Here is a 278,917-nt window from a genome sequence, read left to right as displayed (position 1 = left end):
AATTCATATTTAGTAATATGAATTATAACAGATCATAAAATATGAAGAGTTATATACACTGTATTTTACATTTGGACATTTATCGTCATAAAAATCTTGCTCTGTAGAAAACGTCTGATACGTATCAGACTGTGCTTCATGTCTGATAGATATTAGAAGAATTCTGCATTTTTATTGGCTTATTGTGAAACCTGATGCAGGATTCATTGAGTGTTCATGATTCATGAGGTGTCAAAAACATGATCACCGGATATTAACCTATACTGGTGACCAGGTTTAGATATTTAAATGGACAATGGACACTACAGGCTTCGTTTCAATCCATTGGACAGAAATAACATACAGCTTTACTGAGTCTTTATCTGTACCAACATTTGACAGAATACATCTATCAACATTGCTATGTTTTATTTATTCTTGTTTGAGGATAAAAGGAGTAAAAAGGAGACAAGAAACAAATTCACACAAGAAAGGCAGCAATTGTACTACTACTCCTCCTACTACTACTAATAGTAAATGTGTATTGAAGCCGTTTACTATGAATATCTTCAATATAAAGAAAATGCTCTTATAATTAAGATTAAAGGACTATATCACTTAATGAATTCTTACATTACAGCTGAACAAACAAATCACAAGTCGCTTTGTTTATTTTATTTGGATGTATTTTCCCACCTTCCAAGCTGCCGTTCATTTCCAGATGTTATTGTAAGAATTAGTGAATTAACACAAATATGAATCAGCAGTCTTTTGAAACATGCTACAGACAGGTAAACCTTCCCAGTAGCTATCACATCTGCAATAGTTTTTTTTTTGTTTAAGATCAATAGTGGTAGTGAAGTGGTTATTTTTTTAAAGAAGTATGCACTGCCTCAAAAAGAATAATGTGACTTTGACAAAAATGAATGCAGACACGATGTACGATGTGATGAATTACATGACTAATGCAAATTTCAAGAGCCGGATAATAATTTTTTAATGCAGGAGTTAATGGGAAATGACAAAGGCAGGAAAAATGGGTTCAGAAGTATAAGACACAGCAATGCGATTTACAAAATGGTTAGTTGTTAATAAAGAGTATATCTGGTAAATGGAGTGAAATATGCAGAATTCCTGCAGAGTCCTTCAAATGACAAATATCAAATACTCCCATTGTTTCTGAGGGCTTATTAGGCGTAAATGAGCTAAAAGAACTCAGTATTTTCACTTCACCTCACAATAGTCTGCTCTACTGTTCTTCACTCTAGCTGTAAAAAAAAAAAAAAATTTAACAAGGCCAGATCTCACTCTAAGAGTTACATAACTAGTTTAGCCTTTTGTATGAGTGCACATGCTGTAGATGAGACCAGAAGCTCCTTACTAAATCTACTTAAATATGGAGATGTGAGTATTAAAACAACTATAACAGGAGCAACATGAAAGGTCTCAGTAAAAAAAAAAATCCCTCGTCTTCTCCTAATGGGGCAATAGGATAAAAAGAGGATGACTAAGGAATATGATAAGCCAAAGACATAAAAAAAAACAGCTTGTGATAAGCTTCTGACCCCTGCTGAGGTTACAGCAGCATTTTGACTTCAGTGACACCGCTTCTCTGAGCGTTTACATGGAGATTGTAGCTATGTTCTTGTAAATGTTTGAATAAAGATAGAGTAAAAAAAAAAAAGATTTGTAACCTGTTGTGCAGCATTTGCTATTTGCAGCATGTACAATCATTTTCTTTCTTTTTCATTCACAAATTCTTAAAAACACAGGCGTCTTTGTAAACCTTATTTCATCATGATCTATCATTATCTACCACAAGACAATAGAAATGGAGGATTGATGTATTGTTGTTGGTTTAGGTTGGTTTTACAGATGTGATGATAAGCCTTTCACACACTGGAGCCACGCCAATGTAACAGCATTATGAAGGGAAAATGAATCCACACAACGAGAAACACTTTTGAGTCTGCTGGAGATATTTCCTATCAGAGTGCAATTGAGCCTATTGACTCCTAATTAACCGTCTTTGCTTTCAAAGAAGATGGTAATCCAGCTGTAATTAGGGATACTATGTCACACAAGTTGCAGCCTCGACAGCAATCTGCTTACAGCGAGGAAAAAGGGGGAATGAAAAGGAAGACTGTCTTAAAGTAAACAAATGAAGAAGGCCGCAGCAGGAAAAAGAGAGAGGGAGAGAGCAGAGAGAGAGCAGAGAGAGAGAGATGTGGTCACTGCAATTTACGGTAGCATACAGGCACAGAGAGTAATGAGGACACGGAAGAGGTGGATAGACAAGACACAAACACATGCTGAGAGCAGAGTATGGGTAGAAAATGTTTAATAGACATGGTTATGAGAGGTGTACAGAGGCCTGGCTGCAGCACAGGAAATAAAAACAGGAGAGGACCATATTTCATGCTTTACATTTTATTAATTAGTTACAAGACAGCAGAGGGAGGAAGAGTGGGGCTGAAGAGGGAGGATGATGGGTCTTTTTCTTTTCTTTTTTTTTACCACATGGTTAGCTTGATGAGGACATTTCCAGTGACAGCAGCGGTGCAGTGAAGGCCGTTTACATTAAAGCACATGAAGTTAGAGGCAAAGAAACAGTGATGAGGCAATGACATCATCCTATACGCATTCAACTTTATAAACTGATGTGGAGGAAGGACACAGAGCCAGAGCTAGAGCCACTGGACTTGGTGTCACACACACGCACGCACTCACGCACGCATACAAACTCCCAGCATGCGGAGTAGTTACCTTACCTACTGTGTATCGACCACAATAGGTTTCAGATGCTTGCAACATGGTGCAGACTGGCTGCAGTGGCTGAAAGGGAATATTATGTCATATATATTTTTTTGGGGTTGAGAGTAAGCGGACGCACCGTGGCTCCATGACCCGCTCATCATTTGACGAGATGTGGGAGGCAACAGCTCGACTCATCGCAGCCCCCCCTTTTTTTCTCTCAACCTGCATCACATCATCATCATCATCATCATCATCCGCACCAAGATTCATACTCACCACATACGCTTCCTAGGTGGAAGACAATGTTCTTTGTTGGAGGCGGTCACCCCCAAAGCCAGCTGCATAACAGTAATGTATTTCTGGTAATTCACCATGGTACTGTCCACCGCTACTAAAAATCCAACCCAAAGAAAAGCACAGGTGATCATATATTTCTTTATTCCCTGGCATCCGCCTCCGCTGCGTCTTCCATGCTCAGCATCACAACGCCATTTCCAGCGCTGAAGGACTGACAGTGAAAACACTCCCCAAGGAGCTGAGAGAAAGGTGCCGTACCGCTGCGACCCATGTCTGCAATGACACTCTGACCGTGTTTAACGCTCGCAAACACACCGCAGATCCATCCGATTTGGGCTCTTTGTTGTTGTTTTTTTGTTAGTTTGTTTTTGTTTTGTTTAAAAAATAATAATAATGCGATCAGGGTTTGGACATTATCTCCTTCCTGCTGCCTCCTCCCTCCTATCCAGGGCTGGAAACACTCTCTTAAAAACGCTGCAGCGTCCAAGCGTCAGTGTGTGTGAGGTAGGGGAGAGAGTGTGTGTACAGTGTAGTCAGAGGGGAGCGACTGGGAGGGAGGGGAGGAGGGAGAGGAGAGGGGGAGGAGGGAGAGGAGAGGGGGAGAAGGAGGAGGAGGGAGAGGAAGAGGAGGAGGAGGAGGCAAGGGACTGATTCATTTGGAGATGCTCAGTTGTAGCATCTGTTTAGGAAGTCTAAAGTTTGTTTACGGTTGTTTATTATTATAGAAAGTCATGTGCCTCTGTTATACAACACCTCCTGGAAGCAGTAATGACTTACGAAGAAAGGGGCATGAGTAGAAATCATGAGCCCCCCTGAAAGCCACAGAGGACACTGCTCTGCCCCCTTTTCTGCTTTTTTTGGGTTTGGATCGAGGGATTTTTTGTCCTACGATTAATAATTCATGTAGCACACACACACACACACACACACACACACACACACACACATACATACAAGATATACAGGTTTCGTTTGATGGAAAAAACTGAGCTCATCATCTACTAAGTAGAAGGTTTGAGCTTTCAGCCACATCTTGTGAAACAGATTATCCTTTACAGATATTTTAAATGTCTTGGATTAACCCCGGATGCAATAACCTAGTCTGATGATGAACACCACAGCGTGGCTTCTGCAAATTTCCAGTAAGCGGAGCGTTCAGCCGCATCTCATGGCTTCCCTCAGCAAATTTCCACTTAGTGCTCAGAGGGGTTTTTTGTCAGACTGCTTTTTCCAAGGTCAATAATCACCTCTAAAGCTCATAGTATACCCTACACTGCCATACCAGTACAGTGAATGTAATATCAAAGACCTTAGTGATTATTCTTAATGTACAGAGTTTGACTTGATTTGCTCTCCTGCAAATGAGCAAGACATCCTTTCATGTCACTGTGCATTCTGTGTATTTGATTGATATGCAATCAAAACACCTCTTCTCACAGATATTAAACCTCTCTGGCATTTGTGACAGCTTTGTGATGATAACCATTAATGTTTGACACAAAAAGGCAGATGGTAACAGGACCCGTTTGGTGGTTAATTAAACTTCATTAATGCACAATAAAATCCAGGAAGGGGAAACGGATACCGGTTAGAGATCATGCCTCAGTTCCTCTGGTGTGTTTAACATGAAATATGTCCAATTTTTATGTCCAAAGGGGCTTAATACTATTCATGACACACATACACAGATAATCCATCCCAGTGTTATTAAATGAACTGATAAAACTTTGGAGAACAATGCATGATGTTACTTAATTTCATCTATCCACCCTTCTTATTATCTATATCTACATCCTGTACAGGGTTACAGGGTTGGAGACTATCCCAGCTCACAATGAACAAGAGGCAGAGAGCACTCAGGACAGGTTTGGCAGTCGATTACAGCATATGGACAGATGACTATTCACACTCACAGTAACATCTATTGGCAATTTTAATTCACAAACTCACCTAACCAAAAGAAACTGGAAGAACTCACACAGACACTGAGAGAAAATGCAAACTCCACATAAAGGTTTTCTGCACACTGTTTGGCCCCCACAGTGTTGATTTGTTTGTACGTCACATACTTTACTGGATCTTGACCACCACATGGTGCATTTTAATTTAACTTGCTTATGCATCCCAATGCAACACTGCAACATAGACATTTTTCACACTCAGTAAATTATTCATTTCTAACGAAGAGTTGCACCGTCTTGTATGCGTTTAAACACTGCCAATGACAGTAACCCAGATTGTCATGGCAGATATTATTGATGTTGAATGTTACTGTACAGTCATGTTTTTTGTATACTTACATTAATATTAGACACACTCTTGGAAACAGTGTATTTTTCCCACTTGTGCTCTGAGTTTTATTGGTGATGTTGTGCATATTTCTCACTATATCACAAAGAACAAAAGAGAAGTTAAAGTCTCTTGAGATAATTATTTAAACTTTTTCATATCATTAAATTACATCTAGATTCATGACTTGAATCTAGTTTTAGTTAAAGAGTGTTAAAGAGACACATTTTGATGCTTGAAACAATATGTTACATCTCAGTTCTGCTGCAGAATATTGTGACTTGAGTCTGTCAAATCCTTTAAGGTGAAACACACAGCAGGTCTGTCGTAGTGGACTTTACACCACCTGTGATTAGCAGCAAACAGGCTGGCGTGGGTTGTTTTTCAGTCAATAGACTGACACACTGGTGCTGTTCTAAGCTTGAGAGTAAGTCGATTAGTCTAGACTTTGAAGTCTTAGAGGAGAGAGCCGCCCTCTCACCTGTGTATAGAAGTGCACGTTTCACTCTCACTATGCCAAACAGACTTAAACGCTGATGTCGAACTACATGAGAGGTCTGAAGAGGCCAAATCAATGGAAACTGAATGTACATTTATCTGTTTTCAGCAGTACAATAGAGGTAATAGCTGATATAAGCATTATGTGATAAAAGGATTATCTGGTTTGTTAATTAGGAAAAAATCAGACTGAAGCACATGCTGAAAATGAACTGGAACAACTGTTTTGTCCTGCAGAAGCTTTCCACCATACAGCCAAACAGGCAGAGCATGGCACTAACGCTGCCAGTGTCAGGGGAACAAATCCCTCTGTGGCCTGCGTTGCTAAAAATGTATGCACCCATGACACTGTAGTGCTCTGTGGATGAAAGTATCCCCCACATGTGTGCATAACCTACAGTAATGACCGAGTAAACCTCTTTGTGTGTCGGGTAAACACATAGATCTGCATGTTTAAACACACTATGTGAAAGGAAACATCTGATTAAATGAGTTGAATGTAGATAAAACTATGACTAACATCAACTGTTCAAGCTTCAGGTATTTTAGAAATGATAACATGTACAACAAAGCTTGTGTAACACAGAGAATGAGCATCAGGCCTATTCTGAAAGTGAAAACAGCCTTTTTGTGGTTGCCAGTTAGTTAGTTCTGGGTGACTGGAAGCAGAAAACCCTTCAGGGCATTGAGGGAACCTAAATTCATCCAGTCCTCATATGTACAAATATTCCTCGATGCAGTACCTGCTGGTGAGCACGATTCTACTGAAATTTATGATGGTTCATTAAAAAAAGACTAAAAAAACAACAATATTTAGTATACACACACATATTAGAGTTGAAATGATTAGCCAGCTAATCACTAATTCATAGAAAATAAATGATCTACAATTTATATCATTTAAATAGTTTATCACGAAAAAATCCTTTTACATTTCCTTACATTTGCTATTTTCAGCATCAAAATGTGAGCATTTTCTGCTTTTCACTGTTTTATATAATTGTTAATTGGATATCTGCATTTTTTTAGACATTTTGGTTGGGTAAAACAAACAATCTCAAAATGAAATTATGACTTCAAATACACTTGTGTACACTAAACAAGCCTCAGTGCCACACAGGTTCATCTGTTTGAAACTGGAAATAAGGAATCATATAGTAACATGAAATAATGACAATTTGAGCCAAAATCTGTATCAGATTTAGAGCAAAGTGGGGCTTAAATTTATACTGAAAGAATGTGTCGTAAATTGGTGTAACAAGATGTCTGGTACTAGCAGAAAATAGTTTTAGTAGCATGATAGCACAGCATATGATGATTCAGTTTTCATATGCTGAACTGACAATGTTTTCAATGAGTCCTGGCTGCACGCTGGCAGTGATGTCACTGCTTCCTGTTCGTAGCCTCTTGAATCCAGTCAACACTCAACTGATACACCGCTAATGGAATCATTAGAGCAGAGCTCCTCCTCTGCAAACCTACCAGCAACGCACTCTGTCACCTCACATCGACTAGGACGCCATTCTCATAACTATTGAGATTAATCAGACATCACAGATCACCATTACCAGACAAGTAAGACACAGCATTCATTAGGAATGGGGAAACTGCAACAGACTCACACACACACTCATACACACATTACTCAGGGCTCTCTCCCATTCTGTCTGTCTTTTATAGACACACACACACACACGTTACATGCAGCATGCATGGGAACCAGTAGTAGTGTGTCACTGGGGAAGCGTTGAGACAGCAGTGGGTCAGTGGTTGTGCTGCAGTCTGAAGCCCACTGCATACCCATGCACACTCCACTGCAGCACTTTGATTTCACATTGGCATCCCCCCTCTGCATCTCCACAGTAACGGCTCAGAGCAGCCTGCTCCATCATTAGCCTTCATACATGGGAACCCACAGCTGACATCTTTTATTGTACACCACAAGCTCACAAAGATTCGCACAGACACACGTTTGCGCCCGTAACACACTGAAGTACTGTTGTTTTTTTTCAGCGTGTAAATAGGACAGACGGGGCTGCCCTTCTTTCTTGTGTCCTTAGTCTCTCTTGTCTACTTTATTCTGACCAGCAAAATCAAAGTTGGTTTGTAGGACTCAGAGAGTCCTCCCAGCGGAGACAAACCTGGACGAAAGCCCTAAGAACCACTACCGCTGTAACACCGTGATTTATTACTTTTGCACCAAACAAAGAGGAGAAGTTTACAGAGAAAGTCCTCTTCACATGAATGTACTGCACCAAGAAGAACAAGAGTAATGAAACACACACACACATACACACAGTCACACCTCAGTGCTGTCGCAGTGCTTTCTCTCTATGTGCTGTGAGGTGAGTCATCAGCACAGAGAAGCATAACCTCACAGCTTCAGCTAATCTCTCCTCTCCTCCTCCTCCACCTCCTCTTCAACCTGCCAGCATCTCATTTTCTCCACTTATGGATGAAGGCACAGTGACTTACATCATCGCTGTGGCCTCACATATACATATAAGGCCACAGATCTAACCACATAGCAACACATACTGAGGAAACACACACACATCCTCTGCAGGATGTCCTGTGGTTAACCCCCCCCCCCCAGTTATCCCATTAATATTTCTGTATAATCATGTGTTTAAGTGCACTTAGATAAGCGCATTCATTTCTGCCCAGAAACATTTTGTTCAGACTGCGATGAAAGTTTTGTACATTTCTGTTTAAAAAGAAATATAATATTGCAGTTGGTGACCCTTAAATTGGATTCAGTCAGCATCACATCAGTTCCAGTGCTGCTCTTACAGTGATACACAGTTCCTTGGCCCCTCTGCCCTTTAAGACAGAAGCCCAGAGATGTGATTAAATGCATGCATGTTCACCCTCAGTCAGCAGGATACTGACCAGAGGCGGACATGAAAAGCCAAACTAATAAACACAGTGTCTGTTTGAACCTACAGAGCTGACAATCAATCCGCTCCTCCAGCGGGTATTAGAGAAAGTGTGCAAAAACACACAACTTGGTGCAAAGGTACGGTTCACTGTGAGGAGCACATACTCCCAGGTTGTTTTCACGTTAATAACAAGTGTGGCATGCAGACATGCTTCACTCTGTCACATAGGGACACATGCTGGCACGCAAATTCTGAAGCCAAGCATCCATGACTTGAGGCAGTTTCTGTCCTACTTCTCCCAAGAGTGAACAAACAAAAGATTATGCCATTTTCGTCTCGAGATACATGTAGTCAACCTTGCCCGATGCTTGACTCTTTCACTCAGAATCTGTTAGTATTGACAGGTGATGCAAAAGCAGCAGTTCATGGTCGAAACAACACAACAATAGCAATGAAAGCATGCAGCTAAGTTCTGCTTTTCCTAACACCAGCAGTTATTTGTGAGAGATGTCACTATCTAAGGAGCGTCATCACATACAGGTGCACTCAGGAGTTTTTGGCATATAGTACATATAAATAAATGTTTATATTGATATATGACTAAAACAAAATTTCAAGAGGACTTACATTGCCTTGTTGGCGTACTGCGTCTCTTGTGGAGGCTCTGTGATCATTCTGGCTGTGTGTGCTGCTATGAAGCTGTGTTGTGTGAGTTGGACTGTTTCTGTCAGCCTATGTTTGTGTGTATGTGTGAGTGTGTGTGCATGTGTGTGCGTGTGTGTGTCAGTACCCAGGGCCAGACCACTGGGATAGCTGTCTCCATGCTGACTTAGCTGTCATACATTAAAGAGGCCTCCTTAACGGTCTAGGGAGCATATCAGCTTGTCTGTCCCGTCACTTCAGGCATCACATCCGAGCAAACCCCCACCCACTACTTCTCATGCACACACACACACACACACACACACATACACACACACACACACATACACATACATGCATATATATACACACACTGTCAACTGTTCCCTGCCTCTCCCCTCCCCCTGCTGTGTTTTAGCTGGGCCAAGGGTACTCTCCAGGGGTCCACACACACCCAGAAAGACACCATCACTCAGCCATGACGCATTCACAAGGCCTGACACACAGTGACAAAAGCAGCCTCACAGGACTCTGCGCCAGCGTACCGGACTGCTCATACACCAAAGAATAGCACAGCAGATGTCATTTTATGCTCCTCTTTGCAGTCATTTCATTTATATCTGAAGTTAAGTGTCACTATTTAAAGACATGAATATAGAGCCGTAATAGTCTTCACTTCAATTTAGTCAAATAACAGACGGTTGACAAATTAAAAGAAAACACGTAAAGTGTCTTGGGCCACCCCAAGCGTATTGGCACAGATTCTACAAGTGTGTAGTACGAGTTCTTCCAAAAGATACGCACTCATCTGGTGTTTTGATGAAGCCACTGGAGAGCACTATCTAACAAGCTGGCCTAACGTTTGCTATAGGTGTTCAATTGGGTTGAGATCTGGTCAATGATAATAAAAATACTTTGAACATTGAAATTTGAAAACATAATGTTAATGATCAGAAAAGAGGGTTAGGGTTAGGGTTTGGAAATAGCAGGCTACACATAGATGCCCAGATAACTCCATTCATAAGAATCTAAAAAACAGTCTATGTTGTCTTTAAGTGCGAGATGACGTAATGACCATAAATAGAAACAAATTGTCTTGCATTATTTGATTTTCCAGGTGCAAGCATAATTTGAAGCAGGCCTCTTGAACACTATTAAGTTTTGTATATATTCAAAGGAAAACAAATTTGTGTGTAACTCAGCTCTCCAACCTTTTAGACGCTAAGAAAAACCGCCTTGTTTTTAACACAATGAAAACACTGCAGGGATCATAGCAATGATGCGTGAAGAAGCACTCTTACCTGGAGACATACGCAGGGTCAGTGTACACGGAAGAGGGACACAGAGGTTGCTTTCCTGAATTGTTTGAGGGAACAGGGAGACCCCCTTTCCTGCCCCATCCTGGAGAACCATCTGTAAGAGCAGATTAAAACTGTACTTCAGCCAGTTTTTATAGTGCAGTTAATTTACACTTCTCCCCTGCTGCCTGGGCGAGTGAGCAGGAGGATTCACAAGTTCTTAATTGTGGGATATTACACCGAGATTAAGCAGACGCTCACTGAGCTGTAAATGCGAGTCATTTTCTGCACTCATTATTATGTAAAGACAAGTAAATCATATTCATTTGGAGCGGTGCAACACACTCAAGGCCCCGCACACAGCAGCTACATTGAGGCCATAAGTTGTCAGTGGCTAGTTAGCTAGCGCTGGTGGCTCAGTAATCCCCTCAGCCATCCAGATTTAAGAAGCTATTTTTGCTGGCTCTTAGTCTGTGGTGCTGGCTTACTGCAAAGTAGTTTCCTTCTCTTTATATTATATTATTATATATATTTTTTTTGTTATTGATATTTTCAATTAGTCACAGAAAATTAAATGCAACACAAGATAAGTGAAAATGCTGCACAAATAAACAGAAAGCTTCTACACATCAATGAGCTGAAACCCTGTTTTGTTCATTTGAAATGCACACTGAAACGTTTTTTTAAATCCCTCTATTGTCTCAGTTTTTTGTTTTAGTCATTATTGGCTGATGTATTTATTGTCTAATTAGTGGTTGTACCTTCTCCATCCAACAGAAAGCAGGTTAGCAGGTGGGGACATACTTCCTCCAAAACAGAGCAGAATGAGCAGAATGCAGTAGGCCCCTTCGATGCCAGATGGTCCAAGAATATCTCCGCCCGTTTCTTGCTGGAGTCCTGTCCCAGTATTTCCTTGTACTCCCCAAGTGAGAAAACCTTATCATATACCAAGTAGGGGAGCACAGTGTTGACATCCAGCTCGCTCAAGATCTTTTGTCGGTGCTGTTTGAGGATCTTAACCCATCTCTTCTTCTTCCTGGCACATGGCCTCCTGCCAGGCCTGTGCTGTTGCCTCCTCTGCTTCTTCACAAACCACTTCTTTGTGCCACTGCCAAACATCTTCAAGTTGAGGAGACCCACCAAAATGTCTTCCACAGCTCTGTCAACACAGTTCCCAAAGGAGGGGAGGTGCATATTTTATGCCAGTGAGGCTACCATGCCACATATTTCCCCAAGCCTCACTTTGTTGTTGTCTGAGTCGTTTATCTGGGACAGGAAGAGGCAATCTGGACAGTGGCTGATTTCTAGCTGGGTACTTACCGACGCTAAGAAGATTACCAGACCCTTAAGTAAGCCAATGCAAACTGTTCATCATTGCGCAGACATCCTCAACATATTTTACATGATTTTGTCTGTCCTGTTGGAAGACTAAATATTTGAGCTACTTAAGTGGTCATTTAATCACCATATGCCCCCTTTAATTAAAAATGTGTCTCTCCTTTCTATCAGTTCCTTGAGGATAATTTAGCACAACCAGGCTCCACACATATTTGGGGGAATGCTGACTAGTCTAAAAATCATCAGGAAGATATACATGGAGGCTTGTGGGGTTCAAAACTTTTCTCCATCGTGTCAAACTGTTGTAAAATGAATTAGACTTTTAAATTGCCCCTGAGCAAGGCACCGATCCTCCAGCTGCTCCTCTGATCATGGCCCTGTTATTGCGGTGAATGTGACACCTGATTTAAATAAGACTAAAACAGTTTGTCATGGGTATTGACCCGTTACATTGAGAAGTCAGGCCTGTACTGAGGAGAAACATTAACATATAATAGAAAGGAACAAGGACATTTAAAGAGGAGGTCAATGCACTGAATGATTGCACTGAAAATCTATTTTTTTTAAACAGTAATGCAGCACAAACCAGCATGACCTTGAATCACATTTTATCTGCTGTAAAGAAGGATGGAGAACAGCTTTACTCTTTACCAGGAGAGGGTGCCATTTGATCAGTGAGTATCGACAAGTATAAAGAATACAAATTAACCAGTACAACCAGCTGGCCTTAGAGCCACAGACCAATGTAATCCATCAAAGCCTTTGAAAAACCCCTAAAAGGAGGGTATTGTAATCAATGGAGAGAAGGAAACAAATCACACAGCCAACTGAGCTGCTACTAAGTCGCTCGGCAGAGAAATTCGACTGGCAGGAAAAAAGGTAAAATATTAGAATGAAATTTTAACTTAATACAGAGTGAGTCACAGACTGCAGATCAAAAGAGGTTGCTATGTGAAATAGCAGAAACTTCATCTGCATTTGTTCAAAATATAAAACATTTGGAAATAATCATTTTCTCCCAGGCTTTCTGACCTTAGCTTATTATGAAAAAAGTATTTTTCTGTTAGGGGAAGACTGGCAGCTCAGTTTGTTGCCTGCTGCCATGGGGGAAAGAGAGCGATAATTTACCTGTCAACTGACCTCTGCTTTTATGGCGTAGCCTATATAATATATGCTTAATGTGCGTATTGAATCAAAAAATATACAGAGCTGTTGAATTTACTATATTTGTACAATCAGACTGGATGTATGTCTTATAAACATAACACAGACATGGTGCTAAAGATATACAGTACAATGATTTTCTTGAATGTTCACTGTTGACATTTTTTTGTACATAACCAGTTTGTATTATATTTACTGCATCCACTATTGTAAGTGCTTTAGCAACACACATATCTTTACATCATGCTGATAAAGTCAGTTGAAATTAACACAAAATACAATATAGCCTTATACCTGATACTAGTTGATTCCAGTAGATGAAACTTTTGAAAACAAACAAAAAATGCCATTTCCTAAAATGTCATTCCTTTAAAAAGAAAAAAAGATTTCATGTTTGTATAAAATATCTTAGTCACTAGTTTCCTGATTTATGAACTAATCCAAATTAAAGGATAATGTCTTGTCAGTACATTTGTAATTACTTGTGTGTCCACACAAACTTGCTGAATAAAGATTTTGAAATTCCGTCTTTGCATTTCTCCGAATGTTTCTTTGCTGTGCTGCAGTGCACGGACTGTGACACAAAGGACATTTCTTAGAAAGATTGTAATCTTGGAAATTACCCTCTTTATTTGACTAATTCAGACTACTGTTGTCACATATTATCCCTGAATCCTGAACATCAGATAATAACTTAGGCGTATTAACGTGGGAGTGTTGTTAGATAGATATGAAAAAATCAATCAATTGTTTAAATTTTTACTATCACTAAACTTGATTAGAGAATATATTTTATCATATATTAAAATAATCTGCACAATAGTGATAACAACATAGTTATCTGCTGCTGTCAGGCTTACATCACACACCCTTCATGTAACCTTTGATACAGCAGATAAATGTCAAAATTGCAGAGTCACAGAAGCTGAACATTGCTACTGCAAATATCCTTGTGGTTGTAAAAAACATATTGTTCTCTTATTTGTGGTCACCTGCCTATCTAACAATGTGTGACTTTTAGCCCAATCATGTACTCCTGCACACAATACAGGTGTGATTGCATGTTGCATACAGCTGTGAGATAATAAAACAGTGACTTGGCATAACATGCATCTGTGTGGTTCAGTGTGTCAAAGGTTGGAAGCTGTAGCAGAACATGAATGCATTATATAACATATGGGAGAATGAAAAAAAACCTATTGCCACACAAAAGTCAAGCATGGACCTAATACTTCCAATGGCAATACAATTAAAAGGGGTACTGATTTAGTGTTGCACTTACAAAGTGCACAGGAGTTGTGAGACTTACAGGAGACACATTTAAAAAATGGTGGTCCTCTAAGTCAAGCACCTTTGTTATGTTTACAGAAGGAATCATGTCTTGCTTAAAATGCAAATCCAAAGACTATTTCATGTTCTACTCATGGCCTTTCAAACCAGTAGCTTTAGTCTTATGTTCTTTGTATAGAAGCATAAATGAAAACCAAAATGTCCAGCTTTCTCTTGCCAAAACCACACAGGGAAAACAGAGACAGAAGGCTGCAGAGTGGCAGTTACTTTCTCTTGAAAGGGAGATAAAAGAAGAGTCCCTCAAGACAAAAATACATAACATTGGGAAGCAGATTCAAACCACCGAGGCCCAGGTTCAGCTACCATCCACACTAAGTTGTCATAGAAACAATATCAAAGGGGAAAAAAACAAAGTAGATCTCAACAACATCATGACACTGAAGCTTGAGCTGTTTTCTTTCTAACTAACAGTATTTCATAACAAGAATCTGCCCAGTCATCTGGGAAGAATGTTACTGTGCATGTGTGATAAAAAAAATAATATTTACAAGAAGTAGCTTGAGCTCCTTGGAAATTTCCCTCCCATTCCCGGACAACTTGTATTTGCTTTGGGAGTAGTTGAAGTAAAAGCGATCAGCTGTTCATCATATTTGTAATGTCCACATCTCCACCCAGCCTCTGACTCCTCTCCTAAAGTTATTTAAGGAAAAGAAGCTGACCTGACTGGTCCAGGGTCAGTGATAAGGTAGGGTGGCACCATCCTTCCTTTTTCCAACTAATTTCTGCACAGCAGTCATGATGATGCCAAAGACGATGGCGACAACATCATCCTCTTTTTGCTTATCACCCTTCAGGCCTAACAGAGGTAATGAAAAACATGTCAGCACAAAACAAATCATAAACATGGATACTTTTCAAAGTTTAAAGGCAAGGGACGATTTCAGTTTCTGGTTCTGGATCTGAGAACTGGCTTGTAAAAATAGTCAGGCAATACTTGTAGATGCTTCACCATCTAACTTTTCTTGTCAAGAGGATAAAAACATGTCTGTCAGCATAATACAACACTGTAATAATACAACACTGATATGCAGCAGTTTCTCCTTTTTTGAAAATGTAATTCTACTATTCTTTCTTTTACAGTCTGATCAAAGTCATTTTTTTAAATTAGGGCTCAGAGCTTTCATCAGAAAAAATCATTAACTTGTCCATCATTAACCTTTCCCAAGAAACAGGACGTTTTCCTGTAATCTTCAAAATTGCTTTGATCAGAAATCTTCCAATGAAAATGATAGTAGTTTTGATTCCGATTAGTTTAGATTCCTTCCTAATTAGTAATATCAGCAGAATTTGGTTACAAGGTAAACTCTTCTGGCACATCTTGACCTCAGTGCAAACAAAATCAGACTCCTTACTTTTTTGAAAGAGTAACACTCTATTCTTTGTGGTGTACCCCAAGGTTCGAGGCCCCGTTCTTTTCTTTTGGTAGATGTTATTGTACTCTGGCTCTATGATGTCTAATCATGGCACAGCTCCATATCTGTGCAGCAGAAATATCAGAAAAAATAGTAAGGGATCCTTGTGTCACACTAATATAATAGAAATATAGGTAACAGGAGTGGATACATATGCTTGTTTTATGCAAATGTATGTTTATTATTATTGAAACATCTCTCTCTCTCTCTTTCTCACACACACACACACACACACACACACACACACACACCCCTTTGGCAAGCAGGAGGAGGCCTCTCTGTATCAGCTGTATGTTTGGTATTTGATACGGTGGCCGAGACCCGCCATAGCTGCAAATAAAAGTAACGCTGCAAACAAAAACAAACGCTGCTGCAAATAAAAAGAAACGCTGCTGCATATAAAAGAAACGCTGCAAATAAAAAGACACACCGCAGCAAACAAAAAAACCGCTGCAAATAAAAACAAACGCCGCTGCAAATAAAAGAAACACCGCAGCAAACAAAAAAAAACACCGCAGCATATAATAAAAAAAACGATGCAAATAAAAAAAGCCAAAACGGAAGTGGATTACCGGGGACTGTTTTTGCCGAAACACCGGAAGAAGAAACAACAACAACAGGACTACGAATTGGAAAACGAACTAGAAAGTAAGTGAAAATGGTAGTGTTTAATGTCGCTACATGTACTTTTTAATGTGTTATTTGGTCAGGCGATGTAGCCCCTGGTTTGAAGTTGAACTGGAGAATGCCGGTGTATTGTTAGCTTCGGCTGCAGACACTTAAAACACGCTGTTCCGCCTACGGCACGGGTCGGAGGTAGCCACAAGTCCTTCTGAATGTTTTAAACACCAACCCTTAAACATATTTATTCATGCCGTACATTGTTAGAAAGCATAGGTTGCCCTGATTCATTCAAGACCATTCACGAATTATATTGGTTGCTCACAGCCGTAATAGTATTTGCGATTGGCTCGGCTAGCCACTCAGCTAAAGTAAAAACAGCTATAATCTCTACATACCTTCAAAGTCTTCCCTTTATCCACAACGATCATCTTATGACTCGGGACTTTCTGTACAGCTCGCTAAGTATCCATTCTTGTGAAATACTTTCCTCAATATGTCCATGTATTTAGTCCATCACGTAACGTAATAACACAAATAACAAACCATATACGGTCCCTTTTACGTCTTTTCCTGACCTGCACATACAAGCAACAACAACAACGACAGTAATAAGCTGCCGGAACTATGTAGCCGTCAGTTGTTTCCACTCTCGTTAGTGGTCTCCCCGTGTTAGCCGAAGCTAACAATACAACAAGTTCGTTTTCCAATTCGTAGTCCTGTTGTTGTTGTTTCTTCTTCCGGTGTTTCGGCAAAAACAGTCCCCGGTAATCCACTTCCGTTGTGGCTTTTTTTATTTGCATCGTTTTTTTTTTATTATATGCTGCGGTGGGTTTTTTTTTGTTTGCTGCGGTGTTTCTTTTTATTTGCAGCGTTTCTTTTATATGCAGCAGCGTTTCTTTTATATGCAGCAGTGTTTGTTTTTGTTTGCAGCGTTACTTTTATTTGCAGCTATGGCGGGTCTCGGCCACCGTAATTTGAGACTCTGCTTGCTATCAAAATGTTACTGTTGCATCGCTTCCTTATTTCCAAACTACTAAGGAGGTATCATAATAAATTGTTTTATTCATTTATTTTAAAAAAATGCAGCACAGTTTGGGTACATTTTAAAGCTATTTAAAAAAATTAGAATTAGAATTAGAATGAATTGTATGTCTTACATCACTAACATAACTTACAGTATGAATTATACAATCCATTTGTTTCCCTATAGCTATATATTTTCTTATTCCTGGCATGTGAAAAAACTCCATAGTTTAATTTGGTCATAATACCAGGAACTGCTTTTATGACTCAACTTCTGTATTACTTCTGGTAAAGTGATTGCCAAAACAAGTGACAGTGACAAAGATAGACACAAAACTGGGTGATGTCAGGGCCGTGTCATGGTGTCAAGTATTTACTTCTCTTATCCACCTAAAATCTTTTTTTTTCTCTTTCTGAAATATCATCAAGTCTTTACAATAGTGGTACAATAAGGAGACAAAGATAAGTTATCAAGCTTAGATGGGAGAGGCTGTGGTGTAGAATGATTAAGGACGCTGCCGGAACATGGTATTTCGTAACCATATCTGTGCCAACAACCTGACCAAATATTAACCAAATTGACTAGGCTCTGCATGGTAGCTCACAGATAAAAAGAGATTAGATAAATGGCGTTGTGGCACGATAGAACTGTATACAGATAAGAAAAAAAAAACAGAACGTACTATAGAATACAACAACAAATAATTATGACGTAAGACAAAGGTAAAGTATGTTTTTTTGTTCTTCTGTAGGATGCTGATTGCGTGACAGATTCCTCATGATATAAGGGTACTGTCAAATTTGCAATGTTTCATATTTGCACACCATATATAATAAGAATGGGGGTAGTAAAAGGAACTAATGTACATTCCTGGCTTCCCGTATTGCTTTATTCATTCAAAAAAAGAAGATTTTCATTATTACGAAACGCAGTATAACATTACACAACACAATTAAATGAATGATACCTCTCCTCTCCTCTCCTGCACCACCAATTTACACGACTCCTGCATCAGATTTGAAGATTTCTGACTGACTGGCTGAATAATTATGTCCTACCTGCATTCAACTCAAGCCAGCTTTATGAGGAAAATAATGTAATGTTTAATATAAATAAAAAATAATATAAATAATGTTTATATTATTCAGCCAAGGACACAAGAGGGTGGAATCCAGATCCAAGCACATGCTTAACAAGCAGTAAAGTAGATGTCTTCAGACAGACAAGTTTTCTCTGTAATAACATTTACGGTCTAATAAAAAATACCTGCCAATTACGTTTTAATTGACAGAATTGGCGCAATACAATGCACTGTTAAAGAATGGGAACGTACATCATCTAACTTGTATTGTCACCAGTTTGATCCACCTGTTTATGATTATATAATATATTATATTTTCTTCTTCTTGTAAAAAAAATATGAAGATAAACATGGCCTTCATATCGGTAATTCAAGCATCACATTGAAAAAAATGTTTCATGGGAAATGTATTTGTTCTATTAGTCATGTTTCATCTTGCTCATATTTTCTGAGATGTGTTGGATGTGATTGTTATAAATCAATGTTTCAAAGTAACTTGTATGTTGATATTTCAGCCACATTCCCTTGAAAGACACATAATATCTCAAGAGGTTAGATAAAGATTAAGTGAAATTAAAACCAACAAAGTTAATCAGCTGTTTTGAACGGAGCAGGGCGTTCCTGTGAAACTGTAAATAAATATAACAGCATTGTTTTCATCTGCATCCCATGACTGTGACAGGTATGACTGTAATTGCAGACATTTTAATTTCTGCATGGATTTTATTTTATCTTTTCTTATGGGTAAACTTTGTGGTGTCGCAGGAGCCAATAGTGCTTCTGTCTTGTTCAAAGTCATCAGTATAGTTGATGTTTTTGTTTGAGAACACGTGTACTTAAATCCACACCGAAGTGCTGTCTCCCTTCTGTGGCTTATTCCTTAACCTGCTCCATAAACATCACAAAATACGTCTCAATAAAATTGATTAAGTCCATTATATCTTTGCATAGGCATAACTCTATCTGATAAGTAAACGTGTGTACAGCCTGTTCTTGTGGGACTGTGCAGTATAATTTGTTAATGGTGAAATAATTGTGTTGTCCAAATATCACACATACACATTAATGTGAAAAATGCAGTTTTCTGTAGAATGATGGCCCACAGTCTTAACTAATAAATAACATGAATGTATAAGACACAACTCAGCTCCTTAAGGGAAATCTGCTATTCTGGGTTCATTTCATCAGTTAGGTGTATATGAATAAATTAAAATTCCCATATGGCAACAGAAATAGCCAACTATAGCATAATTGAAAGAACTTCCACTAAATCCCAGACATCCTTACATAATTGAATGTCCTACAACCAAGACAAAACTCTTGAACCTACTGTTGTATCTATGAGCTGCGATTTACAATGTTTATAAGTTTTAGGATATTTCCATCTGACACAACACTGTTAAAGATTCTTTTATAAACTTTATTTATTTCCAACATTTCACACAAAAGCACAACAATCTGTAACATGGTATCAATCATACATTATAATCTCCAGAAACATATTTGGAAACTATGCATGTGGCTAATTCCATTTCCATCTCTTGAGTCAAACAGCCAATAAAAAAACTCACATGATGCATGTTGATTACAACAATGATTTGACAGAAATTATGAATTCCAGTCCAGTGTTTATTCTTGTAATGTAATTTGTATTAATTTAAAAAAATCACATCCTTGATTGATTGAAATGAATGTAACAATAATTTCATGATAAAATAACAGATGTAAAGCAGAAGAATACACATTTTATAAGTATGCATCAAGTATCTGTCATTTCATAAAATCAAACCTTCCTAAATTAGCTCTGTGATTGTTAGTGGAAAAATATTATTTAACTACTGCATGGACTTGTGTTCTCCAGCACCAAAGTGTCTCATCATTGATTCATGTAGTCCAACATTTAGGAAAAGTTAGAAGTTCTCATAGTGATGTATGAAATGGGCCTGATCCCTCTTGTTCATCTGCTGACAAGCTTTCTCCACATTCTTGGTCAGTCCAGGTGGTCCACAGCTGAATACGCCAATTTTACCCACCTGCAGATAATAATACAAATTTAAATAATTCCTTCAATTATAATTGGCAAAGAATCATAGAAACGTAAAGTAGATGGAGCTGGATGAAGGACTAACCTCGGGGTGAACTTCCTGCAGTGAGCTAAAAAAGGACACGAATGGAGGACGGCCGAAGTGGGTGACAGATCGCAGGCCAGTGAAGAGACTGCGGTTCCACACCTTCTGAAAGTGGCGCTCACACACATACTGTCCACAAATGACAAACGCAACAGTGAGGAATTCATTAGTGGTTTTCACTGTTATATGATATTAAAGGAATAACATTTTGGGAAATACACTCCTTAGCAGGCAGGGGTAAACAAATGGTCTGGTTCTGTCCAAAGGTACCTATCAGCACCTCTAAAGCTCATTAATAATCGCACACATATAACTTCATTTAAAACTGCAAACTATGGTTTTAATACTTTTGTTTTGTGCAGATTAAACAAACAAGATAAATTGTCTTAGTTGCAGAGCTTTAGAGATGTTTTTTATTACCTGTGGCAGACCTGCTCTAGCCGTTTCCTCCAATTTCCAGTTTTTCTAACTAATTTCAGCTAACTGACTGTTGGCTACAGCTTTATGTTTACCATACAAACATAAGAATGGTTGATCACATCTATCTGTTGGCATTAAAGAGATGATAAAATGTCTAACTAGCCCTTTAATATACAAACCATACATTTAGAAGTCAGCATTAAAATGCATGTTTGTTAAATATTCAATCACATTTCAGTCCACACTTAGATATGGTGACTGCAGATCTCACCAGCATGGTGGTGCGGAGGTCGAACTTCTCGGCCACCTGAGTGATGTAAGTGTGAACTGAGACCAGCTCCTGGGTGTCCATCTCCTCCACCTCCCTGATGATGTCTGACAGCCACTCAAACTGACGCTGAGTTCTTGTCACCCAGATGAAGTACACCTGCAATATTCAATGACTTAGTATTTTTAGCATTGGAACAACATGCAAAAATAGACATTACTGCAGGGAGCCAAGTGAAAATGTTCTGTAGGTTGTTTGATTTTATGGAGCACCTTTTTGCATTGAATCTTGGACCTGATGGAGGACTTGAACACCAGGTCTTTGAGGATGGAAGCAAATGGGGTTACGCCAATTCCTCCTCCTACCAGAACAGACACTTCATAGTCAATCCATTCCTGATGGCCCTCACCAAATGGGCCGTCCAGGTACAGCTGGGGATAAAATGAGAATACAGTGAAAAAGGAAAGAATGGAGACGGAAAGGAAACTCCACATACACATTCAGTAATAATGCTATGTCCTGCCTTTGGATAGGAGCCGAACTCAAGCAGGTTTTCTTCAGTGTAGAGCTCTCGGAGCTGGCTGGTCCAAGGCCCCACAGCTCGGATGTGCAGGCTGAGGGTTTCTTCGTGAGGTGCTGACGTCAGTGTGAATGGGTGGTACTCATCTGTGCCCAACACCAGGCACGCAATGCGAACCCACTGGCCTGAACGATACACAAAGCCCTGTGGTCGCTTGAACTCCAAATGTGTCACGCCTACAGGTAGCACAGCCAAGAGAAGTGTGAACTTGGATGCACAACACACACAAACGTTCCATGACTTCAGTGAAGACGATGGAAAAGTGCTAAGTGCAAAATACTAATTGTCACCTGAAGGCAGCAGCTCAGCTCTGACCACAGGTATCTCCACCTTCTTCCTGCTCAAACTGATCAGTTTGTCCAGCAGGAAGAGTAGTCCAGGTGGGATTAGGTAGATGTAGAAAGCGGGGGCTTGCAGTAGGGCATAACTGCCGTGAATAACTGTCTGTTGGATATAAAATGAACATTACACCTCCAGTAATACTGCCTCCCATCTTGAAAGTTAGCTGACAGTACATGGCAGTAAAAAGTACTTACTAAGATGTACACAACAACATAAAGGTAATGTGTGAGCCAAAATCCACGAAAACTGATGCGGCGGAAATAGTGTGAGGCAAAAACATACATGAATGCAAAAACAAACAGGAGCAAAACACCAGTCATTCCTGTAAAAGGGACAAAGCAGAGAAAAAAAGATTGAATTACAGCATAGTATAACAAAATGTCTATGCTCTACACAAGCTCTGAAGGTCTAAAACAGGTGAATTGGAGAAGGAGGTTGTGCCTCTACAATGAGACTCTAAGTGGAGTGCCAAACCCAAAATCTAGTAATCATGTTTCAAAAATATGAAAAGGTAACACATCTCAAATTTCCAGTCAAGGAGTACTAACATTTCACTTGTAAAAGTGGCTCACATAGCAAGTAGGTTGTGTATTGTAATGTGAACCAAATAAACAAGTGAATGTCCAATAGTACTTTGTCCTCATTGACTGGAAATTTGAGATGTGCTAACTTTCATGTTTTGGTTTAAAATAGATCTCTTATGATACCTGGGACAGTTTCAAAGAACCACCAGTACCACTTGAAAGGAAGTTCAGACCTGAAATGAAAAAAAAAAGTAGATTAGCTACATGCCGTTACTCTGCTACAACATCCAACTGCTAGAATCAAGCAGATATTTCAAACATTACCCATTATTGGCTAAGATTTTGGGGAACAGACAAGAAAGGATGCTGAGGTCACTGATGGAGAAAATGTAGATGTTGACCACGTGGCCCAAACTATGAACAACTACAGAGAGAAGAGACATGGGAGTTAGTTTAAAAAAGAAAAGTAAATACTCAAAACTTAACTTTAATACTGTCCTATGATCTACCAACCTGCAAGGATGATGGCTGTCATGGCCATGAAGCGATGGAAGTCAATGGCTGCGTCAAAGGGGATGTATCGGTTGAGGAAGGTCTCTCTGCACAGCGTGATGAGGTTGCGACACACGGTGAGGAGCATGTAGGGAAACAGAAAGGAGACTGAGGCTGCCGAGCCACGAGAGACGATGATTCCCACCATTGACGTCTCAGGGATACCTGTGGCTATTGCCTGCAAACCGTAGTCTGAACAGAGGGTTTTTAATCAGATCAGGCCAGAAAAAGTATGATGCCAAGGGATAGTGAAGGAATATAATGGACTAACAGGACACAGTGGGGAATGATTTATACTCACGGTAACATCTTTCAAGTGCCACACCAGCTGTAATGCCATACACGACAATAAAGCAGACAATATGACGGCGATAATTCTCAATGAAACGTTTAAACTGCTGGATTTTCTGCTGGACTGGGTTCCTTATGTACTGCTCACGCTTGGGCTTCACATAGACATTTGGAGAGTTGACAGCTAACCTGAAATTGAACATTTTTCAAATCCATTAAATCATTATCTTTGCTCTGTCTGTCATTAGATGTGGAGTATTTGACCATATTCTGATCGTACCAACCTCAGAGGAAGTGAGGTGTGACACTAACTCTAATATAAAGCCTCTGTTGTTGGAAGGACATTGGTTACCTTGTTAGACAGCTGGATTTGTGAGATAAAAACATCACAAGATCACATAAGAATCCTGCATGTCAGGTGTCAAGTTATGCACTTGTGCCCGAATCACTGGTGGTTCAAATCAATCAGCATCATGAATCCAGCTGCCTCACAAGGTAAGATGGTGATAAACAGTGGTAAATATTTTAACTATGTAATAGTACATACTATATCACTATGACCAGGACACTGTTAAGAGGACACACTCTTTCAATGCTAATATGATAACAATCCTCATAATTTGTGTTAAGTTGTCACACATTTTATCTTTCTCAGTAGAGCGTTTACTATACTCAGAAAATAATTTATATTTACATAAAAACAGAATAGAACATACTTTTTCCGTCTACGTATCGTCTGCCCATCTGTGTCGTCGCTACTGAAAACCAAAAATGAACAAATGGAAACAATTGAAGTTAATGAAGAGCTACAGTGATTCATTATGTTTGTCTATAGTAATAAGCAATAGTTGTCGCTTGTATGATATGGAGGAGACATCACATCCTTACCTATTTGCTGGAAGGATGAAGGAAACTCTTTGGTCTCGACTCAGCCTTTTCTTTCCTTGTTTCTCCAACCCTGCACACATAGCAGACACACTAATGAATCAGACAAGGTCATAGAAATGAGAATTTTCTATTAAAAAAAGCAGGCTTTGATAAAACTTTCTCTAACCTTTAACATTGAGTTGGGCAAACTGCAGCTCCTTCTCATGGTCCCGCAGCAGGAAATGAAAGTCCTCCCATGTGATTTTCTCCTTGTAATCAAAGCCTGCAGCCTGCATCATGGCCTTGATGCCATCCTCTACCTGGCTTTTTGACAGAGCGCCATTGGAGATTTCAATGAAAGACCTGCAGCACATCAAAAAGGAGACAATGAACCATCAAACAAACAAAAAAAGACTTGATGCAGTCATTGAAAATATAAAAAATATCAATCAAACCTGAGCATCCTGGCAAATTCTTCTTTAGATAAGAAACCACTTCCATCAATGTTGTTCATGGAGAACATCAATTTAGATTTTTCCTCAGGGGACCCTGCAGAAATACTAACATTAGTAATAACATAATCTAGACTTAGATTCATTGCTTTACCACTACATGATATGAAACTTTAAATAAATATTCGTGTTCTGATTCCTATCTTCAAAAGAAATCTGTATTAAGTCAGTCTATAAAAAATGCAATGACAAGGACATTTCCTCTACTTGCCATAAAATAAGGTGCAGTCAACTATCCTTAATTAAAGCTATTAACCTCCCTGAAGTAGTTCAGTAGTATTTATTGATTTAGTTGGTGTTATAGTCTTTTATGTGAAAAGGAAGTTAAGATATTTAATATCTCCTCAAATGATCAAATATCCAAGCAAAAATTATAATTTCAAATGTCGTCATCAATCCTAACATATTCTTCTCCATCTACATGCAGTCCACATCATCTTAGGTTAGTTGATTTTGTGTGTTTTACCTTTCATAAAAATAACCATCACATCAAGAAACTCTTGGAAGGAGAGGTAGCCGTTGCCATCTTTATCAGCTAGTGTGAACATAGAGTCTACGAATAAAGAGTCAGACTTGAGGCCAAGTGCATCAGCAAATTCTGAAGCTGTCAGCTCACACTGGAGGACCTTCCTGGCTTTCTTGTGGGAAACACCACTCATGTCCCCAGCATCACGCTTCTCTATTTCCAAGACCTGTGCAAAAGAGGGGCAGAGAGTGACAGTGTCATTATATGTCACCATAGTGTTATTAGTAATATTACCTACGTCAGCTGAGGTTGAGGGTGAGGTCACCATCAAGACCAGCAATTAGTTCTTGTGGCTTAAGGTCCGACCTAGTTTGACCTCAAGCAATGTTTGACGACATTTTGCGGGCAAGCTTAAAGCTGCTGCTGCAACAGAGCAGCAGATGAGGTAAACATCCAGAGGTTGACGGTACCTGAGAGAAAGCATGTCGGATGAAAGTTTCCACAATCTGAGCCCTCTGCTCTCTGGTTAAAGCCTCCTTCAGCAGTTCCTTCTCGCTCATCTCCTTCACTCTAATCTCCTGCCCGTTGTCTGTCACTCCCGGGCACAGATGCTTGACAAATGCTGTACGTTTGCTCTCGTCATCAAAAAACAGCACCTGGGTGCACAAGTGGAGGCCATAAGGGGAAGATGAACATGATTGGAGTGAGATCAGAAGTGATGTAGATCAGATACATCTGCAGAATCATGCTTACATTGACATTTGGATGAAGTGTGTAAGCAACTAGTACATAAGTGAGAAAGCTGAATGTGCCTAAACTGTAATCTATCTCAAAGTGAACACATGTTCAGCTGTACACGCTTACACAAGAAGCAGCACCATATTGAAACCTATTGTCTTTTACTTTAATCAGATTTCAGCTGCTTTTTCAGATACAGACTCTGGTAAAAATGATTCCCTCTTGTTTCCAGCTACTCACCAGGTCGTATTCTTTTGGTACTTTGAGCAGCAAAGCTTTATGGTGATGATCATTCGACAGGAGGACGTCCAGGTTGCCCTGGTTACCCAAATTAAAGGAGCGGAGAGTGGACCCTGATCTGTCCAAGACCTCCAGTCTCCTCTTCTCATCAATCTCCACACTGACAGGATGCAGAGGTTTTTTATGGCCCTGCCATTCATAGGCTTGAGAGGAAAACCAGAATAAAAAGAGATTTGAGACAAGATTCTGGATAATGCTGAGGACAGATGTAAAATAAACAGAAACACTGGCAGCACTCGAGTTTTGCAGCTGATATCATGTAAATACTTAATCTTAGAGTCAACCTGTTCCATGTTAATATTGCAATTAATATAATCAGCTGTAAAACCCAACTACTAATGGCTGCCTTTATTAAAACTGGACATTGTAGAAACAGTATTGGATTTAAGTTTTCATACCAGTGATTTCCAAAGCTGGCTCATCTGCTCTGCCAGCAGCTTTTCTTCTTCTCTGGAACTTCTTGTACCTGTATTTGCGCAGGTATGCCACCATACAGGCCACGAGAAAACTCACTGTGAAGATGAAATAATCAAAATTGCTGAATGAATGACATGAGTATTATTGCAATGCAAAAACAGAGGGATTTGTGAATATGATACTGACCAACAGGGAAGAGAAACAGAACAATGATAAATATCCCAAAGCCAGCTTTGCTCCCATCAAAGTAATTAAGTTTGGTGGCATTAGTGCAGGGATGGAGCATTGATGCATTCAGCTGTGTGGGCTGAGGACAAGGGTCACCTTAGGACAACAGAAAGATCATTTTAATTTATGAATTCATTAAATATTAAATTCACAGATTCAACAGATTTTATGTTGTATTTTTACCATCTGTCCAGAAGAATACATTATTCTGTATATCAGTGGCCTCTGCACTAGTCACTGCAATAAGGACGTCATGAAACGTCATGTTGCGGATCGTGTTGATCTCCTCTTCTGTGAACAAACTGAAAAACACCTCAATGTAAATACAAAACTGTCATTTCAAAATCAAGATTCACATGATATGAATGGATGATTTTGTCACAAACAGTTAAGTGAGATAAATTACAGACTGTATCTCAGCTGTATTCTGTGCTGAAATGTCCTTTAGAGAGGCGCTCACCCATTCTGTTTGTTCTCAAACCAGAAGCGGTCGCCGTTCCTGATGCGTAAGAACTGGTCCAAGATGATGGTGGAGAAAACTCGACCTGGACGATCGAGAGACTCGAGCAGTCCTCCAGGGAAGAGCTCCAGTTTCGAGACGTCTCTGTCATACAGTTCTGCAATATCTTGGAGTAACTGTTGAAATAGGACACAATTTAATTCACAGTTATTGTAAAACATTCAACTCACTTTGTTTATCGTTGATTGTTTAAAGATTTTTTTTTCTTGAGAGACTTGAGGTTACCTGTGGGTTGGTGCGGTTGAGCTCAGAATTTATGTCTTCAAACGACTTTACAGGAGGCAGATCCAGAGCTTCTCTGACCTCAGTGTAACTACGGAGGCCAAAGTCTCGTCCTCTCTGGATAGTCATAGCCACCAAATCTGAGCGGGTGAACCTTAGGGGTCCGTACATGTAGTCTGTCAGGGTGGAAACCACATCAGAACGGTGATGATATGATACACAGAGTAATACAACAAGTAAGAAGGATTAAACACCTGTCAAGTCCTCCACAACAACGTTGTCTACTTTCTCTGCGATCTGGGAGGTCATGCCCATAATGAGGTCGTCTACATCCTGTCCTGTCTTCACATTGATTCTCTGTAACAAAATGACAGAAGCATTAATACATATTATACTGAGTTCTCCTCAATCAAACAAATGGTATCATGGAGGCTGTTCAAAACACATATCTTAGTCTACAAAAAAGATATTTTGTAGAAAACACAACATCATCCATCACAGCAAGTATTTTCAAGAGTTTGAAAGGATCCATGTTCAGGACACACTGTAGATCTATCTTCGTTAACTGCTGTATAAAAAAGATGCACTTGTAGCATGATAACTGAGAATTAATCAAAAAGCAGTGAATTAAGTTGTAGACCCAATAGACTAGGAATCTTGCTTTCCTCTCTAGAAATATTGTGAATTGATAGAAAGTGATTTGTTATTAAAACAATGGCAAAATATTCTACAAATGTCACCATGTGTGCTCACTGAGATATAAGTTTAATTTTTATGCTTCTAATTTAAAGACCTTAAGTCCTGGTGTTGTTTTCCACTGTCTCCATAAAAAATAGTTGTTCAAAATGTGACTTCATTATACTACTTCTTCCAAGGAAGTTAAAGTGAAAGCAGAGTGTGGTCAAGTGTTTGGTGTAAAAGCAAAAGCTTGTGGTGGAAAATACATAAATGAGCACACCCCTCATATTACTCTCCACTCCTGCTTTGTGCTCTTATGAAAATGCAGCAGCACAAACGTTATGTACCTGACGTTTCCAAAAGCTGTTACAGAGACGCAGGGCTGGTGATGAGCTCCCGTCTATGTTGATAACCTCCCGAAAGTGGCAGGTTCTGTTTCTGTAGGACATAGGAGAGACAATACAGATAATTATATTTCTAAACAAATTGGGTTTTGTACAAGCTTTGATTTTTCAAAATATGCAGAGGGGGGAAAAAAAGGGCAATACCTCATGTAAACACCAGGTGGGACCATAGTGATGCCCAATCGCATGGCAGCAGCCTGAAACTCAGGAGAAATCCCTGGATCAACAAATTTCTGATAACCTGTATGGAGATAAATCAACATAAAATACAAGGAAGCAGGGTGACAACAAATATGTTGTATTTATATTATAAGATATAAAATGAATAAAAAACTGTAGAAACATTCCACAAGGCATGCACAAAAAACAACCTTTATCAGCATTTAAATGGTTAAACTGAGGCAACAGAAACATTGCAGCTACAAAAGTGAAGAATGATTTAAGATGGTGGGATTATCTGTCTTTTGTTATTTTTTTTACTTTCTTCAGCTGCGGGTGCTTATTCAGCAGAAGAAAGAGATTCGTGGTGGTGCTTTGCTGACAGAGCACATACTTGTCAAACATCACCAACGATAGCTCACCTCACCACGGCTTGTGGTCACCAGAGCATTACCTGCTGCCTTCCACTTGTACGCACATGCACTCTGGCCGATTCTTACCTGGGTAAGGAGGGAGATTTTTGTCTCCAAGGTATGCAGGCAGCCATTCATAGAGTACAATATTCTGTTTGGAAAAATAGTAGAGATAAAAGTTATTGAAGTCATTCTTTGACTTGAACTATTTTAAGTGATGATCTGATAATAAAGGCTTTGATGTTAATATATTCTGCAACCTCTTTTCCTTTTCTCATATACAAACATTTGAAGTGAATTTATATATATATATATATATATTATTATTGCAGCTTTCCATAATCCTAACCATACACATTACTTGATTATAAATAGCTTGTTAACTATTTAACTATACTATTTAACTATATAGAAGCAGGAAAATTAATTAACCTGTATAATGTAACTGAATAGTTCCTGCAGAGAACAGACCTCCCCTAATTAAACAAGTGAGCGATGATGCATTCACCTCTAAACTAGAACCATCAATTTCATCCGTAAAATCACGACCACCTGGCGTTGATGCAACCTCTTACTGTCCAGAGTGCAAATTAAATCAGTAACTGGGCAGCGGGAGGATTACGTGGAGACTTTTTCCTCTACCTGAAATGTGGCCACAACGGTCTTTCTGGCGTTTTGAAACAGCTTTTCGTCTGACCACTCTGGGTGTTCCTCATGCAGCTTGGAGGCTACATAATTGTGGTAGCGAAACCAGATAATCCCCTCTGCTGCCGTGAACATGTTCTCATTGGCCCAGGCATTTCCCAACTCTGGACACAGAAGAAAGCAGAAATTATAGGAAATTCTGTTCCATCCTTTTCCATCAAGAAAACCAGTCTAAAGTTCACAAACATTCAATCATACTCCTTTGACATTGATTGATGATCTAACCACTAATGGAATGATAATTTGTCTGTTTGTTTTCAAGGATATGACGACAGAGTGGTGACAACAGTTGAATATCCTTCACCTCCACCCCAGACAATAATTACACACCTTTAAAAACACTAGCGACTATAGAAAGAGGGATTTACTGCGGTGAGTGTAACAAGCCATTTAGACAATAATTAAAGAGTCATAACACACGTCAGACATGGTCTCTCTTGACTCAGCCTCACAGGCTGCAACCCTAATTAAAGCAAATTTCTGTGAATGATATTTAAATTCTCTTCTTTGTTTTTTAGTGGCCTGCAGTATCGGTTGGGTGGATATTGCCAAATACTGTATGGAAATATAGTATGGATACCAAATGTTTAAGACATACAGTTAATCCAAACACACAATGGTCAATAGGCTTCATATAAATGAAAGTATACCTCATTTTCAAGTTAATGCCTGTTGTCCTCCCAGGTCAAAATTGACCCAATGACAACAGGAGGGCTAAAGAGACATTGCTGTTGAGTTTTGGGGATTTAAAAAATGTAAATTAAAATGATACTGAGTTCTGCTGTTTCAGGTTAAGCTCCAGTCAGTTTTTTAAATACACAATAAATCTCATTATCTAGTTGTATACTAGAATGTATACTGAATTCCAGGTAAAGACATTTTTCAGAAAGGCCCCATATGTGGTAAACCCCTTCATGTGCAGAACTGAAGGTTAAAGTGTGAAATATATCTCACCATAGAGACCCTGGGGTCCGCTTTCACCTGTAGAAGGGTCAGCGGCACTCCACATACTGTGCAATTTCCCCTCCTGCGGCATGTTCCACTCAGAGCCTGAACTCAGGAGCCCCCTAGAGAAGCTCCTGAGGGAGTCAGACCAGGAAGTAGAGGGACCATAGATGGAGCTACCATCTATCCATGCTGTCACTAAGCTGACCTGAAAATCACAAGTTTCTGTTAAATTTCTGCACTTCACTAAAGGAAAATGTATGCAAAATGTCCTCCACAACTGCCTGAACAACTCTTCTATAATAAAAATGGCTTCTTTCAACATACATTAACATAAATATAAACAAAAGATCTTCATATTAATAAGAATCAACAGTCAGCACCTGTGTGCGGGGGTTACTGGGACTCTGGCCGGACTCTTTGTCCCATGGTCCTCTCTGGAAGGGCAGCAGGACTTTGCCAGTGGCAGTTGGGTCAAAAATGGGGTCACCTTTTGGGACTCGGATGTGCATGAATTCAGGTGGACACCCAGGAGTTCTTGAGTCCAAAATCTCAAAAGCAACATGATAACCTGAAAAGTTAAAATAATAAGAATTAATTTCTGCGAAATAAGATTGACCTTCATCCTGAATAATAATGATAAAGGAGGGAGGGGCTTTTCTGGGAATGTAATGTTGGTATTTAGACTAAATATAAGTATAAATCATTAGAAATGATTACTAATACTAATTAAATCAGATAGTTACAAACTAGGAGATACTATCTCGACATATTTGTAGCATCAGCCAGAAATATCTGAATCAATAAATGCATATTTTAATCATAGACTTTTATCTGTATGTCTAAAAGTGTATTTTTTACATTTGAAGCAGTTATTGATGCTAGCACCAATAAGGGTATGACTGTCTTACACCTGCTAACACCTTTAACACTGTATCTCAGTGTTTTCAACTTATTTGATGATTGAAATGATAATTGAGTGAAAGTGCACAGTAAATGCACTCGCCAATATATTTACCAAAAAACAGAGAGAGCACAGTCTGGTTGCGTGTTGAGGGCAGACCAGAGGGTCCTTTATTAAGCCGGCGGCTCAGTCTTCGGGGGTTCGGCAACAGGGGTTCGCGGAAGGGTTGATAGACCCCATCCCAGTAGTGCGCGGGCACGAGGCGCGTAAGATGAGAACCTGTGCGAGCACAAGAGTAGCGGTGAGCAGGTGTGTCGGCAGGTTGCGCTGCTGCTGTTGCTGCTGCTGCTGCCTCTATTGTGCCAACTCTGTAACTTACCGACAGCTCCGCGTCTGGGATATCCTAAACTGTTATACCAGCCGTCAAAGCGAGGGACCTCCCAGGTTGTTTCACTTTGTGAACCTGTTCAAGACATGTCGACTTTAATCAACTTTTATTATTCCCCTGCCGTTTTCTGCGTTAATTTGGTTGTTTAAAGTCTAAATATGAAGTGTTATTGTGTACTCACGTTCACTGACAATGAGCACCAAACCAACCATTGCGCAGATACTCCAAACCCGTTTACGCAAATCCATTGATGCGAGAGATGCTCCTCAGCTCAGACCGCAACCAAGAGGAGTGGAGGACATCTGAAAAGTGAAAAGAAGGTAAAGGTAACTGACATTTACTGACATATTTCCGTTATATTTCTATACTTTCTATATTTTGTTGCTTTAGCAGTCGTTATAAAGAAAGTACGTCTATCTCTAAAGTTGACACCCTTTGTCTGGTTGAATGAACACAAAAACAAAAAAACAAAAAATATTAAAACGTTGACACTTATTCATGTATAATCATGCCCACAGGCACCAAAAGACAATGCCTTGTTTCCTTTATCACTGTATTTGATAAGAGAAGATGAAGTAAGTAAGGCTTACCCACTGCAGAGGTTGGAATGTAGTGCAGAAGTAGCGCAAGAGCACAGGTACAGGTGAGGGATGGTGCAACACTAAAGCCAACATGTGTTGCACAGCTTATCACAAAATTGCGTGTGACCTGTGTTGCCCAAATGGGAATGGTCATCATGTCTGGATCACACCTCTTTTCAGCTGTATTCCAGTGAAAGCATCCTCCTCCTCACTGACACAAAGGGGACTGCCATTATAAAAGAAGTGTATCAACCCCTCAACATTCACACTTCAGTCACATCATCACAGCTGCCAACTTTCAGGTAAGAACGTTTTTGGGACTTTAGATTCTCCCTGTTTCATTAATTGGTTGTATTTGACACTTTTATTTAAATTTAGGCTCAAATTAATGTGTTTAAATCAGGATGGACCCATTCCAGTACACCTACTGACTGAAGTGGTCACGTGGATGTGTAGTAATTCAGTGCATTATACAGTTACATTTTCCCTCTTTTTTGAAAACACACTCAGTCAAAGGCAAAGTTAGATGGTACTAAGTCAGACACGTCTGTGCTTCATCATGTGCCATGTTACACTGAGGTAATAATGTCCCATCCCTTATCTACTGTAAGGAACAAGGGCTGCTATCTCTACATCTGGAGGTAACTGAGACCCCCACTGCTAACACTGTCTTCTCTGTTACACTGTCTAGTCTCAGCTGGAACTGTAAAGATCTGGAGCAAAGATGACTTTCTACGATGACATTTACCCATTCTACCCTCTACAAAGGACCTCCTTCATCTTCAATGGCAGCTTGCTCACCATTATCCTGGTTTTCCTTGTGCTAGCCGTCGGTCTTCTCCTCATTCTGCCAGGGATACGAGGGAAATCAGTGAGTGCAACCCATCAGATAAACTTCCGCTCACTGCAAGCACAGATTAATTGCTGTCTCCCTCTGGGCTTGTAAAGATGATTTTTTAGAGCAAAAATGATGACGTTATGATCGGTTACTTGTACTTGATTATGTGCTTTCCTTTTCCACTCAGAGGCTGTTCTGGATGTTCAGAATAATTATCAGCTTGTTCATAGGTGTGGTGATTGTGGGTGAGTTTGGTTTTGTTTCATTGCAGTTGAATAGGTCACAGTTTTTGTTTTGTCTGCCATCATTATTCACCTTTGTTTTGGCTTTTTTTCCTTCTCTGTAGCGCTCAACTTCACTAACGACTGGGCTGAGGCCAGAGTGACCGCAAATGCCACTTACAAGTCTTTCAGCAATGCAGTGGTTAATGCAGAGATCGGCTTACACATTGGATTGTACGGCATTAATGTTACACTCAAAGGTGAGTCATAATGCAGATTTACAAAACCAACAGATACTTGCAGCTTTAATCTTTTGAGCAGTTTAAATCTTTGGTCAAGACATCTGATGACTTATTCCCACAATAGTAAAACAACTCTGTCAGCATCCGTGTTTTTTTTATTTGTCTTGACTGATAAATGTTGAATTTATACTTTACCTTATAAATGAGCTCATCTTCTCTCTGTCTTAGGGAATCCGGTTGTACAATTCAATGAGACCATTGACTACAATGAGATGTTCAGCTGGCATGACAGTATGGAAGAGGAGTATGAGGAAGCTTTGGAGAAAGGTTTACCAAACCCCATTCTGTACATCGCAGAGAAATTTACCATCAGAAGCACATGTGGCCTCATTATTCAGTATAGATACTCAGGACGATACGCCTCTGCAACTCTCTGGTAACTATACATAACTCATACTCTGAAGTCGTGTCATCATACTGTGAGATGATGGTTAAAATATAGAAGAAATTAAAATTACTGCATGTTACTGCTTCCCCAGGACGGCATTTTGCTGTTGGCTGCTCGCCAATATCCTCTTCTCCATCCCAGTCATTTTATATGCTGGGTACATGATGTGGGCAACAGCCGCCTTCATCTTCTTCTCCATGGCCTCCTTCTCCACCATCATGAATGCGCCTCCTTGTGTTTTCTCCATAGAAAATGACTCCTTTGAAACTGAGTACAGTCATTCATTCTGGCTGGCTCTGGCTACAGGTAATTATAAGAACCTTTTTCATTCATTTCATATTTTTTGACATACACAGCTGTTTATGATTTCTACTAACTGAAATGATTTCTAGGTGTGCTGTGCACCGTCATTGGGATTCTGGTGGTGATGCTTCATTGTATGATACCAGAGAAGATAAAAGAGGCTTTCAGCGGTGGTGTCGACAGTTATGAAGATGAAGACATGTCTTATGGCGAGGGCTACTTGAATGTAGTATACCTTGATGGAGTGACAGTTTCACCCCTGACATCAAAAGGCAAATCGGTAAGTAGAGGGTAATACTTCCTTTTGACACTTCAAGCAATCATCAAAGTGTCATTTTTGCTGCTTGTAAGTGGATTGGTCATTCTTTTAGAAGCCGTAATAGTGTGTTATTAATAATCTATCTACCTTTATTGCTGCAAAATACAGTTGAAATATTTGACCAGTACAGTATTAAGGAGGCGTGCAAGATTGAAATCTCATTAATCATTGTTTACTGTAGCACACACATTACATCATCAATACTGTGCTGAACTTTTAAGTCACGTTACATTCCAGGAAGTTATTTCTGCCTTTACTGCTTGTTAACTGTGATCATTTTATTTCTGTGTCTCAGGAACATCTATGAAGCTTTCCAAGTTTCTCTCAGGGAGCTTTTCCAGCCAATACTTGAAGTTTTATTTTTGCTTAATGTGTTATAAAGAGATTGTCACATTTCACACCAGCTCTAATTATCTGTGTGAGCCTGTTAAGTGTTAGAAATGATTTAACTATAAATAGTTGGATTTGTAAAGTTTGCTGTCATGTTGCAGTTGTTGTAAATACAATATACATTTGTATGATTCATACAGTGTAGATATAATCAATGTGGATTTTAGGCATTGTCATTGTACAGATTTTTCATTAGAAATGGAAGATGAGACAAAATAACTGTTAGTTTGTTAGTTTGATCTCAACACATGTTGGATATCCTTATTGAAGGGCATGCAGATTGCCATTGGTTGAACTGTCAATTTTTTTCTTTGACAACTTCTGAGATACAATTCAATGTGAAAACACGAAAGGAAGAATGAATAATGGCAGCACTGTAGTGCAGTGGTTACAACTGTTACCTCACAGCACGTATGTTAGGTTAGTTGATGACCCTAAGTTGCCTGTATGTATGAATGTGAAAGTAAAAAAAATGGATTGATGGATGGAAGAATGAATACAAAACAGTTCGGAAAGGTTTAACTGACTAATATCAAATCCAGCACAATGTGTTTTATGATTTGACTGTTTGTAAGTACTTTTTTGCCTTAATAAAATGAAAACAAACCACAAGCATTCAGCAGTGAGACTGTATTCTTAGTGTGTTATAACATTACATTCATTCAGTAATGTATGTTTCGATACATTCTTGTACGCTCTGGTAAAGGTAATGATCACCCATACTGTATGTCTTTGAAAAGTAAGTGTGTCTTTGGCCTTCAGCGTCACCATAATACACATAGTTTAGTGCCTTTGTACAGCATATTATCTTCTTTTAATACTTACTGTTATAGATTATCATGTCAGATTGAGAATTCATCCCTGGTCAGTAATTCTTCATTATAACATGCATATACTGTGGGAGTAATATGGCCTTTCCAACCAAGTCCTTGAGTAATCCAAAGTATTTACAGTAAAAGTACATTTTTAAACTCCATACACATTATAAAAATGACTAAATAAAATATAAATGTACTAATTTATCTCTTCATAAGAAAATAATCATGACCTTAAAGCTACTTCTTTTCAACACCAGAAACTCACGTACAGTACTACAGACAGAGTATTCACATTGTAAGGCCATTATGACAATGTAATTCAAGATAAAACCTGAAAATGAGAACTGGATGTTCTTTACAGCATTGCAACAAGAGGCCAAAAAATAAAATGATAGAAAAATAAATTCTCCTCGTCCCACTGAGCCACCTGTCTGTCATCTGTCCATCACCGTCTCCGCCCAGCCAGACATGCAGAACTACAGTGGGCTGATCCATGCAGGGTCTTTATATGTAGGTGGGTGTCTCCTGTCCTGTCAACAGTCTGAACATCACAGCAGGCATCGTCTTCATGTTGATCTGGCACAGAGAGGAGGGACAATTACACTGTCAACTTAAAAAGCACAGTCGTAATCACATCACTTGAATCCAGGCCTAATTTACCCCCTTCTTTGCCACCAAAGATTCAGAAAAGATCTTGGATCCTTTGCTGACAAATAATATGTTTAATAGAAATATATACTGGGAGAAAATGGGTACAAAACACAAAAACAAAATCACAGCATGTTAATAGCTGATAAAAACAAGAGAGAAGACTTGTCTGGCTAAAAAATGAGCACATTTAAATTATATTGAAAATAAACTGTCAACTTTGAAGCACAAATTTATTTCCTTGGGCTACAACTAGTGCCAGCAGCTGGTTAGCTTAGCATAAAGACTGAAAACAGGGTAAATCAGCTAGCCTGGGCCTGTCCAAGGGTCACAAAAGTTTATCAAGATTTAGAAATACTACGAAGTGGACATTGTTTAATTTAAACAGAACCAGTCTAGCCGTTTTCAGTCATTATGATAAGCTTATTTATTGATATCAGTGGTATTAATCTTCTTATCTGGCTTTGAGTTTTTATTATTGATTAATAGCATGCTATAGTACTGTATGTATGCAACCTGCTGCAATCTGTATGTGCCTACTGGTTAATGGTTAGCCCTAGACAGCCTTTTCAACAGTATGTGTATCTTTAAAAAGGTTCAGTGATTCGTGCAGTGCAGTAATCAGTGAAAATTGCCATTTTGCGGCACAAGGCGTTCTTACCTCACCGACTGACACAGACAGGGTTTGAACAATCTTCTCATGTGCCATGGCAACCACACTCTGACCATTTATTTCAATGATTCTGTGTCCAACACGAACACCACCTCGCTCAGCAATGCCACCCCGCATCAGACTGCAGATCTGAGAATGTGAAAATGATGTTGCCCGATAAAAGATTATCCATCTGTACACATTATTTTTACAGAGACTACACAGTACATATGCACAGCTCTCACTCATTAAGACACAGTGGCACTATTGCTTCATAGGGCTTACTCACAATGCCGTTCTGAACACTGAAGCCAAGCTGGAACTTGAGATCAGGTCTCTTGATGAGGACAGTGGTGACAGGAGGGCAGCTCACGATACTCAGCTTTACCTTCAACTGATTCTTTAGACCCTGAAATATATATTTAAAAAAACATAAGAGGGAGCGACTTGTTGGCTGAGTGGTTTCTTCACATGCCACATAATGGCAGCGTAAATGGAGATTGAGAGAAAATTGTCATTTTAATGTTTAGTTAAGACCTTGGGTGGTGTTTCTGTGTGTAATTGCACAATTGTGTGAATGAAATAACTATTTTAGTGTTTAATAATTCAATCCAGCGTGCTTTGATTTATCTCTCTTGTCTATCCACCTAATCCTTTTGAGGGTGATTAAAGGCTGGAGTCTCCCAGTATGCAGGAATCAGGGAGACACCTTGAGGAGGTCACCAATCCATCACACATCTTACAAAAAATGCAAGAACACTCAAATCCATACCTACAAGCAATTTGGAGTCTCCTTGTCTTTGCAGTTTGGCCAGAAAATCATACATAGAAATAAACTTTTTTGTTGTGAAGCAACTGTGCCAAACACAATGCTTCATACGCTACATACCTTGATGATACCCTGGCAGGTGGCAAGCGGCAGCCCAACCAGGCTGGTGTCATTGATGGACATAATCTGGTCCCCAACACTGAGTTTACCAGAGCGAGCTGCAGGCCCGCTGTTCAGCATGCTGGCCAGGATGACGGTGGGCAGAATGGAGCCCCAGCCGGACTCAACAATCACCACACCGAGGCTTTCCCCTTTCTGCTTCTCCACATACAGCTGGAATACAGAAAAGGTGTTTAAACTCTTCCTTTGAATCATGCTCAGCACATTTAAAGTTTAAAAGGTTTGTGAGATTCTCCTACTGCCATTTATGTTCTAGGAAATGAATCTGTCATCATCTACATTTGACCTGCAGCGAATAAAAAGTGGCACACCTCTTTACAGTTGTCTGAGTTTGAGAAATGGACGAGGTCATCGTGGTACATTTCCTGGGAGTTGATGATGTCACTGTATTGTTTCTGGCTCAAGTCTGTCGGGTTGATGCCATTGGCTCGGAGGAATTCTCTGTAGGCCACACTAAAAGCCTGACCGATGGACTGTGCAATGAGCTGCGCCTGTGGGAAGGGGAGCGTTTGGGGAAAACTACTCAGCAGAAAGGCTATCCCAGTTGACAAGAGCCAGGAGGTGAGAAAGATCACAATGAATTCAGTAACACGGAGCAAATATCTAAAACAAAACTTAGGTATAAGCTCAAAACTACAATTGTATGGGCAGTTAAGTTGCAAACACTTACATCCTCTGACTCAAAGACATAGCAGATCATCCTGTACTGACTCTTCCCTTCACTGGTAGACACGGGAGATTCGGAGAAATCCTCTGATGACGCCTGAGACATGCGCCTCCGTGCCATCAGAACCACAATACTGCCAATGTCAGCAATATAAGAGATAGTACGTAAGGCGCTGTCCATCATTGTCTCCTGTGGGGAATAAAAAGAAAGACAATCAATGCTTGTTATATCTGAAATTAGATTCAAAAGAAGGAGAGCTGATCCAACACAGACATCTGAGAGTTACCAACCTGTGTGTCAGCATTGAGCACTTTGACAGCTTTAGTGGAGATAAACAGGTCCACTTCAGTCATCATTTGAGAGTCTTCATCTTGGCTCTTTGAAATAAATAAATTGTTTGAATCAGACATTTAATATGCCTGTACTTTTGAGGGTACTTTAATCTCACAATGAAACCTTTCAATTCATTATCAACATGGGGAGGAGAGTAAAAAAAGTCATGCAACAGCTCCACCCTGTGGTAAGGAATGTAAATGCAGCAGGTAACCCCTCACAAATAGGTCAGCTGGCAAACAGGTACACACTGTTATAAATCCAATTAAATCATTAAAACCACAGTAAAAGGCACTTTGAGAGAACAAGCTTCTGACAGAACTGGACAAGTAGCTTGCTGTTATACTCAAAGTCTTTAATTTCAATTTCTCGAACATGCCCAGCAAACATGCCCTTAGGATTGGGAATCTATACAGTCTCTATCTGTGTTAGTTTGATAGCTAAAGGTTAAAAGGCAACTTATCTTTTGGAAAAAGGAAAATGTAATCAATTTCCCCTTGAGCCAAGGCCAATGTGTTTGTGAAATTCCTTTTAAAGCTTTCCCTTTGTTTTGTGATACGCAGACAGGAAGACAGCATACAATAACCTCCCTTGCAGATTTAAATATTTATAAAAACAAATCAATGGATGTTAATGACCATCTTACTAAAGAGGCAGATTACCTTGATACGACTGACAGCTTCATGAGCCTGGGACATGCGGACGGACTTGGAGGGATTCTTATCAGACAACACCTGGGTGCAGCCAAGGTAGTTAGCAGCAAAGATGATCCCATCAATGAGATCTTCTGGCTCACAGGGACCTGGGACTTTTCAGCATAACAAACAGTTCTTGTTGTAAGACATTAAAATGTGTAAATAATGGTGAGAACTGATAAATGTAAAAATATTCTGCAATAATTACCGTCCTCAAAGCTGGGGAAAGAAGCAGCTTCCTGTGTTTTCTACAAATTGATATTTTAGTTAGACTTCAAGGTCAATCATTTTACATCATTAATACTCAAGAGAATATACTATATTAATCATATTAATTTTAAAACCATATTGTGGTTCATAATGTGGTTGTGGTTCAAAAATAGATATCTTGGCTGAAACCTCTTGTTGTGTAATAAGTCTTTACCTTGGGAGAATTGCTCTCCTCTGCAGGGACGAGCTCTGGACATTGAGGCCTCCTCAGCTGCTCTGGCACGTTCTCAGGCATCACGGCTTTGCTTTGTTTCTCAGCCTGCTGTACACAAAAAACTACTTTAACTTAGGAAGTCTTGTTTGAAATATTTCTTGTTGTACTGAGTAGATAATAAGCCAAAGACGAAAACGCTACAAATACTATTTGTAGCAGAGCATGCAATTGAAATCTTCCTTAATTCACTTTAGGGCACAGTGATGGCAGGTTGTGCAGAAACACAAACAAACATAAACCACAGGGGATGAGATCTGACAAAGACCTGCCCCATTGGCAATGGTTACCTGCTGGGGTTTTTCTGGCTGTCTCTGCCTCTCTTCGGGAGGCTCCCTTTGTTGCTCTGGAGTGTGATGAGGAGCCAGGGATGGTTCGATAACCCTGGGATCACTCTCCTGGCTGTTAGCAGGGGGACTGGGTCTGGGAACAGGAGGAGTCTCTCTACGAGGCTGGGCCTTCTGTGTGTCGGCAGGTGACTGAGCATGGGAATGACGAGGTGGTGGAAGAGGATGTTGCTTACTGGAACTAGGTCTAGCTTTGGTCCGCACAGCAGCCTTTTTGTAGTCCTTTGACGATGTCTTTGGACGCTGTTCAGCGCTGTTGGTCGTGCATCCTTTGATTCCAGAGACAACATGCTCAATGTCCTGTCCTGTGCCCCTTCTTCCTCGTCCTTTACCCTGCCTCTCCTTCTCCTTTGAACCCACGTGAGACGGCTCACACTTCTTACTGACTACTGGGATATTATAGTTTCTTGTGATTCGAGGGTCATCTTCTCTTTCCTTTTCATCACCTCCCTTTCTAATTCTTTCATTCTCATTGTCCTGATAAAGGCTAGCCTGCGTTTGAACAGTGTTCTCTGTCTCCTCTAAATCCTCTATAAATTTGGCCCCATCCAGCACCTCTTCTATCTCATCCCCATCACTAAAAAAGAACCTGTTCTCCTGGCCCCTTTCCACTTCCCCCTCTGCTTCATCTGCAGCAATGGGGGTGCAATGCGACCTAAACCGATGGCCTGTCTTGTGAGGCTTAGCATCTGATTGTGATCCCTCGCATATTTCTGTGCTATGACGAGGCCTGGGAGTGAACTGGTCACTGTTGCTCTCATTAATATTATCACCTACTGCATGCTTTATATAACCACCATCCTCAGGACAGTACTGCTTGTAATACCTCGTGTCCATGACGCCATCCCTGTTTAAATGCAGGACCTCATCATAATCCTGCTCAACATCAGAGCCCACGTTGTCGTACTCAGAGCAGGTGTCCTCCATGTCCTCTCGACTAGGGTCGCAATTTGTGTAACAGTGGTTTGCAGGAGCAGGAGGAGTCAGCTGGTCGTTGTTACCATCCTTCAAGGTACACAGTGGTTGCGCTGATACCTCCCTCACTAAACCTGTGTGCTGCTCTTCTTGGCTCTCTTCTGTGAGTCCTGGACCAGGGCACGGCGGAGGGCTGGGAGCCAATATTTTGGAGATGGTTCCTGGACTTTTTCCATGAGCCATTACTGGCCCTGCAATCCCACTACTCTCAACCCTGTGAACATTAATAGATAACCAAAATTAGATTTTTGAAATGCTGCATTATGCTCTCTGTACATTTTCACTTGGTATTTTCAACAGCACATCGTCATTAGTCCTCTCACCAATATCCTACTGATGTTTTTCTTATACTATAGGGGAATATTAGTAGTATGTTTAAAACAGATCTCATGTTATCCATTGGTTTTAGCTCCAAAATAACCACTTCTAGATACAACACAGTAACACATTATGAGCAAATGAATCACAGTACCTGATTTAAATAACTTCTGGTCAAATATTATTTTACTACACTTAAAATCTTGAATTAAATCTCGAATTGTATAAGAGCAAATGTCTCTTTCATACTTAAAAACACACAGAAACAACCCCGACTTCAAGCACAAGCAGTAGCTACTTATTAAAGTCACAAAATAGTATATCCATCCATTACTTTTACTCCATCTAACACCCACATGCATCATCTCAGTCCTTTTGTCTGATGTCTGCTAATGTTATTTTGTTATCTGTCATCTTGCTTTGTTGTGTCTTCTCTAATTTGGTCTTGATGTCCCACAGAACAGGAAAGCTGCAGCAAAACCGTTTTAAGTGAATCAGAGCAGTAGCATGCAATAGTAGTCTTTTTACCCCTTGAAATATACCCCCTCATCCCTGAAATATTATGTGGTTAGTGTGATGTATGACCCATGACATATGTCCACTGATGAAACTGTTTGAGTGATAGTACATCCTTCTGACATCTGAAGAGCATCCCCAAATGGATGACCATAGCACAACATGTCAATGTATGTTTTGTCAAATAAACAGGTAACATGACAATAAAAAAGTTTGTGAAACATATTTGTTTGCACTCTTTTATGTCTGTGTCATGATTTTTCAGCAGTTTAAGGGGCCAAACAACAACTAAAAAGACAAATGACAATCAGAAGACTGCTACACTTATTCAAACATATAATCATACAGTACAATCGAGCTTTAATGATCAATTGATAAGTCAAGTGACAATCAGTCAGCATCTATGTTCATAATCAGTTAAATCATTATTTTTATTTGTAATTGTTCAAACTCTGACTCGTTTCAGCCGCTCAAATGTCAATATTTTCATCCTACTAGTATTTTATGACAAACATTTGAGTTTTGGACTGATGGTCAGGCAAAACAAGCAATTTCATATTCAATTTCAATTTGTTACATTGCGGGCGGTGAAAAAATGTGATGAGCATTTTTTTTACTATTTTCTGCCAATCTAGAGACCAAACTGTGAATCCATATAAAAATAATGTACACATGAACTGATAATAAAAATACTTCTTAGTTGCTGCCCTACAGTACTACAAACATACAAAAACATACAAAAGCTCAGCAAAATTAAAATCCATATTTTTCTTCAGGGGATCAATACAGTCACTGTTTTTTAAAAAGGATCTGTAGCAGTGTCAAATTAAATCTATTATCATCTTTATCATGTTTTTAAAGAGAAAAACAGGGCCAAATACTCCTTAAAATTGTGTTGATGGCGTTCTCAGTTTGGCAATAAAGGCTTTATCACTGATAGGTACTAAATTATACAAATTTTGAAGCAATCACATTGGGCACAGTGGGCTGATTCCTGCCTTGTCCAAACATGTCTAGATCAACACCCTCCTCAAAACACGAGGCATGTTCACTGGACCTGAAATGGGAAAACAGTTTGATTTGGTCTGAAGCTTCTAGAAAAGATTTAGGTTTAACACACTAAACACAACAAATCCCAGTCGTTGACGGTGTTGATCAGATGATAATATAACTGAGATTATGGCATTATGACTACAAAAACCTAATCCTGCCTGATCACTGCCAACACGCATACAATACGCGGAGCAAACCATGACCTCTCCATGGTGCTGAACTGCTAATTAAAAAACAAACGAGGGCTCCCTATTGTGTTGGATTGATGATCAGCATTCAATATAAGCATTTCTGCCCTGCCCTTGGCGTATTTGTGGTGGTATTTTAAAAACCCATTACGCTGAACTTTTGCCGCAGCTGCAGGGGTGGTTGTTGTGGTTGCTCCGGTTTCCCCACAAGTGGACGCCGCATTCCCATCTGCCTAAATATCAATACGATAATCGGATATATGGTTTTCCTGCGCATATTGCTCGCAGTAATGGAGCTGAGTCCATGCACACACTCTACTGGTTTTACCATCTGGAAGCATCATATTATCCTGCTGCTGCAATTCACATCGACCTTGATTCAAAGCATAGACTGCACCACGCTTACATCCAATTTATGGGCTGATGTTGTACCAGAGGAGCACATTCAGCATTGTCTCCATCCCTGTTATCGCAAGCAGAATAGGCCTTCATCCATCTATATAATATATTAAAACATGCATGCATGCATAGGTGTGTGCTGTGTGGCACTTACCACCATCAGTCCTGTCGACGGTGCTCCTTTTTTAAAATGCCCGTGTGCTGATCAGATCAGATTGCTCTCCGGAATGGTGATTTTTGAATAAAAGCCGCACACCAGCCCAGGAACCTGTGTAGAAAATACCCCCTCCATCATGTGGTCGCTCCCCAAAAAACACCCTAAGGAGGTTTAAATATAATGAGTGCAATTACGTACACAAAAATAACTCACCTACAAATTATAATTTAACTTAACTTAAAAGTGCTGAAAACAATAATCTAATAACAATTCAAAACAATGCACAAAGGTGTCACTGAGCAAAGCAGTCTAATAAGGTTTATAGCAATTATTTAGAGTGTTATTGCTTAGCTAATTTAACTATTTAGCACATAAATACTTCTCATTCAGCACATTTCTTTTAAAAATATATAGATATATTAAGTTATATATTTTAAGCAGTTCGATGTAATTGTGATCGATTATTACACCCTAATATGCGCTCGTCGCTCTGCTGCTTCAGCCTGTGAAGCGGGATTGTTGTCATGCAGTTCCTCTGTGATCAAAATGCTGCTCCTCCTGCTGCTGTTTCGTGATGTATGGATCCACTGACAGCTTTCCTTTTGGCTCTTTTAGTTTTTTTCCCCCAAATGCACATATGAATCAGCCCGAGCAACAAATGTGTCACCGTTTTCTGAGCTAAATTAGGATTTTTAGGTTAGCGTTAGCCGAACAAACCACTGCAGCCATGGCCGACAAACTCAAGCGAAGTTTATCATTGTCCAAGAGGAGGAAGAAAGGTAATGTTAAAACTGGGACCAATACCACTCCGATTCCCATCACCTCTTTCTTCAGCAGCCCACAGCCGTCTGAGCTGGCCTGCCCTCTTTGTGGCCAGCTGGTACCCAGATTCAAGATTAATGAGCACATTGATTTGCAATGTCAGAGCTTTGAGAGAGGAGACAGCAATGCCGCCTCAGCAAGCAATAGTGTCGTGCAAAGCGTCCAGTTGTCACCCAGACCCAGAAGGACTCCACCAAAGTCCCCTGAGATGTCTCCAAAGAAGGAAGAAGAGGTGAAAGAAAGCCAGACCAGTCCTTATTTCAAAAAGAGCAACTCTCAGCAGGTGCCACGGGAGATAAGCAGCAAGACTGTAGTTAGAACAATTAACCTGGGAAGTCTCTCCTCTAAGTTGTCGAGGAAACGTCATAAGACACCTGAGAGGAAGGTGACTGAAGATAAACATGCACCGGATCATCCTGACAAGGAGGAAGATCCTTCGGAGGCTCTTAATAGCTCACAGAAAGAAAATCTTCTGGTTCAGACTTTAGAGGACAAAAGCGACTCTGTAACAGTCATTGACCTGACATCGTCCAGCCCTGAGACCCCAGCAGCAAATCTGTCATGTTCAGAAAAACCATCTGAACCAGAGACCGTCCGAAAACCGGCCACTCTAAATTTACTCTCTTCTTCCTCCAAACTAGCAAAGAGAAAAAAAGAACCACCTTCTAAGTCTAAGGTCAGAAAGAAAGCTAAATATGAGAGAAGCAGCAGAGAGACAGAAGCGGTTTCGTCAGGTGAAGCCACAGTAGAGACGCCTGAAATAGACCCGCTTAAAACGGAGGCACCCTCTACCATTACTCGTGACCCTCTTTTGAGTTCAGAGGAATCATATGAGAAGAATGCTGAATCGATCAGTAGTGATTTGCTGGCAGAATCTGATGCTGAGAAAACAGACAGCTCTCCTCCACAGCGACTGCCCTACTACCTACGCAATTTCCAGACTGTCCTGCATGCGGTGCTGGAGAACGAGGATGACAAAGAGCTGTTCAACCAGGACGATATGTCACTTGTACATACATTTGAGAAACTCTCGGGTATGCTTAAATATCACTCAGTCATTGTAGTTTTTTAAAATCTTTAAAAAGCCTCATAACTTTCATGTGTTTTTTCCTCTCACAGTCAAAGGGCAGAAGCTCTATGTGAGACTGTTTCAGAGGAAACTGAAGTGGCTCCAAGTTAATAAACTGGATTATGAAGAGATATGCAGTGATTTGGCGCCTGTTGCTCAAGAGCTGGTTCAGGGTGGTTTTCTACAGACAGGTGAATGATTTGTATGTATTTATAATTATTTCTTTGCTATTATTGGTGTACACAAGGTTAATTATTATTTAAGTTGGTTAGCATTCTTACACTTGTAGCTATGAAAGAAAGTTTTGGATACTTGGATACAATCTGGTCTAAACACCAGATTGTCCCAAATATATAGATTTTTGTTTTTTATGTTGTTTTTTATGCCTCTTTTTATATGACAGAGAATGACCTTCAGGACCTAGGAGAGGCTCTGGATCTCCTGCCGGCCCCTGAACTCAAAATTCTGGCTAAGACCTTCCATCTGGGCAATTCTGGTACACAGAAACAGCAGCTACTGGACGGGCTTCTCCGTCTGAGCAAGCAGAAGTCCTTCTTCTCTCCGACCTCTGCTCAAAACAACATTGGGACTGTCATCCTCAAAAGGTAAATTTATCTGCTACATTTTCTTATTCACAGTATTTGTATTTCTGTACTGCTCTCACCTGCTCTCCTCTCTGATCTTAAAGGGCGAAGCAGCTCGCAGGTTCCTGTGTGCGTCTGTGTCGCGGCCCTCGGGCTGTCTTCTCTCGCATCCTTCTACTCTTCTCTCTGACGGACACAATGGATGAAGAGGAGACAGCAGGCGGTGGACAGAACCAGCTTTTCACCATCCTGCTGGTCAACTCAGGACGTCTGGCCTTCCCAGACTACACAGTGCAGCGCAAAGCGAAGGTGTTTCAGGACAGAGAGGACCTTATCAGGTGAGGTGTTTGCAAATTGAGTTTATTGTATTTTGTTTAAGCAGGATAAGGAAGATAAAATACTCATGGCTTTATACTTCATGCCAGATATGAAGCATCCATGCGAGCTCTGCAAGAGGTGATCTCAGCTATGCAGGCAGGCCAGTGGGACGAGGCGTTGGAGCTTTACACAGCTGCCAAAAATGCCTGGCAAGAGTTGAGACTAAACCATGACCTCAGGTGAGAAAATCAGCAGTCTATTTACTTAGTTCACAGACACACTCCCTTGTGATTGTTTTTTATATTGCTAACATTATCACTGCATTGGGTAGTCATCAGGAAGAGCTGCCGGAGTTCCTACGCAGCTTCACCACAGGATGGGCCTACACGCGTCTCTTATCCAGAGGAGTGGAGATCTTACAGAGGTTACGTCAATATGAGGTTTGCTGGCATGTTTCCTGCTGTTTTGAGGATATTTGTAATCTTATGTCATATTTTTTAATTGTTATTTTTTTGTTGTTGCAGGAAGCAGTTGAGGAGCTGCGGTCCTTATTATTGCAGTCTGTTTACTGTCCAGACAGACGAGGGAGATGGTGGGACAGACTCGCACTAAACCTTCACCAGCACCTCAAAAAACCTGAACAAGTCAGTACTTCTATCTGTGGTTTCATTCACCTGTTAGATACATTTTCATCAATCATCTTTTAATGTGACACTGTGCTCAATAACAGCCAATGTGTTTGACTGCGGTCTTTTCGTGTGGCTCCTAGGCTATTTGTGCTATCAGAGACGGACTATTAGACCCTCTGGTGCGAACGGGACATAAGCTGTCCCTCCATCAGAGAGCTGTTAGGATGAGAGAGTCTGCTAGCTGCAAGAAGTACCGTCTACAACTCAGAGGCCTGCCTACTATCGAAGTCCAAGATGTCAAACATGTAAGTTTTATGCTGTATTTGAGTATTTAGATTTATGTAAAGTCAAATATGTATTATTTCCATCCTTCCCACCTACCTTTTATCTACAGGTGACCATCCGAGGACAGCTGTTTCCTCATGAATGGGGCATGGGGAAATCTCGGTTTCTTATTCCAGCAAACGGAGAAGGAGAAGATAATGCTAATGCTACTGTTATATGCTCTGTGGAAGAGCTCTCTTTAGCACATTACCAGCAGCAAGGTTTTGATCAAGGTACATTTTCTTTTCTTATTAAAAATATTTGAGTATCTTCTGATCACCAGAACAATAATCTGTCTTTTTTATGTAACAGGGATCCACGGAGAAGGCTCAACATTTTCTACACTGTTTGCTATTCTGCTATGGGACATAATTTTTATGGAGGGAATTCCAGATGTTTTCCGAAATCAGTACCAGGTATGATAGGCTTAGTGTATTGTAAGTAATGAGAGAATATCAGTGCACCTGTACAAGTTTATGTTATGTTCTTTTTTCCCAAACAGACTTGTCCACTGGACCTTTACACTGACGGTTTCTATGAGAACAGAAAAGAGGCGATCGATAGCCGTGTACAGTTACTGAGTGAAGCTTCGGTGGAGGTGCTGCATAGCATGTTGGAGGATGTCTGGACCTCCCAGGAGGGTAAAGTGTGTTCATTGGTCAGCTGGGAGCGTTTCTCCTCTCTTCAACAGGCTCAGGTATTTACTGTCATTCTTTAACAAAAAAAAAGATGTTACAGAGCGAGTCATGTTTTTTCTCATATTATGTCTAGCTACACTGGGACAGGAAATGCAAATTAGACCTAGATAATATGCAATGATAAATTACAAGGATTACATGTTTTGTCATTTCTACATGTATTATTGTTGGTATTATAATAATCACATTTAGCATCATTATTTGCAGTCTCTTGTTTCATGCCTGGGTGGAGCCTTCTTAGGAGGAATAATAGCTCGGATGGCAAAAGACTATAGGCACTGCCGTGCAGGGTTGCCTGACCTGGTGGTGTGGAACTCCTCCAACAACAGCTACAAGGTGAGATCATATCACATCTTGGCTATTCATTTTTGGTTGTTTTCATGCATTCAGACATTCTGTGGTGCCTGTTTGTTGTGTGGTGTCATGGGATGTCTTGTTGTTTTAGCTGGTGGAGGTAAAGGGGCCCAATGACCGGCTGTCCCAGAAGCAACAGATCTGGCTGGATGAGCTGCAGAAACTGGGGGCTGATGTGGAGGTGTGTCATGTGACGGCTACTGGAGCCAGAGGAGCTCATCTGGAATAAAGAAGAACTGACTGATAAGACTGTGACACGAATGAATCAGAGTGTGATAAAACCTAATGGCGTCTGCATAATGCTGCATAAATTAAATTAAAACCTATTTTGTTATTGGGAATGTTTTGGAAAATGCGGTGCCTTGTTATATTTAGCATTACTTATTATCGGGGAAACCACTGCTTCCAACAGGAAAAGGTGCATCACGAGATGAAGTTTATCACTTAGAGCTCCCAGGATCAGAACTAGCTTCCTTACAGATAAGGCAAGCTGCTTCATGACGGGAAATGGATCCAACAACCACACAAAACTGATTATTTCCTTTTCTTTGGCAACAACATATTCCCAGGATCTTTGGTTGCCAAGCAACGAAAACTCACATTTTGTTGGCTGCTTTTGTATGACAGCTCTACAAGTTTGTTATGCAAGTACTTACTGTCATGTCTATAAATGTGTGGTTTTGCTATTACCTCACTGGAAGCAAATCAACTGGAGAACAAGCAATTTAAAAAACAACAGGGCTGCAATGAACGATAGTTTTCATTATTGAATAACCTGACCTTTATTTTGTCCAACTGATTCACCATTTGTCGATAATCTCAGGAAATAGTTCAAAATGCTCATCACAATTTCCCCCAGAATGACAGTATCTCATTGCTTGTTTGACCTGACAAACCCAGTGTTTTTTCCACATTACTACAACAAAGAAAATCAGAAAATCTTCACAATTTAGAAGATATGGAATTCCAGCGAAAAAAGTTTTGACTTGTCAATAGCAAATAATTCATGCTTTATAGAGGAGTATGTAAAAGACACTACTGGACTGTATTAATTGTATATAAAAGGTGAAATATTAAAAGACAGCATTGGTTTTTATTCTCCTGGGTTTTTTTATTTTTGCCTGTGTCTGTAATGGAGGGGAAAGGATATTGCATATGCTATAATACGACACCCAGGCAGTCCTGTAATGCAGCCCTGTAATGCAGCTCTGTAATGCAGCTCTGTAATGTGATGTGATGTATGCAGGCCTGGATCATGGATGCATTTTTTTTTTGGGAGGAAGGAGGAGGGAGGAGGGGATGCCTGGATTCCCTGCGTCTGACGTCACGACGCAGGAGAGAGGAGGCGATGAGAGGAAGCTGCAATAAACACACAGGAGGGCGTCTGCGCCTATCTAAGTAGGACAATAAAGTGAAAACGGCATCAATGCTCTAAATAATGGATTTGTCAGATATGCTTCTTCTTAAACTTTTCCTCTTCGTGTACTTAGTGAACTACACCCGAGGTGAGTGGCGCATTTTCGGCGAAAAAACCCTTAAACTTGCATCGCTCGGTGTTGAATCCATGAGAGCTCGGAGAGGAGCTGGTAGCCGGAGAGCTAACATCAGGGATCAGCAGGGCCTTGCTTGTTATGAAGAGGACTGCACCCTTTTTGCCGTATTACTTCTCGCTTACAAATGTCCCATAGCGTAAAGGCTGACTCGGATTTACGCGGTGGATTGAAATAAGGCGACATTGCTGCGTTATCTCTGCGTGTTGTCACCGTTTTTATTGTGAGGTTTGTCTCGGTTTTGTTGTTATCGTGCAGAGAAGCGCCGACAGCCATTGTTATGAGAAGATGGAGATGCCGACCGTGTTAACACATCCTGCTAGCTTTGTGCTAACTAAAGGGTTCAGCCGCCAATGTTAATAATGTGGTGTTAAAATAATAAGTGTGGTCACTGGCGTATTGTTAGCTGCAGCAGGGTTAACAATTTATGCGACAAGTTGTCTGGTTTGCTTGCATTTAAAAAAATGAATATGTGCTGTCAGTGGTCAATGCTGGTGTAATATGGCATTATCTAATATGGTATAGCGTTGAAATGAGATGTAGGAAAAGGTCTTCTTCAAATATGTTTTCAAATGCATGTAAACATTTACTTTGAATAATAATTTGTGTCTGATATGGGTTTTTTCAAATTAAAAGTTAGTTTATCTTGTTAAAATACTTAAAATTACATCTACTCCTTTTCTCCCATTGAAAAAAAAAAATCAGAATTAAATTCAAGTTGAAGTTTCCACATCACACTTGTGTAAGTTGAATACTGGACCCATCCTGCTCCTAGACACACCACATGAAGTAAGGCTGTCATTGAACACAGAGAAACTTTTTAACTGTCAGAAGATAAATGGGGGGGGGGGGGGGGGGGTTGTGCTGAGTTCTTTCAAACTCAGCACAAACATCATCCTGCACAGTAAGGGTTGCTTTAAAAATGTCTTTAATTATTGTGCATCGTTTTTGGAGGCAAAGTTACTTCTCTGCAGATTGCTGTGTTGTACTTGCATTGCACCGACTATGGTATTATTATACACCTGCTAAATGCTGAAGCTGTGGTTTTAAATCTTGTTTCAGAAAATTGAACTCATCAGCAAATATTTACATATATATGAGTTAAAGAAAGGTTTTATTCTTCTGATGATTACCTCATATACCTGTTAAAATCTCTCAGAAACGTTTTCAGGAAATCCAGTTGAATTAAAGGTAGCTGAAATAAAGATTGTAATGATTTTGGTCGTTGTAGTCATCATGTGTTTGTTGAGTATTGAGTATCTTAACTTGTTGTCGCCACACCACTTGGTAAATGAAGGTATTTCAGAGTCCTTCACTTCTCATAGTCACCTCAATGAAAAATTCAATGTTAACACTTAAATATTTCATCATGCACATGAGCGCAGAACTAGCTGAAGCCTGGTCTACTTATCCATCTTTGTTTCATAGTTTCCCCGAATGCTGTAATTTATGACTCGCTAGTCGGACATAATTACCTGTCAGAGAGAGCTAATTACACACTACATTTACTGAAAATACTTTCTTTTGGTTTATATTTTGTGGGGCAATAATATGATCTTTCAGATGCTCAGTGAAATGTCTCAACACAGTAATTTTGTTAAGGCCATTTGAGCCCTTCACAGAGTCGCTTTGTTTTCAGTGAGCTTTTTCTTCTTCTTTTTTTTTGAGTTTGTCAGGCTGCTTTTGAGTGTGAAGCACTTGGTGAAAAGGGTGGAGGTGCTCGAGAATCTTTTTTTTTTTTTCCTCCTTCGTGCCCACCACCCACTCTTCTGGTGAAAAAAATAATTATGCCGTGACGCTGGGGGCTGTTGTTTAACACAGCTCCAAAACTGGCATCGTTTGACTTAAATAGATTTAGCTGAATTTTAAAACACAGACCATTTTTTTGGGGGGGTGGGCTGTTGTCATTTTCCTACATTATAATCCTGCCTGATATCTACTGTATATGCCTGATAATCTGACTATTTGGCTTCTGAATGATCCTAACATGTTATGAGCGTCTCTAAACATAGATGCTATACTGTCAATCTAAAGGCTCACATCAGAGTATCAGCTGCTCAAAACATCTTGCTTTTGATATATAAAAAAATGCTCTCCCTTCTGCTCTGAATAGCTGGTGTGAGGCTGTTACAAACCTAAGAACCTGGATGCTTGGGACATGTACATTTTATCTTTTATATGTGTATTTATATGCTTATATATATATTACATTTCTTAGATTACTGTGTCAGTCACATGTATTCACACATTATTTTGTGAGATTACACACAATGCATGCATGTAAGAATTATTTCAGATTGTGTCTGTACAACTGGGATCACTGCGCTGTCATTGACTCTGAATTCATAAGCATATGCATTTCATACGGTTTTATATGTCTCATATGTTTCATGTGTTTGGTAATAATCCCTCCTCCTGTGTTCTCTTCTCGCAGGACATTATAGAAACCCCCTGAACAAGTACATTCGTCACTATGAGGGTCTGTCTTACGACACAGAGCTTATTCACAGCAAACATCAGAGGGCCAAGAGGGCGCTTTCTCATGAAGACAGATTTCTCCATTTAGATTTTCACGCCCATGGAAGGTTAGTCAACTTTTACGGATATGGATTAAAGGTGCAGAGTGTAGAGTTTAGTGGCATCTAGCGATACAGACTTGACAGAAATGGAATATATGTTTTAATTGGTGTATAATTTCATGGAAATAAGAATAATTGTGTTTTTCGTTTGCCTTAGAATGAGCCCTTTGTTCTCTACATAGGGAGCGGGTCCTCTCTGTTTCTACAGGAGCTCAGAACAGAAAAACCTAACGCTGGTTCTCTACATGTTTGGAGGGGATAGATGCCACTAAATCTTACACACTGGTCCTTTTAAGTGTCTGTGTATGTGTGTGTGTGTGTGTTCTTATGTCTCTCTGTCTATCTCTGCATTAACCTATTTGTCTGTTTGCAAAGCTCTTCCCTTTTGCCTGTTTTTCTTATGAATAAACTTTGGTTGGCTGCAACTGACTTATTATTTCCAGTGTTCATTAATCTCAGTCGATCAAATATCAGTTTGGTCTATAAAATGTCAGAAAATGGTAAAAATGTCCATCAAAATGTTTTCTAAAGTTCAAAGTGTCATCCTCCAGATGTTGTTTTGTGCTGACCAACTTTCCACAGCCCAAAGATTGAAAAGAAGAAGAGAAAGAGAGATTTCTATCATAGAAAACTAAAGAAACCACAAAATATTCACATTTAAGAATCAGGAATCGGAGAATTCGGGGAATTTCTTTCTTTAAGACTCAAAGGGGTTGGCGATTAATTTTCCGTTGATCGACTGATTGTTGTAGCTCTGGATTAAAGGTGGAGGTCAGCCGTAGCAGAGATGGGCAGTTTAATTGAAAGTTGTTTACTTTTAATCCTGTTTTATGAAATCGTGGGCCCGGGGAGCGCTGTCATCAGTGAGACGTCTCTGCCCCTCCTCTCCTCTGTGTGTTTTTCTGTGTGAGTTTGTTCTGATTTCCTGCCGCAGTCTGAGAACACGCAGGTCAGAAGAATTAGAAAGTGTGAACGTGTTTGTCTGCGTGTTAGTTCGGCTTTTGATGGGTTGGGTGCAAGGTGCGTCTGTTCACATAATACCTGGGTGGGAGTCCCCCTTCAAGGTGAACAAGATAGATGGATGTAAGTAGACCTTGTTAACCAGTTTTTTTTGAAGAGGTGGAGTTTGATAGAAAGTGTCTGCTCTCTCCATGACAAAGTCAAGACCATCTGGCTGGGGAGCTTGGCAAAGGCTGTTTATCGTGCCGCCTGTAGCAGAGCCTGCTGTTCTCAAACTCCGATGCTGCTTAATAGGCACGAGAACGATAAGAGCTGTACAAACAAACACATGGAAGGAAGATGTGTGTTTCTTTTGAAAAAAGCAGAGATCTATCAGCTTCTTTTCCCTTTGAATTCTTGACAAAGCTTAGGCACACAACTCTTCTTCGTGACACTCAATTTACGACACACCACCCACCCTCTCGTCGCCTGATTTGAACAAAATGTCTAAATATTTCTGAAATATTCAATATCTTACTGCTGGCTGTCAGTTTTGTGTTCTCAGGTAGAATTTTAATGTGCCTTACATTTCCCATCTGAGAGAAAGTCATTACAGAAAACAATGAAATAAAAACTGGAAGCAGATTTGTGTATCATCATGTCAAGTGTGAACGTATTTTCAGATCTGTTTCCTTGCAGTTAATCTAGCTGCCGTTCGCTGACCTACAGAACAGTAACTCACATGCAGTACAAGCTTACAATAGGAGCACTGTGTAGGTGTTACATGAGACTCGAGGCTTTCTGTAACATCATTGTTTCCCTGCCATACGTTTGATCAACCACAAAAAAAAAAAGAAAACGGCAAGATGTCCTAATTTTCTATTCCCGTCTCTTAAGAGATGAAGATTGCAGTTTCCCTTCTGCAACAGAAAACCGCTTCAGATGTTTTCTCTCTGCCAAAGCGTACCCTTGCTTTCACCCCCCTTTTCTCCTTTTTGAATTTGCATTTTCCTTTTCCTCAAAGACTGGGTGAATTCTGTTTACCTCCCAAAGTGAGTCCAAATTCAGATCCACACCCAAATCTATCGGCACATACACACCATGTGAAATGAAAGATATCAGCAGACAGTTTTGGGGCATCATAAAAAAGACACTTCTTGCAATGTGTCCGTGATCTATCTAGAACTGCAACAATTAATCTAACCGTTTTGATTTAAGATATTATTTTTCTGGTTTCAGCTTGAACTGTTGTCGATGGAAAAAACTGAACATTTTAATATGTTATAACACATTTTTCACTATTTTCTAACAACTCATAGCCTAAACAGTTTATTGAGAAAATAATCTGTAGATGAATGATAATAATGGTTAGTTGCAGTCCTAGCTGTGTCATCCCATTCAAATCTGTTTAGTTTTTGTATCACCAATAGTTTCATTTCTTTGATTTCAGGCATTTTAATTTACGAATGAAGAGAGATACCACCTTGTTTGCCCCAGATTTAAAGGTGGATGTTTCAGGAGAAGAAATCCCATTTGATACCTCTCATATCTACACTGGAGAAATCTACGGTGAGATGGTCCTTCGTATGTGAATGCACTTGTTTTTACTAGAAAGCAGCAGCGAGACCACTCAAGATATTTGTCAAAGTGTTGTTGATCATGTTTTGCTGAATCATGAGTTTGTGCGAATCATGTAACACCCAATTACTCTAATTGGGGATTCCCAGGTGAGAAAGGCACCCTGTCTCATGGCTCCATTGTGGATGGTAAGTTCGAGGGCTTCATTCAAACCTACCATGGCAACTACTATGTGGAGCCTGCTGAAAGGTACCTGGGGGACAAAGACGTGCCCTTCCACTCTGTCATCTACCATGAAGACGACATACGTGAGTCCCTAGATACTACGCAAATACTTTTGACAGGCCATTTTCTTGTAATCACAGAGTGTGAGTAATTGGACACATACATATGTAAATGTGTGATCGAGAAAGTGTAAGGTTAGGCCAGCTGAGCTGATGGAGGCAGACTGGCGTGATCGCCCACCCAAGGAGCACAGATACCCGGGGTGCTCATTAGCTGAGTAACACAATCTTTCTCCCGGGCTACTGGCTCATTTAAGCAGCCTTTACAACGTTGGTACTGATAGTGAACACTGAACACACTGCACTAAACTGGCACCCCCTAATTTCAAATCATCTGTGTACATATACAGTAGTATGTGGCTGAAGGGCAAATTAAACAGAAATGTGAGAGGAATGGCTAATGAGAGCATCAGGAACGTAACAGCTCACACAGCAAAGCTAGGCTCAAGTGGCGTGTAAGTACATCCATTAGCTGATCATGAATAGAGCCAGAAATAGAGTGACTCAGGGGGGTTAAGTAGCTAACATTGTCTCCCATAATCCTAACAGTGTTGTGTCTGCCTCTCTCGCTCAGACTACCCGCACAAGTACGGCCCAGAGGGAGGCTGTGCTGATAGCTCGGTGTTTGAAAAGATGAAGAAGTACCAAGCCAGCGCCATAGAGCAGCCACCCAAGGTGAACATCACCACACACCACAGTAAACCCTCACTGTGTCAAGTGAAGGGATGACACAGTTTTTGTGGACATTTAATGTTTTTTTCCTACTACCAGGCTCAGAGGAACCCCTTTTTTAAGGACTAATGCATAGCCCGCTCAAAACCGGCCTGTTCCAAACCGGCTAATTGCTTTTTAGTTCTTAAGGAATCACATATGTACACATCAACTGACAAACATACCAATTAAAATAATAAGGATTAAACAGATTGAATTATTTTAATCCAGAGACTTCACCAGTGAGACTAAACTGAGGTTGAACCGTAGAAGCAGTTTACGGCATGTCTCCTATTGGCTAGTTTCACTACCTACACCTCTGTTTTTTCCTCCTGTGTGCGCTTGTTCTTCTCTCTTGGGCAGTTTATGCGAGCGGGGCTGTGCCTTTGTCCCACTCAGCAAGTCAGAGCTGAGTGCCTCTTTGTTAGCTTGTTTATTCAAAGCTTATTAATATTAAATGTGTCACATGTCCACATTGCACCAAAAGCATCTGTCTCCACAGGAAATTACCTGTTGAGTGTTTTGATTGTTGTTTATTTGTGCTTTAGAAAGTAACCGCCATGAAATAATTACTAAATAACATATTTCTTTCAATCGCAGGCTTCCTCTCTCTCAGAGAAAGCTTTCCAGTGCTGTGTCTCTGTCACTCGCTCCTTTGCTCAGCTCTCTCTCTCTCTCTCTCTCTCTCTCTCTCTCTCTCTCTCTCTCTCTCTCTCTCTCTCTCTCTCTCTCTCTCTCTTTCTCTCTTTCTCTTTCTCTTTCTCTCTTTCTCTTAAAATGAGTCAGGAAACCCACCACTAAACCCACCACTAAGCCTAACCTCATGGCCGAGTATACACTTCTGATCATTCTATGCACTCACACAGCCCAGAAGCCCAGCCCCAATGCTGTAGAGAGCTACACTGGTCACCCCTTTAATCGTGTCTAAATTGTACAGAATTCGTCGATCAGATTAATTATTCAAAACATTTGTCAAAGACATACAGACAGAGATTCCTTCCTTTAGTGGATAGACAAGGCCACCATTTTCATACATTTTTTATTTTTGTTGTCAACAAATGTCAGATGCCGAGCAAAACCATCAGTGAACTCATCCTAGTTACAAGTATCGATTGTGTGCAGATAAATTCTGATGTATCTTACTCATCTGTGCCGTAGAGGTCCATTGTTGTCTAAAAACGATATCAGTGAATCACACGGTTGCACTGGGTGACGTGTTTGGTCAAATTAGTTTGTGTAGAAACGGCTTCACTGACTAAAAACAGCAATCATGCTTTCAGTCTCCATAGAGAAGAAGAATATTAGTATAAAGTCAGTGTGCAGATTGAAGTTACACTGGCTCATGGGAATAGTTCAGCATAGCTCATTAAATGAACTTCTATGGGTTTAATATTATATGTCTTTTTATTGTCTGAACAATGGTGTAGAGGTTAATAGAATATAAGTAGATTAGTAGTGACATTATATCTGGAACCACTTTTGACATAAATTAATTTCTTCGTAAATAGTAAAATTATACACTGTAAATCAATAAATTATAGCATGTGGGAAGTTTAACATCATATTAAATTAAATGTTCCTTTTTACTGGTTCCATGGACTTGAGTGAAGGGACTGAATGTACAACTACACAGTAAAAATAAGAATGAATGAAACCGCCCCTTTAATGAGATGTTCAGTATTGCTGTATATTTTTCTTGTATGTGACTTGAACAGCACATATTCCTCAGCGGAGGTACAGTTCATGAACATACTGCAGCTGAAAAAACCACAGCACTAAAAATACCAGACATTATTTATTTAGCCACTGTTTGGTTTAAAATGCTATGTATATGTTTTATTTAACTGCCTATTTCCTCCTCTATCCGTCACACCAGGAGCTCCACACCGAGGCTGACTTCAATGACCCCGTGCTGCTGAGGAGGAAAAGGATGGCCCAGATCGAGAAAAACACCTGCCAGCTCTTCATTCAGACTGATCACCTCTTTTTCAAGTATTACAAGACCAGAGAAGCTGTCATCGCTCAGGTAATAAACATTTATCACCATTCACTTTCCACAAAAGCAACAGTGACAGTAATGCTCCTGGAATAAGATGAATGTTAAGACCTAAGAAAAGTATAAAGGCTAGTTTGTAAAGTAATAACACCTCTTTATTCAGTACAATAGACTGTTATACTAATACACTACTAAACAATATCATTTTTAATTTGGTAGTTCACAGTAAGGCTTTTTCTTTTTTCCCATTCAAGTATTGTTCTTGAGTAATGTGATGGAAAACTGCCTTAAATTCTTCTGAAAGGTTATTGGAAAAATGAATAAATTGTAAAATATGGACATTACAGGAATCTTTCAGCATCTCTCAGATATGAAACAAATGGAAAGAGGAAGTTATTATCCTTTGGTCGAGCTTCACATCATCCAATTAGTTAAACCTATAAATTATTTAAAACATTTATTGCTATGACAACATGTTACAAGACTCTGGGTTCTCTCAAAGATAGTTTAGTATTAACACACACTGAATCTGGTTATGGGGAAGCCTTAGTCAATTTGTTGTTAAAACTTTACCTTGAAACTTGCAGTCGAAGCTTTTTCATGTAACGTTGTGTGTTTCCTACTCTTTCAGATCTCCAGTCATGTCAAAGCGATCGATGCTATCTATCAGGGCACAGACTTCATGGGCATTCGCAACATAAGCTTCATGGTGAAAAGGATCAGGGTGAGTCTCATGTCAATGTTTTAGTGTTTGATTTAGTTTATCATCCTTCCTCTGAGCTCATAACCCCCCCCCCCCCGTACAGATAAACACCACCAACGATGAGAGGGACAGATCCAACCCGTTCCGCTTCGCCAACATCGGTGTGGAGAAGTTCCTGGAGCTGAACTCGGAGCAGAACCACGATGACTACTGCTTGGCTTACGTGTTCACCGACAGAGACTTTGATGACGGGGTGTTGGGTCTGGCCTGGGTGGGAGCCCCTTCAGGTACTGGAAGGCAGTCGGTGTGTCATCAGTGAACAACAACCATAAACAGTCGGGCTAAAGTACGATATGAATAGATCTAAACAAATAGATGCAAACACCTTTTTAGACCAGCAAATTCCATGTGTGCTGGGTTGTATGTATTTTATAGTTGTACCTGGTTGAATATAAGGTTATGTATTTGTATTCAGCGTTTACATCCTAGAAAAGCAGCCATCATTTATGAGTTATTGTTACTCGACTACATCAGAGCCACAACAAGAAAAAGGCGGTGTTTGTTTTTTTTCAAAATGTTATTCAGCTTCAAACATCAACTCAGCAAATATGTAGATGTGTGTTTTTCCTTGAATGATTCCCGGAGGTTTTCATTATGGTCCTCGCCATGTATTGGTTTTGCTCTGTTACTGATGTGGTAAAGTGGAAATATGTCCAAGATGTTTTCTGTGCTATGTTATGAATTTGGTATGTTAAGTGAATACATTGCCTTTTTGAAATCCCTTATTTATAGCAGGCGGGTGTGTGTGTCTCCTCCCTGTAATAGAATTTTAAATATGTTTTGCAGTAAAGGCATAAGGCATTAATTAAAAACTTGTCATAATATTAATCATACTCCTCCTCCTTAGTGAGAATAAACTCAGTGTTTTTGAAGGTGCGGTTTGTTCCAACTCGTGCTTGTCATTCGCAGGGAGCTCTGGAGGAATCTGTGAAAAAAGCAAGCTGTACTCAGACGGAAAAAAGAAGTCTCTCAACACTGGTATCATCACTGTGCAGAACTACGCCTCCCACGTACCTCCAAAAGTCTCCCATATCACTTTTGCACATGAAGTAGGACACAACTTCGGCTCCCCGGTGAGTAACTTAGATGTGCAACATTTATGAGCGGTGTGAAGGAATTTATTAGGCTTGTACACTTTGTCTCTTCCTTTTTTTTTAACCTGTTTTTAAATTTAAAAAAAATCTTTCTTTAATGCTCTCAGCATGACTCTGGATCTGAGTGCACCCCTGGTGAATCCAAGAGCCAAGACAAGAAAGAGAAGGGCAACTACATCATGTATGCAAGAGCCACGTCGGGAGACAAGCTCAACAATAATAAGTTCTCCATCTGCAGCGTGCGTAACATCAGCCAGGTGCTGGAGAAGAAGAGAAGCAACTGTTTTGTCGGTACGTTTTATACGTTTTGTTTGAGCTGAGCTTCATTTCTGACATATACCCTACTGATTCTGCTGTCTTCATACTGATGAGTAGGGATGATTTTAACCTCAGTGCCCTAATTAGAGAGTGTATTTGGCTACCTAGAAATGCACCAACTTATTGGCAGGGAACTAGCTGTGAAAAGCCATATTGGCATCAGTCCAGTACTATTTTTACTGGCTGTATTTGGCAGAATGTGGAATTGTGGGTTGTGATCTCCAAGTGTGCCACTTAATGCAGCTGGCAAATCAGCCGAATAATAAAACACCTTTTGTAGAAGTCACTTAATTAACTCAGAATGTCTGTATGTCTAAAAAGCTGCTTTGAACACTCACAGTTGTTTGAAGTCTCGTGTGTATCAGTGTTTGCTGATATGAGTTGAGTGTTTGCCTCGTGTTTGATTTTGTGATTTTTATAATTTTTTTCCACAAACAAACTGATGGGAGTGTTTGTCTGAGTTTAACGTCTCTATTTAAACACATTTCATTTTGTTTCCTTTTTTTTTATTGTAATGACTCATTCCTCCCAGCAGTATGTGTTCACGTTGATTATTTATTGAGTTTTCTTATTAAATGTCTAGTTTCTTATCTTCTTCATCCCTGTTTCAATTCACTGTATGAAACAAAATGTTCTAGCTTTAGGGGAACAAGCACCATGTTTATGCTACATGTACTTTTGCTTTCCCAAACAGAGTCTGGCCAGCCCATCTGTGGTAATGGTCTGGTGGAGCCAGGAGAGGAGTGTGACTGTGGCTACAGTGATCAGTGCAGAGACCAGTGCTGCTATGACGCCAACCAACATGATAGCAAGAAGTGCAAACTAAAGCCAAACAAAGTCTGCAGGTACAGCTGATATTTTTCAGCCCGTTCGTTTGAATTATTTATCTGGTCATATTTCTTGGTGGGAATTCTTGAGTCAACACATGTCTTCCCCTCTCAGTCCCAGCCAGGGTCCTTGTTGCACCGCTGAGTGCTCTTACAAGGGTCGAAATGAGAAGTGCAGAGAGGAGTCAGAGTGCGCTCATCAGGGCATGTGTAACGGAAACGGCGCCCAGTGCCCCACGTCTGAGCCCAAGGCCAACTTCACCGCCTGCCACGGAGAGACTCAAGTCTGCCTCAATGGGGTGAGTGGCTGAAGTCTGCACACCTGGAAGGACAGGTTGTTATAGCAACTTTATATTCATACCAGTCAGTGTCTGATCTTGTCCTGTCCTCGTGCTCCTCCCCCGCAGGGCTGCTCTGGCTCCATCTGTGAAAAGTATGGGCTTGAGGCATGCACCTGTGCCAGCCAAGAAGGCAAGGATGAGACTGAGCTCTGCCACGTGTGCTGCATGGAGAAGAGTAAGCCTTTTTTTTTTCTTTTTCTTTTTCAACCTGACATGTGCTTTTAGAGAAAATACACTTGAGATTTTGTTGTCATTTGAATTGTGTCAACTGACGGTGACTCATCTCCACAGTGAATCCAAACACGTGCAGCAGTACAGGGTCGGAGCGTCTGGCTCGTTTCTTCAATAAGAAAGTGACCACGCTGCCAGCCGGCTCACCTTGCAACGACTTCAAGGGCTACTGCGACGTGTTCATGAAGTGCCGTCTGGTGGATGCAGATGGACCTCTCGCCAGACTGAAGAAGGCCATCTTCAACCCAGAGCTGTATGAGAATATTGCTGAGTGGATTGTGGTATGTATCTTGATTGATTCTAGTTGGATGATTTGTTTTTATCTCGTGTTTTTGTATTGATTGTGTTTGATTCATGCTTCTTTTTTTTTATTTTCCAGGCCCATTGGTGGGCAGTATTATTGATGGGTATAGCTCTCATCATGCTCATGGCTGGCTTCATTAAGATCTGTAGCGTACATACGCCAAGCAGTAACCCCAAACTCCCCCCCCCCAAACCACTTCCAGGTAAGTCCCTGTAGTTTGTGTATCACTTGTTACTCTGCTGCACATAAACACATCCTTTGTTTTGTTGTTTTTATGGTTATTATATTAAAGGGTTCTGATATTGTGTCCACTCGCAGAAAAATCTAATATTCTGCTTATTTTACCTGCTTCAGCCACATGAAAGAGAAGAAACATTTTTAAAAGTTTACACAATAAATAGAAATAGTTAATAGAGATCAAGGTGTATGAACCAGATCTTACACCAAACGCTAACATACCAAACCTGGACTTGTCTTTGGGTTGTTATGTTTTATGGATGACTATAAATGAGGTGATGTCTGTTTATGGATTACATCTCCTGTACTGCATTGTTTGTCTAGAAGACATTATACAGGATGTAATTTGTGGAATTATGTATTTTGATATCAATAAAAAGACAATTACAAGAAAAACTGCTAACATAACACACACTTAATCAGTCAGATTGTTAATGTACTCACAGACATGATGAATAAGCTCCAATTCTTACATTTACAATTACAAGCAACCTATAGTGAGAATTACTATGTAGGGCTGTTGCAGTAAAGGAACATCTCCTGCAGTGATTCAGCGTGGGTCAACAGCGCCAACAGTTCATGTTGTATTAGAGCCTTTTCTTTTGATTAAGTGTTGACCAAATGGAGCAGCAGTACACGACAAACATGGAAAACACTTTCAATCATGTTGTGGCAGGACACAACATTGGCCTACAGCCGAGTCCTCTTAAACCTGGGATTTATGAATGGAGTCTGGCTAGACGTGCCTTTTTAGATTGTTTGATTGGTGATGAAAACTACTTTTCCTCGTATGTTAAATGGCAGCCTGCTCGGCCACACGGTGACCCAGGAGAGTTTAAACATAAAACAGAGTCGAAATATTAATGCAGGTGTGTATACAGACGTCAGCTCACCCCGAGCCCGGCTCTGTTACAGGGGCTGGGCGCCAGATTAGCCCAACATTCAATACACGCGGTGAAGGGTAAAACAAGAAGGGTCTAGCCTAATGAAAAAATGAATTGTGGGTGTGTCTTGTCTAAAGAACAATATTGCAATATTGCAGTTATTGCAACAGCTTTATGACTACGGTCATAATGTTTCCTGAGAGCAGGAAGAGGCTTCAACACCGTACTTTGAAATTAAGATCTTCATTTTCCCCCAAAAAAATCCTGTAAAGAAACTGATTGAGTGAATTTGACGTGTTTGCAAAGGTTAAAAAAGGCTGTTTTACGACCAAACTGAGATGGCTTTTATGGACATTAACCTTTTGTCAGTGTTTGCAATTGTTAACAACAGTAGACAACAGTAGTAGTTTCTTCCTGTCAGTCTCTCCACCACCCGACCGACTATCTTGTCTTTTAACAAGCTCATCTAATGTCCTTCCTCCTCACAGGCACTTTGAAGAGGCGGCGAGCGCAGCAGCACGCCAACTCCCAGGTGCAGCACCAGTCCCAGCACCCGCACGCCCACCAGCACGGCCACGGAGGTCACGGGGGACACGGCGGCCACGGCGGGCACGGAGGACACGGCGGCCAACGGCAACCCCAGAGGCAACCTCAACGGCAGGCGCAGCCCCAGAGGCACCACCGTCAGCCCAGAGAGAACTATCAGATGGGCCAGATGAGACGCTGAGGCCCTGCATCCCCGCTCCCCTCCTCCTCCTCCTCCTCCCCCCCACCCCACCCCCCCAATGCCTTGGCTCCTCCTTGTGCCTACAGTGGGAAAACAAAAAGCATCACTCCATCCAAAGAAAAAGCCTGACATGGTTGTTAGTCATCATCATATCCTCCATCGACAGACAAAAACAGACACGTGAAAAAGAGAAAAACACTATCTAGCAACTCGATTGGCTCTTTGTGGAGTGGACTCAACCATCAGCCATTTCCAATGCAGTGCGATCTAGCGTCTTTTTCCACCTTTTTTTTTTGTTTTTTGTTTTTTTGGTCATTTCTAAAGGAGTGCCAAGGAGTTAAGGAATCATGTGTAGCTTTAGTACATTCTGTGATGTGTTTTTTCGTTCTATTGCAACGTCTTCTCGAGTGACACGCCCATGGCTGCTGGTGAATTTGTTCCGTGCTTTTTTTTTTCTCTCTCTCTCTCGCCATTCTAGCCAGGAATGAGAGACACTCAGCGGGGATTTGTGGCACTTTTTTTTTTGTGATTTACACATGTCAAAAACGGCAAAAGACACAGGCCTCCGGTCTCCCGTGCAGACAGTCTTCTGCATGTGACTGTACATATTTAGTGTATCATAAAGTGAAAACAAACTATTTCTTCTACTGTAAATGTGTAATTCTTCACTTTTTTTCTTTGTTTTGTTTTTTCTTTTATTCTTTTTTTTTTTTTTTTTTTGGTTAGTGCTCTCAGGACTCTTAACACATAAATGAAGGAATGATGGTCGTGATGAGTTCCTTGGACATTGCCGTTGAGGATTCGACGCCATTGAGTTCTCAGCGCAAGTCGTCCAATCAGGTGGATCTCTTTCACTTTCGTTAGATTGCTAGATTTTGAATTTGAACAAGGTCACCATATCCCACTTTTCAGGCCTTCTCTGTTCAAGGTCCCCTTTTTTCATCTCTCTCTCTTTTTTTTTTAATTTTTATTTTTTATTGTCTTGCTAACATGTTTTTGATTATGTTGTGTAACAAGCTAGTTGAGGTTTAGAGTCACGAGAACAGAATGGGAAGATCTCCTGGCTTAGTAAACCTTTTTATCGTCTTCACCAATTTTTTGATAATGAAGAATGAATAACCACTAACCGATGATGATGATGATGATGATGATAATGATAATGATGATGATTCTACCTGTTCAGATATGAAGACAAGGGAAAGTGAAGGCTGCTGTGGCGTAGTTTAGAAGTGAGAGTGTATCATGTTACAAAGTTAGTTTAAGTGTGGAAATAAATTTAAAAATGACTCCGGTGTGGATGTACAAAAAAAAAAAAAAATTGTAAAATGAAATCATTCTATTATTCTTCAGATAGCGAATCTAAGAACTTTTGTGGGCATGCAGACACATTTATTAAATGTGACTATTAATTGACCAAGGTCTGTAATATTTGTATGTCGCTCAACACTATTTACTTTGACAGCTATTAATGTTAGTCTTAAAAACAAATGGAAGGATCAGCAGTATTTTCACACTGTTCACTAACACTTTCCTGTCGTGTGTTCACTAGTTTCACAGGAGATGAACGGCTGTTTTTTTTTTTGTTTTTTTTTGTTTTTTTCTTTTTAAAGATTCACCTGCAGTTTTTTCTCCTGGTCAGATTTCATCACGGACTGAATCCCCTTAAGAGCTCATGAGTTTACATCAGCGTGCCATTAAAACTTTACAAAGCTGATATTTGTGCACAGGTTTTTACAGAATACAGGAAACACCTGTGAGGATGAATGAAGGAGATGTGATTGTTTTTAGTTTTGTTTTGTTTTTTTGTTTATTTTTGTGGTATTGTTTGACCTCAGGTGTTTTCTTCCTTCCCTCACTGCTGCTGCATAGCGTGATGGGGCTGTTTTTGGAAAGTGATAACGTGATAACACTGAGAGAAGATGTGTATTATGCAAAATCCCATGATTTCACCTTTTAAAAAAAAAAAAAAAAAAGGGTTAGCAAGTGGGTGAAAAGTTTGACAGTAACAATAAAGCACAGGATTTTGCATTTAGATATTGTGTAGTTGTAATTGAAAGTTGTGTTTTTGGATTTTTTTGTGTGTGTGTGATCTGACTTAATTTTGATCCTGACTTTGTTTTTTTTTTGTTTTTGAATGCATGCAATACTAATCACGACTAATATCTTTAAAAGAAAAACTGTCCTGATGGTTGAAACAATCACACATGTGCTCTGGAGGGGACATGATAAAACAACGTGTCTCACAGCTTAACGATAAATTCACGCAGCAGATGAATTTGGCAGGTCGACGGTTGCTCTTAACTTCTCATGTCTGTACAAAAAAAAAAACTGGACTCTTTTTAAATTTCATCTTCTAGGCTGGATCTCACCTGCGAAGCCTGGAGAATTTACATGTAAACTTGTACAGTACTTCGAAAAATTTGCATTTCATTTGAAGATGAAAATTACATTTTGATACATCTGTTCATTTTTTTGTATTCTAATTCCAGAGTAAGTTGTTCAAAGATGTTCATATGTGACAAACTTTCCTCTCTTCTAAGTTATTTATGTTCTTATATGTGCTAGTTGAACTGGAGTTTGCTTATGATACTTTTTCTCCACCATCATCAATGGTAAAAACAATTCAGTGTGATGGCGTTAATGTTTCATTCTCATTTTTGTCTTCGTTTTCCTGTGGCATGGTTTGGGTAGAAGAGCAGAAGAAATAATGCCTGTAAATTTTCTTTCTTTTTAATTTCATAGTCTTGGTAAAGTTTTTAGATAAACGTGCACTGAAATGTCCCAATTGAGTTGAAATGTTGTAGGTGATGTAGGCCGAAAGAACACAAGATTAAAAAGTAATACTACTGTCTGATTTTAATGTTCACTGTGTTTTATACAGTATCGGAAATTTTTGTTCACTTTGAACATTTTTACTAAAAAAAAAAAAAATTTCAAATTGTATTGTGCAAAGAGATGTAATTTTTGGAGTACTTGAAATGCATTAATTAAAAGACTCGTTCAAAATAAAATAGAGCCCTGTTTACTGTCTGTCACTTGTGCTCTCTTTGGCTTTTTCTCTTTGGTTTTTAAGTCTTCTGAGGCGTCGTACAAATAATGAAGCCACAGATTTAAACCAGAAGATCAGAGAGTTGCTCAGCTTGAAAAGTCTCATGTGACTCTGGAGGAGCTTTGTGAAATCTGTGAAAATACCCCTGAAGGTGTCATTGGGGTTATCTGGGATTGAGGGACTTTAAATGTGTAAAAGAGATCCTGCATTAGAAACATGGGCTGCTAAGTTTGATAGACACAGGCACTTCTAAGTCCTCCTTATAAGAATGAAAAAAACACTGGAGTTGAAGTGTAGGAGCTTGGACTTTGACCTCTGCTATGAACTGAAAGTAAAATTATCAACGGCCTGTGCTGTGTTGGTTTTCCACTTTCCTTTTTGTATAATCTGCTTCTTTAGTATATCACAGACCACCAAAGAAAGCTGCAAGAACTGACATATAATGTAAAAGATAAATAAAAATTCAACCATCAACAAAGTCCATATCTATCAATTTTAAAGATTTTTTGACTAATAACTTGCCTCATGCTTCAAACTGTGCTGTCTTTTCATTAATGCATATGTATATACCCTTTTAAAAGGTTAAAAACTAATGAGGCTTACAGTTTAATTTTGCTGCATTATACACTTTGTTTGGAGTCTAAAGATCTTTTTACAAGATTACTAATATTGGCACATGTTAAAGGGATTGCACAATCAATGGTTTATAACATCAAACTGTTTCCAGCAAGGTTAAAAAAAAGGGATGAGAGGATGAAGAGTGTTGTATACAGATGGCTTGATTGAGCAACAGGATGAAGGAGTGAGAAATCCATGCTTTGCTGTTGGAAACTTTCCTAAATGTCCTGAATTCAACACGTACTGTGGTGAAATCAGCTCAGTTCAATAGTGCTAAGTTGAACTACGTTGACTCCATTAAATGCAGTAGGGGGTCGTCTGCAGCAGAGGGAGCAGCTGCTGTGGGTGAAGTATTGGGAACAGATGCCAGTGAGTCACCAACATCAGCATCACTGAGTCACAGCCAGCCTCAGCCTCTCATCTCCTCTGTTTCCATCGAGGAGTATTTCAGCAATCATGACTTTAACTCCACATTTGGTGCTGTAATATTCATTTTCAAGTCAAGTGTGCAGAAGAAATAACACATTTCCCTCAGTCACATGGCAGCTTTTTTTTTGTGCTATCGATGACTTTTTCCTCACGAGTGTGTTTGATGATGTAACAGCCACAGGATAAGTGTGTGTCAGATCCAGGAACGTGCTCGTTGGCACATGCAAATGAAATGTGGCCTGCTATTGATTTTCAATGTGGATCCTGAGCTGTTGCAATCGCTGGGTTGTGACATGAACAAGCAGTCACCCACAACAAGGTTCAATATTTTATGGATAACGCATGCGGCGAGTTGTTTGTCAGTTTACATTGTTATCAGTGATACTGTCGTCCATTTTCTCACATACTGATGCCACCCTGTGCCTGAAACAATGTGATGGGAAAGGGGACAATGTTACTAACCGTGGTCAATATTTTACATTCAGACTGTCAGCTCTGTGCAAGGAGCTGACGTCACGGCCGATAAGCAGGCAGAACCTTTTGTCTCTCCTCGCAGTGACAAAGCATGATTGTAAAAGTGGCACAGGCCTGTTGAGTGACACCCAGACTCAACAAAGCATGGAAATACAGTGGCAGCAAAGAAAAAAACTCTCAGTTCTAATGTCCAGTATCAAATAATGACCACAACACTCCTCCTTTCAGTCTGAGTAGATGCAGTTTTGTAGATTTAGTTTATGTGCTGCTATTTGAAACTAAAATGTCAAAACTCTTCTTTTATTTAAATAGAGTTCACAGATCCAAATCTAAATGACTGAACGTGTGGAACAGCTGACTTAGAGAAACAGCCATTCCACATATTGAACTTATTTGATGCGTCTGTGTGATTTCACGGAGAGAATGAGAAATGCATTTTTATAGACCCGGTTCTCCGAAGACTGTTCCTGATGAATGCTAAGCAGTCTGTCAGTGCTCCTTCTTCTTCTTCAAAGTCAGCTGAATCAGCAGCACAGTAACGCCATCCTGCATCATTCAGCTGCTGCTGTAGGTGAGAGACAGTAATGGGAGACTCACATATACCTGCACGTGTTATTATTGAGCAGCTGTTCAGTCCATACAAACGGATTTTCCTATATGTTCCATGTATGCAGTCACGTACTGTATACATGACCTTAGTTGAACTGACAGCTGCCTCAGGGTCAGAAATACTCCATTGCTGTTTCCTCCTTGGTGCTGGCTCAGCAGATGGAGATCGCCTCATCTGCTGGTGTCACTGACCCTCCTTTTGTCTGAAACTTGATTGACATAAATGTTCAAGCAAGGATTCGTGTTTGAACTTCTTCTCCTGACATTTCATGTGTCTCTGAAGGCTTCTCAGAGCCTTTATTCAGTTTACCTGCAGATAGAGGCACAAACTGATCCAAAGCCTGGGATGGAAAGTAACTGAGTATTTTTTTTTCGGGGGGGTATTTGTACTTACTAATATTATATTGCATTTTATACATTATTTCATTATTTTACTTCTACTATAGTACATTTTAGAGGATAATACTGTCCTTTTTACTCTGTTTCCTGTATCTGATAGCTACAGTTACTAGTTAATTTGCAGATTAAAGGAGAACTCCACTGATTTTTTCACATCAAAATCTGATTAAAGGTCTTTGGCAGTACTACTGTGTATGTTTAAAAAGAAAAAAGGTATTTAAAGCCTTTTCTTACCTCAATTGGAGCTGCATAAAGTCTAATAAACCATTTGGGGTTGAAGAAGTTGGGGTGTGTGGAGTTTGAAAGAAGTGTTTTTTGTAGCCTGCTTATGTTAGCTGCTACCATGGATGTATCACTAGCTTGACATACTCAAATCTGTACAAGTGTACAAGAGTCACGTTGCATTGTTGGTAAAGCAGGCGCCGGGTTTTGACAAGGAAGAAGAAAACACAATATCTCTGATTCGATTTTGATCCTTTTCTTTTTCAAACTGTCTATCATGAGTCTGACAGTGTTATAGGAGAGGAAAGATGAGCTAGTGTCGTTCTCTTTTAAGATTTTATACACAATAAATGTCTGGGCGGCTTATGGGCCAAGGCAAAAACCACAAACCACAGCATTCCCAGTTCACGCCCTTTGTTGCATGTCATTACTCATCTCTCCTCCCTAATTTCCTGTCATCTAAACTTGCCAATGAAGGCATAAAATATCTCCAAAAAAGATTTTATACACCAAACATATAATCAACAAAGACTTAACTGCCTAAGTAGGGGTGAAGTGGTTCAAATCTGCTCCATGAACGGCCAACTACAACAGTAAAATAGTAATTACATATATACACACTGATGTGGCTATTGATGTGGCAGTGAACGCTTCTTCCACAGGATGACAGGAAAGCTCTCTTACACTATAAAAAAATGAAGTTATTAATTAACCACTTGAAAGCATGTAGTAACCACCTGAGGTTTCAGGTAGAGTTTAAAGTCTTGCATATCTCAGATAATTGTTGATATAGAGGAGGTCATTAACTAGAGTGATAAGCTCCTATAAGAAATATTTTACTGCATAATCACCATTTTCACTTTTAACAGCTAAACACACAAATAATCCATCGCATCTGTCATTCACTGTCCAAATATTGTTGAATGTTTTCAGGCTGAGATAATAAAAGTACAGTCGTCTGCTGGTGAGCTTCATCAAAGAGATTCATGTCTGCTGTTACTGTCGTCTCTCGCTTTGTCACATAGACTTATAAAGCAGTATCTGATTGGATGTATGAGAATAACTGTGTACATGCTGTAAGGAAAATAACATCAGCTGACTGTGTTTTAAGTTAGATGTAAAAGTCAAACTGCAGTTTTCAGTGATGAATGCAATAGATGGTGAAGTGAAACGAGCCCCTGATGAAAAAATATGTCTCTTAAGAAATGGATATTTTGTAGAAATTTTATGTAGACAAAACAACATTGAGTAAACGTAACAAATAATGAACATCAGGAATAATTCCTTATGGTTTACTAAAGCAAAAATAATAATAAAAAACATACAGTCTTGAATGAATATACAGGCAGTAACATGCAAGCACTGAAGAGAAATGGGAGCAAGTGAGTATATCAAAATGAAGGGTACATTTTTCCTCTAATCTCTATAATACAGTATGTACAACACATATGTGACAGTCATAACAATGTGAAACACACACAGGACTGAGATTTTCATGTGTAAGCGTAGAGGAGACAATTCAGTGTAAGATTGAATGATGGGGTCAGCTTTTCAAGGATGGCGCAATCTTTTGCCTGTTTTTGTATTTCTATCCACAGTACAGACCGAAACAGTGACCATGCTGTTTATTTTGTGCGACTAGCTGCAGTTTTTCCATCTAAAATCTAAAGCGTTAAGACTAATTTATCTTACTGTGTGTTTTGACCCTTGAAGGTTTTAATGGTGTCAGCAGTGAGCTGAGAAACCGTGTCTCTGCAGAGCATGAAGTCAATCAGTAACTACTGACTATCCTGCTACTGTATTGACCAGTTTGCCAAACAGAGGAAGACTGTCTTTACAGATGTTCCTCTTCATCTGACTGACAGTAAAACAGCTGAAGCTGACCATGTACCAGTCAGTTCTGGAGGTTAATTATTGTCTTTTTTTGTTTAGCTCATGGTGATCATCTCATATTTGTCCTTCAGACTGCTGTCGTCATCCTCCTCATCTTCCTCCTCCTCCTCCTCCTCTTCCTCAGGGGGCTTCTCGGCCTCGTCATGGTGGTGGTGCAGCTCGATGAGCAGGTAGTAGATGACAGCCGCGATCAGGCCCCCCGCCATGGGCCCCGCCACAGGGATCCACCACCAGTAATCTGCAGTACTGTGAGGAGAAAAAAACAGAAAGAAGCAGCAAGACTGAAATGCAGAGCTGGCAGTCGCTCATGTGCTTGGCATCAGAGGCCTCTGCAGGTCAAAGGTGGCTGGATCATTCACAAGCATCGACTGCATCTGTGCAGTGCATGTGACATTATATAACACTATTGTTCATGTCAGCAACCCGTTTACTTTCCACATTGCTATAAAAGGATGCAGTTTCTAGACAGGCAGGCATAAAATAACTCACTAAATTTGCTTTTCCATTAGCCACATAATGTAAACGTATTAATTCTCATCTGTCTACTTCAACTTCAACTTTTTTTATATAGCACTTTGGAAACACAATAAAAAAATGATAATTTCTAAATCATGTTCAGACACAAAAATAAATCCCTGATCTGTGTTTGCTGCACAGTTACCTGAAGACCTCCATCCCCCATCCTGCCACAGCCGTGAACAGTCGGGGTCCCAGGTCTCTGGCAGGGTTCAGCGGATAACCACAGTTCAGCCCCATGGATACACCGATGGCCATGATGATCAGGCCAATGGCAAGCGGCTCAACGCCTTTAGGAGCTCCAATGTTTCCTCCGTCAATGATAGCCAAGATACACAACACCAGCATACCTGTCCCCACCACCTGCAGGAGCAGAGCATCACTCTTGAGTTTATGACTTCTTCGAACTGTGTAAACTGGCAAACACTACCAGAAGTGTTACTAATGATTCTAATCTGTGCTTTTACTGTCATGAACCTTCTGAACCTTCTATGGTTGGCACTACAACCTACTAACATGCCACCACAACTAGGATTTCCCTCCAGGCACCACAGTTACATAGACCCAACAAAGTAAACATTACCATTAGCTCATTTAGACTTATATCAGTGGTTCATCTGATGTGGTTTTCAACAGTTTTAGTAGCTATTTTTGGATCGCTGCACTGACTAAACAGACTGAAAATGGTGTTAAGTATAGATTTGATCTTGCAGTGAATGCCAGGAAATGGGTCATTAGACCCAAAACTAAGCAAACGAGGGGGATGTTTTCAGACTAAGTGGGCAAATCAATTTTTCATTAGCCACATTTCCTAGATTTCACAGTATTTAAAGTTTGAACGGGAGCGCTAGAGCATAATGAGGAGAGGTCATTAGGTCACAGTGACAAGAGCTCACCTGATCAATGAAGCCGCCGAAAACTGACAGGTGCCTCGCAGGGTAGGAAGCAAAAATGTGACCTGTTGCATTGATTCCAGTCACCGACAGAATTCCACTGGTGAATTCCATGAAAGCATCTATGGGGACGACAAATAAATAGAAAAGTGTGAATAGAGATTGATTTTATCCATTCATATATCTCATATTGTTGAAATATTTTGACAGCTCAGTGATTACACATTCAGTGTTTCTGATTTTAAGTTGGGGAAACACAAAACAAAACCTGGCCAGAATAATCATTTTCTAATGTTATAGTTTAATATTCATGTCTATTCACCGTAGTATAATCCAAAAACGGCAGCAGCTCCGGCAAAAGCACCAAGAAATTGAGCGATGACATAGAAAGGAAATTTCCAAATCTTCAGTTTGCCCAGAACCACCATGGCCAGAGACACAGCAGGGTTCACATGGCCCCCTGGGACAGAGGACAAAGCAGAGAGTGAAGAGGAGGGGGTGTAGTGGTTGGGGGTGGGGGTGGCTGGCATGATATCCTCTCCATCATTAGCGAGGTCGTCACATTTACGAGAGGCAGCAGAAGGGGAGCAGCCCCTGGGGCGGTGCAGGGTTTTGTTATGTATGTTCAAAGCAAGAAGACAGAATAATGGTCACATAGACTTATAGAAATTAAACTATCAACATTATTCTGTTCCTTTTTGAAGTCAGACTGTGGTCACATCCTGCCACTTTTAACTCATAAAACAGCATTAGAAAGCAGTCTGTCTGTGATCTGTCTTCCTGAAATCCATTTTGGTCCTTTTGATGTAGAACTGGAAGTAGCTGCTGCTCAGATGAGGCCAGCAGTGTCGTTTGGACTGGGTCTGGTCTCTGTCATAGACAGATGAACGTAGCCTGTGATCGATGGGAGTTTGCAGGACATTTACTGCCCAGGGTTATGAACGACCCCAGAGAGGCTGTGCTCTAGCACTAAGAAATCAATGGTCAGTAAACACTCATTGAACCTGGACAGACAACAGGCACGATGCTGCTGACACTGGAGCCGTGGAGGTGGTACATGGCTGGACAGGAGGCCGTAAAGTTATATTATTATAGGATGCAAGCCTCATGAGTAACACTATTAATGTTTGGATTACAACACATAACAAGAGAGCTGTGTCACACTGTTTTATATGTTCTGGCAAAGGTTGTTTGTATTAACTATAAATGATTTCACACTATAGAGTCTGTAGTGAGAAACAGTAGATTATATGGCAGCAATGAGGCTGAATATGCACACAACAAACTGCTAACAACTATATTATTAAAAGGGATATTTTTCAGTAAGGGTTAGGGTTAGGGATAGGGTTAGACCAGATGCCAATATCCAATAGATTAGGAAATTGATCAGAGCAACATACATTAACAATAATTTATTCAATTCAGAGCGTTACAATATAAACCCAGTAGAGCTCTGAGATCTACTGACTCAGGTCAGATAGTTGAGCCCAGAGTTCAAACTAAACATGGTGAAGCAGCTTTTAGCTGTTATGCTGCACACAACTGGAACAAACTACCAGCAGAACTGAAATTAGTCCCAACTGTGAACATTTTTAAATCCAGGTTAAAAACACTTCTCTTCTCTTGTGCTTATGATTGAGCTCTTTTAAAGCACTTTATATTTTAATCTTTAATTTGCACTCTATGTCCTTTTAAACTAATTATTATTTTATGCTGCAATCTTATATTTAATGCTCTATTCTAGCATTTTATTTATGTCTTTCTATTTTTCTGTACTTTGTTTTTATTATGGGGGGGGTGGGGGGTTGAGTTGCCATTGTGTATGAAATGCGCTATATAAATAAAACTGCCTTGCCTTGCCTTAGTCATATGTGAGAGAGAACATGTAGGGTTAGGGTTAAGAAGTGTAAAGAAGTGCTTCTAATGACATGAAATCACATTTACCTGAGACTCCACCTGCCACATACACTGCCATCATCAGTCCTACAGAGAAGCCGATGTGGATGGTGAGCGGCTCACCCAAGGAGTTTCGACTGAGGACAGTTTGAGCGACCGAACCACAGCCGAACAACTAACAAACAGAGGAAGAGAGTATCATGTTTTCAGCCACATATTTTCAAATACAGAGAACATAATGAAGAAGGATATAGATCAGGGCAGCAATGTACTAAAATAAGCATATAAACAAAATTAGACCTTAAGAAAACAAATTCTGAGGTCAATCATAAAGCAAAAAAAATATGAGTGCACTATATACCCATTAAAAAGCAACAACGCAATTTCAAAATCCAAAATGTTACTCACAACCAAGACAAAGGTCCCGAGGAATTCTGCCAGGAATTCCTTAAATATTCCATGTTTCAGAGCACAGTGTTGCCTCATGCTTCTCTTCTGTTTTATGTCCATGTATCACTGTGCCAACCGTTGTTAAAACTGCCAGATGTCCAGTAGTGTGAACTTCTGGAGTTGATCAGAGCCCCTATGTCAAATCCCCACCTCTACCCAACTGCAGCCATTCAGCACAGGCCATTGATCCATCTGTACAACCATCACACTCATCCTCATACAAAGTGTAACAGCTGAGTGATTGACAGGTGATCTTTGTTTTGTATTGTCATTAAGTGACAACGTCAAATTTTCTTACTTTAAACCTGTTGCAGAAAAACAAACTCTCAGACTTACAGAAACAACATACAGCTGGATTTATTTATTTCAGTTTTAAGGGTTTCTGTAGCTCCATGAACATCAGTGAATGTTGGAAAAGCATTAAAGTACATTTATTCATTAGTCTGAGATTTGAAGTTCTCACCATATTAACTCACACCCCAAAATAATAACTTAACAAAGACATTAATTTGAGAAATAAGTCAGGATTGCACTGTTGTAAAAAACAAGTCTGTCAGATCATGTAGTTATAAATATTGCCACTAGAGGTCAGCCTTGGCACAGTGCCATGCTAAGCACAACTGAGGGAAAAAAGATAAAAACACACCTGAGTTGTTAATGAAATTAAGTTGAAATATTAAAACAACCACTCTTGAAAATAAGTTCAACATCTCCTCAGAAAGTCCAGAAATGACAGTTGAACTATTTTGTCAGTCCAGTTAATCGGAGCCAAAATCCTCCAAGTCGTTCACATCATCCTCCAGAGCCTTTATGAGAGCAGTTGAGCTCTTCTTACGCCTGTTAATGAAAAAAATAAAATGACCACAGTTGAAGAACAACGTGTGATATTTAAGAACTGATGTAATGCAGAGGCTCAGTGGCAGAAGGTGTGTAGTCACCTCATCTCGCTCCGCAGTGCACCGAGTTGGCTCTGAATATGCTCGTTGGCCTCGATCTGCTCATCCAGATCTCTCTGAAGCTTCTTTTTAGCGTTTTCCAGACGCTCAATCGCCTCCTCCGCCTCGTCCATCTGCCTCTTCGCTGTCTTCAGCCTCTGAGTCAGCTGCAAAGTTCACAAAAGTGAGATATTGAATCATGAGTCAGGTCTGCTGCTCCCTGAGTATTTTCTGTTTTATTTATGAATAAAGATGTCTACCTGGTCCCTCTGGGTCTGCAGGTTGACGTTTTCTTCGTCCGCCTGCATCTTCATCTCTTTCACCTTGCGCTCCAGCTTGCGGTTGGCTTGTTGCAGGTTGTTGTTGTCCCTGAGAGCAAAAGCACCAAGAGATCACATCACTGCTGCAGCAGCTTCCTGTAACTCAACACCTTCCTGGTGTGTTTGGACTCTCTGAGATACTCTCACTCTTACAACCATGGGGAAAGTGATATGAGTAGGTTCAGTGCTCGACAGCTACCATCAAGTATCTGATGGAACCATTATGCAAAGTGTTATCCTAAACCGTCAAATACACTACACACTCTATACTTTATATAAATGTTAAAGTTGTTGGAGGTGCTCACCTTTCCTCTCCGTGCAACTTTTCTTCAAGTTCCTGGATGCGGATGTTAAGTTTGGAGACGAGTGAGTCCTGGTTGGTCCTTTGTGATCCTTCCAGATGAGTAACTCTGCTCTTGAGGTCTTTATTCTGAGAGGGAATTAAACAAAAGATGAGGCATATATGAGGCAAGACACCAAAAGATACCATGTGGAGTTTTGTTGACGATGGATTATCTGTGCTCTTGAATTTGAAGCCAGAAACAGTAGGTGTGGTTTGCCAAGTTACACATCAGGTCTGGGTGGCAGATGGTGTCTTAAAAAGTGTTAAGACTTTCCATAGGCACACCTTTTTTATCTGTATATTTCTGATGTGTTGACTCCTTAAATAAAATAATAATTTTGCTCTGGATCAATACCTGTCTCTCCAGGCTCATCTTGTCACACTCCAGGTCCTGTCTGACTCCTCTCTCCTGCATCAGCTCATTCCTCAACTGATCCATCTGTCACACACAACCAGCAGCAGAGATGGGAACCATTTTAACATTCAGTCATAATATAGTTCATAAAATACATTTTTAGTAAGTTAACAAGGCATAAGGGCACCAGACCACTAAAACTAAAACTTTATGCCAATTTGTACATGGAGCTAAATATGGGCTTGAACTTTATACGTAGAGTCTCTTCTATTGACTGAAAACATTGCTACACTTTATTAAAAATGGCAGGACTTGTTGACAAGCACTTTCAGGTTAAATGAAAGTTTCCAGCTTAATTCTTAAAACCAGAGGAAATGCTGTCTGGTCTGAGCAGCCACATCAGATCTAACGGCTCTCCCCTCTAATAACATCCAGAGGCCCAGTGAAGGGAGCGTGAATAGTTGTCCACAATAGTTAGCTGCTTTTTTTTGTCTTTGCACTGCACCCAAAACAGTGTTTTGTCTCAATTAGTCTGCACCACTCTGCTCTCATTAAGGATGGCCTACTTTACAGACATGCTGGGGAAGCTGAGGTTTTCATGATGACATCTGATATTAAAAAACAAAATGCGAAATCAGCAAGGTTCAGTCATATTTCAGAGGTGTAACAAATTGAGTGTTAAGAAACAAAACTTGTTTGACGAGCAACTCTGGACAGAGCAATCACCAGCTGTCGGTGTCTGATGGGAAATCTGTGAACTCAGCCTTACATCTGTTTGTGATAAAGACAGATGTAACGGATGACTGTTCAAACTTGAGACGAGGCACAACTCTATCACTGATGGGGGGATGGGGGGGTTGTGACTGTTAGCAAATAGAAAATGATAGTTGTGTGCAGAAAAAAAAAAGGCCCAAATGCATCATGAGGGAGTAAACCTGCCTGCTCTTTGGTTTTGTCTAATCGTTCCAACAGTCGGTCAGCAGTGCCGCGCTCATCATGAAGATCTTCTTGTAGTTGACTAATGCGCCCCTGAGAGGAGAGGAAAACATAAAAATGTATAAAAATGTCAAGTTAATTTATGTAACGTTGGGCTGTAACACGGTGAATCGATCCCTTGAGGCTCTGTTTATAAAAGTGAAAAGCAGGGTAATGGTAGTTAAATACAAAGTGGGAAAATTGTGGGAATCTTGTGGGAAAATCATGAATAAGATACAAAAAGCTGCATTTGCAAAAAGATGTGATAACTAAAAGACTTTGTATGATTGTTTATTGCTGAATGGGTGATGGCTGCTTTTGTTAGTTGGAAGATGAGAAAGACATTTCCTGAGAAACACCCAGACAGGTCAGATAACTTTTACAGTAAACACAAGCTTCCTCAGTCGATACGCAGTGTCAACAATGAGCACACTAGTGTCACTGTGTAATGTTTTGTCATCAGCAAGATAAACAGTGCTGAGCTGTGAGATGTTGTTGCCATGGCTCTTTTCAGCACCCTCATAGCTCACAGGAGCAAGTGAGTGAGGAAATACTGGCACCTGAACAGATAAATACTTCAAAATATGTGATAAACTAAAGTATATCGTGAGTTCAGATACGAGTGAATGCTGTTTCTGATTGAGAGCTGCCTGTGATATGTACAAATATACAAATACAAACGGCACTTGGGGAAGATTTTCATGTCTTAACTTCAAGGATTAGATCTACTGTGTGCTCAGAGATATTTTATATCATTTGGCTTTGTTGAGACAGTCATGGCTGTTACGTTAAAAAAAAGGCTTGTTTCTGTTTTCAGGGGGGACATTAAATAATCTTTGCAGCTGACTCTCAATAATCTTTAAAAAAAAGACGGTCAGACCTGAAAAAGACAACTTGTGGTCATGTCACGGGTATGAAGGAGAACTGTGAACGAAAGTCAAATGTGGGTATTTTTTCAAATGTATGTTTCTGTTTTGAACTCTAAGCCCATTTATCAATGTTCAGTGTAATTTATTTTCCACATTCTCCACTGAGACATTTACCTCCATGATTTTGACCTGCCGCTCCCGCTCTTCCACTGTGGTGGCATTCCTCTCCTCCAGCTCCTCCAGTCTCTGCTCCAGCTGCCGGCCCCTCAGCTGGGCCTCCTGCTGCTCCCTGCGACACCGCCGCAGATCCTCCTCCAGAGGAAGCAGCTGAACACAGAGCGGAGCACAGAATAAACACACACACGCCGAGATAAGGTAACATACAATACAATGTCTGCTGTCGGGCAGTGTTCGGCCAGACGTTATCACACAAATACAGAATTAATCAAGCCTGGTGACACATTTGTTATGTTTCTTTTATGTTTCTGTTCAATCTCACACAAAACATGTTTAGAAAATTGTTTTAGGATCTTAGAGGAAAAATGCTGAAACAAAGGGGCATGACTCCTTTTATGTCAAATTGAATTCAGTGGTGACTAATAGAGTTGAACCCACATACTGATGAATCGGTAAGACAATAAGTGCCACACCTCTTCCTGCAGATTTTTGGCTGCCTGTCGGGATTTCTCCAGCTCTGCTCCCTTTTCCTGCAGCTGTCTCCGCAGCTCGGCCAACTCCCTCTGACTCTTCTCTCTGGCCTCGTCGACCTGGCTCTGAAGTATGTCTGTAGAGGCCTCACAATCCTCCATGATGCTGTTCATCTGATAACAAAGACAAAGTGTTTACAGCTGTTGATAAGACAGTGGCTTGTTTAAGTCCTTTTGGTTTTCTTACCTTCCTCTGTAGTTGCTCCACAGTCCTGTCCTGCAGCGTCCTCTCATCCTCCAGAGCTGTTTTTATCTTCCATAGCTCCTCGATTTGTTTCCTCTCCTCCTTGAGCTTCTCTTTAAGGTCCCTGTGCTCATGATTGAGTTTGGTCAATTTGCCCTAAAAGAAGAAAAAAAAGAGGAGATCTAACAATGATCTCATGTAATGATATCAGTCATAAGCTTTACAGTATGTCAATTAAGGGTTTTTTTTTCTTACCTGCACGTCCTCCAAGCGAGTGAGCAGAGACTGGTTCGACTGACACATTTCCTCCTCGTTCCTTCTCACATCCTTCAACATTTCCTCAAGCTGCTGCTTCTCCCTCTTAGGATAAAAATAAGAATAAACAGGAAAATGTCAGAATAGATCACATCAGTAAGATAAAGTCTGATTCAAAACACCTAGAAACAAAAAAAAGAGAGGAAATAATTTTTTTTTTATGTTTCTCAACCTCCAGCTGCTTTGTCCTTTGGTCCAGCTGTCTCTCTGTGACCCTGGACTCCTGGATAGCCTGGTTCAGCTGATCCACCTTGTTGTTCAACTCCTGCACATCTCCTCTCAGCTGTTCTTTCTCCTGACTCAGCTCTTTCAGGTGCACCTTAGCTGCACCTCTCTCCTCTTCTGCCTCCACCTTCCTCTGGCCCAGCAGAGCATTGCTCTAAGAGGACAATTATAAATGATGAACATTTGAGGCAAAATAAATTATATTTTAGCTTTCAGAAATAAGCAGAAATCAGAGTAATCTCACCTCTTTGGCCATATCTAAATCCCTGAGAAGACTCTCAAGCTCCTTCTCATACTCGTCTTTCAGAGCGGCCATGTATTTATCGTGGGTCTCCACTTCATCTTTGAACGCCCCCTTCAGGGCATTGAGCTCCCTCTCCCGGCGGTGCAGGACCTCCTCCTGCTCTTCCTTCACCTGAAGCATATCCTGGAAGTCTCCACGCAGCTGCACCATATCCTGAGACAGATATCCATCAAAATGCATCACTACCAGGAGCTTTCCATCTGCTCTTGATTTGTGAAGTATCATGTTCGAATGGCTTCATTTACCTTCAGAAGGACTTCTTTCTCCGTATTTATCACCTCTGCCTTCGTGGCTTGGTCCAGCTCGTCATGCATCTCAGAGAGCTGCTGCTGAAGGTCTTTCATCTCTCTCTTAGATCTTTCTCTTTCGGCCTTCATCTGAATCAAACTGACATCAAACAAAAAACAAAATGCAGGAGAGACAGACAGAATTTAGTTTCACGTTTCATATCACGGAAAGAAGTCTGCTTATCCTGCCTGAAAGTTTTAGAAAGGAATGAAAAAGACTAGATAACAAAAAATGATATCAGCAAACTTGATCCAAATGGTATTTGACTTTGTTTCCAGTCAAATGAGCGGCGGATCCGATCAGAGTACACTCGAATGACCTAAGATTATGAGCAAAAGCCCATTTAAAGAAACTAGGTTAGGATTTAAGTGCGTCAGTATTCTTTCCTGGTATTTAGCTCTGCCTTTCATAACAGCTTAATTTGATACCCATGAAAAACATCAAACCTTATTTTATTAGTATATACTTAATGTTCACATGGTCAAACTTCATATTTTTGGAGTGTAAACTAAGTGACTGTTTTCTGTTCAATCCCCTTTTTGGCAGATACCATTTGTGTGTTTTTACATAGCACAGGCTGCCTTCATATAAGTTTTGTTTAATGTTTAAGAAATCACACCCTTACTCCTTTTTGGTCAACTGAAGTTCAGCCTCAACTTCAGTCAGTCTATCCCTGAGTTTACAGAGCTCTATCTGACTTTTGGCCAACTCTTCCTGTAGTTTCTTCTTCTCTGCCCAGGCCTTCTCGCAGGCCTTAGCCAGAGTCCTTTCATTCTGCACAACACAACAACAGAGAGAAACATGATCAGTCACAGGAACACGATGTGAAGGGCCTTAGAGGTGAATCAGCAAGATAAGACTGCACTATACCTTCATCTCAGTTTCCAGTTTTTGCTTTAACTCGGTTACTTCTTTCTCTAGCGATGCCCGTTTCTCGTGCAACTGCCTCACATCAGCTGTATAATCCTACACATTTGGAAAAAGAGACGTCCAACACAGAGGATCATTAGGAGTTACAGACAAAAACAGAGATTAACACTGACAACCATCTCATCTCATCACTCACTTTCTCCTCTTCCAGATTCACAGCGGTTTTCCATTTAAGTTTGTTGACCTTTTCAAGCAGCAGGTTGACTTTCCTCTGAGTGGTGGGGTCGTCATCAGTCGTCCTGAAGAAGCCAGAAAAGTATTTCACAAACACACAACAATTTTTAAGAAACTCAACCTGCCTCAGACATTTCTCCACAGGCACTCATGACTGATATAAACAGTCCATGTGAAGAACTTGTTTTATCAGTGGAAACAAGTTAATGCTCGGCATTCCTGGCTGCTGCGTGTGTGAGCACACACAGCTGGAGCAGCAGCACCTTATCTGAGTACAGCACATGATCACACGCACACAAATTACTCACTACAAGATGGCTAGAGGGTCAAATAAATAAGAGACAGTGTTACAGAATATTTTTTACCAATTTTTCAAATATTGGAACTCGGTAAAAGTGCAAATACAAGCTCATTTATAAGAGTATAAGGCTGCTGTTATTCTATATTTTTCTTATTGTCCATGACCAAAACCTTTCAAAACAATCCAACTTTCCTTTTACACTTAGCTAATTGGTTCCTCTAGAAATATATAGTTTACATGCAAAAAAAGGCTCAGTAATCTCTTTGACCAGTTCTACACTGTGGTTTCTAATAAATGTTACTCAAACAGGAGTGAATTTATTAGGGACTATTTTCAGTTGCGGACCAATAAACTTTTGAAATGCTAATGACTATTAATGGCACCAGGGTGGTGTATGTGGAGTGTGATTGAGTCAAAACAAATGAAAGTGTCCATTTTCATTGTAAAGTAGGAACATGTCACACAGTAGCTAGGTTTCATTCCAAATTTAGCAAAACATGTAACCACATTTCCAGAATATAAGCAAAAGAAATTTTGAATTAATGGGTGTTTCCATCCACTTCAATGAGATGACAACCTCACACAGTAAAAAATAACATAGAAAACATGATGGAAATATTACATTAATATGAAAAGCATTGAAGTGACTGCATCAATGTTTTCATCTGTCTTTTTCATCTCTTCAGTGGAGCTGAGGCTTTTTTGGAGAAGAATTAACTGTATTTGAATATTGCTTGTTAATAAGATCAAGTTGTTGCTGGCTTTGGTCTCTTCCTGTGGTTTTTTGACAATAAGAAAAATGTAGAATATAATCAACCTTATCAAGTTGTCTTGACTAAAAGTGGTCAATACAGAGGGTGACTTACCCATCCTTGAGGTAAGTGAACAGTATTTGTTTTGTTGTGTCTTCAGTTGGATCTACTGACAGTTCTTGCTGTCCTTTCAGAAGATCAGGAGTAACCTGGTTAGAGAATATACACCAAATAAATACAAACTTTAAAATTACAGCTGTATCCTACAGCAGATCTCTTTACCTGTGCGTCTCTCTCATCAGATCCATCATTTTGGTCACTACGTAATACAGAGACAGACGATCTCTCCATTCTCTGATGTAGTTTTGGGGTCTTTGTGGACATTGTCTCTCTTCCATTATGTCCTCTGAGGAGAGTGCTGGGCTTGCTCTCCTCTCTGTTGTTTGCCGAAGTTGCCTCTCCACCGAGTAGCCGAGCCCTAGCTGACCCGGGCGGATACATCCCACCTGAGGTCTCGGCCCTGTTGCCCTTCAGAGATGAGGCTCTGCTGGAGGAAGTGGAGGATGATGAGTCGTCTGAGGTTCGCCCGCTGTCCACGCTACGTGACCTTCGACATGCCTCTGGGTCCAGCCTGTTCCTTGGGCTGCCCCTTCCCCTCCGCTGGCTGCTGTTGAACTGGTCTATTAGTTTCCCTACAGATATGAAGGAGTCTGCGTCCACTGCGTCTGGGGACTTTGGAGGTTCACCTGAGGGAGGCGCTTTGTTCTGAGGCGCCTCACTCTGGTCTTCCTCTGGGCCCTCAGCAGGCAGAGGGATCCTGGCTTTGGTCGCATTAGCAGTCTGAGTATTTACAGGAGGAGGGTTGGTGTGTAGCTGTCCACGTCGAGTGGCTGAGGCTGTTTGTGAAGGACAGAGAAGGTTGAGGTTATTACTTTCAGGGTCATAAGGTCTCAGAAGCTCGGGGTGTTTCTGATAATGAAACTCGGAGGAGGATGCAGGCCTCTGCGCCTCAGACGTAGACCGTCTTTCATCCGTAGACCTCCTCATCATGCCTGGGTTATACCCCGCCTGGTGAGTGATGACAGAGATGTCCCTATGGCTGTCCTGGCCAGCGCTGTTCAGGATCACATATGGTTGACCTTTAATCCCCTGAACCTGAACCCTGACTCCAAACAAGCTCTCCTGGCTGCCACTAGGGCTGAGCTGCTGCGCGTAACTCCTCTGCATCCTGACGTCTGGAGAGCCACTTAGTCTGTGAGACTCCATGGTGACAGATGATCTCCTGAGGTGGTGGAAAACACAGACAGGTATGTTAAAACGGTGACACTGACAGAGGCTGACCCTGCATGGGAAGGTGAACACAAAACTGATGCATCAGGTTGGTCGAGCAGTGGTAGCTGTTTACACAACATTGGAGCGGGGTTGGAACCACAGAGAGACACAATGACACACACCCAGGGAGCTCCTCACACAGCTGCTCTCAGTCAGCCAGCGAACATACAGACAGAATAAATGGATGCTGACAAGAGCCTGATATTGCTGTGCAATGGAAACAGCTCCTTCTGTGTGCAAATGACAGGGTACTATTGTACAGCCAAAGCTGAGCCAACTGCATGACGACTGCAACTGGCCGAGGTCTCCGAGGTGTCGTCACCCACCTCATGGTGTAACACTCGAGGAAAATGTTTGTCAACAGATACGTTACTGTGAAGCTGAAGCACGAGAACACAAGAGAGGCTGTGCTGCAGACAAAACGGTATCTTCTAAAGAGCATCATCCTGAGCACACTCACTTTAATGAATGACATTACAGAAAGACACTCATTCATAAAGTTAAGTCAGTTTAGTAAGGCGGCCTTTAAAGAGGGTTTATAAGATGTAACTAATGGCTTTATTTATGGTTCAGTGTATTCCCAAATGCCTTAAAGATCAGTTTAAGGCTGATTATTTTCATTATAACCTGTCAATTGTATTTTTGATTAATTGATTAGTTGTTTGGTCCATAAAATGTTCCCTAAAAACTATCCATAACAGTTAATTGATTATCTAAAGAGTTGGTAATTAATTTCATACTTGTCACTTATTAATTGATGATAAGTCATTGCAGCTCTAGATAAATTACAAACTGTTAATTAGAGCAACTTTGGGGTTGCCAGGTTGTGGGAAAAACTCCTCCAGCATTAAACTTGCTTTGTTCTTTTAACTAACTCTGGAAAGTCCCAATTAATTCTGATTGAAAAAAAAATCAATCAGCAACATCAATTTATTTTGCAATTACTAAACTACTTGCATCAAGTAGCCTATTAACATTAAATTGTTAAGTAGGCTAAATGTCTAAAGCCCATATAAGGGGATTTCCAGATTAATTAAAGAGCTATCTACAACTACAAAGAAACTACTATGATGGTTGGAGGTGGGTTTTCTACAACCAGACAAACAGAAAGCTTTTGTTGTTAATAGTTTATAACAGTTCTATGAAACATTACTAAATATTTTATGAACCTTTACAACTAATACTAATACTACTGTACACTAATCACAGGTAGAAAGTGGTAAGACTATTTGTCCAAGTGTGTCAGTTTACTATAGGGGATTTTTCTTTTCTTTTTTTTTCTTTTGACCTTTTAAATCGTCTGTTTAAACGTGTTACGGACGAGTTTATCAGTCCATCACATATTCACATACAGTCATTGTAGTTTTAAGTTTATTTGTTGCGGATCTGCGCTTATCCGGTTTTACTGGTAAACTTGAACTCGTCTCACTTTAAACATTAAACAAAGACTAAAGGCTGCGGTTGAAAAGTACATACAGGTACATTGAATTAAAGGAAGGTCAGTCACACAGCATATCACAGTAAACTGGAGCAATTATACTGACAGATAAAGAATAAAAGTTAAAATAAAAGTTTTAACATAGACTCACTCCGCTCTGCGCCGCACAGACGCATCACAAGTCGCTACTGCAGCAATATGGTGATTTTAGTTTTTTAGTCAGCATGAGTTAAAAAGAAGTCGAAAGTCTGTCTAAACTGTGAGACTTACCCGCTGTGAGTCCAGTGTGAGAGTTAAACAGAGTCCTCCCTCTCCTCCTCCTCCTCTTCCTCCGGTTCAGACTGTCCTGCCTCCACCCGGACTGGAGGGGCGTTCACTGCGCCGGCTCTGTGTCAGATATTCAAACCATATGACCACTGCTCAACTTCTTCAATAACACTCAACATGACAACCAGTGCATCAAAGGACATCCTCCTGACTCTATATCACATAAGTCCTGAACTAGTGGGACATGTGACCAGGATGTGGAGCTCGTTAAAGGATAGGTACACATATATTTTGAATCTGGTAGTGTCTTAAAACAACAGCCAGGTGCCCATATAAACACTGGGAGAAGTTTGTCCTCAGTGTCATCATTCCTCCTGTTCATATTCATACTCACTATTAACAGATCTCTTTCAAATGTTACTTCAGTGTGAGTGTAACACACAGTCATTTAGTGGTCTGGGTTGTCATGAGATGTGGTGGTTTGACACTAAAAAGACTGTAATGTTGATAGATATCTACTTGATTTGACTCATTTTGGAAGCTCCATAGTAGCTTCATATAAACTTTTAAATAAAAAATGTTGCACAGGAGGGGGCTTGTGGATTTTGGCCCCCATCATTTACTTTATGAAGGGATCTTTATGAATGGGAGGAATGATTAAAGCAAGAAAAGACATGTTTCTTTGTTCATATGGGCTCCTGACTGTTGGTTTAAGAGCCAAGACCTAACCCATCCTTTTTTAATGCTGCAAATAAATGCTTACATTGAGAGACTATTGCAGATGTTTGACCTCATGCATGTATTTAAAAGTTTAGCCTAAATTAGGTACTCTCATCTTGTAATACTGGAAAACCAGGAAGGAAAGGTTTGTCTTTTTATTAATTAAGCATTAATCAGTTATTATTAACACTGACTAGAATTCTGGTGTTTGTCCTTCAATGTGTTTATGTGTTTTGTGTATTCTGCATCAGGCCGTATATTAGAGTGGTCCTTCAGAATAAATATGGTTTCTGAAGGTAAGCCTGCCTGCAAACATAACACAAACTTTAAAAATCTGTTTGACAGTTGAGTATTTTTAAGTACTGTATGCCTTTATTAAAGAGTTGCAGAGATAGAGAAAATCATGCAACAAAGTTCCCAAGACTTAAACCAGGGTCACTGGTAAGAACACAGCAGACTCATTTTAAAGGTCATATTTTGTGTAAAATATCGATGCAGTTCCTCAGTGTTTGGTTAATGCTGTAAAAGTGTAGCATGTTTTATATGATGTATTTTTTTTGTTTTTATGATCAGTATTCATTTTCCGGTCTCTTCTGAAACTTTGTTCACTTCTGATATTACTTTGCACATAATCTAGTTACTGTTCTGTCTGTCTGTCTGTCTATCTATCTATCGGTGTGTGCATGTGTGTGTTCTACCCTCTATAATAAAACATATAACACACAGACTGAAATTATTTGTTAAAAAAACAAAAGACATTTATTGCTACATTATTATTTTGACACATGCCTGCAGGCTACTTCAAACTGTACACGTACTGTACATAGTATAGGAGTATTTCAGATTATTTGTGATTATTATTTATTACAGTATTTGTTCTGCAGAGTGACAAGCAAACAAGACATCAATTATTCTGCAATGCTGTATTGCTCAGAGCAAGAAATGTGACTACATCTAGTAAAACTGCACAAAAATGGTTTTTATAAAATCAGAATGACAAAAGCAAATACGGACATTATTAAATCCACAATATTTGTATAAAAGATAACTTACATAACTTAGAAAAAAAATTAAAATGTTCTATTAAAAACTCAAAACATGCAAAGAACCATTAGAGAGCTGCGACTACATCTGAAGAGCAATAATTACACTGAGAAGAAGAAGGAATAAGACTGAGAAGTGTTCGGTTCTGTCACCAGTGTTTCAGGAAGTGTGTCGTTGTTTACAGTGCTATAAACACAAATCTGTAACAAATATACAAATAACAGAACAGCTTCAATATATTGTGTATGACGTCCACACGTTAAAGAACATTCTCGGAGATCTGTTCATTCATAGAATGGTCAAACTCCTACAACACACACGCACGCACACGCACACACACAGGCACACGTGCGCACACACACACACACACACACGCACACGACAATTCAAACGTTCATACACACGACAAATGAAATCTGTTGTCTGAACACACACATGTAGGAATGTCAGTCCTCTGAGCTCTGTGGAGATCACGAGTGTACGTGGTAAATAGTGATACACTGTAAAAGTCTGTCAGAAATACATCTGGCTCTGCAAAAAATGAAACTGCAGATGACACTTTGCCACAACTGGGTTTCATCCATTCAATACAGAAAGATAATCAATAAATATACAAAATATGTACATAAAAAACCTGTCTGCAGCTTACAATGCATTTGTCTGTTACAAGTAAGTTTAGGCACAAAGTTAGAAGTCCGTGTGGGAAGCGAGGAGATGATTGTTCGACTGCATCACACTTTACAAACGGAGAGGTCGGCCCCTCCGCTCTGGTCCGAATTCAGAAGAAACGCTGGACGTCCTGAACAGCTGGATGCTCCTAAAGGATGCTCTTCACTCAACATCTGGACATCAAAGACAAAGAAATGTCAGCGATAATGATGAGATAGCCCTTTTTTTAAATCAGTAGAGGGGTTAAAAGTATTACTATTCATTTATTTCTGAGTATATGATTTCCTATTTGCTAAAAGTCATTTAATATCTCATTTTGGACACATAATATCCCTAACTGATATCAAATTATGGGGATTAATAGGAATTGTTAAGTACTTGGGCTTGTAGTTATTATCAGATGCTCAGAGATGGCCCATGGGGTTCGCTGGGTCTGTCAGACCGGGATGAAAAGCGAGATGCATGGACTGCGGATCTGTCATGACAGCAGACGCCTTCTCTTCCTCTCTCCTCCGCAGACACGCTGCCTTTGGGTTCAGGTTCCTCTCTGTGGGATTTAACAAACAATGGGTTAGAGTTTGACTAAATAAAGATACCGAGATGTGTGTAAGTAAGTGGATATTAATCATTTCCATCCCCGCTATGTACTGGCATGTCACCTCTTTTATCTATGGAGAAAATACCTCATGAATTCCTTTTTGGCTGTTGACTTTTATATCACAGTTTAGAGCTTTATAATTAACGTGTATTACAAATCATTGTTGTGGTGAATTAAATGTGGCACAGTGTCTTTCTTTTTGATGCATCCACATGTGACAAAACTCAGAGCTCTTAATAAATGTTTTTTTTTAAGTAATGTATCAAATGATAACATGTAAATAATGTGGCACATAGTGATAGAAAACACAGGAAATGATCACCCTGCCCAAAAGTTCCTCTCTCAGTCTTTCGGCTCATTGCTTTGGTTTTAACTTTAATGTTCTGATTCATTCTCGCTGCTCTCATCAGTTGCTGGCCAACATATTAAGATCAGTTAAAGACGTTAAAGACGAGCTGGTGAACACAGTGGAGGACACTTCAGACTGAAGAGGTCAAAACTCCGGCAACACTTTGCAGTTTACAAAACAACTTTATAACTCATCAGGGTCGTCATCATGATGGCCACAAGCCAAAACACATTGATCTAACAATGAAGTTGCTCTACATATTACATGTGTTGATGGATGTTTCACGTCTTTAGACTTTTTTCTCTTCTCTGTGCATCTTGAATGTAGATGAAGTTGTGCCAGAAACATAACACTGCTTCAGACACTAAGACTGGGCTTTAAGGAGTCTACATATTAGACCTACATTCATCAGGTGGACACACACATGAATCCATAATAATGATAATGTTGCTCAATGACTCTTTATTGTCTTAATGGGCATAATGATAATAAAGGTATGTTAAATAATTTTATGCAAATGCAGTTTTTTGTCATGTCAAATAAATTAATGTGGGTTTAACTTCTACAATAATAAATAAATAAATACAGCAATAAATAATTATAGATGAGTAAATATGATGTTAATATTTCACTCTGGATCAGGTTAGCCAAACTTAAGTTTATGTTCTGTAATATTCTAACTCTTAACCACTAGTTGAGGGTGTCTATCTTCTTTTCACAGTCTGTTACTTATTTGACCCACAGCTCCCCCTGCACAGCTCAACCTGCAGCACTCACCTCTGACTTGTTGTTCCAGGCTGAGGATCACCGCCACGGCCTGGTGCAGCACCAGCAGCTTGGTCTGTGGCTTCTCGCTCTTCAGGTGCAGCTGGCACATGTGACCCAGCTCCTTGAACGCCTCGTTGATGTCCCTCACGCGCAGACGTTCTCTAGCATTGTTGGCCATCCTCCTATCACGCTCACGTTCGGCCTTCTGCTCCGGGCTCAGGTCTTCATCCTCATGGATACTGCAATATTAAGAAAATACGAGAAAACATGAGATGAGCGTGCGCCTAAATGTTTTTTTCTGAATCTATTTCATTTTCAAATTCATCCATGTCAAAGCTTCAGTGGATCAGAGACACACAGGAGGGTTGTGTTGAGTTATATTGTGGATTTCTGTGCCCTCTGCTGGCCACTGAGCTGACATCACGTTATTGTAACTCCTCATCTGATATATTCTCATTTATTCTATTAAAAGTGCTTAAATGGTACATTGTCAACAGGCTCATATACTCAGTCAAGCATTTATAAATTGGTCAATAACCCCTTAGAGCATTTTGTTTTCACTGTAAGAGCTAACTTTCAAAAATATATCCCTTTGTAGTGAGAGGTGGAAAATAATTAAATACATTCATTCAGGTACTGTAATTGGAGATACAGTACTTAAATAATAGGGTACTTACTTGAGTATTTACATTTTGTTGAAATTTTCACTTCACTAACTTTCAGGGGGAAATATTGCAATGTCTCCAACACCATAAAGAATAGATAGAATAAGCCCCACCCCAACCAACTACAACAGTAAAACACTACTTACAGTTTAATGCATCCATAATAATAATCAGTAATAATGATATATAATAATATTATATTTTCAGAGGCTATTTTTCTGCATAACAAACTTTTACTTTTGATAGCTTAAGTACATTTTTCTACTGTTGTACCTCCACTTAGAAGGACAATAACTTGTAATGGAGTTTTTTCATATTGTAGTATTGCATGATGTTATATTTTTGTACAGAATGAGGACCATGGATATTTTTTCCCCTCTCCCTCTCTCTCTCTCCGCATCTCTTTCACTTACATTAGGTGTATATTTTTTAAGGGGATCTTTTAATGTACAGTCTTATCTAGAGGAATGATTACAGCAAGCAAAACCTGCTTCAGTGTTCATACTGTCTGACAACCTCTTGATTGTTCCAACACAGACAACCTAAATACTCCTTCCACCATAATTCATAGCCAATGCAGTTTGTGTCACATTGTGTCATATTTTAAACAATTGTTTTCCTTTATATCATTGCCCCATCGAGTTTGAATTTTTTTTTTAAATCACTAGAAAAAATGTTGCTGCAGGTCACCCACAAATGTCGGCAACAATATCACTCAACTAGATTATGACTGTAGATTAAAAGAAAACATGCACTCGGATATCAGAGCTGATGTCATGAAGAGGTTTGGCCTGAAGGGACCTCTGAAACTAAAGACACCAGGACACACAGTATTTCATCTGAGAGGTTTACTGAAGATGCAGACCAAGATGTACTGTATGCACTGTATCACCAAGCATGGCTTTATAAATACACTGTAAATTCATAAACCAGGTTTATAAATCTGATACAGGAAAACTCTCCACATTTTCTCTTAATTTTGCTTCTGGGGACTAGAGGACAGTGGTAAATGTTTAGTAATACAAGTTAACTGTGGTAGGATACACTAAAAATACTTATTAATCATAATTATATTTATATTTTGTAAGGAATAAGCATCTGTCCCCTTAAATTTTGGGATTTTCTTGATAAACCCATGACCACCATTGCACCTTTCCACCATTTATGTTTTTACCACTGTACTGTACATCAAAGCAGCTGCTCCTGTTCCTCTTTTTTTCCCCTCATTTAATTTACTGCACCTCAATGCAACACGAAGATGAAAAATGAGCCAGAGCTAAAGAGGCTCCCCTGGACACAGCTGTCCTTCACAGCAGGGGGTTTGACAGTATTTTAAATGAGTAAAAACGAATCGCAAGTAATACTTGCTTTTGAGTGAGGGACTCATATTTGGAAATCTACTGATACTATCATTCAATATTTAAGTGCATAAATCTGTAAAAAAAATACCTATAAATGCTACTTCAGTAATGTTTTTTTGTCTCGTTACTATTGCAGATTATTTATCATGTTTCAGCACAAAGGCCTGAATCTGCTTATTCAGCACAATGAGTTTCACACTGTTTTCACACTCAGCAGCTGCTTTTACACACCAAAATATTTTTTTCCTGAAAAGGTGTGATTTTTTTTTTAACCTGAGATGGAAGTATTAAAGCAGTGAGTGTAGTTACCTGTTCCTGGAGCTGTTTTCTCCCTGTGTTTTGTTTTCGCTCTCATCATCTGATCTCTGACTGTCAGAGCTGTGGCTGTGATTGGTGTGCATCATCTCATCTCTCTCTCCACTCTCCATCTTCAGCTCCAGATTAGCCTGGACTCCTAAACCTACAGGGTGCACCAATAACACAACATTTTAAAAAAAAAGCTGCAACAATTATGAATTTGTGACACCTCTTGAGCGTTGATAGTTATAAAATAAGTTAAAAACTAAGTTGTCAAAATTTGTGAAATCAGCGATGGACTTGCCTCTGCCTCCTGCCTGCATTTGATGAAGTGTGGGCCTCGGTCTTACTTGGTACGGGTGGCCATTTTGTGTGCGGCTCTGGAAGGCTGCATGGTTGTTGTTCATAGTGACAGCTTCAACCTTTATGACACACAAAGAAGAGGATGAGATAAGGGTAATATCCAAGCATTAATACCTCTACAGTTCAGCCTCCAGCATATAAGAATTCTTTAAGGTAAACGAAGCCTTGGCTCCATGAATCTTAAAAGACAGTGATCCTGGCTTATTCACATACAGTATACAACTCTTAGATCAACGAATGACAAATAAGTCACAAACCAACATCTGCCCCCTGGTTTCCGACATCACCCTGGGTAGATCTCTCTCGCTCTACAGAATTAATTTAATCTCAGACCATCTTAATCCGTCCCTTAAAACTACTGTATGCTCCCTAAACATACCCCTAATTCTCTTCAGGAATGATTCACTTCTAACCGACATATCATTTGGAAAAATAAAAGTGAGAGAATTTAATACCCCCCTCCCCCAAAGGATTAGACTAAAAACCCGTTTCCCCTGCATATACTTCCACTCCAGCTGGGCTAAAATCCCCTGGTCTGCTGAAAGGGAAACATGCAGGAATGGGAGTGCAGGCGTCTCCCATCACCCCACGGTGGAATTAGAGTCTGCACATACTGTACGCTTTCCATACAAGGCCGACGCGTCACTACTCTGTCCCATTGTGCTCAGTTTCCTATTTCAAGGACAACAACCTTAACATGAGGAAAACATGCAGACGTAGCGAGTGGAAAATTCCTGAAATTGAATACCAGCAGACGCACACACACACGCACACACACAGACATGGCATTTCCACACACGCTGCCCTGTCCTTCCTATCCTTAAATACTTCAAAGTAATGTTTGTTAACCATGGCTGGAGTGTGGCAGGTGAGCGGTAGAGTGCTGGCAGATCCCGGGTGGCCGTGATGGGTCTGGCTCAGCAGGTTGTGGATATCAGAGGGCACGCAGGCTGTGGGGCCGACAGCGTGGTTCCTTAAGACGTGGATCACATCGTCCAATCTGTCCAGACGGTCCTCCACCTGAGACTGAAGACACCAAGAGTCAAAAAGTTAGAATTTGTTACGTTTCTATAGGCCTTTACGATAATCCTGAAAATTGCAAACTTCAGTCTTTTGAGAACAAAACAGAACTGTAGTGAGAATTTGATAAGAAGATTGATACCACACATGTATTTGTATATTAAATATAACATTATAGCCACCAGCTGATTAGCTTAGTTTAGTATTAGGACTGGAAACAGCTAGCCTGGCTCTATCTTTTGGCCTGGCACAGGAACTTCTAGCGGAAACTCCGGGATGTCACTGCACCCATGTGCAAATTGTGCTGCACATAAAACCCTGTGAAACCACAACTTGCAATTTCTACATTTTGTTTTTTTTGTGTTTATTAAACAATCAAGATATTACATGTTAATTAGTGAGCTCTAGAGGTGATGGTGGGCACATTTTGATTAGCTTTGATAGAGAGCGGCAAGCTGTTTTCCTGTGTTTCCAGTTTTTATACTGAGGGAAATGATGACTTGTGAGCTGGGGGAAGATTCATACTGACAGTACAGATATGAGGATGGTATATTAAATATATTCTTTCTAACTCCTACATTGTCTCTCATGAGTTTAAACCATCAGCTATTTATATGTCCATCCATCCTCCCATCCATTATCTCTATATAACATTAATAAAATAAACTTGTGGGCGGTTTTTACCAGTGATATGAGTGAAGACTCATAATGTGGTGAGACTGGTGCCTGTACTGAACCCCGGGGCCACATGTTAGGACCTAGGAATGAGAAAACAAGACAAATAGTCCATGAACGGATTGAAATACACAAAAAATAATAATTTTTCACTCAGAACAGCCCCTATAGGTTTTGTGTTAACAGTTTACCTGTGGGCTCAGCAGCGTTCGGCAGTGGGGATGGAGACCTCACCGGTGTGGACGAGCTGGAGGGGAAGCTGCTGCTGGTGTGATCGGGTGAATAAATCTAGCAGCAGACGTGGAGAGAGCGAGAAGAAGGGGGAGGAGTAGGTCTAAGGCATGGATCATTTTAAAAGCACAACTTGTCATTTCTGCGTTGGGTTTTACAGCTGCTGCCACAGCCTTTGGAGCGGGCTTGTAATCTGAACTAAACTCATCAATTCTGGTCATTTTACTAGTCAGCAGCCAATAAAAAGTCCAGAAGCGTGCGAGTAGCCCTTTGTTAATATGCACTAGCCTGTTACTGGCAGGGAAGAACAACTATTTCCCTTTTGCAGTATACCTCTGGGGCTCTCAGGGCTTGGTTTTATGCACTGGCTTGACTTTTTGAACATAACAGAGCATAGATGAGCTGGTTTAATGGGAGTAAGGTGGTGCATACTTACAGAGGCCAGAGCTTTTCCCAGCGTATCACCTGTCTGTGACCCTCCTGACACATTTCTCTGGCTCCCTGAGAATGAGAACAAAATCAAAAACATATAAATAAAATATGACAGCAATGAACAGAAAAAGAAACCTTCACCTTAAATAAAAAAAGAGAGAAATATTTCTCCATTTCCTCACCTGTGGAGTTGTCTGACGTGTTGATTGAGTGGTTGTGTGACGCTGTGTTGCGGTGAAAAGTGGACATTGGTGGGAGACCCCGGTTCATATCTGCAGGCATCACTGAGTGTGGGGAGTAGTCCTGAGCAGTAAACAAAACACACAGTCAAATCCACAGGGGTTTTAAAAATTGCTACGTTGTCATCTTCTAAAGGTCCCAGAGGTAAAATCTCACCAGGTGACCGTGTGGTGGCTGCAGGCTGCCGTAGCTCCCCGGCTGCGTCTGGTGGGTTGTGGCTGCTCCCAGTGCACCTTCATAGCCCTGCTGGTTCAGCCCATTTACAGCATTCCAGATGTCGGGTGAATTGCTCGTCCCCTCTAAAATGGATAAGTGTATGTTATAGCCTGAACTGGTAAAGCATCTCAAGCAGCCAGACAAGCCATGAATCTCTGTAGTGGCCTCAATGGAAACAATTTCACTGGTTAAACTATAACTAATATTTAATTTACAAACACTGTTTTTTTCCTCATCTTCATTTTGAGTGCTATGTCAGCTTCATAATCACCTGATCAGACTGGACAATGTTACTGAAATACTGCTATATTGTTTTTAAATATATATATATATATATATATATATATATATATATATATATATATATATATATATATATATATATATATAATTGATGTGGAAATGAGCAGAGAGACTCATTGGATATGTCCAGTTTTGAATGGTCTTTAAATACTTTAAATAGAGACATTAACTCTAATTTCAATTTAATATTAGTTCTACTTCTTATGCTGTTGTTTCATTGTTTTTTTTAACCTAAAATGACTAAAATATCTCAGCCACTATTTAATGGATTAGTACCATCAGCCTTTTGTGTACTTTGTTTTTAGTGCTAATTAGAAAATACTAACATGACAAACTAAGATGGTTTACAAGGCAATAATGGATTTAGTACAATAATTGGCTCTGTGCAATAATGAACTGTGTATGACTTCCGTGTCTCGTGTGTGTACTAGTGTTATTTTATATTTTTATGCTGCAATTGAACTCCTCAAACAGAGTTTCACTGTATACTTGCAATGACGATAAAGAGCTATCTATTTTTCTTTTTTAAAGTTAAGAATTATACCTCCTTAAAAGACCAGTGTGGAGGATTTAGTGGATTTAGCGGTGAGCATCGTAACCAAATGAATACCCTGACCCTCCCCCTCTAAGCATGTAGGATGACCTACAGTGGCCACGCTAAAACCTGTGGAAAATAAGAAAGGCCCTATCTCAAACCAATGTTCAATTAATATTATAATGTTTATAATATAATACATATGTATCAATAGTATTACATTTCTGTCCAGTCTATTCCACTAGATGCCACTAAATCTTACACACTGCACCTTTAACATTAGCATGTTAGCACTGTTGTTGTAAGTGTCTTAGCATGCTGACATTAGCATTTGTCTCAAAGCCCCCATGAGCATGACAGGCTTATGGTGGAGTTTTTCTTGTTGTTTTTATTTTATTGATATTAGGTGTGGTGTAGTGTTTATTTCTTATATTTTGTAGTCAGACTTCTTTAAGGTGGGATAATTGTAATTTACATGATTTTATGGATGAATAAACTGAGCCATGACCTTGAGCATACACTTGGAAAAGGCTGACATGACTTCAGAACATTTCATTGTTCCCCCTTTATAAATCTAAGCAGAAAAGGCAGGTCATTGGTGTGTTCACACAGTTATTTGATTAAACTTCAACTCAATGACTGTTTTGGGATATCATTAAACTCATATTATTAGTAAATGTCCTTGGAGCTCCACCTTACTAAATGGGCTATGCAAAATGTTATATTAGAGTGTCGCTCTGCATGGTAATGGATGGTCATGTTCATTTTGGATGGTTTGAGCTTACCAAAGAACGTGCTTGCAAACACATTACTGGGGGGCTTGTTGGATGGGTGTGAGGATGAGTTCTGGTTGATGTCGTCATTACTGGGAGACTGCCCATAAACCTGTTGGAAAACAAGTTTCAACCATAAAATAAAGTACATCGAATAATGATTTTCCTTCCATTCATATCACTCAAACTAATCTTACTGACACAGACGCATGAATACTGTGAGCGCAAGCTGAAGCAACAGCATTATGAAAACAAAGCAGAGCGCTGATGCACACTTAGAGCTATTGCGATAATCCATAAGCTGCAGATCCATGCACCTCCTCATCCGGATTTAGGAACCATTCACCATGAGAAATCCCTTCCCTAATCATGATCAGGTTCTGCTGGCTTCAGAAGACTGGGATACAATTCCCTCTCAAATAAAATTGAATAACAGGCCTTCTCACGCTTTGTCCTCAGAAAGAAACCTGGAACTGAGTCTTAACCCTAACAGGACAACACTGGTATGAGAGATGGTTTATTGTAAATAGTAAACAGATCTAAGAAACCTTCTGCTAATGTGTGCTTTTTCTTATAATTGTAAAAAGCACAGGCCTACAAAGTGCACATATGCACACAAAACACACTAACACATGCTCACTCACTCAAACACACCAAGAGGTCTGGGCTGCACCTGCACCTCCCTCGATTGCTTTGATGTGCCCCAGGAAATGAAAATAAACCTCCCTGCGCAGCATCAATGGGGTGTCAGTTACCCGGACGACAAGTTCTGTAAAGCAGGCTATTAAAGACTCTCTTGAGTATGCTCATGCAAGCACACTCACATAAGCACACACACGCATACACACAAAGGCACACACACTTAAGTATGTACACACACACACACACACACACACATACACACACACACACACACACAGCCGTGACCCTGGCTGGCATGAGTCCCATGGTGATTGTGGGCTAGGCCAAACAGAGGAGCCCCTGCCGACACTGGGCCCGTCTGAGCCGCCATGGGCAGCATATGGCGGAGGATAAAGCCAATTGTCCTCCTTACCATCAGCATAGCAGGCGACCCGTTAATAATGGTCACACCCCCGCCCCAGCACGCCCTCTCTGGCCCCCACTGGAGAGGGGCCGTCACCATGGCATCCTCTTTTAGCATAGCATTGATTTAGGAACCATCAATCATGGCATCACAAATGATAAGAAACTTTTTTTTCAGCAAATAAAGACCACAATGAAGAGAGGAATACTAATTAAAAACAAAAACTACCATAGACTTGAAAGAATCAGTGCGTGTGAGTGCATTAGTGTCCTTTCTGCAAATCTATCAGACATATTTCCAAAGTTATTTTAATCTTAAGTGCATATAAATCAGCACACAAAGAACAAACAGGTACACTATCTTCCCACTGTAAAAACACAGATTTATCAGGTTAGATCAGTGAAATATCAACTTGCTATTCAGGGCCTATGCTGTGCTCCACCATAGCCAACTCCAGCCACATGCAACCAATTTTCTGCCTCTGTGATCCACGATGTCTGGATATGGTTAGTCTCACAGAGATCAAAGCTGCCTTTGATAATGGCTGCAGTGGTGGAGGGACTGCTCTAACATAGCGGGGTTAAATCAAATAGAAATAGCAGCAATCTGCTTCATGTCAAGATGTTTTCTGCTGCGAGGCTTGACTACATGGTGCTCAGCCAACAGGAAGCACAAGTCTCCCCGGTGCATTTTAAACAACATAAAAACCACAAGTGAGGCGTTATAGTGTTTACTAAGTGGATGCTAACATTATTGCGGGTGTCATGCATGACAAGTTGGAATTTGGGTTGACACAATGTTGAATTAATGTGTGAAATCCCATGAAGAATTGCAAGAGATGCAGTTAATGGGAATCCCTTGAACATACAAACAAGTGACGAAAAAGAAGCCTACAGAGTGATCTTTCACACATGAGCAACAATTATTGTATAAACTCCACAAAGATGCTCAAATTAAGTTTAGAGATACAGAAACTCAATAAGACACTGACAATGACAATTAGAGCAGCACAAACTAAGGACATGACACCTTCGAAACTATGTTAAACCTTTGCCTCTCACTCACACACACACACACACACACACACACACACACACACACACACACACATACACATACACACACACATACACACATAACACAACATAACATGCATTAAAACAAATAAAATACAAATGAAATAAAACTATTTCCCTCCACCTCTAAAGTCCCTCACTAAACAGATATCACATAAATGAGACAACGTTAAGTGATAATACTCCTAACTTTTATACAGGTTGCAAAGGTAAATGCATCACCTGCTGCTAAAAGGTTTGGATCACATCTGTCAGATAGATTGTTCAATCACTGTGGACACATAAAGCTGGAAACTCCTGATGAATTATATAAGTCAACAAGCAAACAGAACATCTGAGCAGCAGCATCACTAAACACACTGACAGTGTCACATCTCCTCTGGAAAATGAGACAAGATAAACATAAGACATGTACTCACTGGTTTCATGTTGTAGCAATACATCAATGAGTTGTTGCCTGTTCCAGAGACAGGATGAGTGCAGTACATAACTCTGTCTGGTTCAGTGCAAGATTCCAGGCTCACAATACAGCCCACACACAGCTCGTCAGTCCGTCTCTCTACTCATGTGTATATAGTCCACATGCACTCCTTCCCCTAACCTACCCCTGCTGGTCATGCAGCTACCCGCAGACAACTTATGCAAATAAGGGCTGGACCATTCCTGGTAGCAGGGAGGGGTGGCCAAGGGTTGATGCTATTACTGTAGTTCATGCCTGGTCCAGGATATTATGAGCATCTTTTTTTTCTTCTTTTTTTTTTATTAGAACAAATTCTATCAAGAAAGAAATACACAGTTTGGTTGTAGTGTTTGGTGTTTACTGTGTGTTGACTGTCAAGGAATGCAAAATGTCATCATGAAAATAACTGAAACTTGTACTAATGAGGGAATTCCCCTCCCACACATGACCAACCGATCTCACCTTAACCACAGCACAGAAAGGTACCATCAGTGAGGGCTACACATTTTATTGCTCAGGTGTCTTCCTATTCCTATGTCATCAGTGTAAAATCATACACAAGCAAGTCCAGAAAGCCCTCCTCAAGGACCAGAGAGTAGCAGTGACAACATGAAGATTAACTCCTGTTAGACAGGTAAAGGTTTCCAGTAAACAGGGGATACCACACCCCTGTCTGACCCACATTTACAAATAGAACCAAGACTTACTTTGCGTGGCACGTGTGGCATCGCAAGCTCCTCCAGCGGCTGGGTTAATGGTTATTTATACAGTAGTCTGTCTGACCTACTAACGAATAACAGTTTAGTAGTCAGACCACCTGCGTCAGGTAAAGATCCGCAGACTGTCTGCTGCCCTTTGACTTAAATGTACACTGACCAACTGTATATAACGAGCCACTCACAGTCATGAAGTCATGATTGCTGGGTTATTCACAGATTTTACTATTGGAGAGCAAACTACCTAAAATACGTTAAAATGTCTTTTGAAAATCTTCAGCAGTCAGAATGGAGGATGTGTCAACACTATATCTGTTGTATGTTACATTAGGGTTAGGGTTAGTTGGTGTGGTGCACAGACCTGCAGGGTGGCACACTGTTCTGGCAACCATTTAATTTACAGGATAGAATCCAATCAAATAGTTCCCACTAAGTCTTTATGTTGAACACATTGTCTTACTTCCAGGCCTGTGTTTACGCACGAGCTGCAGAAGACAGTCTGTGCTTTGGAATCTTTCCATAACATCTATTCTTATTTCAGTGTCCGCTGTGGTTGCCAGCCTATTGCTTTTAATGCATAGGTGATGTTCAGTCAAAATTGTCATGATATATTTGTTTAAATGTCTTTTTTAATCACTTTTTAATATAAAGGACCATCCATTCTTAAAAATGAGTGAAATTGTTCTTATTTATTTATTAATAAGCAATAGGTCCACAATGGGGCAACTACAGTTTTCACCGTGGGAAGAAACTGCAGCCTGATCTTGCTGATCTTGCTCAGTCTGAAGGTGAACTGTGCCGTCTGCACAGTTTCCTTAAAGTCAGAGTATAATCCTGACAAGCCACGCTAGTGTTAACTGGGTTACGAGGTCAGTCTCTTCATCTTCATCAGAACAATCGTTTCTTGATTTTTCTTTCTTTAGACGGAAAAGTATCCTTAGATCGCTTTTCATTGAGTTAAATAGGTTGAAATAAAATGCTCTCAAAAAACAAACAATGTAAAACAAAATTCAGGATTCTTTTTTTTTTTTTTTTTACAAATAATCCAGGAACACCAGCAGCCACTGAGTGACCTTTTCCACTGACAGAGATCACTTCTCCTCTCTGACACACTAAGCGTGCATACACACACGCATCTTGGGTAAATGATCCAAGACCAAATATATACTGTCCCTTAACCCTGAACTTTGCATCAATCTTACTTAATTGCAGTCTTGTCAGGAGTGCGATTATTCAAACAGGTAATGCAAATGTTAATGAGTTCAAATTTGCATATCTTTATTTTCCCATGGTTGAAATGTCATTGTTTATGACGCTCTACAATGAAGAATGTCAGTCCTGATGGCCCCCTGATACGTTGTCGGCCATTAAGAGGCCAAAAAAAGAGCAACTGAAGGGGATGGAAGGGAAATAAATAAGGAGGCACGCTCAAAAGAAGAGAAAAAGAAAATTAAGACTTATACATGCAAATAGATAAAAACTCATTTACACAATCAAACCATCATTGCAGTCCCCAGTAATCAAATTCAATTTCAATGAATATATTAGCAAGGGGCTGAAATGATGTAAAGAAAAAAATATAACATCCAGAAAAATTCTGATGTGACCAGAAAAATAAGAAAAGAAAAATATACCTCTTTGCTGGTTAAAGTCATGGTTGTCCTTTTACTGTACGACATGCTGTTGTGCATACTATGCCTGCAAACACACATTTCAAGTGTTGTTGGCATATTGCTCTTCGTCATGCGCCTGATTTGACATGGCTTAAATAACTATCTTCCTGCCAGTGATTGGCATTCACACAAGAAGGGGTGAGTGGGACTGGGGAGCAGATGGTGACATTCCACATGACCAAACTGATCAATCAGCATGCTGGGACGCAGGTGCAGCACAGGCGGGCAGCACCACACCATCTATTTCACCATCTACGGGGCACAAACACATGGGCACCAATCGTGGCACCCTGAGGGGCTGCATGCTCCTCTGTCCCGCTGTGCCAAGGTTGATGACATCAGAATTTCCCATCCGCTCTTCCACAGGACGCCAAGAAAAAGAAGGAGGGGGGAAAAAAATGCTGTATAAAATCTGCAATAACGGCCTGGCCTGAGATAGTTGTGTAAGTGACGTAAAAGCCAGGGACTCCCATATTTCACTCTGAACTGATAAACCAGGAGAAGAAGTAGAGAAACGTACGGACACATTTTGGTCTGGAGAGAGTGTTATTGTTTGTGTTTGATAAAAGCATTTAAAGGATAAAACGACTAAAAATATGCCTTTTCTGTTTTCCCATCTCAGCATTTAGGTTTAGCTTAAACAAAACATTCTCACTTTAAGGGTTTTAACTACTTTCCATTATTCTGCTGATCATTTCCTTGATTAAAAAAAGTCAGAAAATTGTGAAAAATGCTCATTATATCAATTGTTTTGTCCAAAAAACACAAAGATATTATATTTTCTATCATGAAATAATGAAAACACATTATCAAATTAGTTGGCAATTAATTTTCTGTCAATTGACCAATCCACTATTTGTTGCTACACTAGTTTATTTTCCTCCAACAACAAATATCTTGGATTAGCACTTGAGTACTTAAATTGGAAGTAGGTTACCTTCAACAGTAGTAGAGATAAAAATAGCTTGGTTTATACTGTGTGTTAACCATATAATGTCACTGTGATGTGATTATGTCTGGATTTACACAATCCTGACCCTTGTATAAAATTAAAGTTGGCATGTTTTAAATTTCAAGACCACCAGCACCACTTCAGGGCAAATGGGCCTGCTAAACGTGTGCAGAAGACAACGGGGTGGATGTGGTGTTTGATACCTGCTGGCGTGACTCTGTGCTGAGGATCTACTGTATCTTCAGGATAAGACCTGGACACAGCAAGCTGATCTTGTAGTCTGGGTGCTTTAAGAAGTGGGGGTTGTAAGAGGATTGGAGCAGCCATGGAGTTCACGTGAGAGCTAGACTCACCGACCACAGCACCACGTTGACCTCACTGTCCCACATTCGCCAGCTACCTACAGCACGAGGGAGGAGAGGATGGGTGGCTTCAGGTCACTGTCAGGCTGACACGTGACCTGCTTGATTTCTGGAAAAAAACGTCCCATGAAATCAAAACACTAGAAAAAACAAAAGGAGTGTTTAGGGCAATAAAATAAGGCACATGTTCAGTAAAAATCCATGCATTACAACGCACCTACAACACTTAAAGCTGCAATATACAACAAAAGCTACAGTACACCAGATGGCCTTTGCTACTTTTGTCTTTAAACACCTCACTATCATTTATCTTAAGTGTTCAATGTTTGCTTTTTATAGTTTTTCTAAAAAAATAACGAGATTATTTGTAAAATCCCAAGAACCAACTCATGAAGGCAGGCAACAGCCCCAGCAGTAAGCTGCACTGAGGAGACATAGTGAGGTGTTACCATCATATGATACAACCACAAAAATGGCAGCAACTTCGGTGGAGGAGGAGTGTTGTCTAAATCTTAACATTTGGAGGAATGAGCAAGGGCAAAGACTGCTGAGATGAGACCTCCCAACCCAAATCAGAAGTGACAGGAGATTGACAGTAAAATAAATCAGTCAAGAATAGCCAGCAACTGAAGGTCAAAAATAGAGTGAGAAAACAATGACTAACAAGGAAACAACATTTTCTTGAGATTTAGATGAAGTGTCACTGCTCCACACCTCCGGTGTTGTTAACAAGTCAGCAAATGACAACGTTTGATGGATGTGTGTGAAGCATTATAGAAATCATCATCATTATTCAACTATATGCATGTTCAGTGTATACATGTGAAAAATACCCACATACATCTCCTCACACCTCACTAAATGAATAATCTAACTGTGTAACTCACAAGGCTATTTTACTCCTAATCATAGCTTTAAGGTGTGAGGCCAGAGCAAATATACACATTTCATCAGTTTATTCACTTGTATGAGTTATGGATTTATGTTTTATTTGAATGTCACACACATAGATGTGCTAAACTCACCAACAAAATACATTCCTCACACAAGCTAAAAGGAAGAGTAGAATATAAAATACATCAAACATAACATATAATATTAATCTTTTGCTCCCCGCTAACCTTGTGCCTCATCTCACATGGCTTACTCATCATGTGTTCAATTTTTTTGCACCCCAGGAATCAGCTCATATCTGCTCTACATGACTCCTTATTTGTTTATGATGCTCTGGAAGCACTTCACTGTTGTCAAAGATCTGACCAACATCAACACAGCTAAATGTACTGTATGCACGGCTGTGATTAAAAAACCTTTCATCACACAGGCTGATTGAATTCAAGGTGTTTTTTAAAAAGTGAAATGTTCTCAGAATCAAACTTTTTTTTCCTAAAATGCATAACAGTGCGACCACAATACCAAAACCTAAACTCCAGTGACTTCACTCTTGATACGCTGCTGCTCTCCTTAATCAAACAATCTGAGTTCACTCCTAAATTGTCATATTTAAATACTGACTCATAGAATAATATATTTCATTTGTATAATCTATATTAAATCCATTGTTCTAGTAAAAAACAAAACACACATTTAGGGCGATGTCAGTCAGAAAGTGCTCTATTGTTAATACTTTTCAAAAACTTTATCAATCATGTTGCTCATTTCCTGTCACCTGTCCTGTATTGCTATCTATTAAAGTCCTCCTATTTATCTCATTGCATTGTATAAGGTCAAATTATAGCTTCATCATGATCAGTGAAGACTGATATTAGCCGATTATCAATTAATCATGATGGCAAAACTTTTGTGTAAGGCCCAGGCAAGCTTTTCACAGTTGTGTAACACAGCTATCCAAAACAAACTTTAAAAAATGAAACGCTCATGAAGACAATGTGTGGCGTCTCCCTGAGGTGGGAGTAGGTCATGCCGCTGAGTGACATCACTTAAACCTGTTTGTGATTGGAGGGTGTCACAACTGAACCTGTTCTTCTTAACCTCCTGCAGGGACATGTCTGCAATCGAGCGCTCAGTTCTTAACATAGATAAGGAAACCAACCGGCAGTCTGCAATTTTAAGTAGGCCTAAATAGACCCTGATGTCTGACCTGTAGAGTCCCAAACACACATGAGGGATCAAACCAAGCAACCACAGACAGACAGACACCCAGCAGCAATATTCCTATTATTTCACCATGTTTGTGTTATTTTTATCTTAACAGGTATGATGACAGACAAGCTTACTGGTGGGTGCATGCCCTTTCCATGTCTGTGAGTCTATTGCTGTCTTGCATTATGTTTCATGACCATGGTGTCAGTGGAGCAGTGGAGTAACTTTACCTGTTTCCATCAACAGATGGCAGTATAAAATAAGTCATGATGAAATTATTTATTTAGGTCTTGTTTTTCTTGACCTGGTGACTTCATTTTTTCTAAAATTCACACGAAATTTTTCACGTTTTGGGATCTTTAAGTCATTTTTAAAAATAGTTCGTAGCTCATAATATCCATGATAATCAAATATATTCGACACGTGTGCAATGAATGTGATTTATAGCATGAGATGTGACATAATGGGAGGTTATATTTATATCTGGTGCAGACAGTCACATTTGAATTCATCGTCTCTCTGGTTATTTTTTTCCGCCAACTGTGTCTCAGATTACAGCCGAAGTAAAAAATAGTCAACTGTGTGATGAGCAAAGAAAATCTTGAGACAATCTGTCTGTGTGGCCTCTCCTGGTGTTTCAACATGTTCTCACCGAGAGCCTGATCAGATAATCGATCGATTAAAAATAACTAAACATATTGGTTGATGTGGGGATCAATTCACACGCTGGTAAATGACCGGTTTATATGGTGAGGTGATATCATCCTGGCTGTTTACCCGTCATTGTCACTATCTGATCAAACAGCTTCCTGCAGCAGCGCCGCCGCCGGCTGACAGCAGAACTACAGCGAACCAATCAGCGTCAAGTGAGCCTAAATTAAGACATCGTTTCCGGTCAGGCTTTTCACAATAATATTTCACATTCACACGCTGAACTGTGGACAAGGATGCAAGTGCAGCACTGTGCAGATGTTTTAGATTCTTATCCATGAAACACAAAACCATCTGATACACAATTGTTAGGTGTAGTATGTTTTCTGTGTTGGGCAGTGTTGGTGTATATTTTTAATGTCTTCATGATATGATGTGTATTGCTTGTATTTCTTAATGGCAGTTTGATGATTATGACCTCTCAAGTCCATCAGTAGGATTGACTTAAGAATTCAACAGTCGTGTGGTCTGTGGGATGAAGCTGTCTCTGAGTGTAGACTGAATTGAATTGAATTGAACTGACTTTTTGTCCACCTCAGTGGAAATGTGTCTTTGGCTTCCTTCAATACATTAAATAAAAGTTAAGTCCACTTACCTCAAAATGTTATGTCTCTGTGCTCAATAAAAATCTTTTCAAAGTTGTTGAGTTTAAGCTTACAAGCGTGATAGGTGACATCACAACTAGTATGAAGCCAGTTCTGGTCCAATATTCAACTTACAAAAGTGTGATGTGGCGCCCAGGGGATACAAACTGAAAATGGACTTTATAGTGATGGACAAAACATATTTTGCACTGTAGTTAAACTTTATAAATGAACAATATTTAAATATTCATCAAAAATAGGAAAACAACAACACAGCAGAGCATGTCTGAACGGGAGTTTTAAAGTCCTTGTCCACTCAAAAATGTGTTTAAGAGTATTTTGGGGACAGAAGAGAGATGACAAGAATGGCCATGGACAGTGAGATAATGAGGTAATATGGCATACATCTTTACTTACCGGGATGCACCGATTCTGGACCTTACATTTTTTTCTTTTCTTTTTTTGGGAGGAAAAATCATAGGTTAATAGATACATAGCTATTATTAAAACAAGTATGGTATTATATCTTTCAATATATAAAGGCAAAATTATTCTGCACAGTGAAACTCAAACATCCAACTGTAGGAACAAGAACAAAAACATATTTAACATATACACTAATTGTCCACCTGTGCAATCTAATTGAACCCAAAACAACAGCTCTGCCACAGAGTTGACTTTGTTTGAAGTTCATATATTTTCAGTTTTTGTTAACATTGTGAAAAAGGGTGATTATTCTACTTTATGTTTATTATTGAGGTTGTAGTGGGTAGTGGTGATGTACTAGGGTACATTACATTGAATGTTGTTCCAAATATTTTGTGCAGTCATTAACATACATGAGGAGGGCAAAATATCAGGAACACTATTCAATAATATGTACCCCAGTACGCCACCACCATTGACTCTATGACTTCAATAACAAACATAAAGTAGAATTATCACCTTTTTGACAAAGTCAACAAAGACGACAATGAAAATCGCATGTTGTATTGGATTGCATTAAATTGCTCATGTGTTCCTAACAGTGTTACAATTACTGAGAACAAATGTATCATTAAATGTATCATTAAATTACAGTTACTTATGAAAATGTTGAGGATTACAAAGGGTCTGAAGTCAGACCTTTAAGACTTTGCTCAGGAGGAGAGTTTTTTCCTCATTTTTTAATATTTAACATGTCACCGAATACATGTATTGCTGTTTTTAATTCTTTGAAATCAATATTTTTTATATTTTGTAAATAACTCATGGCGTGGACCTTATTTTGAACACACGTGGGCTTAAATGGTGTCAGAGTACCAATTAAGCCCATGTCAAAAGTTTGACTTTTTTCATCGAATACCTTTATTTTATATTCCAACATCTACATGAACTAATGAATGCATTTTCAAATGAGAGATACATCTTGCTTTATAGAAATGATCTCCCTTATGAGTCATGCTAATATCCATGAAAAATATCTGTACTTAGATTTCGGTGGCCTTAATGGGTACACTCACCCAACAGCTGAAAACATTGGTTAGAAAATTAGAAAGGTAATCAAAAAGTAATAAATTACATTACTTTGATGAAGTAGTTGAACTAGTTATATTAATTATTACATTTTAAATAGGATAACTAGTAATCTGTAACTTATTACATCGACCCTAGCTCCTACTGTAGTGGCCGGTGGCTTTTAACGTTACTAGTATGCTTTTTATTTTGAAGGCGGCCCCTTGTGAACTTCCGGCCGTGCGTGCTACCTGTGTGTAACCTGACGCACGGAGCTCGTCTGTAGCTGCTGCAGGCGTGCTATTTGCGGCAGCGGAGAGACCTCTGCGAAATGCCTTTTGTATGCCCTGGTGTTTTTTCTCTTTCTTTTTTTTTTTTTTTTTTTTTTTCCTCTCCTCCTTGTGTCTCTGTGTTTCGGGTCAGCTCCCAGTGTTTGTAGCCATGCTCTGTGGAGGATTCAGCGGGCTGTCCTAGCTGCCTGAGCCGCTCCAGCAGCGGTGGGTCCGGTGCAGTGCACAGCCGGGGATGAGGCCTACTTGTTAAAGCTCCCCCACCACCCCTCCATCGTGATGGCTGATGATCAACAACAACCTGGTCAGAAGCCTGCCTCGGGATTAGGCTCTCTTCCAGCGCTGGTCCCGGGTCTCCAGGGCCCCGAGGCCAACGCGTTACAGTTCAAAATCAAGAATTCAATTTGGTAAGGATGCAAACGATCCTGCAAGCTGCCACACTGCCCCTTCTCGCTAGCCTCATAATTAGCGTCTCTTAGCAGGGAGGCAGAGAGCTGCACAAAGAGTGCACGGCGACATGCGGATATTTACCTGAAATGCGACAGCGGCAAGCGAAGCCACGCTCCCCGGTGTCCGGTTTGTGCGGTAATAACCCGGTAATGTCCCGGTACGTGCAGAATAAGCAGCTCCAATCATTAGCACCGAGCCACAGGAGGCCATGTTATAGATGACACCCAGTCACCCAGTGGTGCTGATGCTCATGATGACAGGTGTCAAACCACAGCAGCTCCACACCTCTGTAATAATAATATTTTTTATTATTACATTGCAATGTGTGTTTAATTAGTTTTTAATTAATATTTCGTTATTAATTATTGGTGTCCAGGTCAGTGTAGTTGCCATAGTGCTCGTTTTATATTAGTTATGTAGGGCTGGGTGATATGTCAGTGTATCGATATCATGACGTAAGACTAGGTATCGTCTATGTATATTGGATACAGTAATATCGTGATATTGAGAAAAGTGTTGTCTTCTCCTGGTTTTAAAGGCTCCATTATTGTAAATTAATTTTCTGAACTAGCGAGACTGTTAAAGCTGTTCTATTATTGTGTGATGTGTGTCTTCATTAGTTTAAGTTTAGTTGCCACAGTGGGTTTTGCTTATTATCAATTAGTTATTAGTTTCAGGATATATATGTGTATATGTATCGATATCATGAAATAAGACTAGATACTGGCATATTGGATATAAAAAGTAGAGCCAGACTGATGTGATTGTCCCATATGCATCGATATTTTCTAAAAGTTTTTTAAGGCAGCATTTTATTTCCTTATATTTCAAGTTTTAATATAGCCTAATACGTATATAGGCTATATTAAAACAACAAAAATCACACATATGTGATTTTTGTTGTTGTTGTATGGGTTTTATCATTTATAAGAATTTTATAATTATTAAATTCCAAGGGAAATTTCACTGCACTGTGTTTGTAGTTAAACTGTAAAATATCCTGCCTCCATTACACAAAGTGTTTGATAACCACACTGCAAAATATTAGCATTTTATGTTCATATTTTGTATGTATGAGATTATAGGCTGATGATATATAGAATTATCAGTATATCTAATATTTAATTTTTTACTCCTTAATGTCAGTATCAGCCCCAAAATTCCAGTATCAGTCAGGCCCTAATATTAACCCAGCCCTAATTTCAAGGGTTTTTTGTAATTATAATATAGGGGGTATTTGTCAGGGGCCATATTTTAGAAGTTCATCAACCCCTCCTCGTGGTCGTCATGTTGACAGATATGACCAAACTGACTAAAACAGAAAGATGATTTCTGTGTGTTTTTATTATATATTAGTCAATTTTGTAAGTTCATAACATCATTTTGTTTTTTAAAGTGCTGTTTTTATTTTTATGTCAATTACCTAAAATGTTCTTTCATACCAATATTTTGTTTCGTTTTAGTCAACCATAATAACCCTGCTCTCCACACACACACACACGACATATTTTGTTTCGTTTTAGTTAACCATAATAGCCCTGCTTTCCACACACACACACACACACACACACACACACACACACACACACACTGCTTTACTACTAGTAGTATTTAAAGATGTGGATGATATGAAAGTGTTATTTACTACGGCCACAGAAGGTATTCAGACTATTTTCTCTGTGTTTTTTTTCCATGACCGTGCAGTTAAAGTAGATTAAACTGTACACATACAGACAACCTGACTTTTTTATCTATATCTTCTGACATATCATGATACACCCTCACTTTTTGCACACTTAACTGTGTTAAAGATGAATTATTTTGAAATGGGTTACTACAGAATAACATTTTTTTAGGGCATTTTTGCAAATACACTAAATTTAAAAAACAAAACAAAATATCTTATTTACATAAGTATTCAGTATCTTTGCTAGTCTTAGCAGCATCAAAGGACTGTGATTACTCTTGAGATATCTCCAGGGCGGTGGCCAAAATTCTTTCTTCTGTGCTGTATAGTACATACTACTTATTTTATCTTAACATGTCATTTTCTTTTCTATGTTTTTAACACTGTAGCACTTTGATATTCACTGCAAGGAAAAATGCAGTACAAATTAAATGCATTTTTATTATTCCTGTACTCTTAATGAAAAATCTATGTATTCTATGTTGCCTTAAAAAAATCCCACAATAGACATTTTTCACAGTTTGACAGTAAGAAACAGGCACAGGTAAAAGAGGAAAACTTCCATTCACCTGCTTCAGTTTCGGGGTCCGGGTACCCCAGTACCCCGTCACCCCGTCACCGCTTGCTGGGACACTTGAACAGAACATAGAAACGTAGTGTTAATATTATTTTGAACACCTGTGCTTTTCCTACAGTTAAAATACATTCAAAATATCAGCTTAAAAATATTTGCTGTGAAATCTATTAATGGAAATGTTCAGATACTACTTCCTGTTATCATTTCCACTTTGTTGTTTCTTTTCAAACAAACATTACAGTAGTGAGACTCTGTATGTGTCACTGGTACCACAAAATAATGATGACTCAACAGCAGAAGTGTCCAAAATTTAAATTTACCGCTCAACATACAGTAAACTATTGAGTGTCAATTTTAAAGGAAGTACTAGTGAGCGAGTGAAAGGGCGAATGATTTCAGACACAGCCTAGAACTTAATTAGACTTAAGTTGTGGCAAAGTCAACTGATCGGATGTGATGTATACGGCACACATCTGTATATGTGGCATTTACACCATTCACTATGATTGACAGACCAAGCATCAAATCATGTTGAGACAAAGATGTAGGAAAGGATAAACAACCATTTCTGACGGTTTTAGTATTCGTTTGAAACCACTTTCCTATAACTGGTGTTTGAACATATACGAGTGCACCTCCAGAGTTTGCCAAAAAAAGTATTTAAAGGTCTCTGAGAGGAAAAAATAAGATCTGATGAGATGAAAATGTTAATGTTTGGTCTGAACTCCAAGCTCTTATTGTGATATCACAGTACCATCCCTACAGTCAACACATGGTGGTGATTGCAGCATCAATGCCACCAAATACAGAGAGGTCCTTTTAAGAGAAAACCTGCTCCAAAGAGCATTCAACTTCAGACCAGGTTGAGGGTTCACTTCTCAGCATCAGACAAACAGCAAACACAACACTGGAGAAGCTTTAGGATAAGTGTCCTTGAATGACCCGGTCAAAATCTGGACCTGAACCCCAAAAAACATCTGTGGAGAAACTTGAAGATGGTAGTTTAGACAACTATAAGAGGACTTGATGCTATATTGCCATTTGAATTATACCTGTACCACAATCAAGTGTGCAAAAAGTGGAGGGGTCTGAATATTTTCTACTGTCACTCATCATGATATCTGAGCAGATTTAGCTCATACATATCTTAATTTCAATCATGATTTACAGCATGGTGATGGAAAATTAAATTTTTCTGGCATTTCAAATGTATTCAACTGTTTATTTTTGGGGAAAAAAGCTTCAGGACAATACAATTTGGAAAAAAGTGAATGTTGCCTCACATTTGAGAATATTTGAATGTTTTGGGGATTTTTGTCTTGTAAAGATTCACTCACTAAAACTAATTTTCTGTTGATCCAGTATGTGATTAATTGTTTCATTGCTACATTTGTGACTTATGGTTCAAGATATGAAGACATTCATATTTTAAAAAGCCATTGGAAGAACATCAATTATAAATATGGATAACCTAGTGTGACCTGATGGTTCTGGTTTCTTGTAAACATTTCCTTTTCATCATTTGTATAGCTTAAAAATCAGTTTGACCCAAACTAAATCAAACCAGACTTTAAGAAACTCGTGTGTGTGTAAGAAGGTTTTTTAAATTCAAATCATATTAACATTTCTTTGCTCTCTTTCTTCTTGTAGCAAATCTGTACAATCAAAAGTGGACAGCATATTGGTGAGTATCCACAATGTTAAAGAAGTGTTATTTGATGAATGTTGTTTGTTGGATCATGAGATCAGGAGAGCAGCTTACTGTAGCTTTTGAAGAAGGAATATCTTGGACCCTGTTTACACTTGGTTTTAAAATGCATTGTGGGCAACAGGATCAGAAATGGACAAACGTTAACAACCACCAAGACACATTGTGATCTGATTATTCAAACCACTGGTGGTCTGGGATGCATTGACCACCTGTAAACGCTAATTCATCCTGGTGCTTCCCCATTTTAGTTTTCTTAGCTAGCCTGTGCAAAACATATCTAGTTCTTGTCTGAAGAGGGACCGGCATGATAACTGTGCACAGGGCCCTTGGACCTTCTCAAGTAAATAATGAAGGCAATGAAATCTGAACACAAGTGGTCTGCTGGACACCTTAGAGACGCATAATAGACACAGGTGTGAACAGCGACGGGTCTCGACTGTCTACTTGTGTTCGGATCACTGAAACACATTTGAAAACCAAGCGTTCCTCTTAATGTTGTATTTTTCATTCTTGTAGCCTGATGAAGTGGCTCAGGCTTCCTGTAAAGTATTTATATTTGATGCAATTTTGCTTACCTATTATTTGTATTTTAGTAATAGGTGAAAAAACATGTTTATATTATCATAACAATGAAATATATGTCCTGGTAACATGAGAATCTACATTATATTGGCCTTTAAATACAGATCCTATTTTCCACAGTAACCAAATGAGCAACCTGACATGTGCAAAATGTAATCTAACATATCTTTCTACTGGTGTTTATTCATTTATGTCGGTTAGTGAGTAAATTAAATTTCAATTACTTTGAGCGAGTGAACCTTCCTCATATCAGTTCTCCTTTCAGGGTGTTTTTTAAGTTTCATATACACTTGATTTTATTTTATCTGAGCTGAGCTTGTATCCAGCAACAAAGTCACATCAGAGACATCAAAGCTACATGAGAACGCTTTGTCTCTTCTTTTTGTCACCTATAAAAAATACAGTCTATTAATGTCTGTATTTAGTTGGCAGATTTAGTTCCTTTTAATGATAAGTCCTAGAAAAATATCCACTGTAAGACTCCTCTGATGCTTAAACAAGAATGATTACATGGCTTGTTGAGTGTATTTCAGTATGTCTAAAAGATCCCCTTTACATCTGTCACATCTGGATAGTGGTTTAAACAATAAGCAAAACTTGACTCTACAATAATGTCAATATAATAGTGAGTACACGAAATAATACTCTCGCAATAATGATGTACAGATAAGGATACACTTTATCACCATAGCAACCAGTTTGTAGCACAGTATAAATTGTACATAATGATAGGGCTGATTGAATAATATGGACAAAATCAAATATCATGATATTTTGACCAAATACCTCGATATCGATAGACTATTGGTGCTTTCACTAAATATTAACACAATATGATTTTTGATAAATAATTTTACTGTAATGCAGCCTTTAAAAAAACAGGAAGGGTCAACACTTATGCCGTATCATGATATTACAGTATTTAGTCTCATATCCTGATATCGATATATTTTCTGGAAACTCAAATGAAAAAGCAATTATTTACATTTCTGGGTCAATCACTGATTTAAATGTCTAATAAATCGAGATAGGTTTACGTTGTTGCATAGATACACAAATCCTCTTAATTCAATATTACCATAAACCAATAGTGCACTAATACATCCAGAGATATTAGCCCTGTATAAGCAGAGTGACAATTATACATCTAATAGTTGACTAATCAAATTCATAAATTCATTTAAATATGAAGTATTTTTAAGTATTTTTGGTTGCATTTAATGGTCCAATATTACAGCCTTGGATACTACTTTTTTTTTTTTTTTTTTTTTTGGTGACCTTTGTCCTCTCTTATGTTTTGTCTTTACAGCAAGATGTTGAGAAGTTTACAGACATCGAAAAACTCTACCTCTACCTTAAGTTGCCTTCTGGTCCCAGCAGTGGCAATGATAAAAGGTATTGATCTTCGGCTATATCTCACACACACACACATACACACACCCACACACACACACACACTTAAGTTTTCCACTTTTCTCCTTGGCGTTTCTTTCCTTTTTTTCTTCTTCTTCTTTGTCTTGCACACACACGGCTGCTTTGTTGTGGCTCTCATTACATTTTTTTGGCACTGTTGTCTCATTGCTTGTCAAAAACGATCCACTTGCTACTTCACAGACACAATTTCAGCTGATAGCTTCTAAAAAGAAAAAGATAAAATTACAATTCTTAAGCCTTTTTGTTTTCTTTTGCTTTGTGATATTTTTCGGGGGGTTGTGTTTTGTTTTTTTCTTTTTTTGCCTCGTGTGAAAGTATCACTCTTTCATTTCAGTTGTATGATTGATTATCATTATGAAGCAAAACACTGATCTATGTAGATTTTTGCTATACCTAGCTGTCTGTGTTTCATTTGTTTCCCCATATCTATTCATCACCCCAACCCCCCAATTCTGCCCATTTGGACTGAGAATGAGAGGGGGTCCTCCACTCCTGGATTATGGTATTAAAGTTTCTGTATTAACAAGAAATGATGAGTACCAGTCGAGGACAATGCCCAGTGACCGGATTTCTTTTTCTCATGCCACCTTCACAGTGATCAGAGTTCCATGTCGTCAAGCCGTACTCAACAGATGTATGCATTCAACTGGATACGAAATCACCTAGAGGAGCATCCAGAGACTTCCCTCCCAAAGCAAGAGGTGTATGATGAATACAAGTAAGTGTGGGGGGCCACCAGGGGAGGTGAAGGGTAACAGAAGAAGGGGGACATTATTGTTTTTATTCCAGTGCTTAAACGTAGTCTCATGAGGGATTCTCATCTTTTACAGGAGCTATTGTGACAATCTTGGCTATAATCCACTGAGTGCAGCAGACTTTGGAAAGATCATGAAGAATGTCTTTCCTAACATGAAGGCACGTCGACTGGGCATGAGGGGCAAATCCAAATATCCTTTAATTCTGACAAACCTCTCATCAACTCTTTGTCTTTGTTTATATGTCTGGTTGATTCAGTTTGGTTGATTGCATCAGTGCGGTAGGCTTATTCAGGTGTTAAGATCTGAACAGACATTGGGTACTGTTTACTGTACTGTTTAATTTTTTATGAAGGATTATTTTAACAGGCAACAACAAGAAGAATGATTACAGCAAGAAAAACCTGTTTCATGATCTTTAAGGCACCCGACTGTTGTTTCAAGACAGCCTTAAACAAATTGTGAACCTTTCCTTTTTAATATTCCAGTTGACACAATCATATCAATCATAACAATTATTTTCACTTATGTATTTCTGTTAATATATTTTCAGTTTTTTACTTTCAAATAGAAAACTGTGCAGGCATTTGAGTCTTTGCATGGCATTCAATAACCCACTCATTTTTCAAGGTGTTAAAAAGGTGTTAAATCCCATTATTAGGAACAGTCAGGGTGCATGTTTATCACTTTGAGTATTAATGGTCAGTGACCATGAAGTTCAGCTGTTCCTGATCAAAAAGACAGTAGACTAACCGTTTCCATGGTCGCCCAGCTTACAGCAAATTCTGAGTTTTGCTCTCATAATGAGATGGTCTGTTTTGTCTTCATCTCATTAAGACTAAAATTAATATGAATGTTGCCGGTTAAGAAGCACATATTATGAGGAATATCCCAGTGAGAAATCTAACCCCCTTAAAATACTGTACATTTTTTGACAAAGTACAGTATTAATTATAAGAGCTACACTGATAAATCAACCCGCCCCGATATCAGCTGATTTTAGGTTATTGCAGATATATCTATATGTATGTGCCAACTGAAAAAATAAATAAAAATGAGGTTTTATAGAAAGAGTATCTCCATTACATAGTTTGTCCACCAGAGAGCACTCACAAGTTAATCTTTAAAATGCTCTGTATGGGCTCAATCACAATCACAAAGAAAAAAAATGGGATCAGTGTCAAGATACTGGACAATATTTTGTTGTCTGGGTTTTATACTCCCAAAGATCTGCACATTTATTCATGAAGATGTTTGTAAAAAAAAGAAAAAAGTTGTTTTAGAGGCAGTTTGAAACCACATCATATTGTGGTAAGTTCATCTTTGAAAAGCTGTAAACCACTTTTGCCTAAAGACTGTTTCTGGCAGGTTATAAGAGCCAACAGTCAGGAAACCATGCCACGAGTCTGAAAAATTGTTGTTTGGCTTTTGAGAGTGTTTTTTTTCTTTTGAAGCAAAGACTAGCAGAGGAGAGATTAGAGGCACAATTTCACAAAAGGATTTGTTGGGACATCATAAGACCAGCAGAGTGTATTAAAACTATTTCTGTATTTACACTGATCATGTTTTAGAAACCTTAACTCCTTCTTACATACTGTTATAGCGGGTTAAGGAAGAAAGCTTTTGTTCACATGCCGTCCTTACCCAACCTGGATCTGCAGAAATCCGGTGATGGGGTGAGTTAGGTTTTATTTATTTGTATGAATTATTTAAATTAATTAATTTATATTTAGATAGACTAAAAAGTATATTGTGTTTGTAGTTTGACTTATTTTGAAGCTTCTCAGTGCTCATGTTGCCTGCTGCTCTGCTCTGTCTGACTGTAGTGTGAGCTGATGGAGGCGTCAGGCCAGTCTCCGAGCGCCGAAGATGAAATGCGATCTGCAGCCTGCGGTCTGGTGTGTGAGTGGGCCCAGAAGGTCCTGAGTCGTCAGTTTGACCACGTGGAGGATCTGGCGCGCTTTCTGCTCAATAGTCACTACATTGGTACTAAGTCCATGGCTGCACTCACTGTTATGACGGGAACACCCACAGGTAAAGACGTCCTCGGGTCGAACGGTGCGGTAGTTTTACTGTTGTGTGTTTTGTGAAGTTTTGTATGTCATTGTTTTTTGATGAGGGATATTTGAAGTTGGAAAAAGCATATATAGTATTATTTATTATTTTGATGTAGTTTATTGGTTATATTAGTATTTATTTACCTCATGATGATCACATGCAAGACATTTAAATATTTAGTTTTTTTAATGCTACCCTGCAAGTATTCTCACATTATGTCTTATGTTACGTTATGTCTCGTCTTATGTCAGTGTGGGGATGTTAAAAACCTTAGTCAGATGAATTCAGCCTGTAAACTGAGTCATGTTTTAACAACCCTCATTAAGTCATTCAGGCGCCAAAATCGTTGAGAGAATAACCACAGTTGTGTATCAGAGAGAAGTTCCTGTTTTCAACGTTTTCTGAGCGGGCTTGAATGACTTAAACATCTACAGTCTGCACCTCGATCCCTGTACACTGTGAATATTCAAGATGTGAAAAATACAACATCTTTTCCAAGATAATTTATGATCACACTGTGTCCTGTACATCAACAGTCAGGTGTTGGTCTGATGCAGTTGCCATTAACCACAAATTTAAACCAGCCTCAAATCACACAGGTACAATTCCTCTACACTTTTTAAATAGGAGTAGCATCAACAATTTATGCTGATGTCATCATTTTGTCATCACATTCATGTAAAAAATCATAATTTCTGCCAGACGAGATAATATTGGACAAAGCAGAGACACAGCACATTTTATACAAAGTTCAACCATGTATTAACAAAGTAGGATGAAATTTAGGGATATGTTATATGGTTTATATCACAATATGGGCTAGAATTTTACATTTTAAACCTTTTCCAGGTTTAGAGTACTGTTAATACTGTTGATATTGTTCATAATAATTTTCTTACCTATTGTTGGCAAAGACCTACTCAAACTGCTGCTCCATGCTTAGTTTACATGATTCTCATAGAATTGCAGTGTGTCCTTGTTAACACTTTGAATTTTTCCTCTCTCGCCAGGAATGAAGACACCAACTCCAGCCTCAGCGTTCGTGCCCACTGCTGAGGCAAACTCTTTCCAGCCCCAGGTGAAGACCCTGCCCTCTCCCTCTGTTGATGCAAAGCAGCAACTGCAGCGCAAGATCCAGAAGAAGCAGCAGGAGCAGAAGCTCCACTCACCCTTACCCATTGAGGCCCAGGTCAAGAGAACGGAGGCCAGTACTCCCGGTCCTACCATCCCCTGTGGAAGCCCTGCTCTGCTCTCCCCTCAGCCCACCATAGGCATTGTAGTAGCAGCTGTTCCCAGCCCTGTCACGGTATGTGGCTTTCACCAATCTTGAATTGTATTCAGATTTGTTATTGATGAATGTGACTAATTGTGATGTCGTGTTTTCGCTGTTTTTTCTCCCAGGTACAGAGAAGCAGGCAGTTAATGACCTCGCCCAGCCCTGTGGGGACAGCAGAGGGGAAAGTGTTGCCTGTGAACTTCCAAGTGGTGACTCAGTCTCTTAAACAGTCCCCCAAAGCTCCCCAGAATATCTCAGCTAGTCCTGTGGGTGACCGGCTGGCACGACACGGTACCCGGTACGCTCAGATCCTGCCCAAGCCCTCTGCCACCAGTGCCATCACGCTGCGCTCACCCCCCACCCTGCTCATCACCAACAGCCCCATAAAAACTGTGATGCCTACTAACCACGTCAGCTCAGTCAATGTGGTGAAGATGACGGCCATCGCTCTGGCTCCAAGCAGCAGCACCACGACCGTGAGACCTGCCTCGGCGGGTTTGAGTACCATTGCCGCTTCAGACGATTTACAGCATTTACCCAGTGTGAGCTCAGCTGCCATTCATTCTCCTGCAATCAGACCCAGCGCTCCAGCCTCCACCCTTTCCCTTTCCCTCTCCACTGACACCAAAGTGGTGTCAGAAGCTGGAAATGACAATAACCCCACCGCTGGCGCAGAGAAAACTGCTGTCGGGGCCAAAGAGGACAGAGTGGCTAAGTTCAGGGCTGCCAGTGAGCCAAGCTTCCTGGTCAAGTGTTCTCCGGGACCAGACAAAGCAGCAAGGGTAAAAAATGATCCCACATCCCCTCCCACGTCAATAGCTGTAGCTGGGACTCAGGACAGCAATAACAGTAACTGCCATGACAGTACTTTGTACTTGACTGTTGATAATCAGAACTCCAATGGCAACACATCATCCAGTGGCCCCTCCACTCTTACCCCAACATCGAAAGATCCCTGCACAGATGCCAAGAGCCCCAGGAAGCGCACAGTCCCTGCCGGGGAGTCCCATGTGATTCCTGTGAAGAGGGTGTTTATCTCCCAGCAGCCACTGGCTGTAATTGACAATCCCAAACCCGGAGTCAGTGCTGCAGTGAAGAGGATCCCTCGACCGGGAACTCCCGCCAGACCAGAGAGTGCCCCCTGCAAAGTGACTGTGAAACACACCTCCATAGGGCCCACACAGATCCTTGCACTCTCTGACTCACCCATCACACACACTGACGGCTCCCAGACTGTTGTCAAACCCCAGGCCTTGGTAGTGAAACACGAAGGCCACTCCCTCAGCACTGACACCAGCACTGGAGCAGCTGGAAACAACACATCCGATCAGGCGCTGCTACAGCAGATCACTGGAGACCCTCGTGCCATACCAGCCAACTCAGGAGCACACGAAGCCTCTGTGATGAGTGACTTAAAGAGCACAATATGGGAGGAGGGACAGCTTGATGAGCTTCGGAAGCAGGCGTTTGCTCAGCAGATACCAGCTGAACACAAACAAACCCCTACAGACCAACTTTCCATTATAGCTCAACCCACTGAGACCTCAGGCCAACTCACCCTCACACAGGAGATGGTTGACTTTGCAGGTTCTCAACCCAACATGGACTACTTCCCATTCAATGATGACGACATGACCCAAGACAGCATCGTAGAGGAGCTTGTCCAAATGGAGGAGCAGATGAAGCTGAAGGGTCTGTTTAGTAGTTGCGTTGACGTGTCTCTACAAGGCCAGTCAGCCAACAATCAAGGCTCTATCCTCAACGCTCACCAGGCCGGCACTGCCTTCTACCACTCTGCCCACAGCAGCACCACTCCCGTCCAAACTCCCACTCCAACACCGACACCAACCCCGACACCCACCCCCACCTCTGAAATGACACTTGGGCACAGCATGACAAGAGAGAGCCCCTGTTCTCGCATGGCTCCCATCACTCCTGTGGATGGAGCCATGGGTCGCCACACCCCCATCAGTACGCCACTGTCCAACTGCAGCAGCAGCGTCCCCCCGAGCCCGGTGGAGTGCAGGAACCCTTTTGCGTTCACTCCCATTAACTCGAGCATCACAGGTTATCATGACGCCAGTATTGTCTCCAGCAGCCCTGTCAAGCCCATGCAAAGGCCCATGGCAACGCACCCTGACAAGGCCAAACTGGAGTGGATCAACAACCGCTATAACAGCACCTCTGGAGGTCCTTTGTCCAACCATAGCATCGGTATTCTGCCCAGCTATCAAGACTTGGTAGATGACCAGTTTCGCAAGCCACATGCATTTGCAATTCCCGGCCAGTCATTTCAGGCTCAGCCGAGACAGGATGGCGCTCACTTTGGCCGTTTGACGCCCATTTCTCCGGTGCAGCAGCAGCAGCAGCAGCAGCTTGTAACAGGTGTGACTACTCCCACTAAACAGGAGAGCTTTGCTGTGCCTGCACCATTAGACAACAAGGCTTCAACGTCATCCGCATCCAGTACTTTCCGTTGCCGCAGTGTTAGCCCTGCAGTGCGCCAGAGGAACTTCAGTGGTAACACCGGCCCTCCAACAACCACCACTAACACCACCACCACCACCCGAGCCGTCGTCTCGCCCTTTAACTCCCCCATCACCTCTGAGGTGCTCAGCATCCTTTCTAACAGCCAGACGGTCAGCTCTGTCCACAGCATGGTCCAGCGTAGCCAGTCTGTACCTCTGAACATCATGATGCAGAGTGAAATGCTGCCTGTGCAGGGTCCGAGTAACACCGCCAAAATCACCAATGTTCTTCTCAGTAAGATGGAGGCTGACGGGGATGACTCTGTCCGTGGCCTGGGGATAAACAACCTCCCCTCTAACTACACGGCCCGTATGAACCTCACACAGATCCTGGAGACAACTCCTGGCTTCGCTGGAGGAACTCCCCACCAGACTCAGCTGCCTGTCAGCTCTAGCCCTGCTGCCTTTGAGCTCCAGCAGCATGGCTACCTCACCACTGGCAGTGGAGAAACTGTGACCTTCTCCACTGGGGACAGCCAAGCACAAGCGGGTACTGGTGAGCAAGACCAGCAGCAACCGCAGCAGCTCCAGGAGAATCCTGTGCAGACACAACCGCAGCTCCTCCTCCAGAGCACACAGCAGCAGGAGGTGGAGGACGAGCAGCAACAGCTGGATTTCAACAACACTGTCAAGGACTTGTTGGGGGACGATGGCCTCAACCCCAGCTCCCAGTTGGTCGGTCAGGTAGCTTCGGAGCTCAACGCTGTGGCATCCGACTTCTCGAACGACATCAGACTGACCTCAGATCTGTCCAGTAGCATCACTGACCTTAACACATTGGACACCAATCTGCTGTTTGATCCAAATCAACAGCAGGAACAATATGAAGACTCGACACTGGAAGAACTGAAAAACGACCCGCTTTTTCAGCAGATATGCAGTGATACTGTGAACTCTGGTTTTGACTGGTTAGAAAGCAAAGACCAGCCTACTACAGTGGAGATGCTGGGCTAATGTTATCTTTTCTTCTGTATGATTTCCGTTCTGTGTTGTTTGTTTGGTGCGTATGTAGTATATCTGTTTTTAAACTCTAGTTTGTTGGGATTTGTCTGGACTTTGCCATTTGTTCTGTTAAAAGTGCCAGGCTTACCAGAAAATCTCTCCTACTGACGTTGAGTTACTTCTCTCCTTTTTCATTTGTCACCCAGAGTTTCAGTACTTAACCACTTTTCTCCCTCATCTGAAATCAGAAACGTAAGCATTTCAAGTAAAAAGTGTGAGTTCTTGGTGGCAGCATGCACTTACAAAGAGCAGATTTGTATGGTATGAACATAAAGAGAAACATAATCTTCCATGTTATAACCAATCAATAATGCAATATTTGTATTTAATGAACACATAATGAAAGTGAGATAGGTAGAAAATTTGGCACAAAAGACTTCACCAAAAAAAAAACATATGCTGTTGTACTATTTTCAGTGTGTGCAGTTCAAGTTCAACCAAATGGAGACAACATTGGGATTGCAGTATATGCACATAATAGTTGTAGGACATTTGCCTGCCATATCTGAATATTAAAAAGGGTAGCATCTTATGCTACCAGGTGCTGAATTTATGACATAATCTTTATACTTTATCATATACCAAATCAGTGGAAAACTGATTCACATCTGAGCATTGTTCAAGAGTGAAATTTTCTTAAAGCCTATACTTCTTGTACTGTTTAATATCTTATAAAGGGAGTAGATGAATCAGTAGGGAGAAGATGGGAATTCAGGCCACTTTGTGGACTATACATTGAAAGGAATCAACAACTTGGCTGCCTTATTCCTTAAGTCCAAGGCCTTATGCCATCTTTAGAGAGACTGTATATAGTATAATGTTAAGATATCTTCAGAACCATCCAGAGCTTCATCATATCAAGGCAGCTGTTACTCTGATATTTTCAGTACTATTTCTTATTCTGTTTTTGTTTTGCAGTGTTACAGTATAGATGAGTATTGTATAGGCTAACGACTACACTGTGTGTGCCCTTATCAGTGATGGATTTAAAGGAATTTGATATGCTGTCATTTCATGAAAACCATGGCAGGCACACTTTCAGTCATGAGATTTGATTTTTTGTTTTGGCATGCTGTACTCCCAGTTCGGATAAGAATATCAATGGTATGGAGAAGGCTTAGTTACACAGAAGGCCAGAGGCTGAAATGTAAGTTTCGATGTCACCTTGAGATCAAGAGGAAATGAAATTATTATGTTTGTGGGGATCCAGCCTTATTTCCGTACCAAAGATGATCTGTTTGAATACCATAAGAGATTAATACACATAGACACTCCTAGTAAACATTAACAACAACGGGAAACGGGCAGCCTCGGAGATATAAAAGAGTTTTATTGCATTTGAGGAAAAGGATTAAGTTGCATAAATCTTATGTACAGTATGTAAATTTGTGAAATGGTCACTGTCCTATGTTTTATAGGTAACCATGGACCTGAAAGCATGTTGAAACCATCACTGCTAGCCAGGTAGGCTATGTGATACAGTAGGATGCTTGCTTGAGTTTTTGGCTATTGTCAATGTTGTATAAGTCATGTTTAAGCTCCATCTGTAAATAGGATAGATACATAGAGATTTGATGTATCAAGACACTATATTATGGCCATTATTCTAGCTAAGTATGTGCCATTTAAAAGAAAAAAAAAGCTTAACAGATCTATAGTCGGCAAGATACTGTATGTTGTGTGTTACATTTCTGGCTCAATGTGTCGTAAAAGTAATGCTGTCTGGTCTCGCTTGCTGATTTTTATTTTACTTTTTTCTATTCAAAGATAATAGGTCTCTGCAGTTGCAGAAGTGATGTGTGCTTTGAGCAGGATCAATAGCATGGTATATTGAGAAAAAAAAAGTTGTGATACTGTTAGCTGGTTGCAAACATCTCTGTGACAGACATTGTGCTCAAAGCCTTTCAGCAGACACTGGAAAAATCAATTACTCATGTTTCAACAAACTTTGGAGGTTCACATTATTGCACTAAATTTTTATGACACATGGCTTTGCCACATCTTTATGGACAAATGTAATGATGGATGCCCGCAAAAAAAAGGAAAAAAAATATTTTTTATGACAAGATGAGTAAAGAAATTAACTGAATTGTCAGAAAATGACTAATTGTCTTGTAGCAAAATGTGCATTAATCTCAGTGAGATACACATTTCTTACTCATTCTCATACATGAGAATATAAAGCATTGAGGGAAAAAAAGTTAAAATAACCTTTTAAAACCTACATGCTCATTATGTTGATAAATGATTGTACGCACGCATGTGTGATGACTTCTGTTGTACTTTGTATTCTTGGTAAACCACTGTCTTCTGTGATTTGGGCAGGTTCTGTTAACCAGACTGGCAGTGCTAGTTTCATGAGTTACATTACTTTTTATTGTGTGCTGTTTACTAAGTTAATGTTGTTCTATATGTTCCGTTGATGACTGTTTTTCTGTCGATTTTACATATGACTTATTTTGCAAAAATGCATTTGTGAAGAAATTTTACATTTTCTCTTAATTTTTTTCTTTAACAATAAGGCACTGATATTTGAATTTGAATGAAGGAAATGCACCTCTTATGAGTACAGGAGCTCCATCAAGCAGTGACTCTGATTCTTTACCTTTGACTGACCCAGAACCAACTCTGTTTGACTATCTTGTCCATTTCTACCAGTAGAAGAAAAAAAACCCTCCTCTGTGATGTTGTCTGGTGTACTGCTTAATGTACAGTAGCTTGTTAATATTGCAAACGCGTTGTTTCTTTTTTCAATGGAAAGTACTCACTGGTGAGATTTTTAAAGTGGTTTTAAAAGCCAATAAACTTTTTTAAAGAATGTTCTTGTGTGTTTCGGGGTGATTTTGTACTTTATTGTTGTAAATTTTAAAAATGTAAATCTGCTGGACACCGTCATTGTAGTTGAATTAAGTCCTAGGAGACATTGTTAGTGTGATTGGTTGATTATAAACTGCACATTTTTACATGAGGTGTCATTGTCATAATAATTGTTATAATGTTTGAAGGGCCAACGGGAATTGTTTTTAGATAAGACAATCCAGGATTTGTCTACAATAAACAAGTTACAAGACAAACTATCCCATTTATGACATCATGATATTGATTTTTGTACAAATGCTAATAGTGATTTTTTTTTTTTCTTTTGGTCCATCACCACACACTTTTAATATTTTAACAGTGAAGTCTATGCACAAGCAAAACCTTTCTATTAGCCTGGTGACACACAAGGTTAGAGGTCATCGGCTCTTCAAATGACCTCAATGGTCACCGGGGAGTGGCCTCTCCTAGAGACAAGCTCCGACCAATCACAGCCCAGTTTGCCGGTCCTCTGCTCTACTTTCCCAGGGCCTTGTGATATTCATAACATGTTAATGACCTTCAGCCTATTGATCACGGCCTAACCTTTAGCCATGTGGAGCCCGGTGGTAACCTCGACGCCCACACCACAACATTTGGCAACATGAGTCGACAGATTTCACAATGAACATAAGATCACGTGCTCTTTTTGTATACAACAAACTGATAGACAGAAATGTGAAACTAAAGGTAAAGTGAGGGAATAATACAGAAAACTCCTCTTTTGTTTATTTTAGGCACTGAAATAAATATCTTACAATCCTTTTCACAGCTAAAATCATCACCAGAGGGTTTGTGAGAGTTGAGAATATGTACTTTTAAAATATATTTGCTTTTTTCCCCCAAACTTTGCCAACCGATGTATGTGAATAACACTCAAGGGTTAGAAACCATTCGTGACTGATAAACTACAACATTACTGTAAGTGTGTGTCCTATTTAAGAAAAGTTTTAAATGACACTATGGTAGATGTCTGTGCTTATCCTGAAAACATAATCATTAAGCTGTAACTATCTAGTAAACAAATTATGGGATGCTATTAACCTGATCATTAGTTTTGAGTCATAAATTATAACTATAAGGCTTCAGATGATTAAATCAATAGTTAGCTCTAATCAATATATAATTATGTTCCCCTCTCCTCATTTGATTGGATATTGAAGTGTGGAGATGCCTGTTTGTGGCAGAAATCCCTCAAAATCGTTACACAACCATCCACAAATATTGTTGAGAGTGAGTTTCCTATGTTTTGGAAACCACTATGAAGTCGACACTACGTTAGCTCTGTGTGTGTGTGCGTGTGTGTGTGTGTGTGTGTGTGTGTGTGTGCGTGTGTGTGTGGGGCTGATCTCACAGCTGCAGCCCATTGTTTTGCCATTGAATGAGGGCCGGGAGACGGGAGGGTCATTATCAAAAGGCACGGTCGCCGGATCAATATCTGAATTCATTAAGCAGCTGACTTGCAGCCATCAATATCTCCTCATAATTACCAGGTTCTGTGGTAGGAGCAGATGCAGTTCAGTGTGACCTTATTACCAGTGGCCCTTGGTAGGTGATAGTTCTCTTTGTTCATCTTATTTATTGTCTCAAATATCTGATGAACACAGAAGAGCAGCTCACCACCACACGGGAAATCAGTAGCTGATTACTGGTTAGTTTGTAGTTTAAAAATGACTGTATAGGGATGTAGTCTATGAGTCTGGTTACAGTTTGACTTGCATTTGAGTTTTTTTTACAACATATTATTTTGACTTAAACTCAACATTTTAAAGACCCAAATCACATTTTTTAAGGGTTTCAATATATGTGACACTCTAATCTTATCAACCCTTGATTTGGATAAAAAGAAACTACACAAAACACTTCTAAGATGAAAAAAAGAAGAAATCTCAATCACTGCACAGTGATTGAGATTTCTTTGGCCAAGACTCCATCAGTTGTGTATTAAGCTCTAATATTCAGATTGAGATCTTTCAATGCAGAGTATTGGGACATATTCTGGTTGGTTTAGTGATCAGCTGTGAGAGATTCCTGCCAATTGAATCTATTTGGTTATTTGAGTTTATTAGAGTTGTTATAAAACTGGTCAGTATGAAGATTACCCATGTTAAGAAGGTCTCATGTGTAATTTAAATTGTGATGACTGCAAATGACTCACAGCAAAGAGGATAGGATGACAATCACCAACAAAATATAAATCCAAAGGTTATGGTGTAATTTGGGTAAAATATTTGATCCTTAATAATACAATGCATTGTGATAAAGATATGCATATATTGTGGTATAATACAATTTGGGGGATACATTCAATTGTGAGACTGTATACTGTAAAGCTTATTGTTTGAATATCAACAAATGTTTCAGAGATTTGTTTATAAACCAGTATGAAACTGGAATTTGTGTACTCTTGCAAATGTTTATTCATGACTCATAAATGATGTCCTTGTTTTACAAATCTTTCACCAGTGACTGAAAAAGTAATGAGAACGTATCTTAGGATGCATTTTAAGTTAAATGGTTTAATGCACACATCTTCATACAGAATGGCATCCATATTATGCATAACTGAAGAGATAATTTCCACGTAGGTCATGGACGGTGACATTTGCCAGCTGGAGCAGCACTCCACCCCAGGCCTCCTGTTCCTCTTCACTCTCCTGGTGCCAGGCCTGGTGGGCAGAGTACACCATGCTCAGGACAAGACTCTCAAGCTGAGCCTGAGTCAGTGGCCTCCTCCTCTCAACCTTGAGTGTGTTCACCATCTGCATCATGGGACTCAGACTTCTGGGAATGTTGTCATTGATCTGAGCCAGGAAAGCCCGCCCTGCCCTCATTGATGCCATCTCCTTATCAAGCATGACAATGTTGTTGTCCTGGTCCATTTCTAAACCATACAGCAAGAACTGCATACAAGAGGGGGGAAAGAAACATAAATTGCTTACGCTGCAATCAGAGTAGAATAATAAAAGTTTTTTAAATCTGTATTTGGACTTCTGTCTAAACTAAACTGAAGAAAGTACCTCAAACATCAGGTTTGCATCATATACTGAGGAGCCAGTTCTTTGTGAAGTGGGATTAATGCCTGCAGCCACATCTGAAGTAGAAAATACTGATGTTTAAATTATTAACATAAGTATCTGCAGATAAACAGTCACCTGCTCTATACACTAAAGCTGAACACCTGATATTTTAAATGCATATTATACAGTGCATGCAGTATCATTATGTAACATTCGAAATTTCTGTCCTCATCACAGCACTGTTAGCTGATCTTCAGATTCAACTTACCCTGCAGAAGTTGCTCATAACAAAGCCACAAAATGACCTGCAGGCAGAGTTTAAGCTGTAATTCCATGTTCATTCTTCTCTCGATTATTGCCGACCGATAGCCTATCACCACACCACATCCCTCACTCGCATTTGTGAATCCAGGCAAAGGCAACTCAGGCTGAATACCATGCATTTTTCCATCATGGAAAAAGGACCAAAAGCCATCTGGCTGTGATGAAGAGGAAGACAGCAATAATTTTGAATCCTGGTTCTTTTTACAGCATTGAGACATTTGAGTAAGCACAGCTTTATAGAGTTTGCAGAGGCACTAAAGCTGGAACTAATCTTTCCCCCCTTAAATGTGAAAAAATCACAGATAAAAGTTGAAGGCATTACTTCGATATATTCATCTTGACTTGTACAAAACAAGAAAGTAAATCATATACAATTTAAATAAAAGATTGAACACTCATAAAGTCAATATAAACTGACTAAGAGTGTCTTTCTCAGTTGGGTCCAGCAAAGAAAATGTATTTTTGCCCTTTATACTCTGAAGAGATTTTGCACATGTGCAACAAATAATAAAATGTTTACCCAATGAAATCAAATTATTCATCACAAATATATCTCATTCAGTGGGTGAATCCAGCTCTGAAATGATAACCAGAATGTCTGCTCTGACAACAGTCAACAGTCTCAATACTTCTCTCACAGAGTACATAGATGTTTTCATTCTAATGAAGTGCTTTACAAAATAATTAATAGGATGGATAAATGACATTTAATATTTCAAAGCTCATCTCTTTGGTTTTGTTTTTATATAAATAAAAACACAACAAAACAACCATGACATTAAACATTCATCCAGATAGTGAAGTTTGCCATATGCTGTATCAAAGGCATGATGTGCTATCATCATCTCTGTCACAGAAGGAAAAACTGGCTGACAACTGACAAACTCTCCCATGAATCATCTCAAACTAGCTCCACCTCCAGCAGCTACGACAGCAACATGCTGCTCTAACACTGATGCTTCAGCATTAATAATGTAATGATGTCATATATAATAATCTATCAGTCAGAGGGACTAAACCACTACTTATACTTTAACTACATCACACTGCTAATGCTTATGTACTTTTACTTGTAATGGAGTATTTAAGATAAGATAAGAGATACCCCCCCCCCCCCCCCCCCCCCCGCCCAACCACCAACAAACCTGCTAAAATACTTTGATAAAACACATGCAAGAGTGACCTGCTAACATCAAACGACTGAAGCTTGAAGTACAGCCTGGACTGGCGCAAAATGAAATGGCACGGATGTTCTCTTTCCAGTCCAACCAGTTTGACACACAGAAAAAAGAGATCTGATTAATAAATCACTCTAAATTGGAGTCAGTTAGAGAAGGGGAAGAATCAGACAGGGCAAATTACCAAAGAACACAATGCAATGCAATAAAACAGTAAAGGAAGGAATAATGGGAAGACAAAGGAGGAAAACATGGATAGAGTAGAAAAAAGATAAGACGCAAACAAAAAAGAGACAACAAATATTAGCAACCATGTTTAAAGGTATAAATAGTATCAATTTCCAATGCTGTTATCGGTTCTCAGTGAAATGACACTGGAGACAGAGAACTAAATATTCAAACTATGGAGGATTCAGTGTTGTTCACCAGTTCCTGGCTTTGAGACTGGCCAGCCATGCCCATGCCTGCTGATTATGAACATATACTTTGCAGGTCACATGAATCACAGACACACTTAAGTAACTTTTATCACGTGTTAAGGATGGTGGTAGGTGACAGATTCACACTAAAATAAGATTATCCATCCACACAGTGCAACCAGCAATAGATGTATAGATGAAAAGCAAAACAGTCAAATTAGTCAGAACAATATACATTTACAAATAAACTAACGTTTTATTTGCATGCAGAATGTCTACACAGTGTTATATTTTCACAGCTCAATGTCAGTAAATATTGTAGAGTTAGTATTGGACTAAGAGAGTAGCAAGCCTTCACAGGTAGAGGTTTGGTTACATAAATTGCACATGATTAGCATGACCTGTGTGTGGTGGTGGTGGTGGTTGGGGGTCCAATGTGATATCTTTTCATTGGGCCCAAAATCCCTGGCGGGGCCCCAGTGTGTCAGTGATTCATTATCAAATCAATTTTGCTGCTTATACATTTTCACTGCTCCCTTATACCCAGGCAGACTCTCACATAAGGCATAGCACACCATGGATCTATAATAAGAGCTGGATACTGGATACTATAAGACGTCAAAAATAGTTACAGTTTTAATTCTGCTTAAACTTCATGCAGAATTATTTATTTACCTCAAAGAAATATTACTTCTCTAATGACAACGTCAGTAACACAACTCCACCACAAGGAGACAGCAGCACTAGTTTGTACCATTGAGTCATTTCTTAGGGTCGTGTCGTGTCCAGATGATAACCCCAGACCCGCGGGAGATACCGCGAGAGTGATCACTTTAATCCAAACCATGATCTTACTTTAACAGTAACCAAGTGTTTTTTTTGTACTTAAACCTAAGCAGACCTTAACCACGGCGCATGATAAAACATAATTATTTTTGAACAACTCGCACAGTGAAGAAACGATACGTATAAATATCGCGAGAGTTTCGCAAAGGGTTACCATGTAGACGCGACTGTTTGTCAGCTGACCACTAACAACTTTATTTACTTCCGGTGAGCAGTTCCGTTACTTCTGAATGGTAAAGTAGCGGAGTTAAAGGTAACCCTACTCATTTACTAGTTATTTATAAAGCGTCACGACTCTGCTCCTCTCTCTCTGACATAAATATTAATAATTTTTACCTCCACGAAATCACGGTTGTATTAATACTCGTGGGGAGTTAGCCAGGTAGCTGCTGTGAGTGCTAACGCTAGCGACGGTGTGGAGGATGTTTTTATACCAGATGTTAAGTTAAAGCTGAATTGCATCACAACATGTTCAGGAAATTAAATATGAGAATGTGTAACTCACTATTGATTTTCAATGAAAGGGCTTATAGGGCTATTTTTAAGAGTTACACATTGAAATAGGTAGTCTTTTCTTTTTTCTTTTTGTTTCTTTTGCTCTCATTTTTATTATCATTTCTTGGTGGGTAGCTTAGTTTAACATGGAATTTTGTGTAGGAAAGGCATATATAAGCATTATGCTTCTGCCTATACCTTTTCAGTCATTAACGTCATACATTACTTACTTTATGCTGTTATTTAGAATCTATATACTTATTGTATACTGTAAGTAAGTTTGCTGTGTTGTGATGACTGAACACACTACTACTGCTACTAAAAATTAAAACATTTAAAAAACTACTGCTACTAAAAAAATGCTGTCTTATTGTGTTTTTGCAGGTTCTGTCGGTTGGTATTTACACGTATTAAATTATTTTACAGTGTTTGCACACAAAAAAACCCACATTTTTATGTAAATAGGCCGGACAAATTAATAATAAGTCTCATTATATGTTTTGTAGCTTTTAAATTAAATGAAAGAGTACAGTCTAGACCTGCTCTATGTGTAAAGTGCCTCTGCATGACTTTTGTTGTGATTTGGCGCTTGATTGATTGATTGGTTGATTTCGATCTTCCCAGGCAGGTTAAGTTTCTCAGATGTGATGGTAATCTAAAGTTAGATTGTATTAAAAAACAGCCTATTTTTTCTGAGCACTTTTTATTTTTTTAATTTTCATCCATATTGGTATTACAAGGCAACTCCATCTGCTGAGGAAGATTAATGATTTCACAGCTACTAATTAGAGTTTGTGATTTGGTGTCAGTTCAATTATTCAACTTTTTTTAATCTCAACTCAATAAAACAGTAAACTGAACATTATAATCATGAAGGTAGTATTTATTGTATTGACTGTTGTATTAGACTGCATTACTTTTACCTGGGTGAGCAGAGTGTAAACCAGTGTTGTGTGTCTTGGTGTTTTTCAGTTAGGCGAGCAGCAGAGATGGAGTCCAACGAGGATGGGGGCCTCAGTGTCGGGGGCTCTGTGGGAGAGGAGAATTACTTCTTGGGATACACCTTCACCGACCGCTCCCACTCCAGTCGGGTGGTGAAGAGCATCATGGACTTGTGCTTGGAGGACGGCCTGTTCGCTGATGTCACCATCATGGTGGACAGCAAAGAGTTTCACCTGCACCGGCTGGTCCTCTCAGCACAGAGCAGCTTCTTTCGCTCCATGTTCACCTCCAACCTCAAAGAATCCCACAACCGTTCTATTGAGCTGAAGGATGTCAGCGCCACCGTCTTTCAGCTGCTGATTGACTACATCTATCATGGCACGATTAAATTGCGGGTGGAGGAGCTGCAGGACACGTATGAGATGGCAGACATGTACCAGTTGACTGCTCTGTTTGAGGAATGCTCTCGCTTCCTCTCACGGACGGTGGAGGTCAAGAACTGCCTGCAGGTGATTTACAGTTTTCCACAGGCTTAGCCATCTTTAGACGTCATTATGTAACATCCATCTTATGATATTCTATTTTTGTCCAGGTAATGTGGCTTGCAGACAGACACAGTGACCAGGAGCTGTATACTGCAGCAAAGCACTGTGCTAAAATCCACCTAGCACAACTTCATCAAACTGAAGAATTTCTCAATCTGCCTCTATGTCTGCTCTTGGACATCATCAAAGGTAAAACTAGTTTCTGCTTTATCAATTTTTTTGCAAATTGATTAATCTAACTCAGTACTTACTGGTAATGAATAACATTACTGTTACTCTTTTCCAAAACATACAATTATCTTTGTGTTTAATTGATCTCTTCCTATCTAGCTTGACACCTTTGGTTTCCATTCACTTAGTAACATTCTTGATATTTGCTTCAGATCGATGTGTGTTTTGTTTTGTCATGCAATACTAAAAATTCATTTCACCAACATGAAATATTTTCACAGTGCTGGGTTACCTCTCTCAGGTCAATTTTCAAGTTAATTTTCTAACACGAAACATAAGGTTGAAAAGGACAGAAGTAAAATTCATAATGCATAAATTCACTATAAGATACTAAAAATACTGTTATGGTCCACAACACTTTTAATGAATTCAGCACTTGATGTCTTGTGTTTCTGTTCAGATGGAGTCCCGAGCTCTCAGAATCCAACAGTGGCCATAGAGTCGTGGATAAACCACAACAAGGTGGAGAGAGAGGAGTTTTCTTGTATTCTGCAAGAAAACCTCAAGGTAACATTGTCACATGTAGAAGTTAAAAGCATTCTTGAAGGGGCTCTCATTTCATGTTATTCAAGTATTCTCTAAAGATCTCTTAATCTCTTTCATCTTTTGTGTCTACAGGAAATTGGTGAGAATGTCCATATATACCTGATTGGTAAAGAGGAGACGAGGACTCACTCTCTGGCCGTGTCACTACACTGTGATGAAGATGATGCCATCAGCGTGAGCGGTCAGAACAGTTTATGCCACCAGATCACTGCAGCCTGTAAGCATGGTGCAGACCTGTATGTGGTGGGGGGATCTATCCCCCGCCGCATGTGGAAGTGTAACATGCACACCATGGACTGGGAGCGCTGCGCCCCACTGCCCCGAGACCGCCTTCACCACACCATGGTCTCTGTGTCCACTGAGGATGCTATCTACTCATTAGGAGGTAAGACGCTGCAGGACACACTCTCTAATGCTGTCATCTACTACACAGTGAAGGACAACATGTGGACAGAGACCAGTCAGCTGGACACCGCAGTGTCTGGGGCCGCTGGCGTTAACTTGGGAGGGACCATCTACCTGCTAGGGGGGGAGGAGAATGACATGGACTTTTTTACAAAGCCATCCCGTCTCATTCAGTGCTTTGACACTGCCACCCAGAAGTGCCAGATCAAACCTTACATGTTGCCGTTTGCTGGGTGCATGCATGCAGCGGTCCACATGGATGTGATCTTTATCGTAGCAGAAGGAGACTCCCTGGTTTGCTACAACCCTTTGCTGGAGAGCTTCACCCGCCTGCGTTTCCCTGAAGTGTGGAGCTGCGTTCCTTCACTCTGGAAAGTGGCCAGCTGTAATGGCTGCATATATGTTTTCAGAGACAAATGTAAGAAAGGCGATGCAAACACGTTAAAGTTCAACCCGGCCACGTCTGTCGTCTCCGTTATCAGAGGCATAAAAATCCTCCTCACAAACTGGCAGTTTGTTTTGGCCTAAACTGTCTTCTTGATGTTCACACTGTGATTGACACACTCGCCATGGAGAATCAGGGAAGACGTTTGGGTAAATTGTTATGACTCTACTGTTCAGACATCTTGCAAGGAGACCTGCTCTAAATGTATTTACTAAGCTGATTTCTGCATCACTCATTCCACTCTGACTTCACCACCAGATCAGTAAAAACAGTTCAGTGGTGTGTGTGTGTGTGTCAGTTGCTTGTATTACAGTATGTCTCATTGTGGATCCATTAGTTGACAAGTCAAACAATTTGTGATGATGCTGTAGCCAGTGATGTACTAATCAACATTATTTTCTTGTGCACTGCTTGTATATTGACACGCATGAACAACTTCAGTGTAAAAAAAAATGTACTGAACACAAAACATCCCTCAGTATAAGTGATGTAAGTGATGATGTAGGCTGTGTCCTCAGATGTCAAATATGAAGTCTGTGCATAAACATGATAATGGATGTTTTCTAACTTTTCAATTTTTCACAGTTTGTTGTTTTAAGATTGTATTTTTTTTATGTAAATGTTCCTCAACTTTAACTGTTGACAAATATGTCAAATATATGGCTGTAGCTACAAGCTGTCACTGTTTGTTTCCATATTTATCTCCCTTTAGCCTTTATGAATGAACTAAATACTATTAATACTATATTCATTACAAAGGATTTAAATGTTTCACTGTAGCTGTTACACAACGATGCACTTAGAAATAGTCCACTTTGGTGCCGTGTAGCTGTGAAAGCTTTGCCTCAACAAAGATGTATCTTCTAACCACATTTATCTTTGGATTGGTTATGCATCTTGGGAATGACAAGGTGGTAAAGGTTCCTGTTTGTGTCCTTGGAGGATAAAAGGAGAGTTGAAGGAGAGAAAGCTACTACAGAGAGGCCAAAACTTTGATCCCATTGATGTGTTGCAGGAGGCTGTGCAGCTGAAACCCAAGCCCAGTAACATGTCAGACTTTGTGAACTATTCTAAGCATCAGTTGCTGACGCTGAGATGAGGGGTGGGGGTTTCTGGAGGGCACATATGCCCCTCCATAAGAACTTCCAAATGAAACTGACAGCCACTACAAGCACCATCTGACATGCAGTCCCTTAATGTTGGGAAATAAAGCTGTTTATAGCCCTCTTATGACAGGTCACAGTCCATTGTGTCAGACTGGTTAGATCCATTTGTGGCTGCATGTATTAAACGCTCCAGTGGGCTGTGATGTCAAGATTTCTACTCCAGCATTTGGTCAGAGTGGGGTTTAATGTGAAGGTATATCGCTAGGAGCTATAGTGACCTTGGGGCTGCTTGCTGAGGGCAGAACAGAATTCCTGAAGGGACACATGGTCTAGAGTGACAAGGCCATCTGCTGTAGCGCCAGCACTAGGAGGAAGGTGGAGGGGGTCGGACAGAGGGGTGCTGAGAATTCCTTTCGCTGGGGTGTGGAGGGAGTAGATATTCTGGGATATCAGTGCTCGCACTCCGCTGGGAAACGTGTTTCTTTGACGTTTTTCAAACGGAAATCTGAGGGAGAATTTTTGAACACTTGATGGTGAGAGGGGATCGTTGCAGGGTTAAACGGGGAAGATTTTTTCTTGGCCCTCCAACTCTCCACGAAGCAATTGGTGATAATGGTCTTGGTGTGTTGCCGTGTTACTTTGGCAGATCCAGTTTCCTTTCCCTCTCAGCACAGCCGGAGCTGAGAAAGCTGGATCTGTTAGGCCTCCTGGCACCGACCGCTCAGAGGATCATCTTCAAGGGATCTTCTTTGGAGTTGTACTTTGCATGGCAAGGATCTACTTTCTTGCTGCCTCACTGAAATTGCATGGCCTAAACGAATGAATATTTTTATGAGGCGCCTTGTACCAGAGATGGGCCAGGACCAAACCAAGCACCAGATAGAGAAGGGCCTGAGGTTGTATCAGTCAAATCAGACAGAGAAAGCCCTGCACGTCTGGACAAAAGTGCTGGAGAAGACCTCAGACCCTGGAGGGAAGTTTCGGGTTTTAGGATGTTTGATCACAGCTCACTCAGAAATGGGAAAATATAAAGATATGCTCAAGGTAAGACTCCCAAAGAACAGCTTGCTTCACATAACGTATTACTTACAATTCAAGAAACAAGTAAAATGTAATTGCTGTATACTGAGGTGACTATAGAATTTTAGTTTGGGAACATTATTATTTAAGTAATGTGTCTTTTTGGCGTGTATGAGAAGTTTTCCTTTATTAATATTTTCTTTCTGAATAGCCTTGTGATCTCTTGGTTTAGGTAATTCATGTGTAGAGATACTTCAGTTTTTTAACACTGATTATATGTTATTATGCAACCAGCAGTGAGTGTCTGTGTGAGGTTGCAATCCTAATGAGAAAATGCAACTGAATACCTCATCAATTTCATGTGTCATCATGTCTGCTCGGCGCCGGCACATTTCATGCTTGTAGTAGCATTTTAACATTTCCAGAATATCCAAGTGATTATTAAACAAGAGGCGGTCAAAGGTTACCTTCTTAGTTCCATTTACAGTGATCTTGAGAAGCATGGGTTAATTTGTGGCTTCCAGACGATGCAGAGTAAATAAGTGCCCTGCAACGTGAGTATCAGTGTGGGGTGTCTTGTTGACATAATCAGTCTGACTCAAGCAGCACCCACTCTCTGTGCCATAGTTTAATGAGGATCTCATAAAGTTGTGGCTCTAAAGTAGAGGCCTCATCTTTTTGAGTACATTGATCAGATCCTTTCTCTTACATTCAGTATTTAAATATACAACCATTCATCTGACTATTCACAATTTGCCTTAACATTTTCCATCACTCCTCAGTACGCCCTCAATCAAATCGACACAGCCAGAGAGATGGAGGACCCAGACTACCTGACAGAGGGCTACCTGAATTTGGCGCGCAGCAACGAGAAGCTGTGCGACTTCCAGAAAACCGTCTCGTACTGTAAGACCTGCTTAAACATGCAGGGTACCACTGTCAGCCTGCAGCTCAATGGCCAGGTATGTCTTAGCATGGGCAACGCCTTCCTGGGCCTAAGTGTCTTCCAGAAAGCTTTGGAGAGCTACGAGAAGGCCCTGCGCTACGCACACAACAACGATGACAAGATGCTGGAATGTAGAGTCTGCTGCAGTCTGGGGAACATCTATGTTCAGCTTAAGGTACGTCCACTTAAGTAAATGCACTGCTTTCATTCAAAGGAGGTCTGATTGTTATAAAACTAGCTGAAAGATGATTTTGAGGATTTCAGTGTGTGCTGCATTTTAAGCAGTCATTGCTCAGCATGAACTTTGGCTAAATCAATTTTACATTTGTTCTTATATGAGACATTATAGACAAGGAGACTGAATAAGACAGAAATCTAAAATACTCAGTTATTTTAACTGGGTGAAACGGTCAATGGACTGCACGTGTGACTTGATTACGCAATCAATACTGATGTTGCCAGTGTATTTACAGAGCATGATAACACTGCAGAGCACCCAAACAAACATCATCATTGGTTAGCTCATGCAATACTAGGCATTGTACAACAAGGGCGGAGTGAGCAGGCCCGGCGGGGGCTCATGTAGTACCCTTGACATCAGAGATTTGTAAGCGTAATCCCCCCAGCTTCCTGGGGAGGATTGGTTTCAGTGGGCATGTGATAAAGTGCTAGTGGAAGAATGCACTCATATGTCACGTTATTTTATGAAACAAAACTCATTCACAGCTCTCTGGTCAGTCTCTTGATTTGGACACTGGTGAACGTTCAAGGGAAGGAATTACAAATCTGAAACCCTGAAGCATCAGTAGTATATAATTAAGATGTTCTGCTTTTTTTGGGCAGTACTTGGACTACAGAGATTTAACTTTTTAATAATGTCTGCCAACAGGACTATGAGAAAGCCCTGTTTTTCCCCTGCAAAGCAGCTGAGCTCGTCAATGACTACGGCAAGGGTTGGAGCCTCAAGTATCGCGCCATGAGCCAGTACCACATGTCTGTAGCCTACAGGAAACTGGAGCGCCTGGCAGACGCCATGGAATGCTGTGAGGTATTGTTTTATAATTGTCCAGCACATGATAACTGTCCTCGGAGACAAACTTACATAACGTAAGGAGAATGTCACAGTTTTGGTTTCCTCACCAACTTGTCTTCCCCTGCCACCTTTGACTGTTCTGATGTCGGAGCCGTAGATATAGTAGATGCTGTGCAGCCGACAGGTGCGAGTGCCAGTTGTTGTGTTGTACGAGGCCTTAGACCTCGACAAAAATATGCTCACAGAGGCGCTGGTTTAAAGTGTTAATGAAGAGGGTGGCTTTAGTCTTCACTCTGTTCTAATTATGTACTGGGGGTGAAAAATAACTTGATGTCATTGCCTTGGAGTGCACAAGTATTGTAACAAGATAGCAGGATGCATTTCAGATTTATTACATTTACAAAACACATTTAGCCAAACAATTTATACATCTCCTCATATTTGGAATACCAGCGCACAAGAGGAGACCTAAAGGTGAAAAGCAACAACGTCTCACATTCCCCCATCACTGCTCACTGAGGTTTATATGAAAATGTACTGTGTGAAAATTAAATTAAATAAATCTTCAATTCCTGGATTGAAATAAGTATTTAGATTACAAACAAGACTCTGCTATTTGATCTAGTCCAAAGAATGCTTGTTTTTTTTATGTGCACCGTACAAAATGTTTGTATTTATAATAAGACTCAATTTTAGGGAGCATATTTGTATTATAGATGATTGTACCGTATATTACTGTTAATACTTCCAGTTGATTCAAGTCACGTGCTGAGGGTCAGACGTCTAAAAGGTGCCTCTTGTGCTTCAACAGGAATCTATGAAGATTGCTCTGCAGCATGGTGACCGTCCCCTGCAGGCCCTGTGCTTACAAAACTTTGCAGACATACATCGCTGCAGGCATGACGTAGATGTAAGGTGGCAATATTGTGGTTGAAGATAAGACTTTGCCCATGCGTTGTATACTTTATTTGACTTAAATATTTGAACTATGTGCTAAACTTTTATTGGGGTAATCATCGTTTCCATTCAGAAAGCATTCCCTCGCTATGAGTCTGCACTGGCTATCATGACTGAGGTTGGAAATCGTCTTGGACATTCACACTTGTGCCTGGGAGTTGCAAAGTGTTGGCTTCTGCAGAAAGATTATGACAAGGTACCCATACTTAATATATACAAAGTCATTTTAGTGATTTTACCTGGCTATCACAAACATATGACTCAGACTTAATTATCTTATGGTTTTCTTAATGAGTATTAATGTGATTTTTGTTTACTTTTTTAGGCTCTGGAGTGTTTGCACCAAGCACAAGAACTGGCAGATGGAATGGGAAACAAGGTATTAAATGTTTTCTTACACAATATTTAATCTTTGAGGAATATTTCTTATTAGGTTTTAGTGCAATATCTGATGGATAATCCAGAAACCACAGTAATGTGTAGACTGTCGATGTTGCTGTATGTCACTTACGTTGTATGTAAATTGAATGTGATTGTAGCCACTAGACAAGACAAGACAAATTTCTTCCTTGAGGACAATAAAGTTGATTCTGACAGATTCTTCTGTCATACTGATACTCTTTTTCCTGTATGTGTCTTCAGCTGGTGACATTGAAGGTGCATTGTCTGAGTGAGCAGATATACCGAAACCAGGGGAAGCAGGAGGAGGTCAGAGAGCAGGTGGTGAAATTCCTGCAGTGTGTCGAGGAGCTGGAGCTCTACTGCGGCATGTGCGGCGAGTCCATCGGGGACAGGGACCAAAAGCTGCAGGCCTTACCCTGTTCCCACGTTTTCCATCTCAAGTGGGTGTTTACTCAAGGTCTACTCTTGCCTTACACTATGGGTGTTTTTAAAATAGGTATACAGGCCACTAGATAAAACCATTGACATAGCTGTTTTATCTTTTCAGATGTCTACAGACAAATGGGACAAAGGGTTGTCCTAAATGTTTCAAGTCCTCCATGAAGCCTGGATTTGTGTGATTATGAGACTGTGTTAGTGCGATGGATTTGCAAACACAGCATGCTGATTCCTCACAGGCTCCTGACTGATCTGAGAGAAGCAGGCAGTCTCAGGATGTGCTGAAGATGTCTGAGGAGTAATTATTCACTGCTCTGTGCAGAGGATGCTGAACTGAACCAAGTGTCCCAGCGGGCAGCTCTGAGGACTCAATCAAGGCATCTATTGTTATTTACAGACACCAGTCTGTGAGTGAGTAAATGAAGCGGACAGAGAAGGTATATCTGCCAATGTTACATTTCAATATAAGCTGAAGTTGAAGTCCTTCATTGATCTGAAGACAGGCCATTTATTGCAGAGTTCAAGTAGAGAGGAACATGGGCTGTCTAAAGAGCATTTATAACTTAATGTATGCTATTATATAAAGTAGTATTTTATAGGAAGGATGAGATTAAATGAATTCAGGATTTGTTGTTCAAATTCCAATATCAGCTTTTACACATCATCCACATTTTATTTACTGAGGAGCCATTTCTGAACTCAACAGATTTCATATATTTATTATTGTATATACTATTATGGTTATTTGTTTTAAAAAGTTTGATTTGATTTAGGTGTTTTGTGAAACCTGAAACTAACTAAAATCTCTTAACCATTTAAAAACTATTATGTCTTTACAAAGCAGGTATATGCAGCTGTTTTTCCTTATCCACTGAGGTTAAGGAGCAGGATCAACACACATTGTGTTATTCATAGAAATTCCTTTTCTGTCCATTTCTGGAAAATTGTTTTAGTCTGACATCATTACGGACACAGATTGTTGATAAGGAAATCTATTGGGTAAGAAACTTTTCTGACCAATTGCATACTTGTCAAATAATTGTTTAGAAAGTATACAAATGGTTGAACGTATTTTTTACACATTTGTAGTTATATGTAAATAGGAATTTATTGGTTAAATCTCAAAAGTGAGATTGAGATTATTTACTTTCAGGGTGATTTTGATGGAGAAAGACAAAATACTGACTTTTAAAGAGAGCTCAGCGCGTCAAATGTTGCATGTTTTATTTATGATGCAGAGCAACTAAATTGGATTAAATCAATGGATGTTTCCAGATAATTGCATATTTACTTATATCAGAATTGTTTATTACAGTATTTAATAATATTCTGTGGCTTTTACCCAATTCCTTATATAGTTATTCAATTTATTTAACATATTTTGATTTGGAAAAAAGCCATTTGAATCAAAAATAATCATGGCTTACATGAAGTTTGTATTACATAGTAAATTTCCCTTAAAAATTGTAATCCCCTTAGACGAAGACTCCTTTTATTGAAACTGTAGTTGTAGTATGGGAAAGTGCTGTCTCACGGACGTGAGACTTTGATCAATTTAATCTTATGATGACAACAGTACAAAATCTTAGAACTGCAGTAATTTCAACAAACACAACCATACCTTTTAAAACTTTTATAGTCAAAGCAAAGAAGTGAGCTATTTTTGTCATTACAAACCCTGCTGAAAAATATTATTATTTTAAAAAAGCTTGCATCAAAGCAACACATTTACTTTTATTGCACGAGCACTTACTGTATGTTTTTTGTTTTAAGAACTCATTAAATCAGCAAATAGGCTGATCTATATAGACGAATATGGACTGACTGACACATGGAGATTGCAAAACCCAAATAAAAGAGAGAAGTCATATTACTTACCATGCCACAAGTTATATTCACACATTACTTTTATTAACTATATGATAGAGTATTAGACCCCACCATTCATTGCATCACACTTTCAGATCATGGCCACATCACCATGACATTCCTAGCAGACTCCCACTTCCGCCGAACACGATGCCTCACTACCCTGACAAGATTGAACTTCTTTTTTTTTCTCCACCCCTACAACGAATATACATTATGGGAAACACCAAAAGCAGTAATGAGAGGAAGAATAATTTAATTTTGCACAAACCCAAAAAAAGAACATCACGTAGCTTGGACCGTTTAGCCTCTCAAACTGCCTAGAGGTCCAACCTTCAGAGACCTGTTAAAAATGTAGGATTTGGTCTGTGTTTAACTCATTGGATTAACATGCTATACTCATCCCCCATTGATTCAGTAACAGCCTGTCAAATTATATTTAAACCCTTCTGTTTAAAAAGAAGCATGAGACAGAGATGTCCACTATCACGATCACCTTTTGTTTTCATAGCACCTGTGCTTACGTTCATAAGGCAGAATCGCAGTATATCAGGCATTCAGTCTAAATCACTTCATCATAAAATCAGTTTATATGTCGATGATATCCAGTTATAGGTGTCTTCTCCTTCAACCTCTCTTCAGTCAGTCCATAGCCTGATTAACAGCATGAGTAAGTGTCTTCCATCAACTAGGTCAAATCTAAGAGTGGGATGCTGAGGACAGGGATGTATCCTCATTCCATAAAATACCTAGGTATTCATGTGTCATCTACACAGAGACTCAAACCAATCTTCTCTCTGCCGTTAAAGACCATTAAAGGGGACATCATTATCACTATGTGGTCGTATCTGCAGTCAAAATTAACCTACTTGCAAGAATAAACTACCTCTCTGTCATGTCTCCTGTTAACATGCCCCACAGCTCGCTCTCCTCTCTTAACAGTTAATCATTTCTGTTGGAAAGACAGAAGATCTCAAATTAAAACATCTGTCCTTCAAAAACCTCCAAATTTATACCATTGCTGGTATTTCCTGTCACACCAGATGTAGTCCTGATTATATAACAGACAAAAACTCACCAAAAATCCTAGCTGAAAACTTTCCTTTTACTGACAAGACCCTTAAACATCACAACTGTTTGAAATGTTCAGCCAGCAACAACAGCTGTATCAGTCACTTTTTTGAGGCCTTTTGTCTTTCCAGCATGGAAGGAGAGGGGAGTAGCCAGCCTGGGGAACCTATTCAGTGGTGGCTTGTTCACGATCTTTGACCTTTACTACAATATACCTCACTGTTGCCACTTTAAATATGTACAGCTGGAAGAAGCCCTGAAGGTGAAAATAAACATCAGTAATTTCAATTATGATGCACCCTGTTTATAGTATATCATAGCTTGAAGTGACTGAAGCTAACAAAAAGTGATTGAAGATAAACACATTTCTTTTTCATATCAGGAAACCATTGTGTTAATACTCAAAACTCAACTAATACAAGAACTCGTACAACACATCCCTTGTCCACCATATGGGATTTTCTGATGAGAGTATATCTTCTCTCTGTCCACATGCAATAGATGATTATTTTCATGCCTTCTGGCTCTGTTCACCTGTTCAGTCCCTCTGGTCGGAGATCATGAACACGCTAACCCACATACTCAGCCTCAGCATCCCCCTCCGTCCAGCCGTCTGAATCCCGGGTGACCTCTCTGCATCTCCTATTAACACTCTAAACCATTCACATTTTAATAGCATTAACAGTGGCTAAGAGGATCATATTGCTCAAATGGAAAAATAGAACTAAACTATCCATCACGCACTGGCTCACTTTGTGGACAGCAACCTCACCGGCCAATTTGCTATGCATACCACTTGCAAATCTCTCTTTACAACACACTGTGCTTGTATACGTTATACAATAGTTGTCATCTGCCCTCCTAGTGTCTTCCTTATTTGTTATGTACTATTATTGTGTTGTAATGTGACTGAATTTGTTTTCTGTTTTCGTCCTATGTATTGTTATTATGTCTTGTTTACATAATAAAAGAGGAAAAAAAGCACATCACTGTTCAATCTCTGAGTGGAAAAACTCCATCACAGTGGATATACATCAGGGTTGGGAAGGTTACTTTGGAAATGTAATAGGTTACAGATTACTAGTTACCCTATCAAGTGTAATAAGTAATGTAACTATTTCAATGACTTAATCAAAGTAATGTAACTCATTACATTTTATTACTTTTCTAACGAATGTTTTCAGCTGTTAGGGTAAGTTTGCCCATTAAGCCCACCAAGATCTAAGTTCAGGTGTTTTTCATGGATACTAACTGATTTATAAGGGAGATCATTTCTTATAAAGCCAGATTTATCTCTCATTTGAAAATGTATTCATTAGTTCATGTAGATTTTGGAATATAAAATAAAGATATTTTATGAAAAGAGTCTGGCACGGGCTTAATTGGTACTGTGACATCATTTAAGCCCATGTGTGCTTTTGAAATTAAGAAACTGTCTAATGCCCTACTGTATCCTCTGAAGGTTGAAAAAGATATACGCATGTGTAACTGATCAAAGAGGACTAGAAACATTTTTCAAGTATTTGAATAGTTTAATTTTTTCTGAACAGGCTTCAAATCTGCTACATTACAGGGTTTATTTGTTATTGTTGACTATCCTTCTCTTTGCTTTTTACTTTCCTCTGTGTGGCCATATCTTTCAGTTTAGAGTCCAGCTTCCTTTGCAGATAGGCTTTCTTATTGGGGTCCATGGATTTGTCTTTCTTCCCGCTGCCAGCATAAAGAACACCCTCCTTGCTTATTCTCATCCGAGCATGAGACTTGGCTTTATCCCCACAACCATGAACCTGAAAAACATGACGGATATTTTAGGACAAACACAAAACTTTTCAGACCTGTATTACATTTTGTTATATTTAAGCTGTTTGAGGTCTGTTCTGGTCTTACCTCTGGTATGTGATGACTGAGACAATACTGCCTGTTGCAAAAGATGCAGAGCTGTCCGAGGGTCAGCACAGAGGCTTTACACTTGACAAAGCTACACACACTTTCAGCCTTCATGACAGCGCTGATAAGTGAGTCGAAGTCGTCGTCTGCAGCGGCGGCGGCAGCAATGTCACATGCGCCTGCCTTGGTTCGGTTCTTCCCTGGAGGGGAATGACAACAGTTACTTGTTAAAAAGATATCTGACAAATGTTTCACAAAGCAGACACAAAATAGATGTTTGTACTGCAAACCTTTAGACTTGGCCTTCTTTGAAGATTGTGCTTGAGCTAGTGGGATGTTGTTCTGTTGCTTTTTATGTTGAGCGTTTTCTTCCCTTTTCTGTTGTTCCCTCTTCATTCGCTCCAAATGTAAACTTTTCAAATCTAATGGGGGCTGACACAACGGAGCTTTTTGGGGATTTGGGGTAGTTTCCTCTTCCTGAGTTGCCGCTTCTTCTTCTCCTTCTTCTTCCTCTTCCTCCTCTTCCTTTGCTTGTGTTGGTTCCTCAGCTGGTCTTGAGACAGTGATACACCTGTCTTTCCCTTCTCCTTTGCTCTCATGCACAAGGCCCATCTCCTCAGCGATCTCGTGGACCAGCAGGCGGTCATGCGAGTTAAACGATGATGGAAACAGTAGCTCACTCTGATTGAAATCCTTCAGAAAGCTCTCCACCTGCTGTCTGATCTCAGCGGATCTGCTCTTGTTCTGTTCCTCTTCTGTCATTGTGGATGTGCTCGACTTTGTTTGCTTATCTTGCTTCTTATTATCTTCCTTACTGCTGCTACCAGTGGATTTCTTCTGGCCTTGTTTTGTTTTGCTGGGAGGCTGATCTCTGACCTTCTGTTTAGCCGACGTGGAGCTGCTGGCAGATGTACTGGGCTTTGTGTCTTTGTGATCACGGACGTAGTTTTGTGGTACGATGTCCTGGATGTACTCAAAAGCTGTTCTGACTTCGCCGAATTCAGTCATATGATTGATTAGGGATTTCAGGAAAGCATGATTCTGAACTGTTTGGGTGTCGCACACCACAGCAATGTGACGTCTCGCACGTGTAACAGCCACATTTATCCTTCTGTCCTCTGCCAGAAATCCAACCTCACCTAAAATAAAGGAATTACCAAATATTTGTGTAAGTAAATTGATAAAAAACAATCAGTGCAGCTAACATTCATGGTGTAGTAGTATAAGGAAAATTCAGAAATTAAGAAGTTACCTTTCCTGTTGGACCGAACCAATGATAGCACCACAGCTTCTTTCTCTCTGCCCTGAAATCCATCCACTGACTTGATCTCTAGCTCTGGATGCCTTGAGGAAAGTTTCTGACGCAGAAGATCAACCTTCACAGAAACACACACATGAAAACCATTATTCAGGTATTTTCATAAACTACTCTCACTTTTTCAAAATTCAATTTTAGATTTATAGTTTAAGAAATCATTCTCATGTTTGGGGCTTTATTTTTCTTAAAGTGACAGTATGAATCTTTCAAAGAAAGTTCATATTGAAAGTAACATTTCTTCAAATCATTTACTTACTTGTAAATTGTACGGTGCAATAACAGCTATGTCTTTAGCTTTAACCCCAGCTTCGGTCAAGGCCTTTATGTGTAGTTCAACAATGTCAACCTCACCTGAGGAAACAGCAAACACACTGTTAGGTCCCACACCACAGAAACTGTAATCTTTTTTTTTTTAAAGCAAAAATGTCTGACCTTGATTGCCTTTGGACTGCTCATCAGTGACCTCCATTTCACTCAAACCACAGCCTGCTGTATCAATCAGAAGAAGTGGTGTGCTGGTCTCTTCAACACAGGTGACTCCCGGTAGATCTCTAGTTACATCAAAGACATTAATTTTAACAGTTCTCTCAAACTTACATCATTTTAATTAGCTTCACTAAAAATAAACAAAAAAAACAACCAAGCTGCTTCTCACTTTAACAAGTGTCTCTCCACTGAGCTGTGAGCTGTTAGTCTTCCCTGGTACATCTCTTTGGATGCCCATTCCATGATGGCACTGTTCATGCGGTACTGTACTGTTAGCATTCGGACCACTGAGTCCCCGTACATCTGGATGAGCCTCTCCATAAGACTAAGAGACAAGCCTTTTGATGCAGCCCTGTGGGAGACATCACAGACCAATATTCATCAAAATATACACAATCAGATTCATGAAATGTTTCAGCAAATATGAACATTTGAATATTAATATGAATGCATAAAAAGAGAGAAACCTGTGTTTTACTTTTGTGATTTGATAGTAGGTGGTAGCTGCTTGTAGTCTCCTGCCAGTATACACTTGCGTGCTCTGAGCAGGGCGATCCAGCAGCTGCTTTCCAGGGCCTGAGCGCACTCGTCTATCACCACCCAATCAAAATGCTCTGCTGGCAGGTACTTCAGAGGGCCATTATCACAAGCACCTGCAGACACAGACAATTGGTCTTTTTATGATCAGTGCTAGAACTACATGACTTCTTCTACACTTGAAACCATTACTGACCTGTGTTGGTTGATAAGACAACGTCAGCTTTTTTCAGGATCTGGGCGATGGCTGTTGCTTCCCTGGTTTTCAGCTCCTTTCTTAGCTCTCCTACTTCCCTTCTGAAGTTCATCCGCTCTCCTTTTTCACTCTTTTTCTTCATTCCCATCTAGAAAAATTATAAATAAGGAACATTACAAATAACTCTAGATGGCATAACACACATTCCAGCAGGAGAACAGAACACACTAACATACTTACAAAAGCCTTGTCGATGTCTTTACGGATGTCAGCTAGGATGTTTGCGTTGTCACTGTTAGCGAGGATGGCATCCAGTGAGTGTTTCTGTATGGACTCCAGCAGTCTGGCAGGATGACCCAGCCTCAGAACCTTTGCCTTGCATCGGGCTAACCTCTCCACTAAATTATCCACAGCCACGTTAGAGCCGGCACAGCACAGGATCTGCACAAACACAGAACCCACATATGAAAATGATTCTGTCAAGACTCCAGAAAACCAGTAACATAGATGTAAATACAATTCAACTAAGAAAAAGCAAATCACCCACTTATACAATAAAATTAAACTTTCTGCACCTTTTGGCCTTGTTTGACGGCTTGCAGAATGATCTCCACCACTGTGGTGGTTTTCCCAGTGCCTGGTGGTCCATGAATCACAGCCAGTTCTCTCTGAGCCAGAGCAAAGGACACAGCCTCTCTCTGGGACTCATCCAGGTTTGAGTTTAAGAATTCCACTTTATCTGATGGAAAATAGCAGAAACATAAATAATTATATTCACTGCAGCATTCACACTGTTTTTAAGGATTTTAAAAGCTAGCAATCAAAAGTATATTTTCACTGAAAAACCAGAGGGATCATTTTTACAAGATATGTTTCCTAAAGCCTCACTTACTTGGCTGTGCATGAGATGAGGGTTTTGATTCTCCGAAGAGAACATTTATCAAATTTGCAACTGGTCCATTGCAGTGTCCATTTAATGCATTCAAGGCACTGCAAGAAACATTTTTTTTTTTTTAATCAACGTTTAATAACACATGTTCAGTTGTACAAAAACTATTTGACATTAAAAGATTGATAGTTGACATTCAATATGTTACTCACTGTTTCATTCGTTTGTAAGTCACATCATTTGCCAACTTCAGGAGATTGTAAAGAGCATCTGTATCAACACTGAGCTCATCCTTTGCGTTGTCAAAGGCCACACTTACAGCTGCCTGGGTGACTCTCGTCACTATCCCTGTGCCAACCTGAGAGGCTGCAGTGCATCCACCACTGTCATACAGGCCAACTATGTCCCCTGTAGCAAAATACACACATTTCACATTAAGCAAAAATATAAAACCAAAGTTAAAAAAAAGCACAGGTGTATTATTAATATCTTATCTTACCAGGTCCAAAGCTGTTGCTCGGAAGAGATAAAAAACCAAGATGCTTTCTTGGCTCTAGGACGACAACTGTGCGTCCATACAGGCCTGTGGACTGACTTCCTATCTGCAGTTTCAACAGACATACTCCTTTATTTTGAAGATCCTTCGGAGAGATGTTTTCCTGCCATACCCTGAAAGCACAAAATGACACTGTTTTTTTGGATAAAACATTATTAATAACAGCTAAAGATTTTACCATTCCTTAATCTTTGTCTCCAAAAGGGGAACATCACCAATTTGAGACATTAAGGTCAGTTTGCTCACCAAGTAAGAAGCACTCTGACTAATAATGTGGCTCTAAAGCAGGGGTGTCAAATATACAGCCCGCAGGCCAGAACCGGCCCACCAAGGGACCTAATCTGGCCCACTGGATAACTGTGCAAAGTATGATGCAGGGTTTCAGGAGCAAGTTGAACTTTGAGGAGCCTACTTTATGTAAAATGCTGCTTCAGACGTTTTTCCACTCCGACCAGGATAAAAACAATGAATACATATTGTGGTCATATTTAAAACATTTATATATTGAACATTGTGCAAAATGTTGTCAATCAGCAGCATTTCTGTGCAAAATATCTGAAAAACCCTGAGACCTAACATTGATGAAATTGCACTAATGTTTCTTTAGACATCTCAGGCTGTTCATCTGTAAATAGATTGTTTATTATAGTAAAGTAATAGGCTATAGCAGTATACTTATAATACATATTTGATATTATATATATCATATATACATTATTATGCAATGGTTTTACTAGTCTGGCCCACTTGAGATCAAATTGGGCTGTATATTAATTTTAAAGAGGATTTATCAAGTCTGATGGATGTCATCAGGATTACCTTGTTTTGATCTTAGATTTATAATGTATGCAAGATTTTTGACAGCTTGCTTTGTGCTTTGTTTGAAATTGAAAGACATATAGAAATGCAGAGTCCAGTTTGACCAATACTTAGAGCTAAAAGTCAGGACATTTCAACCTGCTTTGACCACTCTTAGTCTAATGTGTCTCCTGCAAGTCCTTCAACTTATGTACTGTAAGTGGTAACTATTCCACTAATTGGGTGGAGTACCCTGTTAAAAGTGAAGTATGAGTATGGATGTTATTATACATACCTGGTTTCATCTATTTCAGCCTCCCTTTCCTCTTGAAGAAGCTCAAGCGTCTTCGACACAAACTGTTCAACTGTCATCATTCACTAAAAAAAGCACAGATCCAAAACTACATGTTAGTTACTGTTTATTACTGTCAATTAGCTTCAGATAAACACAACACACAAACAGAGAAAGTTCCCATTGCCTGACTAAAGTTGAACACAGGTTACACTAGAAAGGAAATGCTTTATAGTAATTCATGGATATCCTCCATTTAGTGTGTGTGTGTGTGTGTGTGTGTGTGTGTGTGTGTGTGTGTGTGTCACAGGTAACACAGGTATTATAGTCCTCCTAGTCCCAGGTTGTACCCTCTAATGTCACTCATATACCCATGGTAACTTTAATTTAACAACCATACATGAGAGGTACAAAAGAGGTACAAACTATAGCTAGCAAACTATAGGGAGTCTACTGTTTCCATAAATGTTGTTGTCACGTTAGCTTGCTAGTTAATCTCACTGCAACATAACAATTTATTTTAGCTACATTTAGCAGGCGCTGTTCACACTCACCCATTAACATGAGCTGCTGTCTGAGTAAACACGGAGCACAGCACAGATGAGCAACCGACACTTAACCATGTGGAGACTATTTAAAAGTTTGCATGACTCCCGGTGGTTTGTGACTGCGCTAACTTATCAACATGCTAGCCACACTGTCGCCTGTCTGTTCAGAGGACTTCATTTCCCAGTAGCGCCACCTGGCAGGAAAAGGCCCGCCCCCGTGTGGCTTTCAAGCGCTCTGATTGGTCAGGTGTCGACGTCTGGCCAATCATAGTGCTTCAATGCTTCTCAGGAGAAAAACATTGGGATCCTAGATAGATAGATAGATGGACAGACAGATAGATAGATAGATAGATAGATAGATAGATAGATAGATAGATAGATAGATAGATAGATAGATAGATAGATAGGACATTGTATTATAATGTCATTCCCCCAAGTGTTTTTTCTTTTCTACTGTTTAATGTAATACATATGTGTGTATGTATATACTACATTAAGTATATATATGACTGGAGGTATGTATATGTATGTCAATATATGTTTTATGTTTATTGTTTCATATGCAGCTACTGTTCCTGTCTTGAGTTTGTAAATGTGAAATTTTTAATAAGAAAAAAAACAAAAACATATGCAGCCAAGTTGTCAATCAAACTGTGTATATACAATCTTGTTTTTAAGTGGGTCCTAAAGCATACACTTATTAGAAATCTCCTTCAGCTGCGTTGAGAGCTGGTGTATAAAGGCCACTACACATACTACACATGATTCTTATCATCTTCATACTAATTTAACCATTCGAGGGGCCCCACATGCAAGATCTTTGGAGGATGAAGGCGATCACTCAGAATAACTTTTTTGCACTTAAAAGACCTACATCATGTCATAAAAATACCCTAGACATACAACATGTTTTTCGAGTCACCTATTAATAACCTGTAATCTGCAACAGTTACTGAGAAAAAATGTGCAATCAAATTATAGTTACATATGAAAATGTTGAGCAGGGTTACATCTGAAGTCAGACCTTTAAGGTTTTCCCCTCATTTTTAATATTTAACATGTTACTGATTACATTAAGCCCATGTCAGACTTTTGACTTTTTTATTTTAAATTCCAAAATCTACATGAACTAATGAATACATTTTCAACTGAGAGATAAATCTTGCTTTATAAGAAATTGATCTCCCTTATAAATAATGTCAGTATCCTTGAAAAACACCTGAACTTAGATTTTGGTGCTTAATAGGTACACTTACCCTAACAGCCAAAAATAAACATTTGTTAGAAAATTAGAAAGGTAATCAAATGTAATAAGTTACAGTACTTTCATTAAATCATTGAAATAGCTACATTACTTATTACATTTTAAACAAGGGTAACTAGTAATCTGTAACCTATTACATTTCCAAAGTAACCTCCCCAACCCTGTTTACCCCTTAGGACCAGGTTTTGGTCCCCATGAGATCCACTGGTCCCAACAAGGACGGTGTTTATACCGGAAAAGGTCCCAGTCACATAACAAACACACATAAACACATATAGGACAGACTTACTCCTGTCGCGTGCTGTCTGCGCATGCGTGAGAAGGCGGGGTGGGGGCCCCCGGCACCCCTGTAGAGCCGGTGGCCCTCCGCAGCTGGCAGAAGTGATTTTGGGGACCGACGAGCAGCACGCAGGAGAGCGGCAGGTCGCGGTGCGGGGAAAATGACACAACGGTCTGGATAAATGGCCAAGTTTAAGATGAAAGTCTGCCAGCTTCGGCAGCTTTTTGTTTTGTTTCTTCATTTGTCAAGTAAGTGTTTTTTTGTTATTGATGTGTGTCGGTGTGTTGACCTGATTTTTGATCCGCGGAGGGACGGCTGACTGTTTGCAATAATAGACAAGTTAAACTACGTTATCTGCTGGCAAAATATAAATGTAGTTAAAAGATAAGGTTGTGTTTTGAAGGTCACTGATGAAGAGTAGATAATATATTGCTTAACTTTACTAACTACTGGGTCTGTAACATCGTTGTCCAGCGTCTCTTCTTCGTTAATATAATGGTTAGGATGCTCACCTTACCTCTAATATCTGTTATAGCAATTATGAAAATATAATATTATACATTATTGTTTCTTACAGATAGATGTTTTGTGTTTTATCAGAAGAGCACATTACTTATGTAGGTTTATATCAAGTTTTATTAACTATCCTAATAACAGTCAGCAGCAATTATTATAATAGACTAAGTGGGTCTGTGGCAATATATAAGTGTTGTCTTTTCCTGGTTTTAAAAGCTGCATTACAGTGAAATGATTTAATTTCCCAAACTTACCAGACTGTTTTAGCTGTTGTATTATTTGCTTTTACCCACTTTGTCATTATATCCAAATTACTGATGATTATTTATCAAAAATCTCATTATGTAAATATTTTGTGAAAGCATCAATAGTCATCCCTTCAATATTGTTGCTAAATCGAGGTATTTGGTCAAAAATATTGTGATATTTGATCTTATCTATATCGCCCAACTCTATCCTATAGTATTATTGTTGTATAATACCTGAGCTGTATTACATTATGTGTATGGTCTGCCAGGCTGTAGTTTTGTAGTCCACTCTCACTGAAAATCATAATCTACCCCCTACTAATTTCCTTCTTCTCTTCCTCCAGGTGTTTTAAGTTTCAGTGAGTTGTCCTTCATCACGGAGCCCAGTGATGTAACTGTTCTACCAAAGGACCCCGCGGTCTTGGACTGTCAGGCTCATGGGCAGCCTCCAGTCCACATCAAATGGCTAAAAAATGGAGTTCGCTTGGCAGAAAGTGAGCACATACAGTTTCTGCCGAATGGCTCCTTGTACATACCAAATATAAAACATACCAAGGAGAATTCAGATGAAGGATTCTACCAGTGCCTCTCGCAAAACAAATATGGAGCTATCCTAAGCCAAAGATCACGTCTGACTATCGCAAGTAAGTATGGAGCTCTAATTTATAGAAACTCTCTATAGTATATAGTCACAAGGACTATATTCCTGTTTTTCCACCACGACAAAGGTGACGGTGGTTCAGACTTCTTGGTGGTGTCAACATGCAGGGATCAGAATGGCAAGTTCATGGGTTATTAACCTGGAGATGGGAAGCAGATGTATCCCACCCCTCAGTTTTTGCTTTATTAAGGAAAAACCTCTAAAGTGTGGGTTTCCATGTCACTGGAAGTTGTACAGACTGGGCCATGCTTGGGTTTAAAGCTGTGAGTCCAGTTATGGGATCATTTTAAGAGACAGTAAAGGATAGATGGAGTCCATCTAAAAGCTCATAAATACTCCATAAAGAGGCAGTCCTGAGTCTGAGTTCACTATTTTGTCCATGTTTTTAGGAAGAGTGCCACCTGCATATTTATGAAAGTGCTCAGGAAACATTAGCAAAAAAAGTTAGAAATTAGCCTTGTCTCTCTTCACTTTAGTGTGACTACATTGTCACTGCAGACTGTGGCTCTGTGTAATTGCTGAATGGTCTGCTACACAGAGGAATCTCTGAAAGGCCATTTGCCTTTTAGCCTTTGTTTGGAGTTCCCCTGACCGCCCCAGAAGAAAAGAGTTGGTTTTCAGGGCATTTGTTTGTCCACATATCAGTGGACAGGGCAGCTGTTTCCATTCAATAGGCCTGGTCTACCATGGACACTTTTCACAGGTCTTAGAAGGGATATCCCATGATGACTGGTGTCATGGAAACTAACATGGCCTTCTGAAATATATTGATATTGACATTGACAATGAGGATAGAAAGTTATCACTATCATGAAGGAAGGGAAAGACTCATGTATGGCAATATAAACTGGAAAGTTACAAGCAGGACACACTGACTATGCTCTGATGATGTTTGTGATTGCTGTCGATCTATTACAGAGCAACTAAAATTGCTTTCACAGCTCTCCAAAAGAAGGCCACATCAGAAAAAAACCCAAAAAGTCAAGTTTGATCCGACGTCCAGTCTTTGTCAGTGAAAGGGTTAAAGGTTTCGGTCAGCTGTAGGCGGGGAGTGGAGGATGGGCCTCCTCTGCTGTGCTCCCCTTCTGTCCAGAGGTCCTGGGGGTCAGGGGTCAGCAGGGAAAGGCTTTGTGATGTCACAGGCCTGCTCTGACTGGGCTGGCCTGCTGTTCTTTCTCCCAGCACACAATCCCTTTCACTGGGCCGGCCCCGCTGTTGCCCTGTCAAGCAGAGCCCTTTTGTTACAGATCGGCCAGTTTGTCATGTGAGTGAACGAGCCTGATACTCCACAGTAAATAGAGACGGCTCTTTCAAAACATGTTTACATCCAGGAAGTATTTTACTGGTAGTCCTCAGACAACATCATCACTTTCAGCACCCTGCAGATATTCAGAGGGTGTCAGATATCAATTATGTGTCACAAACTTACAAATAAATAGGTATGAGCTTTGCAATTCATATGTGTTTCTACTACATCATTTGATATAAGATAAAGACAACATGAGAATGACAAGCTTCTCTTTTGTAGACTAATGGCAAACTGACTTCGATCTGGCCCACATTTTGGGATAAAATTGAATGGACAGGGGGTTGAGGTGAACTTTGCCCTCTTTAGGGAAACCTTTGTGCTGTTTGACCTAGACATTGATTTGTTCTTTACAACAGAGGTGACCATATTAGCAGATCAGTCTGCGCAGGCCACACCCTCCACTATCTACATCACTGATTTCAGCAGGACAGAAGACAGTCTGTTATCTACAGTAGATAGATGGATAGATAGATAGATTTCAACTTTTTACCAGGTGTTGCTCACTTTTCATGATGCTCACTAGTCAGCCATGTTTTATGGTGACAGAAGATGTGAGTAATTTCTAGACCTGATGAAACAGCTGACTTTCAGGAAATAAATCAGTGTATTTTGTCAGACCTACTGTCAATACAGAATAACATCTCACAAATCTACCATTAAGTATCATCATCAGTTTTAGCTTGAACCCCCTAATACATCTCACAGAAACAGGGTTAGTAGTTTATTAGTGTAATATTGATGGGATTAGGTCTTAAATTAAAGAATTGCTTCTTAATTTAGATCTCCCAAAGCTCAGGATTTAAATGTTGAGTTCAGTGGGAGAACAGGGTATTGATTTTCTTTAACATGATATTGACTTCCTTCCTGTGAGTGAGGGGGAAGGGAGAGAGTGATCGCCTTAATGAAAGAAGGTCATTGGTTATATCTTAAAGAGTGTGCTTCAGATTAATGCAGATCAGAGGTTGCCTATTGATAGAGATTACTGAAAGATCTTTTGAATCCACATGAACAGAATATGACTCAGCAAAAGTTTTAGTCATTTTAAAGTACGTATACCCAATCAGTTTGTGTACATCAGTGTCAAAGTAGAATTGTCACATGCATAACCGTAAAATGTGTGATTTTGAATGGCATATTTTGTCTATATCTAGTGCATCACCTACAAGCTGTGCAAGAGACAAGTTTACTTACATGTATCCAATTTTTTAAAATATATTTTTTCCCCTTATTAGTAATTGTTCACAATCCCTCCTAATGCAAAGTGAATTGATTAGTTTTCATCTATAACAATGCATCATTCATTGTCATTCTTCAATTGATCCATTGATTGCACCAGCTGGTCAGTATGGGGACCTGATAGCTCCTCATCTGCACAAAAGCAAGATCACGGTGTCTTACACAGATCAATTCCTCTCATAGAATCAGTTAACATTCATCAAAGTCAGTGGCTTTGCATGCATAATGGATCATGTTTGAGTAAAAGTGAATGAAAATGCTGTATTTAGAACTGTGTGCAAAACATTACTAATTGAGTCCATATTAATATTGGTAATAATCACATAAAGTATCATGAAACAAATACTAATTTAAACAAATAGTAATTTCAAAGTAATACTTATTTGTTTGTTTGTTATATTTGTTTGTTGAGATTTTCTATTACTGATCGCTAATGTTTTTTTCCTCCAGGTATCTCAGAGTTTGTGGTGCATCCTGTGCCTATGGTGGTGACTGAGAGCTCAGTGGCACGATTCTCCTGTGCAGTCACCTCCAGTCCTCCTGCAACCATCACCTGGGAGCTCAACCAAAGCACATTACCCCTACAGACAGACAGGTACCTGCTGCAGACCTTGAGTCATTTTAAACACCTTCGTACAGTAGTCCTGATATTACATTTTTTTTTGTGTCATGTATTTGTAATGTTGCTTTTATTTGTTCTCAGAATTACAGTTTTACCCAACGGAGTTCTTCAGATCCACAATGTACAACTGGAAGATGCTGGAGAGTATCGATGTGTTGCAACTAACATCGGTAGCCGTTTGAAGAGTGAAGAGGCCACACTGACAGTCAACCAAGGTGCGGAAACTGCATTAAATGGATTTCATGAATGAGCATTACACTATCATATTATGTACTGTAAGTAATGCTTATTTTATTTTTAACATCTTCCTTATCTCGTGAAGGTGTGGACCCCAAACCTCTTCAGAGGCCCAGAATCATAGCCGGACCTCAGAACATCACAGTTTCCCTCCACCAAACTGTGGTGCTAGAGTGTGTAGCCACAGGAAGCCCTTGGCCCATCATCTCCTGGAGCCGCGCTGACAGTAAACCCATTGATGTGTACAATGCCAAAGTGTTGGGCAATGGGAACCTGGTTATTACTGATGTCAATTCCAAACACAGTGGAGTCTACCTCTGCAGGGCCACCACCCCTGGAACCCGCAACTACACGATTGCTGCTGCCAACCTCACGGTTCTAGGTAAGCTCTTAATAAGTTATACTGCAGACCACATGTCCTGCATGGTTCTTGTACTTCAGCAAATAAGTTATCATCTACCTGTTCCTTTATTGGATTAGTGTGACCTAAGATGCATCACTTCATGTGGGACCTAATCATTGTCTGAAATAAAGTCTGCTTTATAATTCGGCTTACTCTGCAGCATGATGATTGAATATGCAAAATAATGTAGAAAGTTTGTTTATTTCAACACTTTTCTTTTCCATCTCTGTTTCAGTGCCACCATCCATTGTCGAGAGGCCCGAGAGCCAGACCCGTCCAAGGGCCGGCACTGCCCGTTTTATGTGCCAAGCAGAGGGAATGCCTCCACCTCGCATTAGCTGGCTCAAGAATGGAGAAGAGGTTCATTTAAATGGTCGGATTAAGATGTACAACAGGTATGTATCACTGACTTTTGTCACAATCAAACTTATGTATTTAGTGGTGAACAAAAACATGCTTAATCATGGTGTGTGTTGATTGTTATTTTTTATTCATATTTCACAGTAAATTGGTGATTACCCAGATCATCCCTGAGGATGATGCCATCTATCAGTGCATTGCTGAGAATGAGCAGGGTTCTGTGCTGTCTCTGGCTCGCCTTATTGTTGTCATGTCAGAGGACAGGCCCAGTGCACCAAGAAATGTTCACGCAGAGACCATCTCAAGCTCTGCCATCTTACTGGCCTGGGAGAGACCCCTCTACAATGCAGACAAAGTCATTGCCTACTCCATCCATTATATGAAAGCTGAAGGTGAGACCAAGAGAACAACACAGTAGATGATTTTACAGGTTTTTCTTATCATCTTGACTAAAACAAAAACAATCCTGAACCAGAAGGGATGAAGGTGTAAAAACATGGAAAGATGACAATCAACCACGACAAGCTATCTCACTGTTTCACTTGTGATTAACTTTCCTTGGCGGAGGCCATCTGTTGTTGCTGCACAGAGCAGAGGTCAAGGAGAACTCAGAATGGCAACTTCACTGAAATAACAACAGGCTTAGCCAGCCCATTGTCCAGTCTGAGTTTCATTCTGCTTGCAGTTAAAGGGACAGGGTATCTTTTTAAAATCCTCACAGTCTTGCAGTCCAGTATTATAAGGGGATATTGAACTATAACAGTTAAATTGACATTTAGGTAAATCAGTTAAGTTACATTTGTGTTTGTAGTAAACACTTTTTAGATGTTTAGTTAGGTTTGCTTTAAGAGGCCTGGAGGCAGGTATGTGGCTGAGCCTTGCATTACAAATGTTAATATAAAAGTTGAGTGACATTCATAAACTAGAAGCATCAAACCCCTCAAAACACAGACTGTTTTCATGTTACATGTTTGACAGCCTTTTAAGGAAGGTTCCTCTTCTTTGGATTATTCTAACCTATTTCTTAACCTACTCTCTTCTCTGTTGCATGTCAGGTCTAAACAATGAGGAATACCAAGTTGTTATTGGCAACGACACGACCAGTTATATCATTGATGACCTCGAGCCAGCTCGAAACTACAGCTTTTACATTGTGGCTTATATGCCAATGGGAGCCAGTCGTATGTCCGACCAAGTCAGTCAACATACCCTGGAGGATGGTAAGCATAGAGCATTGAGACTCCCAGCATTCCTTGCAATAAATCACTCTGGTAGTTAAGCTAACATGCATGCAAGTGATCTGTGTACAGAGCACATTTTGAGTGGAAATAAGGGGGAAGGGCTTTGCTGTTGTTAGAACAGTTTTCTTTTATGTAGCAATAGGTTAGTGTGAATAATAAATAGCAATATATCAGTTTCAATTTTCACCAGCATGTTTATATCCATCACCACATGAGTATCAAGTATTTGTGTTGTCTGTGTGTTTTTGCAGTGCCTCTGCGTACTCCAGAACTAAGTCTGACCAGTCAAAGCTCAACAGATATCCAGGTGAGCTGGCAGCCGCTGCCTGCCAAGTTAAGCCGTGGTCGGTTGTCTGCATACAGACTTTCCTATCGTACAGCTGCAGACAACACAGTCATCTCTGTGGAGATACCTCAGAACAGCACTGAATATCTCCTGGAGGGCCTGCAGCCTGACACCATCTACCTGCTCCGCATGGCTGCAGCGACACGCGTGGGATGGTGTGAGCCTTCAGCGTGGACATCCCACCGTACACCTAAGATTACCAGCAGCAAAGGTAAACCTTCAGAAGGCTGAATAGGAAATGAAACATGGTTTTGAGAGCTTTGTAGAAGATCATGTAGTTGTAGGACCATTTTTTATCACCTAATTTTCACGTTGTCAGTGTTTTTCATGCATGATCAAATAAGTGTTATGGAAGTAGTATCACCTGGTGGAAACGTGTAAGCTTTTGCTTGTGTCACATCAGGGTTTTTCTGCTCTTATAATACCACGAGTATCTCTAGAACTCATGCAGGGTGACCAGCTTATGACCAGAGTTTTCTCTTGTAGCATTGTCCCACAGTCTTTGTATTGGTTACCCAGGAACCTTTGCCCTCCGCTGTCAGTGATGTTAGAGCGGCCTCAGTCACGGGTCATAAAGAGAGGGCCTCAGGCGTCTATGTGGGGGAAAGAATAGCTTCTTTTCATGGCCTGGTGTGTTGGGGGAGGCTATTTGTCCACTACGGCTGAATTTCTTGTTTTCAAATGTTTAACTAAATATTTGTTCGATATAGAGCTGCATAACAGACAGAATTACAAATTTTTGACTTGAGAACAAGATGTAGTAGGAATGCAAGTGAATCAGTCCTCTGTTTTATTTATTTACATCCAGCTGCACATTGGAAGCCATTTTCTGCCAATATGTTGCTTAATTTATAACTTTCACACCCAATTTGAATTGGCATTTCTGAGAAGCCATTGCTTCAATGGCATGATCATTCATCCATCCTTTTTCTATACCCAGTATCCTGCTGTTGCTATGTGTTGTTCAAAAGTGTAGTATCCCTTTGTGCTCAGTGATATTCTAAATATGAGTGTGTATTGATCTAATGCCTGCTGTGTCTCCCCTTTCAGTGCCTTCAGCCCCTATTCTTCAACTTGAACCGCTTAACTGCACCTCCATTGTAGCACGCTGGCAAACCTCCCCAGAATCTGTGCCTGCCCAGAGTTACCGGCTGTGTTACCACGAGGAAAGCCAACCAGAGCAGCCCGTCATCCAGCTGCAGGCTCAAACCTACACCTACACCATCAGTGGCCTTGGTGAGTTATTTACTCCTGTTCCTGAAGCTGTCTAGTTGTGAGATTGTGGAGGATAGTGGAGTGGATGGAAAGCATTTTAGTGTGTTTGGATTATCTAGAAGAAATGAGTGTGACCAATAGGTTCTCACTCAAATAGGTATCTTATATTATTGCTTCATTTAATTCAGTGGGCAGTTGGATGCTGCATTTGCATTTTCACCCTCTGTCCTGATCAATATGGGCTGACCCCTCTTCCCTAACCAGCAGTCCTCTCCAGTCTTGCTGCGGCATTGTGTGAGATCAGGCTCCCACGGTTACAGGTCAGGGTCCAGATGTCCCTCCCACCACCTTTCCCATCCCGTGTCTTGCATAATTACCCCAGACTATTGTGTTATGTCCATAGCCAGACCTGCCCTGCAAGACCCTGGCCAGTCCCCCCTTTAGCTGGACACCGGAGCACACAAACAAAAACCCTTGGGATTGGCCAGAGCTGGACCGAGCCACTGACCTCTAGCCGTGAGACAGCAGTCTTGGATTAGGACCCTGCCCCCACTGGTTGTGTGTGCTGTCCATGTAAATAACCAACAACAATCTATATGCAATATGAACCAGGGCCATACTGATCAAAATTGTCACCAACATTATTTTGCCTGATGTGAAGTGGGCCAGTTTAGTCGTTTGGCTCCTGCTCAGTTCATAATCAGTATGTTAAAATAGAAATGAGTAGATTGTTAGTAACTGTTTCCACTTTTAATGTATCTGCAATAATAACTCAAAAGAAGAAAAGTAATGTGAAAGCCTTCAGTTTAGTCCTGTTTTTAAAAAACGTTGCTGTCATTGGCTCCTTAAAATGTCATACTGCCACAATAATACTGATCTCAATATAACTTCTGTTGTGGAGCCATGTTTGCTCCAAGTTGAAGGCTATAACACAAGGGCAGTGGGAAGAACGTGAAAGGGGAAACAAAAGGGGCCCCGCTTCTATCCCACAGTCCTGCGCCCAGATTCCTTCTGTTCTATCTTGGCCTGACCCGGTGACCCCAGTCAAACCCCCCCAGTCCCATGGGCCTAGGCTCCCAGCAGCTGAACGCTGCCCCTGACCCAGCCCCCACAACGGGCTTGGACACACTGCCTTCACTGGTCAATACTCATAGGCTGACCTTTAACACTCGAGGCATAAAACAAATCTTAACACTCCCTAAAAATGTCCTGATTTAGGAGCTGACGCAATGGTACATTTTTAAGTTAAAACACAGAATTTGGTTGTATATTTTCAGGTTAAAGCTTTCCATCCCCATCCCCAGACCTTTTCCATGTGTTTTAGCTAGTGGTTTGAACATAGTATGTCTTATAATTCATGCATTTTTTAATGTACAGAACAAATAAGACCACATTTCACATCCTCCACCTCTGTTGTTTTCTTCAGAGATAGTGATTTGTTTTTATTCTGTTTTGTAGCATAACTTTGTGCTAAAAGGGTTGTATAGTTGTAAATATTTATAGGTTTTCATAAGAAAAAAGACATCAATTTGTAAAATTCTGAAAACTGAAATTCTTAAAACTTCTTCTCATTAGGCTTAATTATCATGTTAGCATATTTACTGGGCCTTGGGTCTGGATGATCTTTCTCATGCTCTTTACACGTGACAACACATGATAAAGTAGAGGTTGGGGTGACTCAGGAGACCATGTATTGTCCATGCATGGGGGGTGGCCAGTTATGACCCACAAACTTCACCTCCTGCAGCTATTGTCAATTTATTTATTTGCCTTGTTTTGAATTATGTGCTACCTTTTTTTAAATGAACTATCAGCTGTGGTATTTTAATGATGATCTTTCAGGCTTTGGCATTATTATAACAAAGCCTGATCATTAACTTGAAAAATAGCTGCTATATGAAGTTATTGTAATGTTGGCCAGACCCTTCAAAGGAAGAAATGTCTGAAAATGGATTATTTGCATTCCAGATCCAAGGAGAAAGTATCATGTCAAGATCTTAGCTGTCAGTCAAGAAGGAGATGGCTATCAGGCAGACCAAACAATTAGTACTCCTGGATGTGTGTGTAAGTACATTATTTTATTGTTTACTTCAAAAATCTTACAGGTTAAAATGAAATACAACCCCTGAACTTGAACTGTGTATAACCAAATAAGAATATGAATAAAATATGACTTGAATATTAATTTTGTTATCATCATTCAGCGGCCAGAGACCAACCAGCAGCAACCCCTCCACCTCCAGATCATGTGACTGCCTTGGCCACTAATTCATCTGCGGTGTCCCTGCGTTGGAGCAGACCTGCCTTCACCTCAGGAAAGACTGTCAGCTATACTGTCCGCTGTACACCTGTGGGCACACACAACGCCTCCGCTATACGCTACATACAAACGTAAGCTGACACTCAAGGTTTTCAGCATTTTATCCACTGGCAAAAGATCCTTTTGGTTTGTTAAATAGTTTTGTTTGTTAATATGTTACAGTACATGTTTGATCATGATGTGACTATCAATTATTGCTCGTATTTTAACAATGTTGTTTGTCTTCAGTACCAAACAGAGCGTGGTTGTTCCGAATTTGGATTCAAACACTCGCTATGAGTTTGTGGTGCGTCTTCATGTGGACCAGATGTCGAGTCCCTGGAGTTCTGTTGTTTACCATCGGACCCCACTAGCAGGTAATAAATTGGACATAACTGTAACTTCCAAATCATAATATTTCTCAGTAAATTCACGTCCTTACTATGATTTCATATGATTTCTCTGTCTGCAGCGCCCAGCCAACCACCTGCAGGAGTGCGAGTAACTCTGATTGAGGACGACACTGCATTGGTGTCCTGGAGGGAGCCCACAGAGCCAAATATGGTGATCACACACTATACCATCTTGTACGCTTCCCACAAATCGTGGATGGCTGGACACTGGCAAATAATACAGAGAGAGGGTGAGTAATTTACTGGGTCAGGTTTTTTTGTAAAGGCAGCGGTGCACAAGTGATGCCAGTATCACCTCAATAATAATAGAATAGAATTACAACAGCCAAACATAACAGCTAAAACAATAAAAATGACTAAATTATAATAGGTTAAATAAACATAACATTGAATACAACAAAATCACTTTAGTTTTGTTGTGCTAAACTATGTACCAGGAGAAACATTTCAACTTATCATTTCTGCCACCATTTATAGGGAGCCATACGATGGCCCTGCTGGAGAAGCTGGAGGCGGGAAATGTCTACCTGGTGAAGATTTCTGCCTCCAACCAGGCCGGGGACGGACCTTTCTCTAACATTGTAGAACTGGCACTAAAACGAGGAACCGTTCACCGCAGCAAGAATCCCAGACACTCTGGCAGCTTTCATGACACAACAGGTCAGTACCTTAAAACACTGAAGCAAATGACTGATTCATTTATTGCATTAAGATGGTAGTTATGTGGCATTAAGTTTATCTTTATATAAAAGTAAAGCTATATTCTGGTGTTGTGAAATTGTTTGCATTCGCTATATGGACTTAATTTGAGTCCACCTTCACTGAATCTATACATCTTCATGCAGAAATAGACAAAAGAATGTTTTTGCAGTGAGGTGTTAAACTTTTTTGTTTGTTATTTATTGCTGTGATTACGTAAAAAAAGATTCTGACACTACTATGGATTCATAATTATTTGTGAAGAGTAAAAGAACCACTAGAGGGCGGATGTCAGCAGTACTTTACCTCATGAATTTATATATAAAATGATGGCTCAGTGAGAAGGCATTATAAATCCTATTCTGTACATATTGTGCTACAATCTGTTCAAAATAGGAATATTAGTTTTATATTTTGTTTATTTTTGGACCTAAATTTCTATTATTATTTCTATTGCATATTATGATGCTATTTCTATCTGTTTTTTTGGTTTGTGCATTTGTTTTCTTGTTGTTTTAGTTTTAGTGTATTTATTCATTTAACTCCAGTGTTTTGACAAAAGCTAATGTACTTCAAGTCCAGTCCACAGAATAATGATCAAGAACAGCAAACAATAATCATGAATGTTAAGTCTTACTGAGTATGCAGGTTTCTTGGATGAAAGTATTAATTCCTGCTTTCCTTCACTATTATCTCCACTCTGTAACTTGAATTGTCATGTATGTGTGATTATTTGTGTAAATCACTTTGTTGTTTATCTTCCAGTGTTCTCTGATGGTCTCTACCACATAGACCAGAGGTCCATGACAGGGATCATTGTTGGTGTGTGCATCGCCTTGGCCTGTATTGTTATGTGTGCTTTAATCCTCATCAGCAAGGGTAGACCAAGGTACTGATTATAACTCTTTGGAATAATGAACAATGATTCACAAGCATGATATAAAGTTTGAAAGATTGATTGAAGATACTTGATTGACATTATTATTATTTCTATTGTATGACTTCTAGAAAATCTTCCAGTCACAAAGTCATTGCTGTGGCAACTGGTGAAGGCCCACATGCTGGTTTGACCCTCCCCAGTGAACTGCATGCAGAGAATGCTGAGGCCCTGTTACCCATGATAAGTGCTCACTTTCTAGATGCCGAGGTGAGACTAACAAGGACTGAATGAGCCTTTAATGATTGTTGTTTTCAGAAAAAGAACTGTAATTTCTAATTGAAGTGCCACAGTTATATAATGAATGTTAAAAACAACATAGGACCATTAAAAAGCTGAATTCTGACAAATGTTCTCATTTGTTCCAGGGTGGATCTAATGTGGTCATAAATACTGCCGGTCCACTCAACAGCAAGAATCAAAGCAAGAAGTGGCTGCTCTTCAGGAGGGAAATCAACAATCAAACTGAAAGTGATGTAAGTGACATGACATCGTTAATCGGCTGTCTTTTTGAGCACATTTCTGTTTTTAAAATGTTTATCTTAATTTCTCTATTTTCTATTTTCTTTTCTATGTCCTTAGGTTGAGAGGAGGGCTAGTTTGTATGAGCCTGGCAAAACTGTTCTGAGGTATGATGAGCATTTAGGCTCACCACCCCTGCCACCTTCGTCCCGCGAGATCATCTATGGACCGTTTCACTCGGAGAGCTCTCACACCAGTGAGGGCAGCCAGGAGACTGGAGACTCTGGACACTACTCCAACGAAGAAAGCAACGAAGAGATGAGCAATCCTTCGACCAGCCGAAGCTCCAGACCTGAATCTTTCGGGACGGACGACGGCGCTGCTGATGCTGAGCTGAAACAGTCTTTCAAAGTGGAAAATGAGGAGAATCTTTGCCTCCGTCACTCCGCCCCTGATGCCAGCTGCCTCTGCTGCAGCTCGGATGGCTCTCATCCTTCCCAGCACTTGTCCCAAGCAGCCGGCTCCTGACACCACCCGGCCCGGACCTGCTCTCCAGCAGCCGAAGATTCTCCACCTCTACCTCGTTTGCTTCCCGAGTCGAGCCCCTCAATTATTTCCTAAGGGATCAGGAAGCGAGCCGCTGCGTTGGAGGAGATGAGCGTTTTCTTCGGATCTACCTCAGGATTTTGTATGAATGTTCGTTACAACATTTTATTTCCATTTTTTAAACTTTCTACCTGTTTGTCTGTGTTTGGCGTTGTCTGTCCTAAACCAGAGCTCACCCATGATGAATGTTTAAAAGAATGTCAAAAATGTATTGAGATACATTTTCATTATATTTAATTTCTTTCCACTGGAGCAGAGGGTTGAGCCCTTTGAACATTATCTACCTCAGTGTTCTGTTCTTATATCTACATTACTACCTCCCTTTCACCACTTATGTGCAGTATTATCTCAGACTCAGGGGACAAGGTGAAACCACTTCATTGCCATGTCGTGATACCTCAGTTGGGGCGATATTATCCAGAGGTCTTCATTTTTTTTTTTTTTTATTAATTCTCTCAACTTTTAATTTCGGTTGAAAGAGCTTTTGTTTCACATTTTCTTTGAATGATGTATGTTGTGAAAAAAAACAAGTGCATTAGATATTGTCAGACGATTGGAGCTATATCATACCATACTGTTTGGCATTTTCAGTGCACTGAACTCAAAGCTTTAAAATGGCCTTAATATCAAAAGGGCTTTGCATACTAAAGAAGATGAGATCCAAAGACACATAAAAATGTACCCAAAGAGTTTTTGATAATACAAAAGATATTCTAAAGCAACCAAATAATATAGTGGATGTACATTAAGGGTGCTTTTGCCAAAATATTGTCCTTGCCAATGATGTAAATTTCTCTCAGAATAGTGGTTTGAATGCTTTTTTCGCAAGATTTTATTGACGCTTTATTCAGGTGAAAGCTTTAGCACAAGTCTCCCTGGCTTGTGCCGCATTTGCCTTTAAGACCATTGCTAAATGCAGCGGTGATGCCGATGCTATTATCCAAAGAGTTGTCTGCTTCCTCAGATGGGTACGGCTTTTCATTCAGTTGATCCTTGGTACGATTCGGTGGAAATTATTGACACATGACCAAAGATCCGGTGTGTCCTGCCAGTGATAGATGATGATATTTATTCTTTGTTTGGAGAATCATCTGTCACCGATCACCACAATATTGCTGCATGGGGAAGAGCTTTCTGTTTCTCTTCTCTCGTAATATATCCTGTCCAGGTGTGACAATGAAGGATTCTGACTATCAAAATTGAAACCCAATGTGTGAAGAGCAACATAATCAATTTTTATACCTTTGTAATACAAATAATCCTAACCAAAGAAACTTGAGGTCTCTGTTATTTAGTGATTTTCTTTGGGTTCATTTACAATATTTGCATTTTAAATGTGCTATGATTTCCAATGGTTTTGATTGCTAGAAAGGCTTTTTTTTTTTTTTTTTTTTACATAGTTCATTTTTTTTAAGCTTGAGATGTCAAAAACTGTTCTGCTGTCATTTTATCATTTCACCTGAATGATAATTAGGTTTCATTGAATTGTTTTTAAATTTAGATGACCTTTTTAGCATGATGTTATAAACAGGAACATTTCCCAATTTTAATGTGACATTTTCCTAAATTAATATGACTGGTTTCATGTCTGTGTAATGCATTGATGAAAAATTATAATTTGAATGCCACATGTAATTTTTGCCGACTTCACTCCGGTGCCAATTTAGATTTAGAGTGTAGACTTAACTGTTATTATTTAAGTTATGGTTTTCTGATATTTCTGCTTTTGAATACCAAAATACAAATTTTAATCCAAAGTGAGCAAAAAAAAGTATTTTAAGTGTTGAAATGTTGCAACAGAATTTTTTGATATCCTCAAGATGATCACAAATACTAGATAATAAAATTGTTCTTGGAAAAAAACTGTTTTTGTCGTACTGTGTCTCCTTGAGTTTATCAGTGAATATGTGTATGTGTGCATGTGTTAGAAATGTAAACTGGAATAACAACACAGGCTGTTCAGGTCAGGTAATAAAACAGGATCCACAGGGCCCTCTTTATATCAGCTGGTACTGTGCTTGTGTGGTTAATATTCCCCCAAAAAACACATTTTAATTAATTAACCACAAACCAGATGACAGATGGTAAACTGTTTTTTGGTAATCCAGAAATGTTGCGGTGGGGTTCCAATATACTATCAGTGATACCGGTATTCAGGTGCTTTACTTAAGTAACAGAATCAATAGCAATGTAAAATATTCAATTACAAATAAATGACATGACAAATCCTAGTTAATTGAATTATAGTAAACATAGTGTTTTGATCCCTCTGACTGATTATTATATGTAACATCATTATATTATTCACACCAGTGTTAGAGCAGTATGTTACTGGTGTAGCTGCGGGAGGCGGAGCTGGTTAACACCACAGTGGGAGAGGGATGAAGAATTTTTCTTTTAGTTTTTGGTATTTTCTTACATTTTTAGTGAAATATTGGATCATTTGAACATTTATTAAAATGAAACCATGTGAGAAGTTTAGAGGGAAAAATCACTATTTGGTGGAGAAGTTAACAACTCAGACATCTGAAATGTGACCCTGAATACACACTGCTTTTTGTAAGACGTCAAAAGACAAAAAAGTTGGGAAACACTGGTTTCATCTTTAACAATGTATTGTATGTATCATGTATATTTCCCTCTGTAGTGGTACTACTGCTATGAAGTGGAGTGGAAGTATAGAGTAGTTGACAATGGTCAAGTAAAGTACAGTACTTGAGTAAATGTACTTAGTAACTGTCCACCACTCTGCACTCAATACATTTTCTACTTGAGTTGTGAATTTCAGAATTGCCATTAACACTTTAAACTGAATCATCGTAAATAAGATTAATTTTACTACTACTAGAAAATTGTGTGAAAGTGTGGCAGAGGGTGCAGCAGGGGGCAGCACATCTGCACCACTGACACTTCAGAAGAAGACAGAGGAGGAGGAGGAAGAGGAGGAGGAGGAGTGGAGTCTTGTTTAGATTTGAGAACCTCTCGCGAGATTTGTACATGTTTCTTTATTCTGCGTGTTGTACGAAATAATTATATTCTATGATGTTACAACCTTAAGGTCTAGTTAGGTTTAGCTGCAAAAACCCCCATCACTTAGCTGGAATTGGGGAGAGATCATAGTTTGGGTTATAATTACCACTCTCGCGAGATCTGTATTCGCCATGTTGACCGGATCAGGAAGTGGGCGGTCTTGTTTTTGTAGGTGCTCACACGCAGCACTTGCGCTGCTAAAATGCGTATCGAAAAATGCTATTTCTGCTCGGGACCCGTGTATCCCGGGCATGGGGTGATGTTTGTACGGAACGACTGTAAGGTATGAAGCAGCCTGTCTGTCTGAATTATTAAGTAAATGTAGATAAAGCTCGTGTTTTAGTGTCTGTTAGCTGCGGGGCTAATGTAACGTGCTGGAGTCCCTCACGTGGGATCACAACGAGGCTTCAGTGCTTCATGATTAATGTCAGTAAATAGGCTTTGTTCATAAAGAGAGGGTTTGAAACACAGTGCGTCCAAGTATTAGTTAAAATGTTAATGAGATGTTACCTTTTGCACCGTGACAAATGATGAGGATCAAAGTGATGAAGAGCTCGGGACATTTAACACGACACAAGGCCGATTTTAGGGTTTGGTATGGTCTCGTGGCGCCCTCTAAAGGTGTGCTGAGAGATCACAAACTGACTGTGGACATGCTGTTATCATGAACACCTTTCAGTTTTAGCTGTGAACCAGGGGCCATTTCAGTATCCCTAAAAATAAGTACATTATTGCATGTTTCCCCCTAAAACATATATTTTGTACGACTTAAATTATTTTGCGAGCCTGTCAGTTAGAGATGGGACAAACACGTTACAAGTTCAAATGTTGTTATTTTAACAGATTTAATGTACTTTGGATAGTTTTGTCATTATTATATAATCTTTCCCTCAGGGTTCATTAAATATCTCTCTGTAGAAATCTGTGATTTGTAGTTCTGAACCATTATTACCATATATTATAGTGGAGACTGAACTTCTCACTCAGCTGAGACTATGATGTCCAAAAGTTTTGAAATTTTCATTAGTTTCTGTTTTTATTTAGTTTGTTTTTTTAATTTCAGTTCAGTTTAGTTAGTTTAAGTAGTTTTGTTTATTTTGAGGAATTGACTAGTGTGAATCTAGTGAAATATGCTGACCAATGTTTGTCAAAGCTCAATGTGATGTTTTCATGTGTCTCATTTTGTCCAAACCAACAGTCTTCAAAGTAAAGAGGTTTAGTTTATTATCACAGAGGACTAAAAAAGTCAGAATCAGAGAAGTTGGATATTTTCTTGTTAAAAAATGATTACAAGTGATTAATTGATTATCACAATACTTGGTGACTGGTTTAAAAGTTGGCATCGATTAAATGTGCAGCTCTAGACTATACACTGTTTTGGAGCTCTGCTTAGACTTTATAATCTTTCATTTTAATTTTAGACTTCAGTTTAATCTTTATTTTAGCTTTCTTTATTGTTATTCAAGTCCATTTATTTAAGAGCACATTTACAAACAGCAAAAGTTGACAAAAGTCCTTTACAAAGACTGAGAACGACAATTAAATTAAACAGAAATAGTTATTAGTATCAAATGGGGGAATTTAATACAAGTTTAGAATAAAATTTGATTAAGTCCTAAAAATACAACAGCATTGCACAGAGAACCAATAAAAATGCAGAGAAGAGGGGAAAAAACAGTGTGACCAGTCATGTCTTCATGATGATGAGTAAAGAGATGATTGGTGTTAAAATATAAATTAAACTGGAGGATATAATATAACTAGAGACAAACTGATCCGCAGTTTAGGGCTAACAATGGAAAATGCCCGATCACCTGGATTTTAACGGGGAGCGTGGAATGAAGAGCAGTGATTGGTCAGCAGATCTGACGGGTCTGGCAAAAGAACGGGATGATGCTATAAATTTAGGTTTTATTAGAATTAAAGCTATTTGTCTTTCATTCATAAATTATACTTATGGTATAAACCTGCTGCAAGCATTCACACTACTGTATTAGTGATCACAGCATGGTCATACTTATAATTCATTACTCATTTTTTTAATTCAATATTGATATTTAAATCTGAAGGTTTAAAAACTTTGAATAAAATAAATATGCCAATTTTCTTTTTTGATATTAACCAGTGTCACATATTACATTTAGATAACGATCCATTAAACGTAGTTATTATTGTGACAAACGTACTGAGTAATACATTTAGTGTTGGAAAAACCAGCTTGTTAGTTTGTATTGTCATTTTCTGATTGTGTTTAAGTTAACACCTATTTATCTGTGATATTGCAGTATCAGCTGATTATATTGGACAATATTCAGATGCAATATATGTATGTTATATAAAGATAAAGAGTATATAACTGTTGGTGGATGTAATGTCAAAATTGGATGCTAAAGTTCACATCCACTCTATAGAAATATGTCATTTTAAGATCACAAAAGTCTTAGTCTTCCAAGCTAGAAAAGCACTGAAGGTCTTTGCTAGTTCATATCCATTTAGAGTCTTGTGGGTTTTTTTTTTAATTGAATTGAGCATTAAAATATTTGTTTTTCTGACTGTTTTCCCAAAATAAAGACATTCAGATTCTGCAAGTCAAAATGCCACAAGAACTTCAAGAAGAAGCGTAACCCCAGAAAGACAAGATGGACCAAGGCTTTCAGGAAGGCATCTGGAAAGGAGTTGACAGTGGTGAGATATTGATTTAATCTGTTGATTGACAACATCACCAATTAAGTGTTTTTTTTCCGTAACTCACACAACATACCAACTGTCTTTCAGGATAACGCTTTGGAGTTCGAGAAACGCAGAAACATACCCGTCAAATACAACAGGGAGCTGTGGGACAAGACAGGTATTCTACACATTTATCTCTGCTGTGGAAATGTTTTATGGTTTGATATTTGACTTTTTGAACATGACTCATGCATCGTGTTTTAATCTCCACAGTGGAGGCAATGAAGAGGGTGGAAGAAATAAAAACGAAACGACAGGCGAGATTTATCATGAACAGGTGAGCAATAAAGACATCTTTAAAACTCTTTTTCCACATTTATTATCTTCTGTTAAATAGTTTTTATATATCGAACATGGCGTCGACAGGATTTTGAAAGCAGCGTCTGCCTCCATTTAACTGTTATTTCTGTCTCTACTTTGTAGATTAAAGAAGGGCAAACAATTGGAGAAAGAAGAGGCCATCAACGAAGTCAAGAAAAATATTCACCTCATCAAAGCACCACATGCAGGTAAGAAGTTTGATACAAGAATCACATAAATCATGTACAAGCTGTTTGATTCACTGAGGTATAATCAAGTGTGACTGTTGGAGACATAACAGAACGTTTAGAGGGAACTGCATAAGAGCTATTTAATGTAAAAGAGACATCACAGCTCAATACACTGGACAAACTAACTCATTTTGTCTACCCACCCCCCCCCTCCTCCCCTTTTTTTTTCTTTTACTTACAGGAAAAGCCAAAAAGATGGAAGAGAAAATGGTGCAGAAGTTACAAGAAGACGTGGACATGGGTGATGAGGATCTTTAATCCTGTCCCCATTGAGTTTTGCTGGAGTGATAAAACTCAATTAGCCCTTGTATTATATTGTACTTGTGTTGTGGAATTTATAAATTTCCAAATGGTTGATGATGGACAACGAAATGTATTCAGTTTCAAATTGCCATTAAGAAAAAGCTGATAATGATATGCCTCAGAAGAGTTTTTTTTGTGTGTGTGGTATTTGGGGTTGTTAAGAATTAACTCTATACTGGTGTATAACAGAACGTATTACAGTCGTACAGAAAATGTTCAAACATTACCGACAAATAAATAGCATTTTTTGGAAATTGCTGCTCTTGTGTTTATTTTTTACTGTGAAGCATAAATTGGTGGTAAAACAAATAATTGGAAGTGTAAGAAGTCATAAACCCTTTCATATCTCACTTGTTATTTTTTGCTTTTTAACACACAATTTAAGTGGCTTCTTGTATTTCATATAAGAACATCAAAGAATAAGATTTCTTTACCTCCCTCGTGTACTCCACACGCATCTTCATCAGTCACCATCAATTAAGCCTATTTTCCTCATTTCCACATCAGATACTCATCAAGCACAAGTATTCAAAACAGTGTCTAATCACAGCCATACATTTAAGAGGAGTTATGAAAAATATATTTGTAAAACAATTTAATTCCTTAGCCCACACCCTCTGACTTTTTATCTGAGCAAGTTTCATTCATAAAAAAGGCCCCCAAAGAATGGAAATAGTCCCACTTTCAGAAATCAGAAGACAAACATTTTTACGAGTGATAATATAAATCTAACGTGATCAAAGCAGCTCTGCACTGTGTGAGAAATAAAGAGGGAATGATCTGACATGAAGTTAGATGGTTTATTTCTTTCTTTAGTCTGACATGGGATTAATTGGTGCTGTGCCTGTGACATCATTTAAGCCCATGTCATGATTTATTAAAAAAATATTTTTAAAATGTGATTTAAAATAATTAACAGCAATATATTTATTCAATATCATGTTAAATAACAGAAAATGAGTAAAAAACCCTCCTGAACAAAATCGTAATGGTCTGATTTCAGATGTAACCCCCTTTTGTAATCGTCAACATTTTCATAAGTAACTGTAATTTAATAACACATTTTTTCTCAATAACTGTAACTGATTACAGTCACATTAATCCTGTAATTAAATCATGTAACGGTGTCACATGTAACTAGTGACTCCCCAACACTGATCATGACTGTATGCATGGCCTCAGCCTCTCCCATCAGCGTCTCTGTGATCGACTCTGCGGCCCGTCTCTGTGATCGGCTCTGCGGCCTGTTGCTGGACAGGCTGCTGCTGCATTTCCTCTCACACAGAGCTGCTGCCTGGACGGCGACACCCACAGACCTGTGAGCAGCAGATCAGGGATTCAATACAGCTATGTCCGAGGAGGTTGAAGGAACGAGGACGGCGGATGAACAGCAGGTACACTTTGATGTCCTGAACAGCAAATTGAACTAGTTACAGGTTAATTAGCGGCTGGTTAGCGCCGAAGCTAGTTAGCCACTAGCTACTGTAGGCTAATGTCGCCGAGGATGCTACCAAGTAATGAGCTAATTAGCTTCCGCAGTTTGTTGTTTCTACACAACCTAGAGCCAAGAGGGTAGCACAGTCATTAGTAAACAGAGAACATGATTTAGTTAATCTTGTTAATCATGTAGCTAATCGTGCTAAATTAAAGTGTAAGCCTAATGCTAATGTAGACACAGTTTCCCTCATGGCGCCGCCTGCATATTATGAGATTACTAAGCAGCCATAGCTAGCTATGTCTGCCTCTGCTGTCAAAATATATCAAGCAGAAGTATGTAGTTTATCACCAATGTTATATACACGTTGAAAAGCATTTATCATCCATCAAATAAGCTTGGTTGAACGTTTGACATCCATACACCCTGTTCTCTTTCATCAGGAAATGGAGGACAAAGTAATCAGTCCAGAGAAATCTGAGGAGGCCAAGCTGAAGGCCAGGTATCCTAACCTGGGGGCCAAACCTGGGGGCTCAGACCTGCTCAGGAAGAGGCTTCAGAAGGGGGTATGTTTCAGACTTACACCAGGCCAGCTACTTATTTAAACATATCTAATCTTACAGTATTCTCACTGTGTGCCTTCTTGTTTATCCAGCAAAAGTATTTTGATTCTGGTGACTACAACATGGCAAAGGCGAAAATGAAGAATAAACAGTTGCCATCAGCCCCGACAGAGAAGACCGAGATTACAGGGGGCCACATCCCAACACCTCAGGACCTCCCTCAAAGAAAGACTTCAATTGTGGCCAGCAAACTGGCTGGTTGATGGTTTTATGTTTACTGTTTTGTTACCATTCCAACTCCTAATTCATATCTACCTGCCTTTTACATTTCTGTTTTGTTTTTTCCCCCCTCCTTTGTATGTATTCTCTAAAAACAAGTTATGTACCAAGCCAAAAAACTGTCACCTGCAAGCACTGAATTATCAGTAAGTTAAATCCAACAAATAAGTAGATGAAAATGTTTCTGAAGAAAAAAGAAAAAAAAAAGACTGAATAGTGATTGATTGCTGTAATTAATATCATACATGGAAATATGAATGGATGTTAGTGCTATCCTGTTTTGGCATATTAGCATATTAATCAAGGTTTTCACTTTTAAGGATATATGCCTCCATACTAATGGCCTATCTAACATTTTGAGAAGAGCCTTTGCAGAGGATCTGTTCTCAGCCCTCAGTTACTAATGGTTACAAGGAGGCAAAATACTTTATGACTACAGACAGAGAAAATATAAGCAACGTTTGCATTGATGTTGTATGTGTGATGTAGAAGTGTGATTTTCAGATATGCCTTTTGAGTTTGAAACAGTTTTGAATGTTAACTTTAAGGACACTTACTCACATGGAGGCATTTCTGTTTAAATAGTGAAAAGTGAAGTAATCCTTGTTATTTTGTTTATTTTGTTTTGTTATCCTTTCTTTTTATCCCCTGTCCCTTCCTCTCTCTGTAAAGCTGTTTGATTCTGTGCTTTCAAAGTACTCAAGATTAGATCACATACACTTTGTAGCCAGTTGTATTTTAATTCATTTTAGTGACATTAGTTTGCAAACACTTGCTGCTGGTCTCCATCTCATCCTGACCTCTAAAATGGCCTTAAAAGTAATGAACCGTTGTTCCTCTTGAGCAATATTTGCTCTCTCAGTGAGAATCTTAGTTGTGAATCTTGCCTGAAATGTCTGTCACTGTTTGACTGGAATCATTTAAGATTTTATGGAAAGAACCTCCCGAGACATGTTTGGAGTGTGCATGTGCATATACTGTGCAGTCACACTGTGCCATTTGTTTTGTAAATAAAATAGTTTTGCATAATATCTTATTAGTACATTTATTTGATTGAATTGAATGTGTCCTTGCATTTATTTTCACACTTGAAGGTTATTTCAAGTTTGTCTTTTTTTTTTAAATAACCAGGTGCTCAAATAAACACTGAAGTTTTCCTCGCTGTTATCATTCCTCTTGATCTAACAGTGCATCCACACTGTTACTTTTTTATTTATATTTTTACAAAAATGCATTTAAAAGTTCTGAAGCTTATGAGGTTTCAGCAGTCTGAGTTAGTCATATCAAGTAGATATCTGCTACATTTACAGTCTTAGCCATCACATTTCCTCAGACAGTGTTTCCCTGTTGAGCTGTGGTGGAAGTATAGAAACAAAAAGAGGGACTTGAACAATAAAAATATCCATTTGGGCAGCAGAAGCTTTGTTTTAGCTTAAGATGCATTTTTAAATACATTTTTGCACAGAAGGAGGTTTTTAAATCACTTAAGTGCTTTAACTAATGCAACTTTAACCCACACCATGTTTCAAATTGATCATTTTAACCCAAAACCACGATGTTTCCCTCACCCTAACCTAAAAATCTAACCAGACATAAATTACAGCACTGTCACATCATAAAACAGACAAGAATGAAAAGTAACGTTATCATATAATCGAAGCCCATTTCCACCAAAAACCATGTAAGTCAATAAAAATGAGAAACTTTCTCAAAATAATTACTTAATATTTCTAAATAATAACTTCTCTCCAAATAATGACATCATAACTCAAACTATTGAGAGACTATCTAAAAATAATGACTTAGTGACTCAAAATGATGACTCAGTATCTCAAAACAATGAGAAACTATCTTAAAATGATGAGATACTAATAAGTCATAAGTCACAAGTCATTATTTTGAGATAGTTTCTCACTATTTTAAGTTACTAAGTCATTATTTTGATATAGTTTTATTATTGTAAGCTAGTTTCTCACTATTTTAAGTTCCTAAGTCATTATTTTGACATAGTTTCATTATGTTATGATAGTTTCTCACTATTTAAGTCATTATTTTGATATAGTTTTATTATTTTAAGCTAGTTTCTCACTATTTTAAGTTCCTAAGTCATTATTGTTTATACAGTTTCTCATTATTATGACTTACATACATTTTTTCCCATCACATTGGCGGAAATGGGCTTCAAAACCATCTGAACTTGACACCGGCATGTGGCAGCAGTGTTGACGACCTCCTCTTCCTCTTCTTCCTCCTCTTCCTCCTCCTTCTTCTTCTACTTCTTCTTCTTCTTCTTCTTCTTCTGTCACCATCACATCCTCGCCCGCTTTCTTCTTCTTCTCCTCCTCCTCCTCCACCACCACCTCCTCCTCCTCTTCCTCCTCCTCCTCCTCTTGTGGTAGAGATGATTTGAGCTAGTTGGCCGCTGGGAGGCACACTAGCCTCCCGACAGTAAAACGTGTCTCTGACTGACTGTGTGACTGACTGACTGACTGTGTGACTGACTGTTGAGGCGGCAGCAGTAGCAGTTGATCTGAACTCTCCTCCCAGCTACACGGAGTCCTGTTTGGAGACGAGCTCGGAAAAGTTGATGTTTTCCTTTTTCGGGGCGACTCGGGGCGAAATGTTTCAACCTCCTCTCTGCCGGCACAAAGAGTTATTGAGAGCTCAGTGATCTCACTGAAAGTCATGGCAGCCTCTGAACTTTACTCCAAGGTAAGTTCAAGTTAAATAAACTTTAAATTAACCGGCTCAACGGTTCACTCTGTTAGCTGTAACTTCAGCTGTCAAGAATATGTGATTTTACTTTCACCAGTCACTTACATGTGTTTTCTATGGAGCTTTCTTCTTTTTTTTCTTTTTTTTTAAGCTATATAAATGTTTTTTCCTTTCATTTTTATATGTCTGCCACTTAAAATACTCTGTATCCATCCACATTATACGCATGACTGCAGTCTGCTGACTTCATGTTAGCCATACTCTGCCATTTAACCAAGGTGGAAACATGTCACTGCTGGAAAGTTTTGTGAAGTTTTTACTGAACGTGTGGTTGGTTGGTTGGCTTTGACCCTGTTTCCTCTTCTGTCCTTGTCCATCAAGTATGCCCGTGTATGGCTCCCAGATGCAGCAGAAGTGTGGAAGTCAGCGGAGCTTATCAAAGATTACACTCCTGGTGACCAGACACTGTTTTTGCAGCTGGAAGATGGCACGGTGAGACAGGCAAAATACCCACATAGTCACACATACACACACACACATAGTGAGATAAGAGAGCACTGGGGTGGAAATGGATGTGTGGTGCTCTGTCAGAGAGCCATGCACACATTTCTGTGCAAGAACACTGGCTCATAAATCTCTATGTGTGCTGTAGGGATTATTCAAGGCAGCTGTGATGGTTGGTAAATGCACAAATATTCCCCATAAGAGACAAATACATTTTTTTTGGCTTGAGTGCCAAAGTAAACACAAGAAGTCTGTTTGATGTTCAAGGCTTAAAACATACATGGAGTGAGGCATAAACAGCAAGGTTAAAACATTTTTCAGTCAGTGCTCTTTATACCAGCAGCTGTTTCTACCTGTAGTTGTTATGTCGAGTTTGGGCATGCAGTAAAGGTGGGGAAATATGGCCCAAGTATAATCATGAGTGAACATGAACAAGTCAAGCATATTAGTTTCTAAGTAGCTTTGAAATTAAGTTCATTTGATATTACATTATTCCAATATTTTGTGTTTAATCATGTATTTTTGATTGATCTGTGTATTTGTGCACTGGTTGTCTGAAATGAAATCAACTACTGTGTCTACTAGCTAACTTGTTGTGTTTTATTTTGTAGGAGGTGAACTACAAAGTTGACCCAAAAACAAACAATCTTCCACCACTAAGAAACCCAAACATCCTGGTGGGGGAAAATGACCTCACAGCTCTCAGCTACCTCCATGAGCCAGCAGTCCTACATAACATCAGAGTGCGCTTCATTGACTCCAAGACAATTTACACATATTGTGGTAATGAACTTCATCTCCTTTGACTCACACTATCACTGTCACTGTGTAGACTTTGGAGCTCTGCTGACTGTGCGCTCTGACATAATCTAAATTATGCTGATAATTGTGGTACAGGCTGCTCTTAAAGGAACATGCACTAAATTGTATTATATTCATGTTGGATGAATACGTCTATAAAATAAGTTTATAATGTTTTTATACAGACTCATTAACCTTGTTTTTCCTTGTGATATTCAGGCATTGTCCTCGTCGCCGTCAATCCATATGAGAGCCTACCTATCTATGAAGCTGACATCATCAATGCCTACAGTGGGCAGAACATGGGAGACATGGACCCTCATATATTCGCAGTAGCAGAAGAAGCATACAAACAGATGGCCAGGTTTTAACACTTCTAAATATATTCCTTTTTACTTTTTAAAGCAAGTGAAATATTCACATCCTCTTATGCTGATACTGTTAACCGGTTTTAGCTTACACCTGATCTACATGTCATCATATCTTTGTTAACACAGAGATGAAAGAAACCAGTCCATAATAGTGAGTGGTGAGTCTGGAGCTGGTAAAACCGTCTCTGCTAAGTATGCTATGCGCTACTTCGCCACAGTCAGCTGCTCCTCTGGTGAGGCCAATGTTGAAGAGAGAGTCCTGGCCTCCAGTCCCATCATGGAGGTAACACACACACACACACACACACACACTGCAGGAAAATAAAATAAATGATAAAAAGAAGTTACTGAGAGCCTTTCTGTGTGTTTCATCTCTAGGCCCTTGGAAATGCCAAGACAACAAGGAATGACAACAGCAGTCGTTTTGGGAAGTACATCGAGATTGGGTTTGACAAGAAGCATTGCATAATTGGGGCTAATATGAGGACCTATCTGCTAGAAAAGTCTAGAGTTGTGTTTCAGGTAAAAATCATCTGGATGAATCGAACTTATTTAGGTGAAAACTTTCTGTGTCTGAATGTTCTTCTTCTTATCTCTGCCTTCTCGTGTTTCTGCCAGCAGTCAATTGATTTGAAATGCTGTCATGGGCATGCAACATGTCTATATCTTAGCAACCGATCAACAAGCGGCATAAACATCACACAGTTTAGCCTGCCTGGCCCTTGACTCAGAAAGTTGTCAACATATTGGGTTTTATTAAGCATGGTCAATGGTTTTTAAGATAAAATTGGATGATTTCAGTTTTAATCTGAGTTTAGCAATGTGTTTGCACTTCAGGCATGCATATAAAGTCCAAAGAGTTTTGCTGTACTTGTGACATTAACCTGGTTTCAATTTTATATCTGTCTATACTCTTTTAAGGCTCATGGAGAAAGGAACTATCACATATTCTACCAGCTGTGTGCATCTTCACATTTACCAGAGTTCAAAGCTTTCAAATTAGGTATGTGTGAGTTTAAAAAAAAATCCCTTTAGCAGGATTTGGAAAAATATGAATGAAAAATATGAATGTGATAAGCATAAAAATGTATTTGTTGTAAAAGCTTTTATAATAACACTGTTTTAAAACATTTGGAGTAGCAGTACCAGTTTTAGAAGGGGGTCTATGTTAGTACTTAGTAATAATTTATGTGTTTTAATGTTTGAAGGTTGCGCAGATGACTTCCACTTTACTAACCAGGGTCACAGCCCAGTCATAGAGAGAGTGGATGATGCCAAAGAAATGCACAGCACCAGGAGGGCTTTCTCACTGTTGGGTGAGTGTTAGTAACATAATTAATTACAGTACTGTACATATAAATTCTTAGTTTCTGAGTGATTTATTGTACTTTGTTTTGTTTTCATTGTAGGAATCGTTGAAAGTGTTCAAATGGCAATTTACCAAATTCTGGCGGCTATTCTGCATCTGAGCAATGTGGAGGTGAAAGACCAATCAACAGACAGAAGCAGCATCTCGGTAAATACTGATTAAGCCTGAACAAAACAAGGAAGCTCAGTATTTTGTCGTGTGTGTCTCTATTGAGGATGTGTGGATCGTTAACACTCAGCGTACTACATCATTATTGTTGATGTATTTTCAGCCAGACAACGCCCATTTGCTGGTGTTTTGTGAGTTGATGGGGGTCCCGTGTGAAGAAATGGCCCACTGGTTTTGTCACAGGAAGATCAAGACAACCACCGAAACCTATGTCAAGTCCGTCTCCAAGATGGATGCGGTCAATGGCCGAGATGCTCTAGCCAAACACATCTATGCCAGGATCTTCAGCTGGATCGTCGGCTGTATTAACAATGCGTTAAAATCTGCAGCGAAACAACGTTCATTCATTGGTGTGCTTGACATTTATGGGTATGTTTTTATCTTCCGGGTTTGTGGTTTTAACATTTAGTTTTAGATTGCCAGATGTGTCATTTTAATTAATATATATATTTTTCTTCAGGTTTGAAACATTTGACATCAACAGCTTCGAACAGTTTTGCATCAATTATGCCAACGAGAAGCTTCAACAACAGTTCAACCTGGTTTGTGGATTTCCTCGCTCAACATGGTCATTTTCTAGTCAAAGTGTACACATAAATCATTTTCACCCATTTCTCCCTCCAGCATGTCTTCAAACTGGAGCAAGAGGAGTACATGAAAGAGCAGATACCGTGGACACTGATCGACTTCTACGATAACCAGCCGTGCATAAATCTGATCGAGGCCAAACTGGGTGTCCTTGACCTTCTGGATGAGGAGTGCAAAGTAAAATACTGTTATTTTCACTTAAAGTCGGCTTCGTTCCATTGAAGGAATGTCCACTGTGCTATGTTTGGAGGTTATGAGTAAGGCCATGACTAACTGATATGTCAGCTCTTCTTCTTTTCCGTAGATGCCCAAAGGCTCTGATGACACATGGGCCCAGAAACTGTACAACACCCTCTTGAAGCAGAATGCACACTTTGAGAAACCCAGGTTATCAAACAGAGCCTTCATCATCAACCACTTTGCAGACAAGGTATAACATGTACAGTTGTATGTCTCATGCTGAGGTCAGTGGTTCGCGTGCCTCACAGTAAAGAGAGTTCACCACAGAAATGGACAGGGCTTTCTTAAGGGTTACAGTAGGTTAGAGGAATTGGACAATCTGAGAAGTCAAGTTTATATTGAGTGTTACTCACTGAAATGCACTGTGTGTAATCTTGATGATGCGTTTCCTTTCTCATAAAACATTTGCAAAGCAGTTTTTTTTAAATTCTGTTTTGTTTAAGCTTGCAGTCTTCTTCTTCTTCCCTGTCTGTGTTGGCACATTGTTGCATTTCTTGGAGAATTACAGCCACCTGTAGGTAACTGGAATATTATGAAACCATTGGACTGTGTTTCTCCCCACCTACTTGGACGTGTGTGTTGCATCTTTGTGTGCACATGCAAATAAAACAGGGATCAACACATACAAAAAATCTGCTCCATATCACTACTAGAGGTCAGAAAAGCTGTAACATACCTTTTTAAGTTGCCAGTATCTGTGAATGTGTTTGCCCTGTGACAGACTGGCCTTTACAGTGTATAACCCGCCTCTCACCAGTGTGTGCTGGGACAGGCTTCAGCCCCCCGCCCCAACCCTTCTACCCTTTTACAGAACAAACAGCGTGTGGAAAAATAGACGGATGGATGTATGACTCATGTTTTCTAATCCTGACTACTGTGAAATTGTAATTACTTTGTCTCAGAGTCAGAATCCTGTGCCTTCATCACAAATGTTTGATGATTTTATATATATAATAGAGCAGTACTAATCAGTCTACTTCAGACTCTGGATGATGTATATGACTTTTGCTCTTTTAGTCCAAGAACACTGTGTGACCTGGTCTTTTGTGCCTAGGTGGAGTATCAGTGTATGGGCTTCCTGGAGAAAAACAAGGACACAGTCAACGAGGAACAGATAAATGTGCTGAAAAACAGCAAGGTGAAATAATTTGTTTCCAGGTGTTAATTTGAAGTCCTTTCTAATTAGTCAGTCCTTTATAGATGTAAGACATGTACTCACTGGAATTCTAACCCTGTCAACATCCCTTCAACTAAAAGCATATGAGTATGAAGTATATTTTGTGTTGCAAGTGGCTGAACACATACACACCCTGGAATTGTTCAACCTTAACTATTGAAGGAAATACACCCATTTATGAATTTTTAGATTGAAAACACTGCCATCTGCTGTTCAATTACAAGCTTGTTTTTTCTGTTGATTTGATGTCTGAAAATGTATCTTTTCAGTTTGATTTGCTGCTGAAGCTGTTTGAAGAAGATGAGAAGGCACCAAGTTCCACAAACAAGCCCACTAACACTGGAAGGCCTGGTCAGAGGGATAATAAGAAGACTGTTGGACTACAGGTGAGGCCATATAGAGGAGGAGGTCACTTGGCATTTAGTTGGTATATGATAGTTTGATAGTTGCTGTTTCAGTTCTCATGATTTTGTCTGATGATCTTGTCAGTATTGGGTTTGGCTGGTAGATTTAGTTGCCACCAGAAATATATGTTTAGATCATTTCTAAGTGATTGTTATAGTAAGACAAAATGTGATTTTTAGATATTTAAACTGTGTCTTCATTAAGGATTCACTCGGTGTTGTCTCCTCACTCAGTTTCGACAGTCTCTACATTTGCTGATGGACACACTTAATGCGACTACTCCTCACTATGTACGCTGCATCAAGCCAAATGACCATAAGGAATCATTCACGTGAGCAGGATTATTTCACTTGTCTGTTTCAGATGATTATCTACAACATGCACAGACGAAAGAGTAGTATACTAATTAAAGTAATGCATGTCATCTTTTCTAAAGCCTGGACCCTGTGAGAGCGGTGCAGCAGCTACGAGCATGTGGCATCCTCGAAACAATCCGAATCTCAGCAGCAGGCTTCCCATCTAGGTAGCATATCAACAGCAACACCTGGTACAGAGCATATGACCATGGGCATTTTATACATACAACTGTATGTGTGCAATATATAGACTTATATAAATGTGTGTTTTTAATACGAATATTACAGGTGGACCTATCCGGAATTCTTTAGTCGTTACCGGGTCCTTATGAAGCAAAAGGATATACTTCCTGATAGAAAACAGACCTGCAAGAAACTCCTGGAAAAACTCATCGAGGTTTGTTTAATAATTATTGAAGAGTTCCTGTGTAAATATGTGCAACTTCCACAGACCCCCTAAAATACATGATAAGTTACATGTGCTTTACTGTGTTTTGTTCTTAGGACCAGGATAAGTATCAGTTTGGCAAAAACAAGATCTTCTTCAGAGCTGGGCAGGTGGCTTACTTGGAGAAGCTGCGCTCAGACAAACTGCGAATGGCATGTGTCCGCATCCAGAAAACGATCCGCTGCTGGCTGGCACGCAAGAAGTACCTGAGGATGAAGGAATCTGCCATTACCATACAGAGATACGTGCGAGGTCACCAGGCACGCTGGTGAGTAGAACAGTGCAGCAACAGCAGAATGAGAATTTGATATAGAGATTTTTGCAGCATATTCTAACATGGTTTTTTCCATGTCTGTCAGTTATGTTAACTTCCTGCGAAGAACCAGAGCAGCTGTTGTCATTCAGAGGAACGTGCGCATGTGGACGACCAGGAGACGTTACCAACAGCAGCGCTCTGCAGCTATCAAGATTCAGTGCTACTTGAGGGCCTACATTGCTAAAACACAGTACTATAAGGTAATGTCATGCTTGTTGAAAATGTGAAAGCCTGGAGAATTGTGATTAAACACTTAACACTTCAAAGTCTCCTTAACTGTAGTCAGATTATATTTTACTGACTTAATTTCAGATCATTTTAGCTTTCCTGTTTTGTATATCTGAGTTTGTTTACTGGAGTCTTGAGGGGTTTTCAATGTGGTGGAGCATAATAGTTGAATATTACAATAGGCAAACTTAGATTTAATAGGTGGCACAAAAAAAACAAGAATGCCAGTTGAGCATAATGTGGAAAGGTTCTCGGCTCTAAGGAAGCCCAGATGTGCCAGGTTCCTGTAATAACATTGTTGAGGGAGTAAAGCCTTGAACGCAGGATTGTTTTTCAGTGTCTGAACCTTGTTTGATGTAATCATTTATCACTGATTCACATGAATAGAGACTGACAACATTCATATAAAGGTTGCTGACGACTCCGCCTTGAAATGTGGTTTGGAAATTATAAAGTACGGACAGTTTCAGTAGGAATTTCATTGCTAGGCAACGGCTTGGGCCCTTTTTACTTCCTGTAAGCTGATGTCATTCACACACTGCAATAAGAAATTAACTGGAACATACTTGGTTTATGTTTGAACGTGTGAAATGGCAATGCAAGGCTGAGGCACACAGTGTTAATGCAATTTATTGTATAAAAATGCATTAACACTTTTAATGTGCAAGTAATCTTGTTAAAGAAAGAATCCTGTATTTTGTACATAGTGCCACAGGATTTTCAACACTTATTGCTGCTTCACATAACAGTTTGATATAACATATATCTGTTCTTGTTTACACAGTTGATGTATGAACAGAAGGCTGTGGTCATCCAGAAGTGGGTAAAAGGCTGGCTAGCCCGGCAGCGTTACAGACGAACCCTGGCAGACATTGTCCTGCTACAGAGTTATGTACGTCGCATGGTGGCCAAGAAGCAATTAAAGAAGCTGAAAGTGGAAGCACGCTCTGTGGAGCACTTTAAGAAACTCAACATTGGCATGGAGAACAAGATTATGCAGTTGCAACACAAGATAAATGAGCAGGTGAGTATAATGTGAGTCGATATGGACATCTGGTGCTGTCTGTGTCAGATACTTGTTTACTCTGTAATTGACCGTAACAAAAAATGCTGCTGATGAGAATTTGGGTCATTGGGAGTCGTCATATCACATGCACGGCATGCGTGTGTTTCTCCCCCTGCAGCATAAAGAAAACAGAGAGCTCAGTGAGAAGCTAAATGTTGTGGGGAGGACCCAATCTACTGAGAGAGACAGACTCAGCAAAGAGATGGAAAACCTACGTAGATCAGAGCAGGAGGCCAGAGTTAAAGTTGAGAGGCTCCCCTCGCTGCTGGAGAAGCTCTCCTTCCTTCAAAAGGAGCTTGAAAACACCCGCAAAGAGAAAGATGACCTGGAAGTCCAGGCAAAGGTCTACATGGAGGAGACATATCAGGTTGGTCTACTCCACTTCATCTAAATTTAACCAACTTTACTGGCTGACAAGATCAACAGTAATTTCCTTGTTATATATTGTACTCCACACCAACATGTTTTTTCCCACAGTGGGCCATACAGGAAAGAAATGTGCAGTTTCCCAAGTTTTTGTTAATAGTCTGCTCATCCTTCATTGCTTAAAGTTTCATACATTTGTTGTTTTGTTTGTTTGTTTGTTTTTTATAATCCCAGACATTCATGTTGGGTCTGCATTTGCTACTACTGTTGTGTGATGCCACCCTTTTCTGTTTCTTCAAGCTACATGTTCATTTGTTTTATGACGGAGAAAAAAATGTTTGCCTGAAACGTTCAGGAAAAAGTGGAGCAGTCCTATATTTCATTCATGTCTTCACAAATCAACCGTGGTGGTCTATGTTGGACAAAAATACCAAACTTTGTAAAACTGGAACTTTTTGCTCTGCTTTTGTTTTTAAAGCCTGGCTGCTATCATGAATAGGAATAATGCCTATAATTTTCTTTGTCTCACATTTAGGTGGTTGAGGAGCTCAATATGAAAAACAGCTTGTTAAACAACGAGAAAGATGAACTCAACAAGCTGATCATGGAACAAACCCAACAGTTAACAGGTACTGAGCAGTTCACCTCAAACCTCCACTGTCCTCCAGTAATGGATACACATAAAACAAACTAAACAATATTGTTGCTTTCAGAGACTAAAACCCAAAACATGGAAAACGCCAAACAGCTGGAGAAAGACTTAACTGAAGAACGCTCCCGCTACCAAAGTCTGCTCAGTGAGCACCTGCATCTGGAGGAGCGGCACAGAGATCTGAAGGAGGAGATGAATGTCAGCATTGTGAGGAAACCTTCATTTTTGTTACTGTAATTACAGCTTTACATGTCATGTGTTATGAGTTTCAAGATACTGTCACAAACCACAATCACTTAAACAGTGGAGTTCAGTAGTTGTACAGTTGACTTTTTACATTATACATTTTATGGAGTGTGACATCTTATATCCTGTGTACAAATTACATGCACAAACAAGAAATGTCTTGTTTATGCAACATGATTTGGTGTGATTCAATCTGTAACATATTTTGCTCCCCACAGAGTTCAAGCAAACCTAGTCACCGTAGGACTGACTCCAACTACAGCAGTAACTCATCTGAATTCAGTCAGAGTTTAGGCTCTACTGATGGAGAGGAAGGCTCTATACAAACAGAGGTAATGTACAACACGTGGTGCATAATCACGATTGTTTTTAAGTAACGTTCCACCCAAAATCTTTTTGAGTTTTTTTTTTTTTTTTTTTTTTTTGAGTAAAATCCTCACCTGGTGTAGACTTGAAGGTGGCTGTAAAATATTAGTGTATTCATTATTATCTACACATGCTTTACATGTGTAGATAATAATGAATTGCAGCTGTCTGGTGTGGACACAGTGAGTTACAAGATATTTCAAAGTTGACATTATTTGTTTCCAGTGTTCATAGTTTTGTTAAAAAAAATATGACCAAAGGCACTGGCTTTATGTTGTGCTGCTCTCCCCAGAGCACTGAAGCTTGTGTTTGATCAGATCAGGTTAAACCACAAAAACTAGCCGCTTGACTGAGGGGAAAGTCACAATGTTGACATGCTTCTTATGAAAAGATTTCCATGAACCGTGACATTAGATTTCACCTGAACTGACATTATTTGATATTTGGGTTGCAGTTGAGACAGGTACCTGATTTACTACAGTAAACATCTTCTTGTTTGTGTTGATATTTGTGTTGTAACACTTGTCGGGAATGTTTTTTTGAACAGCTGTGGGAAGATAACTGGACTTGTCCATGATATAATCCCATTAGTGCAGCATTCTAGTTAGACTGTGAAGAGACTCATCAGCCAATGATTGCTGTGTTTTGTTAGGATGAGACCCAGCCCCCAGTGGACCTGCCAGTCCTTCTGAAGTTTCAGAGAAGAGTGAAGGATCTGGAGCAGGAAAACCAGTCACTATGGCAGCAGCTGGATACCAAAGAAGAAGCCCAACAAGAAAAAGCAAAAGTATGCACTGAAACACTGGTTTTGTTACTTTAAGAAATATCAGTTTTGGAACAATTACAGACCTATAAGTTATGTTTTGGTTGATATTTGTGGTTGTATGGTTGACATTTACACAATGTGTATATTTGTCAAAAAAGGAAGTAGAGGAGCAGAGAAGTGTTGGCAGAGCAGAACTGGACTTGGAAACACTTAAGGTATGACTTAGTCAGGTACATAAAATGGGATCCAGTAATAATTTTTAACTTTTTAAATAAGAAAAACAGAAAAACTATTACCAATATCCCAAAAGGACAGCGTCCGCAAGGAGTCATCCCATTATTATAACGTATAAGTGATAATTTGCTGTTGTATTTAAATCTTTCAATAATAATTCATTTGTTGAAGTTGTATTTTTTTAATTCAATTTAGCGGCAAGAACTGGAGTCAGAGAACAAAAGGTTGAAGCAGGATCTAAATGTTCTGCGGAAGTCTCTGACCAATGAGAATAGCGCTTTGATGCCCCCTGCCCCTGGCACGATGCCCTACGACATACTGGTGGATCAACTTACCTCTTCCAATGAGGAGCTGGACATGCGGAAAGAAGAAGTGCTGCTTCTTAGATCACATATAGTCCGTCAAGAGGCTCTTAAACATAAGGTGACTGTAAATTACATTTGTTATTTTATTTTAGGATTATTTAAATCTTTGCTATTTTTTATTTGACGTTATGAATATTTTACCTAAAAATCATGTATGCCTTTTTAAATTGACACCTCTAGGACTCTGCATTGGGAGAAGGTGTGAAATTAGACCTGAGTGACATCCCCTCGTATCAAGATGTCAACAGGTGAGACCACGTGGCTCCCAGTCTTGCTTAATCCATCAGCAGGCACAGTTAAGTGTTATTTACAATGATGTTGTTACTTAGGTCAACTCCCATCCACACACTGAATGAAGATGGAGAGCTGTGGCTGGCTTATGAAGGTTTGAAGGAAACCAACAGGTAATGAAGTAATAACGTGTCACTGATTAGTGCATTCGAGCAAGTTCATGCCATATGGAAATGAATGCTGTCCTGTTGTCGTTCAGGCTTCTTGAGTGCCAGATGCAGGAGCAGGAATCTTTACACAATGAGAAGTATAAGAAGCTGCTGCAGGAGGTGAACAAGCTGAAAGAAGAAAAGGAGCAGCAGCAGAAGTTGTTGTCCCAGAGTCTCCTCCTGCCTGAAGATGCACGCGTTGAGATCATCCTGAAGCATGAGATCACTCGGCTCACCAATGAGAACCTGGTGGGTCGGCTCACTTGCTGTCCAGATCTGTCACTCTGCCTCTTATCAGTTACTATGACTATGACTAGTTTCACAATGCAGACCTCCCTTAAAATAAATAGATGACTGTTTAGCATTGGTTCTGAAATTCTCATTATTTTCTATATGTAATTTATTGTAACTTAAGGAGATATTGTGGTATTGCAAAGAATGACATATAAGCATTTTTACATTGATATAAAGAGTAAGAGTAAGGAAAGTGCTTATTTAGAAGTTTATTAAATTTAGTGTGAACTGGACAGAAATATCTATCATATTGGCTTTTTAGTACTTACTTAAACATTGTGCTGAATATGAAAGTTTTGTTTTTCTTCACACTTACCTCATATATCTGCATCATTTTAGGAACACATGGAGCATCAGGAGAAACAAGACAAAACGATACGCAAGTTGAAGAAACAACTTAAAGTGTACATGAAAAAAGTAGAAGATTATGAAGGTAATCACACAGCATTGCCAGTATTCATACAGTGTATTTCCTCTAATGAAATACCACAACATTAATCCTGTAAATCCTTCTATTGTTTCCTTGCTATGTTTAGCGAGCACTCAGCAAAAGGATAAAGACTCCATGATGAACGCTCCTGTTAGAGCAGTGCACATTACCCGCAAGGAGAAGGAGTACCAGGGCATGTTGGAGTACAGGGAGGGAGACGAGAGCCGCCTGCTTAAGAGTCTGGTCATAGGTATGTCAAACCTGTTTTACACAAGCAAATCATTTTTAATTAAATATTTTTTGTCATCGATGGAGGACACACTATTTAAGTGTTTTTCTCTGTAATGTAATCTTCTCAGATCTGAAGTCCCGTGGTGTAGCAGTCAGCCTCATCCCTGGGCTTCCAGCATACATCATCTTCATGTGCCTACGATATGCTGACAGTGTTAACGATGATCAGAGAGTCAGCGCTCTGCTCAATTCCACCATCAGCAGCATTAAAGGGGTCATTAAGGTGCAGTACATTACACATGCAGTAGCTTAGATCTGAGTCAATAAAGTGATTAATATGTTTTTAATGTGTTTTTGTGATGTTTTAATAGAGGAGAGGAGATGATTTTGAAGTGGTTTCTTTCTGGCTGTCCAACACATGCCGGTTGCTGAACTGTCTGAAGCAGTACAGTGGAGATGAGGTAAGCATGAGATTGTTTAGATGCCAGAGTCAAGTTTACAGCTGTTCATGACCGCTTTATTAACTTTGGATGTCTGCACTACCTCTATACAGGTGTTCATCACGCACAACACTGTCAAGCAGAATGAGCACTGCCTGGCCAACTTTGAACTGTCAGAGTATCAGCAAGTTTTTGGTGATCTGTCCATCCAAATCTACCGCCAGCTCATCAAATGTATAGAGGACGCCCTGATGCCTCTGATAGGTGAGGAGACATAATCTAACTATAAATAAATACACACACTATGTTCTTCAGAAGTCTGACCATTACCAGAACATGAAATGTTTTTCCTCTTTGTGTTTTACCTGTGTAGTTGCAAGCATGCTGGAGCATGAAGCAATCCAGGGCGTTCTGGGCTCTAAACCAACTGGCCTGAGGAAAAGAAGCTCCAGTTTCCCAGAGGAGGAGGCTGTTACAGTGGAAGTCCTCCTGCAGCGTCTTAGCCTTTTCCACACCACCATGGGTCAGCATGGGATGGACTCAGACCTCATCAAACAAGTGGTCAAACAGCAGTTTTACATCATCTGCGCTGTCACACTGAACCACCTGCTGCTGCGGAAAGACATGTGCTCCTGGAGTAAAGGCCTGCAGATCAGGTACAGCAGGGAACACCCGTCTACCTGTGGATATCATAGTTTTTGCTGTTCGATTAGAGGGAGGAATTTGTCTGTCGTTGCTTACATTAAGCAAGCCTCAGGCAATATGTCAGACTCCCATGGGTTTTATTTGTTACAAAACATACAGGAATAATGAGTGTTTACAGTGTCATAGCATTTAAAAAAAGGGTGTGTGTAATCAAATGTCTGAATTTCAAACTTTCACTGAACCTGCACAATGCACGACTGCAGAATCTGCATTTGTTAATACATGACCTACTCATACTGCAGATTAGTGGTATTGAAGAGGTGTAAAAACTGAAATGAGCTCAAGACGAATCTGTTTATAGATGTTCTGAACAAATACCCTGGCGGAATAGAAAAGGCTGAGACATATGGGGATACAAATGCACACTCTTATACTTTTGGTTGTTTATCAGAGGAGGTTCATGAGGTTTCACTAACGTGCAATTACAAAAGGTGAGGGGAAGTGGTTGTGTGAAGAATGAACAAGAGAACTTGAGCGAGAAGTTTAAATTTTGCTTAGCGTCTCACCACTGCAAACCTGGCCACTTCCTGTGTGAGGTGAACGTGCTTGTCGGAGTGTCAGTTTCAGAAAGTTAGAAAAACGCTTCAGACCATTTGACATTCTAAAAAGCAGACAGAGGCCTTAAGATTTTGGCCTGATGGAGGGGTCTACAATAAAACCTCAAAACAGACTTTTTTTTATCTGAGTTGTAAAACTAAAATTATTTTCCCATCAGGCCGTTAAGTGGTGTCTGTGTGATATTAACAAGTACAGGAAGACAATATTTTCTGCTGACCCATTCTAAATGATTGAGTCCAGTGATGAATCATCATGTCTTTTTAGTTTTGAATCTCAACCACTTTCACTTTTTATCTGCAGATTCAAAGCTCTGACACACTTAAAACATTCATTGCTTCACAGACATTAACATTGGTGATTTTTTTTTTGTCATTAAAAAACATTAACTTTAGGGTGATAGGCAGTATATTATTACTATCTGATTTAATCTGATTCATTTTCCCGATGCCTGGGTCTGCAGGTACAATGTTTGGCAGTTGGAGGAGTGGCTGACGGAGAGAGACCTGGCAGACTGCGGTGCCAAGGAGACTCTGGAGCCTCTCATACAGGCCGCACAGCTTCTGCAGATCAAGAAGAAGACTGAAGCAGACGCCAAAGCTATCTGCACCATGTGCACTGCCCTCACCACAGCACAGGTCCGTCATCAGCGGACGTTCAGCCTTCTTTATCTGGAGACATAATATTTTTCTCTGCCTTGAACACTTCTTTGTTTTTTTCTTCCTCCCAGATTTTAAAAGTGTTGACCTTGTACACCCCAGTGATTGAATTTGAAGAGCGAGTGACAACCAGCTTCATCGAAACCATGAAAGTGAGTTATTAAACTGTGGCTTATGATGCTTCTACAGTAAACTCAGCCAAGCTATCAACTTTTTACTCTTTTTTTTTTTCATATTTCAGACCCTTTTGAAAGACAGAGTTGAGTCATCCACGCTGATGATGGATGCCAAGAAGATCTTCTCTGTCATGCTTCCCTTCACATCCTCCGCTGTGGCTTTGGAGACCATCCAGATCCCTGCTAGCCTTAATCTGAGCTTCCTGACTCGCATCTAGACCAACTTTCAAAACTCACACCTTGTTCTCTGACTTCAGTTTACCAGAGTAGAAACACCAAAGTTTGTATCTAATGTTTCATGATAGGTGAATATTGTAATTCTACAACAGAATAAGGAAATGTCGTTTACATGCATCTGTATTTTTAACACTGTAAGCCAAAGAGTAATAACTTAATGAGCAGTGAATATGCAAAAACAGTCTTTCAAAGGTAATTTCTTGCTACACCAAATGTATGTATCACTTCAACATGTGCAGATAGATAGATTGGTAGTTTTCCTGCAGTCTTAATAACAACATGATATATAAACATACTCTGATGACTTGTGTCAGGGGGCATGGTTTTTAAAAATGGATGACCAGGAGCACACTGCACATTAACTGCTGAAAATGTGTTGTGATGAAATTTGGGAGGACTGTTTTATTTCTGTAACGACTAATCTATCAGGTGAAGGTATTTATGTCAGGATGAAGGTGAACGAAACCAAATTATTATTATTATTATTATTATTATTAATGATGTATTTAACCAGTCTTAATATTGTCGGTCATAATAAAGGCTGGCTTTTCAGTAAGATGGCGTGAAGTTCTTAATATTTCTGCACAAAGGAAAGAAAATGTGGATTATTTCATTTGCACTTTGTATTTCTCTTTTGAGGCTGATACACTCACTGCTCTATCCTCCAAAGGCAGTTATGTAATGAAGTGAGTGTACTCTGATTCTCATTTATTCAGGAGTCCTTGACATTGAGAGGTGTTGATTACGAATCCAAGTCATGGACTGATGTAACTCATTTTTCCCCCTCACTTCTTTAATATGAATTTACAGTATGTCCCGGCCATCCTCCTACATGCAGCATAGCACAGGTAGGAGGAAGATTAAATTCCTCCGTCTCTCTTTTTTTTATTGATTTTCTTCATTATTACTGTGTATATGAAAATGGCTAAAATTCACAAATGATTAACCTCTTGGTTTAAAGTTTTTCAGCTGTGTGCCCAAGGAATGTAGGGGTGTGTTTCCTCTTATTATAATTTATCAGGCCAGTTTTGCCAGTGTTTCCCACTTTTGCTCAAGTGGGTCATATAAGTTTAGGATGCTGAAATCTTTGTCATCTAACTCTTGCGGTGAAGCAGTGGCTTAAAATGCGTTCACATATGGTTTAAACTCGTATCCGGTTTCTTTTGTTGACTGAATCCTTGTTCAAACGAGCACACCCACCCTGTCACAAGACAGAGGGGCGGAGTCAGCAGTCAAAGTCCGCAACAGGTGAGCGGCACGCGCGCACACGACAATCCAACCAGGAAGAGACAAAAACCAACCTGCGGGATGAGTGTGAGGGCCTTCAGAATAAAACCAGGACGTCCTTTAGGCATTCAGATGCTTTGAAATCAACGGGCTATTATTGTAATGAAATAACTAGTTAATTACTAAATACTGTAATGAGCATGTGAATCATGAGACATTCAGCCAAGGAGTGATTTTCTCTTTCCAATGGATTAGCCTGAATTATATTTAGAAGGCATTAAGATATGAAAGCATCCAGTGTTACATAAGAAATATTGCAAATATTCCAGATAAGTAACAGAAACTGAACAACATTGTGCAACAGAACAGCGTATTGTTGTATTTTCTCATTCATTTAATCCTCTTGTGACCCCCTTAGATTAATTTTGGCACTGTATGCATTACAGATCAGTAATAATAAAAAATATAATCTATTTAAATATATAAGAAGAGCTTCAGGGTCAAGACTAAAGTTTTTTTTAAAAAGTCAATTTATTTATAGACCACATTTAAAATGAATAGCCAAAGTGTTTTACAGAGAGATTGAAATTATAGGATTATTTGACCAAACGTTTTTATCAAACAAAAACACAGGATCAAAATGATAACACATACATAAATAAGAAACTAAGAAAATAACATTACAACTCAAACGGTATTGCACAACAACAAATAATATATAATATCACAACCGCAAGCAGAAAGTAACTTGTGGGGTAAATGTGAAAAAGTAAATCAATAAAAGACACAAACTCAACTCAAACTGACACCTTTTAAAGTGTAAATCTATTTACTGAAACTTTTGCTTAAGTGTTTTCCAAAAGATTATTTATAATTATTTCAGTGGGAATTATGGAAGTGTTATTTTGAAAACTGTGACAGGAAATGTGGATGTGCTGATGGGAGCTTGACTGTGGCAGAGCTGTGTGAGCCAGGCAGGAACTTTGTTGGTAACCTGGAGAGTAGAGTGATACAAACAAAACATACTGAGTGGAGGAGTTAGAACAATAATGCATAAACATGGCTTTACTGGAACTGTACACAGAGGTAAGAGAACAATTCCCGGTTTTTGAATATGTTTTAATCATAGTAAAGAAAATTCTCATAATGTTGGTTTACAGAGACATATGGAAACTTTGTCAAGGCCCATGTCAGGTGTAGGGATGTAATGGAGGTTGGATCCATATGAATTTAAAGTTGAATGTTAAGTTCTTTACTCTCACACAACTTTTAAAATTTAGATATTCATGATTTCATAATATACAGTATGATAAGAGCTAAACTTGTAGCTCAAAGTGTACTGCAGTGAGTAATTGTTCACACAGGAAATTGTCTCATATTTATAAAGTAAATCATGTTTTAATGAGTTTAGTAGAGTAAACACTGGTAAATTGTTAACCTGTGCTCCTTCTGATCTGCTCTCACAGTACAACAGAGTGTGGATCCCAGATGCAGAACATGTGTGGATATCAGCAGAGATTATGAGAGACTTCCTCTTGGGGGATAATACTCTTGAATTGCTGCTGGAAGATGGCACTGTAAGTAAAAAAGATAGAAAAAGATACTAGTAAAACTTTCACATGCAGCCGTAATAGATTCATGATGACGAGACGCAGCAGCTGACCTGATTCTTTTACATAACCTGTCACTTTTGAAGGAGCACTACTACCCCATTGAACCGTCAAAACCAAAACTCCCTCCTCTCCGCAACCCGGACATCTTGGTTGGGGAGAATGACCTCACAGCTCTCAGCTACCTGCATGAACCTGCAGTCCTGCACAATCTCAAAGTGCGATTTGTGGAGTCCAGAATCATCTATACCTACTGTGGTACTGTTTGACTGTCTAGCAGCTTGTAAGCACTGAGGTGGTGGTGGTGGTGGTGGTGTGTGTGCTCTCACCTCATACTGTGCTGTTTCTTCTTTTTAGGTATTATACTGGTGGCTGTAAATCCCTACAAACAGCTCCATATCTACGGAGATGCAATCATTCACGCGTACTCGGGCCAGAACATGGGAGACATGGACCCTCACATATTTGCAGTGGCGGAGGAGGCCTACAAACAGATGGCCAGGTAAATAAAAGCTCAGATAACCACATGGCCCAAGATGCACCTGACATGTCTTGCTTTCTATCAATCAACAGTCCACAACCCAAAGATATTCTATCAAGAAACCAGAAAGCTGGAATCAGAGAATTTTGGCATTTTTCTTCTTAAAATATAACTGATTATTAAAATAGTTGGAGATTTATTTCGATCATTGCAGCTCTAATGTAGTTGTGTTACGTTCCTTTTTCTTTCTTTCCCAGAAACAACAAGAACCAGTCCATCATTGTCAGTGGTGAATCTGGAGCCGGTAAAACAGTGTCTGCTCGGTATGCAATGAGATACTTTGCTGTTGTGAGCAAGTCTGGCAGTAAGACTCGAGTTGAGGACAAAGTCCTGGCATCCAATCCAATAACAGAGGTATGATTTAACTGGTCAAGGAGAAAAAAGAGGGGCGGTCTCGCAAGGAAATGCATACAGTAGCTTTTCAAAGACTGTTAATGTTTGACAAAAAAAACTACTTTTATGCACTATTAGCATTAATTAGAGAGACCTTATAACTTTATTTTTTTTCTCAGGCAATAGGAAACGCAAAGACAACCAGGAATGACAACAGCAGCCGTTTTGGGAAATACACCGAGATCAGCTTTGACAGGAGGCACCGGATTATCGGCGCTAATATGAGGACTTACTTGTTAGAGAAATCCAGAGTCGTTTTTCAGGTGGTGTATAAGATGAGGATGATTTTGAGTTTTATTTTCCTAACGTGATCTTTTCTCATGAGATTCTGTTGTTTTCAGGCAGACAACGAGAGGAATTATCACATCTTCTATCAGTTGTGCTCCTGTGCACAGCTGCCAGAGTTCGAGAACCTAAGACTGTGTGAGTTTTAGTACTGAAGATCTATCCTGCAGGTTTGACACAGAGCCACCACTGTTCCACTGCTGCTGTGTTTCATCTAATTTACTATGTGGATATCTTATTGGAAGTTGTTCCTTTTGTCTGCAGTGAGTGCAGATGAGTTTCGGTACACCTGCTTGGGTGGTGATATCGCTATCGAAGGAATAGATGACAAGAAAGAGATGGAAGAGACTCAACGGACCTTCTCACTGCTGGGTAAAGGGTGTTTCAGCTGTTACACTATAACCTGCTTTTAGGGTGACTTCTTTTGTTCATTTTGACGTCTTCTGTTTGATTCTCCAGGGCTGAAGGAAGACTTCCAGTCTGATGTCTTTAAAGTTTTGGCAGCCATTCTACATTTGGGTAATGTGGAGATCAAGAACTCTGGAGATGACAAATCATCAGTTCCTGTGAGTATTAATTCTCAAAGAATTTAATGAATTCCTTTAGTGTTTGTTTAAACCATAAAACATTAACCTGGTTGACTACAAAACTTGATTTGCAAATCTTTCAGTCCAGTGATCCACACCTGGCAGTCTTCTGTGAGTTGTTGGGTGTGAGTGCAGCGGGGTTGGTGCGTTGGTTGTGCCATCGGAGGATTATTCTGGTGGCTGAGACGGTGGTGAAGCCAGTTTCCGAACACCGGGCGGTTAACGCCAGAGATGCCCTCGCCAAGCAGATCTACGCTAACCTGTTCGACTGTATTATCAACAGGATAAACACAGCGCTGCAGGTCCCAGGAAAGCAATATGCCTTCATAGGTGTTCTGGACATTTATGGGTAATGCAAATTTTTCTCTAATGCTAATTGATATATTTGGTCTCTTTCGCTGCCATTTTTTTTACCTGAACTCATTTCTGTGTTTTTTTTTCCTCAGCTTTGAAACCTTTGACATCAACAGCTTTGAACAGTTTTGTATCAACTATGCAAATGAAAAGCTTCAACAGCAGTTTAACCTGGTATGCATCTCCAGTGTCCCAAATCATTGAAAAACACTGCGTGCACCTCTTCATCAACTAACAGGGTTATTCTGTTGTTTCTTAATGTCACTCAGCATGTGTTCAAGCTGGAACAAGAGGAGTACATGAAAGAAGACATCCCATGGACGCTGATAGATTTCTATGACAATCAACCCGTCATTGACTTGATCGAAGCAAAGATGGGGATCCTGGACTTGCTTGATGAAGAATGTTTGGTGAGTCTGAATGGAACATGAGTTGGACTTTGTCTGCTCTTGATGACGTTTTTATGATCGCTGTCACTCCTGTATTGTACATATGTCCTCTTATGTCACAGTTTCCTCAAGGCACTGATCAAAGCTGGCTGCAAAAGCTGTACAACTACCTAGACGCCAATCCTCTGTTTGAGAAACCCAGGTTATCAAATGAGGCGTTTGTGATACAACACTTTGCAGACAAGGTGGAGTCAGATAATCTTTCTAATCTAACTTAATGCTATATATAGCACAAAACCCTTAAAATTCCAGTCACCTACATCAGAATTACTCCTGTAGCTATTAATGTTTTTAATTTCTGGTCTTTTTTTCTAATTGTGTCAATCTCTTTGCTCAACAGGTGGAGTATCAATGCAAAGGTTTTCTGGAGAAGAACCGAGATGCTCTCTATGAAGAACTGATTGACATTATGAGAGCCAGTAAGGTAATAAACGCCATAATGTATTGAATCTTTTAGACTAGCAGAGTTTTATTCACCAAATGCATTGGCACAAAGAATTTTGTCTTGGTACAGGTGTTAGAGCAACAAAATGAAGAAATAAGAAATACAATAAGATACCCGACGAATAGAGATAATCACAATGGTCACAAAAAAACGATAAAGATGTCAATGTTATAAAAGATGCTCCATGTAGCATTGTTTTTAACATATTTCTCCTGCTTGCAATCAGTTTCCTTTTCTGGCCAACTTTTTCCAAGAGGAGGAGCAAAACCCTCTGAGCTTTAAAGGTGTCAAGGTGAGGGCTGCCAGGCCAGGAGTGAAACCAACCAATAAACAGCTGAGAAGCTCTGTTGGAGATAAGGTGAACATGTTTACTCTCTCTTTCTACTCGAGATAGAACTTTGTTGCTATGTTAGTACTCATAAATCTTTTGCTTAAATGCAGTTCTGCAACTCCCTCTCCTTACTGATGGAAACACTGAATGCTACAACCCCTCACTACGTTCGCTGCATTAAGCCTAACGATGAAAAGCTCCCGTTTGAGTGAGTACTAATGAAACTTGTTATTGACAGATTAACATGAGCCATACTATATTTACCTGAATGATATTCACAGCTTTGTGTTTTTGGTCTAAGTGAGTGTTTGTTTGCGTGTTTTGAGATATGACTCCAGGAGGGTGGTGCAGCAGCTACGAGCCTGTGGAGTCCTTGAAACTATTCGTATCAGTGCTCAGAGCTACCCGTCCAGGTCACCCTCTATTACTAGATTTAACATGACAACAAACTGCAATATTTCTACCTGCCTATGCTCACGTCGCACTGACTAACATGTTTTGTGTCTGCAGGTGGACATACAATGAGTTTTACAGCCGATACAGTATCCTAATGACTCATCAGGAGGCAGGCATCAATGACAAGAAGCAAACCTGCAAGGATGTGCTGCAGAGGTTGATTCATGTAAGCAGCATCTTTGTCAGCCTCTTACTACAACTTTGTGATGAATTATTATGCACTTTATCTCTTTGTGTTACTTTTGCCCCCTTTTCCGACCTCCAGGACTCCAACCAGTACAAGTTTGGTCGTACAAAGATCTTCTTCCGAGCTGGTCAGGTAGCTTATCTAGAGAAGCTACGTCTGGACCGACTCAGAGGAGCCTGCGTTACCATCCAGAAACACGTCCGAGGGTGGAGCCAGAGGAGGAAGTACATGCGCATAAGACAGGCAGCCATCATCATCCAACAGTACATCCGAGGGAAGAGGACAATACGGTTAGAGGCATTTGCTAACAATTTGGTTGTCATGCGTCCTTAGTTGCATCTGTTAGAATTTGTCATTTACACCTGTTTTGTTTGTGAAACTGTAGTAAAACAGTGAGTGCTGCAACACTGAAGCAGGGCTGGGCTACACTTGTGATCCAGAGATATTGGAGAGGTTACCGTATGAGACAGATCTATAAGGTAGTCCTCGTGGCCTCCATCACCATCCAGGCTTTCACACGAGGTTGGATGGCCCGTAAATGCTACAAGAAGGTCTGTATTGTTAAATCGCTCGTGTAATTCAACATATAACTTCATGTAATCAATGTCCTGATATCTCTTTGTTACCTTTCAGATGATGGAGGAGCAGAAAGCTTTGGTTATACAGAAGTATGCCAGAGCGTGGCTGGCAAGGCGGCGATTTCAAACCATGCGTCGCCTGGTGATTAACGTTCAGCTTTCCTTTAGGGTTCAGCAGCTCAGAAAGAAGATTGACGAGCAGGTAAAGATGCTTCCAAAGTTACTTCAACTGTGGCTGGTAGAAAACATACTACCTGTAAATAAATCCCATGTTTCCTTACAGAATAAAGAGAACCGTGGGTTGATGGAAAGACTGACAAGCTTGGCCAACTCCCATTCTCAAACCGTGGACAAACTTCAGGGTCTGGAGGCACAGCTGGAAAAATCATCCAACCAGAAGGCATCTTTGGAAGCAAGAGAGAAGAAAGGGAAAGAAGATGCTAGTGTGGTTAGTGTTGTAGTTAATGCTTGTAGTTAACAGTTGTGTGTGTGTCTTTGCAGCTTGTTGTTTGTTGAAAAAGTAGACTTTCACAGTTGTGTGGTCCAGGATGTACAATGGGATATCCACTAATGGAATGATCTGCATGTCAAAGTGTCTTGGGCAAAATACTGAAGCCCAAATTTCTTTGCCAGTGGTGTGTGAATGTACACTAGATTAGATCCTGATAAGCAGGTTGGTACCGTGTGTGTGTGTGTGTGTGTGTGTGTGTGTGTGTGTGTGTGTGTGTGTGTGTGTGTGTGTGTGTGTGTGTGTGTGTGTGTGTGTGTGTGTGTGTGTGTGTGTGTGTGTGTGTGTGTGTGTGTGTGTGTGTGTATGTGTATGTGCAGGGATGCTGGGATGTTATCTCCATTAGTGTTTATTTCTCATAACAGGATGTACGGGTATGTGTGTGGTAACAGCTGGCACATTAAAGTGTTTGCAGATGAACTAATAACAAGCGTGCTAATTGGCGGATCTTACTACTCAACTGCATAACTAAACTAACACGATACACAAGCAAACAAGTCATTAATTACAGTATTATAAAGCGCTCTGAGTGGTCTGAAGACAATGAAGGTTCTATATTAATGCAGTCCATTTACCATTCATGAGTGCAAAATGTATTTTATTCTCACTCTAGGCAATCGCCCAGCTTCAAAGTGGGATAGATGCACTAACCCTTGAAAAGCAGAACTTGGAGAAAAAGTTTGAAGCTTCCACCAAAGAAGCAAAAGGTAATCGGAATCTATATTATTATTTATGCAACCATTTTTTGTAATTTGTACCAAAATTGTGATTGGCCATGCACTCTTTCAGAGAGCTTCGATCAAATAAAGACAAATCTTCTAGAAGAGAAAGAAAATGAAGCAAGACTTAGAAAGTAAGTAACAAGAATGCGACTTCTTCCACAGCGTGAAGCAAATATTTTTATATTCATTGTTGCTCAGCTTGCTTCGTTGAATTCAGGTTTCTGATGAGATCATTCTTTGCAGAATCGCGGAGAACAACATTGAGATCCAGAAGCAGGACCACGAGAAAGAGGTGGAGACTCTGAAAGATGAGATAAAGAAATTGAAAGAAGAGAGAGTGAGTCTGCGGAGAAAGATGGAGGAGGAGGGCCAGGTGAACTCTGACCTACAGGAACAGGTCATCCAGCTCAGCAAGCATGTCAAAGTTATTCCAGAGCTACGCAGAGATCTGAATAATCTGCAAAATCAGAATAATAACATGGACCGTAAGATGAAGGAACAGTCAGAACAAGCAAGAGGTACAGATGTTTCCTGATGTAACTTCAGTTTTTTAAGTTAGGACATAAATGAAGATAGTAGCTGATGAACGCCCCCATTTTTTCTTTTTTCTAAAGGTAAAATGAAGGAGATAACGAGACACCTTCTCGGCGGTGTTGTTGAACAGGAAGTTCTTTTGGGGTAATCCACATATTTCAGGTTTTCCTTTTTTCTCTGTTAATTGCTATTCATCTCACCGAAGCATTCATTATCTCACATTGTTTTTCTAAAGGTTAACTCAAGACGACTCTGAGAAGATGTGTGAAGTTGATGATTTCCTGACAGTATTTGATGGCGTGCAGAAAGCTACCAGGTCTTTTTATTCCTGAGGATCATAACAAGCCTTTCACTTCATATCAGTTTTGTTTTACCAGCGTGACAAACCTACTTGATCTGTTTGACACTGTTCCATCTTTTTTCGGCAGAATACTGGAAAACCACCAGAGGGAGCAAAAGGAAAGCTATGAGACCCAAGTGGAGGGCTTAAAATTAAAAGTGGACCATATTCAAAATGAGAACAGCAAGCTGCAAAACCTGTTCCAGGAGAAAAGTAATGTCAATGAGAAAATACTCCAAGAGGTGTCCAGGCTCAGGAGCGAGAACTCGGTACTGTGTTGCATTCTTCTTGTTGTATATTTTTATTCCTAGCTGGGATGGATGCTGAATGTTTTCCCTTGTTTAATGTGATCTGCAGGTTCTACCTGAGCTGAAACTGCAGGTTTCAGAGCTGCAAAGACAAAAGCAAGAGCTTGAGGTCCATGTAGAGGAGCAGAACAGAGAGTTAGTGGGTAAGTTCACCTCTGGGTACTTTTTTTTTCATCATTTATTTGCTATAAAAATCACCTTTGTAGGTATTTTTCTTCTTCATTTGCATGTTTTTAAAAATAATCTTTCATTTGAAAGAAAAAACAGAAGAGATCACCAATGTCCTTCAGAAGAAGCTTAAAGAAGAGAATTCACAGCGCAGGTAAAATACTCAAATTGAACTCTCTGTCTTGATTATGTATGCAATGGTCTTTTCTGGTCTTTTCTGAAGTTTTCCTGATTTCTTCAGATTTTGCTCTCAGTCGGCCTGATTTGTTTTGATTTTCAGGCACTTTGAGGAGAAAGCTGAAGTGCTAGAGGAGCTGAAGAGGGACCTTCAATGCAAAGTAGAGGAGCTGCAAGAGGAGAATGATCACTTGAGAAGACAGAACATGATGGAAAGCGAGGCTAAGAGCAGACTGAGACAAGAGGCTTCACAGTTAACTGCTGAGAATATGGTATGTGTGGATTTAAAGGCGAGAAGGGTTACAGCACCAGTGTGTCTGTACATGTGTCTGTGATAAAGATTCTTTTTTTTTTCTTTCAGGATTTTGAAGAGCAGCTCGACCACAAGGACAGATTAATAAAGAAACTCCAGAGTCAAATAAAGAGTCTTGAAACATCTCACAAAGGTAGAGTTGTGGCTTTTACATGTTAATTGCAAAAAACAAAAACAAAAAAAACTTGTTCATCCATGTTCATCACTTTATTGTCTCTTACACAGCCAAACACACGCCTACACCTGCTAATCCCAAAGATTACCTCGGCATGTTTGAGTACAAGAGAGTGGATGAATCCAAGCTAATTCAGAATGTCATACTGGGTATTTTTCCTTTATTTATTATAATCACATTGAGTCCATTCATTTCTGTCTTGTAATAGCTGAGGTAACTGAATAAATGTTGCCTCACAATCTGCCCCACAGATCTGAAGCCTAAAGGTGTGGTGGTCAACATGATCCCGGGTCTGCCAGCTTACATCCTCTTCATGTGTGTCCGCCATGCCGACTACCTGAACGATGACGCCAAACTCAAATCTCTTATGAATGCAATTATTAGTACTATCAAAAAGGTCATCATGGTGAGGTTAATTCTAAGTTTATTTGCCTTTATCGCTGCTGTAGAGCTGCTAAATGACGAATCAATATAATAAAAAAGCAATTACTCATGACAATGTCTAAGAGTGTGGACTGTAGCCTGTATGTTGGCAGGAGTTTAGTTTACTTTAGATATTAAATTTGAAGTTGAAGATATTGGTGATTTAAAAAAAGATTAAAGGCCTGTAGTAAAGTAAACTTGCACGATTAATGCAGCCGATAAAATGTCACCTCTCAAATCTCAATTTAAACAAAATTTCATTATGCAAACACATGCTCTTGTTGCAGACTTACCACAAAGACTTTGAGTTGTTGTCGTTCTGGCTGTCCAACACGTACCAGATGCTCAACTGTCTGAAGCAGTACAGCGGGGAAGAGGTGTGGATTTACTTCATTTACCCACCGTGGTGCTTCTCAGATTTGATAATATAAATGATCAGGCATATTTTGACATCCTGTTGTTTTGCTGTTGTTTGCAATAGGAGTTCATGAAACAAAGTACTCCTCGTCAGAAGAAGAACTGCTTGCAGAATTTTGATTTGTCCGAACACCGGCAGATTCTCAGCGACCTTGCCATCCATATCTATCACCAGTTTATCACTATCATGGAAAAAACCCTCACTCCTGCCATCGGTATAAGACAGAGCTCATTACTGTGACATGACAAATGATTTTGATTTAAATGTTCCTTAAAATGTCCCTTTAATTATCTTGATCAACAGTACCCGGCATGCTGGAGCACGAGAGTCTACAAGGGATTTCCAGCATGAAGCCAACAGGATTCAGGAAGCGTTCCAACAGCATCTACGAGGACTCAGAGGCCTACACCATCTCCTTCATCGTTCAGCAGCTCAGTCACTTTCACTCCACCATGAGCCAGCACGGCATGGAGCAAGGTCTCATCAAACAGGTTATCAAGCAGCTGTTCTTCCTCATCGGTGCGGTCACCCTCAACAACATCATGCTCCGCAAAGACATGTGCTCCTGCAGGAAAGGGATGCAGATCAGGTGTGTGTGTGTGTGTGTGTGTGTGTGTGTGTGTGTGTGTGTGTGTGTGTGTGTGTGTGTGTGATATTTGAATGAATTACACAAAAAAAAGGTTAGTCTCACAGCTTTTTTGTCCTTTTTAGATGTAACATCAGTTACCTGGAGGAGTGGCTGAAGGAGAAGGACCTCCAAAGCTCTAACGCCATAGATACTCTGAAGCCCTTGTCTCAGGCTGCTTGGCTCCTGCAAGTCAACAAGTCCACTGATGAGGACGCCAAGGAGATCACAGAGAAATGCACTGAACTCAACCCCGTTCAGGTACTTTATTAAGCACCATATTAGAGCTGAGCAATATGGACAAAATCAAATATCATGATATTTTTTACCAAATACCTCGATATCAATATTGCAACAATATTGTAGGGATAATTATTTGTGCTTTCACAAAATATTTACACAATGAGATTCTTGATAAATATTCATCAGCAATGTTGATACACTGACCAAGTGGGTTTACTAAGGTAAATAATAGTCTGGTAAATTCAGAAAATGACTTCACTTTACTGTAATGCAGCCTTTAAAACCAGGAAAAGACAACACTTATGCCATTTTAGGATATTATGATATCCAAAATCTAAGATGATGTCTAGTCTCAAATCATGATATCGATATAATATTGATACACTGTGCACTTTTTAATATTAGAAACTCCAGCTTTACATTAAAGTAAAACAACTCACATTTCAATTTATAGATTGTCAAGATTTTGAATTCGTACACACCCATCGATGACTTCGAGAAACGGGTGGCGTCATCATTTGTCCGCAAAGTTCAGGTAAGCTCTATAGATGAATGTAACGGGACAGTTTGCAATTTAAATACTATGTAATGTTGCAAAATAAGTGCTATATTTATACTTCACTAAATAAGCCTCAATCTGCTCCTTGTTTCAGTCACTTCTACAAGATCGTGACGGGTCCACACAGCTGATGCTGGACACAGATTATCGTTTTCAGGTCATGTTTCCTTTCTGCTCGTCCTCACAGGCTCTGGAGCTGCTGCAGCTCCCGAGCAGCCTTCATCTGGGCTTCCTCACCAGAGTCTGACACAGTTGGCCTTTGACCTTACGCTCCTTATTCCTGACTCATGGTCCGTAGTTTTTATGGCTTCATGTTATGTTTTTATATAACTTTTAATAAACAATGTATTTAAAATAAATGCCGGGCCGTATTCAGGGAAGATACCGAGGTCATGTTTCCTGACTGCTCTGTGAGGAAATTATAACCAGGCCCCGAAAGGGAAATCTTATTCAATTACTTGAATTTTCATATTTTATTTATTCAAGTATTTTTGTAAATCTTAACAGAGCAGGAAAATCACTGATTATTCAACTGACAAAACATTTATGTGCAACCATTTTCCAATCAAAAACTTTTTTGTTTGTTTTTATTGTCTTTTTAAAATGTCAGGTTTTCTGTCAGTAACTTTGTGTTTTTATTTGTGCTGCTGCCTTTCTTGGCCGGGTCTCCCTTGAAAAAGAGATTCTTAACCTCAGTGAGACTCTCCTGGTTAAATTAACCTTAAATAAAAATGTCAACTGTCCTCTGGTTTCATCTTCATCATAAACTGAATATCTGAGTTTTGGGACGATTGGTCAGACAAAACAAGACATCTAGGGACTTCAGCTCAAACTCTGGGAAAGTAGGATAGACATATATACATGTATGTATGTATATGTATATGTATATATAAACAAATATTTTCAGTATTTTGTGACATTTTGTGGACTTGCTCAATAAAGATCATTTAATATATACAAATAAATATTAAAAGCGTGGTGCCTCTTCCTTTTAGTATGTGGACCAAATAATTAAATGACTATCCAAGAAAATAATCAGGATGATAACTGATAATGATAATACCAGTTAGTTCTAGGTACACTTCTAGGAATTCTATATCTCTTTTTATTTTGTTTTTTATGACGTCTTCAAAGTAGTCAGATTTATATATATACATCACATGAAAATCTGGCATATCTCACAATTTAATACTCAAATACTGTCAATTAAATCCACCACCAAGTTCCTACACTGCTGTTAAAATGTGAAAGTAGCTTCAATATATGTGTTATATTCAACAGTATTTAGAGGCAATGTATGGTCACTTTAATATGTTTAACATGTATATTAATGTCTAAACATGTTTGCTTGATAAATAATTGCCTTTAAAAAATAAATGTTTTTTATATGTGGAAAAAATGCTGCAGTGCGCCACATTAATCTGCTCTGTTTGATCAGAGCAGTCAAACAGTGATGTGTTTTTTTGCATGTAATGAAAATACATCATGAAGCCGTGGTGTGTTGAGGCCGGGTGTTGCTGAGGATGCAGCATCACCAGGATGCAGGATCACCAGGATGCAGGATCCTCCTCCCTGGAAACTGGAGGAGCATCTTCTCCCCTCTCTGACGTCATGACATCAGCATCAGCTGTTAGCTCCGCTTTAAGCCTTTTCGCTGCCGATCGCTGCCTGCACAAAGCAAATATATGAGATCCCCTCTAATCCCTGAAATGGCGACACAGGAGGTACAGCTGAATGAGACCCTGGCCCATCTCAAAACGGAATCGGAGACGCTGAAGTCGAAGCTGGAGGAGGAAAGAGCGAAGCTGCACGATGTCGAGCGTGAGTGCTGAAAATAGAGAGGCCTCGATTCACCCCTGCGTCTTCAGACTGACGGGACAAATGGCATCAAATGTTTTTTTTATGGATTTATGTATTTCCGTGAGAGGTCGTAGATTGTCACTTTTATAGAGATGCGAATTAGTCGGAGCAGATTATTGACCTGTTTGTCCTGATGTTACCTCAGATTTTACAGGCGACTTGAGCAGGCTGTTTGTTTGCTTCCCCATTTTACAGCTCGGTGCTCCCATCCCAATTTCTACTATGTGCTAGTAATGTCCAATCATGTTTCAGCAATGTGGCAGTATTATAAATAGAAACATGGGGAGGAAGAAAAAAATAGAAACGGGATATTTGTAATGCATCATGTTTTTTTAAACATCTGTTTAAAGAATGACAGATTAAGATGAGTCAATATATTCCTCCATTTACAGCAGCCTTACTGTAGTTTAATCCTTCCAGCTGCTGGGAATATTAAGCAAGGGTGTAAACAGTAGGAGGTTTAATGTAATGTACATTGTGTGTGCTTGTGTGTTTGTGTGTTGTGTCATAAGCTACTTTCGGGGACAAATTTCAGATTTAGGAACAGTTAATTTGGGACAGTTTATCCAATTGGAGAGAAAAGCTGTGTCCCCAGTTAGGAAAAAACCAGATGTTTGAGTCAGTGGTGATGGGTTAAGGTAAGTCTGTTGTAATGTCCCCAAAATTGACCATGGTCTGCTGTGTGTGTGTGTGTGTGTGTGTGTGTGTGTGTGTGTGTGTGTGTGTGTGTGTGTGTGTGCAGTTCATCAGGTGGCAGAGAAGGTGGAGGGTCTCGGCCAGTTTGTCATGAAAACCCGAAGAACTCTGAAGGGACACGGAAACAAAGTTCTGTGTATGGATTGGTGTAAGGACAAGAGGAGGATCGTCAGCTCCTCTCAGGTAACACACTCCGTGCTCCTGATTCTGTGTTTTTCTCCTTTTAACTCGTTTGTAATTGGACATAAGTAGCCTACTTGTTTTTTTTTTTAATATTATACTTGTTCTAATCTCTTCATGCAGGATGGAAAAGTCATTGTGTGGGATGCTTTCACTACCAACAAGGTAACTCCTCTTTTTCTATATGCAGATTTGTTATTAGAGAATGAAAATATTCAGATACTTGAACATTAAAATCCATTGTCAATGCTCCACAAACTTGTCACCAAGTAGTTTTTCATCTATGCTCCGTGCACTCGTCAACATTGTGAACATCCGTCATTTTCTAAATGCAAAAATGAAGAAACCTGAAAAATAAATAAACATTTTTGTAACAGAAATGGGTTGTTTGGGGGAATCACTGGCCTAAATCAAAGTTATATTAACTAAGATGCAAATAACAACAATAATGTTATGTGCCTTAATCAAAAATATGAAATTAGATATAGATCTATTGATATATTGATAGACAAGAATATGTGTGTGGCTTATAAAATGAGGTTTATTAAAAGAGTATTTAAACTGGAATGTATGTAAGAGTTCTGTGGAGGCTCAAATTGATAATTTCACTTTCTCTGGAATAATGACGCAAATCAAATCTATGAACCATGAAGGAAATGAGGAAGCAATTCTACAGCGTCTATTACCAAGTCTCCATTTTATGAGTCAAGGGAAATTGTTTATGTAAAGAGCTGAAGACTGACCTTTAAAAAGTCATTCCAGTTTGTTTTGTTTTTTTAAGTTTTGGACAAACTGTATCATCCAGTGTCCAATGCCTAACAGTCTGCAGCTCACTGTTCTGCTCTAATTATGCCAAATTAATTTGATTCATCTCACTGTCCCGCAGCGCTTCATGCAGCTTTGTCTTTTGATGTTTCATTAGGAGCACGCCGTGACAATGCCTTGCACCTGGGTGATGGCCTGCGCCTACGCCCCCTCTGGCTGCGCTGTAGCTTGCGGGTGAGTGATGATCCGAGTGAGGTGTGTCATCTGTTTTGGTGATGAATTTTTCTTTTAGTAACCATGGTTTTGTATTCTGTCCAAAGGGGCCTGGACAACAAATGCTCCGTGTATCCTCTGTCCCTGGACAAGAATGAGAATTTGGCTGCAAAGAAGAAATCAGTTGCCATGCACACAAACTACTTGTCTGCTTGTAGCTTCACTAACTCGGATATGCAGGTGAGAATAGTCACCATACACACATACACAGACACACACACACACACACACACACACACACACAAAGGAAATGTTAACAAAACCCCAACAGCAATGGAGTGAAGTGTTAATAGATTAACAGTTGCATACTCTCCTTCAGTTTTTCCATCCCTTTAAGTCTTGCTTCTCTTTTCATCTGCTATTTCAGTCTCATTATTAATCAGAAATCACTGCCTCAATGTCCCTGTGAGAAGAGCTTTGTTAATAATTCACAGCAGCCAGTTGCTCCTGGTTTAATGTCCTGGTCACATGACGTTTCACACAGCTAAGGCAATCCATTTATAGCAGTGTGTTAGTCCGTGTCGACTCTGCCTGAAATTCAGAGCAACCATTCTTCTTCTTCCTCCTCGTCATCTACTCGTGTTAAAGATCCTGACATCCAGCGGGGATGGAACATGTGCATTATGGGATGTTGAGAGTGGGCAGCTGTTGCAGAGTTTCCATGGTCACGCGGCAGACGTGCTCTGTCTGGATCTGGCTCCCTCCGAGACTGGAAACACGTTTGTTTCAGGGGTGAGAGCTGCTCCTACTACTGCGTATCACCATTTCAGCTTCACAGAATTATTTCAATTATTTTATGATTTTTCTATATGATTGTTTTTTTTATTACAGGGCTGTGACAAAAAAGCCAATGTGTGGGACATGCGGTCGGGACAGTGTATTCAGTCCTTTGAAACTCATGAATCAGACATAAATAGTGTTCGGTAAGTGACTCAGAATATAAGTGTATAGATAAGCAGATTCAGTTATGATTTAATGAGGAACTGTTCCTATATGTTAAAACCCTATGTGTAGATTTTATATGTGATTATATAAGACTTTTCACATGATTATGATGACAGAAGTGTTTCTATTGCAGTGACAATCAGCACAGTCTGTTTTGTTTTTGATGGATTCACTCTCAGCCTTGGTGTTTGTTTAATGCTGCCACTTGAAGTCATAAATATTCTGATCACACAGAAGCTTTAAGAACCCCATTCGTTATTGTTCCTAACATTGGCTGTCTGTTTTTTTCCTTTTTTTTAGATACTATCCCAGTGGAGACGCATTTGCATCTGGCTCAGATGACGCTACAGTAAGTAATCAGCTGTTTACTGATTTTAACTGTCAGTGGCACCGCAGAGCCTGCAGCTATACACAAAGTGCTACTGGATACATAGTCATCATATTCTGTTGAAAATTCAAACAATGACCTTTTATTCTTTTATTTTATTTATTTATTTTTATTTTTTTACAGTGCCGCCTGTATGACTTGAGGGCAGACAGAGAAGTGGCTATTTATTCCAAAGAGAGCATCATATTTGGCGTCTCCAGTGTTGATTTCTCTCTCAGTGGTAAGATTTATTATTATTTTATTTCTATTATTCTGGTTAATCAATCATGCAGCAGTTAGTAGCCAATCAGTTTCTCCAGAGTTAAAAATGACTACTTTTATATTAAAAAGCTATGCTGTAAATAGCTCTCTGTGTGTGTGTGTGTGTGTTTTTCCAAGGTCGGCTACTGTTTGGCGGCTACAATGACTACACCATAAATGTTTGGGACGTTCTCAAAGGAACGCGGGTGTCTATTCTGTTTGGACACGAGAACCGTGTCAGCACGCTGCGTGTTTCCCCAGATGGGACGGCCTTCTGCTCAGGCTCATGGGACCACACTCTCCGGGTACGAGATGTCCGTAATTATTGTCTGATCTGACAACTCTCCTCTCTCCAGATGTCTGCTAATGATTGCTGTTCTTTATTTCAGATCTGGGCTTAAGGATGAAGATGCAGAAGAGGAAATGGTAGACAGACCTACTGAAGACACACAGATATTTCTGTTTGCTAGAGTACAATCACAGAAATAGAGACTTAGTTTCTGGTTGTACATAGGGCATATCAATAGCATTGTATATACTCCAGTCTCATGGCCTGGGTAGACTGACATATTTCAGAGAGTAATTAAACCAAATGGCACGCGTGTATTACGGTATGATTGAAAGAAAAATTGCACAGAACTACATATAGTGACAATTTAAGATGTAAAATGTATATTACAGAAAATAACACTGGTAGTGAATAGCATCAGTCTAGGATAGACGTGACACAGTAAAGTGATGTGTTGTATGTGCCCACATAAAGGACATTACTTGTTTATTTATTTGTTTTTTTGCACAAAAAATTATAAAAGTATGCAGGCTATGGAAGAAAATGAGATACAACACTATCTTGGAAATGGATTTTGACATTAAATAATATGGATTAAAGTACAAACTGGAGATAGAGAGCAATTCTTTTTACACCCTGCCCCCCCCAACTAGCCATCCCCATTCTTGAAAGCAATGACCTGCCAGTATTATTACAATGTAAAGAAAGCACATTTAAAGGTAAATCATCATCCCCATGGTCTGAAGATAAGGTTTACCTGTCATCTCTGTTTGTTTCCAGCTATGGAAAACACTTACTGCTTGATGTGCACATTCAGTCACCAGATACCCAAATGCTACTATATAAAAACACGTTTAAATCAGTAAAATGTACTCCTTTTCATGCAGTTGTCCAATGTAATTTCATATTTATTGTAATTATTTTATTGTAGTTTAGTGTACAGTTATACAAGGGGACTGTTTATCAGAATATTATCAACATAATAAACTGAGTTTTGAATATCATTCCTTTGTTTCTAATTATTGTTCTTCTTATCTTACTGGTTAATAATTCATTCCTGTGAAAGCCACAATCATTCCTCCTGTTCATGCTGGCTATGATCATATTCCTTCATAATGCATTTACAGTGTAAGTGATGGGGGGCAACATCCACAAGCCTCCCTCTGTGTGTGATGCTCCCTCAGCTCACCAGGTCTTGAATGCAGCGCCAGGCTTGGCCCCTCCTCTAACCATGCCTTAATCAGGGCTAATTATTGAAGACACCTGTCTCCCATTGTTCTTCTTCTCTTTCTCCTGTCATGGGCTCTGGATGGAGGTCGATAGGTTGACATTTAACTGCCGGAAGTTATGGTTTCTGAAGGCTAACTTTGGTTATAGACTCCTTTCCCTACTTCGGTGGTAAGTGGAGCCCTGTCAGTCTTCGTCCATTGTGTATGCAGGTGACAAACTGTCTCTTTTTGCCACCTGCTGGTGATTTCTGCCTGGCCTTTTTAGTACAGCCTTATAAATATTGGACCAACTGGTTTGGATTTGTTTAATCCTTTTTGTAGTTTTTGTTTCTTTAATTTAGTGGAGCTGTGGATCCGTCTGCAGGGGGAGGCTAGTCAACCTGACTGGGGTCCATGCATGGGTGTTTCACCTGTTTGCTGTGTGAGTGTGCTTAGGTTGCTGCACTGATGAGTACATGGTAGCACCCCTAGACACACCTTTGTGTAGCCTGTTACCCCACCTGCTAGCCTTAGCCTCCGCATAGGTTGTTTTGTTCTTTGAATTATTTGTAGTACATAGTATTAAATGACTTTCATTGCATTTTAAACTGATTTTATAATACTTACATTTTAACTCAATATTGTGTCTTAATCATTTATTTTTGTCTTTCAGCTTATTTTTCCAGTCTTGAATAATTTATCAATAAAACTTTTAAATTTGGAATCACGTCTCTGTCCCTCGGTTAACAAATCTGCATACCTTGTTTAGTTTTGAGTTTAAGTTATTGGTAATGCTGACTCTTCATTTACCAATATTTCCTGGGGTTTATTCCTCAGGTGGTGTAGTTGGTCTCATCACATCTAGACGGGCTCAAACCATTAGCCCGCATCTCAATTTCGTTGCACAATGATAATATAGATCTATTCTATTCTGAAGGTTTTCAATAAAGTTTCTCATCCAGCAATGATCTCCCTTCGGGTCAGTATACATGAAAAACACCTGCTCTTAGAATATAAGAGCAGCAAAAATAAAAGAATAAAGAACAATAAATAAGTACAAAAACATAAGGACAATAATAAGAATATGTAATAAAAATAATCGTGATATTGTTTACAAGAATAACATTGGCATTGAGTGGTAATATACCAGAGGTGATATTCTCATTGCACAGATTAAAGTGAAATAAATATATGTAAAATGAATATTGCACACAATTGAAATTATTAGTATTGTATATACGTTACATTACTTTGATTAAGTAATTGGAATAGCTACATTACTTATTACATTTTAAGTAGGGTAACTAGTCATCTGTGTGTGCTTGGTATTTATGTTTATTTATTTATTTTATCCTAGTATTAATGTTTCTATCTTTGCACTTTCATAATGTGCACTAATAAGGGTTGCATCTCAATTTCGTTGCACAATGATAATATAGATCTATTCTATTCTGAAGGTTTTCAATAAAGTTTCTCATCCAGCACCGGAAGTGACATCATCAGCCCTGGCTCAGTCTGCTGAATCAAAACAATGGCCGACTGGCTCACTAGCACTTCAACTTTTATCATGTTTTTAAGTGTTTAACAGACAACAGTCACCGTATCTGTGTGCGGGGGTTTAGCTGGGATGGATAAATGATTTAATCAGAGTATTTTGTAGGAATCAGCCAAACTAAACTAAACTAAAATGAGTGATGTTGTGGAGAAGACCCTGACAGCCCTGCCGAGCCTGCTGTCTTTAGACTCACAACCTGGAGCTGCTAAACTATCCTCCACCTCCAAACTGGGAACCCTCATCAGAGGAATCACTGAGCTCTCGTCCAAACATGTGAGTTTGTCTTTTTTAAGTTGGAGCTCAAGAGAAATAAGATCAACCTTACTGAGTTTTAGCTGGTAGCTTGCTAAGCCGAATATGCTAACTCACAGAAAATGTGTTTTATATTTATGATTTGCTGCAGGTTTAATAGTGTTTATAATACTGTAATACGTTTTAAAATTGACTTTTGTTTATTTGTGATATGCTTTTGTCATGTTTTTGTGTGTATTTTTTAGCATTTTTCTACAATTATCCTTGTTGGTGCGTTCAGGTGCTTGTGGGAAGCTCGGATAGTCACATGCTATTTTTATTTTTTACTATTTAATTTAATCTTTATTGAATCAGTCACACTGAAATTAAGATCTGTTTTCCAAGAGAAGCTTGACAACAACCATTCATAACTCAATATTGTCAATACACAGCTACACAATAAACAAGAGAATTAAAAACAAGTTACAAGAATCGTCTAGAATCACAAGATAAAACTTTAAAATGTCCAAGGGGAATGTAACACTCAAGTTTGTGAACAATTTGGAGTTCATTTCATTTAAACGTTGCATATACTGGATCTTGTAATGTAGTCACAAAATGATTTAATATATAATGCCATGAATAATTTTATTTATCAGTTAACTTCATACAACGAGCAGTAAACAGAAGAAACCTGAAGTCTGCTTGGTGTGAGCAGCTTTGTCTTTAAAAGAGCTCCAGTTTTCCTCAGTAGGCCCATGCTTGACAGTTCGTAAAAGAAGCCACAGCTCTTCTTGAGTTGTTTCTGTTTCTTCATGTTGTTATTTTCATGCTGCAGAATACATTTGGGACAGATCAGATGCTCTCTGATGGTGTTGCATAATCAATAAGAAGCAAAAACCTTTGTTCGGTATTGTATGTGGACGCTGTGAAAAGGATCAGTAAATCTGGCAGAATGTTGCAGATGCTCAGCAGCCAAATGTCAAGTGCAGAATGTTTTAGTTTCCCCAAAACACTTATGCATCAAGAACTGCTTCATAAACTGTCAGTGATTATAATAGCTCAACCACACAACAATAAATCAACTGTGACAAGCTGGAAACATTTTCTCTGTGATAGATTTCTTAGTTAGACCAATTTTGACATTTTTACAAAGTGTACTGGCTCCGTATGCGTTTGGAAATGATCAATAGTTACTGAAGAGGATCTCATGTCATGAGGTTCTAAATTTGGTCCTTGAATGAATGTTTGTTATGACATCAATCAGAGCAATTCAGTGCCAAACTTTCTCAGAGCACAATGTCTGTGTTGCTCATTATCCTTGACTGTGTTTGTCCCGTTCAGGAGGAAGAGAAACTCATTCAGCGTGAACTGACATCTATCAAAGAACAGGTGTCATCACCCAACACCTCCATGGTATAGATCTTTGGATTTATTTTGCTAATTTATACTATTATACTATTATATACTATGAATGAAACCTGGAAGTGTTAACGTATGTCTTGAAGTGTCTTCATTGTGTTGTGATCCTCAGAGGCAGATGAAGGAACTCATGGTGAGAGCCATCTACTGTGAAATGTTGGGTTATGAGGCTGCGTTCAGCTACATTCACGCCATCAAACTGGCTCAACAAGGCACCGCTCTAGAGAAGAGAGTTGGTATGTTCATTTCTAATTATCCTCACTCCTCACTTGCAGCAAAGCTAAGCATCATGATCAGGGCTGGGTATCTGTACTCAATACCTTTTTACGGTATTGACCAAAACAAATCGATACCAATAAGTGTCGAAATGTGAAATGTGCAATCAATCCTTTTTTGCACCCAGAGTTAGAAAATATGACTATTTGTACGGACTTCCTCACAGCCAAGCAATGCAAGCGCTCTTCGATTTAACATGCGATTGGCCCATAGCAGCTACAAACTGTCTATGGTGGTGAATTTGTGTTAGCAGCCGAGTAATGGGCATTGAATTAAGTGCTCCATTGGTATCACTTGGTACTGATATCATCATTTTTCAAAAGGTACCCAGACCTAATCATGATTGTTACAAGATACATCAGATTGCAGCTTAATTTTTAGAAATTTATGCATCAAAACTTAATTAAACTGATTTTTTTTGCATCAAAAAGCCAACATTGCAATAAGGTCAAATGCTTGAGTTTTCAAAATTGGTGAAATTAGAGTGACTCATTTATCACCACAGCAACTTTACTGACTCAAGTTTGTGTGATTTGCAGGTTACCTCGCTGTATCCTTATTTCTGAATGAAAGTCATGAGTTGCTCCTTCTCCTTGTGAATACTGTTTTAAAGGTGGGTGTTTAGTTTGAGTTTATACAGCATTTGTCATCTTGAGTCTGAATGAGAATAAAGGGCATCAGTGTGTGTTTTATGTGTTTTCAGGATCTTCAGAGCACAAACCTCATTGAAGTGTGCATGGCTTTAACTGTTGTCAGCCAGATGTTCCCCAAAGATATGATACCTGCAATCCTTCCTCTGGTGGAAGAGAAACTCACTCACCCAAAGTAAGACATACTCTCTCTGCCTTTCCTAACTAATAGACCTGTCTGAATATTGTGACTTATAGAGGTTTCTTATTATTTATTTTACAGAGAAATAATACGGCGAAAAGCTGTTCTGGCTCTGTACAAATTTTACCTAATAGCACCGAATCAAGTTCAACACATCCACAACAAGTTTCGCAAAGCTTTGTGCGACAAGGATCCTGGTGTTATGACAGCCTCACTACACATCTACTTACAGATGATAAAGGTAATTAGTTTCTCTGGATCCTGTAATTATTTCTAAGGTCAAGGCTAAGAGAACATTGTTTGATCTACTGTAGTGTAATCTACTCCTGTCACATACTTTTCTTACATTATAGGAGAATCCAGAGGGGTATAAAGACCTGGCAGCATGCTTTGTGACCATACTGAAGCAGGTAGTGGGAGGAAAACTGCCCATGGACTTTAACTATCATAGTGTTCCTGCTCCCTGGCTTCAAATCCAGCTTCTCAGAATACTGGCCTTACTTGGGAAAAACGATCGGAGGTAATTGGATCTTAATCTGTCACCGGATAAACTGGGTGTCTGGAGTTGTGCTCTGTGCCCTACTTGCAAGCAGATTTTCTGAGTCTGCTCTTTTGTTTTTGACAGTACAAGTGAGATCATGTATGAAGTCCTTGACGAGTCTTTACGAAGAGCAGAGATGAACCATAACATCACCTATGGTAAGTTACATTTAAAGTACTGTTTCTTATTTGTGTAGTTGTTTGAAATCATTTAAATTGCAGCCACTTAATGAAAATCTCTCTTTTACTTCCAGCAATATTATACGAGTGTGTAAAATGTATTTACACAATTCATCCCAAATCTGAACTTTTGGAAAAAGCTGCAAAGTGCATTGGCAACTTTGTGCTATCACCTAAGATTAATCTCAAATATCTGGGTAAGAAAGAAATCCCTTTTTTTCCCAATAAAGATTTCAGATATTCAGTGTAGTAATTCTGTTAATTTGATGTGACTACAGGCTTGAAGGCCCTCACATACGTAGTCCAGCAGGATCCTAAACTGGCCCTGCAGCATCAAATGACCATCATAGAGTGTCTAGATCACCCTGACCTCATCATCAAGCGTGAGGTGAGATGGACCATGATGCAGTCTGGATTTTAGTGTCATCGGATCGGCTTTGGGGTTGTTGTTTTTTTTTGTTCATCATCATGAGTCTCTGTATCCATGTAGGTGCTGGAGTTGCTCTTTCGGATCACTAACGCCCAGAATGTCACAGTCATTGTTGAGAAGATGTTGGAGTTTCTGCGCATCAGTAAAGATGACTACACTACCATTGACCTGGTGGGGAAGGTGGCAGAACTGGCAGAAAAATATCCTTCTACTGTATGTGTGTTGATAGCAGAGGCAAGAGATGACCAACTGCTCCAGGAAAATTGTAAATTAAACTATTATTGAATAATTTAAGAAAATGGAAAGTTTATAATCAACACAAACAGGTTTATTATGATTACGCAATTTTCAAATGTCACACAATTCCATGTTTATTGTCTTGTTTTTTTCCTATAAGCCATTTTACATATGCACCAGACAACGAGTGGTTCATTGAGACCATGAACACAGTGTTTTCAGTAGGTGGAGACACGATGCAGCCTGACATCCCAAACAGTTTCCTTAAACTGCTCTCTGAGGGTGAGATAACCCAAACGCTTATTCAGTAACACTCAAATGTTGTGATATTTGTTTATTTCCCATTGTAATTGCAATCTTCTAATGTTTAATTTCTCTTTAATGGCCCAGGATTTGACAGCGTGGAGGAGGACAGGAAGTTGAGGCTGTTCGCCGTGGATTCATATGTGTCTCTGCTGCAAGGAGGGCCGGGCAAACTGCCGCAGCGCTTCTTACAAGTCATCAGCTGGGTGAGAGCAAATTCTTTCATGATTGAAATTAAAGCAGAGTATGCACAACCCAATTCCAATGTGCATGGAGAAGGGAAAAAGTCTGTAAAATAAAAACAAGGAAAAGAATGCAAATGGCATAGAACAGACTTTACCAATGACTTTATAACGTGTAGAAAATAAGAACAGTAAAAGAGGAGTTAAATAGAACATGTTTTTAAATGCAAGTTGGTAGTTGGTATAATAGTTTAAAAAGATGATAAAGAATTAGTTGTCATGAGTTTCACAGGTAGGCCCTTTTTAAAATACTAATTCCCAATCTTTGTGGCTGGTAGCCTAGGTTGGGAACCACTGCTTTAAATAATAGTCTCGGGACCCAGAAGATAAAAGCTGAGTGTGCTCTAATGAGGGATCAGAGGCGCTCGTTGAGGAGATCTCAGACAGCTCAGCAGGATTGAAGAGTGCAGTGCAGCCTGCAGTGAGAGTAAGATAAGATAGCTTTAAACATGACCAGTAGCATTGTTCAGTCAGTTTGTTAAGAAGAAAGACAAAGTACATCCCCTCCACCTGTTCTTCAAAGTGTCACTTTATTACACAGCATGTCGAACAATGAAGTTTAACCCCGTCCCTGCTGTGTCACAGGTCCTCGGCGAATACTCCCATTTAAAGGAGGACCTCGAACCAGCCGCAATCCTGACGCTTCTGGCCAAGCTGTTGGACATGAAGCACACCAGCAGTGAAACAAAGAGCTGGGTCCTCATGGCAATGACCAAGCTCTGTGAGGGCGGGTTGGGTGTTTCTGTGGCTCAGGAGGTTTCTGAAACATACAGCAGCTCCATGGACACGGTGTTGAGACAGAGGGCTCAGGAACTGCAGCATCTCAGCCACAACTCTGAGCTACGAGTCAGAGTGCTGCCCCGAGATGCCCGCCCGGAGCCCCTGGAGGTAACGTTCAGGGACGCACAATTATGATAATGATGTTAAATTTGACAGGATACTATCATTGTCTGTCATCATAGAAACCTGATATATTGGCAACATGAGTCATTTAATTTGATTTTAAATGTTCTGTTGAAACATGTCAACATTTTGTATCAGATGAAATCATTCGGTTCTTAAAACCACAGCGAATGATGCCACTTCTCAGATAGAGGAACGGTTCATTATCCAATGCTTGGAAATGACTTGCATGCACTTGCCCTTCAGTATCATCATTATCATCATTGCAGCTGCACCCACAACAATGCTGTTGTAGGTGCAGCTGCGATTATAATGATAAAACTGAAGCATTAGCAGCTGTTTTGGCTTGTCTACAGCATTCTGATGAGGTGCAGTTTAACACGGAGGTCAGCTCAGTGTCAGGTTAACAACCAGAATATTATACAGACACACAGATCCTTCGACTGGTATAAAGTTTCATGTAGTAGTTAAAGTATAAAATGAGATACAGGTATATTTGCAAACACTCATTACTTTTCCAAATGCCTTTAAATAATCCCATTAAATAAGAAGTCTAAACTTGCATTTGTTATCTTGGTTTCCAGGTGGACTCCTCTCTGTCATTTCTGGATGGATTTGTGTCAGAGGCGTTGGCAGCTGGCGCTGCTCCATACAAGCCTCCCCATCAACGGCAAGAGGAACTAGCCCAGGCAAAAGGTAAAAGCCATTGAACCATTTTGACTGTGGCAAATTTGGCAGCATGTGCACTGCCTCGTTTTGATGTATTTATTGTGTTGTTTTTCTCAGCTTTGAGCCTGGAGCCCTACAGCCTGTCCCTGCCTATCAGCATGTCCTCCTGCAGCATAGCCGACAGACAGTCTCCTACACTGCTGTCCGTAAGCTCCGGTCTATCAGGCGATAGCACCGATATCACACACAAAGGAGGGTACGTGGACACGACATGCAAGCCTCAGCCGGCTGAATTATGTTCATTTGTATTGCTTTGAATTCACACTGGCTGTTTGCCCTTTGTGTTTCAGCTCAACTACCCTGAAGCTGGAGGGAGTGAAGAGGGTGTGGGGGAGGGAGGGTTATCTGGCCCAGAAGGAATCTGTGGAGGAGACTGCCCAGGTTGAGGTTCCCACTCCTGTCCGGTCACCTAGCCAACAAAGGGAGGCTGACAGCCCACATGGCCAGACCCCAACTCCAACACCGACCCCTGAGCCGGAGCAGGAGAGACAGCAGCTGGCCTCTTCGCTGTTTGTTGGCCTGGCCTCCCAAAGCTCTGTGTGTTTGGTGAGTTTAAAAATAACTACCATAAGATTTTAGCACCTTCTTATGGTAGGTGAATGTCATTTACAGCAAAGCAGCTGCAGCCATGTGACAAAAATGAATATTTTGAGTTGAAATTCACCTTCTGATAACGATAAATGTGTATCACTACAAATATGTCCAGAATAACGTACGGTTTTCCTTCCCACAGATGGGAAAGTCTGAGCCGACACCCCAGAGATTCAGAAGAAAGGCCAAAGCTCAGGGTTCACCTGCAGGTACCAACGAGCAAATACCCAACTTCCTCTTCACGTCTTCTACCACGGTGGATAACTTGCTGTGTAACAACCTACTGGACTCCAATGTCACCTCAGACCCAGAAGTGTGTTCATCCAAACAGACATCCCAACTCACTCAGGGCCTCACTACTGCTAACGGAGCCTGTGATGTAGGAGAGCTGACCGCCAGTGACATTAAGGACACTAAGCCGTCTCTCATCAGGGATAACGGGATGATAACTGCTGATCCTGCTCCCCATGAAGACCGAGCGGCACCTAAAGACTTGTGTCTCAGCTCCCATCTTCCTGCAGAGCTCTCTGGGCTCTCCTGCTCAGAAATCACTCCTCTGTGCTGCAACCAAAGTCTGGATCTTTCAGCTTGTCATGTGCAGAAAGAGGATTCTTTAGTGCTAGTTGTTTTTCTGACCAACTCCTCTGACTCTGACATCCAACAGATACTAATGCAGTTTGACTCAGAGGAGCTTGAGGTGAATTGTTGAGCAGAAAAGCATTAATGAAGTCTTATACTATGATTATTAGTTTTTCATATTAAATGACAGTTTAAATGTTGTTTTCCAGGCATCCTGTGTGTCTGACAGTCCCGTGGAGGAGGTGAGGAGTCACAGCGTCGCAGTGTGTCAGTATTCCCTGACTGTGAAGAGGCCTTCGGTTCATATTGAAGTCGTCGGAGCGGTGTCTTTTCACGAACCTGTCGGGACGCCGCAGGCAGTGCAGTTCTCATACAAACTCCCTTTAACAAGCTTCATCAGGTGAAACTTTTTCTGGTTTCTTTACAGAGTCATGAGACTGTTTGTTGCTTATGTTGGTTTCACATCTTTCCTGTTCGTGTTGTTGTGCAGACCTTTACCAGTGTCCACAGAGGAGTACGGGACAATGTGGCTGACCTTCTCTAATGATACGAAGCAGAACCTGACACTCTTAAGTGACGTCCAGGAACCTCTCACTGCCACGCTGAATGTGTTGAAGAAGAAACTTCACCTTCATGTTGTGGAGATCATAGGTGAATAAGTTATCCATCACTGAGTGTATCATTTGATGGTAAAAGTATATTAATACCAGGACCGGCAATAACTTGATTTATGCCAATGAATCAGCTATTAATGCTTAAAAGATCATTAAAGTTATGCTGGAGGACAAACACCACACGACCACCCAAAGTTGCTCTGATTAATCCCTTATTGTTGGTTTATAGGCATCAATAAAGTGATTTATTTCACCTCAATAAAGCTTTGCGTTGCAAACTTATAAACACTTCATGAAGTAAGTTTTTATCGTTCTGTAGCTTTCAGGCTTTTTGTTTGGTCAACTTATATTTTGGGTCATCTGATAAATTCATCTGTGAAATTGAACATACACACAAGAGAGCTTCAGTGTTACAGTGTTCGACCAACAGGCCCATATGTGTTCATTTCACCCACACTTTGTATCTTACAGTATATGTGAGTAACATTTATAACTTCCCCCTCAGGGATGGAGGGTATCGTGGCTTGCCGGCTCCTCCAGGATCAGCCGTGTCTGATGCACTGTCGCGTGCATGCGGACACGCTGGCTGTGTGGCTGCGCTCTCCGGTCCCCGATCTGCCCGACTGCCTGCTCTACCACTGTCAGAGAGCTTTACAGGAGCACTGAGCCCCAACTGCAACAGCTGCACTGAGCAACACAAGCACCGGACTGAAGAGGAAGGTACACAGAGCGTCTGACGGTGTGCGTCCTCATCTTTATATCACAGTGTTAACCATTTCTTTTTCACTTCAACAATATGTTACTTAGCAGGATTTTTTTTTTTTTTTTGTCCACTCAGTCATTGATTTTCAACAGAATACTTGACAGGATTACATTTGTTTGAAAGTCATGGCTGGTTATTATCTCAAGGCCAAACGATGATGTATTGAAACTCTTGTGGTATTTGATGTTTCAGAGAAACACTAATGTCTTAAAATGATGACAGGGCTCCATAATGACTTGAAAAGTTTAATTTAAAGTTTTGTACGTGAGTGGAATGAATATTACAGATTACATTCAGATGAAAATCATGAATTAGTAATTATATTTTCACAGCAGGGGATATTTTGTCCTGCTTTCTAATACATAAAGTTTGGTCTCAGGTTTTCATTTGGCATCTTAAAACGTTTTGTTGCTGTCACCAGTGTCTCTCTTCAAGTTTATTACTACTGATTGAAATGGAAAGAATAACACAAATTCGGACATTGGATTAGTTCATTATCAGATGTTTTTTGGAGAAGCACTGATCAAAAGATATTGAAATCTTTAAGAGTACTAAACTTCTGTTATAGACTTAGTTTTAGTATTTTAGGAAAACACACAACTCAACATTAACTTACACATGGGAATGTTTTGCCTTGAATCTAACACTGAAGTTAATGTCCATATTGTCCATTTGTCATGTGGTAAATTCAGTTGTTGGTGTTTTGCAGAGGCTGCACTCTGTGTAATGTGATTATCTATGCACTCATGTTTCTGGTCTGTCAGTCGGGTGAGAGGTGGATTTTAGTGGTTTTTGATTATTATATTTTTGTATAAATGCAGTATTGAAGAAAAACCTATTTATTGGATTTATATTCTTACTGAAAATATTTTATATTAGTTTCATTTAAAAGAAAGAAAAAAAAAGTAATTGTGCTTCGTGTACTGTTTGACTGTGTTGTGGCAGGTTTGGTCTTCAGTTTGTCTGACTTGTCTCAGCCTGTTATTTAGTTCAACCTGAAGGGAAAGTTCGCCTTTTTGTTTGTCTTATTTTTGTCCTGATTTGGAGTGCAGCGTGATGCTAACAATGTGTCTGAACTTTAACCCAACGCCTTATGTTCTAATGCCAAGGTGGCGTGTTTGATTTGTGCCTGTGGTACAGAGAAAAATCATTGTTTCGTAGAGTGCCTGTCACTACATTCTGCTAACTTATGAATAAATTCAACACGTGTAAATTAACTTGATTTTGACCCATGGATCATTCATTCAGCTGAGGCTACCAAAGAGGAACATTATAATGATTAATAATATATATTTTCTGGTGTTTTTCTCTTCTCATACATGTTTTATTTTCTCTCCTTCTTTATTTAGTCAACAGAAACAGAATATATAACACAATATATATATCACAGACAGATGTTGCAAAGAACAGACACTATACTGAATATACACTATGCCAGTGGGTACAGAGTGTAGATATGTAGATGGAGTCATAGAATATATAAGGGACATAGGAGGTGAAGAGGAGGAGGAAATAGGAGGTTGAAAAAAGGGATTAAAGGGGCTATTAAACACAACCAAGGTTACAGCAGAATTAGCAAAATTGTGGCTAGCTTGTCCTCTCATATATGTCTACATTAAATATTTGCTACATGTAAATATTTTTAATATTTATGGAATGAGTATTAAGCAGAAAAGATTTTATCTATATTGATTTGCTGCTGCGTCTATACTCTTCACTTTTCCATTCACAGAGTCTAATAAGATAAAAGAAGCAAAGATGTACATGTAGCTAATATTTTATTGCTTCTATTGTGTGCTGATATAATGACACAATGTTTACTAACACTACTCACTTTAGCATAGTGTTACTTAATATTTCCAAAACAAGGTTAAGCTGTGATTAAAGGTATTATGTAGAGTTTCTGACCTCTAGTAGAGCAGAGCAGCAGTTTATAAAAAATGTTTGGGTCCTTGTTTTGTTTGTCCCGCACGCCATCAAGAGGATGCACATGCTAAATACACAGTTTACTGCTAGCTAGTAAACTTTAATAAACAATGCAGGATTTAAAATAACTCAACGATAGTGGGGGTAAGTAAAATCATGTGACACTGTGTCACTACATGAAGACATGCACATGATTATTTCTGGTGTTTTTTTTTTATGTAATTATTTTGTGACCTCCTGACAACAAATCAAAAATCTTTAGCAATGTCCTCCCTGCCTCTCCATACCGGGCCACACGGGTCAGAAAACCATTTGTTTGCTACTCCGAAACCTCCAACTGTATTAGGTAAAGGTAAGTCATGTCAATGTAAGCCTAATTTCTTCTTTAACATCACAAATTTATAATTTAGTCGCTCTAAAGAATCTATAGAAGATATATAATAACCCTAAGTACCAGGATTTATGTTTTTCGTCCTCAGTGTACCGCTGCTGTTGTGTGTCACTGTTGAGTGTGTTGAGGTGGTGTCGCTCGAGGGATGAAGCGCATGGCCAGGCTGTGGTCGTCCTCCACCGGCTGCTGTGATAGGTTGTTGGTCTGCTTGATGCTGCTGAGGGTGCAGCCTCGGCGAGGACACACAGTGTAACGAGACAACAGAGTGACCAAGATGGCCTTCATCATCACCATGGCGATGTGTTTGCCCACACAGGAACGAGGCCCGCAGCCAAAGGGCTGGAAGAAACGACTGGGCACCTGCCAGGGAGAAGAGATAAAGACTGAGGGTTGTTTGTTTTTTTTCTTCACAGTCATATATTGTTGCATAGCCTTCAGCTGACTTACTGTTTTGTCAAAGTTTGTCAAGCAAAACTCTTTGGGGTTTGGGAAGAATTCAGTCTTGTGCATAAGACCAATGTTGAGAATGATGTTGGTTCCTTTCTTAATCTCTGTGCCTTCGATGTTGTCGTCTTCCAGAGCTTTTCGCATTGTGAAATCAACCACAGGATGAAACCTCAAACACTCGTTGATGAAGCTCTCCAGCACTTTCAGGCTTTGATAATCAATGTTTTCTCCTCCTTTATCACCTGGAAATTGAAAATAGAGCACCCTCAGATCAGTTAAATAGTTCGATTTTCAGTTGCCATACAGAGAAACTGAAATGAACAAAGCACAGAAGCACTCACCCACGACAGAGTTCATCTCCTCTACTATTTTCAGCTCTACGTCCGGGTTTTGTTTCAGCAGCATCAGCATGAAAAAGAGGCTGATGGAAAGTGTGTCAGGTGCTGCGATGACCATCTCCAGCACGCACTGCCTCACGTTATCTGCTGAGAGCTCTCCGTGGTTCTAGTAGACGGTCAAAAAAAAGGGAATCAGACTGAAGCAAACGCATTATATCATTAGTGCATCAACTCTGTGACACAGGTGGTCAAAAGAGGCAGACCTGGGAAAAGATCAGCTCTGTTGCAAAGTCACGATCATCATCCAGCTTCTCTGATTCCTTAATTTTCTTTCTTTTAATTTCAAGAAGGCGCTCCATCACATCTTGTAGCTCTTGACTGACGGCACAAAAAAGAAAAACAGAGATTTGATTGAAGACCTAGAGACAGATTTTGAATTATCGCTGTGTTTCTGTGTTTGTGCGTGTGAGGATCTTACGCTGCTCTTTTATGTTTGTTGTACAGCCATCCAACTTTAAAAAATATATCAGGCTTAATCAAAACTGTTTGCCAGGTCTCAAAATAGTTGTGGATTTTCATCAGCAAGTCCTTCTCTTGAGTTATGAAAAAACAAAAAACAAAGTTAGGAGCTGCATGATTCATGACAAGAACTGGAATATTTTTTTACTGCTATCAAATACACATTTTAAAGACAGAATATACAGACATTGAACATGCAGCTGACCGTTGAGCGGCACCCTGAGGAATAACTTGTTGGAGACGTCCACCATTATGGCTCTCAGCAGATTGAGAGCGTCCACATGTCCGGAGGGGTCGGTCATCTCCTGCAGGCTGTCCAGGTGTTTGGCTGTGGAGCTCACGCAGACTGCCACTGTCCTCTGGAGGCTGGGGCCTGTTAAAGCTGTGAAACATCCACAGTCATTCAAAATACCACAAAGCAGCATTTCGGTTACTGCCAGACTTTAATCAGACTTTTTTATTGCTTAGAAATTGGAAACTGTCAGGTTCAGGCAACCTAAAACATCCAAATATCAGACAAAGGGAGACAAGACACAGCGTTTAGAGTTTTTACTTGCAAGGAGACATGGAGAGACATGCTCAGTACACATCTCCTTCCGCTCTGAGCATATCTGCCGATAACCTCACTATTTTATTAGATTTTGGGAAGTCCCTAGTTACATAATCGTTGTTGCGCTAAATGATGGGGGTCACATAGCAACAACGTAACCAAGACTAACATCTTTGCATATTAGCATATCAACATCCTTGCACATGTTATCTTGTTTTCACAAGAAGCCTCTTCGTATGGTTGGTTCTTCTTTCTCTCGAAGTCGAGCGCAGTTCTTGAGCAAGACTTCCTGTACCTGCACAACAACAGCTCAAGCATTTCTGCAAGTCATCCTGGCTTCTGGCAGTACGCACTTATAGAACTTCCTAAAAAAACAGCTCAAAGCATAAAAACACACTTATACATTCTGATAGAAATGATTAGTTGCAATATAAAAGGTAAATATGAGATAACTTATGTGCAATTATTCCAACAGAAACTATGGAGAAAATTAGGAGAAATTCTCACCTTTAGAAAAATAGGTCCTCACTTTTTTCCAGAGTGGCACATCACTGTTGAAAATGATACCTCTCCCTTCCATCCCAATACACTCCAGCCCCTTTTTGTTCCCAAATCTGGCTGTGTAGTGGGCGCTCCTCAGAACATGGTACACTGCAGAGCACCTGTAAGAGAAGCCAGGCTTTGACTTTTTTACACATTTACAGATTCATGTGATTGCATTAACTGTTTTATCTGACAAAGACTTGCTTGCTAAGAATGAGGGTCTCCTCGCCATTAATCCAGACGCGCACAATGCTGCCGTATTTGTTGTTGTAGTAGTTGCATGCTGTCCCTATCCCCATCCAGATGAACCTGCTGTAGGAGAGAATCGGTCCGAGTCCTGCCAAGAAGGAAGGACCTGGCAGAGAGGAAAGATGATAAACTACTTAAAGGAACACATTGAGATCACCCTCAGGGCCACCGTGAAGCTGACTTGGATGCTTTAGAGGAAAACAGTCAATCAGTCAATTATTGTGTCATTTTATTGGTAATGTGATGCACAAATATTTATTTTGGCTCTGCATTTGACTCCACTTTGGAAGAAATCTTTAAAATATACATGTTTGTCTCTTGTTGTATCTACCCACAGTCACTTGCACATAAGGATTCACCTATACATTGAAGTAACAGGAGCTGGACTCTCTCACCTGGTATGTGTGACCGCTTTATTCGGCTCCAGACGGTGAGGAGCAGCAGGAGCAGGAGTAGAAGCAGGAGAGTGACGGCTTCAGACACTGAATTAACCACCATAGGGCAGACGGTGAGCGTCTCCAGGGGCAGCATCTTTCTCATAGCTTAAGCCAAATACACACACAGCTGAGCAGAATCACCGTGGCTCCTGTCTGTTAACCAACAGACCAAAAACAAGCTTACCTATCAGTCAAAACAAAACAGAGGAAGCTTAATCTGTGATCAACCTTCATTGTCATCCTTTATAATACTCTTGTCCTTGAGCGCTGGGATGTAACGCAGTAAAAACACACCCACGCAAACCTTTATGATGAGCTAGTACAATACATATATTATATTTCAAATCTAAAGACAGTTATAGACAGATTATTTATTTAATTTTTAGTTTATCATCATACTAAAACCACTTATTCTGCCCTTTGAGATTTACACTTCTGAGCTACAGCATCTGTTAAAAACATACAAAGTGGATCACAGTGGATTGAAAGGACCATATTAATGGAATCAGGATGTTGAAGCCAAAGTAAAAAGGATAATAAAGGGTCAGTTACTATGACTTCAAAATTAAAATATCTGTGCAAAACTGAAAAAAACCTCAGCTGTGCACTTTGCTTGAGGTCTGTGATGTGATATCAACACTTCTAACCCTAAAATTTGATATTAAAGACTGCATAAACTTATATCATCAATCAGAAGAAATGATAATATGAAATTTCTCCCTCATAGTAGCTGAACACTTTAACCAACAATATATAATATATTTTTTGTTTGTCAGGGACAGAAAATGGCCAAAAAGAAAAAAGAGATATTTTTTACGGTTTGGGTTTCAGTTACATTTTATGATCCAAATTCCACTTTTGCTTCAGTTTAATAGCAAAAACAGTGTCTCAGTACAGGATCCAAATCATTTTGTCTATTTTTAAATTGAGTTAAATATCGACTAGTGTTTGTTTAGACTAATTTCACATCTTTAAAACATAAAAGCATCTTTAAATGTAATTTCTTTACTATTCTACCCTTTTAAATTTTCCATAAAGAGATGGTTAAAGAATGATACTCACTTCTCCGGTCCTTTACTCCTCCTGTTGAGTTAGAGAGCCGTTTGCAGAGATGCAGCTTTACCTGCTGGCTTTTAAGATGATCAGCATTCTTCTGCTCAATTAATCATGTCGATGCAAGTGTTTATAAATCCTCAGTTGAGCTTTCACTTTGCTGGTTGCTTAGGAACACTGCCACTTTAGGGTTACAAGTGCCATTACATGGCAGAAAACTGAACAGACCGGACAACAGCACACGTCTTAAGCACAAAGCTGCTGCAAAAAGAACCAAAAAAAGAAAAACAGTTTTTATTCACAGGAATGCAAAAAACTGCAGGTCTTTCATTGTTTTTTTTCTCTGGACCATTTTTTTTCCAGATGGGCTTACCTCACATTTAGCTCTGTTCAAAAGAAAGAAACCCCACTGTCCAATTCTTTAACTGAGAAGGCTTTTCAAGGGGAAATTAATTAGCTGGGTCAGACTGACCCGTGTCAAAGAGAGCGGGGTTTTCCCTGCAGTTCAAAAGGAGGAATAAGAGAGTGAGAAAATGTCATTTTATATTAAATTTAAAGATTGTATCCGTGCGGTTGTCACTGTGCATCATTAGAAGTAAGAAAAGGATGGATGCAAAACTATAAAATGAGAGTTCATGCAGACGTTTCATGCTTATAATGACATGTCAAGCTCAGTGAATAGCTGGTATGTTGTTGATTAAGATATTGGCCTCACATTTAGAACTTTGTGTGGAGGCTTTTATCCCAAGCTGGCTGAAAAGCCGTCTTTCTTTATTGTAGTAGAGAATAATTAAACCTTTTTTTGAATTGAAGAAACTTGTCACTTGTAGCTTTTAAGAACATGGAGAAAAAAAATCCATGTTTGAAGATGCATATCGAGATAAACAGAAACAAGAAAAACATGAAAAAAAAGAAATAAAAGGGAGATTTTGACATTAACATGCTCACGCCCACGCTCACCCTGCTTCTCAAAGCTCCTTTTATAAATCCAAATAATGTCGTCCTTGTTCAAGAACTTATTTATCCCACTTCCATGTAATTTTGTGTGGGAGAGACTGGTGACAATATTGAGAGAAAAGACACCAGAGTGATGAGAGGCACTACACTGTCTGCATGATAGGTCATTCTGGAAATATGTCCACTTGTTCTTTCTAAATCAATTAAAGCTACAGAATTTACTTGTTTCCCAGATGCTTGGTGTTGCGTAATCTATTGTATTGTATGGTTCCCTGCGAAGTCACAGACAGATTTTGACATGTTTAGTTCCCACCAACAGCTTGAGCGTAGTTTCCCTCTGACGTGTCATCTGTTGGCAGGTGTTCAGAAATGTGCTGTATGTGCTTGTGAATTTCAGAGCACAGATCATTCTACAGAGGAGGAGCAGGAGGAAGCAGAGCAAGAACCATGAAGGACAGGAGCGGAGTTGGTCTTGCATTGAAGGTGCTACTGACGGGGATGTGTGTGCTGCTGCTCCTGAGCTCAGGAGGTGTGGTGTTCCTGTTGGCCAAGCACAAGGAGCTGAAGGAGGAAGTTGTCAGATTGGACGCCCAGATGCGGGAGTTGTCGCAGGAAGGATTCCTACACACAGACCTTGAAGAGGCAGGACAGCTGAAGACGCTCCGCAGCAGAAGGAGTGGAGAACCAAAACAAAACCGTGACAAGAAAGACGAGAAAGATATGCTGTTGCTGATGACATACTCCTTGGTCCCTGTAAGACTCCATAAGGCTTAAATGTGGGCTCTTTTCATGAAAGTGTGAATATTATAGACTGTTGACTGTACTTCTGTGAAAATATAAAGAATGAGATTTAATAATGACCGATTCCTATGAGGGAGAACGGAAGGAATGAAGTATTTATGCTGTCATCTTAAATTAATAGAGAGATTTCCCTTCTTTTCCCTTTTGGGATAAGAAGCATTTAAGTGCAATGCAAAGAATCTAAGTGTCTGTTGCAGTGATTAAGAAGCAGTCTGCTTTTCCTTTCGAGTGTTTCCTGGATAAATACTCTGAGCAGTGGAGCGTGAATATTTGCCTGCTCTTCCTTTTAAGTGTACTCACATCCTCTGGGAACTGGCCTTTCCTCAGAGGGCACTACCATATGTTTTGACTGGGAGGAAGCACATTTCTTGATGCTGAAGTATTTGACCAGCTGACTTTCATTGATAGCATGACGAATAGGGATTTCCCCCAATAACTTCACTTTGTAATTATGAATATGTAGTACTAATATTTGAAATAATACAGTAAATAACATTTTAGTAATATATCTTCTCTCTTTTTAGAAGTGCTGGCTAAGTGATTAAAAGACCAAAATGTATTATTTCAGTAATTGTACATTGACAGTTTGTCCAGGCGTACTCACAATCACCTTCTGTTTCTCTCTGTTTTTCTTTATTTCAGATCAAAACTTTTATAGATCTGTGTAACAGCTCTGTAGGAATTTGTTTAACTGGTAAGTCTCATTAATATTATCTTCTCCATCGCTGTGTGTTGGACAATAACTGGTGTCTGTACTGTATTTGCTTTATGTGAAATTATCTGTTTATTTGTTTCCCAGGCCCAGTTGGACCTCCAGGTAAAAAAAATACATCTAATTTAAATCATTAATTACTTAAACAGAGCTCAATTTGTTACCACATTCACAATGTTTTTACATAATAGGTTTGCCTGGTAGAGACGGTTCACACGGAGCACAGGGCAGACGGGGAAAAAGAGGTGAATCTTATCTTCAAAGTCTCATAACCCATATTATACCATGTGTAAAAATGTGGCCCAGAAAGAAACACTTGGACAGATTTTAGATTCAGATCAAACAGTCTTTCATTGTTCATCAAAGGTTACATAACATGAGCATCCCACTCACTGTTTACGAGACACTTGGTCTACAGCGACCGTATCAACAATATGTGGCATTGTTGGAAAATGTAACTGAAGTGATTACACTTGAATCTTGCTGTATGTTGTTGTAGTTTGATCCTTTTGTGCTTTTTGTCTTTACCTCAATTACTGGAACATTTTAGTGTGTCTTGATGGCATCACTCGGCTATATTTAGCATTTAGAGAAGATAGATGGATAGATACATAGATACATAGATAGATGGATAGATAGATAGATAGATAGATAGATAGATAGATAGATGGGTGGATAGATAGATAGATGGATGGATGGATAGATAGATAGATAGATAGATAGATAGATAGATAGATAGATAGATAATGTCATTCAGATTGTACACTATACAGTGGAAATCAGAACGAAATTCTGTTGCAATGGCTCAAAAATAGTGCAGAATATTTAAAAATAATAAAACAGAAAATAAAAAAATACATGTATACTAACAAGTATGTATAAGAAAACACAAATATATTGCACATTTGCATAAATGTATTAAGCAGCAGCAGTTTGAAAACTAGTCTAGTCCAGTTCACGTTTTAAAAAATCACCTGCTGACAAGTTTATGATTATTCTGTCTTTAGTATGGATTTCCATTTTTAGCTCAGTGATTTAAACTAATGTGAAACCTGTCAATGTGTAGGACCCCCTGGTGAAAAAGGAGAACCAGGACCTAAAGGAGACCCGGGGCCTCTACGACTGAAAGGCGAAACCAACAACGACATTTTCATTGAGGGTTAGTGATGACAGTGTACTTTAACCTGATATGGATAATTCAATTTACACTTCAAGATTCAAGCTGAAAAGCTTATTTAACAAAATATGTGTTTCACTTTTCTGTTTCTTATTATTATCAAAATATTATTAAACTTCACCATCATACATACTGTTTGAGGTGATATCTACTGCTTTCATCACCACATCTGGTTGCTTTTGGTTCAGTTGATCAGTACCTCGAACATTTCAGAGCAAGAAATGTTAACAAATAGTGCTGATTGCTACTTAATTTGGTATAGATATTCATGGATGTAAGGATTCCCCTGACCTTTTGTCTTGTACCACCATCAAGTTAAATAATGCGCTATATCTCAAAAACTAATGGTTACCATGAAATTGGCTGTGAGTATTCATGTTCTCCAGAGGAGGTTCTTATATTTGTGGTGAAGGACCAGTCTGGCTCAATTCACCGTTGTCAGACCACAATTTATACTTCCATGAAATGTGCTGAACACACTCATGACTTTAAAGACTCCATAGCCTTTTTTACATCCAAATAGCAAAATTGCCACTTGTGTATTATTAACCTTGTGAAGTTTTGGTTAGTGTTTCATAATTAAGCAGTATTGTTTAGTAGATCCGTTTTCTATGTCTGACTTGTAGTTGTTGTATATGTGTATTTCAAGGTCCTCCTGGTCCAAGGGGTCCACCTGGCCCACCTGGCCCATCCGGTCCACCTGGTCCCGCTCAGTGCCCCAAGAACACAGGAACCAAGACCGTCAGAGAACGCACCCGCCAAACCAACATATTGATGGGTAAGAACATTTCACCAGAGTCCACACAAATGAAAAAAAAACTGTTGTAGGACAGAAAAAAATAAAATGAGACCCCCGTGAAATGAGTATCTAACACTCTCGATTTGTAAGGTTGTTGAAAAGTTCATGGTTTAATCCCTCTCATGGTCTTTGAGGATTATCCAGCAAATAAGTGTTACAGCATCATAATAACATAATCTTCTCAAACTCCTCCTCTACTATAAGCCACTTCTCTGATGTCCGTCTGTATGGACAGTGTCGTCCAAACATTCAATTAAGTACTGTCATCTCTCATGTACTGGTCGCTGTGGTCAATTCATTGAAACTGACACTGGTTCAATTGAGATTTGCTTAGCATCATTTTAATAGTATATAATATATATATACAAATATAGAAAGATATTTGTCTTTTCATAAAAATAAATATATAATCTCTAATTATTATGATTAATATGAACATTATTATAAGTTAACTTTATGTTTTTACTCTTACTTCATGTGTTTAGATTTATTTACGTTCCTGACCAGCGAGGCCGTCAATGAAACCAGAGCAGAAAACATCAGCCGATGGTCGAGTAACGAGTCTGGTAAGAAATAATTCAGATGTTTTAAACAGTAGTGACACAAGTTCACGATTTTAATTAAATATGTTGTGCAAGTCCGGGGTTCCCAAACTTTCTCACATCAAGAATTGACCCCTGAATTGACAAAAATTAGACCACAGACCCCCATTTGACAAGATTGTCCCAGGGTCTCTTATCTGATAAGATTTTTGCTTTAAGATGTTTTATTACAGGAAAGTGTGTGAAGCCCGTGATCTGAATAGACATACATCCTGTCACTGTGTAGCTTAGGGGTGAAATTGTAGTGAAAATAAATGATGAAAAAGATCATCAGTGATTGTAAGTTATGTGCAACTGAAGCTCAGGCTTTTGCTGGAATATAGACTGAACTTTGATTATATGAAAGAACATGTTAAAACCAGCTCTATTTTATTTTCAGAGTCTGTGTCATTTGATAAAGACTACAGCCACGACTCCTTGAATGATACCAACACAGAAAATGTTACAGAGACAGCAATAAAATTATCAGGTAAGAAATATGGTGTTATGAATTATCTGTGAAGCGTCTGAACAAAAGTTTAAGACATAATTAATGTTTCATTTCACTCTACAGGCCCAATTTCTGCAGACAAAATCTATGATGCTTTCAATGACATCAAAACCACTATTGATACACTCATGAAAAGTGGTAAGAAACTGTCATATTGTGTATACTGTCACTGGTATCAGTTTTGACCATCTCATTCATGATTACTTTAGCTCTCAGACACAAGTATGAAATCTGGTTAGTAGTTATTATGAGCGGCAGAATTCACTGACAGATCTCTTTAATGATTTAATCTCATTTAATCTTATAATACACACATTTATGAGATTAAATGAGATTAATAAAAACTGTGAATGTGTCTGTGTGACTACAACCTGCCTGATTAAGTACAAAAAAAGTTTTTTTATGTTTACGTTATTTCCTACAGAGTTGGTATCACCTCGTCCCGACTACAGCGACAACACTTTGACTGAAACCAACGCAAACTATGTCACAGAGGAATCAGTTAACATATTAACAGGTAGGCGCCACTGGGACTCATTTCTAAAAATGCTTGGACACACAGATTTGAATTTTATTTCATACTGTACTTATCTACATGAATCTCACCTTTGTTTCCATAGTGTTACCAACACCACATCCAGCTCATGATGGCAGAGATGTCGTAAATGTTACTGAGATGGAAAAACTTCCAGACACAAATTTGGAAACTGGTTAGCAGACAGGCAGACATAGGCAGACATCATGGTGCAGTGAGCAAGATTTAGTGACATCTAGTGGCGATATTGCATATTGCAGCCAACTGAATACATCCTCCACGGAGCATGTAGGAGAACTTATAGTGGCCACAAAACTCACCAAAAACAGGAAAGACCTTCTCTAGGGCCTGTTTTGGTTTGTCCATTCTGGACTACTGTAGAAATATGGCAACGCAACATCAGACCTGCTCCCTATTTAGACATAAAGGGCTTATTCTAAAATAACGAAAACACAATGATTCTTGTTTTCAGGTGATTATGCACTAATTAAAACATATTTCTGAATATAATATTCCTTTTCTATTATGTCAGTTCTTCTAGATGTCTCTAAATTCCACACACTGCACCTTTAATATTAGCAAGGAATGTAAAAACATGACTGGGATTAACTATTGACCTGCTTCAATGCACAGAATAAGAGTTATGACATAAATTAAATTACAATTATGTTTTCAAATAGTGAAATGTTTTTGATATGAAATTTGAAATACATAAAAGATGACATGTTCTTATTATGTTGGTCTAAATGTTTGATATTTATTATTAGAATTTAGTCACAAACACTTAAATCCAAAAGGTTTTCTCTTCTTGTACTGAAGCCATCTCTATGTATCATGTAAAATTTGATTCATATTAAATGTAACTCTAATATATAAATGCATAGATTTTTGATTATAGTAAAAAAAGAAGTAGTAGAATTTTCTTCTCAAACTGAACTTTGATTATATGAAAGAACATGTTAAAACATGCTCTGTTTTATTTTCAGAGTCTGTATCAATTACTAAAGACTACAGCCACGACTCCTTGAATGATACCAACACAGAAAATGTGACAGAGGCGGCAATAACATTATCAGGTATGAAATATGGTGTTATGAATGATCTGTGAAGCAACTGAACACAAGTTTAAGACATAATTAACGTTTCATTTCACTCTACAGGCCCAATTTCTACAGACGAAATCTATGATGCTTTCAATGACATCAAAAACATTTTCGATACACTCAAGAAAAGTGGTAAGAAACTGTCATATTGTGTTTACTGTCACTGGTATCAGTTTTGACCATTTCATGTATCATTACTTTAGCTCTCAGACACACATTTTTCTGTGTGTCATATTAACTGTAAAACTAGTTAAAAGATGTTTTTATACTGTGATCCAAGCACAGCAATTTGTGCAAAATCCTAAAACAGATCTTTAAAAAAAAAAAGGCCATCAGTGATTTTCAATTATGTGCAACTGAAGCTCAGGATGTTGCAGGTTTTTGCTATGTCAGTCATTACAGTCGATGGCTTCACTGATTTGTTCCCTTTTCTGATTGAATGTTGATGAAATCAGATGTTGTAATGTTCAGATGAATTCAGGCTGCAGAGGTTATAAACTGAACTTTGATTATATGAAAAGAACATGTTAAAACCAGCTCTATTTTATTTTCAGAGTTTGTCTCATTTGATGAAGACTACAGCCACGACTCCTTGAATGATACCAACACAGGAAATGTGACAGAGGCGGCAATAAAATTATCAGGTAAGAAATATGGTGTTATGAATGATCTGTGAAGCGACTGAACACAAGTTTAAGACATAATTAATGTTTCATTTCACTCTACAGGCCCAATTTCTGCAGACAAAATCTATGATGCTTTCAATGGCATCAAAAACATTTTCGATACACTCAAGAAAAGTGGTAAGAAACTGTCATATTGTGTTTACTGTCACTGGTATCAGTGTTGACCATTTCATGTATCATTACTTTAGCTCTCAGACACAAGTATGAAATCTAGTTAGTAGTTATTATGACTGGCAGAATCAGAATGATTTTATCTAAATTAATCTCATAAACGTGTGGCGACGCCATGCTCTGCTGCAGCTGCACTGGCTCTCAATAGTAACGGACATTTAATGGCTAATCTAATCTAATACAAGCTGTGATTGTGACTGTGTGGATACAACCTGCCTGATTAAATGTATGTTTTTTCCTATTCTGTGATATTTCGTACAGTATTCGTATCATCTCATCCAAACTACAGCAACGACACTTTGACTGAATCCAACACAAACAATGTCACAGAGGCATCAGTTAACATATTAACAGGTAGGTAACACTGGGACTCATGTATGAATCATTTGGACACACAGACTTGAATTTAACTTCATATTGTACTTATCTACTCAACTTTTTTTCTTAAGTTTTTTCTTCTTATACTGAAGCCATCCATGTGTCATATTAACTGTAACTCTAATATAAAAAAGAATAGATTTTTCTTTTTTAGTGAAAAGATTTTCTTAAATTGTGATCAAAGCACAGCCTTAGACAAATCTTGTCTAAAAAAAGGGTCTGTCAGTGATTGTCAGTTATGTGCAACTGAAGCTCAGGATGTTGCAGGTTTTTGCTACGTCAGTCATTACAGTCGGTGGCTTCACTGATTTGTTCCTTTCTCTTATTGAATGTTGATGAAATCAGATGCTGTAATGTTCAGATGAATTCAGGCTGCAGAGGTTATAAACTGAACTGTGATTATATGAAAGAACATGTTAAAACCAGCTCTATTTTATTTTCAGAGTCTGTATCATTTGATAAAGACTACAGCCACGACTCCTTGAATGATACCAACACAGAAAATGTTACAGAGGCTGCAATAAAATTATCAGGTAAGAAATGTAGCATTGTGAATTATGTGTAAAGCAATTAATCACAAGTTTAAGACATAATAAATGTTTCATTTCACTCTACAGGCCCAATTTCTGCAGACAAAATCTATGATGCTTTCAATGGCATCAAAAACATTTTCGATACACTCATGAAAAGTGGTAAGAAACTGTCATATTGTGTATACTGTCACTGGTATCAGTTTTGACCATTTCGTGTATCATTATGTTAGCTTTCAGACACACATTTTTCTGTGTGTCATATTAACTGTAAAACTAGTTAAAATATGTTCTTATACTGTGATCCAAGCACAGCAATTTGTGCAAAATCCTAAGGCAGATCTTTATATAAAAAAAAAAGGTCATCAATGATTTTCAATTATGTGCAACTGAAGCTCAGGATGTTGCAGGTTTTTGCTATGTCAGTCATTACAGTCGATGGCTTCACTGATTTGTTCCTTTCTCTGATTGTATGTTGATGAAATCAGATGCTGTAATGTTCAGATGACTTTAGGCTGCAAGGACATGTTGAGAACATGTTAAAACCAGCTCTATTTTATTTTCAGAGTCTGTGTCATTTGATAAAGACTACAGCCACGACTCCTTGAATGATACCAACACAGAAAATGTGACAGAAGCGGCAATAACATTATCAGGTAAGAAATATGGTGTTATGAATGATCTGTGAAGCAACTGAACACAAGTTTAAGACATAATTAACGTTTCATTTCACTCTACAGGCCCAATTTCTGCAGACAAAATCTATGATGCTTTCAATGGCATCAAAACCACTATTGATACACTCATGAAAAGTGGTAAGAAACTGTCATATTGTGTATACTGTCACTGGTATCAGTGTTGACCATTTCATGTATCATTACTTTAGCTCTCAGACACAAGTATAACATTTGGTTAGTAGTTAATATGACTGGCAGAATTCACTGACATATCTCTTTAATGATTTAATTTAATCTAATCTAATACAAGCTGTGATTGTGACTGTGTGGATACAACCTGTCTGATTAAATGTATGTTTTTTCCTATTCTGTGATATTTTGTACAGTATTCGTATCATCTCATCCAAACTACAGCAACGACACTTTGACTGAATCCAACACAAACAATGTCACAGAGGCATCAGTTAACATATTAACAGGTAGGCGACACTGGGACTCATGTATGAATCATTTGGACACACAGACTTGAATTTAACTTCATATTGTACTTATCTACTCAAGTTTTTTCTAAAACTTTCTCTTCTTCTATTGAGGCCATCCATGTGTCATATTATCTGTAACTCTAATATAGAAATGCAAAGATTTTTCACTACTAGTGAAAATATTTTCTTAAACTGTGATCCAAGCACAGCATGTGTGGAAATCCTAAAACATATCTTTAAAAAAAAAAAGATCATCAGTGATTGTAAATTATGTGCAACTGAAGCTCAGGATTTTGCTGGAATATAAACTGAACTTTGATAATATGAAAGAACATGTTAAAACCAGCTCTATCTTATTTTCCCGGGGTCGTGTCATTTGATAAAGACTACAGCCACGACTCCTTGAATGATACCAACACAGAAAATGTTACAGAGGCTGCAATAAAATTATCAGGTAAGAAATGTAGCATTGTGAATTATGTGTAAAGCAATTAATCACAAGTTTAAGACATAATAAATGTTTCATTTCACTCTACAGGCCCAATTTCTGCAGACAAAATCTATGATGCTTTCAATGGCATCAAAAACATTTTCGATACACTCATGAAAAGTGGTAAGAAACTGTCATATTGTGTATACTGTCACTGGTATCAGTTTGGACCATTTCATGTATCATTACGTTAGCTCTCAGACACACATTTTTCTGTGTGTCTTATTAACTGTAAAACAAGTTAAAAGATGTTTTTATACTGTGATCCAAGCACAGCAATTTGTGCAAAATCCTAAGACAGATCTTTTAAAAAAAACATCGTCAGTGATTTTCAATTATGTGCAACTGAAGCTCAGGATGTTGCAGGTTTTTGTTACATCAGTCATTGAAACTTGATGAAATCAGATGCTGTAATGTTCAGATGAATTCAGGCTGCAGAGGTTATAAACTGAACTTTGATTATATGAAAGAACATGTTAAAACCAGCTCTATTTTATTTTCAGAGTTTGTCTCATTTGATGAAGACTACAGCCACGACTCCTTGAATGATACCAACACAGAAAATGTGACAGAGGCGGCAATAAAATTATCAGGTATGAAATATGGTGTTATGAATGATCTGTGAAGCGACTGAACACAAGTTTAAGACATAATTAATGTTTCATTTCACTCTACAGGCCCAATTTCTGCAGACAAAATCTATGATGCTTTCAATGGCATCAAAACCACTATTGATACACTCATGAAAAGTGGTAAGAAACTGTCATATTTTGTTTACTGTCACTGGTATCAGTTTTGACCATTTCCTTCATGATTACTTTAGCTCTAACTCTTTAATGATTTAATCTAATCTAATCTAATACAAGCTGTGATTGTGACTGTGTGGATACAACCTGCTTGATTAAATGTATGTTTTTTCCTATTCTGTGATATTTCGTACAGTATTCGTATCATCTCATCCAAACTACAGCAACGACACTTTGACTGAATCCAACACAAACAATGTCACAGAGGCATCAGTTAACATATTCACAGGTAGGCGACACTGGGACTCATGTATGAATCATTTGGACACACAGACTTGCATTTAACTTCATATTGTACTTATCTACTCAACTTTTTTCTTAAGTTTTTTCTTCTTATACTGTTTTCTCTTCTGTTTTCTCTTCTTCTTGAAATATGGTGTTATGAATGATCTGTGAAGTGACTGAACACAAGTTTAAGACATAATTAATGTTTCATTTCACTCTACAGGCCCAATTTCTACAGACAAAATCTATGATGCTTTCAATGGCATCAAAAACATATTTGATACACTCATGAAAAGTGGTAAGAAACTGTCATATTGTGTTTACTGTCACTGGTATCAGTTTAGACCATTTCATGTATCATTACGTTAGCTTTCAGACACAAGTATGAAATCTGGTTAGTAGTTAATATGACTGTCAGAATCAGAATGATTTTATCTAAATTAATCTCATAAACTTGTGGCGACGCCATGCTCTGCTGCAGCTGCATTGGCTCTCAATAGTAACGGACATTTAATGGCTAATCTAATCTAATACAAGCTGTGATTGTGACTGTGTGGATACAACCTGCCTGATTAAATGTATGTTTTTTCCTATTCTGTGATATTTCGTACAGTATTCGTATCACCTCATCCAAACTACAGCAACGACACTTCGACTGAATCCAACACAAACAATGTCACAGAGGCATCAGTTAACATATTAACAGGTAGGCGACACTGGGACTCACAGACTTGAATTTAACTTCATATTGTACTTATCTACTCAAGTTTTTATTCTAAAGTCTTCTTTCTCTGGTTGTAACTCTATGAAATCAGCTGCTGTAATGTATTGTGGACATTTTTACGCAGCTCACTCAGGAACATGAGAGAGCATTAAACATTGTTACTTGGTGAAGCAGTTTTAGACACTGACCAATCTATTACACCATCAGTAACAATTGAATAAATATCCAAATACAAAAACACGAAACAAAAACATAATGATCTTGTGTTTTTGGAGAGAAAGCATGTTGTCCAGCCAGTTCTTTCTCTAAACATTGTGAACACAAACAAAACAGGTTCCTCAAACTGTTACACCTTCTTACAAACACGCAGTATAGTAAACACATAGTATGGTCATATGATGCTCAATGTCTTCAAACAAGGACATCCTTCAAATTTAGCTCAGTCTAGGTAGCTCATGTAAGACAATGAGGCAAATACTGTATATCTTTAGCTGAGCCCAGAGGCCAGCAAACAACACTCAGGTTGAAACAAGGTCAATAGATCAACTAGCCTAGGAGATGCATTTCTTATACCACAGTGACATTACCATCACATTGAATTAGGACTCTAACATTTGTAACATATATAATCAACACAAAAAAATCCATCAAATTATAACCACCTGCATTCAGGCTGCAGAGAATATAAACTGTATATGATTATATGAAATAACATCTTCTAATCTCTATTTTATTTTCAGAGTCAGTATCATTTGATAAAGACTACAGCCATGACACTTTGAAAGAAAATGTTACAGAGGCAGCGATAAAATTATCAGGCAAGAAATATGACGTGAATTATCTGTAAAGAGACTGAACACAAGTTTAAGACATAATTAATGTTTCATTTCACTCTACAGGCCCAATTTCTGCAGACAAAATCTATGATGCTTTCAATGGCATCAAAACCATATTTGATACACTCATGAAAAGTGGTAAGAAACTGTCATATTGTGTATACTGTCACTGGTATCAGTTTTGACCATTTCATTCATGATTACTTTAGCTCCCAGACACAAGTATGAAATCTGGTTAGTAGTTATTATGACTGGCAGAATTCACTGACAGATCTCTTTAATGATTTAATCTCATTTAATCTAATACAAGCTGTGATTGTGACTGTGTGGATACAACCTGCCGGATTAAATGTATGTTGTATGTATGTTTCTTCTCACTCTACAGGCCCAGTTTCTGTAGACAAAATCAGTGATGCTTCCAATGTCAGTGAAACCATTCTTGATACACTCATGAAAAATGGTAAGAAACCTGTCATATATACAGTGTTTGATGTCAGTATCGACTAATTCACACATTTAGTTTCAGCAGGTTTTATTTTCCCTTAAACCCCCACTCCAGCCATCAGTCATCACCCTCAATGTGCTGTTTTAAATATTTATTTTCTTGTAAGATTCCGTGAAATACATCACCAGTGGTATTATTTTTCAATCATCTTCTTCAAAAAACATAATGTTGCTTGGCTACAAACAGAATAAACATCCTCTGTTATGTGCTGACTTCTTTGTGTCCAAATCAGGTAACAGACTAATGTTGATTATGTTTTAAGTGAATATAAAAAAAGTCAGCTGTATCCCTACATCTCTTGTACCTGATGCTCCACCAAACACCATTTGAATCTATAATAATGATGTTTTATGTGATTTTACAGACTCATTTCCTACAAATTCGACTCAAAAGAGCGATACCTTTAATGACAGTGGAAACGTTATTAATAAACCCATGAAAAGTGGTAAGAATCTGTCATATCTATCTTATTTGGTGTCAGTATTATCATCTTTGATAAACAGGTTTGTTTTAACATTTATTTTCATCAAAGATTCAATAAAATATATTACTAGAGGATTAATAATGATCTTGCATTAAAAACACTGGTTACTATATGTTTAAATCAAGTAATAAGCTAATGTTGACTGTTATTACAGCCACATTATGAAACGGTTTGATAAAAGTGATGACTACTATAATAAATATTAATAATATAATGTTAGAAAATGTGAATCATCTTTATTCTTATTACTTTAGACTCCCTAAATCCACTCCAGACCAACAATCAGATGAATGTGACTCCTATTGAGAATTGGACAAAAACTGGTGAGAGAGTTTTAAATTGAATTTAAAATGATGTATGTACGTAGTCCTATCTATCTGTCTAGCTATTGAATATTTAATTGAAATACGTATTCCATCTAGACTGCTTCATTAAAACCATAAAGTGTTCGGAGGAAGTCACCAAAATGCGAAGCACTTTTGGAGCCTGGATGTCAGATGCATCCGAGCTGAATGAAGGTCGATATTGGCAGGCCGAACATTTTTCAGGTGATTTACACACCAACCACTAGTCCACCATTCATCACAGAGGTTTGTGAGTTACTGTGGATTTCACATAATGAACATTTCTTCCCCCAGGCCGTCTTTTGACAGAGCACATGAACATTTCAGCATTTGAAGATACAGGCATTAAAACTACAGATGTCAAGAGGTTCTACCAAGGGTGTGGTCATGTGATTTACAAAGAGTCCTTTTACTTCCACAACGCAGGAACACACAGACTCATAAAGTAAGTTACTGTAACCTAAGACTTATTAAAACTTCTTTACTTCACTTCTTAACTTGCCTAATATTTTGATTTTACAGATTTGACCTGAACACCATGAGAACTAAAACTCTGATCATGGCACACAGCAGATACAATAACTTGACTTATCTTTTCCGCAACTCAAAGACTTACTTCAAGTTTGCTGTGGATGAAAATGGACTGTGGGTCATTTTTGCATCGAACACAGGCGACAATACGATGGTGGCGAAGCTAAACCCAAAGACATTCACTGTGGAGTCTATCATTAAAACGGCTTACCCCACAAGTAAAGCGGGAAATGCTTTCATAGCATGTGGAGTTCTCTATATCACAGATAGCACAGACAGAAGAGTGACATACGCCTTTGATTTAAAGACACAGAGTCCTCTTGATGTAAGTTTTGATCTGAGGTCGGCTAACGGCATCTTGGCTATGCTGTCGTATTATCCCAATAAAGAGCTTTTGTACATGTGGGACAACAGCAGTGTGAAAACCTGCAAAGTTAAATTTAAGCAGACTAAAACATAACCACAGACCTTTTAAAAATGAGTAATAAAGGAATGGGTTAAGTTTCATTTGGTTTACTTAAATTTCATTACCATATTTCTACATAGGATGAAGTTTCTAGTAAATGTTTTGTGGTAAACATGTGACCCATCAGTCAAATCAAGATGACTGTATATGTATTGATTCCAAGGATTTACAAAGTGTGATATGCTAAACGGTGGTACGAGATATGGACATCTGAATTCTCTCAGCTGTGACTCATTTTTGTGTGTTTCTATTAAAGTTTTGTACAAACTTGTTAACCCAAATTTACCACATTAAATGGTTGAATTAATCCGTCATGTTTATTCAAATAATTATTATCTGCCAACAGCTTTTTGGTAATTTGTAAGAGAATTTGATGTATGAAAACTATTATACAAGGTGCTGCATTATTAGCTTGGCAGGAGGGCCTGTCGTAATGGAAACTTGAAGGTGACACATAAATACACAGATGGCAGGACATGGTGGCAGTCAGCAGGGGCTCTCTGATAGGCCAATAATCTGGCCATTACAAAAGTGGTGCAATTTACCTCTTTTTCACACATCAGAGAATAGGATTCATTTAAAGTAAAAGCCCAAGAATTAATGCTGAGGTCTGGTCTTTGGGGACAGATAATGCCTTTAATTTGTTGGAGGCCTCTGTTGTCTTCAGCTGTACATTTAGAAGCGGACATGAAAGGAGTTTAAACCAACTAAAAAGGTCTATCTGCTACAACTAACACACAATTTGACAAGATTGTTTTATCATTCATTATTTCAATGGATTAAACAGCAGACCAGTTATCACTAAACAAAGGTAAAAAACTGTTGAGTTGGTTCAATATCCAGAGGACAAAGATAGCCTGCTCATCATTCTGATGACACAGCCAGAGGGCTGTCACGTCCTCGTTGATCCAGTTTTGCAAACGAGCAACAAGCTTCAGAGATCAGAAAAACGAGGCATGCTGAAATCTAACCAGAGGTTTAAGATGTATGTCATTCAAATGTGAAAAGTGACAGGTGAGAAGTTTGAAGAGAAAACCAGCAATCTTAAGAGATGAAACAGAGTACATACAGTATTTAAAGCTCTAAGGAAAATAATTTTTTTGTTTCCCTTTATTGCAATATTGAACTTTGAATGCCAGGAAACTCAAAGGAGTAGAGTATGTCCTAAAGGATTGTAATGAGATATATTATGCACTCCTGCTAGAAATGTTTTTTCCACTCTTAGTTGAAATTATTTGGAAGAATAAACTGACTGCTCACTCTTCACTGCTTTTGTATGTCTGCTTAGTTGTCCTGCTGTTGTTAAACTGCATTACTTAGAAGACAATAGTAAATTAACATTAAAGCATTGTGTTATTGGAGAAAGAGGTTATAAAACCTCTCAGTCTCTCATGATACCAATGAGTGGTTTATGATTAGCCTAGTATTCTTGGCAGCAGTATCTACTTTGTGTTATATAGTTGGTCAGGTAATTAGATAGCTTACTGGTGTCGGCATTGATCCTGCTGAGTATTTTATTTTAAAGCCCCCTTACACATAAAAATATGTTTTTCTTGTTATTCCTACAGTTGCATTTTTGAGCTTCACCTTTCAGAATGATATGTGAGACACTAAAAGGCTGTTTTCACACTCAAAGTGGAAAGTTTCTCTGTGATCATTAAAATTCAGATTTTAAGGGCTGTGAATAGGAGCATGATTTGGAAGCCAAGTTTGGAGTTTACTTTGGAAGCAAATCTCGGTCCAGTATGGAACTGAAGTGTTTTGTGGAAATTTTGTGTGGAAAACTACAATTTAGTATTCCAAGCAGAGGTTTTTATATGTCCCAAAACATGAGTGAGAGGGGGATCAGCTGAAACCTGCACACCTCCAGGACACTGAGGTGAACAGGTAAGATCATGCCTGACCTCATTGTGTAGCCTACATATAGGTGTTATGTAATTTAATTTCAAAATAAATGTAACTGTAATTCCTAACAGTTACTGAGAAAAAATGTGTAATTAAATATTTTTTAAAAATGTATGAAAATGTTGATGACGACAAAGGGGGTTACATCTGAAGTCAGACCTTTAAGGTTTTTCCTATTTTTTTTAAATTATTTAGCATGTTACTGAATACATATATTGCTGTTTTTAATTCTTTGAACTCAATATTTTATTATATTTTATAAATAAATCTAGATGTCGGCTAATTTGGAAGACACATGGGCCTAGATGGTGCCATAGTAACAATTAAGCCCATGCCAGACTTTTGGCTTTTTTAATAAAATATCTAATGAATACATTTTCAAATAAATCTTGCTTTATAAGAAATTATCTCTCTTATAAATAATGTCAGTATCCATGAAAAACACCTGAACTTAGATTTTGGTGCTTAATGGGTTCACTTACCTTAACAGCTGAAAACAATTGAAACAAAATAATCAAAAAGTAATCAAATGTAATAAGAAACTGTTACATTACTTATTATATTTTAAATAGGGTAACTTCTAATCTGTAAACTATAACCATTTTCAAAGTAACTTTCCCAACCTTGATAGTTATGCAATCTCAAAATTCCTGCTTTTTTTTTTTCTTTTTTTTTAAAAGGTATACGGATATACGAGGAGTACCCAAACGCAACACTGACAGCCTGCACATTACGCGCAGCAGTTGAACGCATCAGAAATTTATCCCTGCTGGCTCCTCCTCTGAGCTGCTAGATCTCCAAATATCTGGATGGATGTGACCCACACAGGCTTAAACGAAGCCTCCATATTGCCGATAGTGTTTACATGATTGGAATAACGTCTCCTAGCCCACTGAAGGCCCACAGCTAGCCGGGTAGCCGACCTACTTCACAACAGCAGGCGTTACATCACTTTGGGTCGTGTCCCACCTGGGAAATATCGGCCTGAAGGAGTCATAGCGCTGCCAAATTCACATTATAGACACTGCGATGTTAGCATGACACACTGACCTGTCAAAACTTTATCAGAAGAGAAAGAGAGAGAGCTGCATTGACTTAATTTGTTTTTGTCAAGACGCGACTGGTTTCATCTTTATCCCCCTCCCCTCCACTCCTCCTCCTCTCCACCGTGAGTAAAAACAGCAAGCTAACACTTTTGGTACATTTTGTCCTAGCTTTGTTAATTATATTTTAAGATAGACATGAGCCTACTACTTATACATGTCATAATAATTGCGTATTCGCCATTATTCCTGCTGTCCAGTCAGGGTTGTTAAATGTGTGGTTGTTTTTCCACTCGGCTCTGGTGTTACGGTCTATCTGGTAACCGTGTTAACCTGTGACTTTCTCACATTTTTAGGATACGTTATGAGAGATGAATGAGTCTTCTGAACACAATTGAACTTACATAAATGGTTAGATACTGTAGATATAAAAACACAGATAAAAATGATTAAATTAAATAATAATAAAGTCATTTCTACTTGAAAGTCACCAGTTAACACGGTCACCAGTTAAATCGTAACACCGGCTCGGGCCTAGCTAATATTTTACCTAACCTAGCTAGCCACATTGTTTATTTAGCATTATTATATTATTAGCATCACATAGCTGGAGGTGTGTAGCCTAGAAACAACATACAGCAGGTGGGTTTTAACACTATTGATGTTTAATATATATACATATATATTTCTATTTCATGTCCACCTTCACTAGTTAATGACCTGCTGTGCTAATGCTAACCGTGACGTTGAAGTTATGAAATGTTTAACCCCCCTCTCTCTCCCTCTCTCCCTCTCTCTCTCGCTGATTAACTTTGTGTGTTTGTTTGTGTGTTTTCAGGAATTTTTAGCCAAAAGAAGAGTTATGTCCTGTCCATGCACTTCGGCTGCCAGGTTGTTCCTAAACACTGCTCATAGAGGTAAGTGAGGAATAGTGGGACACTCTGCCAGTTGGCTCAAAGCCTGCATGACATTGTGCTATTTGCTACAGCCTTAAAGTAGGTCTCCTGCTAACCCAGATTGCTGTCTGTCTGACTGTTGTGACATGCCGTGTACTGTCAACAGCAGGTGGAAAAGTCAACAGTGTTATAAGCTTTTACATCAACTTGCATGTCATAGTTGCACACCTGTTACATAGTTGTTGTTTTTGTTTTTTTTTAAGTAGATGATACATAACATACACACAGAGTAACCCTTGCATGCTGTTAATATTACTGAGTCACAAGTAGTCTCTACACCCAATTCACATTCCACCATCATTCATTAATAAATGTTTGATTAATCTTTTGGAGAGAAAAAAAGGCATTCACAGTCACACTATTTTATTATCCAGGTGAACATTTTATACAATATGATGAGTACAACATGTTTGAATGCTGATTTGTTTTAAATTTCTTTTTTATTCATTTATTTTAAATAAACACAGTTACATGAGAACAAGTCCAGCTAAAAGAAATGTTTATAGGGTGTTTTCACAGCTTCCAAATGTTAAAAATAAAGGGCCAAATTCGACCCGGAACAGTATGTAAGGGTTAAAATACAAAGTTAAGCTAATGTTGTTGCATTTGTCAGCCTTCAGGAGAGTTGCACAAGGTTACAAAGTAAAGAAAGCAAACAAGAAAAAGACATACAAACTGTGGCTTCACTACAACAAACATATTAATAGAAATAATAATAATAATAATAATAATAATAATAATAATAGTTTTATTTGGTAAAGCACCTTTCACAGAAATAAAGTATACTAAAAGACCATAACAACATGCAAACATTCTCTCTGAGCTTGTCTGTGTTTATAACATGCAGTGTGCTAAACTGATAATACCGTAGTTATAGGCCGTTAAGTTGTTTATTTGAGTCATCTGATTTGTTGTGAACTATTTAAGAACAATGGCCCCAAAGATAAACGCAGGGCTGCAACTAATGATTAATTTCAGTACCAGTTAATTAGTGGCTTATTTTATCGATTAATCTTTTTTCCATGAAATGTCAAAAAATAATGAAAAATAGCCCACAGTGGTGTCTTGTTTTGCCTAAACCCAGATATATTCAGATTACTATCATGTTTTTTTTGTTTATATTTTTAAGATAAGATATCTTTATTGGTCCCCCTTGGGAGAAATTCAAATTGGCACAGCTGTTCAGTGGAAAAAGGTAGCAGCCTTAGGGTGGGAGTGATAAGAATAAATACAGACAATTCTATATTCAGTATACAATCTCTGTGTAAATAAATGTGCAATAAATAAATGTGCAATATGCAGAAGTTTGTGAGATTAAATACATGTGTGCAAATGTTCCTGGGATTATAATATAAGGACAGCATCAGTCTTTTTTTAGTGGGAGTGGGAGGTACATGTCAAACATCTGGCCAATCCCACATTGGATTACATGACACTGCTATTTTACAAAATATGCATTTACAAAGCTTATACAGAAGCATGATGTTACTGTTTTTTTTTTTTATGTTTCATATGTGAACAGCACAGTCTTTGTGCACCATATATTTATTCTATTATATACATATAACTAAGGAAAGTAGTAAATACTTTTAAAAAGCTTTTGAAAACTTAACTTAATGTTTAATTTTCTGTCAATCAACTAATGGATTAATTTGCTAATCATTTTAGCTATAGTTACATGACATTTAGACACAGTTATAAAACTTTTGAATCATTTTCTATAATGCTGTTTGATCACTGGTGTGATTATTATTCAGTGTGATATTTGTTGTGTAGATAAACAAAAAAATGACATCACTTAACTAACATAACATTCACTTGAAACTTCTGTTCATAAGCAACATGTTCGTAGGAGTCAAAAGAGATGCTGCTGTCTTTACAGGATTATCCTGCTCCCGGATTCAGCTGTATTCTCTGAGTCGCCAGGGGTCTCGCGAAACTCATTTGCCTCCCCGGGTCCGGGTGAGGTCGTTTTCAGAGACTGCAGTCTGCTATGCCTCTAAAGATGGGACAACAAAGGACGGCGGAAGTGATGGTGGAAAGGTAATCTCCTGGGAGGATAAATCCTGTTTGTATTTCTTCCACTCTAATACCCCACACCATTGTGTCCGTGGAAGAGGTGTTAATAATATAATTTGATATGTGCTGACGCAGTCGTGTTTACACAGAAAAGCATCAGTGAAGGGAAGAGACTCTCCGGATCTGGCGGATCAGGCAAGGGAGGAAGTCAGCTCCGATGCCCTAAATGTGGAGACCCCTGCACACATGTAGAGACATTTGTATGTAAGTAAATTAGAATGAATAGGACAAACATTCACCAGGACAACTGAACTGCATTTTGGGTAAACAGTGATGTAGAAATTTTAAAATCAAGAGGCGTGCAGGTATATGAATATGGCGTTGAAGTAATAAATGAAGCACGTCTGTCAATGACGTTTTGTTGATTTGACGCTCAACACTTAATGGAGTTGATGCAGGTAGAAGTCATAAGTATGTGAGCTCAGACTGAACTAAAACCATAAAAGATTGTGGGGTGGGATGGGGGGGTTGGAACAGGTAAATGAAGGGAGGTACTGCATTATATGTATGTTCTTCCTGTGATGTATAGGACCTTTTTTTTTTTTTTTTGTGGAAGGATGTTGAGACAGGGTAGAATAAAAGAAAGGTTACAAGAGAGGCTCTGTCTCCAGAATATAAAAACACATTGTCAGACAGATAATAACCAGCAGAAGAAGTGTGGTCGTGTCATTGCTGGATGCCAGGCAACAGTGATCAGGAGGAAAAAATAATGCAAGAGGTAGTTTGTGCTTTGGCTGAATGAAAAAGGGAAGTAAAGCCTACTAATACACAGGATGAACAAATGTTTAGTTCAGTCTGTTCTTTTCCATTAAAGCTTTAAATATACTGTAAAATCTTTCAGGGGTAAAAATGTGGTGGTAGTAGGTGTAGTACACCACAAACAACCACAATCTAAATATCATAAATAATTTCATATCAGAAAATAGCAAAACAAAGATGTTGCTTCAAACTGAGCGATGTTTATAATCTCAGAAATCTCGTCTCAAACAATCAGATAAACGGCATCTGCCCTTTTATGTTTTTATAACTTTCATTAAACTGACACATAAAATTAGTGCCAGTGATTGGCCAAGTATGTGATTGCTCATTTACTCACCATGAATGAGTTAGTAGAGAAGTCACAGGTATAACCCCAACTGGTGTGACATCTCTATCTACCTTTTTAAATTGAACTCTTTTCATCATGACAATGAACTCAGAGATTACTATAACAGGGGCGCCCTGGTGACCTTAATGGTTAACGTGCATGCTATATTTTCATGGCTTGATTCCCAGCCGGGGGATCCCTGCTGCATGCCACAGCCCTCTCTCTTCTCATGTTTCCTGTCTCGCTACGCTGGCTCTCAAGTAAAGGCAAAATGCCAAAAAATAATCTTTGAAACAATAAATAACTACAACAGAAACTTGTATTGGTTGATTTTGGGCAGTTTATGAGCAACCCCTTTCACATTTTGCAAGACTCATTTTTGTCAATGTGTAATGATCTGCAGACTTGATCAGTTCTTGAGCTGTAAAATGTGTGAAGAAGATATTAGAAGCAGTTTGTGAAATGTTTCAGTTTTTAACGCACTGTGTGGTGGGGTTTTTTTTGTAGCATCAACACGATTCGTCAAATGTGAGAAATGCCATCACTTCTTTGTGGTTTTGTCCGAAACGGATTCTAAGAAGGGTCTGAACAAAGAGCCAGAATCTGCTGCGGAGGCTGTAAAGTTGGCATTTGCACAGAAACCTCCCCCTCCCCCCAAGAAGGTGAGAAATTACAGCAGGAAACAAAAAGAAAAACACACACATTACACATCCTGTCAGTAGTTATTGTATTACACTTTTTTATAATGTATTTTTATTTTTTCTTTATTTCAGATATATGCTTACCTCGACAAGTACGTTGTTGGCCAGTCCTATGCAAAAAAGGTGTTAGCGGTTGCAGTGTACAATCACTACAAGCGCATCTACAACAACATCCCTGCTGGGAGTCGACAGCAGGTGGAAGTTGAGAAACAGCCCTCCCTGACACCTCGTGGTCAGTATAGCTGTCTATGAATATTCAGCTTTGCTTTAGATAACTTACAATTTGAGGAGCCATCTAGTCTTGAAGAAAATCCGCCTAAATAACTGAATAGCAGAGGCTGCCGCTGTGGTCTTAACTACTCTTGAATCCTAATCTGTATGATTTGGCATTTGTTCAATAATTGTCTCACGCAGTTTTATAAGCTTCCTTGCAGAGCTGCATTGTTAATGTCATAATGGTAATGATAATATTGATTTGAGTACTTTCATCCTCTCCCTGTAGAGCTAGAGATGAGAAGACGAGAGGATGAATACAGATTCACAAGTAAGTGATCAGTCCCACATACTGTTATCGTCATCAGCGGGGAAAAAAATCACATCTCTTTAATCAGCGTTTTTTCTCTTTCCTTTTTTCTTTTTTTTATCAGTTGCACAAATGCCAAAATGTACAGACCTCTGTGGCTCTTCTTTAAACCCTTAAGAAAAAATTCTAGCAATGGAGTTATGATTCTCAACCTAAATGATTGATTAATTAAATCATAATTACTCAGAACTCTCCAGGAAATTGACATTACGTGATACAGTGTATGTTTTTGGGTTGTTGTTGTTTTTTTGAGGAGACACAGCTCTGGAGAAGTGACTGATTATCATGTGTTTAATTTCTCATTTACCCTGCCTGCAGATAAGCTACATGCTGTAAACTGAAGTAATAAAATGATATGTGTTAATCTTTTGAGGGGCCAAACAATCAGATAAGGTAGCCCAGTGACCTACATTCACATTTGTACTTATTGTGCTATTTCCAGTGCAGCCATTCCCACTTTGTAACTCCATACTGATGCAGGCTAGAGCACACATATTTTTAGCCTGTACATGTAAACTGTTACCATCAATGAATTTAAAATAGTCAACAACATCACAGCACACGGTGGTTTAATAGGAAGGCTTCAGTCACTTCTCTGTGTTGATTTGTGACATAAATGTCCAGATACGTTTCTTATTTTCAGCCACAGAAGCAGTCCGTCACAAAGCTAACCCCGAGGTTTGTTTGTTGTTGCAGAGCTGCTGCAGATTGCGGGAATCAGCCCTCATGGAAACGCTCTGGGAGCATCCATGCAGCAGCAGACGAGCCAGCAGGCGCCTCAGGAGAGGAGGGGTGGGGAGGTCCTGGACTCCACACACACTGAAATTAAACTGGAGAAGAGCAACATCATACTTCTAGGTCCAACTGGCTCAGGTACTTGTTTTGGCAGCGTTGTTCTAAATTGTGATATGGCACAGAGACCCTCATTAAAGTTAAATTACCAAACAGGCACAGTTAATTTGTAAATAAGCATCTGTTTTGCCAAAAGAAATGTGATCATGGTTTCTCTAATTTTTCACAGGAAAAACATTGTTGGCGCAGACGCTGGCACGATGTCTGGATGTCCCATTTGCAATTTGTGATTGCACCACACTTACTCAAGCTGGATATGTGGGAGAAGACATCGAGTCAGTCATTGCCAAACTGCTTCAAGATGCCAACTACTCAGTGGATAAAGCACAGCAAGGTGGGCAGATGGACTAAATTTAAAAGTAGTGAAGTTGCCCATGTTAAAGTCATACCATATGTTATTTTCCCATTTCTCTTAACAAGCAGAAACACCAACACAAATCACAAAGCATCCACTCTGTTCTCTAAAACTAAAAAATGTGTTAATATTAACATTCAATCAAAGATGGACAAATTACATCTGATAGGCCTTTAGGGAATGGAGCACTTACTTGTTTTTAGGTTTTTTCCCCCCCATTTAATATGAAAATTCTGAAATCGGCAAACACACATCCATAATGATTCAAATGTAGACTTATGTAAAGTTAGTTTTGCAAGAAGTATTAAAACCTTTCAGCTGAAAGATAACACACACTGGCGGGCTGTTAATGCAAAGTGTCAATCTAATTTTTGAGAGGCACGCAGTATGAAGTCAGTATAAACATCATGGCCTCTGTTTGGAAGCAGCTGAGAGGAGATGTTTATAATTGAAATACTGAAGAGAAATGAATGTGCCTCTTTCTTTACCCGAGATGACTTAACTGTTGTCTACAGCCATGTTAGCAGCTCTGTGAGACTGCACGTAACCACAGTGGTATTTTGTGCTAAATGTTAATGTCACTATTCTGCTGACTCACAGTGACAGTGTGTACAGGCTGTTTATATTTCTTAAGTAGATCCAAACATAAAGTACAGCTATAGCTCATGGGATTGTCATTAGTTTGGCAGGCATAAGGTCATAAATTTAAGTATTTTGATTGACATGATTGTGCTAGATGAAAAGTTAAGAAATCACCAAATAGCATTAGGAAACATCTGGAAACTATGAGTAAGACTTAAATCTATATTATAGAGTTAACTAAATAATAGTTAGTTAAATATAAATAACTTTATTACTCTGCTACTGCCTGATTTGCACATTTCTATCACATTTACATTTTCCGTTCCTTATCTGACTAGATCTTATCTGACATGCTATATTGGGATCAAACTGGGATTAACAAACGTAAACATCAGTGTCATTTATGGCAAACTCAAAGGAAACATTGTGTACATGTATAAGAACATCATATCAGGTAACATTGAGATGTCAAAGACTGACTGGAGTGCTGCTGTGCTTATGTTTCATGTGCAGGTATTGTGTTTCTGGATGAGGTGGATAAGATTGGCAGTGTGCCTGGCATCCATCAGCTGAGAGATGTGGGAGGAGAGGGAGTCCAGCAGGTCAGTATTCAACCCCTGTCACACTAAATAAAACCCATTATGCAATCAAAAACTCATTGTGAAATTCAAACCACAAAATGCATCATAACAGCATTAAACATGTCAGCAGATTTTACTTTATTGACTGTAAACTTGTTTCCTGTTTTTTTTTGTTTTTCCCCTTTGTCCTATATTGGTTGACCCACAGATGACTAATTGTTGACTTCTTATCTTCTCTGTCAGGGTTTGCTTAAACTTTTGGAGGGAACAATTGTCAACGTTCCTGAGAAAAACTCCAGGAAGCTGAGAGGAGAGACGGTGCAGGTCGACACAACGAACATCCTGTTTGTTGCATCGGGTGCCTTCAACGGACTCGACAGAATCATTAGCAGAAGAAAGAATGAAAAGGTCATTTTTAAACGCAGCTCACACATACTGACTTCTCAGGAAAGATTCTAGCCAAGATTCCTGTTTATTATCGCTACCTCTAACTTCATTATCATGTTTCATTCCTTTTCCAGTATTTGGGTTTTGGAACTCCCTCCAACCTGGGCAAAGGGCGGCGCGCAGCAGCTGCAGCAGACTTGGCCAACACCAGCGGTGAGACGGACACGGTGGCAGAGATCGAGGAGAAGGACAGGCTGCTGAAGCACGTCGAGGCCAGGGACCTGATCGAGTTTGGCATGATCCCAGAGTTTGTCGGCCGACTTCCTGTGGTCGTCCCTCTGCACAGCCTGGATGAAGAAACGCTAGTCCGAATCTTGACTGAACCACGCAACGCTGTGGTGCCCCAGTACCAGGCTCTGTTCAGCATGGACAAAGTAAGAGCTCTGATACAGTGTTGGAAATGAAAAATATGATTTTTAGTGAGATCTGCAGGCACTTGACGTATTTGCTAGACTTTTATCTACAGAAGTATTTTGATCTGAGATGCTTAAAACTGAAATGAACTTGAAATGTTTTTTTGTTTCAGTGTGAACTCAATGTGACTCCAGATGCCTTGCGGGCCATAGCTAGGATGGCTTTGGAGAGAAAGACTGGAGCTCGTGGGCTCAGATCCATCATGGTAAGTTAATTTGCCAGTAGTATCAAACCTCTTATTTATATTCCTAATTTCTTGATCTAATGCCAGTCTTTTTTCTTTTTTGTTTAATACAGGAAAAGCTCCTGCTAGAGCCAATGTTCGAGGTGCCGCACTCTGACATCATGGCTGTTGAGTTGAACAAAGAGGTTGTCCAAGGAAAATCACAACCCAGATACATCAGGTCAGTCTCTCTGCTCTCTCAGAGCATGTCCGAGATCAGATTCCTATTTGCCCGGCACACTGAGTCTCTGTCAAGTTATTTAGTTCGAAACCTGAACATTAGTTTCCATTTGAATTTCAGAGCTCCAGCCAAGGAGTCTGCAGAGGAGGAGTACGACTCCGGCATTGAAGAGGAGAACTGGCCTCGGCAGGCGGACGCTGCTAACAACTGAACCACGACACTCATTTCATCTGAAGACAGTGCTGTCTGAAATCATTAGATTACTATGAACCTTTTGATACCATCTCTGGGTTTTCCTATAGCCCCTGATAAACTAAGCTGTGGACATGTAACAGATATAATGAAGGCTGCTGGTTCTCACCGAGGAGTGTTTTCATAAAGAACAAGTTAAGAGAGTGTAACAACCTACGGTCCTGTGCATCAGATGTTAATTCTCTAGCAGTGCACTCGCAGGATGGACCTTTATGAAATATTTCAATCTCTGGGGATTGTTAACATTTTATCTATATAAAGATAATGCAATTTTATTCATGAACAGATTTGTAGCTAGTTTATTTGTTTTCTCTTTTTGTGGTGATGGGATGTAACGGCAAGGGAAGCAAATGGAAATTATGGGATCATACTGTACACTTGAAAACATGGGGCGCTGAGAAAGTGTAGATGTGATGTTACCATGTCAAGTATTGCCTTATATCATAAGGGCATGATATTCCATGAGCACTGTAAATGTTGAGCTACACTGCTTAGGTAGCACTTGTAAGCAGTTTGTATGACATGACCTCTAATTAGGAGAACACATTGTAAAGTGTAACACACCAGCACACTAAACAGAGAAGAATAATGCTCTTTTTAACAGCCAGAAATGGTTATTTTTCAGTGTTTTGCTTCCTTCCTCTAGCCCACTCTTTAGGGAATGTGTACATGTTCACCTGCAGACCACTCTGTTACCGGACTGGATCGGGAGTCTGTTTCACAAAGCAGGAATAGCAAGTTACCCAGGGAATGTCAAAGTGTTAATGAGGTTTTATGTTTTATCAGCTAACCCACATCATACCTGACAGAATCGTATTCCTTAAAGCTGACATACAAGCTCCGTTGTCCAAGATTCAATTTCAGTATCGAACAGATAATCTCCTTCACTGTTAGCTGGCTGCCACTCAAAGCTTGCTTTGTTAAACACCCCTCAGAACAACACAGTTATTTTAATTTCCTGTGTGCGTGCGTGTGTGTGTGTGTGTGTGTGCGTGTGCTCCAACAGTGAAAAGACACCCTAGTGATGTAATATCCTGTTACTAAGTTGTACCTCAATACACATCTGTAATCAAGCCTCTACCTAAATGCTCTCTGATGAACCCACGCTGCTGTACTCTTTAAAACAAAAACAAAAAAAGCTGTTTGTGCTATAAACTGAGATTAAACTAGATCTGTTCTCCCTTTGCTTTAAGTTTCCTTTTCTTTCAGTACACTCTCAAAACTGCTTTTCTCTATTTTCAGAGGTCTGTTACAGAACCTGTAAAACACCCTTATGTTCGTGAATCTTAAAATTTATTGTGATTGTTAAAAATATATAAATAAAATGTATATCTGTACAGAATATTAATAGTTTGGTTGTTGTTTTTTCACTTCTGAATTTGACCAAAAAGGGTCTTAATTTATTTGGTTACTAAAGTCAGTTTGATTAAATCCATTTTTCTCAGATGTTCGCTACATGTGAATCAGTGTAGTCTGACGGGACATGAATGCAACTGACATCACCATGTTGTACTACACTCTGCACCTTTATGTAATCAGCTAATCTCTGGAAAGTAGCGTGCTGTTCTTCCTTTCCCGATACCTCAGCGTTTCCATAATCCCCCCCCCTGAGATCCACGCTGAAATTACAAAGTGTGAAATGTGTCTTTGAACAAGGACGATACAGCTCCAGTCAACTAAAGAAATCAATCAATATTGAAATATAATAATACATTTTGCATTAATGTCATCAAAGTAAAATATAAAATAATTAGACGTGTTATTATATGTACATTTATTAGGTTTTTTTATGTAATTATTTTAGTCTAATTCTGGCAGGTGTTCACATTTAAATATAGGCTATATTGTTTGTACTGTAGCTTCGGGATTACTGCAAGTGTCTGAGGTCTTATTGTAAACAACTCCTCATGATGTCAGAGGATTAGTGATGAATAGGTTTATCACATGTGATGAATTCTGAGTGTGTCTCATTAACTCCTCATACCTGTCAATGCTTCAGCACTCAGAGGACCTGAGAGAAAATACCTGACACAGGTAAGTGCTGGTAAAGGTTTGATCAGATTCTGGTTCTGTAGCAAAAATCCTAGGAACTTTTTGTGGTTCTTCTGATGCAGGTGGATCTTCAGTGCATTTTTTGGTGTGATGAACGTGCTGGAAGATGTCCCATTTCAGACCATGCTGGGTCCACTGGAGGAGGAAGTCCAGCTGGTGACTGCTCCAGACGTCACTGTACCAGACTACCAACGGATACTGCGAGAAACCGAGGTCACATTTCCTAATGAACAGATGCATATTTTCTGCTTTTTAATGCTTTTCAGTAGGAGTGATGTGCTCACATGCTCTCTTATGCAACTCCTGTTCAATAACACCTAATCATTTTACTTCCTATATTCATGCTTCAGTTAATTTGTTAGAAATTCCTGGAGTGCAGCTAATATGCAGAACTACATTTGACTGATTGTTAAGATACATTTCAATCAACTGTCAATCAATGTTTTTAAAACACTGTATTGTACTCCTGCTGTTAAGTGTTTTAGGGCTGCATGAACAGGTTATATGAATGTGATTACAGGTCACTGCTATTGCCTTATATGTGTGATACACATTTAAGTAATGACATTATCATCACATTACTCTTTTTATGGGACACTTTTTTGACATGTCAAAGTAAGAAAAACATAAGTGAAGTGAAAATGATCAAATCAATGATTCAGTTTAGATCAGTTTAGCTGTTTTAGTGTCCTGTGGTCAAACTGCTTCAGAAATATTGCTTATAAGTCTTTTTTTTCTTTTTTCTGCAGTATGGATTCAACCAGGAGAAATGGATTGTAACTGGGAAGCAGCCTTTCTACCAGGTCCCATCCTGCCCTCCCTACTGGCTGATGTTCAGCAGTCCTCAGGTGGGCCACAGGGTCGGTCGCAGGGGCAGTGACCCGTGCGCCCACAGCGCTCGGCCCCGCAGTCACAGCCTGAACTCTCCAGACACCCGCTGTCTGCACCATCGCACTGTCAAGTTCCTCGTACCTGACTCTGATGATGAAGATGGGGATTGTGAGGATAACGAAGGCTTCTCCACTGAATATGCACGTCACCCCATCAAGACTAGAGAGCGACCCCGAAGTGCTGCACCCAGAGACAGAGTCTCCAGAGTCAAAGACATGCACCGTGGTTCTTCCCCTCACCACTGTAGGCCAGACTCACCTCAGGGCCTCAGGGCCCACAAAGGCAGCTTATCGTCTCTGCAGGACTGCAGACAGCCACTGCGTGCACAGGAGCAGCACAGGCCACAGCAGAGCAGCCCGCTTCCTGCAGGGCAGAAGAGCAGCAAGAAGAAACTGCGCCCACTGTTCACTGTGACCAGAAAGTTCTCCTTAAACTCATCTGCTGTTGGTCCATCTCTATCAAGGCTGCAGCAGCAACGACCCTCCTCTGCAGGGCCTGTTGTCAAAAATCGCAGGCAGAAGGTTTGTTTTTGTGTCTGAGTAAAATATCTATCAAACCTTTATCCTTTCCTCTGATTACTTCCTTCTCATTACTCACTCTGCTTGTCTGTTCCTGTGCTGTCATCAGGCCCTGAGCACAGGTGGCTCCCGTGGGGTTTTCTTTGACTCTGCAGCAGAGCTGTTGTCAGCACTCAGCCAAGAAGAGAGGGAGCTACTTGAAACCATCACAGAGCAGGGTTACCCTTTACGCACAGCTATTCTGGCACTGCAGAAGACAGGATATCATAGCCCAGAGAAAGTAGGTCCAATTTTGCTTCATAAGCTGTTAGTCAATCACCTTTTAATGGCTAACAAGCACTCATAACACCTAAATAAGTAGGTGTCAAGACTACGTGCTGCACATGGAAATGCATTGTTAATCTGTTTCATTAAGGCCAAGCGTGTCATCCTCAGAACGACTTGTTCATTTTTAATCAACAGATCCTTAAATACCTGGTAGCCAGCGACCATCTGTGTCAGCTGGGTTATGACGAAGCACAAGTAGAGGAGGCCCTGGAGATGTTTCAGAACTGTGAGAGCAAGGTGATCCCAGCTCATTTTACTTGTCAGAGAATATAAAAAGCAGCACCACAGCCATACATAACACCTAAAGGCCATAAAGGACTTAATAACTTATCTTTACTGGATGTTTATTAACACTGACATTTTTGTTTCAGGCTGCCGAGTTCCTGCGTCTCCTCACTCAGTTTAATGAGATGGGCTTCCAACAAAGTGCTATCAAAGAAGTGCTGCTTGTTCATGGAAATCACCGTGAGAGGGCTCTTGAAGAACTCATGACACGCATGGCTTAAGCAGAACATGTTTCTATTTCTAGTCCACATGGAGAAAAGGATTATTTACAAATCTATAGTAAGTGTGAAAAATGTGCTTATGAAACTAAACAGATACTGCCTTCTGACTGCGTTGATATCTGTGCAACCATAGAGGCTAGAATGAAAATATAGTATACAGTATAGTTAAAAATGACAATAATAAATTACACTTAGTCAGGATGAATGTTCTTTTTAAAATTTTATTTACAGGTTGACTTTTAAAAAAAGCAGCAGGTCTCTGAAGAGCAAATGTAGCTGTCATTCCAGCTGGATGAATCATTCATGCTCTAACTGCTACATTATTATAACTAAAAGTAGTGAATTATAGATCAGCTTCACTTAAAAAGGCTGTATTCTCATAAGAAAATTGTCAAATAAAAAGCCACAACCGCCTATCATTAACTTAACATAAAAATATATACAACAGGAAAACCGCCCCAGCACTTATACTGAAATAAAAATGAACAAAAACAGAATCAAGTCAGTCTCAAAATGTCAACATGGTGTAAAATATTTACATTTTTTGAAAGTTCCCTGTTATCCACTTTAACGCCAAACTACCACTGAGCTAGATGACTCAGTGCCGGAGCAGCTCCTTTTGATCCATCAATGATGAGTGACAGTGGAGTTCAGCTTCACATTTGATTTAGTAGCCTTCGACAGCTCTCTCTGTAAGGAAACAGTAAACATTACTGTCAGTATGTGCTCATAGTAACAGCATTAAAATGTCATATATTTGAAATATACAAGCGTGTCAGCATGTTTCATAGCAATATTACATTTTATATTAATTTTGGAAAGATATTTCTTATTCAAAATGACATCCAAATGTTAGGGTAACTTGGAAACTGGCCCCTGGAGTCAATCAGTTTTTGGTTTGTCAGGATATAAAATTTCTATTTTTCTTATGAGCTGCTTCACTTTAATAAAAAGTGTTACATGTACATCTGTTACATGAATGTTTTATCACTATGTGTCATTTGATGCTTACAGTATCTACAAAAATATACTTTAAAATAAATTAAACCTTGGAAGAGGTATGCAAGCTCCATTTGATTATCTAGACTGTTACTGTATGACCATCATTAAAGATAGCTAAATGATTTGTTAATCCATTTTTGTCATTGAATCTTTTTGTCTTTCAGCTGGTTTATTGTTTACTTTGTGTCAACACTCAGTATTGATGCAATACGGGGTGGGTGTCATTCTTTATAAAAAGAGAAGACTAGTGCTAACAAGTTCAGGTCAAACAGCGATACCAAATGGTGAGCTAAATTTACAGGGTGAACTGGAGTATAATAATATTACATATAGACTAGGGAAAAATGCTGCCCATCAGGATCTAATTCAGGAAAATTGATTACTTTCCCTCAATTAGGTTGTACTTTTTGCAGTTAAGGACTAAACAGATGTAAAACAGCATTTACCGCAAATTCCGAATAGGAGCCAGCAATAGAGTTTATGGTGAAGGTGTGATCTTGAGTATCCTGAGACCTTAGTGTGCCACTCGGAGTATTTCTGTTAAGATGGGAGAGGTTTTCCTTGTTCCGGTCCAGTGCACGGGGAGTCTTTCCATGTCCAGGAGTTTTCAGACTCTACAAAACCAGTTATAATGTTATTGTGTTCATTTTTAGAATACTTATATCTGTATTAAATACTCTAAAAATGGTGACTATGATATTTTACATATCTGCTAATTTCAGGGGATCTCAAGGTAAGACTGAACAAATGGCCGTGTATTATATTACATTAAAGTGTTCAACTGCAACTGTTGACCAGCATTAACGTGGGGGAGACAATATAACCAAATGATCTACTTACAAAAAGATGGATTGACAAGTGTTTTAACATGCAAGTTAAACAGAAATGGAGAAAATAATAGCACACTAGAGTGATCATACCTTGCTAGCAGACAGAGGTGGTTTCTGGATTGAGGACTGGCACATGGTTCCCCCCATGCCTGAGCTCAGGAAGCTGGTGGGAGTGGAGAAGGTCGAGGTACCGTTGAGCTGAATGTTGAAGGGAGAAAAAAACAAAAACGGTAAGTCAACTTTCTATTTCACTCACCCACTGAACACTGCACATACAAATGTGATCAATCTGACTGAGCTCCTTCAGGATCTTACCTTTCTGACTTTGCCAGGTGTTGTAGTCCCTGCCAGCCGCCTTTTGGACGGTGTCCTCACTGAGGTCCCATACAACATGTCCTCCTGAATCTGTTTAGTCTTCTTCAGTTGCTATTTCAAACAATAAAAAAATATAATCACTTAGACACTTGTGAGAGAGGGGAGAGAGAATTCGTTTTTTTTTTTTAGTATTTTAAATATTTGCATACCCTTTCCAGTTTCTCCTTCTCCTTTTCAGAGTGGTGGTGATCCCACTGCTCCTGCACATACTCAAGAAATTTCTGTTCATTCACCAGGAACTCTTTGCCATGTTCCTCCTCCCAATTATCAATTTGGGCTTTCAGACTCTTTTCCAGCTGAAACAAACAGGAAACCCTAATTTTACTATTTCATGTAAAAAGATGTAGCATCAGTCATTACATATTTCCCTTCCTTTGTCAAATCTGGTGCATAACAATCAAACGGCCCCCATTAACTGAGATAATGAATGTTTGAATATCTCCATCTGTTGGCCAAAACTGATAATGCGCCAACAACCTCAACAGTTTCCAATCTCATCACATATGGTTGGCTTGACCTCATTTGCTTTCTTGCTAATTGATTCCATTTGACCAATTTTTAACCCCTACTAATTGCTTATTTTACAAGCCAATAACTGTCAACCATGCCAATCCTGTATGTGTTTATTGAGCAGACAGAAAACAGCACTAAAATTCACTTTCAAACGTTTCCGTACCTTAGGCAAACTTTTCTGAAGGTCGGATCGCTGCTTCTCTTCTTTCAGAAGGTTTCCCCCTCTGTTGTTGAACCTCATGGGGTCATTAGCTTTTCTCTAAGATGCAAAGTTCATAAAGTCACCAACGTTAGCACACCAAAAAAGGTTTGTTTTCAACACTTTCCCATTAAATTCAGTAGTATAGTACTCACATCAAGCTCTAAGTACAAGGTCCAGTTCTCATGCCATTTTGTGACCCCCTGAAACAATTCTTTGTGGTCCTCGAAATACTTCTTCAGAGTGCTGACCTCAGCCTCGTGTCGGTTCAGAAGCTCTTCAGTGAAATCATCTGCGGAAAAAACAGGCCTTGAGACATTCTCTCTGTGGTGACCTACTACATATATTCAGTGCAGACAAAGTTTTTAATCAGTAAAAAAACTAAAAAATGTTTCACCATCTTGAAACGGCAAAAAAGCTTGCTTCTGTTCCTGGCTGTAGTAGCAGCTCTCCCACAAAAGGGAGATCTCAGCTCTGATGGCCTCAATGAAACTCTTCAAGCTCTGCATCTTCAGCACCTCTAAACGCTTGACTTCCGCCTGGAGCTGGAAGGACAGAAAACACATTGTAAACAGGTTAGAAGTCCTTGGTGAACAACACACTATTGTTTTCTCTGAAATAACTATTTACAATGTCAAAGATTAACTTATAGATTTCTTACTGCCTCAATGTTTTTCTTCTTTGACTTTGTCATATGCTCAGAGAGAGCTTCCTTCTCTTCTTGGGGACTCTGAAGTCTGTCCCACAGCTCGTGGATCTTAGTGCGGAGTGCTGAGCAAAGATGCTCTTTCTCATCCTTGCGTTCTTGTAACTGGAATGAGACATAATAGACATTGATGTATTGTGTGTTATGGGCTGTTAAATCATAGCCTTGGTTAAACAAAAGTCTAGATTCATCTATCACACAAAATCACCTGACTGAGGAGTAGTTTGAGTGCAGCAATGTTGTCATTTGACAGACAAAATTCTTCCTCATCCTCACACATCACATCTGCTTCAAAACTGGTCTCTGGGTGCCGCTCCAGATCATCCATGCATGAGATGATCTCCCTCTTCATGCTCACAAATTCATCATGACGACGCTCCTGAAAAGACAGTTACAAACATGTTTGTTACAACTAGAGTGAAGACGACTCAGTAAATTGCTAAAAATAAATGCACATTCAGTAGCACCTTCTCTTTGGTCAGATCATCCAGATAGGTACGATATGCCTCAAGTTGATTCAGCGTCGGAACGGACTCGTGGTCAATGCAAAAAGGCCTGGTGCACAAAATATCACACAGCTCACTGTCTCTGGCAGTGAAACCCTTAAGCTCTTCCATTCTTTGCTTCTTGTGCTCCCTCATCACCTCAAGACGTATGCGGCTGTTTTTCTCCGTCTGCAGCATGGTGCAGGACTCCTCCTCCTATAGAAAAATCCAGATAATTAGGTAATTGTCTAGACAGGGATAAGAAAGCAAGCATATATATTTCCTGGATGTGACTGTACCTCAAAAGGGGGCAGCTGAAGTTCATTGCAAAATTTATTAATTTCCTGCCGATAGGACTCTATGTTTTTCACTAATCTCTGTTTGAGCTCCTGCTCCTCAGTAATCATCAGATCCAGCAGACCCTGCAGTACAAGGGAAATCAAAAATGTGTAAGTTAACTCTGTAAATTCAACAATCAGCATGAGACTCTTTAGTAGCTGATGTGGGACTCACTTTGATGTGTTTATGGACATCATTGGTTCTCTGCATACGCTGCTCCTCTGGTATCCCTATTTCTTCCCAAATATCCTGCAACCTGATCAATGCTCTGTTGAGGTAGGCAACAGACTCCGCTGCATGGGCTTCACTGAAAGACAAGAAAGTGTTTTAGTCAAGAGTGGACAGGGTCAAATCTTTTCAAGTTTGTCTTTGAACAACAATCAGGTGCCCAAATTTACACTGAAATAGGTTTTTCTTGCTCTTGTTGTCCTCCTGTTTTCACAGACCATTACAAGATCCACTTGTAATGAACTTTCAATGTAAGAGATGGGGGCCAAATCCACAAGCTTCCTTCTATGCAAAAATGTATTAAAAGTTTATCGAAAGCTAATATGAAGTTTCGTCCAAATAAAGTTGATTCCTTTAAACATTACAGTTCCTTTTAGTGCTGAATTCCCCCTTTTTGTAACTATACTTCCACAGCTAAACAGGGAAACACTGTCCGAGATAACTTGGCAGATTTCCACTTGACATGACTAATTCAGACGGCTGAAGCCTCATATAAGCTTGCGATCAACTTTTAAATGCGTATTTTTTGTGTGGACACACCCTGGATTTTGTCCCACAACATTTACATTGAAAGCACTTTTAAAATTGATCTTTTGATAGTATCCGACTGTTGCTTTAAGACAGACTTGAAAAGCTGTGAACCTATCTCTAGACACCCGATACTAGTCAAACCAGTTACATCATGCGTGATAATTTTAAATTCAGTGAAGTTAGGCCAGTGCTAGTAGCTATCACCAATGAATCAACCTTTAACGCTATATCTGATATCTTTCGACACTGGTATCACTTGTAGCATTAGCTGTAACGTTATATAAACACAAAACAGGAAACACACACGTCGCATGATATTTAAAAACACCAACAATACCTCTCAGAATCACTCATCGCAACATAAAGCAAGCGGTCACTCCGTCCCCAAAAAGCGTGGCGCAAAGCTGCGTCTGCTTACGGCCGAGCTAGTTTACGTTAGCTTTATAACCAGTGTGCCAACCGAAGTGTTACGGTTTAATAATTAACGCACCAATTAATTCAAAATTAAAAAAAAAAGATACCAACCTCGCTCTCATGTTGCCACCGCAGACCACCGAAATGTATCTTTAAAAAAAATATTACTTAACACGAAAGCTGTGTATAGACTTTTAAAACACACAATTAATGCTGGTGTGTCTACAGTTATCAGCTACCCGGTCGTTGTCCACGGAGTTTGAAATTTGCACCGAAACAATATCTGGGCTCTGATTGGCTGAGTGTGGTGACGTCAATGGAAGGGCGGCGCTGTGTCCGGGCAACTAAAACACCCGTAACACCCCCTGAATCACCATGGAGAGTAACCGCAGGCGTCAATGTAATGTGTTACTGCCTTCTGCATTTCTGTGAGGTAATTTAAATGTGCAGTTCATCGGACTAAATAATAAGGGTGTAACGCATTTACGAAATGAACTGTGGTATACTAGTAAGGGTATACTAGTATTATACAGATATTAAACATTTAATGCAATGTAGGCCTAGTCATGGGATAATGTATGTATGTAGGAAGTGGTGGAAAGTAGCCTAACTAAATAGCCTATGTTTATTCAAATACTATACTTAAGTAACATTTTGAAGGTACTTTCCTGTATTTCCATTTTATGCTACTTTATACTTGCACTGCACTGCATTACAGAGGGAAACTATATTTATTTGACAGCTTTAGATACTTTCCAGATGAAGATTTGACACAAATGATAATAAATATTTTTAAAAATGAGACCAGTGGTTACAACCTTTTTGGCTTTGACAGCTTACAAAAAGCAGTGTGTGGTCAGGGTCATATGTAAGATATCAATGATTTGTTAAAAGCTCCACCAAATAGTGTTTTTCCCCTCTAAACTTCTCACATGGTTTAATTACAATAAATGCTTAAATTATCCAATATTTCATGAAAAATCAAAGATTTGTGCATCAGAACTTTGTTTTTTTCTTCTTTCCTCTCTATTTAATCATCTTACGACCCCACAGATTTATCTGGTGACCCTTTGGAGGGGCCTGAAACCTATCTTGGGAACCACTGGAAAGCTAACTCCACATAAAGTGGCTGAAAATAGCCTCCACCTCCAGCAGGTACAACATTACAATGCTGCTTACACAGGGATGCTTCAGTGTTAATAACCTAATGATGTCATTTATATAATAATATATCAGTCAGAGAGATGAAACAGGTACTTTAATACTTCAAGTATATTTTACTGCTAATACTTATGTACTTTTACTTAAGTAGGATTTTTAATGCAGGACTTTTACTTGTAATGGATTTTTTTTTACATTGCTCTATCAGTACTTTTGCTTCAGTAAAGGACAAACACTTCTTCCACCACGGTATATAATTATGTCTGTACTGTATGTAGCCTATCTATCTATGTATCTTCTTCTTTTGTGTACTTTGACCTTATTTACCAGCCGCCTACTGAATTATTGTTCATAACATGTTTTTGCACATATAACAGACTGCATCACTCACTCTCTGCACCTGATTTCTCTCATTTGTGTGAACAGTATACTTGAGTTTGGCATGTGTGTAGGCTATGTGTGGTCGATCCTGCAGGCCTCCAGGGCATATAGCTGAATGCATGTTTTTTTGTTGCACATCCTGCCAGCATTGTGTGTTACATAGACTGACAAAGAATATCCTTTTGTAAAGCTATTTAAACAACGTTTAAAGCATGTTTTTGTACTGTACAGAGCTAGAAGAAAGTCATGTGCTTACATATGCCCTATGTGCTGTAAGGCTGGGTGATACAGACAAAAACAAATGTCATTCTTCACATAACACACAATGCATTTATTTTTGACGAAACGTCTTGATGTTGATACTGGACAATATTGTAGGGGTGACTATTGGTGCTTTCACACAAAAAAAAAATATTGACACAATGAGATTTTTGATAAATAATCATCAGTAATGTGGATATAATGACTAACTGTGTTAAAGCAAATAATTGAACAGCTAGAACAATCTGGTCAGTTCTTAGAATTACATAATTTTACTGAAATGCAGCTTTCAAAACCAGGAAAAAAACACTTATGCCATCTCAAAATATTAAAATATGCAAAATCTAAAACAATATCTAGTCTAATATCACAATATCAACATATCAATATATTTCCCAGTCCTGATGTGCTGGTTTCAATAGATTCAGATAATTGAAGTAATTTGATAAAATGAGTCAAGACATAAATGACATAAAGGTTAAACATTTTAAATTTGTGAGACTGATCTTAAATCTCCTTTCATCTTCGTATACAAACACAAACTTAAGTCCGAAATGAAGCCATTTATGTGGAAGGTAAGAAATGCCACGGAGGAAGCACACTGGCATTACAAATAAATAATAAGTATTTAATAAGTATAGTATAGTATAGTATAAGTGTAAAATAATAAGTATGAAAACTAAATTAAATTGCAAATGTACAGGCAAAACATAATCTTGACATGTTTAGTGATTTTCAGTGTAGCAAGAGACAGCCTCCCCCCCCTCCCCTCAGTGAGGATACTGACGTAAATAGATGTTCCTTAGAACTTCCTCACTGAACTGGTAGGTTAGCTTCTTCTTTACTTTTTTAATCTCTCCAGTTTTACCATAGTTCCTCAATGCTCGAGCCATTTTTTGATAGGTCATTTTTTTCCGGTTTCCTTTCTGAAGACCCCAGCGATTCGCCAGAACTTCTTTGTGTTTCGTGGAGAACTGGAAAATGCCCTTGTCCTGGTCGACCCACCAGATGCTTTCACTCATGTCACCGTTTCTAAGCAAGTCCAAGAGGAACTGGTACAAGCGGATTTTCTTCTTGTTATCTAGATTTGAAAATATTAGACTCAGTTCAATATGACTTTTAGCACATTAGGAATTAATGTCAGTTTAATTTTGAATTGGAAATACGTACTAGTGTCTTTCCTGAAGGAGGGGTGGCTGTGTTCTTCAAAGTCATCCTCCCCTTCTGATACCTCAAGCGGGGGGCTAATTCCTCTTTGTTCCTCCTCTGAGTAGTATTGTGCAGGCGAAGCAGAGGGTTGGTATTGGTAGCACAGGGAGGAGGTGTAATATGGGATCTTTAAGAGAAAAGGTTGTAACAGGTCATTTTTGCACAAAGAGGTGTTAAGCGCTGCAACTTTCCTGTTTGTTATTATTCATTGTCAGAAATTTTTGTTTGAACACTGTCATTGTGTTAAAAGAGGAAGTTAACTCTGCCAAAATAGAACCCAGTGCTCAGCAACACTGCGTAGTGTGGATGACATTTCAGCGAAAATGTCCCCAACTGTCCACATCATGCCCTGTGCTCGTGTAGGTGAAGTTGTTCTTTGTTGTTTAGATTTAAAATGGTATAAATTCATCCAAAGTGATTAAAAAAATTACAGTGTATTATCATTAGATATGTTCCTCCTTCTATTTTATGCAGTATTCAACTCTGGAGCACGTATAACCACAAATGTATACTAACATTAGTTGAGTCATAACATAACATAATTTTATTACATAAAATTATTAATAATTTGTTCAGGCTTAGTTGACTGATTTTCTTTGTCATCTTAATCTTCTCTGATAATAAACTGTAGATATTCAAGTGCTAATGTCAGTGTTATTAAAACTGTAATGTGCATTTCTCACAATTTTCTGACATTTAATGGACTTGATTTAATTTATCAAGAAAATAACTAACTGATCATTCTAATTTTCTTGTGTCAAATCAGCACCAGTTTTACCTAAAAATACATTTAAACAATAACAAATACCGTACATTTTTCTTGTATTAGTCATTTTATGCTCATAAAGACTTGACTGCAGTGTGTAAATGTAGCTTGATTCAGGGGAAATACAGTGAGCAAATGAATCACAGTAAGTTTAGTCATTCTTGACACAATGCACTTTCGTCAGTGCAAAATATTATTGCTGCTAAATGAGATCAGATTCAAAACTGGCATTGTTGATTGCTTAAGGGTTAGGGTTTGTATTTTATAAGTACATAATCATACTCAACACTTCTTAGTCAATATGGGTGCATATCAATTTTACAGATCAGATAAATAGAGATTTTGTCTTTTTATAGTTTCTCCATTGTACATTCTTACACATGAACTCACTTGTGGTGACACAGAGAGAGGTGCGAGTGGTGGATCCAGGTGGAGGGGTAGCGACTCGTTGCTGAAGCGGTAGGGTTGTGTCAACAGTTGCGGAGACACAGCCTGAAGCTCTGTGAGGTGATTTACTGGAGAGTCAAAATCAGTCGACTGGCCACGCTCTGAGTGGAAGGCCCATCTATGGTCTGAAGAGAGACAGAAGTTTAGGCACTCAGCCATGTAGTCATGAGCTTATTAACGGTTAAATCAAGTCATCTCACCTTCATAGATTTCCCCCACATTGGTGAGGTAGGGGTACAGCTCTGTGGGTGGCCGATAATTCTCTGGTTCATTTGAAATCATTTCCTCTGAAGACTTTGTAGGGGAGATATTAGATTTTTGACAATGAGGAAATACGTTTTGTGTCACTTTATGTGTCCAAAAATAGATCATGTCAAATTAAAGAGTATTGTGTAGACCTGCTATTTGTGTAAAGTGCCTTAGGATGACTTTTGTTGTGATTTGGCACAATACAAATAAAGATTGGTTGACTGAAGTCAGTTATATATATCTAGTGCCAAATTACAGCAGAGGTTATCTTGGAGTTCTTCACATGGAGTCACACGTAGGTGAAATATAACCATTAAATGTTACATTACACATACTTTTTACAACTTTATATTTACTCGTTTTTACAAGAATATAAATATATCAAATACCACAGAGGAAATAAATACACATATCCTTATTAAACACAAATAAAACTCTAAAAGAATCACACAGCCTAAACAGTAATAATCCATTTACTGTCATAAAATGATTAAATTAAATTCTGTAAAAACTTGAACATAATACAGTAAAGTAGACATACTTACAGACGATATGACATATCCGTCCATCATGTAAACAAGGCAGCATGAGAATCCAGGTTCTCGAGGCGCGTGATGAATTCTTATTGCTTCACTGACAAACATGCAATGGCGCTGTGCACTGACTTCACCAAAAAATTAGGAACTGAAAGTGAGAAATAAGCTGGACCCTACAGTCTGCATTAATCTTGTTAAATTGATACGATCAGCTAGTTCCTGAAGGCTGAGTGTCACTTATGACATATTGACGTGTGGTTTCTACATGTATATATTGGTGTAATTGTTTGAAAAATTCACAATGAGTCTTCTCGCCAGAAAAAAGTAAGAACAGCAGGTCTATGTATGCTAAAACTATACCAAAATATGCTAGTGTCCATATATACACCCTATCAGTTTTAATGTTGCTGTGATGTGACTTCAGAGCAACAATAACCTTAATCATGCCCACATTCTTAACACAAGATAAAAACGTAATTAGAATGATGGTAGGGTGTTAAATGAAATATTCAACACCCTATGATTAAATAGAAATATCAGGCTGTTCTGGCAATGCAGCAAAAAAAAGTGATTTACTCATTTCTTTCCTTCACGTTTCAGTCACAACAAATACCTAGTTATATGTACTCATGTAGGAATTTTCAAGAGTGAGTGAACAAAGATGCCGAAACCAAAAGTGATGTTATGGAATCTGGCCTGTTCCTCTTTTGGTTTGGCATTATGGTTTAAATTGGGGAAGTATTGACCATGAGAATGAAACCAGTGAAAACATGACTGAAATGGTCAGTTTTTGTCCCTGTGACTTGTTTGGTTTTTTTAATTTCTTTCCCCCAAAAAGACATGGATCCACCCAGATCCACTCATCCTGTCCAATAAGTCCAATGCTTTTTGTCATGTTTACTCTCTGCTCCTCCTGACATTACACAGCCTGCCACCATGTATTTCTAGATATGTGTGTCCTCACTTGGATGGAAAGTTACCACAGGCAATCTGTTGGATGTGATGAAACAGTTTCCTGTAGCCTACGCCAGACAAAAAAATGGGGCCCCCCCTGTGCAGTTTAAAATGGTCTGTCTTTTGGTGTTTCATAACTTAATACTCTGGAAAACAGCAACTGAGAAAGATACAGAGGATGGTTAAAAAAACACACCTGAGAGTGGATACTTCCTCTATAGTTTGTCAAACTTTGGCAGTGCATTCCTGCTGATCATGATTTGCTGTAAGTGCAGGCAGGCCTGGGGCTTGTTCTGCCTTCAAATATTTGCTCTGTCTCCATCTACTGGAAAGAAATATTGGAGTGACCAGTATCTAGGCTAGACTGAGTTCAGAGGCAAGAGAAGATAACCAAAATAGCTCATCCAGGCCCCCAAATTTATTTATCTTATGCTTCGGAATTTGGCTCTTTTCGGCGATGCTTGACAAATCAATGAAATGAGGGCTTTGGGGATTCCTGTGCATCTCAGATTTCCATGTATTGCTGAATTTCCTCCCCGCCTCAGACACTGACAGCAGCAGCCAGGAGCGGATTCCTGCTGTCCCGTGAAATTATCACGGCAGCGAGGCGAGATACGCATGGAACATGGCTGCGATGAGGACTTTAACCGTGGCAGGTCTCTTTTTGGCATTTTGCGCTTTGGGACTGATTGCAGTGGCCATCAGCACTGACAACTGGTACGAGACTGATGCGAGGAGGCACCGGGAACGCTGCAAGAATTATTCAAACAAAAGAAACGACCCCGGCTACATTTACATCTCCAACAATAACCTTCCACTTCGCATGTTGCCAAAAGAGAAAAATGTGGAAAGAAGAGGCTCCAGTGTCAGCGGGGAAATGCTGCTGCGCGCAAAGCGGCACTTCTTGCCTCCTGCCCCGGCCATGGAGTCCCTCTGCAGTCGGCATTTCAACTCCACCATCACGGGACTGTGGAGAAAGTGCCACCGAGGGGGGTTTGACCTGGAGACAGAGGATTTGATCTTTAAAGGTTTGGTTGTGTAAAACATATTTGTGTGCTACTATATCTTAATTTGTTTGTTTTGGACATTTGTGATGTATGTGTGTGTGTATATAGTGTGTGTGTGTGTGTGTGTGTGTCTTTGTGAGGCGCCATCCATAAACACTTTGTGCACGAATGCGCTAAGGTGCTGATGCTGCGCACAGACCTTCGAGGCCTACGCAGTATTAACACGGAGTACTGTTACGATGCAATCGACGTGGTGTATTTTCCAGCACAAAAGGGCAAGCTGTAGTAACAGAAGCATCGATATGCGTACAATACTCCACAGTGGTGTGGGTGGATGGATGGGTGGGTGGTGGTGGAAGGGGGTTGGGTGCTTTATTTTTGGGAGGGGTGGCAGCAGAGAGCCTGGTGATATCCTCTCCATCTGATTTCAATGCTTATGTGACATCCTCTTTGTGTTGTTTACATTCACAGGATTGGTTCCGCGCTGCACACCAATAAAATACTACTACTCATCATCGGCGCTCCCCAGAAATCTGCCAATCAATCTGACGAAGACAATAAGGCAGGATGAGTGGCACGCGCTCCGTGAGTTCCCAAAACGCATTTTTTTTTCATATTTTGATGAATTAATGTGGTGAAACTTGGCATGGCCCATCTCAATAAAACACTGCCACTTCTCCTGTGTGCTTTGCAGACCTCCAGAGGATGACTGTCAGCTTCATAGGCATGGCCATTTCCATCATCCTGTTCGGCTGGATCATTGGTGTACTGGGATGCTGTAAGGAGCATGATCTGATGCAGTATGTCGCTGGACTGCTCTTCCTCATGGGAGGTAAGAGCTACTTCACATGTAGAGCATTACCATGTATCACCACAGAGGGGCAGTAAGATCTTTGTTAATGAGAGTGGTTTAATGATGCATCAGAGGAGATGAAATTGGGTTGTCTGACTTGTTTTTTTTTCTCTTCCTCTCTGGCAGGGACATGCTGCATAATCTCCCTTTGCACATGTGTGGCCGGGATCAACTTTGAACTGTCCCGCTATCCTCGCTACATGTTTGGAATACCAGATGACATCAGTCACGGTTACGGCTGGTCCATGTTTTGCGCGTGGGGCGGACTGGGTCTTACGTTGCTGGCCGGCTTCCTGTGCACACTCGCTCCTTCCCTCTACCCTCCACACACCCCTGTCGTGCACAAGCCCAGGCAGGAGAACGGCTGTGTGTGACAGGCTGCCGCACATCTAACAGACACCTGTCTCATCCTGAAACAGTGACGAGCCCTGTTCAGAGGACAGTTTTTACCCAGGGACTCAGCAGAGAGAGCCTTCACACAGACAGCTTGGCAAAGAGAAAGCACAGGACACTGGCTCTCACTCACATGAAAAAGAAAAAAGGGGAGACGTTTGACTGAAGATGATTTCAGTTCCTCTGGTGCTTTTTTTCTGTCCCTCTTTATGAATGAACTGTTCAGTGTTATTGCTTGCTCTTCAAGAGGAGAATAGTAACATTTTCTTCCTGTAAAATATGCTAGTTTGAGAAAAAAAGAGAAAAAGAAACACTGGCAGAAGATCAATAGCACAACTTTGAAATCTATATTGAAGATGAAACTCTGGATGTGTACCGCCACATTTCAAAGGGCAACTGTGTATCATAATGTACTCATTCAAAACAAGATATGTACATGTAATTTTTGAATTGTATGTATGCAGAAGCATTTGTGTTTATTCAAGGGAAAAATATGAGCATTAAGACCAAACTGTGTTTGAGGGAAATGTTTTGATGTTCTTGAGGTCGTACCCCCATCGAAATATTTTTGAAAAATAAAACAGCCATGCAAAACTATTTTTTTCCCGTGTGTGCCACCAAACAGAAATGATCTAAACCTGCTTGTTGTCTTCTTTCCTCACATGTGATGACTTGAATTCGCTGGTATGTCAGCAGGCAGAGCTCTTTTACAGCTTCGTTTTTAAACGGCAGCTGTTTGCAGGCCTCTGTTTTATACAACCACTTCTGAACACTTAAATGTGCAAAAGTCAGAGACCAGAACTTGAGTCAGTGACCAAAACAATCCAAATAAAATAGAACGGGAAAAAGTGAAGCGATGGTATAAAACCCCCCCCCTCTTTGAACTACAATGATTCAGAAAAAAAGAAATGAAATCCGTATACGTTGAAACTCTCTGAACACACTTCAGACGGTCTGACAACAGCACAGATTTACACTTGTGTTACGATTGATTATGTTAAAAGGATGATATTTTTTCCTTTGACAGCATGCATACCAGC

General features: G+C 39.4%; 30 protein-coding genes and 1 long non-coding RNA gene across 36 annotated transcripts; 21 read left to right on the top strand and 10 right to left on the bottom strand.

Moving 5' to 3' along the window:
- Positions 1-20,545: 20,545 nt before the first annotated feature.
- duox (dual oxidase) lies at positions 20,546-32,855 on the bottom strand. The gene is made up of 33 exons (XM_053319799.1): positions 32,789-32,855; positions 32,599-32,682; positions 32,334-32,498; positions 31,699-31,886; positions 31,325-31,523; positions 30,308-30,474; positions 29,753-29,816; positions 29,238-29,334; positions 29,037-29,127; positions 28,266-28,368; positions 28,015-28,187; positions 27,730-27,905; positions 27,453-27,571; positions 27,228-27,365; positions 27,023-27,136; positions 26,565-26,767; positions 26,057-26,242; positions 25,587-25,812; positions 25,064-25,157; positions 24,796-24,971; positions 24,630-24,699; positions 24,458-24,499; positions 23,752-23,930; positions 23,412-23,642; positions 23,223-23,322; positions 23,082-23,131; positions 22,569-22,696; positions 22,323-22,476; positions 21,976-22,208; positions 21,725-21,883; positions 21,456-21,611; positions 20,765-20,893; positions 20,546-20,668 (listed from the first exon to the last, which is right to left on the bottom strand). The coding sequence occupies exons 1-33, from the start codon at positions 32,853-32,855 to the stop codon at positions 20,546-20,548; spliced, it is 4,584 nt and encodes a 1,527-aa protein (XP_053175774.1).
- A 959-nt stretch (positions 32,856-33,814) lies between these two features.
- On the top strand, positions 33,815-35,866 carry duox2 (dual oxidase 2). Its single transcript, XM_053319857.1, has 7 exons — positions 33,815-34,059; positions 34,214-34,271; positions 34,373-34,507; positions 34,718-34,925; positions 35,029-35,243; positions 35,330-35,520; positions 35,855-35,866. Exons 1-7 carry the CDS (start codon positions 33,913-33,915, stop codon positions 35,864-35,866), a joined length of 966 nt encoding a protein of 321 aa, XP_053175832.1. The 5' UTR covers positions 33,815-33,912.
- A 1,405-nt stretch (positions 35,867-37,271) lies between these two features.
- Positions 37,272-42,697, bottom strand: apba2a (amyloid beta (A4) precursor protein-binding, family A, member 2a). Its single transcript, XM_053319805.1, has 11 exons — positions 41,483-42,697; positions 41,136-41,243; positions 40,920-40,950; positions 40,679-40,824; positions 39,974-40,060; positions 39,687-39,872; positions 39,328-39,507; positions 38,957-39,169; positions 38,357-38,476; positions 38,077-38,217; positions 37,272-37,343 (listed from the first exon to the last, which is right to left on the bottom strand). The coding sequence occupies exons 1-11, from the start codon at positions 42,695-42,697 to the stop codon at positions 37,272-37,274; spliced, it is 2,499 nt and encodes an 832-aa protein (XP_053175780.1).
- A 2,965-nt stretch (positions 42,698-45,662) lies between these two features.
- On the top strand, positions 45,663-50,969 carry fan1 (FANCD2 and FANCI associated nuclease 1). Its single transcript, XM_053319801.1, has 13 exons — positions 45,663-47,001; positions 47,087-47,227; positions 47,440-47,641; positions 47,725-47,958; positions 48,046-48,177; positions 48,270-48,378; positions 48,463-48,582; positions 48,708-48,872; positions 48,962-49,124; positions 49,204-49,307; positions 49,394-49,588; positions 49,797-49,925; positions 50,035-50,969. Exons 1-13 carry the CDS (start codon positions 45,873-45,875, stop codon positions 50,170-50,172), a joined length of 2,961 nt encoding a protein of 986 aa, XP_053175776.1. The 5' UTR covers positions 45,663-45,872; the 3' UTR covers positions 50,173-50,969.
- A 345-nt stretch (positions 50,970-51,314) lies between these two features.
- LOC128359316 (disintegrin and metalloproteinase domain-containing protein 10-like) lies at positions 51,315-65,314 on the top strand. Of its 2 annotated transcripts, XM_053319802.1 has the most exons (16): positions 51,315-51,448; positions 53,928-54,078; positions 56,462-56,580; positions 56,739-56,897; positions 57,448-57,548; positions 59,461-59,610; positions 60,212-60,304; positions 60,387-60,570; positions 61,253-61,416; positions 61,545-61,728; positions 62,450-62,600; positions 62,698-62,881; positions 62,990-63,098; positions 63,215-63,435; positions 63,534-63,660; positions 65,068-65,314. In XM_053319802.1, exons 1-16 carry the CDS (start codon positions 51,382-51,384, stop codon positions 65,304-65,306), a joined length of 2,403 nt encoding a protein of 800 aa, XP_053175777.1. In that variant the 5' UTR covers positions 51,315-51,381; the 3' UTR covers positions 65,307-65,314. The 2 variants fall into 2 exon arrangements, with proteins under 2 accessions (XP_053175777.1, XP_053175778.1); XM_053319803.1 differs by lacking the exons at positions 51,315-51,448; positions 57,448-57,548 and having other exon boundaries at positions 53,951-54,078.
- Positions 65,315-72,991: 7,677 nt separating this feature from the next.
- LOC128359330 (aquaporin-9-like) lies at positions 72,992-76,814 on the bottom strand. Its single transcript, XM_053319822.1, has 6 exons — positions 76,713-76,814; positions 76,353-76,479; positions 74,731-74,868; positions 74,412-74,530; positions 73,661-73,878; positions 72,992-73,245 (listed from the first exon to the last, which is right to left on the bottom strand). The coding sequence occupies exons 1-6, from the start codon at positions 76,812-76,814 to the stop codon at positions 73,035-73,037; spliced, it is 915 nt and encodes a 304-aa protein (XP_053175797.1). The 3' UTR covers positions 72,992-73,034.
- A 694-nt stretch (positions 76,815-77,508) lies between these two features.
- Positions 77,509-85,997, bottom strand: LOC128359336 (cingulin-like protein 1). Its single transcript, XM_053319828.1, has 18 exons — positions 85,014-85,997; positions 84,846-84,940; positions 83,641-83,743; positions 83,445-83,540; positions 83,200-83,348; positions 82,532-82,673; positions 82,227-82,439; positions 81,930-82,136; positions 81,698-81,802; positions 81,446-81,598; positions 81,202-81,372; positions 80,726-80,878; positions 79,647-79,736; positions 78,708-78,791; positions 78,315-78,439; positions 77,950-78,058; positions 77,693-77,856; positions 77,509-77,591 (listed from the first exon to the last, which is right to left on the bottom strand). Exons 1-18 carry the CDS (start codon positions 85,995-85,997, stop codon positions 77,513-77,515), a joined length of 3,222 nt encoding a protein of 1,073 aa, XP_053175803.1. The 3' UTR covers positions 77,509-77,512.
- A 4,608-nt stretch (positions 85,998-90,605) lies between these two features.
- LOC128358832 (transcription factor 12-like) lies at positions 90,606-101,636 on the bottom strand. Its single transcript, XM_053319226.1, has 12 exons — positions 101,568-101,636; positions 99,040-99,139; positions 97,357-97,499; positions 97,143-97,263; positions 96,965-97,035; positions 96,489-96,585; positions 96,307-96,380; positions 95,452-95,628; positions 94,550-94,661; positions 94,252-94,396; positions 91,926-92,155; positions 90,606-90,748 (listed from the first exon to the last, which is right to left on the bottom strand). The coding sequence occupies exons 1-12, from the start codon at positions 101,634-101,636 to the stop codon at positions 90,606-90,608; spliced, it is 1,482 nt and encodes a 493-aa protein (XP_053175201.1).
- An 8,886-nt stretch (positions 101,637-110,522) lies between these two features.
- Positions 110,523-116,943, top strand: LOC128358793 (DNA-binding protein RFX5-like). The gene is made up of 3 exons (XM_053319178.1): positions 110,523-110,900; positions 114,858-114,891; positions 116,810-116,943. The coding sequence occupies exons 1-3, from the start codon at positions 110,773-110,775 to the stop codon at positions 116,900-116,902; spliced, it is 255 nt and encodes an 84-aa protein (XP_053175153.1). The 5' UTR covers positions 110,523-110,772; the 3' UTR covers positions 116,903-116,943.
- A 383-nt stretch (positions 116,944-117,326) lies between these two features.
- On the top strand, positions 117,327-127,371 carry LOC128358791 (DNA-binding protein RFX7). The gene is made up of 7 exons (XM_053319177.1): positions 117,327-117,436; positions 117,530-117,652; positions 117,765-117,884; positions 119,284-119,365; positions 119,516-119,723; positions 120,758-121,053; positions 121,149-127,371. Exons 2-7 carry the CDS (start codon positions 117,543-117,545, stop codon positions 124,503-124,505), a joined length of 4,173 nt encoding a protein of 1,390 aa, XP_053175152.1. The 5' UTR covers positions 117,327-117,436; positions 117,530-117,542; the 3' UTR covers positions 124,506-127,371.
- A 2,538-nt stretch (positions 127,372-129,909) lies between these two features.
- LOC128359362 (protein FAM180A-like) lies at positions 129,910-130,872 on the bottom strand. The gene is made up of 3 exons (XM_053319856.1): positions 130,698-130,872; positions 130,430-130,503; positions 129,910-130,312 (listed from the first exon to the last, which is right to left on the bottom strand). Exons 1-3 carry the CDS (start codon positions 130,870-130,872, stop codon positions 129,965-129,967), a joined length of 597 nt encoding a protein of 198 aa, XP_053175831.1. The 3' UTR covers positions 129,910-129,964.
- A 2,533-nt stretch (positions 130,873-133,405) lies between these two features.
- Positions 133,406-137,367, top strand: kbtbd4 (kelch repeat and BTB (POZ) domain containing 4). Its single transcript, XM_053319117.1, has 5 exons — positions 133,406-133,449; positions 134,664-135,142; positions 135,226-135,367; positions 135,810-135,916; positions 136,028-137,367. The coding sequence occupies exons 2-5, from the start codon at positions 134,681-134,683 to the stop codon at positions 136,886-136,888; spliced, it is 1,572 nt and encodes a 523-aa protein (XP_053175092.1). The 5' UTR covers positions 133,406-133,449; positions 134,664-134,680; the 3' UTR covers positions 136,889-137,367.
- A 1,066-nt stretch (positions 137,368-138,433) lies between these two features.
- On the top strand, positions 138,434-142,889 carry rapsn (receptor-associated protein of the synapse, 43kD). Of its 2 annotated transcripts, XM_053319522.1 has the most exons (8): positions 138,434-138,955; positions 139,714-140,052; positions 140,767-140,925; positions 141,722-141,820; positions 141,941-142,063; positions 142,193-142,246; positions 142,510-142,709; positions 142,817-142,889. In XM_053319522.1, the coding sequence occupies exons 1-8, from the start codon at positions 138,731-138,733 to the stop codon at positions 142,887-142,889; spliced, it is 1,272 nt and encodes a 423-aa protein (XP_053175497.1). In that variant the 5' UTR covers positions 138,434-138,730. The 2 variants fall into 2 exon arrangements, with proteins under 2 accessions (XP_053175497.1, XP_053175498.1); XM_053319523.1 differs by lacking the exons at positions 141,941-142,063; positions 142,193-142,246 and having other exon boundaries at positions 138,764-138,955.
- Positions 142,890-147,165: 4,276 nt separating this feature from the next.
- ighmbp2 (immunoglobulin mu DNA binding protein 2) lies at positions 147,166-152,689 on the bottom strand. Of its 2 annotated transcripts, XM_053319085.1 has the most exons (15): positions 152,610-152,689; positions 151,460-151,629; positions 151,173-151,368; positions 150,964-151,061; positions 150,647-150,810; positions 150,312-150,512; positions 150,072-150,219; positions 149,817-149,991; positions 149,508-149,690; positions 149,285-149,403; positions 149,109-149,203; positions 148,787-148,910; positions 147,825-148,673; positions 147,535-147,734; positions 147,166-147,434 (listed from the first exon to the last, which is right to left on the bottom strand). In XM_053319085.1, the coding sequence occupies exons 1-15, from the start codon at positions 152,687-152,689 to the stop codon at positions 147,231-147,233; spliced, it is 3,006 nt and encodes a 1,001-aa protein (XP_053175060.1). In that variant the 3' UTR covers positions 147,166-147,230. The 2 variants fall into 2 exon arrangements, with proteins under 2 accessions (XP_053175060.1, XP_053175059.1); XM_053319084.1 differs by having other exon boundaries at positions 147,535-148,673.
- A 2,190-nt stretch (positions 152,690-154,879) lies between these two features.
- On the top strand, positions 154,880-168,430 carry LOC128359361 (protogenin B-like). Its single transcript, XM_053319855.1, has 19 exons — positions 154,880-154,946; positions 155,807-156,106; positions 159,119-159,263; positions 159,372-159,505; positions 159,613-159,909; positions 160,166-160,325; positions 160,435-160,682; positions 161,346-161,510; positions 161,783-162,088; positions 162,928-163,113; positions 165,061-165,156; positions 165,297-165,483; positions 165,641-165,768; positions 165,864-166,034; positions 166,282-166,464; positions 167,269-167,392; positions 167,512-167,650; positions 167,809-167,916; positions 168,023-168,430. Exons 1-19 carry the CDS (start codon positions 154,880-154,882, stop codon positions 168,428-168,430), a joined length of 3,552 nt encoding a protein of 1,183 aa, XP_053175830.1.
- A 3,260-nt stretch (positions 168,431-171,690) lies between these two features.
- On the top strand, positions 171,691-175,376 carry rsl24d1 (ribosomal L24 domain containing 1). Its single transcript, XM_053319718.1, has 6 exons — positions 171,691-171,821; positions 174,110-174,223; positions 174,314-174,386; positions 174,482-174,545; positions 174,692-174,777; positions 175,001-175,376. The coding sequence occupies exons 1-6, from the start codon at positions 171,741-171,743 to the stop codon at positions 175,075-175,077; spliced, it is 495 nt and encodes a 164-aa protein (XP_053175693.1). The 5' UTR covers positions 171,691-171,740; the 3' UTR covers positions 175,078-175,376.
- Positions 175,377-176,380: 1,004 nt separating this feature from the next.
- arpp19b (cAMP-regulated phosphoprotein 19b) lies at positions 176,381-178,430 on the top strand. Its single transcript, XM_053319720.1, has 3 exons — positions 176,381-176,516; positions 177,001-177,123; positions 177,213-178,430. The coding sequence occupies exons 1-3, from the start codon at positions 176,472-176,474 to the stop codon at positions 177,381-177,383; spliced, it is 339 nt and encodes a 112-aa protein (XP_053175695.1). The 5' UTR covers positions 176,381-176,471; the 3' UTR covers positions 177,384-178,430.
- Positions 178,431-180,084: 1,654 nt separating this feature from the next.
- On the top strand, positions 180,085-195,859 carry LOC128359233 (unconventional myosin-Va-like). Its single transcript, XM_053319686.1, has 40 exons — positions 180,085-180,111; positions 180,496-180,606; positions 181,230-181,401; positions 181,639-181,783; positions 181,917-182,073; positions 182,169-182,312; positions 182,712-182,793; positions 182,999-183,106; positions 183,200-183,306; positions 183,431-183,696; positions 183,788-183,869; positions 183,952-184,092; positions 184,220-184,345; positions 185,210-185,293; positions 185,602-185,718; positions 185,971-186,068; positions 186,174-186,260; positions 186,382-186,490; positions 186,598-186,809; positions 186,901-187,057; positions 187,870-188,109; positions 188,270-188,518; positions 189,053-189,146; positions 189,231-189,376; positions 189,634-189,747; positions 190,434-190,568; positions 190,706-190,762; positions 190,977-191,204; positions 191,327-191,394; positions 191,476-191,550; positions 191,637-191,835; positions 192,220-192,313; positions 192,417-192,560; positions 192,670-192,824; positions 192,913-193,002; positions 193,095-193,245; positions 193,355-193,637; positions 194,705-194,879; positions 194,972-195,052; positions 195,142-195,859. Exons 1-40 carry the CDS (start codon positions 180,085-180,087, stop codon positions 195,292-195,294), a joined length of 5,463 nt encoding a protein of 1,820 aa, XP_053175661.1. The 3' UTR covers positions 195,295-195,859.
- Positions 195,860-197,562: 1,703 nt separating this feature from the next.
- On the top strand, positions 197,563-209,222 carry myo5c (myosin VC). The gene is made up of 40 exons (XM_053319687.1): positions 197,563-197,626; positions 198,007-198,117; positions 198,237-198,408; positions 198,508-198,652; positions 198,889-199,045; positions 199,204-199,347; positions 199,426-199,507; positions 199,634-199,741; positions 199,829-199,935; positions 200,040-200,305; positions 200,403-200,484; positions 200,580-200,720; positions 200,822-200,944; positions 201,100-201,183; positions 201,431-201,562; positions 201,646-201,743; positions 201,862-201,948; positions 202,046-202,157; positions 202,257-202,468; positions 202,564-202,729; positions 202,812-202,958; positions 203,040-203,204; positions 203,878-203,971; positions 204,054-204,117; positions 204,230-204,504; positions 204,601-204,664; positions 204,756-204,836; positions 204,949-205,129; positions 205,218-205,311; positions 205,427-205,490; positions 205,617-205,785; positions 205,875-205,959; positions 206,052-206,150; positions 206,253-206,407; positions 206,712-206,801; positions 206,906-207,056; positions 207,146-207,431; positions 207,554-207,728; positions 208,165-208,245; positions 208,364-209,222. Exons 1-40 carry the CDS (start codon positions 197,600-197,602, stop codon positions 208,514-208,516), a joined length of 5,229 nt encoding a protein of 1,742 aa, XP_053175662.1. The 5' UTR covers positions 197,563-197,599; the 3' UTR covers positions 208,517-209,222.
- A 717-nt stretch (positions 209,223-209,939) lies between these two features.
- On the top strand, positions 209,940-214,046 carry gnb5a (guanine nucleotide binding protein (G protein), beta 5a). Its single transcript, XM_053319854.1, has 11 exons — positions 209,940-210,090; positions 210,872-211,008; positions 211,129-211,170; positions 211,928-212,004; positions 212,091-212,223; positions 212,632-212,775; positions 212,875-212,966; positions 213,289-213,337; positions 213,500-213,596; positions 213,755-213,934; positions 214,006-214,046. Exons 1-11 carry the CDS (start codon positions 209,955-209,957, stop codon positions 214,044-214,046), a joined length of 1,128 nt encoding a protein of 375 aa, XP_053175829.1. The 5' UTR covers positions 209,940-209,954.
- A 2,602-nt stretch (positions 214,047-216,648) lies between these two features.
- On the top strand, positions 216,649-226,756 carry ap4e1 (adaptor related protein complex 4 subunit epsilon 1). The gene is made up of 21 exons (XM_053319725.1): positions 216,649-216,941; positions 218,244-218,315; positions 218,434-218,557; positions 219,137-219,210; positions 219,301-219,422; positions 219,510-219,669; positions 219,782-219,948; positions 220,054-220,127; positions 220,223-220,345; positions 220,427-220,536; positions 220,639-220,778; positions 220,985-221,097; positions 221,206-221,324; positions 221,946-222,248; positions 222,848-222,959; positions 223,050-223,188; positions 223,283-223,538; positions 223,726-224,280; positions 224,372-224,562; positions 224,653-224,813; positions 225,282-226,756. Exons 1-21 carry the CDS (start codon positions 216,801-216,803, stop codon positions 225,440-225,442), a joined length of 3,417 nt encoding a protein of 1,138 aa, XP_053175700.1. The 5' UTR covers positions 216,649-216,800; the 3' UTR covers positions 225,443-226,756.
- Positions 226,757-227,956: 1,200 nt separating this feature from the next.
- Positions 227,957-231,042, bottom strand: LOC128359247 (aromatase-like). Of its 2 annotated transcripts, none has more exons than XM_053319706.1 (9): positions 230,898-231,042; positions 230,458-230,608; positions 230,218-230,372; positions 229,366-229,542; positions 229,120-229,234; positions 228,905-229,019; positions 228,645-228,807; positions 228,304-228,545; positions 227,957-228,216 (listed from the first exon to the last, which is right to left on the bottom strand). In XM_053319706.1, the coding sequence occupies exons 1-9, from the start codon at positions 231,040-231,042 to the stop codon at positions 227,965-227,967; spliced, it is 1,515 nt and encodes a 504-aa protein (XP_053175681.1). In that variant the 3' UTR covers positions 227,957-227,964. The 2 variants fall into 2 exon arrangements, with proteins under 2 accessions (XP_053175681.1, XP_053175682.1); XM_053319707.1 differs by having other exon boundaries at positions 228,304-228,536.
- LOC128359266 (uncharacterized) lies at positions 230,705-233,393 on the top strand. The gene is made up of 3 exons (XR_008321431.1): positions 230,705-230,737; positions 230,840-231,010; positions 233,347-233,393. It is a non-coding gene; the product is annotated as an uncharacterized LOC128359266 (long non-coding RNA).
- Positions 233,394-234,838: 1,445 nt separating this feature from the next.
- On the top strand, positions 234,839-241,795 carry LOC128359359 (collectin-11-like). Its single transcript, XM_053319853.1, has 10 exons — positions 234,839-234,872; positions 235,529-235,621; positions 236,289-236,417; positions 236,924-237,004; positions 237,420-237,509; positions 237,594-237,668; positions 237,955-238,047; positions 238,151-238,240; positions 241,500-241,589; positions 241,674-241,795. Exons 1-10 carry the CDS (start codon positions 234,839-234,841, stop codon positions 241,793-241,795), a joined length of 897 nt encoding a protein of 298 aa, XP_053175828.1.
- A 900-nt stretch (positions 241,796-242,695) lies between these two features.
- On the top strand, positions 242,696-246,505 carry LOC128359358 (uncharacterized). Its single transcript, XM_053319852.1, has 8 exons — positions 242,696-242,705; positions 243,086-243,175; positions 243,260-243,334; positions 243,525-243,617; positions 243,837-243,911; positions 244,227-244,319; positions 246,043-246,123; positions 246,417-246,505. The coding sequence occupies exons 1-8, from the start codon at positions 242,696-242,698 to the stop codon at positions 246,503-246,505; spliced, it is 606 nt and encodes a 201-aa protein (XP_053175827.1).
- A 90-nt stretch (positions 246,506-246,595) lies between these two features.
- Positions 246,596-247,727, top strand: LOC128359256 (gliomedin-like). The gene is made up of 3 exons (XM_053319717.1): positions 246,596-246,710; positions 246,801-246,951; positions 247,029-247,727. Exons 1-3 carry the CDS (start codon positions 246,629-246,631, stop codon positions 247,495-247,497), a joined length of 702 nt encoding a protein of 233 aa, XP_053175692.1. The 5' UTR covers positions 246,596-246,628; the 3' UTR covers positions 247,498-247,727.
- A 2,591-nt stretch (positions 247,728-250,318) lies between these two features.
- On the top strand, positions 250,319-261,086 carry clpxb (caseinolytic mitochondrial matrix peptidase chaperone subunit Xb). 2 transcript variants are annotated; one of them, XM_053319692.1, is made up of 15 exons: positions 250,319-250,576; positions 251,290-251,368; positions 253,290-253,450; positions 253,576-253,690; positions 255,081-255,235; positions 255,347-255,506; positions 255,777-255,818; positions 256,554-256,730; positions 256,879-257,043; positions 258,160-258,248; positions 258,471-258,635; positions 258,749-259,048; positions 259,201-259,293; positions 259,386-259,492; positions 259,613-261,086. In XM_053319692.1, exons 2-15 carry the CDS (start codon positions 251,314-251,316, stop codon positions 259,701-259,703), a joined length of 1,875 nt encoding a protein of 624 aa, XP_053175667.1. In that variant the 5' UTR covers positions 250,319-250,576; positions 251,290-251,313; the 3' UTR covers positions 259,704-261,086. The 2 variants fall into 2 exon arrangements, with proteins under 2 accessions (XP_053175667.1, XP_053175668.1); XM_053319693.1 differs by lacking the exon at positions 255,777-255,818.
- An 800-nt stretch (positions 261,087-261,886) lies between these two features.
- On the top strand, positions 261,887-264,038 carry LOC128359251 (ubiquitin-associated protein 1-like). The gene is made up of 5 exons (XM_053319710.1): positions 261,887-262,009; positions 262,546-263,208; positions 263,315-263,485; positions 263,668-263,769; positions 263,904-264,038. Exons 1-5 carry the CDS (start codon positions 261,887-261,889, stop codon positions 264,036-264,038), a joined length of 1,194 nt encoding a protein of 397 aa, XP_053175685.1.
- A 224-nt stretch (positions 264,039-264,262) lies between these two features.
- LOC128359240 (protein regulator of cytokinesis 1-like) lies at positions 264,263-269,868 on the bottom strand. The gene is made up of 14 exons (XM_053319694.1): positions 269,772-269,868; positions 268,662-268,794; positions 268,448-268,570; positions 268,131-268,364; positions 267,872-268,042; positions 267,619-267,768; positions 267,355-267,502; positions 267,113-267,249; positions 266,922-267,017; positions 266,395-266,541; positions 266,186-266,296; positions 265,961-266,068; positions 265,487-265,654; positions 264,263-264,728 (listed from the first exon to the last, which is right to left on the bottom strand). The coding sequence occupies exons 1-14, from the start codon at positions 269,780-269,782 to the stop codon at positions 264,666-264,668; spliced, it is 1,800 nt and encodes a 599-aa protein (XP_053175669.1). The 5' UTR covers positions 269,783-269,868; the 3' UTR covers positions 264,263-264,665.
- Positions 269,869-271,924: 2,056 nt separating this feature from the next.
- On the bottom strand, positions 271,925-274,770 carry spi1a (Spi-1 proto-oncogene a). The gene is made up of 5 exons (XM_053319716.1): positions 274,680-274,770; positions 274,086-274,179; positions 273,829-274,010; positions 272,634-272,799; positions 271,925-272,544 (listed from the first exon to the last, which is right to left on the bottom strand). Exons 1-5 carry the CDS (start codon positions 274,704-274,706, stop codon positions 272,234-272,236), a joined length of 780 nt encoding a protein of 259 aa, XP_053175691.1. The 5' UTR covers positions 274,707-274,770; the 3' UTR covers positions 271,925-272,233.
- A 1,250-nt stretch (positions 274,771-276,020) lies between these two features.
- On the top strand, positions 276,021-278,474 carry tmem276a (transmembrane protein 276a). Its single transcript, XM_053319715.1, has 4 exons — positions 276,021-276,652; positions 277,103-277,216; positions 277,326-277,463; positions 277,611-278,474. Exons 1-4 carry the CDS (start codon positions 276,250-276,252, stop codon positions 277,856-277,858), a joined length of 903 nt encoding a protein of 300 aa, XP_053175690.1. The 5' UTR covers positions 276,021-276,249; the 3' UTR covers positions 277,859-278,474.
- The last annotated feature ends 443 nt before the right edge of the window (positions 278,475-278,917 follow it).

Source organism: Scomber japonicus, chromosome 5, assembly GCF_027409825.1.
Source record: "Scomber japonicus isolate fScoJap1 chromosome 5, fScoJap1.pri, whole genome shotgun sequence".
Lineage (NCBI taxonomy): Eukaryota > Metazoa > Chordata > Actinopteri > Scombriformes > Scombridae > Scomber > Scomber japonicus.
Note: the sequence above shows the minus strand (reverse complement) of the source record. Positions and strands in the feature narration are given on the sequence as shown.

Excerpts from the sequence above, each read along its gene's own strand:
- duox (XM_053319799.1), bottom strand. The coding sequence starts at position 32,855 with ATGGATTTGCGTAAACGGGTTTGGAGTATCTGCGCAATGGTTGGTTTG. Across the intron at positions 32,499-32,598 it reads TCCCAGACGCGGAGCTGTCG|GTTCTCATCTTACGCGCCTC; the intron begins GTAAGTTACAGA and ends GTGCTCGCACAG. Across the intron at positions 23,643-23,751 it reads GGCACTTGAAAGATGTTACC|ACTACGGTTTGCAGGCAATA; the intron begins GTGAGTATAAAT and ends CCCTCTGTTCAG.
- duox2 (XM_053319857.1), top strand. The coding sequence starts at position 33,913 with ATGACTTTCTACGATGACATTTACCCATTCTACCCTCTACAAAGGACC. Across the intron at positions 34,272-34,372 it reads CATAGGTGTGGTGATTGTGG|CGCTCAACTTCACTAACGAC; the intron begins GTGAGTTTGGTT and ends CCTTCTCTGTAG. Across the intron at positions 34,926-35,028 it reads TACGCCTCTGCAACTCTCTG|GACGGCATTTTGCTGTTGGC; the intron begins GTAACTATACAT and ends CTGCTTCCCCAG.
- apba2a (XM_053319805.1), bottom strand. The coding sequence starts at position 42,697 with ATGGCTCATGGAAAAAGTCCAGGAACCATCTCCAAAATATTGGCTCCC. Across the intron at positions 40,951-41,135 it reads AGGAGAGCAATTCTCCCAAG|GAAGCTGCTTCTTTCCCCAG; the intron begins GTAAAGACTTAT and ends TAGAAAACACAG. Across the intron at positions 37,344-38,076 it reads TGTCTGTGTCAGTCGGTGAG|ATCAACATGAAGACGATGCC; the intron begins GTAAGAACGCCT and ends TCTCTGTGCCAG.
- fan1 (XM_053319801.1), top strand. The coding sequence starts at position 45,873 with ATGGCCGACAAACTCAAGCGAAGTTTATCATTGTCCAAGAGGAGGAAG. Across the intron at positions 48,178-48,269 it reads AGACTAAACCATGACCTCAG|TCATCAGGAAGAGCTGCCGG; the intron begins GTGAGAAAATCA and ends TGCATTGGGTAG. Across the intron at positions 48,873-48,961 it reads AAGTCCAAGATGTCAAACAT|GTGACCATCCGAGGACAGCT; the intron begins GTAAGTTTTATG and ends TTTTATCTACAG.
- LOC128359316 (XM_053319802.1), top strand. The coding sequence starts at position 51,382 with ATGGATTTGTCAGATATGCTTCTTCTTAAACTTTTCCTCTTCGTGTAC. Across the intron at positions 51,449-53,927 it reads CTTAGTGAACTACACCCGAG|GACATTATAGAAACCCCCTG; the intron begins GTGAGTGGCGCA and ends CTCTTCTCGCAG. Across the intron at positions 63,436-63,533 it reads ATATTGCTGAGTGGATTGTG|GCCCATTGGTGGGCAGTATT; the intron begins GTATGTATCTTG and ends TTTATTTTCCAG.
- LOC128359330 (XM_053319822.1), bottom strand. The coding sequence starts at position 76,814 with ATGGACATAAAACAGAAGAGAAGCATGAGGCAACACTGTGCTCTGAAA. Across the intron at positions 74,869-76,352 it reads TGTGGCAGGTGGAGTCTCAG|GGGGCCATGTGAACCCTGCT; the intron begins GTAAATGTGATT and ends CCTCTGTCCCAG. Across the intron at positions 73,879-74,411 it reads TCGGCGGCTTCATTGATCAG|GTGGTGGGGACAGGTATGCT; the intron begins GTGAGCTCTTGT and ends CTGCTCCTGCAG.
- LOC128359336 (XM_053319828.1), bottom strand. The coding sequence starts at position 85,997 with ATGGAGTCTCACAGACTAAGTGGCTCTCCAGACGTCAGGATGCAGAGG. Across the intron at positions 78,440-78,707 it reads AGATGAGCCTGGAGAGACAG|AATAAAGACCTCAAGAGCAG; the intron begins GTATTGATCCAG and ends ATTCCCTCTCAG. Across the intron at positions 77,592-77,692 it reads GCACTGCGGAGCGAGATGAG|GCGTAAGAAGAGCTCAACTG; the intron begins GTGACTACACAC and ends TTTCATTAACAG.
- LOC128358832 (XM_053319226.1), bottom strand. The coding sequence starts at position 101,636 with ATGTACTGCACTCATCCTGTCTCTGGAACAGGCAACAACTCATTGATG. Across the intron at positions 95,629-96,306 it reads AGTCTTCACTCATATCACTG|TCTCAGGTGGAGGACCGTCT; the intron begins GTAAAAACCGCC and ends TGGTGTCTTCAG. Across the intron at positions 94,662-95,451 it reads CCTGCCACACTCCAGCCATG|GTTGAAGCTGTCACTATGAA; the intron begins GTTAACAAACAT and ends TGTGTCATAAAG.
- LOC128358793 (XM_053319178.1), top strand. The coding sequence starts at position 110,773 with ATGGCTGATGATCAACAACAACCTGGTCAGAAGCCTGCCTCGGGATTA. Across the intron at positions 110,901-114,857 it reads AAAATCAAGAATTCAATTTG|CAAATCTGTACAATCAAAAG; the intron begins GTAAGGATGCAA and ends TTCTTCTTGTAG. Across the intron at positions 114,892-116,809 it reads CAAAAGTGGACAGCATATTG|CAAGATGTTGAGAAGTTTAC; the intron begins GTGAGTATCCAC and ends TTGTCTTTACAG.
- LOC128358791 (XM_053319177.1), top strand. The coding sequence starts at position 117,543 with ATGTCGTCAAGCCGTACTCAACAGATGTATGCATTCAACTGGATACGA. Across the intron at positions 117,653-117,764 it reads GAGGTGTATGATGAATACAA|GAGCTATTGTGACAATCTTG; the intron begins GTAAGTGTGGGG and ends CATCTTTTACAG. Across the intron at positions 119,724-120,757 it reads TATGACGGGAACACCCACAG|GAATGAAGACACCAACTCCA; the intron begins GTAAAGACGTCC and ends CTCTCTCGCCAG.
- LOC128359362 (XM_053319856.1), bottom strand. The coding sequence starts at position 130,872 with ATGCATGGTATTCAGCCTGAGTTGCCTTTGCCTGGATTCACAAATGCG. Across the intron at positions 130,504-130,697 it reads TTATGAGCAACTTCTGCAGG|ATGTGGCTGCAGGCATTAAT; the intron begins GTAAGTTGAATC and ends TTTCTACTTCAG. Across the intron at positions 130,313-130,429 it reads ATGCAAACCTGATGTTTGAG|TTCTTGCTGTATGGTTTAGA; the intron begins GTACTTTCTTCA and ends TCTTGTATGCAG.
- kbtbd4 (XM_053319117.1), top strand. The coding sequence starts at position 134,681 with ATGGAGTCCAACGAGGATGGGGGCCTCAGTGTCGGGGGCTCTGTGGGA. Across the intron at positions 135,143-135,225 it reads AGGTCAAGAACTGCCTGCAG|GTAATGTGGCTTGCAGACAG; the intron begins GTGATTTACAGT and ends ATTTTTGTCCAG. Across the intron at positions 135,368-135,809 it reads GCTCTTGGACATCATCAAAG|ATGGAGTCCCGAGCTCTCAG; the intron begins GTAAAACTAGTT and ends GTTTCTGTTCAG.
- rapsn (XM_053319522.1), top strand. The coding sequence starts at position 138,731 with ATGAATATTTTTATGAGGCGCCTTGTACCAGAGATGGGCCAGGACCAA. Across the intron at positions 140,053-140,766 it reads ACATCTATGTTCAGCTTAAG|GACTATGAGAAAGCCCTGTT; the intron begins GTACGTCCACTT and ends GTCTGCCAACAG. Across the intron at positions 142,247-142,509 it reads CAGATGGAATGGGAAACAAG|CTGGTGACATTGAAGGTGCA; the intron begins GTATTAAATGTT and ends ATGTGTCTTCAG.
- ighmbp2 (XM_053319084.1), bottom strand. The coding sequence starts at position 152,689 with ATGATGACAGTTGAACAGTTTGTGTCGAAGACGCTTGAGCTTCTTCAA. Across the intron at positions 150,513-150,646 it reads CCGTCAAACAAGGCCAAAAG|ATCCTGTGCTGTGCCGGCTC; the intron begins GTGCAGAAAGTT and ends GTGTTTGTGCAG. Across the intron at positions 149,992-150,071 it reads TGTCTTATCAACCAACACAG|GTGCTTGTGATAATGGCCCT; the intron begins GTCAGTAATGGT and ends CTGTGTCTGCAG.
- LOC128359361 (XM_053319855.1), top strand. The coding sequence starts at position 154,880 with ATGGCCAAGTTTAAGATGAAAGTCTGCCAGCTTCGGCAGCTTTTTGTT. Across the intron at positions 159,910-160,165 it reads TGCCAACCTCACGGTTCTAG|TGCCACCATCCATTGTCGAG; the intron begins GTAAGCTCTTAA and ends TCTCTGTTTCAG. Across the intron at positions 165,769-165,863 it reads CCATCGGACCCCACTAGCAG|CGCCCAGCCAACCACCTGCA; the intron begins GTAATAAATTGG and ends CTCTGTCTGCAG.
- rsl24d1 (XM_053319718.1), top strand. The coding sequence starts at position 171,741 with ATGCGTATCGAAAAATGCTATTTCTGCTCGGGACCCGTGTATCCCGGG. Across the intron at positions 174,387-174,481 it reads GGAGCTGTGGGACAAGACAG|TGGAGGCAATGAAGAGGGTG; the intron begins GTATTCTACACA and ends TAATCTCCACAG. Across the intron at positions 174,778-175,000 it reads CATCAAAGCACCACATGCAG|GAAAAGCCAAAAAGATGGAA; the intron begins GTAAGAAGTTTG and ends TTTTACTTACAG.
- arpp19b (XM_053319720.1), top strand. The coding sequence starts at position 176,472 with ATGTCCGAGGAGGTTGAAGGAACGAGGACGGCGGATGAACAGCAG. Across the intron at positions 176,517-177,000 it reads GGACGGCGGATGAACAGCAG|GAAATGGAGGACAAAGTAAT; the intron begins GTACACTTTGAT and ends CTCTTTCATCAG. Across the intron at positions 177,124-177,212 it reads GGAAGAGGCTTCAGAAGGGG|CAAAAGTATTTTGATTCTGG; the intron begins GTATGTTTCAGA and ends TTGTTTATCCAG.
- LOC128359233 (XM_053319686.1), top strand. The coding sequence starts at position 180,085 with ATGGCAGCCTCTGAACTTTACTCCAAG. Across the intron at positions 181,784-181,916 it reads GCATACAAACAGATGGCCAG|AGATGAAAGAAACCAGTCCA; the intron begins GTTTTAACACTT and ends TTGTTAACACAG. Across the intron at positions 186,261-186,381 it reads GCAGCAGGCTTCCCATCTAG|GTGGACCTATCCGGAATTCT; the intron begins GTAGCATATCAA and ends CGAATATTACAG.
- myo5c (XM_053319687.1), top strand. The coding sequence starts at position 197,600 with ATGGCTTTACTGGAACTGTACACAGAG. Across the intron at positions 198,653-198,888 it reads GCCTACAAACAGATGGCCAG|AAACAACAAGAACCAGTCCA; the intron begins GTAAATAAAAGC and ends TTTCTTTCCCAG. Across the intron at positions 202,959-203,039 it reads GAAAGAAGATTGACGAGCAG|AATAAAGAGAACCGTGGGTT; the intron begins GTAAAGATGCTT and ends GTTTCCTTACAG.
- gnb5a (XM_053319854.1), top strand. The coding sequence starts at position 209,955 with ATGAGATCCCCTCTAATCCCTGAAATGGCGACACAGGAGGTACAGCTG. Across the intron at positions 211,009-211,128 it reads GGATCGTCAGCTCCTCTCAG|GATGGAAAAGTCATTGTGTG; the intron begins GTAACACACTCC and ends CTCTTCATGCAG. Across the intron at positions 213,338-213,499 it reads CTGGCTCAGATGACGCTACA|TGCCGCCTGTATGACTTGAG; the intron begins GTAAGTAATCAG and ends ATTTTTTTACAG.
- ap4e1 (XM_053319725.1), top strand. The coding sequence starts at position 216,801 with ATGAGTGATGTTGTGGAGAAGACCCTGACAGCCCTGCCGAGCCTGCTG. Across the intron at positions 220,537-220,638 it reads ACCTCATCATCAAGCGTGAG|GTGCTGGAGTTGCTCTTTCG; the intron begins GTGAGATGGACC and ends GTATCCATGTAG. Across the intron at positions 224,563-224,652 it reads CCTTTAACAAGCTTCATCAG|ACCTTTACCAGTGTCCACAG; the intron begins GTGAAACTTTTT and ends GTTGTTGTGCAG.
- LOC128359247 (XM_053319706.1), bottom strand. The coding sequence starts at position 231,042 with ATGAGAAAGATGCTGCCCCTGGAGACGCTCACCGTCTGCCCTATGGTG. Across the intron at positions 230,609-230,897 it reads AAAGCGGTCACACATACCAG|GTCCTTCCTTCTTGGCAGGA; the intron begins GTGAGAGAGTCC and ends CCTCTCTGCCAG. Across the intron at positions 229,543-230,217 it reads GAGGACCTATTTTTCTAAAG|CTTTAACAGGCCCCAGCCTC; the intron begins GTGAGAATTTCT and ends GATGTTTCACAG.
- LOC128359359 (XM_053319853.1), top strand. The coding sequence starts at position 234,839 with ATGAGCATCCCACTCACTGTTTACGAGACACTTG. Across the intron at positions 236,418-236,923 it reads CCAAACCAACATATTGATGG|ATTTATTTACGTTCCTGACC; the intron begins GTAAGAACATTT and ends TCATGTGTTTAG. Across the intron at positions 238,241-241,499 it reads AGACACAAATTTGGAAACTG|AGTCTGTGTCATTTGATAAA; the intron begins GTTAGCAGACAG and ends TTTTATTTTCAG.
- LOC128359358 (XM_053319852.1), top strand. Across the intron at positions 243,176-243,259 it reads GGCGGCAATAAAATTATCAG|GCCCAATTTCTGCAGACAAA; the intron begins GTATGAAATATG and ends TTCACTCTACAG. Across the intron at positions 243,618-243,836 it reads ATCAGTTAACATATTCACAG|GCCCAATTTCTACAGACAAA; the intron begins GTAGGCGACACT and ends TTCACTCTACAG.
- LOC128359256 (XM_053319717.1), top strand. The coding sequence starts at position 246,629 with ATGCGAAGCACTTTTGGAGCCTGGATGTCAGATGCATCCGAGCTGAAT. Across the intron at positions 246,711-246,800 it reads GCAGGCCGAACATTTTTCAG|GCCGTCTTTTGACAGAGCAC; the intron begins GTGATTTACACA and ends TTCTTCCCCCAG. Across the intron at positions 246,952-247,028 it reads GGAACACACAGACTCATAAA|ATTTGACCTGAACACCATGA; the intron begins GTAAGTTACTGT and ends TTGATTTTACAG.
- clpxb (XM_053319692.1), top strand. The coding sequence starts at position 251,314 with ATGTCCTGTCCATGCACTTCGGCTGCCAGGTTGTTCCTAAACACTGCT. Across the intron at positions 253,691-255,080 it reads ACATGTAGAGACATTTGTAT|CATCAACACGATTCGTCAAA; the intron begins GTAAGTAAATTA and ends TTTTTTTTGTAG. Across the intron at positions 255,236-255,346 it reads CTCCCCCTCCCCCCAAGAAG|ATATATGCTTACCTCGACAA; the intron begins GTGAGAAATTAC and ends TCTTTATTTCAG.
- LOC128359251 (XM_053319710.1), top strand. The coding sequence starts at position 261,887 with ATGAACGTGCTGGAAGATGTCCCATTTCAGACCATGCTGGGTCCACTG. Across the intron at positions 263,209-263,314 it reads TCAAAAATCGCAGGCAGAAG|GCCCTGAGCACAGGTGGCTC; the intron begins GTTTGTTTTTGT and ends TGCTGTCATCAG. Across the intron at positions 263,486-263,667 it reads GATATCATAGCCCAGAGAAA|ATCCTTAAATACCTGGTAGC; the intron begins GTAGGTCCAATT and ends TTTAATCAACAG.
- LOC128359240 (XM_053319694.1), bottom strand. Across the intron at positions 267,250-267,354 it reads TTTTTTGCCGTTTCAAGATG|ATGATTTCACTGAAGAGCTT; the intron begins GTGAAACATTTT and ends TTTTTTCCGCAG. Across the intron at positions 266,542-266,921 it reads TTCAGAAAAGTTTGCCTAAG|CTGGAAAAGAGTCTGAAAGC; the intron begins GTACGGAAACGT and ends TGTTTGTTTCAG.
- spi1a (XM_053319716.1), bottom strand. The coding sequence starts at position 274,706 with ATGATGGACGGATATGTCATATCGTCT. Across the intron at positions 274,180-274,679 it reads ACGGATATGTCATATCGTCT|TCTTCAGAGGAAATGATTTC; the intron begins GTAAGTATGTCT and ends TCCCCTACAAAG. Across the intron at positions 272,545-272,633 it reads CTCCTTCAGGAAAGACACTA|ATAACAAGAAGAAAATCCGC; the intron begins GTACGTATTTCC and ends TTTCAAATCTAG.
- tmem276a (XM_053319715.1), top strand. The coding sequence starts at position 276,250 with ATGGCTGCGATGAGGACTTTAACCGTGGCAGGTCTCTTTTTGGCATTT. Across the intron at positions 277,217-277,325 it reads GGATGAGTGGCACGCGCTCC|ACCTCCAGAGGATGACTGTC; the intron begins GTGAGTTCCCAA and ends TGTGCTTTGCAG. Across the intron at positions 277,464-277,610 it reads ACTGCTCTTCCTCATGGGAG|GGACATGCTGCATAATCTCC; the intron begins GTAAGAGCTACT and ends CCTCTCTGGCAG.